Below are 283,952 nucleotides of genomic sequence, written 5' to 3'. Positions count from 1 at the left end.
TTTTATTAAAAAAGTTTGGACACACTATCTAGTTTTTTTCTTAATTTTTATTTCATTGATTTTCTACATGGTAGATTACTATTAAATACATGAAAACAATTCAGTGACACATGTGGTATTATGTAGTAAACATTAAAAAAAAGTGTTAATCCTCTACATTAATCCCCTGATCTAAACCTGATGAACTGAGATGGTGATTTGAGGTGATTAAATTGGGATGAGCTGGAGCTTCACAGTGTGAAGAAAAAGCAGCAACTATTGTTCAGCACCTCCAGGAACTCCTTCCTTCAAGATGCTGAGAAAACTATTCCAGGTGACTGTCCCTCATGAAGACACTGAGATTAAAATACCAAGAGTGTGCAGATCTGTGCTTAAAGATAAATGTGCTATTTTAATGTCTTTATCATTAAAAAGAAAGAAAGACTAATTGAATGAGAAGAGATGTGTGCAAACGTTTGACTGGTACTGTAAATATAAAATCTCACAGGGAAAAATAAGAAATTAGCGTTATAATATACGTGTGTATGATGGTGCTGTGAGGTTTATTGCTCAGGGATGCCTCTGGTGTCCTGCTGAGAAGATTTTTTTCCCTCCATTTCCACCTGGAAACCTCTCTCTCTCTCTCTCTCTCTCTCTCTCTCTCTCTCACTCTTTCACACTCACACACACACATGCATGCAACGTCATGCATGAGGACCTTTCCAGGGCTGTAGCTACGGGCAGCAGAACCACAGAATCCGGCAGAGTGTGGTGTTCACGGTGGGTTTACAGAGCGGATGGGATGCAAATCTGCAGAATCCCAGACTCACCTGCTGTACGGTCCAGGGAGCAGTTCAGGAACACTGAGGGTACTACAAAATACAGGTAGTGACAATGGACAAGAAGAAGAAGAAGAAGAGGAAGAAGCAAAACCAGAGTATAAATGTGGATGAGACACATGAAACACTAAATCAATACTCTAAAGCCTGACTGAACACCAGGTCATGTGATCAGAAGCCAGCGGTTGCAATAGGTAGAGATGGGCAGTACTGGGTAGTTTAAACACAGCTATGTAGGAATTCTTAAAAGACCTTAATCAGGAGTGTTTCGGTACCACTTTAAAATAAGACTACCTTTATAAAGGGTTTATAAAGGGTTTACAATTAGTTTATTAATGGTTACCAATTAGGTTGTAAATGCCTTAAAATTCATTAATAATCAGTTATAACACATACGTAGAAAGGGCAACAATGACCTGTTGTTTGCCAAATAGTGAACCCACAGCCATCTATACTGTTGCCCTTTTTACGTATGTGTTATAACTAATTATTCATGAATTTTAAGGCATTTACAACCTAATTAGTAACCATTAATAAACTAATTGTAAACCATTTATAAACTCTTTATAAAGGTAGTCTTGTTTCTTAAACCAAACCTCAGTTCAGCAGCCTTTTTTTTACCGAACAGCAACAGCAACGTTCACTGCTGCTACTGCCTCCACTGTTCCCATACTGCATTATGCATGAAAACATACGCAGCGTGTAGTGAAGAAAAATGGGATGGCTTTGATATGAATTATTACTCAACTGTGGGAAAGGAAAAGGGAAGAGAGAGAGAGAGAGACATTGAATCAAAACTATTGTTCAGTGGTTGTGCTAAAATTTTAATTTTAACGTTGAATCAACATTTAATGTTCAATGGTTTTGCTAACATTGAAATTTTAACGTTGAATCAACATAATGCCCTCAACCTTCTGCCTTTTGAATCAGCATTTTACATTTCATAACCATATAATTTCTTAAAATGGTTGGATGGAGGAATGAAACAGTGTTTTACTTCTATTTACAGTAAATGCTTTTTAATTTAACATCATGTTCATGTTCTAATAGTTTTACTGTTTTAGTGTTTTTGAGATCAGATGTTGAATAAGATTGGTAGTGGTGGGTAACTTTCTTTATACTCAGCTTTACTGCAGTGATGTAAGGTTATTTTTAACACTTTGCTAACCATAGGAGTTTCTCATTTTAGTGTGCTATGGTTTATTAAAGGTTGAACGTATGACGTTGAAACAACATTGCTATATCAACATTCACTTTTCAAAATCAACAGTTGATTCAACGTTGATCAACGTAGATGTTACGGTTGAATCAACGTTAAATCAACTGTTGATTTTGAAATGCCAGCTGGGTAGGTCACTTGTCACATGACCTTATTAACGTAACGTAACTTAATGTAATGAAGAACAAGGAACAAATGGGTCTTGATCTTGGTGCAGTGCCTCTACACAATGATTTGTTGGTAGGAGGTCTACAGCAGGTCATCTTCAGTGGCTAGTTCAGCTTTTGTCTTGCTGGAGATGACCAACAATGAGCAGCACCAATTAAAAAGCAAAAAAAAAACTGTAGGAAAAATGAACTAAACAACCAAAACAAACAACAAAAAACATGGTGAAATGGTCACAAAGGACCACAAAGGTATATATTTGTAATTATATGTGTGTATTGCTGAGGTTGATTTTGAAACCGTTGGGTAAACTCTGTATTTTCTTCATCTTTCTTATAATATATGAATCCAGGAAAGAGAGATTGCTAAAAGACAGTCAAGATCATAATTCCTGTTTAAAAAATGATAGATTTTCTTCACTCTCTGCTTTCATCTTTCTGCAAAAATAGTGCAGAAACTGAAGAACGTGATATCAGTTTTCTCAACTCCAGTTTTAGAACATGATGGACTCTTCTCACCTTTATTCTGTAATCAGTTGGACTTTGTCCCAGATTTCTCCAGATGAAAGAATGTGTGGTATTTACAGTCTCTCTTTAAAAAGTGAGTACATGCCTCACATTTTTTGTAAATATTTTATTATACTGAATATTTTCATGGGGCAGCACTGAATAAATTATATTGATACAATACACATCTTGAGCTTGTACTGTAACACACTGCAATTAATGTCTAAACCACTGGCAACACAAACACATAAATACACCCCAAGATAAAATGGTCAAATTGTGCCCACCTTTATTATGGCTGCCATTATTTTCAGTGCTGCCTCACCTCTCTTGGGCATGGAATGGTATTCCCTTTCTCCATGACATTTTCACAGAGCTAGTGGATGTTACAGATCTTGCGGTTCTCCACCTTCCCCTTAAAGATGCCCCAGAGATGTTCAGTTATGTCTGGAGACATGCTTGGCCAGTTCATTAACTTTATCTTCAGCTTCCTTAACAAAGCAGTTGTCATCTTGGAGGAGTGTTTGGGGTCGTTATTATGTTGGAAAACAACCACGCAGCCCAAAAGCACTCATACAGCCCCAGACCATGATGCTACCACTACCACGCTGCCATATATGCTGGAGACCATGTAAATAAGTTTATCTTGATCTTATTGGACCACAGGACATGGTTCCAGTAATCCATGCTCTTGGACTGCTTCTCTTTAGCAAACTTTTTGCAGGCTGTCTTGTGCATCAGCTTTAGAACAGGCTTCCCTTTAGGACAGTGCCATGCAGACAGAGTTGACGCAGTGTGCACGGTATGGTTTGATCACTGCAGGCTGACCTCCAACATCTTCAAGCTTTGCAGCAGTACTCATGCGTCAACTCTGACAAATGGAAAACCCATGAACCCATAAAAAAATTTAATAAAATGGTTCTCTGGCGAGATTTTGTTTACATTCGTCTCCTGTCTCTCTGTGGCGCTCGGCATGACTTTACTTTCCACCCATTCTTGTTTTTTCGCTCGTTCTTGGGCTCCTTATGTCCTCATAAAGCCGTTTTTTCACGGCTCTGTCCCAATTCACTAGTCAGGGCAGTGGTAGTGTATTGGTCCGCGGCGCTGACGACACAGGTTCATTCCTGTGTGAGGAGCGGTGTGTTTATTTATTTATTTTTTCCTTTCTTCTTGGGTGTACCTGCTTTGAGATCAACTGTTCTGCAATTGGGTTCAACAACCCTCTGGGCTGGAGAGCTGCTAGTCTGTAGCACTTTATCACATTACACTTCATTTTCCAAAACAGAATTTTTTGTGTGGCCCGCCACTTAATGGCTTGGAAAATATCTGGCCCACGACCAAACTTAATTGCCGACCCCTGAACTATGACTTCAGTACCCAGAATAATGCATGCACTATGTTCAAATATACAGTATCCATTTGTGTTCCAGTCATAGACTAAGGTCCCTATTTTGCGTATCGCACAGCATGATTTAGGGCATGTCGGTGTGTCTTTGGTATCGTGAGGTAAAAAGAATACGCCCTATGTGGATTAAACGGGGTGCAAGGTAGCAATGAGCATAGCATCACACCTTGCGCAGGGTGTACTATAGGGCCCTTTATTTTTTGGGTTGGATTGGTTGGATATGTTGGCTTACTCTGCAGTACAGTAAACCCATTTCAGGTAATGATGTCCCGCACTGAGCAGCACAGACAGTTTTGTTATCTGAGGTTTGTTTGTTACTGCAGATGCAGTTCCTCATCATGTTCCCTCCCTCAGGTACACACTCTTCCATTATCCTGCAAAATCACATGCTGAGCCTCCGCAAAACGCTCCGGAAAAATATATGCTGGCACTGCATGGTATATTTAGAGCCTGCTTTCTAGCCATGCCAAGTCTTTCTCTGGGATTGATTAAGGTACATTTCTAATATATTGGATACGCTGTTAAAACAAGTATAAAAAAAACAGTACATTTCTGGCAGCAGGGAGTGCCAGAAAATATCTGTAAAAAAACAGAAAAAAATATTGTCATTTAAAACATTGTCATTTAAAACAGATATAAACTGTAAAAAATCAGTTATTGTATTTACTATGATTAACAACGATTACTGTCATTTAACAAGAACTTGTCCTATAATTACATTAAATCTTTCCCTTTCAACAGATTTTAATTCTTAAAAAAGCATCATATACTCCTTATTAAACACAATAATTAATAATTTTACAAAAAACTGTCCTATAATTACATGAAATCTTTCCCTGTCAACAGATTTAAATTCTTTAAAAAGTATCATATACTCCTTATGATATCTGTTTTCTGAAGGTTGACATCATACAAATAACAGTGTATTTTGTTATTTGACAGAATTATTCAAACAATATACAGCATGAAAATGTTAAAATACATGTCTTTTGAAGTAAATGAACGTAATTTTACTGTTATTCAAATCTTGCAATTTGTCAATAAGGGTCTTATTTCCTTTAAATTAATAAAATTAATTTATTAATTTTAATTAATAAAACATTTTTTAAATACAGAAAAAAACTTTTTTTTCTACGGTTATATTCTGTATATATATTTTGTATTAAATAGTACAAAGATCTATCACAGCATTCAATTATAATATATGTACTATTATGGGTTCATCAGCAGGTCCAGGGGGCCGGTCACTTTTGACCAAATGAACAAAATCAAAAACTAAAAATAACAAATATTTTTTTTTTATATATAAAAAACATGGATGATAAAAACCTCAAAATTTTAACTATTAGTCTAATTAGTCTACTATATACTATTTTCTATACCCAGAAAAAGCAGGTAACAGTGAGTGATGTTTTCTAGACCCGTTTGAATGTGCTATTATTTTGGTCAATACGGGTCATTTCAGCCACACCAGTAATTATGTCTTCAGCTCATAACATAATTATACATGCTGTTTTTAAACATATGTATTTGCACAGGCTATGATTAGCTGTGTTCTCTGCTCTCTGAACTGTAGCAGCAGAAACCAGTAACACCTCCCAAGATAATGATGCTCTGAGCAAATACTTAGGAACACAGTAACGTGATAGAAGTTCAGATGGTGCCATGGCAACACAACCTCATGATTTACAGTATCTCACATTTTGGTAAATATTTTATTATATCTACTCAGTGTTTGTATACAGTGAGCAGCTTGTCCCTAGTGAAAAAAGTAGATTAAAGTATACTAAGCATTATTATACTATAGTGCACATAAGTGTACTTGTAGCCACATTATTAATCAGTATATTTAAAGAGTATATTTAATTATTTTATACTTATTATACTTTAATTGTATAAACATAGTACAAAAGTCTTACTTAAATTGTGCTAAATGTACTTAACTGTACTAAAATGGAACTATTTTAAATATGCTTTACGCAACATATAAAGATACTACTTCATGTATATGTAACGCCATATTTTAAATATGCTTTCAGTAACATTATAATATATTTAATGAGTATTACAACTGTACCACTATTATACACTGGGTATATTAGAAATGTACTAAGAATTTATGTTAAATTTACAGTATTTACATTAGAGTATAAATATGCTTCTTGTTCCTGTTTTTGCAAGAAGCACATTTCTAGTATACTTTGTTATAAAAATATATATTTTAATATACTGTACTACAATTTTTAATGTGTTACAAATTTACTTTATATTTTATATTTGACATTAAAATGTTGTGTTATTTAACACTGTATCCTATAATTTACTTATATTTATATTTTCCTAATTATAATGGCAGAGAATTGAAATTCATTTTAACTGTCATATTAATGTACTACCTAAATATATATTTTTTAAAAAAATGACCAATGTAGTAATTTAATTTACTTTCTAAAAAGTTACAGGATACATTGACTTTAAGTGAACTCCTGTAACCGTTTTTAGTTTTTAGCACACTTTGCTAAATATACAGTATAAAAGTATATTTGGAAATAAGTATTTTAGAAGTATACTAATTTACATTAAACTAAAAGTGTACTTTATAGTAGGCTATTTATTTAAAATACACTATATAGTACTTTTTAAAAAGTATGATCAAAGTATGGAAAAACAATTTGATGAAAGCATAATATTAATGTACTTTTAATATATTTTAGGTAAGTATATAAATCTGTTTATATGTATATTTACAGCATACTTAGACATTTCTCAATATGTTTTAAGTACAATTAAGTATATATATTTTTTCACCAAGAGTATAACAGTGTAAATTTACTGTTCCCTCAAAATAACTCAAAACACAGCCGCTAATGTCTAAACCGCTGGCAACAAAAGCGAGTACACCCCTAAGAGAACATAGTTTTGGGTGGTTATTGTGTTGGAAAACTACCATGCAGCCCAGTTTCTGAAGGTAATATGGGAATATGTTCTGCTTTAGAATGTCATGATGCTACCACCACCATGCTTGACTGTAGACAAGGGAGGACAGTTTTCTTGGTACTTCTCACCAGGGTACCACCACACATGCTGGATACATCTGAGTCAAACTTCTCTTGCAAAGTTTCTCTTGGTCTCATCCAACCACAGTAAACAGGACACGGCGACAGAAATACATACTTTTTGAACTGCTTGTCTTCAACATACTGTTTGCAGGCTTTCTTGTGCATCAGCTTCAGAAGAGGCTTTCTTTTGAAGGTGCATGGTGCACCTTGTTTAGGTTTATTATTTATATTTAGTCAGTGGCACACCTGTGTTTTCCACCGCCAAAATAGCAACACAGCAGAAATTTACCTGAACTCAATTCATTTCCAGACCACCACGCCCATCAGTGTAGATTTATTCCTAAACTACAACAGTGTTTTAGGCCACAGGCGCAAGGAATGAAGATAAAATGTTGAGGTTGTGTTGCAGAGGGTGTACGTTTTCAGTGATTATTAAGCTTCCAACAAAATCGCAATTATTTCTGATGTCACTATGTAATTGCAGTGACCACAAAGGACCAGGCCAAGACCCTTAGTCCCCCCTGATTGGTCCATAAAACGAATAAGGCTCGCTCTGCTATGCTTTCTGATGACATGGAGCTTTTTGAAACAATCGAGGGCAGCAAAAACTGATTTTCAATCTATGTTCACAAGCGATTTGAGTGCACGTTGTGTCGTCGCCTGAGTGCTGGTCAAGAACACTCAAAGTGTACAAGAGCGGAGATTGAACACGGATTGTGCTGACTGCCCCCCCGAGCCCCCTGCTTCATACAATCACAAGTACTTTCACTCCCTTCACAAGTAATGCTTTGCTTCCAGGAGAAAACGATCCGTACCTTTTAACCAGTCCTGCTGTGCTGGAGATCTAATTTACTGTAGATTTTAATTCGATTCCGCAAACGCTAATCAAATTGGACAGAACAATAAAGGCACTGGGGTTTTAATACAGTGGTAAAATTAGGTCAGAATGACCTTTCAGTTCAACCACAGCAGCGGGAGATCATGAAATTCCCAGCTTGAAGTCACTCTTAGAAATAAAGATGTCAAATGCCACAATTACGGTGGCCGAGAAAGCCCAACGCAGTGCAAATTGAAAAGCGCTGCAAAAGCACAAAACACATCCATCAAAATTACAACACAGGCGCAGCAGCTAGAAAAACGCGCTGCAAATAGAAAAACGCGCTGCAAATAGAACCACAACACAACGGAAGTGAGTCACAACACAACGGAATTTTCCCGGGGGTCTTCAGTAACGTCTCGGACTTCACTATGTGTACAAAGGACAATAAGTGGCAAACAAGGCGTTTTGTGAAGCAGAACTTGTACAGCATCTTTTAAGGTCCCCCGGGAAAATTCCGTTGTGTTGTGACTCACTTCCGTTGTGTTGTGGTTCTATTTGCAGCGCGTTTTTCTATTTGCAGCGCGTTTTTCTATTTGCTGCGCCTGTGTTGTAATTTTGATAGATGTGTTTTGTGCTTTTGCAGCGCTTTTCAATTTGCACTGCGCTGGGCTTTCTCGGCCACCGTACACAATACACTCTGAAAATAACTCTTTTCCATTCCTTAAAGGAGCATTTCTGACCTCTGCATGATAGAAAAAGTTCTGTTCTTTAATGTAGGCCAAGATAATGTTAAGGTTTTACACATGAATATCTTAAAAATACAATAAGAATGGGAGCAGAATGGTCCAGAAAACGAAGGCACTGCCACTATGATCAAAAGTTTAAACATCTAAAGAACTTTTTCCTCAAGTTTAAAGAACTTCTACATAATGCAATGGTTCCATAACACTTAACCACATAACATTTAACCATTTTAACCATCATATAATAATCTTATGAGGTTCTATACCTCAATATGTGCTCAACCAATGGTTCCAATTTCTTCACAGAACAGTTTTGGTTATGGTTTCTATTACCATTAGACAAGGGACAGGAAATAGCTGTGATACAGAGTTTCTTCATAAACTATACTTGTATACATCTCTGGAAAAAATTAACAGAGCACTTCAATTTCTGAATCAGTTTCTCTGGTTTTGCTATTTATAGATATATGTTTGAGTAAAATGAACATTGTTGTTTTATTTTATAAACAATGGTCAACATTTCTCCCAAATTTCAATTTACAATATTGTCATTTAGAGCATTTATTTGCAGAAAATGAGAAATGGCTGAAATAATAACAAAAAAAAATGCAGAGCTTTTCAGACCTCAAATAATGCAAACAAGTTCATATTTATAAAGTTTTAAGAGTTCAGAAATCAATATATAGTGGAATAACTCTGGTTTTTAATCACAGTTTTCATGCATCTTGGTGTGTTCTCCTCCACCAGTCTTACACACTGCTTTTGGATAACTTTATGCCTTATCACTCCTGGTGCAAAAATGCAAACAGTTCAGCTTGGTTTGATGGTTTGGGATCATCCATCTTCCTCTTGATTATATTCCAGAGGTTTTCAAATTGGTAAAATCAAAGTAACTCATCATTTTTATATAAGCTCTTATTTTTTCATTTTTTCCAAGGACACTGCTTTATTAAATATTTAACTGGTAAACAGCATTAGGATAAAAGCTGTTAATAACATTGAGAGTTTGAGAGTTTAGAGCTAAAATAGAGGTTTTGAAATGGTAGCTGCATGTTTTCCAGCATGTGGAGACTGGAGCTGTATGGTGGGCCTATATCAGGTGAAGGTATAATTTTCTCTGTAGACCTGATGATGTAGTACTTTCCATTTAAACAGTGCTGAATCTGCAGCAAACCATACCGCATTACAGAGAACACAAGAACACACTCAGTTGAGGCTTGGCAGAACTGGGTCAACAGCTGGAGAAGCCCATAAATAAGCTACTCCCCCTGTGATGTATGTATGTATGTAATGATAATAAAATTGTTTTTCCACTTAAAGGTATGGATTTTTCTCTACCTTAAATACGTTTTCAGCGCATAATAATGCCTTGATTATAACAGGAAGGACTTAAATATGTCTGCTAAATTAAGCCTTGAGGGACACCATGCCATTTTCTACTGGAATCTGGTGATCCTTGTAGATACTGAATTGGTTTATTTGGATTTACACTATGTAAAAGACCAAACAATTGTTTTTACAGTTGAAGTCAAACTACTAGAGTTTGGAGTTTGTTTGTTTTTTCCTATATTGTAAATTAAAACTGAAGTCATCCACACTAAGAAGGAACTACAAAAATTAGGTCGGCAATGGTAAACAAATGATCGGAAGGACAAGGCAAAAGAGTAGTCAAAAACACAACAACGGGTCAGTAACAATAGGAAACAATTTAAAGAAACGCTAAAGTGGAAGAGCTAGAGAAGTAGATCCCATACTCGACAAGAGGTAACAGAAACAAGGGGGTATTTATACAAGCCCAAGGGAAGTCTGGTGTAAGTGCATGCTGGGAATTGCGTCCAGAGCAAGCAGACGGACAGTCTCAGGACTGACAGGTGGGCTCTTATCTAGGGTCCTGTTAACTTGAGGTAGCTAAGTAACTCTTGGTTTTCTTTTTTTTTGGGCATTCCTGATGAGAGACAGTTTCATCATTACATTTTTATAGTCATTGCGCCTGCACTTGAGGATAGTTAATGATAGAGTCATTTTTTCTGTACTTAGTTGAGAATTGCTGATGCTCTCAAACACATTAAGAGGCGAGAAATTCAAGTAATTAACTCTTGATAAGTTCAGCACAGCTGTTAACTGAAAGCCTGAATTCCAGGTCATTCAACCTCATAAAGCTGACTGAGAAAATCCAGCCAAGATGTTCAAATATGTCTCCACCTAAGCAAGAGGTGCTACTTTAAAGAATCTAAAATATAAAACATATTCTGGTTTGTTTAACACTTTTACTTTTACTGGCCTTCCTATTAATCTACAATGCAAAACGTTTTAAAATAATAAAAACATTTAAGGTGTGGTATTGTATGTGTGGAACATCTTTTACATTTAAACTTGCCATTTCCATGCAGTTAATACTGATTAATGACACTGATTAGATATAATAGAAAACATGAAGAAATATAATAGAATAATGATGAGATATAATAGAATGAGATAATGGAATTATAGTGAAGGAACTCTCTATTAACCCTACTGAACTGTAGAAAAACCCTTATAAATGAATCTTATTTTATAAGTGAGTCTGAATAACTGAAAAAGATAAATACTGTATTTATTTTTTCTGTATACAAATGAATAGACTTAGAAACAGTTTCTTTCCTAGGCTGTTGACTCTATAACACCTTACTGACACCATCTTAACCCTTAGATGCATAAGTGGGTGAAACATTAATTGTTGAGGTTGGTTTCTTGCAAAACCTTCACAATGGAAAGGTATTGTAATTTTGTAATATTACAAGTATTCCTCAATAAACATGTCACAAGACACAGGAAGAGTCAGACGAGAGAGACACACATAGAATTTAATGGACGTTGTCACATAACATTTCATAATAATTCATTTGAACCACCCTCCCATACACATTTAACATAAAATATTTGTGTGCCCATTGCTGTTTTTTATTGTGTCATGAAATAATCCATTCCAATTGATCAATAAAAGAATACAAATAGCACTGAAAGTCAACTAATTTGTAGGAGGTAAAATCAACCCCATTGCCATTTTACAATGTCCAGCTTTTGCTAAAACCTTTTTTGTTAAATGCTCTTGAAATTAAACCTACATTATATAAATGTTCAATTAAACAATAACATTTTAGGAGTAAGTGTTGCCTCATTTACTTTTATTAATAGTAGGGTATTTTTTAAAATGAACAGTAAAGGCGTAGGAGCGGGTTTGACATAGGGGGACACATTTGCTAAAGTGAATCAAAGCCTACTCTATAGTGACTTAGAACAACATTTTCGGAATTACAGTTAATCACAAAAAAAACAAAAACAAATGTAATCAGTAGCATTGTGTCCTGTGTTTTTAATTTTGTCCACTGAAAGCACTTCTTACCATGATGTTCTTTTATTAAAAGAATGTAACTTTACATTTCATAGAGATTTTTAATATAAACGTTAGTATCCCAAACCCTCCCAGTCTGTTAGCAGAACAAGACATTACCCAAAAGCCGTTTTTATTGCAGTATATTGTCATTGTTGTGATTCATTACTCTCATCCCTGACCTTTCATGTAAAGCCTGTGTTATGCCAAATTCAGCACCCCCACCAGGAAAAGCACCATCTCTCTGGACCGCACACCAACGTCTTCTTGGCTTTAACTTTACTTGTAAAATGGAAATACCCAAGATACTGTTCTAAGCTACTCTGACTCGTAAGAAATAAGAAAAAAGAATCGTGTTGCCTGCAGCCTCTCCCAAGAGGGGGTGCTTTTCATGGCAGGGGTGCAGATTTCGACACGCTTTCAAAATAAAAGTTTGTTTTAAAACAATTCCTGCTTTTTCTGTGGTATAATTTTTTGGTGGGGACAAATTTCTGATTTCTGGTTTCTATGCCATTGATTGTGGGTGATAAATTGTGTCGGATTAATTTCATAATCTCAGGCATAGCAGTGGGTTTAGAAACTGGCTTAAAATACGCCAAAATGCAGGAAATGACAACCAATTCATAAGAAAAAAGAAAATGAACACTAACTGATCTTATTTCTGTTATATTCTATGGTGGTGTAGAGTAATATAGAATCAGTGTATTAGAATAGAGTCACAACAGCTTCACTGACTGCTTGCTTCCATCGTTTGTAGCTTTTTCAGATAAGTTTGTTTTGAGGAAACTTTCAGCTAAACTGCAGCAGTGAAATCCTGCAGTGTGAGGATAACAGCGCCGGCTGAAGGATGCTGATAGAGGAAGGGCTGTTCTGAAGAAGAGAAGTGACGACAGAACGGGATGTGGGGGATTAAACTCTGGACCACACTGAATGAGGTCATTCTGGCGGCCTTGAGCTTTAATGGTTGTTTGTATTGGTTTTGTTAGCTTTGGCCTCAATCTGAGGGGTTCTGCTTCAGTGTGGACTGTATTACTCCGCAGATAGAATACTGCTGGGTTCATAAGGCAGCTTTATCTCATTATTATATGAGAAAACTATGGACATGGACATTAGAGGTAAACAGCATTATACATCTACTAATGCCACATTCCTGTACACACATTGTAATACTATGTTAAAGGACAGAATATCTTTGATAATGGAGCGTCCATCCATCTGCACTCACTATCAGACCTCCCTCTACACTGTAAACCCAGATAAGTTGAATTTACTTTAAAAAAATGAGGAAACTGGTTGCCTTAAAGAAGTTAGATAATAGGGAATGAAATCTTTAGTTAGCATAACTTAAAACATCAAGTTATAACAACTAAAAGGGAAGTGGATTTAACTTTTTATTTTTTTTATACTGTAAGACCGGATAAGTTGAGTTTACTTAACTTTTTTAAGGCAGCCGGTTTGCTCAAATTTGAATAAAAACTTGAGTTAGCATAAATTAAAATATCAAGTTATTACAACAAAAGGGGAAGTTAATTTATTTATAAGGTAGCACGGGGGGAATCACTACACACTGATGGTGAGTGTCAGAAACTGTTGGACACACCCAGTATGCAAATAGATTGTGACAGAAGCCAATGGAAAAGAAGCTGTTAATGGCAACAGACTAAACTCAGTTATTATAAGTTGGTTCAACTCAAAGATCTCAGTTTAAATGTATATATGCGCCCACAAATGTTCAAATAACTCAAAATAGATCGTTTAGAAATATTACATTTTATGTAAAACAGAATGAAATCATTTGAGTTCAAACAACGTATGGGTTTACAGTGCACGTTCCATAATTCACATCGCCTTTCCATTTGCATGCAGACGGAAGTTCAGTTTTAGTCATAAGATAACACCTCACAACTTATATACACTTATATACACATATTATACATTCAAACTGAGATCTTTGAGTTGAAACAACTTATAATAACTGAGTTTAGTCTGTTGCCATTAACAGCTTCTTTTCCATTGGCTTCTGTCACAATCTATTTGCATACTGGGTATGTCCAACAGTTTATGATACTGTTGTGTTCTGATACAGTGTGTAGTGATTCCCCCTGGGCTACCTCAGAAATAAATCAAGTTCCCCTTTAGTTGTAATAACTTGGGGTTTTAATTTATGCTAACTCAAGTTTTCATCCCTTAAACAAATTGAGCAAAATAGCTGCCTTAATAAAGTTATGTAAACTCAATTTATCCTGTCTTACAGTGTAACAAAAATAAAAAAGTTAAATCAACTTCCCCTTTAGTTGTAATAACTTGATGTTCTAAGTTACGCCAACTTAAGTTTTCTTTACCCATTACTTAACTTTTTAAGGCAACCGGTTTCCTCAAATTTTTACAGTAAATTCAACTTATGCGGGCTTACAGTGCAGAAGCACCCTGCTCTGCCCAAACAGCTCTCCCTTCTGCCCTGTCCCTAAACCCATACATCACCCAATTCCCTTCCCAAACTACTCCTACCATTTTTGTTTAGCATTTTTTAAATTTGAGTTGAGGGAGGAGTCTGCAAACTGAAGAACTGAAACGAAAGGAAACACGGAGTACATAAAAACATGAGAACACGAAACCTGTCCGTCGTTAACAACGTACAACCACAGACAAGGAAGACAGGAACAAGGAGAACCCATTATACACACAGAAGGAAAAAAAAGGAAATGGGAAACACGTTGGCCCAGGTAACAAGGGGGCGGAGCTACAAACGAACAGGTGAGCAGCAGGGGTGGAGACACAGGATAAACACAGGGCATGTGCAGGGGAAGGTAAATGAACACAGGGACAGACCAGAGAGACGCAAAGCCGGATGAGAACGTGACATTCTGCCATCTAAGTGAGGTCACTTCTAAGTGATGTAACAGTGCAGTAAGCCATTTAATAAAAAAAAATCACAAACTAACTATGCTGCCTTGTGTACATATGTGGATATCTTTCCTTTCCTTACAGGCCACAATACTAAAACTCCAGACAGAATAGTGATAAGTCTGTAAGAGATTTGTGGGGGTAAAACAAGTATACTTTTCTTCAATCCTGGAAAAAAAAGTTTCTTGTATAGAAGGTACTGTATTAAAAAGATAGCCTTCTGAGTTTGCAGTCTAACAATGCTGTAGATCAATGGAGGCCCAGCAGCACATTACAGCACAGCCCAAGGCTATATATATATATATATATATATATATATATATATATATATATATATATATATATATATATATATATATATATATACAGTACATCACATTATATTTTAATACCGGCTCCGTGATGTATTAAATAGAGATTGGGCCCCAGGAATCAATACCTGGAGGATTGTCTGAAAGAGAATAAATCACTTGATAAATGATAAGATACAGGGTTTCTGTTTCTGTCTGTTTCTCTCAGCGTACACAGTGAATGAGTTTTGTAATAGGGTCCTGGGATCATTACATGATGGATAGCGGGACGGCACGACACAGCCGCATTGTTGCCGCGGACATTGTTCGGCGTGAAGCTCCATTCCGTTATTGGTGTTTGGCTACGAGGAGGCTTGAATTATTCATTGTGTTGTTCTGTTGTGTTGCAAATGAAACTCTGCACAGTCTGACGTCAGGGGAAACATGAGCACACGCAGCCTACTTTTGTTTAAGCTGCGCAATATTTGCATATGAAATGTCCAATTTATCTGCCACTCCATGATTAGCATTAGCACTCGGCAGCTATTAGCGTTCGGTTTAGGCTCGGGCTCAGGCTGAAAGATGCTCAGACATTTGCGAGTGTTTTGTGCGCATTCTTTTGTTCGTTAATAAATTCATCAGATTCATTAACGGCAGGCCTCATCAGAGTGCTAACACACTCATTCAATTACTCTGGCCTAATGCCTATGGAGGTAGTTAATGTCTCTCTGATTAGGTTTCCATTAGGCCGCTATTGGTACAGCTCACTTATTCAAATCATCATTAAACTGAGATCATTACATGTCGGCGAAGACAATTAAAGGCCACGAACTCATGAAGACACAAAGAACAATGGCAATGGGAAAAGAACGCCTGTGTTTTTGCCAGGTTTCACACTGATTTAAAGGTGAACATTTGGTGTAGTTAAACATGATAAAAAGTTATTATCTTTAATGAATAGCACATCTCTGTTCTCCCACAGGTTTCTGAGATCCATAAATTTTAACAGGTTGTCCAAACACCCTTCAGACTGGGTGACACGGGGCATAATTTTCCCTGATAAATCAATTTTTTCCACCGTTATCAAGCTCAAAGTAGCTCCACACCTCCTTACTAGAATCCGGAGAGCCCTGACATTTAAAACGAGGCATTAATAACTTAAAAAGTGCACAAGAAGCTTATTAAAACCACTGTTTACATCTTATAATGCTAGCTTCAGCTCCGTGTGCTGCCATCTTTGTACTAATAATGACAGACATACAGGGGTTGGACAATACTGAAACACCTGTCATTTTAGTGTGGGAGGTTTCATGGCTAAATTGGAGCAGCCTGGTGGCCAATCTTCATGAATTGCACATTGCACCAGTAAGAGCAGAGTGTGAAGGTTCAATTAGCAGAGTAATAGCACAGTTTTGCTCAAAATTTTGCAATGCACACAACATTATGGATGATAGTACAGTATAAGTTCAAAAGTGGACAAATTGTTGGTGCACGTCTTGCTGGCGCGTCTGTAACCAAGACAGCAAGTCTTTGTGATGTATCAAGAGTCACGGTATCCAGGGTAATGTCAGCATACCACCAAGAAGGATGAACCACATCCAACAGGATTAACTGTGGACGCTGTAAGAGGAAGCCGTCTGAAAGGGATGTTCGGGTGCTAACCCGGATTGTATCCAAAAAACATAAAACCACGGCTGAATAAATCACGTCAGAATTCAATGTGCACTTCAACTCTCCTGTTTCCACCAGAACTGTCCGTCACCACAATAAATTATTGTGTTCTAAAACCAGATGTTTCACTTTCATTGTCCAACCCCTGTATATATACATAGACTCCGCATAGCGTAGCTGGCGTCATTATCAGCACAAAGATGAAAAAGCGTTTTATTGGGGCAAATTATGCCCCGTGTCACCCAGTCTGAAGGACGTTTGGACAAACTGTTCAAATTTCTGTATCTGGGAATGCTGTGGGAGAACGGAGGTGTGCTATTCATCAGAGGTAAGTACTTTTTATCATGTTTTACTACAACAAAAGTCCATTTTACACCAGAGTTCTCCTTTAAGCATGTAAGAAGTGCACACTGGATCAGCACTCTCCTCTGAGGTTTAATGTTTTCTGTGGAGTATCGATTTGACCTACATTATCAGCTGCTTACTGTCTGTTGCTTTTATCTGTTGCCAGTTATCTGACCCAGACTCTCCTTTCTCTGAACATGTCTAAACAGATAATATTTTCACAAAGTAATGTATCAAATTATACGATTGTTGTTACAGAGTTATAAAGTAAATTTTTACACCAGCATTATTTGGCCCGGTGATAAATGAATGAATGAACAAAGTTACATTTACAGTATGTAGCACCTTTCTAGAAACTCAAGAATGCTTTACAAATAAACATACGTTTTATACACAAATAATCACACTCAGCACTCATCCACTGAGGCAGCCAATAGCACACAGCATACTCTCAACCGGAAACTACCGTCCATCTGCAGGACTGCATCAGGCACAACAGCATTTACCCAGGACAGAGTGCCAATCCATATCTGGGCAAACAGTCATACAAACATTTAATACACACACACAATCCTATACAATACACATACCAATACATACATATACAAATCAATTTAGAGTAATTTTTTCTAGGCAATTTAGAGTATCTAATTGACCTGATCACCATGTTTTTGGACTGTGGGAGGAAACCAGAGTCCTCGGAGGAAACCCACTAAGCCACCATGCCTGGTTAAAATGGACTCTGGTTTGTTTGTAGTCATGGTGCAGTTCTTTTGGGCAGGTGGGAAAACAATATTCACACTTGGATGGGAACTAAATCTATCGCATCAAAACCCCCTAATGGAATGTGGTTTCGCTCCAGTTCCAAATGAGTGGTTCTTTCATGGTGAGAACATGGAGATCCAACCTTGAACTGACCCAACTATCAAGTATACTCCTCATGGTTTAGCTAAACTGCTGTTCAGGTGCAGATTAACCTGATTTACTACACAGATAATTACTACAGTTTATAAATAATGCCAGCTTTGCTGCTGCTGCTCCATGCTGTGTCCAATCAAACTGTTTTAGACTGAATGTGGAATATGGAGCACTCACTGCTCACACCACACAGCTCCACTTACTGAGAAGATATCTGTTACACAAGTCCAATTGAAAATGTGAAAATGTGTTTGAAAATGTACCAATCGCGATTAGTCTTAAAAGCAGCTTCGAAGTGCACAAATATACAGTGCTGTGAAAAAGTAATTTTTTACATAATTTACATAATTAGAGATCAGATTATCAAACAAACTTCAAAATCAGACAAATATAAACTAAGTAAATACAAAAAAGCAGTTTGTAATTGATGATTTAATGTATGAAGGGAAAAAGCAATCTAATCCAACCTGTCCCTATGCAAACAAGTAATTGCCCCACATAATTAACTGTGATTAACCACATTTTTTGGTTCAATTTCTCTAACCACAACCAGTCCTGATTACTGCCAGATCTGTAGAATCAATAAATTACTTAAATAGAACCTGTCAGACAACATGAAGCAGCTAAAAGATCTCAAAAAGTAACACATTATGCCTTGATCTAAAGAAATTCAAAAACAGTTATTGATAATCTATCAGTCTGGACAAGGTTACAGAGTTACTTCTAAGGCTTTGGGACTCCAGAGAACCACAGTGAGAGCTATTATTCACAAATGGAGAAAACATGGATCACTGGTGAACCTTCCCAGGAGTGACTAGCCTACAGAGATTACAGAATTTTCTACCAGAAAATCCTAAAGGAGAATGTCCAGCCATCAGTTCCATCATGACCTGAAGCTCAGGCATACTTGGGTTCTGCAGCAGGACAATGATCCAAAGCACACAAACAAGTTCACCTCTGACAGGCTTAAAATAAATAAATAAATAAATAAATATAAAGAAATTAAGGTTTTGGAGCATCCTAGTCAAAGTCTGATTGAGATGCTGTGGCATGACCTTAAACAGGAGGTTCATGCTGGAAAACCCTTCAATTTGGCTGGATTAAAACAAATCTGTAAAGAAGAATGATCCAAAATCTTTTGGGTTATCACAAACACTTGATTGCAAAAACTTTTTTAAGTTTTTTAAATTTAGGTGGCAAATTCTTTTTCACATAGGGGCCAGGTTGGTTTAGATTGATTTCATTCCCCTTATTAAATGAAGTTATCATTTAAAAACTGCTTTTTATATTTACTCAGATTATATTTCTCTGATATTAAAATATAAGTATGATTAAAAAGTAAAAACAAAGTGCAACACAGGAGCCTCTTTCTGTATTTATTTAATCACTTATTTGCTCTCAGTCCAGACAGCTCTGATCAATCAGAGAAGCCATTGTGCTTGCATAGTTTGTTTGGGCACATTTTAATGCAATCAATTAGGTTTGTGCCTGTGTGAAAACAAACCAAACCGAGGGGGAAAATACTCTAAATAAACAAATTCATCAACTGATACAGACCAGAGAATTAAATTACAGGTGTGAAAACTCTCTAAGATTATATTTCTAAAGAAAAATCATCTGCTTACAGACACTACTGCTAAGAAAAATGACTAAAAAAAGTTAAATTCAGAAAGAGTAGACAAATTGATTGAATTTATCGGAAAGTAAATCATCTACATATCATACATTTACTGAAAAATGTATTTGTCTTGAACTGACAACTGGCACTGCTCCAAAACTATCTTGAAGAGTTACATGGAGAGGATGAGAACCCTTATTCACTGTAAAAAAAAAAAAAAGACAAGAAATCAGGAATTCAGTGTTTCATCAAACCGAAAGCAGGCGAGACACGCTATGACACACTGTGACATCCTGCTTTAAATAATGTAAAGTAGAAAGTCCTCACTACTTTTCATTACTGCCCCGTGTTACATACATGACATACACTTCAAACAGACAGCTTGTGTCATCATGTTCCTGTGCCTATAATGATGGTGGCTAAATATAATACAGGTCATAAATAATTCCTTTAAACTTGCCTGCATAGATGTAGGCCTAAAAATGAAGTCTGCCACTGCAGTTATACAATGAATCTCTCTTTAAAATGCATAAGTTTCAGTATTATTAAAAATCACAGCAATCAAATGTGTTATACAAAAAATTGTATACAAAATGATACAATTATAAGTAACTGACTTAGACTGATGGAGACAATGCTTTAGACAAAAATGTATTTATGTTCCTTTGTCTATGATGATTATTACTATAGACCAGCTCTTATAGCCCATGCTGTGCTCCTAGGGTGCCTCCATGTGGCTAATATGGCACAATGCAGGAGTTTAAAGAGTGATGTAACTTCTGTTTCTCAACAGTTGATGATAAAGATAGAACATATTTGAGTTCCTGTATGTGGAGCGGTGTGTGGGTGTGTGTGTGAGGCTGGTAACTTTGATGAAGTTATCCCGTGCAACAGAGGTGACTCTTGCTCTTTCTTTCCTGTGGTGCTCCTAATGAGAGCCAGTTCCATCATCAGCATTTTTTGATGGTCTTTGTGACTCCACTTGTGGATACTTTCAAACCTCTTGGATTTTTTTTTAATTGACTGACCTTCATTTATTAAAGGTTTTTTTTCTTTACTTAGTTGAGTAGTTATTGACATAATATGAATTAGAACATTACTCAAATAGATCTATTCACTGTATACTGACTTTACAACCGATGCTCTCAAACACATTAGGAGAACAAGTTCAGCATGGCTGTTAACTGAAAGCTTTGATTCCAGGTGACTCTACCTCATTAGGCTGACTAAGAAAATCCAGCCAAGATTTGCAAAACTGTCGTCTAAGCAAGAGTTGCTTCTTCTAAGAATCTAAAATAAATAAAAAACATATTCTGGTTTGTAGAAACTTTGACAAAACTTGGAGTCTCCTTAAATAAGGAGTGATATTTAATAACTACAGGAATAGATTAAGACTCTCTGGATAGCAAATAAAACATCATGGCACCTTGTCTAATGCCAGATGTGAGCTAGAAGGATATAAAGACCCCCATTATTGAGCAGTGGAGTGCTATCAATGTGCACCAGGAGTGATATAAAGTTATCCAAAAGCAGTGTGTAAGACTGGTGGAGGAGAACATGCCAATATGCATAAAAACTGTGATTAAAAACCAGGGTTATTCCACCAAATATTGATTTCTGACCCCTTTAAAACTTTATGAATATGAACTTGTTTTCTTTGCATTATTTGAGGTCTGAAAGCTCTGCATCCTATTTGTTATTTCAGTTATTTCTCATTTTCTGCATAAAAATGCTCTAAATTACAATATTTTTATTTGGAATTTGGTAGAAATGTTGTCTGTATAGAATAAAACAACAGTGTTCATTCTACTCAAACATAAACCTATAGAGTGGCCTCTTATTTGTTTCCAGAGCTGTATTTCTGCCTTTTATATTGTATGTATTTCCATTTTTCAAGATATTGTAAGGTTAATGGTGAGACAAGGTGAAGATTTAAAAACCCTTGATATTGGAAGAAACAATGAAGTCAATGAAACAATGAAGGTCTTCCAATATTTTGAGCACTGATCACCGTAAATATAGTGTTGGTTTGGATAGGTTTTATGCCTTTTTGTAAAACATTTCTAGGCAGTGCATCTCTTTATTTATTAAAAACCTATTTTAAAGCTGCCTGTCAAAAGCATTCAACTCAATTCAATTTTTCCCTTTTTTTATTTCTATTCATGTTTGTAGATATTCTATTGTTAATGGCGAGATAAAGAATACCTAAGAATTTGGAAAATGTGGAGAAAAGCGGTGTCTAATAAAGGATTCCCCACAAGCTTGCAGTGAGAAGAAACGTCTACAGCACCCAGAGGAGCAGAAAGGTCAGGAGCGAGGGAGAGGAAAGATTAGAGGCAGGTAGAAGAAAAGAAAGTGAAAGAGTCAGCGTATATAAAAATAATATATATCAGAGAAACGTGGATATAAGTCCTGAAGGGCAATCGTCTTCAGAGACTCGGCGTGTTTTTGACTCCTCAGCAGGAAATGCAGTAATTCCAGGAATCGTTCGCTGGCTGATCTGAAGAAGGTCTGGGGTGTGAGGCCTCATGAATATTAATCAGAATGCTGTTATTGACTTTTAGCTTTTATGATACAGGAATAAACACACTTCCCACATTTCAACAGTGTTGGGCACATTACTTTGAAAAAGAAATTAGTTATAGTTATAGTGGTGGTTCCATCATGCTGTGGGTGTGTGTGACCAGTGCAGGTACTGGGAATCTTATTAAAGTTAAGGGTCACATGGATTTCAGTTAATATCAGCAGATTCATGAGAACAATGTTCAAGAATCAGTGAGAAAGTTGAAGTTGTGAAGGCTTTTTAAAGTTAACGAAGATGATAGATAATTTTCAATGAATTGCTGCTGCATGACTACCCATATTGGACCCTTGCCTGGTCTTTAGAAACATCATTACCTGGAAAACACATATCTGGGTTATGTGATGTCATACTAAGAACACTAGAGACGTCTAAAGACTTCCTCCGTTTTGTATTTTTTTTTAGCAGTTTGACAGAGCAACAGCAAAGAGGCTTAACTACCATATTGGTTACGAGGATTAGAAATAATCTAGAGACATGCTGTATTAAGCAGCAGCATGGAGATCATGCTCCGTTCTTTTTCTTTATTCTGACTTTAGAGGTGCCCTTCACAACACTCAGCTAGTGGTAAAGAGAGCAGCTACACTCACAACTCTCTCTCTTATTCTTCCTCTCTCTCTCTCTCTAAAGTTTTATTTCTTTATTCCTTTTCTAATTTTAATCCCATTTTCTCCCCAATTTACAAGGCAAATTACCCAACCCACTCATTAGAACTCCCCCTATTACTAGTGATGCTCCAACACCAGAAGGGTAAAGACCAGCACATGCCTCCCCCGATACATGTGAAGTCAGCCACCACCTCTTTTTGAACATTACTGAGTAGCATCACAGCGGGCTCGGAGAAAAAAGGCAGCGACTCAGTTCTGATACATCAGCTCACAGGTGCAGCCTTGTGCTGATCGACATCACCCTTTGTAGTGATGTGGGGAGAGAGCCCCATCTATCCACCCAGAGAGAGAGCAAGGCCAATTGTGCTCTCTCAGGAATCCGGTAGCTGATGGCAAGCTACATAAACAGGATTTGAACTGTTGCTCTCCTGATCATTCATTTTATTCCTTCTATTTAAATGTCTGCTTTGCTTTTACATTTATTATCTACTAGATGTTGGAGCATTGCAATGAGGATTTGGTTGCATTCATAGACAAGAGCATTAGTGAGGTTTAAATATCCAACTCCCTACCTCATAACTATTCAAAAGTACTGGATGGAGCTCTATCATTTTATCTGCTCTAGAGGGTCATATTTGTATCAGCAAGACTTCTCTACAGGGATGAGATATGCTGTGTATATTTTCATCTGTGCCAGCAATGGGTTAAACTTTATTTAACTGAAGAGATTCAACAATAGTTGACAATAATATTAAATATATTTAATATTATTGTCAACTATTGTTGAATCTCTTCAGTTAAATAAAGTTTAACCCATTATAACATGTATGTTGTCAATAGTACTGTCAGGAAGAGAAATTCAAGCTTTGAGCCACATCTAAACGACACGTTTTAAACCTGCATTTCTGGACCAGCTGAGAGAGATTTAGAGAATTGTCACTGAAAGTGAGAGTGATTTTTAAGCTGCTATTTTAAGGTACAATTTTACATAATTCTGTTTTAAGAATACATTTTAGGGCAAAATGTTCTCTTTCTATAAAGACACTTTTACAGAAGCTGTAGTTAAGTCTTCATTTTGATTATGTTTCATTCAGTGAGGTGGCCACTAGATGGCGCTAAAGCCTGTAGTTAATTGTTATTTTCTATGTGTTTGGGTTTTGTCCCTGACAGTCCCCCGTAGTTACCTTGTGCAGTCAACAGCTGCTCTATGAATTCAGTTTGTGTGCGTCACTTTGACAAAGGTAAGTTTGCTGGGAACTATAACTCTATAATCTAATGAGTCATATTTTGACAGTTGGGTTCATATGTTTATGCTAGGTTAGATATTTAATCCATTTCTCTCTATGCTAAATGCTAGTAGTGAACATGAGTAATTAGCAGGGTGAAGTGCATTAGTTTGCGCTAACTTTATTCATAGTAAGAAATATGTCTCAGATGCTGTGTCAGGATGACCCAGGCAGGGAGACAAAGAGATGGACGCAAGTGCAGGTAGGGCAAAATAAATAATTTAATAAATAAATAACAAGTAAACAAAGAAACAAGGAACAAGTAAACATGTAACAAAGATAAACGAATAACCAATAACCAAAACAAACAAGTGAAACAAGAGAACATAAACTAAACCAACAAGAGAAAATAATAACGAAATAATCAGGGAATATATATAAGGGAATAAACTAGAAATAAACGAGGAAGTAGACTAGAAACAGGAGAACAAGAAAATAAATTAGGAACGGAATAAGTACTAAATTAATAGGGCAGGGATAAAATACAAGGAACAAACAGGGAGAAATGAACTAAGAAAAACAAGAACAAATGAGAAACACGTGGTGGAAAACTACTGACAAGAGACACCGAGGAGCACAGGTCACATGGGGATAACACACAGGCACGAGAACAGACAGGAAACAGAGCCAGGACATGACATGCTGTTTGTATGTGTAAGGAAGACACATTATACCTTTGGGTCATTCTCCATTTGGAGTGGGAATTCAAGTGGATACATTAAAAAAAAAATAAAGCAGTCTTTCTTTTTCCTAAAGGCATTTTCCTATACTATAAAATTTTGTCCAATAAACACCACATGGTGTATATGGTAATATAGTGACATTTTAGTTAAAATGAGGATTTTGTGAAAAGCCTTAAAGCAACTTAAAATCAATGAAATAAAAGACATATGGCAATATATTTGATAAAAAAAATAACAATAAAAGCACATAACACCAGTGACACAAAGAAGTTAAGTGCTACCTGATAAAGAGAATTATCTTCAAATTAATAAACTAAAATGAGCAAATATGGACTCACCCCCTCATGCCTTGAGATGCTTATTTTTTTATGACCTGTGAACCAAGAAAGCATTTTAACAGAGCTAACGATATCTATGATAAAATATAATATAAGAGTTTTAAAATAAAATACATATTTTTTACTGTAGTATGACGTTAATCATAGTGAATCTGGATCTGTTTTATGAAATCTCAAAAATTAAATCTTTAAAAAAAAAATCTTTACACTAAAAATGTTTGCTTAAGTGTTGAAAATTGGTTATGTGACGAGCTATTTTACATATGTAAAGTGCGTTTGAAATATGATTTTAAAAAGGAAAATCAAAGAAATCATAAGGAAAATGTGGTTTTAATCTTAGGTTAACTGTGAAAATTTATACTGAATCTTGAAATTGTTCCTAATATTTTAGGCTTTTTTTGCCCTCCAACCTTGGAGGCCCATTTATTTTCTCTTCTTTGCTCACAGCCACACACACACACCAAGATACACACCTCTACTCACAGGTCCATACTATCTAGTACTAAGCTAATGTTCCAGTGCTGTGTACTTAACACCAAAGTGAATATTAAAGATCTGTTGGATGAACATCTCTCTGAGCCCTGCTCTCTTACCAGAGCCTCCTGTTTCTAAGAACTATCAAGCCAGCACCCCCCACCCCCCCAGAATACCCACTCTACCTCAGAAGCAATACACTTTTTAGACACGGTGTCTAGGAACTGTTTATTGTACTGCTCACACAACAGCACTGAAAGCAGTATGTCTATGAGGAGCTGACTTTCCAGAAATGCCTCAGAGTGAACACAGTCAGCGCTGAGTAAGGAAAGGGAGAAAAATGAAAGATAGGGAGAAAGAGAGAAAGAGAGAGAGAGAAAGAGAAGGGGCAGAGGCTGTGGTAAACTGCACTTACAGAGAAAGCAATATAACCATCTAGTTAAGAAGTTTCAGCAATAGAGGGAGGTAGCAGACCAGAAACTCTCCCAAATAACTAAAATTTTAAAACAAGGCTAACCTCTGACTCTGCATTGCTTCCATTTATAAATACTATTTCAAGCAAATCACAAACACACAGGTATCAACACAACATCAGCCAAACTAATGATAACATTACACTGCAAAATATTAATTGGCCAAACTAGACAAAATATACAGCTCTGGAAAAAATGAACCACTTCAGTTTCTGAATCAGCTTCTCTATTTTTTTCTATTTATAGGTATATGTTTGAGTAAAATGATTTTCAATCACAGTTTTCATGCATCTTGGCATGTTCTCCTCCATCAGTCTTACACACTGCTTTTGGATACCTTTATGCCTTTACTCCTGGTGCAAAAATTCAAGCAGTTCAGCTTGGTTTGATGGCTTGTGATCCTCCATCTTTCACTTGATTGTATTCCAGATTTTTATAATTTGGTAAAATCAAGGAAAAACATCATTATTAAGTGGGCTCTTATTTTTTTTTACAGAGCTGTATATACATATTGAGACGCATTTGCAAATATTGAGCACAAAAATCTGCCAATGGGGTGTGCAACAATTTTCTTAAAATTAGCAATCATGAAGTTTTAGAGTGAGACTTAAGGTAAGACTTAAATCAAGCAAAAATCATGGCTTAAATTTGAACAGAAATGTCAACCACTGACTTTGTGTGCTTATTTTGAAATCAAACTTAGGTCAAAAATAAGGTGAAAATTCACTTGACTTGGATGGTTCATAATAGAGCCCTCATTGACTGTCATTAAATTGAATCTCTATTTAAATGCATCAAACTCTCAGCATAAAATAAATGAGCCCCAACAGAATGTAACCCTAACCCTAATACTAACCCCGACCTAAACCAAGAATCAATCCTAAAATCTCACCCTAACCATACCATTAACCTAAAACTAAAATCTAACCCTAAACCGTAAACTCTTAAAGATTAGGATTAAGGTTAGAGTTTAGGGTTACAGCTTGTACATATTTTTATATTACTAAGAGCCAACTGCCAGCCCTATTTTCACCTTATCAAATCTGAAATGAAAGACATATCTGAGCTCTTGACCATTTAGACCATTTTACTCCCACTGAAAGCGTGAAAACCTTTCACATCCATGTGGATTTGAGCATGCACTGTAGGAAAGCTGCCATGAAAGATTCATGAAATGGGCATGAGCAGCAGTATGAAGTATGAAATTGCCATTCTTCTAGAAAAGAGCAGTCAGACTCTGACTATATAACTAGTTTTGTTTTCTGTGGCTAAACCTATCATAGCTGAAATCTGAAGAGCTACTGTAGAAGCCATGAAATTCGTTCAGATCTAATCCTGGCCTTTTATAAAAAATCATTATCTCCACTCACAAGGTCTTTAAAAGGCCTGTTTAAAAAATAGGCTCCTACATGCAGGGCCGCCGCTCTGCATACGCAGACAACGCAGCCAGCGTTAGGCCTCAACCATTTTGCAGTTGCAGGGAGCCAAATTGACTGAGAATGAAATGTGTTGAAATTATGACATTATTAAATTTAAAACCCAATGTGAATTATTTATGATACGCTCATCTTTTTTGTCTTTATACATTGCATGGGGCACCTACTCTACTACTTAAAAGCGGCACGTTATTATTTTTGTGCATAATATAATGCCCCCACCCCTATTGCCTGAAATGGCACGGCTCGGTTTGCTCTGTTGGTTGTTGCCAGATGTGACATTTTCCAGTCAAATAAATAATAAAAAAATGCATGGAGGCGCTAAATCTTGCGCATGTTTAACCATTTTTAAAGTGTATGTGGCCATTCTATACAAAAACTTGTCCAGTGCAATATTTGTGTAAGTTAAAAACTTAAAATAAAATAAACAAATAGGATGAAAAATCGTAACTTATCTGGCAACCTTAGTCCTAACTAAAGTAGCAACGCTACTTGAGTTTGGCAGGAGACAAGTTCACAGCGCGAAGTTGCTACTAAATGGTAATTCAACTATGAAGCGACGGTTTGAGTCTGGAGTTGAGAAGAAGAAAAAGAAGCAGAAAGATGAGGCCCATGCATCCCTTTCTGGTGAGTAACTTCGATGATAAAGGTTTAAATAGTTTTGATTACTTCATGTTCAGTGGTGTTGCCTGAGCTAGTTACGTTGGCTTTGCTGATTTGGTAGCTTTAAACGCTTAACTAGAAACTAATCTGACCAGCTGACTAATCCCTGACCAGCTATGCTTAGGGCCTCCAAAACCTTAGCAGCGGCCCTGCCTACATGTGAAAAACACTCTTCTGGATCAATTACTGAGCTTAGACTGCACTCACACACTCTCAACATGGATATGATAAGATTATCTCAGCAAATTGATTTTCCTGTTGTAGAGGGCTCTGCGTGCCGTGACCTACAACAGAGGTACCTGATCTCATTCTTTTATTCAGAAAAAAGAACCGATTTATTTTAAATAATTATAATAAGGTCTGGGGGATACATAGGCCTACACCTTCAGTTTTTGGCAGCATCTTTGAATATGATTGGTCAATTCATGGCAGCTATACACATTTGATTGTCCCATTTCTGGCAGCAGACTGGTGCTGGATTAGACATTATCAATAGCTGCCATATGTCGCATAATCTAATATGATTTTTTGTAGTTGCAATTTTGCAAGATGTGGCAAAGTGGAGTTGAGATTCAGATTTTCTTAAGTGCAGATGAATTATGGTGCAATGAAGAGCCATTTTAAATGATGTGATTGGACAAGATCACCAGAAATCAGTTGGAAAGAGTCTGCTTTGCATGCTAATTAGGAATGGTGGTGTAAAAACAGACAGTATAAACCTTGCTCAAGTCTGGATTGCAGCTTTTAGAACACAAATGTTTGGTGTATGTGTGTTATACTGTCAGGTTACTACAGGTAACTATATTAGCGGACACATAAACCTACTACTCATGTAGTATGTGTGGTCATATGTGAATATGATTAAATTATTAGGCTTGGGATTCACAAAACTGTATGTTAAATATTTGGAAAACAGTGTGGCTATAGATACAGACTAGGGTAAAACAGGAATACTGTGATTTTAAGTAGTGGTGAAATTCTTATAGGGCATTTTATAATTGTTCTCAGACAAATCTATAGAAATAATGTAGTATACACATTAATACTATAGCTAGTCTTTTAGTAAGATGCAGTTTGGGGAACAGTTATGATGTGGATATAGATTTTAAGAATATTTAATGTTATGTAAATATTTTTTTTTAAATCCGGGTAAAGTTATGTGTACTGTCTAATGACATTTTTATAATAATAATAATAATAATAATAATAATAATAATAATAATAATAATAATAATAGTAGTAGTAGTAAATACATTGTTTAAGTTTGTTTTTAATTATTTTCACTTTTTCTTAATTACTTCACATATCGTTTTAAATCAGTGAAAGCAGACAATAAAAACTTCAGTTCAATTCTGTTTTGTTAAGGATTGCAGCTTTGAAAAGATTAGATATTTAAATCTGTGTTTGCTTATAAATATATACTGTTTAGTTTTAGCAGGTAAAATCAGAGAGAATTAAAAGCTCGTGCCCCGTGTGAGGATCGAACTCACGACCTTCAGATTATGAGACTGACGCGCTACCTACTGCGCTAACGAGGCGGTGCAGCTCAGCCCTGCATATTCCAGGATGGAAGAATTAATAGCGCGTGCGCTTTATTTCTGATTTAAGTAATATACCGTTTACTGGCGTCAGTTCACGATTTTTATTACAAAATTAATCTAACCTTAGCAGCTGTGTCTGATATGCTCTTTTAAGGCATGAAAACGTTAATAAAATGTTTGTTTACCACGATTACTGTGCCTACACTTACAAAAATTAACCTAACTCACCTAATTAGTTTGACTTCTTATGAAAAAATTAAATTTTCATAGGGTTCAGACTACACAGAAATCTAAGCCCATCCCACTATTTAAAAAAACAGACGTATTTTTTCTAATATTGAGTAAATTGTCACTATTTTCAGCCTACTATCTCATTGTTTTAGGATTATAATACTTATTTGAAAAAAAAAAATAGCTATCTTCAGACACAATCTCATTATTTTGAGATACTAAGCGCTTTTTTAAAGATACTAATTCCTTATTTTTTAAAAAAGTTTTTAAGTTTTTAGTAACTCTTATTATTTTAAGATAGCAAGTCCTTATTTTAAGAAGATAAGTTGTAATTTTGAGATACTATCATTATCTCGAATAATACATCCTTATACATCCTATCTCATTACTTCGAGATAATACCTAATTTTTCAAAATAATAATTCTATTCTCATTATTATGAGAATATATGTTGTTATTTTGAGATACCTCTCATTATCTTGAATTAAAAAGTCTTTATTTTGAGATTTTGAGTCCTTATTTAGTATCTCAAAATAATGAGATAGTATCTCAAAAGTAAATACTCTATCATATAATGATGACTTAGTATCTTAAATTCATGACATAGCAATTTACATAAGAATGAACAAATATGTGCTTTTTTATTATTTTAGGGGGTGGGTATTGTTTTTTTCATCCTCCTATTTCCTTTTTTATTTTCACTTTTATGACAGGGTGGATTCTTTTTAATACAGCTTAACATTGTAAATGAGGGTAAAAACCGGACATAAGCTGGACATAGGACATAACCACCCCACCCCCCATGACTTCCAATACAAGAACCTAAAACATTTGTAAAATTAAGTTACTGCTAACTAAAATTGTCAAAAAGATTGTAAAATTAACTACAATTTACAGAAATAAAAACGTATCCACTATATCTACAAAAAAGCTAAGCTAAAGTATAGCTAAAGGTTACAGTAATCATTTATTACAGTAATATATTTGATAAATTAAGTATAAAACACCTATATACAGTTGCATTGCTAGAGAAAGTTTGTTTAACTTTATGTCGTGGTTATAAAAAGGTAAATGGTGTATAGAGAAGAAGCAGGAGTTGTAGATTAGACTGATATCAGAGCTGTAATGATCTGTATAATGAAACTGAAGCTGGTGATCTTACTCGTGCTGTCTGCTGCTGGTTTGTTTCGCGCGCTGATTCTGCAGATGCGCAAACGAGCGCAGGGAGATGCTCCTCAGCAGACCGTCCTCAGACCCGTCCTCCAGCTGCCTCAGCTGCGGCAGAAAGTGTCCGAAAGCCATCCGTCCGGATCAGCCGGGGTGTCGCCTGGTCTACAGTAGCGCGCGCGGGCTGGAGCTCAGGAGAGGCGCTGAACCCAACTTTCAGCCGTCCGGTGCGCGAGCCTGAAGAACCACGAGCGCTATGGAAATCTGCGCGCGCGTCGTAAATCCCGGTTGGGACAGCGTTACACCGGACCCGCGCGCTGTGCACCCCGCACCTAATCTGAACAACAAGTTCACCTGGGATTTGATCAGCTGCACGCGGCAAGCACGCGCAGAGAGTCTGCGGTATATTGTGGATCATGAAGAACTATAGAAATGCCGCACGCGGGAAAAAAAACTGCTTAACTTGCTATTCAGAGCTCTTTAATTCATTTGGATTAAGATGAGAAAAGTGTGAACTTGTTCTCCAGCCAACAGTTCTAGATTTACAGCACTAAAATCTGTACAAATTAGCCCCTCACTACAAAATTAGTGTAATGAAAGTGGTTTAAAAAATCAGATAGCCACGTGGATATGCATTAACTTAATTTATCATAAAACAAATGTAAAAAGTAAGTGTGTAAAGGTTAGGGAACTTTGGAAACTGCTGGAAACAGCAGTTTAATTATGGTGAACCTTTTTAAAGTGTACTTTTGAAATACACTGACATACACTAAAACAAAGTCCAACTTAAAGTTTGAATAAGTATTTATTATTTTGACTATTAAGCTAAAACTGTTTTAAAAAGCCTGAACAAATATACGTTTTTTAAACTAATTTTGAAATGTATTGGGGCATTGTGTTCTTTTCTTTGTTGTGCAATATTAAAAATTGGTAAAACTTTACAGTAAGCATACAGTTAGCCCTGAAATATTTAGACAGTGACACTATCTTCCTGATTTGGGCTCTGCTTGCCACCACACTGAATCTACAATTATACCACTTAGATGTTGTTAAAGTGTAGGCTTTTAGATTTAATTCCAGGGATTAAACAAAAACATCCAATCAAACGTTTAGGAATTGCAGCTATGTTTTTCAAAGTCTCCTCATTTCAGGCACTCAGCACCTTGTTCCACTATAAAAGCTGAAGTAAGAGCTCTGTAATGCATGGTTTGTTTATATTGAATATGTTCAGGTAAAGCAAGCTGTATAGAAATTTCCTACAGACATAATCTTTCATAATAATTTATAGTCTGATAAGTTCAGCTCATTGAACAGCTTCCTTCATCCATCATCCAGAGTTTCTTGTAAGCAAGATGTGCCATTGTACAGAGCAGAGCTAATCCCCATCCAGTGATTTTTTTTTTAAATACTGGATTTCTGGCATTTCATGGAATTGTCAAGCCATATGTCTTATATTATGGTTTTCCTGTGTATTTTGTTTTGTTTTTAATTTTATATAATAAGGGAAAATGCTACATGGAGCATTCATGCACACTCTTGTCCACAAAGGAGAGTCCCTAAGCATTCAGTGTTTAATAGTTTTGCATTTCTAGGGGGCTGGTTCAATGTCTAACCTCTTTCTAGGGTCTTCTACTGGTACCTAAGAAGATGTTCCATGATATGGATAGCCTAGTCTTCCACCCTTGGGAATCAACACTGGCTTTGTCCAATTTTGTATCTTTAGGCACAACTGATTGATTCCTAAAAGGCGTTTTGCTCTCCAAGAAAATATATGCAAATCCTCCCCTCTGCAGATTAATTGCAAGTCAGACAATATGGCTTCAGCTCATGTTTTAATTCATCAAGCCCTTGGGTATGGATGCCCTGAAACATGGCTGGCCTGTCCATCTGCTTTCATGTCTTTCCTCTGCTTCCCCTCATCTTGGCTACACTACACAGGAGTCAAGTAAGCAAACCACTGTGTTTGACTCATGGCAATTTGATGGAATGCCAGACTATGGATACTAAACATCTTTGATAAGAGGCTTACAATTGCAGTTCTCACCCAAAACGACCTCAACTGAAAGGTCAAATAAAAAAGTTGCTACTGGTACAATTTCAACTTTGAAGTTTACAAAGTTGGCTTATAAACTCAATTTGATTCCATTCAAACTTTATTTGTCACACACATAGTTATACACAGTAAAACAAGCAGTGAAATGCTTTGAACACTAATCAACAGTATGACAAAAAGTGCAAATAAGTGCAACATAATGCTGTGCAAAAAAGGAGTGGATAAGGTCCTGAAATTGAAATGTCCTGTATGTAATGAATGGTACAAGAGTCAAGTGTATGTAATGTGATTAAGAGTTAGAGTTTAACCTGGTTCAGTATCCAAATAGCCTGAGGGAAGAAACTCAGTCTCATTCTTTCTGTCTTTGATTTCAAAGAGGGAACCCGCTTTCCTGATGGTAACAGTGCAAAAAGTCTGTTGTTAGGATGACTAAGGTCCTTTACGATCTTCTTGGCTTTGGACCAGCACTGCTTGTTGTAGATGGTCTGTAGGTCAGGGAGCACCATCCGTATGTTTGGTGCTGGACCACCTGAGGTGGTTGAGATGCCTTCTTTGCCAAGGAGTTTATGTGACAAGACCATAAAAAATACTGAGAAATTCGAACTCAGAGGTACTTGAAACTGTCCACTCTATCTACCATAGCACTATTGATCCTTACAGGGTGGTAGTTCCTCTCCTGCCTCCTGCTGCAGTCCACTATCAGCTCCTTGTTTTTGCTGGCTTTGATCGGTTTGGGCAAATGGTTGCCTAGACACCAAGTCTCTAATTGTTCAGCAAATAACTGCCCACCAGTTTATGGACCTGCAACACCTTCTCAGATCCTGGTGTAGGACCTAATCTGTGTCATCTTCAGTTCAAAGTGGGGCTACAACTACTGTATATACTAAAGGCTAATCACTAACATATCAGACCAAGTAATTATTTGTCCTTGGTAAGAAGCACACCATTGCAGTTCACATTGCCCTCAAAAAGGATCTAAGCTGGGAGGTTACATGTACACGGTGCTTGTGGGTCATCTTCAATTTCGGTTAGGGCTGCTAAAACATGAGTTGGTCACATCCCTCCAGATTCACAAATATATTGTGACCTTTCCAACAGTTTTCTTGCTGGTGGTACATGGAGTCACCTTAGCTTCATTCAAGTTCTGTTCCAAAACATGTTTCTGAGTCAAGCAGAACCACCCGTTCCATTCTTTTTGGACTATGACAGAGAAAGTTTCATCCCTACAACATTAAAACTTTTCAACATTTCACTATTTCTTACCAGTCCTTGCACCACTGCCCTTTATCTGAACCTGGCAGAGGACCTAATCTCCACCCGTTTTTAGTTGATTTGAAAGGTTTGAAAATCTGTATGTATTAGCGGCCACTGAATTAGATGATAAAATGAATGACAGGGACCCAAAGTTAGTAACTAATATCTATATCTTTAGCACAGCATCCCATACAGCTCTACAATCTAATACAACTAAACATTCTAATTTAACCTAACATTTATGAATATGTGTCATTAAGATAGACAAATGTTATCTGAGCTAATATTTAGAATTGATTAATAAGGCTTCTGATATGATCCAATCTCCCATATTCCCTTGTCATCAGCAAGATTAAGTTGGAAAAAGGGCCATGATGAAAAGAGATTTGTGAGTAGATGGAACAAACACTCAACAGCTCTGAATAAGGGTTTTTATTTGTGGGAAAAATGAGGTAACAGTCATCATAAACATTTAGTTAAACATTAAAATGAGAAAGCTCGCAAGATTCGAGTCTCAGGTCGTGGTGGCACGAAACTAAACCAAAAACAAAAAAGTTTACAGAAAGGACTGGCTGTCTGTGGCTATTTTTACAGTGAACTGACATTCATATTTGGTGATGAGCCCAGCTGTCAGCCTGAACTCATTCTTTGCTCTTGAGATTCTGACAAGGATGAAACAGAAACTTAACGTCATGCATGTCAGTTACACAGCACAGACTGTTGAGACAAATGTCAGATATGTGTCACATTTTTTTTTTTGCTTTTCACACTGCAATTCAGAAAACACATCTGCGTCAAATGACAGAAAATATCTGATTGAGCCTTTTTTTTACTTTCTGTATAAATGCAGTCTTGGACCAAAGTGATCATGGCAGAGATAACCCTGACTACCTTAGCTCAATCTTCTTTAATGATCTAGTTTTATTACCTCATAGTAACATTGACATTGCTACCATGGGACACTTTGGTTTCCTTTTGGAGTCCTTCCACTTGATATTCATCATCTACTGTGCTTCAGACCCCCTCTGGTGGTCAGCATCAGCAATGAAAACACAGCTTTATTTTTTTCTTTTTCCTCCTTTTCATTAGAAATGTGTCTTAGCAGAGGACTCCCCATCAGTCTCTTTATCTATCGCTCTGTCTCTGAACCTGGCAGAGGGCATAATCCACAGTCCCTTCAGAACAACCCAGACACCTGCTTATCATTTGCTCTGCATTATTCTTGTTTGTACTGTGTGTGAAGCATGAAATATGCTCACATTTTGAATTCAGTGATAAGAAAACCCATGTGAAAGGCTACAAAGGCAATCATTTGAACTCGTACAACCCTTCAATGCTCCGTAAGTGAAGTAATAAAGATGACATGCCTATGTAGGGTCTGTATGGGCCTGTAGGATTTTATCACTGCTTCGATCTTGGCCCCCCATATGGATGTCACCATATAGATGTCAGTCATGGGCCACATTAGGTCCAATGACGAGAACAAAAGTGGTTAAGCATTGGTTCCATCTGGGTGGTACAGTATATACACGATGCCTAGATGGGTCTCATCTGAGATTAAGGTGTGCAGCACTGTAAAAAACTAGCCTCCATGCTAAATCCAAAGCATTTCCACATGCACCACGCCTAAAAGCGTCTGAAGTGTTTGCCATTGTAGGATAACGCAAAGAGGCTGTTAAAAATAGCATCCTATTAACCTCCCTGTTTGACTTTACGGCTGTGGCGTAATTAGTCTGCTCCACAGACAGTAAAATTTGCTTCAGATGTGGGTCACACTGTGCAACTCTCATTATACCACATGGAATCCTGGGAAACGAGAGAAAACATGCTGGAACAGAAGGAAAAAGGGAACAATGAGATGAGTTATGGTTATTTATTGCTCTACCGAAAATGCTTTTGGACGTTGTTTTTGTTGCTGTACTTTTCACTTGTGGATCTGGGTTGTTTGTTTTCTTAGCTAAGAAGCTTAACAAAGCAGAGGATAAGACTTTTAATGACACCTTAAACCAGATTTAACTCTTAACACAGAGCTATTTTATTATTAGTCACAGTCAGTAGGTCACTGTTTCTAATTCAAACTGGTGACATTTTAAGGTAACAGTAGCAGGAACCATCTACACCAGGGGTTCTTAACTTGTCTTACCCTTAGGACCTACATTTTCTCATGGTCTCATTTTCGTAAGTTGCGACCCACTTTTATAGAACACAACCTAAACAAATTCCTTTTTGAAAAATAGCCTATTTAAAAACCTATTTGAACATACACATGCATGCAAAGTGAATTAAGAGCATTTCTTTGAGAGCATAAATATAAAGAAAACACATTGAATGAGAAGTGGTGTGTCCTAAGGTTTGACTTGTACCAAACACATGAACAAGGAGTGTCCTAATAGATTAATGAGCATGGGTTTAGAATGGGATGGGATCATAATAAAAGCTCCTATACGAGCCCCTTCCTGCTTTTGTCTGTATAATGAATATATAAGAGACCTTGGTTAACAATTATCTGGCTTGTGGAAAAAAAAAAAAAAACATTTCCAACTGTCTATTCTTATTCTCACTAGGGGGCAGCATCCCACTATACATGGAAATGTTCAGCAGGAGAATGAGGATCTCCAAATATATGGGCTGCAAAGGCAGGCCAGCGAAAAACAAGAAAGAAAATAAATGGAAGGCATTTCCTTTGTCAGAGAATTGATTACCAATCCCAACTGCAGTCCATGAATATCTACAGGAATAATCAACTTTATTATTCAAACAGTCAGACTGTCCGAGTTTGTTGTGCGGCACCATCTGGCCAAGGCTTGTCAAATAGCAATATTTTTGTCTCCCATCATGGCAAACAATTACGTTTTATGACAGTGCGCAGACTGGGCTGTTTGGTGCGGTACGCTGCTTGAATAAACTAATTTCCTCGTCCTCTAAATCATGCCGAATGACATAACGGTTCAGTCCAGAAGTAGAGCAATTTTTGAAGCCGCACGCTTTGAAAGAGCGGGGGTAGGGCTGGATGGGAATGAGGAGAATAATGTGTCACGTCGGGAAGATAATTTGAAGTAAGTGTCCGTGAAGTAGAAATGGGGAAATGTTATCATTGTCTGATGACTTCACTCAATTTCGCAAAGTGTCAACATAATAGCGGGAATCAAATTACGGAAACCAAATTGGTTCCTCAACACAGAATGGCCGAGTAGTGATTGAGTCGTGGCTCATTCTCGCCTAGTTGTAAATCTTTGGATTGTTTTGATGTCAGTTTTGTTTTTTTATGGAAGGTCTCGTCTGAGGTGAACTTTCATTGATTAGTTATTGATATGATGATGAAAGATGGATGGATATGTACAAATGTTTGTGCACATCCCTTTAATGAGTGCATGTAGCTACTTTATGTTGCACCCATTACTAACACTTGCTTAGCAGCTTATCTAGTCCCTGTTGAGAAGTAGAATAGGAACTTTCTTAAACAGATCAGGATGAACTTATTGACACCATGATTAATGCCAGGTTTGAAAGGAAAAGAAAGCTTAAAAACGCCACCCAGTATTAAGCTGCAGAGCAGTTGAACTGTGTTTTACCAACTAAAGATCTTATAGACATCTTATAGACGTGCTGATCATGTCTATATTGCATCCGTCAGTCCAATACCAATTCTGCCCTTCTACACGACGTGTATTTGGACGTCTAACTATGACCCCAATTGGACGTCAATATGCAGTTAAACATTTGGACGTCGGACCAACTTTTTTGGACGTCCTGGGGATGTAAATTCTTAAAGAATATATTTATTATTTTTATATGAATTTATTAACCTTGTTGTTATCAATATCATTGATCAATATGAATATATATTATTTATTACTAAGCACTGTTTATTACTAATTACATTATATTTTTGTATCTATTTAATTAATTAATTAGGTATTATTTATGGGGTTTTTTTTTGTAAATGCAATTTGTGTGGAACATTTTTAGGTCAATATTGAACATGCGGAAGACCTCGGAAAAAGACGTCATCTGGCGTCACAGTCTGCACCTTCAGGAGACCAAAATTGGACGTGCAAAAATTACCTAGAAAAGATGTCGTTTCAACGTCTCTTTGTTTAGTGGGTATCTACTTATATACTTTTGGCGTAAGGGTGAAGAGTTGTGGGTGAGGTCTCTACTGTCCATAGAAGGCTTTCTACTAGATTTTGGAAGAGCATTGCTGTGAGTCTGTGATTGGATTCAGCACAAAAAAAATTGCGAGGTCAGGATTTTGGACACCAACTCATCCCATACGATAGTATTGAATAAAGCACCATCGTTCCAGTGAATGCAGTTTCACTGCTCCACAGCTCAATACTTGGGGGCTTTATAGCCCTCTAGCCTATATCAGACATTATGCATGGTGCCAATAGGTTCATGCAACATTTACCTAAAGCTAAATTAATTTTCATCACATTAAACATTAAACATCACATGACTACTTAAGGCAACATCATTAAAATGCCTGTTACTATCCTTACACTTTGCGACAAAAAAAGCAAGGCATTAGTCAGGAATTATGTCTGGCTGGTAATCAAAAGAAATGATCTAATCTTCTTATGCAGTTGAACACAGACTCTCACGGTATTTAGTCTTACCTGACTCTAAAGGCCTTATTGTACGTCCTGTGCAAGGTGCATCGCGATGCTCTTTGCTATCTTACACCCCGTCAACAGTCTATTTTCACACCTTGCACATGTGCCGTTAAATAGCTTTAGAGTTTATGAATAAATCTACACTGATGGGTGTGGTGGTCTGGAGGTGAAGTGTGTTCAGGTAAGTTTCAGGCGTGTTGCAATTTTGGTGGGGGAAAACACAAGTGCACCACTGACTGATTAAAACCCTGACAACAGTCAGTCGTCAGAGTTCATTTCTATAGGCGCGCCCAGCTGTTGGCATACATTCACAGCTGGAAAGCACAGGTCAGTATCCTCTGTTGAGACACACAAAAGCGCTGCACTGTTAAGATACGAATGCGCCAAAGTCAAAGCTCATCTGTCTCTTAAAGGGGAATGATAACTGGCACACTGATTGGTTTATTTCAAGTTACACCCAAAACACATCCATGATCAGAAGAATTAGTTTATGCCTTTTGCTCAAATTGTAAGCCACACAAGGCATATTTCTTGCACCCTCACAATACCAAAGACACACCGACACGCCCTAAATCCAGCTGCGCGATCCAGTGCACTATAGATCGCTAAAAAAGTGTATTGAGTGTGGTTATAATAGTGAGTGTTTTTTTTGCATTACTTGCAATAAGACAAAGAATGATCACATCAAAGATTGCAATGTCATTAACACAGTGACTTAACACATGCAAATGTGCAGACAGTCATCTAAACAGACTGAATTTGATTTAAGAAACAAATCTGATTTCCCTGCAGTTTAAAAAAGCACTGTATTTCTGCCATTTAAACCTGCCATGTAAACATAGCCTAATACTTTTACCATTTAAATTTATATTAGGGTATTTAGCAAATGCCCGTATCTAGAGTGACTTACAACAGTGCTTCTTTTTTTATTTCAAAATATTTATAGCTAGTTTGTAGAGACTAGGATCAAGAGATACACCAAGCTTGATAATGTTTAGAAGCCTATAAGATTTTTTTTTTAGGTTTAGTTTAAGAGCTCTTTAAAAAGACGAGTCTTCAGTCTGCGTGTAACTGTCAGAGTGACATGTTAATTAGGATATTTACGTTTATTTATCATTATAAAATTCATTGTTGTTTAATTTCATATGGTTATTAAAAAGGGGTAAAAATCTACACGAAAATGAGGGTAAAATGTGTTCATAAATATACATCTCTAAAATAATATTTGGTTAAAAAAGAGGACTTGGTTCAGTGCTGCTTTACTGTGGAGCGTAATGAGTCACGTAACGCGAGTTAGTTAGGCGGGTAACTGGAGAATTATGGGTCAGAACTGATTTGGCGGCAGAGAGAGACGACAAACTTAGCAGCAGAGGGAGAACAACCACCATAGCTAACACGAGGTCTAAAGGCGCACAGGGTACATGTTTATATCTGTTTAATATTGCTTATTAATGTGTTTAATATGCCGTTTGTAATTAATCTTGTGGTTCGAGTTGTACACAGTATTGTTGTGCTAGCTAGCATATGCTGAACGGTTGCTTTGTTTTGTGTAGTTTTCACGGTGTCCGATGAAGGACCAGAGAGAGGGAGAGAAAAAAAGAGAAATAAACCTTCAAAAGACATCAGTATGACTTGTGGCCATTATTCAATTAGGCCGGTGTAGCTATACTGCGTTTAAAGACCACGTGTGACTCCCACTGTTCTGACACCCAGTGGTGGAAGTCCATTCCTCCACCTTGGTCCTCCAGCACAGAGAAGAATCTGGATATTTGTTTTCTGTTGTTTTTTGGCTCTGGAAGCAACTCGTTCTTCATATATCAAGATAAACAGAAACAGACAATGCATTAGGCCAAATAACTTGAATATTTTATTTGCAAATGAAGTAGTAATATCTCAGAATCCGTAAAAATATACATTTTTTTAACTCGTGAGGGGCATATTTACAAGAATGAATCTCCTTCTGAACAAATGCACCAGTTTGGGTTAAAAAAAAAAAGCACTACAGTTGAAAAAAGAAAAGAGCGGGAAAGAGTGAGCAGTATCCTCCCGCCACTCGCTGTGTTTTAATAGCAACTCTTCAGCAGTCCATCCAAATGCTTTTGTCACAGGCAGAAACAGTCCAAACAGCAAGCCTTAAAAAAAACAAAATTCGACAGCAGTGGAAATAAAGCGCAGCATGGAAACGGTAATGAAGAACAGGCGCAAGAAACACCAAAACAAAAGCCGACAAATCAAAAACAAATCAAAGAATCTGACAGAGAGATACAGTCTCAGATCTCAGACAGTGAGATATATATTTACAGTTGCAGAGATTCAGCCAAATACACGTATAATATACCAGAGCCGAGCACTCCCAGCGTCCCAACCATTTCCTTACACATCATAGCATAGCATGGTATTAAATGTACAAGATCAAGGGGATTGGGGGCTTATAGTTGAGTCCTATCATGAACAATGTACCCTACAAGCAGTCTGCTAGTAAAACTTAACATATGGTCAGCAGTTTTAGCTGTTAGTGAATTCTGAAATAGAGTCTTAACAAATAAAAATGTTGACAGTACTCGAAAATGGATTAATTATCAGTTTTCATTATTAGTAATTCATAATATTCACTCCAAACCATGGTCAAGTGTAGTGTCAGAACAACAGGGGCATGAAGAAGCAGCAAAAGGGCCAACGCTTAGAGAGCTGGGCCACCTGGGAGTCTTAAACCTATTGATTTTAATAGAATAATAAATCATTATAAATGACATCTTCCATTTCTCAAATAAATTCCATAATAAATATGTTTCCGCATGTTAAAACTGTAATTAGAGGGTATTCACTAATTAATTTATTACTAATTCATTACAAAGGTAATGGTTACACAGTGTATAAAAGTAGCTTTGAGAAACAAAATCAAACAATTATTTTTTATTAGTCAAAATCAAAGCTCTACTTTTGACAAATAATTACACAGTAACAGGACTAGAGCTAAATGTTACTCCTATTAAAATAAATAGGAAAATGAGTCATTTTTTTTTAACCAGTGGAAAGTGACACATCTTATGGAATAAAATATATATATATTTGTATTTGATATATATTTCACATATTTCAAATATTAATATACTTTAATAGCTAAAACTGTTTGCCACATTAGCCTTATTTTGTCTTCATAAGCTTGCTATTACAACAACACTTATCATTGTATTAGAATTTAATTGGTACAATACAAAAAATGTAGTTTTTTTCTGTCCTTTGTTTTTCAATGGGTTTTGATTGGTGCCATTTTCATCATTTTTGACATTAAAACAAACAGGACAAAATGAGAAGCGCAGAACTGAACCTGTTCATTTAGAAAGCAAACAGACTGTGAATGGAATTCATTATTCAACCATGTGTTTATGTACTCTATGTAATTATGTGATTATGCTACGTAATTACATGTTGCTTGTTATTACATTTAAATAGCTGTAATGTAAATGTACAGTGAATTTATAGCAACATGACTAAAACTAGGCTGCTATGCCCTTTAAGAGCCCTTTAGAATGACAGATCACCACTTCTCTCTTATTGAGGGGGTCTCTCAAATTGGGACGGACCCCTCGTGAGACCCACAGAGGGATTAGACTCATTTGACAGTTTCAGGAGTCAAACATCTGCAAGACATCACAGTGGTGTTATGGGCACAAACATACAGTACTGTTCAAAAAGTTTAAATCACTTACAATTTCATTTTTTTTTCATTAACAAATTACATTGTAGATACACTGATATATTGTATGTCCTGGGACAGGAAATAGTATTGTGTCCCATGACTTTTGCCAAGTTCAATGGAAGATAAAGAAGGCTGCACTGACTTGTGGGATATATGGATGTAAATGTGGATGTAATTTCTAATATCTACATTCTACTGTCTTTTTGCATGGACAATTCTAGCCAGACACCACCAGAGATTTGGAAGACGCAGCTGATGTATCCTTCCTGGTCCCCACAATCCATAATGCACATGTACAATGTGAGGGGAAAAAAGGAAAACAGCACCAATAAATTGGATGAAATTAGCGGGATATAAAGACTGTTGAGCTTGACTTAGGATGTTTCAATGTTTAAAATGATTTTATATAAAATATATCTGTAAAGAAATGATTAAGCCCTACCTCGAATGCATTCTAGACAGGGTGTGTCAAAACTTACAGGACACCCTTTTATTTCAGAAATGAAAGGGAAAAAGACATATCAGAATAGCCCAGAACAGCAAGTAGAAGTGGACACATACTGCAAAAGTATATTTTCAATTATTTCATTTGCCAAAAAATAAACTTAAAAAAAAAAATATATATTGTTGAAAAAATATTAATTTAATTTCAATGAAAATAGTGATTTAACATTTTTGAACAGTATTGCACCCACATACTTAAACACACATACACACACACACACACACACTACAATATATGGCAGTTTGTTCAGATGTGGGCTGGCAGCCCCCCCTTACTTTTACCCCCACCCCCCCAACTCCCTCAATTCCCCCAGTTTTCCCATTCCTCATCCTCCACCCTGCTGACAGCCCATCCATCACACTTAGTGACGCCACTGCAGCCAACAACACCGTATGACTACTCACTTAGATTAGAGTGAGTGTGTATCTGTGTATGTGTGTGTGCGTGTATGTGTGTGTGTGTGGGCTTGCTAGAGGGCAGCCATAGTCACAATTTATATTTGTGTTTGTGTGTGTACATGTACAATAGTACAGATGAAAACAGATTGTGTGTGTGTGTGTTGTACAATTACAGAGAAAGGTTATGGGAAGCAGTTAAATCATGTTTGGAGCAGCAAGACCACTGCATTACACACACCATCGGTATAAGGACGATACACAGTGGCCCGCTCTCTCTACACACACACACATTTATGTAGCAAACTGGGGAAGCAGGGGCACATTTGCTTTTAAATTTGTACCCAAAACTCAAAGGAGTCATGGGACCCTTAGGCCCAATCCCATTTCACATTTGCACACTACCCCTCGTCTTCGAGTGTCACTCTTCCTTTTGGTACTGAGTTGAGTACTGGGTTGTAGGGTGATGCAATATGTATTTATTACTGTCTACTCTTAATTTCTCAGTCATAATGAGCTGAAACTATATGCTATATGCTACATTTTTGTTCAAATTGTCCTTTTCTATTTTAAAAGACATGTCCAATGGAAGCCAAAGAAGGCTGCACTGACTTGTGGGATATGTGGGCGGGGTCTCCTGCATTGAATGTGGATGTCATTTCTAACATCTGCAATGTACTATCTGTTCGCATGGACAATTCTAGCCAGACACTGTCAGTCACAATCATTACCACCCACTGTACTGTGCTGCACAAGGTAATACCTCACAACTTATACAAGTGTGGGTGTTCCAAAGCTGTCCCCTGAGTATCTATATTTTTTGACAGTACATGTCCACTTTTCCCACACATTCGCCTCAACGCATCTTAATTATTTTAATAGAGAGGGTTAAAAAGTTCAACTTTATGAGAATTAGTATGACCACCATTTGTACGGTGCGTCTATCCAATCAGAGACGAGTAGGCTGGTACGTCATAAGAGCGTCACACCCAGGATGCGTTCCAAATTCATGATTGCATCCAAGCTAGGTGCATTTCTTGGTCACTACATCATAGAAGGCTGGTTTCAAACTAAAAGATCCTTTATATTCAGCTGAGCAATGCAGTCAACGAGTGATTGGAAGGAAGCGGCTGATGTATCCTTCCTGGTCCGTACAAGCCCCAATAATGAGGTGAAATTAGCTGAAATTAGCTATACGCTACAATTTTTGTTCAAATTGTCCTTTTCTATTTTAAAAGACACAGCAGTTGCACACTACTTCTGTATGGGCAGCTCAATAATTATTGCCAATTTTACTCAATAAGTTTAATTGTTCCAGGTGCCAACTGCATTCCGAGAATCTGGGTGCAACAATTTAATCATTTTTGATAATAAGTGTACATATTGTCGCTCTCCAATGAAAAACACTTATCTCCATTTTTGTCGATTTTAAGTTTACTACATAATTTGAACAGACAAACTGTCCCTTACACTGTGCCAAAATTTCTTGATAAACAGACCAATAGAAACTCTTCAAAATGTCCTGAAATAAACTCTTTTTACATTCACTTCCATTGAAAGTTTACAAAGTTTTTTTTCTCTCCTGTAAAGTTGCTGTTTTTCATCGGACAGCAACATTTGTCCTAAAATTGTTATTAAACAATTAAATTGTGTATATGTATTATGTAATATATGTATTTAATTAACTTTAAACAACATATTTTACATTTGTTGCTCTGTCACCTGCCAGTGTCTTTATAGGTTAAAGGCTCTATTTTAGAGATCTACTGTGTCAGTGTGTCTTTCCTGTCATAACAGCGGGAAAAGTAAAGCTTGCGCGGCTCAAAACATGCAAAAGGCATGAACTAATTCTTTTAGTTAGTCACGGGTGTGTTTTGGGCATGACATAAAATAAACCAAACCAGGTGCGCTGTAACTTTGGCAGATTGCTATTGTAATGGTGCAGCAGTAGAGGAAAGGAAAGTAACCTCAGTGACCGAGCAGGTAATTTATGAGAACATGAATTATGTATTATTTTGTATTTAGTTTATTGTTGATGTCAAATTTTGGGTTTGTGCACTGCTGCACATTTGTGTGTATGTGTGCAACAACCGGGGTGAATGCATGCTGAGCGTGCACAGTGGACCTGCGTCCCAAGATAGCAATGAACGTCTGACTAATGACTGTTGTCAGGGTTTAGATTAGTCAGTGGAGCACCTGTGTACCTAATAGCTAGTATTTAATTAGTAGTTAAAATACATGAATAACACATAATCAATTCACTGTTGACTTAAAATAAGTAAGTCCTTCATTTTGCCTGACATGCTAGAATGTATGTAACTGCTACAACATGTAGCCCTAACACTTTACCCTACCTCTCTATCTCAACAAGAATTGGGACACAATCGATGCTAAGTGGAGGGGGCAAGTTGTGAATTGGGATTGGGCCTTAACCTGACAAAAGTCCATATGGCTGGTTCTACATTCCAGGAGATAAATAGGCGATGCACTTTATATGGGCCTATACAGGAAGTCAGAAGGAGACACTGCTATAGAATATAGATAGACGCTTCTCCTCAGAGAGACTTATTTAATTGATCCTTCTTTAAAAAAAAAAAAAAAAAACACTTTAAAATGTTCATCTACAGTACGGGCGGTCTTTAACTGGGACCACCATCCCGATAACTTAAAGCATACTGTGTGCATATATCTATCTGTACTGTCTTGTATGTACAATATAAAACATCGGTATGATTACAACATGTACTGTACACGACTGGTGTGGCTGGACCGCCTGCCCAATCGTAAATGAACCCTTCGCCGCCCTGCCCCGCCCCCCTAAAAGTCCAAGCCACTGCTTAGGTGGACGCTAGTTTAGTATTTGGTGCACTGCTGAGATGGACAGAGGAAAAAAACAATCTTAAAACAATCTCAGGGGAAGAAGAGACAGGGCTAAGAAGGCACACAAAATAGGCTACTTGTCTGCCCGGAATCTCGCAAAATGCCCCGCGTCAGTCGTCCCGGGACTCCGAGAGAGGGGTAATGACGGGTCCCTGTGGCAGAGGAGCGAAGGGTTGCTGACACAACGAGGCAGCCATCCTGTTATAGAACATCATTAGGGGTCCTATAGGAGAGACATGGGGCACACCAGTGTACACCTAATGTAGGAAAGGAAGAGGGCCTTGAATTCACAGATAATGGCCTGTATGCACACTCTGGGTTGGTACAGTAGCAGTCAAAAGTTTGGACATGCCCATCTTCTATATTTTGGTGAAAATGCGTTTCTGTCAGAGCAGAACTTTATATCTCCAAATTTGCCATGTTTTGTTTATTTTTATAGAATTGGAAAATGGCTGTACTGTGGTGTTTCTTGCACAGCTACCTATGGTTGTGGGTTTGATCCTTGCTATATTAGTGATCTATAGGCGTGCCACCAACCATGCACCACAGATCTTGATTTAGGGCGTGTCAGTGTGCATGTTTGCTATCACGAGGATGCAGAAAAATATGCCTTCCGCAGCTCAAAACGTGCAAAAGGCATGCACTAATTCTCTTTATTAATCATGAGTGTGTTTTGAGTGTAATTTGAAATAAACCAATCAGCATGTTACATGTCATTCACTTTAAGAACCAGGTGTGCTCAGACTTTGGCAGATTGCTATTTTAACAGCACAGTGCTTCTGAGGTTCTCAGCAGAGGAAACTGACCTGTGCATACAAGCTGTGAACATGTGCAAGCAGGTCATTTACAGGAACAGCAGTTATTTTATTTAGTATTCTGTTTATTCTTGATGTAAAAGATGGATATGCACACTGCTGTTGTCCGCCGCCAAGATAGCAATGCACCTGAAATTTGCCTGAACACACCTCACTTCCAGACCACCACACCCATTAGAGTTGATATATTCATAAACTCTGTTGCTATTTTAACAGCGCAGGTCTATGCGTTTCACCTCCCCAAATCACACAGTGATCTGTGATGGTATTATGGTGGTCTGGGTATGGTAAATTGGACCCTTGATGTAATCAATGATTCTGGATAGGCTCCAGATTCATATTGACCTTGACACAGGAAGCATAAAAAGATAATTTCTTCCAAATCCTCTATTTTGGTCAATTAACCAAAGCATTATTTGGACGGGATTAATTTAATTTGGGAGAGTGGGGTAACGTAGCTATTATAAGAGTAATAAAATTGTAAATCTCTTGTAAAATAAGCTTATTTTTAATTAATTATTTTTTCATCATCAATGATACAGACACCTCAATTTGTTGAAGTCTGTGGCAAACCTTCAGGAAAATGTTCGTAGCAGATACATCTGCTGTTTTCATAAACAGTACAGAATTCCTGTAATAAAATTACATTACTTCAACTTCCTATAGAAATTTAACCACATATGACTTTTTTTTCTCTCTTTACAGTTTTGGAGATACAAGGTTTTGCTCCAACAGCAACAATGTGTGTTTAAAACAGTGGAAATCTGACAAAGACAAATATAAATAGCACAGAGGAAAATCATCCCAGCTGGTTCCCTGTGAAGCTGCTTGAGAGAGTGCCATCAACACAAACTGGGCCAACTTTAAAGAACCCAAAATAGTATCTAACACTTATTTTTGCCATGACATAACTCCCATTAATATTCCAAAAATGATTGATTTCCAATAGTTCACAATTGTTTAATGTCTTTATTATGAATCTAAAATGTCAAATAATATACTTTGAACATAAAGGGGTTCAATATTGTACAGGAAATGGATTGTTTATGGTCAGTCCATCTTTAAAACTGGTTCTATATCCTCCTGAGATCCAGAAAAAAAGGTTTTGATATACACATTTACAGATTTATTTGAAAGAAACATTTCAGTGAAATTTCAGGAAAAATGGGAGGCAGTAATTCCTGCTGTTCACTACAGAGAAAACTGAATAAAAAGACTGGTTTGCAAGGGTTACAATTACTGTACATTACTGAAATCATACTAAATAAAAGTTATGCACCTCCTTTTGTGGAAAACATTTTATTATTAGCAAGAGAAACAAAACAATCTGGAAACAAAATTGACTACTTGCCCAGGTTGTTGCTGTAAAATGTGAAAGATGCAATTGCAGGCAATCTGAAAATAATAGAAAAAAGGTCCTTGTGCTCTGTTGGCCACACCCCCAAACCTAAGGCTTCAATAGAACGTATAGAATGTCCTCTTGGCAGAACAGTAGGATTTAAAGGAACAATCAGTAATAATAAATGGAAGCTAGGGTGTGAAATGGCTACATTAGTCTAATTTCCAAACACTGGATAAAGTTTTCTGCCCCACCCAACTCCTCAGACACAAAACTCACACAGGGGTTGCCAGATTGACACAAAGTGGCAAATGACGAAGGATCTTACTCTGTAGCTAATCAGAGGATGTATGCATTTCAATGTTCAAAATGCCCTTCTCTACCTAACAACCTTACTTGTTTACTTGTGTAGGATTACTTGTTTAGCCAAAAAAAATTGTCCCGTTCTCCCGTTTTCATGGCTGTAGCTCACTGTTTGCATGCTGTTGTCTATACCTGGCAATCCTGAGTGTGGAAATGGGACTGAGGAAACGGTGCTGAGCAGATTTGGAGGCCACATCCCACACAGATTGTCAGATGAGACGTTCTGCACAAAAGGTTAAAATAAGAAAATACTGGCTGAAGCTCTGCTGACACGAGTTGCCAGTGCTTAAACTTAGCATGTTTCCATAATATCTGTTGATACATCCTGATCATGTTATGAGCTACTACAAAAAATATAATCGTTAATGCTCCTTTAAACATATCATCACTTTCCTATGAAAAAAAACGTATTTTAATTTTTGTCGATTTTTTGTTTTCTACATAATTTGAGCAGACAAATTGTCCCTTACACTGTGCCAAAATTTCATGATGAACGGACCAATAGAAACTCTTCAAAATGACCTGAAATAAACTCTTTTTACATTGACTTCCATAAAAAGTTTACAAGGTTTTTTCTTTCTCCTGTAAAGTTGCTGTTTTGAAGAAAAGTGTTTTTCATTGGACAGCAATGATATGCATAATACATAAATAGTGTTTGGCATATAATCCCAGGCCTGTATCTGTTCTAGTGGACAAAAATGAATTGCCAGGTCTTAGGAGGATATACTGCGGAACCATCTATAAACAAAAAACCTTACAAGCATCCAAATGGTTCTATATTATAGAACCATACCTTATAATACAGATACAGATACCTTCTTTAGTCTAAAGTCTAAAAATGAGGAATATTTTTAATGTCCAAACATTTGAATGGTACAGTTCCATTCCTAATTGTAGAACCTCAGTGTGACACTCTTTATACTTGTTTTTTACATAGTTTGTGCCTCGAATGCTGATGAATTAATCAGGAAATATTCTGTAAAGGAAAAAAAGAAACGGGAACAGAGCAAAAAGAATCTCAAAATCTGTTAAACACACATTCATCGTTTTTCCACGCAAGTTTTGGTTTTGGTAATACTGTAAATAAAGTAAATAAAGCTATGAGAGTAAAACAACTGTATACCATTAGTCATGTTGGCCATGCCACGGGTCAGTACTGTCGAGATCATTACCATCAGTCAGCCTGAGAGACCTACAGTGTCCAGTGACCCACGACAAAAAAGAAGAACCCCTTTAAGAAAAACATCCATCCATATCCAGGTCATATACTGTAGGCATATAGACTTAAACAGGTAAATATGTAAATATTTGTAACGTATATGAAGGACAGTTGTCACACAGTGTAGTATGTGCTATCAGAAGCTGTAGCTGTAGACGTGTGAAGAGTGGTCAGTGAAGAAACCAGTAGCGTTCATTGACACGTGTACCCACCACCCTCACATTAGCCAAGGCTAACACACGTAGCTAGACGTAGCTACAGAGCTAGCTAATCCTTCTGACATCTCCGCATCGGCCTCACTGTCAGGAATTCTGCCCATTCCTCCCGCACTATGGCCCGCCTTCACCCCATACTGGCAAAGAGGTGCGGTGGATGGCGTGATGTGACGAGTCGGAATTTGATCGCTTAGGATCGGGAGCACGATCTCCACGAGGTGAGAAATGTCTTTTCTTTTCTCTTCTCTTCCCATCATCCATCAGTCCCTGCAAGTTCATAAACTCGTTGCCCGCCCTGGCTTTCTTGGCCCTTTCGCCGTCTCCATAAATAAATAAAGCCCCTCTTGGGGGCGGAAATCCTTCCACCTCGTCGCTCACCACGCTTCCTTTTTTTGTAGGAACGAAAAAACAAAAAGAACAGCAAGAAAGAAGAAAAAAGAGGGGCGGGAATGAAAGAATTAAAGATCGTGACAGAGAGAGAGAGAGAGAGAGAAAACTACAGAGCAAGAGTAGAAGTGCAGAAATGTTTTTCGTGAAGCAAAAAAAAAAAAAAACGATTTGTGTTTTTTTTTTCTCTCATTTTCTTTGTATAATTCAGCAAAAAGGGGGCGGGGCAGGGCAAGCACTTACTTTGTATTTTCCCGTTAAAGTAGGCATTCATTTAAACTTGCAGTTTTTTATATAACTGAATCTTTTTGACTTACATCCGTTTTTAATTTTGTACGCGTGTTTTTTTATTTATATTCTTACATTTTTGTACATGTACATGTATCAGCGTTGGGCTCATGTATCCGCAACAGAGGGGGGTCAAAGCATCGTGGGTTCCTCTCGTCCCCTACACAGTCTGAAAGGCCTTGCTCTGGCCGGGAATCATCACACCCGGGGGCACGCTCAAGGCCACGCCCACCGGTGGGTTGGGCAGCCTGAATTTGGGCGTGGCCGGGGGTTCGGGGGTCTTGGACACCACCTGTGTGTAGGCCGGGGGCGACTGCAGGAAGTCGGGGGGCTGTCCGTTCTCCTTGAGGGCGGCGACGGCCGGGGGTCGGGGGCGGTGGACACGGGGGGCGCTGTTGTGCACCATGGACTGGGTGGAGGAGGCGCCGGAGCGGGAGCTGCCCGAGCGGGAAGACGAGAGGGAGTTGGGTTTCACAAGCTTGGCCTTGGGAGCCTCTGCATCTTCCCTGTACAGAGAAACAGAAAAAAAAAAAAGATTAAAAAAACACGTTAGAGTGGCATAGTGGGTGGGACTCATCCATAGGTTGTGAGGTGATATCTTGTGAGCGAGGCTAAGCACTGGCCACCATGCTCATGACAAGACAATATCAATTATTAGAGTTTGGAGCAAGATTTAACAGTTGGTGCAGATGCATGGATGGATTTTGTCATTACATTTTTGAATGGTGACCGGCAGCAATTGTTTATGTGAACAGATAATCAAATCTGGCAATTTTTACATTACAGATCTACTCACATATCCTACAGGTCAGTGTTGTGTTTTTTAGCTTCTATGAGACATGGCAAAAGTCCTGGAACACAATACTAGTCCAAAGTGCAAGACATTTGGCATATCAGTGTCTTTAGTAGCTGATTAATATTTTGTAGTTTGAGTTCAATGCTAAATGATAGTTTAGTTTGCCTTTAGTTTTTTATTAATTTATAAATTTAGTGTAAAAGTGTTTCTTAATTAGCTGTCTAGTGCAAAATTTAGCGCATAAACTTTACTACCTGCTTTATTTATCTGTATGTGTTCAGGTAAATTTCTGGCATATTGCTATCTTGGCAATGGAAAACACAGGTGCGCCACTGACTGATTAAACAGTTATTTATGAGACGTTCATTTCTCAATGGCTGTACACACGACATGTGCACAATCCTGTGTAAATGTTTCTGTAAATGACCGGCAATGCCTTTAAAATACCAATTTGCCAAATTTAGAACACACCTGGCTCTTAGAAGGAATGGCAAGTGATATGCTAATTTGTTTACTCCTGATACTGATTGGTTCAGTTTTGATATATTGGGCCCAAACAGAGAGAAAAAGGAAAATAACTACATGCCTTTTGCGCTTTTGGAGCTGCTCAGGATGTACTTTTCCCATCATTATGATAGCAAAGACACACTGACACGCCTTAAAACAAGCTCACTGAAATCGCTAAAAATAGGGCCCATAGTGAAAAGTAATTAGTCAATAGGTAATTCAATAACTAATACTTAATAAATAATACATAAAAAATGCCTAATCAATTCACAGTTCATTCAAAATTCATGTAAAGTGCCACCAGTTAATCTAATAACGCTGGAAGATGAAATCATGTCGTAAACAGTGTGAGGTTCACGACAGGATGTGAGAAGTGTTTAACCTCTAAGTCCTTCTTAAGCATGTTCACCTGCAGGATAACAGCAGCAGGTCTAAGCCTCGCTAAAACCGCTAAACCCAGATGAGCATGTTACCCTGAAACCCTACTGCGACAGCGTGCAGTGTAAACAGCCAATGTGGATTTTTGTTGTGAGATTCCATCATTCTTCTGCCTGTGCATAATTTAGACTTATCACGCACTGACACACACAAACACACACACACACACACGCAAACACAGGAGCAATGTTTTATTCATATGAACACACACACACACACACACAGTAAAAGTTGCTGCTACAGGCATGTCTATCAGACGAATGCATTATGGAAAACCTCCCGAACAGCTGAATAGATTTGGGTACAGTGAGGGGAACCCTGGGGACACACTCACATGCAAACACACACACACACACACACCCTAAAGACCCCCTGCTGCAGCCAAGGAGTGTGAAAACTGTACTCTTACCAAACAATCGATACAGAGCATCACCACCACTTAAAACACACACAGTACTTAGATGCACAGCAGTTAACCCCTTTTGACACAGATGAAGTGTGTGAGTGGTTTGTTACAGAGACACTAAGAGGTTTAAAACCTCAAAGCCTTTCAGTAGTAAGAGACTATCATTCAATTTGAGTAAAGAAAAGACTTGAGATATGAAATATAAGTCCATAAAATTCCATACAGTCATGGCTTAATTTGATAAATAAAATTTAAATAGAGCAAAAGTAAATATTGTGGCTTTTGTAAATTCTAAAAAGTGGATTAAAATCCACTTAAATAAAGAACTGAAGTGATAATACAATATATGTGTAGAATAAGACACACTAAAGAAAATCTTTAATTAAAAAAAAATAGTTTTTTGCCTTTTTTAAAAAATCATTTTAAAATATAATAATACTAATAATATTCTATACATTATTATTTTTTTAAATAAATAAAATCATTTTTGAAATATATGGAGATAGGTGGAGCTATACATCATACTGCAACCAGCCAGCAGAGGCACTTGACTATGTAGTTTCGCTTTTCAGATATCTGTCAAAATAAAAAATAAAAAAATAATAAAATAAGGAAGGTGAAACATAAAGGTCGTCACCTGATCTCGTTGGGCGTCTCCTCTTCCTCATACTTTTTCTTCTCTTTCTTGCGGAACACAAGCCAGATGATGATGATGATAATGAGGACCCCGAAGGACACTCCCACCACAGCACCAGCTACCACACCTATCCCTCGCACATCTACACAAACACACACACACACACACACAAACAGAGGTAAGAAATAAGTGACAAAAACACTGGAAAAGCATTCTAACACCACCTGCAATTATTAAGAAAGTCTTCTGGTGTTGACAAATGCATCTGAACATCATATTCAATGTTTTCTATTAACTTCATAGGCTCCAGCCCAATTGTGTGAGTTCACGGTAGTATTTAGGACACAGTTTACACGTCAGATATAGTTATTTTTTCAGGAGATCCTGGACTACTCAAATATGTCTTCTTTTTCTGGGGCATTACTGATGAGAGCCATTTTCATCATTTTGATGGTCTTTGTGACTGCACTTGAGGATGCTTTTAAAGTTCTTGAAATGTTTCAGATTGACTGATCTTCATTTCTAAGTATTTTTTTCTTTACTTAGTTTAGTAGTTCATTCAATAATATGGATTAGAACATTATTTAAATAGAGCTTTACTGTGTATTTACTGTGTACCAACTCTACCTCTTCACAATTTTACAACTAATGCTCTCAAAAACATTAAAACCCATTAAGAGACAAGAAATTGAAGTAATTAACTCTTGATAAGTTCAGCACAGCTGTTACCTGAAAGCTGACTGAGAAAATACAGCCAAGATGTGCAACACTGATCATCTAAGCAAGAGGTGCTACTTTGAAGAATCTAAAATATAAAGCATGTTCTGGTCTATTTAACTCTTTTTGTTAACTAAATAATTCTGTATGTTTTTCTTTATAGTTTGGATGACTTTAGTACTAATCTACAATGCAGAACATTTTAATATAATGAAAAACGGTATAGTGTATCTTTCTACGGAAGGTTGCCAGACATAAAAAGATTTTACATAGTAAAATGAACAGAGAATCTCAGATAAATGATGTGTAAAATTGTGTTGTAAGTTCTGCACTTTATTAGTTCCTCTGACAACGTTCAAAAAATAGAATCTCTACAGCAACCAGCACAGCTAACAATACACTGACCTTTAATCATACACACACTTAACACACGTTTATTAAAGTCTGCGGAGCTGTTTAATAAAACTTCTTCAGCATGTGTACATCACAGAAACATGACCTGATTACGCAAGTGAGAAACTGCATAAGTATGAAACAGAAAAAGAAAAGTGAGCGGATCTTAACCCTTGTGTGGTGTTCATATTGTTGTTACTCGTTTACTTTGTTACTTGTATTTAATTCAGCAAAATTAAGCAATTTTACATTAAAATGCTTTACACATGCTTGCTTCACCTAAATTGCAACAAATAAAGTTGCACTTACAGTATATAACACCATTCTAGACACTTTAAAACCATTCATACTCAGTACTTATCCACATCCCATGGTAGGAAGCATACTCTCATACTACTTGATGTGTTTGAGAGCATCAGTTGTAAAGTTGTGAAGAGGTAGAGTTGGTTGGTATACAGTGAATAGACCTTTTAGAGTAATGTTATTTTCCATGTTATGGCAAGAACTACTCAACTAAGTAAAAAACAAAAATACTTTAAGAAATAAAGATCAGTCAATCTGAAACATTTGAAACTGGCTCTCATTGGGACCACCTCAGGAAATAAAGACCAAGAGTTAACCGTCAATCAATCAATCAATCAATCAATCAATCAATCAATCAATCAATCAATCAATCAATCAATCAAATATTTGTTTATTTTTTGTGTTTTTTTTTCGGTCTTATTTAATTTTTAGTTAATTTAAATTTTGACAGTTCTGTCTTTTAACCTTCCTTTCATAGTTATTATATTTTATTTCGTTATTTTTTTCTTCTTTTATTGTTTTAATTTATTGCTTATTATTTTTTTACTTTATGTTCTTAGTTTTATTTATTCATCTGAAGCTGCATTCTTACCTACGATTTTATGATTCCTACTAAATTATTCAATTTTTTTTATCTTACTTGCGGACTAAGGCGCTGTCACTATTGCTAGTTCGAATCCTGGTCATGCAGCTTTTGCCATCAGCTGCCGACGCTCACAGGGAGCAAAATTGGCCCTGCTTCCTCCGGGTGGGTAGATGGCGCTCTCTCCCCACATCATTCCTAGGGTGATGTCTGCAGCACAGGGCGTCTGTGAGCTGATGTATCGGAACCGAGAAGCTGCGCTTTCCTCCAAGCGTTAGCGCCGTGATGCTGCTCGCCAATGATGCATCAGCAGCAGCTCGGAAAAAAGCGTTGTCTGACTTCACATGTATCTGAGGAGGCATGTGTTAGTCTTCACCCTCCTGGTGTGTTGGGGCATTACTAGTGATAGGGGGAGTCCTAATGAGTGGGTTGGTTAATTGGCTGTGTAAATTGGGGAGAAAATGGGAAAATGCTGGGTATTTTTTTATTTATTTATTCTTTTTTTTTGACAATGTCTTCTCTGTGTACTGTCTCGGCTACATTGTAAATGAGGGCCACCCTCGATGTGCTCCCAGTTTAAAAATAAAGATTGATTGATTGAAACATGCTAACCACTAAGCCACCATGGTGCCCACACTGTCTCAACTTTTTTCAATGTTACGCTTGAATGGCTGCCTGTTTCTCTGTTGCACTACTAGTGTAAATGCAGGGTTAGTCCTGATAAAGAAATTCAAGACTGTGACTGTGTGTAAATGTGACTGTGCTAATGTGTGAGACAAAAGCTAATGTGCTTAATAGCATGTGGACAAAAGTGTTGGGGCACCTTCTTAACTTCTTATTTTTTATTTCTTCTGAAACCAAGGGTATCAAATAGAGTTTATACTGTTTATTGGAATATCTAAACTGTCTACACTCTCAATTAAAGGCTTTTTAATAGACATTGGTGTAAGCATTGCTGTAAAGAAGAATCATTATTGAGGTCAGGATGTTGAATGATTACCACTTCACCTCATCTGCAGCTCCGCAACTCATTCTATTTAAAAGTATAGGTTGGAGCTCCATCATTCAAGAGAACACAGTTCTACTGACCCACAGCTCAATACTGGGGGAGGCTTTATACCCCTCTTTTTAGTCCACATTTGGCATAAGATCAGGTGTCAATAGGTTGAATGGGGTTATCTGCTCAAGAGAGTCCTACTGAATTGGTAAAACTTCTCTACAGGAAGTAGATAAGCTGCGTTTCTCTTATAAAATTGTGCTTGTGTGTCAGCAATGGTTTCTACTTAGCAACAAAGTAGTTTAGTGTTTTTATTAGAAGTGGGGTCCACTTACAATTGGTCGATACGTTATAAGTGTTAAGTGTGTGAGTTTGTATGAGATTGTATGAGTGTGTGTGTGTGTGTATGTGTGTGTGTTTGAGAGAGACGCGTGGGCACACAGAGGGTTGGAAATTAGTTTTTCTTTTTTTCTCCAGCTTCTAGAAACTGCCGCCATCCATCATACAGCAGCAGCTCCAGGGTTACGCTGCCAGTGTGAACTGTTCCAAGATCAGATTCCTTAAACCCCCTCCACCTCCGGACACACCACCCAACACCACAACCTCTCACCCCCCACCCCAAACCTCCACTCACACTGCATGGTGACTTCGATGATGCAGTTCTCCTCTCCCACGTCGTTGCTGGCTGTGCACCTGTACACCCCTGAGCTGTCCTGGGTCAAGTTCCTCAGCGTCACGATCTCCGGGTTCTTCAGGTCTGCACACACACACACACACACACACACACACAAACACACACACACAAAAAAAGAGAATAATACAAAATTAGCTTAAAGCAAAGCAGATGGAAGCTAACCAAGCCCCCACGATGCTCTGTATGTGGGATCCAACTCAATTTGTGACTCTCATATAACATGTACAGGAGTTGGGACAATGAAACTGAAACACCTGTCATTTTAGTGTGGGAGGTTTTATGGCTAAATTGGAGCAGCCTGGTGGCCAATCTTCATTAATTGCACATTATTGCACCAGTAAGAGCAGAGTGTGAAGGTTCAGTTAGCAGGGTAAGAGCACAGTTTTGCTCAGACTATTGCAATGCACACAACATTATGGGTGGGATACCAGAGTTCAAAAGAGGACAAAGTGTTGGTGCACGACTTGCTGATGCATCTGTGACCAAGACAGCAAGTCTTTGTGATGTATCAAGAGCCACAGTATCCAGGGTAATGTCAGCATACCACCAAGAAGGACCAACCACATCCAACAGGATTAACTGTGGACGTCAGTAAGAGGAAGCTGTCTAAAAGGGATGTTCGGGTGCTAACCCAAATTCATAAATCATAAAGCCACGGCTGCACAAATCACGGCAGAATTCAATGTGCACCTTAACTCTCCTGTTTCCACCAGAACTGTCCGTCAGGACAATAAATTATTGTGGTCTAAAACCAGGTGTTTCAGTTTCATTGTTCAATCCCTGTATCTTCACAACATATCACTGATAAACTATACAGTATCTACAGTATGCACATTAAGAGGACAAGAAATTCAAGTAATTAACTGAAAGCCATTCCAGGTGACTCTACCTAATAAAGCTGACTGATAAAATTCCAAGATGCGCAAAGCTGTCATCTAAGCAAGAGGTGCCTAATTTGAAGAATCAAAAATATAAAACATATTCTGGTTTGTTTAACACTTTTTTTTATTTTTTTCTTATTCCTGTTACTTTTTATGTTTTTAGAAACATGAATTAAAGTAACAGGAATGAGTTTTGAGCATATAATTAAAAAACAGTGAAAAAACATGAAGAACAGCTAAATGGTGGCTAAACTAATAGCATGAGGACACTGAGGACATTCTAGTGAGTTTCCCAAAATTTGTATTTTAAAAATAAACATCTAAGATGACCTATTCAGTCATAGTTAAAATAAGATCAAATATACAGAAAAACTAATGAGGGAACCTAATTTTGATCTTCCAATGATCTTCAGCAGAACCAGCTGATGTCATTTCCTGTTGTAGATGTGACTTCCTGCTGTAGAATGTTCGAGATTTTTCAGATGATCAGGGTAATGTGTTACGGTAACAGAACTGAGTGAAACCCAGGGACACAACTAAAATGTGTATTTTAGCTTTTTAGGGTTTATTATGAAAAAAATATATTTAAAGCATTGATGGGATTTGAAGCCACACAACAATGCAAAAAAATACATCTCTGAAGGGTTTTAATAAATATATTTCATGGTGAAGTTTATGGTTAGAGAGGGGGGACAGGTAACAAAAGTTTTTTTTAGCGTTATAAGTTCTGTACTTTTTGTATATATTTTTTCAAATATATAATGTCAAGGTACAAGACATTATATACAAGACATTTATTAATGATAATAAAATGTATTTTAATGTTATTTTGTGTGCACATTTATACATGTCATTTCCTGGGGACAGAAATGGCACCAGTTCAGTGTAATGGCATGGCCCTTTTTACTTGGTTGCTAAATAATTCCATAAGTTTTTCTTCTAAGTTTCTTAGATGAAGTTTCTGGTTTCATCTACAATACAGAACATTTATATGAGAAAGCACTGAATGTTTGAATGTTGCTGCACGTAAGCAAAAAGCAAAGAAACTGCAACAAACCAAATAATGCATACTCCACTGCATGCATTAAGATTCAAACAGACAGAATGTGAGTATTAATATCAGTGATTCATGTCTGTCAGCGAGTTTGACGAGTGTGTGGATGAGCAAGCATGCATCCAGGCTATGACATTGTATATGGGTGTGAGTGTGAAATATATGTTTGGTCTAGGCTCTGTTTGTGTGTGTCAGGCTGATGCATGAGTCTGCAGAGACTCCAGCAGGTGAGATGAACTGTACGCGGCGTTCCCGCCTCGTGACGGAGCGCTCGCGTCCGCGGAGCTGTGCTGAGGTGGAGGAACAGACGCGTTCATAATACGGAGCAATTCCGCACGTCGCCTTCAGACGGGCCTTTACTTATCTCACACCTCCACCTCCTGCATCCCTCCGTCCCCTCGTTTCCTCTCGCTGTGATAAACGGGAGAGCGGAAGACGCGGTGGTTTATCGGCCAATGAAAACTAATTAGGCTGAACAGGTGTTGTTTGGTGGAGGCCGTTAATTACGGGGTTTGGATTGGAGCGTGTTCTAGAGAAAATGCTCTGACTAAAGAGAGGTAAACAAATATTAAACCACACACAGAGCCAGGAGTGAGCGGACCATAGCCATGCTGATGATTGCTCCTTGCTTCCAACACACATACTGATGTCACATTGGGTTCGCATTGAAATCCTGCTATTCTTTGGTTCCAGCTGGGAAAACTTTTTGGGTTCCAAATTGTGTTATTTAATACACAGTCCCAACATTACTATTCATTGTAGAATTTATGTACAATGAACTAATTTAGTATTTCTAGTATATCACCATATAAACAATGTATCATATGTTACATGATGTTAAGGGTGTTTTCTATTTTCTGTCTCCACTGAATTTCTGTGTGTGTCTGTACCCTGAGTGGTAAAATCTGTGTACCTTGGCAGAGATTTCACTCTTAAATGGCCAGGCTTGCCAAGTAGCATTGATTTGTGGCTGGGTTTAGTGGCTGGGCTGTTTGGCAGAAGAACACATTCTGAGTAATTGAGCATAAATTGTAACTTTGGAACTCCCTGACTTGTTGTCTTCATTGTTTCAGGGCTTTAAGTCTAAATTTTAGTGTAAAATTAGGAATTAGGGTCCTGAATTGCCAGGACTTCTACATAATTACTCTGAACCTGAGCCATATATGGCATTCACTACTGTCTCACACACTACTTGGTATCTAATGTGCATTTCCCCCCTGAGACCTGGACTTTTACTTGGTGTACATTTTTAATTTCTAATAGATATTTGGACTTAGTAGGACCTAATGCCTGGTTCATATTATATGGTTTTTGGGCAGTTTTTCAGATCGCCAACAAAAACTCTGCTCGGGGATCACTTGGCACTCGCTCAGTCGCATACTGAAAGATGCTCTCCGATCCATCACTAACTGATCAGCGACAAGTCGCAGAAGCCCAGCAAATACTCAACATGTTTAGTATCTGACTCAATCAGTGACTAGGAGTTAGGAGCAGTGGCTATATACAACCAGTGGGATCACAAAAAGAGAGAACCACGTGTCCAAAACTCACCAGAAAATCGATTTTACACTTTAAAGACACTAGCTACTGCTCCTGTGAGCTGATTGGTTGGTGAACTGATCCTGGAGATACAGGTAAAGCATGTTTAAAAGGCTTATAACTGCAGCACAGCACAATGACTGACAGCATATGAAGTCGTGTAGTGTGAACCTGGCATAACTTCTAATAAAAACTAAACATTGTCTTTGTACAGGAAGTGTTTATTTTTTTATAAAACAGCAATGCTCAAATATGGGCCTAATAGTTTTTTTTTTTTAACTATTCTTTACATTTGGGATCAGAAGGACACAATTAGTCCAAAAAACTAAATGTTAACTTTCTACAGTAAGTTAATAAACTAGTTTAAAACATAACATTTGATAAGAATTATTACCAGTGTGTTGGACTGGCTGTAAAAACTTTTGACTGGGATTCCCGCCATCTTGGTTTCAATCAATCAATTGAGGTCAAAGGGTCAAAGTTGAAGAGAAGCAGAAATCTCAAGAGGTTAAGTAGGCCAGATTTGTTCCACTCATATATGAGTTGTTGGAATGAAACCATTGTCAGATCGCAGGACCTGGATCCGTAGCTAAAAACACAATAAGTTTTAGTCAATATATGATTTCTCATATATGACAATACTGTTGCAAACGAAGGTGGTGATGGCTGGCTATTAAATGGCAGACAATTTATCGAAACGACCATCTTGATGCAACCCCTCTCAGTTAAGTCTGTTAACTGGGCAAAATATCTTCAAGTGTTTAATAACTATAATCAATAAAATGCAATTATGATAATAATAATTATTATTACTATTACAACAACTGTGCAGTATTTAATAGCATAGTTATCTGTAAAAAGTTTGGACATATATTGCTGTGCTGTATATTAATAAAAAAAGCATTGTTGGAGTGAATTGTGAAAAAGTGAAATAAAGCATTTTAATAAATGCGAGGCTATTTCCAGCATCTCCACAAAAAAAAGACTGTAAATCCAGTATCTATGCCAACCTGACCTATTTATAGCACAACAACTGCTTCACAGATACAATCATGAAAAAAAACAGCCAACATATTTATAGTTTTAACACTTTCTATGTAATTATACAGTATTTTACATCCATTTCATTCATCTGAAGCCCTACACACTCAACCCTGACCTCATGTTTTATGTATTCAGAAGCTTGAAACGTGTATTTACTGTGAGTGCACAGTGTGAAGTGCTGCAGTAGCTGCAGGGCTCTTGTGTGTAAGTGTGGTACTCACCGATGAGGGCGAGTGGGGGCAGCTTGCCCACGCTTTTGCCCTTGTCCAGAACTCGCTCCCACTTGTAGTGTATGGGGTCAGAGCCGTCCGCTGACTTACAGCTCAGCCTCACATCGCTGCCCTCCAACAGCCGGCCCTCCATCCAGCAGCGCGGCTTCGACGGCTTCACTGCAGAGAGAGAGAGAGGGAGAGAGAGAGAGAGAGAGAAAGAGAGAGGGAGAGAGAGAGACGGGGAGAAAGAACAAGGGAGCATTAGGTCAAGAGTACCACACTAGAAATGTGGAATAGAGGATTTCTAAGCAGATAACCGTAACTGATAGTGTTCCCATATGTGATACTGGTGAAAAAATGGACCAATAAAGTTAATTAAGTTTATATTATTTCATTAAATGCAGTCAAAAGAAAGTTACACACATTTTACAAACTTTGTTATTCATTTTAGATGAAAAACATGGCAATTATTGTTAACAATGACATTCATTTACATACACAATCATTTAAAAGTTTACTAATGAAACATTAAATACATGTTAAGCACTGTAGCCTAGAGCTAAGATTCTCTGCCTGTTTTTTTTATAATTTGTTCAGAAAGTGTTTTATATTCTTAGACATTGTTAATTATATTAGATTAGAGGAAAGTCATTGTAAACTATGTTATTGTTCTTGGTATATTTTGGTTAAATGCGTGTGCAGTGTGTAGCCTTATTGCTGTTTATGTGTTTTGCACTAAGGCTGTATTTTTAAAATAAAAAAATGTTCAGAAAGTGTTTTATATTCTTAGACATTGTTAATTATATTAGAGTAGATGGGGAGATTGGTTCTTATTAATCATTTTCCTAAATGATTGGTCTATGCTTCTTCAGTGTTGCAATGTTAATTATCATCATTCTGAATAGATTTCGCTCATTTAAACAGCCCAAAATGTTTTTAAAAAGCTCAGTTTTAACACTCTGCTTACATAAAAAAGGTTTGTATAAATCAGGCTTGGGCTCACAAAAACAGTTTATGGGTCTGAGGAACCCTGAGTGTTAACCAGCGTGATATCAGCTAGCAGTTTGTCCCACATAGCTTTTTTTTACACGGTTTGAACACGGTTAACACACAGACTACAAGCTGAAAACACTCGCCTCTAAACAGCAAAAGAGCTAGCATGGTTATTGGGTAATGCTAATAATGCTCCAGCAGTGTTCATCTTGTGAGTAAGGCTGAAGACTTAAGCCAGCATACTGAAGGTAAAAAGACGAAAATCATGGGAGTTGCCAAATGGATGGGACATTTCATTACTGGAGTTGGGCAGGAATTTAACATTTATGGGAAATGGTGGCAATGATCGTGATCGGTGGAATCTGTCTAGAATTGCCCATATGACTCTGTCACCAACCCATATGTCCCACATGTCACTGCAGTGTTCTTTAGTTTCCATTAAACTTGGCAAAAGTCATGGGACACAATCCTAGTTCCTGTTTCATGACTTTTGGCATGTCAGTGTTGGTATGATTTTGGTATGACTTTGAGGTTCAGCAATAAACAGAGAGCAACTCGGTCAACATCTGGCAGCTTCATAAAAACCGAGCACGGTTTTAATACTTGGCAGCTCGCCAACCATAACTCATGTCCTTACGCATTATAGAACAATGTCAGAGCAGTATAGAATTTTTAATGCAGCATATGGACACACACACACACACACAAACCTCTAAGTAGTAGCAAAAATCGAATTTTTATGTGCTATTAATAAACCACAGTTAATTAAGCCTGACCATGCACCTTTCATAACAGCATATAATGCGTAATTGGGACACTACATGGACATAAGTATAAATAGGAATGGGACAAATCAAGGGTATTAAAAAGAGTTTATCCTGATTTTGATGAAGCAACTGTTTCTACTGTCTAGAAAAAATACTTTCTAATAGATTTTAGAACATTGCTGTGAGGATTCGATTGCATTTAACAGCAACGCATCAGTGAGAGTCAGCATGTTGGCTCATTTGTACCACTCTAGTCCATGCCGGACAATTCTAGAAAGATGCTGTTGGTAAAAAAAAAAAAAAAAAAAAGAAGTGTTCACACTAGTGTTCACATTACTCTGGTAAAAGTATAGATACTAGGGTTTAAAATACTTCTGTAGAAGTTGAAGTATAAACTCAAGCTTTTTACTCAAGTAAAAGTGTAAAAGTACTGCTTTCAGAACTACTAGTAAAGTAAAAGTACAATTAATTTAAGAGGATAAAATGCCATAAAGGACAAAAGCTTAGCTTGCGTTTCAGGAGCCTATAGTGCACTACCTCCTCCCCAAAGCACATTTTTCTAAAAGCCATAATGACTATAATTGGAAAAAAATGAGATGCACTGGCTCTCTGTTTTAGCTGCATATGTGCCCATTGAAAATGTATGTATTTTAGTACAACGTTAATATATTAAAGAATCTTAGTATATTTTTCGCACTATAAAGGTTTATACCGGATTATAAGGTGCACCAGATTATAAAGCACATTATCAATAAACTATTTTCATACATAAATTGCACTGGATTATGAAGCACATTATGCAACACAAGTAAGAAACAGAGGCGTCACCATGTTTTCCTTCTGATTCAGAAGGTCTGGCCATTGGGTGGCGAGACCTGTATAACTAAAATAGATTATAACAAAACTGTAATTCTTTAAAAAATGAATAAATCTTTTAAAGTAAAACAAGCGAGGGATGTAAATCTACAAAGATTTCTCTCCTGAAAACTGTTTATTTGGGTAAAGCACTTCTATTTATTTACAGTAAGCTTAGATTTACAGATTACAGATTTTCACTAAGGCTAGGTGCAGCAACATTAGCATAAGCAGTTAACCACTAGCACTTCATGATCAGTTCACGTACTGCTGTCCCATGACTTTTGCCATGTCAGTTTATATTGAGGACACTTGAGAGAAAAAAAAGAAAAACACTGGAGAGAGTGTAAGCCTTTGATTCCAGTAAGTACAGTGCCTTAGTGTGTGCGTTTTTGTGTCTGTGTGTGCGTTTGTGCCTTAGAGTGTGTGTGTGTGTTTGTGTGTGTGTGTAAGTATGTGTGTGTGTGTGTGTGTGTACATGTGTGTGAGAGAGATAAAGCACTGAACACAGAGGTCGCACTAAAGCAGCCAAACTCAGCACCGCAGGCTAAACTCAACATGTGTGAATACAAACACACACACACACACACACACATGCAATTCATATAAACACACACACACACACACACACACACACACTCAAACACACACATACTCAGACACTGCCAAATCATTATCTCAGTAGCATGAGGGGAATATGCAAATGCTTCTCTCCTAAAATGAAAAAGTGGTCATTAAGCTGATGGAAATTTGTTAAGACCTGCATGCTAACACACTCAACTGCCTTTACAGGGAGAGCGAGGGAAGAAAGGACTAAAGAATGAGAAGGAAAGAGAGAAAGAGAGAGAGAAGAGAGAGAGCTGAAATGCTTTGGTTATATTATAGTGGATGCAGACATTCCAGTACAGCAAACTGATAAAATAATCTATTAGACACAACAGAGACCTATAGCAGGGTTTTCCTCAGTGCTGTATAGTTAGGGAGGCTGCCTTCACAAACAAAAAAGTAAATATATATATATATATATTAAATTCTAGCATGTTTAAAAAAAAAAACAGTACAAGGACACACTAAAAACAGTTAAATACATGATACCATGGTACAGTACTCCCGGTAAGAAACAGGTAAAAAATTGCAATCACCACTTTAAATCTCTGGACATACCCCCAACTAAATATAAACCAGACTTAAAATAGATATTAAAAAGATGTCTGCCCTTAGTATATCACTCTGAATTATTCTGCCATATAGCCTGAACACATTTAAAAGTTTATAAATTTGTTCTATAAGATATTTGTTTGTTTGTGCCACCTGGGACAGATTACTCATATTACTCAGATTACTCATCCATATACTTATATTTCCCATTTATGTTGTATCTACTTATCAAAAAAACACTATTTTTAGACTGTGAAATGCTATGTTTTTAATAAGGCTCATTTAACTATTGCTTATTCATTTTTTTACCTGATTTTACTGTTTTTAAAAATGTGCCATGATCCCAAACAAAAACAAAACAAACTAAACAAAATTCAAAGTAAATTTCAAGCTGATAGCTAAGTCAAATTTGTAACTGACGGATCTATATTTCAAATAACTGATGTCTTGTTTTGGTTATCAGTAAATTATTATACTATAAAATAGTCAAAATAAGTCATTTTTATAAAAGTAGTTGTTTCAGCCCTACATACCATATAGATGAATAAAATTAGAGCGACTAACGCTCTTGTAAAGCAATTTGTGGCTTCTTTTGGATAGTTGCCATTTAATACAATAATCTACTCATAACCCAATTGACAAAATAAAATTATAACTAAATTCACCACTTAGGAAAACTAACATACTGTAGTTATTCACTTTAAACTGCTCCGCTTCTGCAAACTAGCATTAAAGAAGCAGACGACCGTCTTTGTTTCCAATCCTCCAGCCTTCCTGGCACAGTCTCTGCTCTGTCAGAGATACCACGGCTGAGCGATGGCTCAGGGGAACAAACAATATGCCGTTTATTAATGGAAACCAGATCTGGTGAAATATTAAATCATAAGAAGCTTGTCTGGACCTCATTTGGGAATGACAGTAAACTGTTTTTGTGGAGACAGAAAAATCACATAAGCCCTTAATTCTGTCTCTTCTGTTTTAAAGAGATAGGCCTCAGCCGCTGTCCGTCCGCTCCAGTTAACGTCCTCTAACATCAAAGCGGGAAGTGACCCCAACTTCCCAAGCTGGCAACTCTGCTGGATGAAGAACGTAAAAGAGAGAAAAAAAGAGGGGAAAACATCTACAACGCCACAGCAGCAGCAGAACTGCTAATGATATGGAGTCTGGTGAAATCGAATCAGAGGAAGATGGAATCGAATTGAAGCGTTATTAGGTGGTCTGGTTGAAAGGAAATGAAGGCTGGCTTCCTGGAAGCTTAAACCCAAAGGAGAAACCAGATATCATAAAGGGGACATATTATACCCTTTTTTACAGAGGTTAGAACAGGTAGATTGGCTTTATGAGTTTCTTCATAAAACAAAATCACTTTCACATAAATAAGAAATCTCACCACCTGTATCCTTACCAGTTTCAGTTCCTTTCAGAATGAGCCATTTAAAGGTTCTGTCACTTTTATACAAATAAGCAGTTGCTGGCCACACTCCATGTTTATGCTAAGTGTTTACCACACGTTGGTTAGCTTGTGCTAAATAGCAACACATAAGCAAGCTAGTTTATGCTTAACTGTGACAGAAGCACAAAACTCATTGTTTGAAATGACCTACATCTCCCTCATCTGCTGACTTGTCACAGATAGTAGGTACAGATCCCTCAGTCAGGTGAAGTCTGCTGACTTATCCTGCTGTGTACTGTCTGAGGTTCTCAACCAAAATGACTGAAATTACATTTTTTCAACTGATCTAGCGGGTGGGGCTCTGGTGAGGTTTGATGCTTGAGTGGTGATGCCAGAGGTGTTTTATGTTTCCTTATTGTAACATTACTATAAGGAAGCATTTTTTTTCTAACTTTGTTCTCTAAGAGATCTATTTGTTTGTGCCTTTGGGGTTTCAGACAGGTAAGAAAAGTAAATTTTGCATAATATGCCCCCTTTAAAGATTCAAAATGATTATAATAGTGCACAGTATCTACAAACTAAAACTTTTACAAGAGGACAAAAATATAATATTTTTCATAAATAGCCAAAAATAAAGGAAAATATCTTTTTTTTCATGACAGTGACAGTGAGGACTATACAATATGGACATAGAACATGGTGTTTGGAATCTTGCAATCATCCACCATTCTGTATTTGCATATAAGAGACCCCAATGGTGGTTTTCAGTGTAGTTGAATGATAATTTGTTATTATTATTCTATTCATCGTTCTATTATTCTTATTCTATGAATATTTTGAGTGTACAGAGCTGGTAGTCCAGCACAGCCTTACCCAGAACGATGAGGTTGACCTGGGTCCAGTGGTACTTCCCTCCAGTCTTCACTTTACAGTGGTACTCTCCAGAGTCACTCAGCTGCAGCTCATTAATCAGCAGAGACGCATCACCGTTCAGATAATCTCCCGCAAACGAGAGACGACTGGCCGGGACATCGTTAGTGTAGACCTCGTTGTTGAAGAAGGTGATGATCTGAGAAATAGGGGGAAAAAGACACACACTGTCATTTAGGGCTGTGCCATAATTCTATTATATACAATATATTGCAACACAGTAATATTGTGTTTTTTTTTTCCTCCACATTTTGATAACGGAAGTATACTATAGAGCCCCTACAGTACATATTTTTAGTTGCTAAAATTACATATAATATGTTCATAATAATATTTAACTAAAGACAAGAACCACCTTCTGAATTTTTAGTATTTTGTTTTTTTGGTTTTCTAACGATTTATTTTCCCATCCATCTAGCAATACATCCATCCATCCATCCAGCAATCCATCAGACCACCTATCCATCCATTCAACTAGTCCATCAGTCCATCTATAAATCTACTCATCCATCCATCCATCCATCCATCTATCAATCCCCATTCATCTCAACATTCATTCATCCATTGGTACACCCATCAAATCATTCATCTCCCCATTCACCTACTCATCCATTCATTCACATATCTATAAATTTACCAATTCATCCATCTATCAGTCCACCCATCTTGAATCACTGGGCCAAGGCAGGAATACACTGGGTGCCAGTATATCACTGAGTATCACAGACACTCAGTTAGCCACACATTTACAACCAGGGGCAAATTAAGCATAGCCACCGTTCTGGTTTGCGAACTTAATTTTACACAGACTAACTATGTTACATTTATACTAGAGTAAATAATGAATTTTACATTTTAAGTCCAATTTACGTCTGTTTCAGATACTCAGCAGAAGCACATCCTGACAAAATACAGACTGAGCAGAGTAACCACAGCCTAAACACAGAGCCCAGAACACAGAGAATAACCTGACTGCCCCGAGGAGAAAGTTAGTGTGGTCACTGAGATGCAGACATCTCTGATACAGAAGAACTGAAAACTGTGCTAGGTGAAGGTTGCAATGCAGCTCTGACCTGCAGATATGTGCAGGAATGCCACGGCCTAAGGGAGAGGGGCTTATCACAGCAATAGAATAATGCTAATGGTGGCACGGGTTGGTAATGTAATATACACAAACTACACAGTTAATCATATAATGTAAATATAATATACATGGATTATCTTGTCAAACTGTAACACTAACCTAATATGATCATATCATATAAAGCTTTTCTGAATTATATTAACAAAGAGAGAGAGAGAGAGAGAGAGAGAGAGAGAGAGAGAGGAATGCATTATGAAATCTAATCTATATACTATTATGTTATGTCTCGCTGGAGGGCAGTGTACTAACAGTGTACTACTAGTGCTTAGTGAGTGTGTTTATATATATATATATATATATATATACTGTACATGTATACATGTTTTGGTTGCTACTTCTAATTAATGCTTTTTGTTACTTTAAGTTGTACCCATTGTTGACACAGATGTGCAAATGCACACGCAGCTTGTATAGTCCCTGTAGAAACAGGAACAGTGGAACTGTGTTCTCTGAAATGATGACACTCTATCCAATGCCTTTGGATAAGATATGTTGGGATAACTAATGATCTTATTGGTGAAAGCAATCAAATTCTGACAGTAATGTTTCAAAAATTACTTTAAAAAAATCAAGAAGAACCCATTTACAGTAAAAAACAGTAGTATAACACAAATACTAGAATAAATATATTAGATTTAAGATGTGGTTTAGGTAGGGTTGGATGGTATGACATTAACACTGTATACTATGGTATTCCAAACGAGAGTGGTATTTCATAAATATGACGACGTGTCAGGCGTGTGAAATTTCTGCTGTGTGTCTGTATAAAAGGCCAAAATAACTAATTAATTCATGTGCAGTTAGGATGGCCACAGGATGGGGGTGTTCTGAGTTTGAGCCCTACTCTTAAAACAGGAAGATAAAACCCAGGGTTGTTTTTTTTTTCCCACCTTAGTTTCAAGTTTAGCAACAAGCTTCGTTCAAATCAAAGAAAACCACTAAACCTGGATATAGGAGTCTGCAGAACTCTCCTGAGACCACTCACTCCAACTGTGTGCAGGTCTGGAGTTTTATCTTCTAAACGTGTGATCTGATCCTCATTTAGCTGGAACACACTCTGTGTTGTGGTGTTATGCTAGTTATTAGCCTGTTAGTAGTTAGCCTTCTAGCAGTTAGTTTGTTAGTGGTTAGCCTTCTAGCAGTTAGCTTGTTAGTGGTTAGCCTTCTAACAGTTAGCTTGCTAGTGGTTAGCCTGTTAGCAGCTATCATTGGAGCAGTTAGCCTGTTAGCGGTTATCATTTTAGCAGTTAGCCTGTTAGTGGTTAGCTTTTTAGCGTTTAGCATGTTAGCAGTAAACTTTCCAGTGGTTAGCATTGTAGCACTTAGCTTGTTAGTGCCTGTTAGCAGTTAGCTTTCTAATGGTTAGCTAATGATAGCTAATAACTTCACTTATTCAAAAACAAGATTTTATTAGCAGTATTTTTCAGTACAATTTTTCAGTTATAATAACAGAGATTTTAATGCTATTGTAGCTGATTAAACCCAGGACTTGGGCAATGTATGCAAATCCTCTAATTAATACCATATTAAATTTAACATTTATGTTGTTGCAGTAGAATATTTATTACATTAGTTCAGTATTTTTGTGTTTTTTTATCAAGAATATAACCATTATAGTAGTTATTGACAAAAATAGCCTAAAAATATCATGATATTATTTAAGGGCACATCATCAACCCCTATTTTTCAAACTAACTCAGATTTCTTTCTTTTTTCTTTTCTTTTTTTTTCTTTTTTACGAAGATTTCAGCTTTTTTTCTGTACTTATGTAGGCTCAAAAGGAGTTTTACTATAATCACTCTCACTGTTGAGAAACAGATTGTAAATGTTGTCGTTAGGTGGCCTAAAAGCTTCCTGCTTCATGGAATGGTCCATTTAAGGGCTGCATTACCAGTAAAAGGGTCCCACATGTCCCGGTTCTGAGTGTGAAAAGGTGGTGTATATAGTGTGACTGTGACAGTGTTTGTAGTGCCTGAAGTCAGGCAGCGCTAAATGGCGGTGCCAGTGTGCATCAGTGCTCCACCTGCACACACACACACACACACTCATACACACACAACACAGAGTGCTACAGGCATCATGTGATACTCTTTTGTGTGCCTGTGTGTGCCTGGAAACATAAATCTCTTCATTTAAGAGTATCAAATTCACATTATATCACGTTTATTTATGATATGACATTTAGTGTCAGCAATAAGATCATCGCTGACACTGAGAGAGAGAGAGTTTAATAGGATGCTTGCTTGACCATTTAACAATAAACTGTGTGCTGAGAAGCTTGTGGTGAAACCTGACACAGATCACTAATAGCCTTCGAGCAAAAAACTGGTGAGCTCATCTCTTTTTCCGTCAAAAGAAAGACCCCCAATTTGTAGATACATGAGCTCATCACTTAAAAAAGAGTGTTGTGTGTTTAACTATGGAATTCCATTGATGTCATTCCTTAAAATACCGGCAGCAGTAAATAGATATGACATGATAACTCTCTGCCATCTGCCAAAGTTCCCAGTGTAAATATTTAAGTGTGTGAAGCATTTACAAGCACAGAGATTTGCGGAATTTTCGGAACTGATTAAATAATCAAAAGCCAAGCGAACAGCAGAAAAGCGAGTTATTTTTGAGGATGAACGCATTTAGGATAACACATTTCAGTAATGCTATCTTAACCCTCTCAGACCTAAACAACTTTGTTATTGCTCTTTGCTATTTGGAGCTAATTGGCACCTGATTAGTGTAAAAAAAAGACATTATTACCTTCCGATTATATAGTTTCTGAGAAAAATGGTGTCCACATATGAGGACTTTAATTTTATTTAACACGAGAGGGAGTGTGTTATCACGAATAACATCACAGCCGTGATGTTATTCGTGATAACACACTCACTCGAGTGTTCTATTGCTTTTACACAACAGTTTTTTTTACAAAATGAATAAAGAAAATAAATCAAAGAACTTTTAAGAAATTATGAATGAATATGCTTTAATATGGACTGTGCCTTCTGCCAAAAAGTAGTTCCACAACTGTAACAGAACTGAAACTTACCTAAAGGTGTTTGGTTTATACAGAATAACACCACAAAAGTTAGCCGGAAAGCAAAATTGGGAATAAGCGAAGATGGTAACGTTAGGACCATGAAATAACGCTAATACTCTCCTCTCCTGCTCCGTGGAGTCATCTTCAGGTGAAAGCTGCGCATTTTTAGAGCATTTCTGCCTGTTTTGCTGGGTGGTGTTGGTTTTAGCTAGCCGGCTGGACTGTGGTTAGGTTAGCGTAGCTTGCTTTAGCTCAGCATTAACTTTGAAGCAGGTTCAACACGAAGAAATAAAAAAGTAAAAAACATAAACATTTACTGTATTTACTGTTCATTTTAATTTCTGAACAAATGTTAAACTCTTCTGCCACCACTAGGTAAACAGGATAATGGCCTCAAACGAGGACACCAGGCCCTTGTAGGGCAAAATGTTGTGTTGTGACAAGTCTAGACAACCCAAAATGTGATGCCCACACACCTGGACGCCAGTTCCTCGGAGGTTAATTATAATTGACCCATTAAATACTAAAATGTTGAATTTCGCTTCTCATAGCAAGTAACCACAGCTTGTGCATGTTTAATAGAAAGTTTCCTTAAAAGAACCATGCTGTTTTGTGTTGATTATTCTATAATGGCATGCAAAAGTTTACTGATATGTGTTTTGACATGAAAAAATGTGGACTACTGGTTACTAAAGCAGTTTCACCTGTTTGTAATTACTTTTTGTTTAAATACCTATTTAATTTGTCTTGTACTATAGTATTGAAGTATTGCTAACCCATCACAGTTGCATACTGAGTGTTTTTCATTTAGTCTGTCTGATATTAATCTCTGAATAGGATTTCTACTAGATTTTGGAGCATTGCTGTGAGAATTTGATTGCATTGAGTTGGCTAGGGCAAAAGTACACAGTTCCACAGCTCCACAGCTTAGTGCTGGTTGCTTTATACCCATGTAGCCCATGGCTGGCATTAGGTACGCCAATATATTCATGCATATCTGCTCCCTAGAGTCTTATTCAATGGTCTATTCAGTGTACTTATCTACAAGATCTAGACAAGCTGTGTGTACATTCATTTGCACATCTGTATCAGCAATAGATAAGATTTGTAGGATCTCCAAGAATATAGAGTCTGGGACAAAACCTGATTCCTGCTATTTCTCTTTTTTTAAACCCCAATTTACAACCCACTCTTTAGGACTCCCTCTATCACTAGCAATGCCCCAACACAAGGAGGGTGAAGACTAACACATGCCTTCTACAACACATGACATGAACGTGAAGTCAGCCACCGCTTCTTTTTGAACTGCTGCTGATGCAGCATTACCGAGCAGCATCACAACGCTCGGAGGAAAGCGAAGCGTCTCGGTTCCGATACATGAGCTCACAGACGCAGCCTTTTGTGCTCTCTCAGGGCTCTGGCAGCTGATGGCAAGCTGCATGATCGGGATTCGAACCAGCGATAGTGGCAGCACCTTAGTCTGCTGGACCACTTAGAGCTGATTTCTGCTATTTCTAATATATGCTCATTAACACTTGTCCAACATTTTTGGAGTTGCATGTACCAATGTACCTTCCTCTCTTTAACATCGCCAGCATTTTGATTATTCTTTAAGGCCAGGCTTATATAGTCTACTAGGTGTCCAGAAGAATCTATGCAGAATATTAAACTGTATATGTCTAACTCTAACATCCCTTGACATATTAAATATATTTTGAAAAATCCTATCCCACAGTTTTTCATCATTTAATGGCATGTTCAAATTCTTTGCCCACATAGTGTTGTATCTGTTTTGGAAGAATAATGATGTAAGCTGCTGCTCTGCTGTGTTTTTTTGGAGAAGGAGGAGGAACACTCACTCTGAATTCTCTACTGACTGCAGATGATATATAATATCATATCATATCTTAGTTGTATACATATTGCATCACACTGTACAACATTGGCACACTATTACACTACATCTATTCCTGCCATTTGCTGCCAGTTATCTGCCCTGTTTGGCACGCTCTCTATTATTTAGTGTAACTTGTTGGGTGGCGTACTCTCGCTTTCTGTGTGCAACACTCATCTCATACGTGCAATACCCCTCTATTGTTGCCCACTTCCCATCAGTAGGACTATGCTGCTGTGGTGTAAGAATTTCACTGTATTTTTAATGTTCTGCACAATGATACAAATACGAACAGCAATAAATATCACAAACTGTTGTTTTTATTTTGAATAAAACACTATATGACCAAAAGTTCACACAACATTTTACCAAAAAAGAAAAGTCTCTTTTAAATTCCTTATTTCATCTACATAAATGGAAATGGTATTACAAATAGATTAAGAGTCTAATCTGCAGCCATGAGGACAATCATGAGAGAAAGAGAGTGAGGAATATGGATGGAAAGTGAAAGTGTGGTGCAGGAGTGTTTTTACACCTATATGTGGTTTGTTATGGTTTTAGTAGGGTTGTGTTGGTTTGGATGGTTTGGATTTGGGTTGTTTTTTGTTTTTTTTTTGGGTGGGTTGTGGTTGATTTGGATTCAGGTTGTGTTTGATTTTGGGTTGGGTTGGTTTGGGTTTGGTCAGTTTGGATTTGGGTTGGGTTTTGTTTTGAAATGGGCTGGGATTGGTTTGGGGTAGGTTTGGCTTGGTTTTGTGTTGGGTTTGATTTTGAGGTTGTGTTGATTTGGACTTGATTTGGGTTTGGTGGTTTGCATTAGCGTTGTGTTTGGTTTTGGGGTTGGGTGGTCTGGATTTGGGTTGGGTTTGTTTTTTGGGTTGGTTTGATTTGGGCTTGGGGTTGGTTTTGGGGTTGGTTTGGAGTTTATGGAAATTTGGATTTGGGATTGGGTTGGTATGGGGTTGGGTCGGTTTTGATTTTGGGGTTTGGTTTGGAGTTAGGGTGGTTTTGATTTGGGTTAGGTTTGGTTTTGGGGTGGGTTTGGTTTGGAGTTGGGGTGGTTTGGATTTGGGTTGGGTTTGGTTTTGGTTTGGAGCTAGGGTGGTTTGGATTTGGGTTGGGTTTGGTTTTGGTTTGGAGCTAGGGTGGTTTGTATTTGGGTTGGGGTTGCAGTGGGGTTAGGGCGGTTTTGATTTGGGCTGGGTTTGGTTTTAGGGTTGGTTTGGGGTTGAGTTGATTGGGTTTAATCTAATTTTATTGGGTTTGTTTTCATGAAGGGAAAAAAAATCACCAATCCCATAATCTAGTGTATATTTCTAAACCAAACCCAGACCACATCCTCTCTCAATGTGGTTATTTTGGTCTGGGTTTGAGTTCAATTACTTTGTTCACACCTGCCCAAACAATATCATACCAAGAGTAAAAACGTACAAGAGTCTGTTTTAACCAGACAAATAAGTGCAACTGTGAAAAAACTCATAGAATATGGAGTAGAAAGAAAGAAAGAAGAAGAAAGCGATATAATGTAGAAGAGAGGAATGAGCAGCATTGTAAAAGAAAAGTATAAAATATTATAACAGTGTTGAACAGTCTTACCACACGCTGTTTGACGTTGGGCTTCTGTAGGATCCACTCGATGTCCAGCGACTGTCCGTTTGACTGCCAGAACTGGTGATGACAGGGCAGCGTGGCATTGTCCCCGACAACACGCTTCATCTCCGTCTGAGCCCCGGTGGACAGTGTACTCAGCAGCACTGCAGAAAAACAGGGAAAGACTGTAAAAACTACTGAACATTAAAATACATTATGAACACATAATATGATTAGTAATATGGGGACACATGATAATTCAGTGTTCCTTTAGGAATTAAGGGCACTGGATGAATGATTACAACCTAAACTCATCCTAGAAGTATTATATGGAGCTCCATCATTCCAGAAAACATCGTTCCACTGCTCCACAACTCAACACTGGGGGCTCAATAATGGTACCAACAGGCAGATTCATGGCGATCTGCTCCAGAGAGTCCTATTCTATTGGCAGTACTTCACTATGTGAAAGAGAGAGAGAGAGAGACACAGTTGTGTGAACCACAGAGACACTCAAATCCCTTTATTGCGTTTTTCTATTTTCAGCAGCAGAACATCTCTGAAATTATCCATGAAGCTTCTATAAACCCATTACTGTCAGTTCAAGGTGAATTTATGAGTTTGATGTTGGGTTACAATACTGAGGAAGATGATATTCTCTAAGCTCTCTCTAAACTCAGTGTCTCAGTACGGACAGTAGAACCGCGCAGTACTGCAGCTCTTTTTAATTGCTCATCTCTTCTCTGAAAAGTTTATATTTTATGTCTAGTTCTGGACATAATAAAAAAGAAATAGAGGCTTTGTTTGACTTTTGGCTCCCATCCACAAAAAAGCTGGATGATATAACATACCAGACTTTACTGTGCTGAACAATACTACCTGTCATTTTAAGATCATTTAATGCAACTGATATACTGATTGTATAACAGAATTAGATTGCAATTACACTTTTTTTTATGAACTAGTAATAGTTTAATGCCATTTGGCCTCCTCCCAGTCAAAAGTATAATTGACGTGTTATCATCACAGGCTAAAAATACAGTTTTTCACTACAAAAATAAATTGCTCCCCAGGATGTAGATTTATTTTCAGATCTTGCTGAGTCTCAGATACCTCCATGCATATACTGCATATATAGCAGTGGTGCTTGCTCTAAGACTGCAAGGGAAGCTCAGCTTCCCCTAAAATGTAAAAAAAATAAGTGATTAAATATATACTATTGTGGGTCTCTGGGGGTCTATGGAGCAGTGGGCTGGCCTCGGCCGGCCAGGATGCTCAGCTTCTGCATGATGATTGGATGATCTGTCTGAGGCGGAGTCCCTTTTTGATTGACAGCGAAATGAGCGAATCAGCGATCTTTTAGTGTAAAAATCTGTGATGGGAGCATTTTCATTCTGTTCTGAGCTGAACCTGAGACTTTCCTAATCCTTATAGCGGCATTTTCTTTATTAAAGACGACTAGCGACAAATCCAGCTTCTATTTCTGGTGCTTTTCAGTAAGTGCTGAAATTGAGCTTCCCCTCCTTGAAAGACCAGCATCCGCCACTGATATATAGTGAACTACATCAGCCAGAAAACTTCAGATTTCCACATATATATAATAACGGTTAATAATAATAACGGGTTCATCATAACGGTTTAATGATCTTTGTGACTGCAATTAAAAAAAACTTTCAAAGTTTCTAAGATTAACTGATCTTTTTTCTTTAATTAGTTGAGTAGTTCTTGCCATAATATGTATACCTGTAACTCTACCTCTTCACAACTTTACAACTGATGCTCACAAACACATTCAGAGACAAGAAATTCAATAATTAACTCTTAACAAGTTCAGCACAGCTGTTAACTGAAAGCCTGAGTTCCAGGTGACTCTACCTCATAAAGCTGACTGAGAAAATCCAGCCAAGATGCGCAAAACTCTTGTAAGCAAGAGGTGCAACTTTAAAGAATATATAAAAAAAAAATCTGGCTTGTTTAATCATTCTATTAATTATGTATGTTTTTCCTCATAATGTGGATGACGTATTCATCTACAATGGAGAAACTGTTAAATATCCAGATATATGTGGATAGGGCCTCAACCTAAGACTAGTAAAATTGCACACGGTACACATTTATTAAGATAACAATGTACATATTGTTTTCAATGTTCAAAGTAAAACAGAAAACATAGTTATTATTATTATGTTACACAAGCTTTTTTAAAAACATAAATTAGTGCATGCTTATCTTTGTCATTATTACATAGTGCAACTGCATTAAATGTGGCTTCAATTCAAATAAGTTAGTCTATGCTGTTTCACTTTTACTGATTTTAAATGCACAAAAAATATCTTTGTGACTCTAATGACGGACAATAGTGGAATTCAGCACTGGAACTAAAACAAGGAGATTTTCCGATTTTTAAACACATGAACAACCGGTCAGAAAATATGATGTTTCAACAAAATTCTAAATTAAAAAAAAGAATAAAATATAAAATCATAACAGTCATCAGTAGGGCTGCAACGATTAGTCGATATAATCGACAATATTGATTATTTACATTTGTCGACTACAAATTTCATTGTTAAATTTTATTTTGGTAATTTGTAACAGTACTGCATTACACAAAGTGATGGGGACAGAAGCGCTATGGAAGATGGGTAACAGTCTTAATCACACAGTTTACACTCAACTTAATCTGAAAAAAAATGTCTCCAAAAGTACCCAAACACAACAGATTATATATTTAATTGCTAAATATCAGTAATTTTAATTTTTAAACAACATCTATACATTGAAATGCCTTTTAAACCTTATGTTGTTAATTCAGCTTTTTCTATCGTTATGGCAAAAATAATCGTTGACTAAACGAATAATCAAAAAAAAAGAATAATCAGATTAGTCAGCTACCAAACTAATCATTAGTTGTAGCCCTAGTCATCAGTATAAAATTATATTGTGAATATATTGAGCCAAACAGACACGTTTTGCTCTGCTTCCAGCAGCCCAGGCCTGATGGTATGGAAGGAGTCAAGAGGATCTGGGGCTCGCTGAGTCCCATGGGTGCTGGACATGACGGATACCTAATTTCCCCTAGTAGATGAAGAGAGAGAGAGAGAGAGCAGACAATGCTCAGCTCCAGTGTGCTTACGCTCACAAATGCAGTGGATATTTCTGGAGCTCAGGCATTAGCATAACAGCACAGCTTAATCTGCGCCACTCGCCCTGGGTAGTCGCGGCGACGCGGCGCCCGAAATAGTACCGAAGGAGAGATGCAGCCCTCTTGTGTAAATATTGTGACATTTCCTCTTCCCGAACTCGCAGGACATGTCTGTGAATGAGGACGAGCGCTCAGCAGAGTCAGTCCGGATGAGGCTGGGAACTGATGATGATCCAGATCGCTGGCGTGTGTCTGTGTGTGTGTTATGTGTCTTTTGTCTGGTTGTGCTCGTTTGACTGTCAGCAGTTCATCAGCACTATGTGTGTTAGAGCGTGCACGAGTGTGTGTGTGTTTGTGTGTAATCTGTGTAACCTTAGAACCTCACCACTGGGAGCCGGCCACCCGCTAGCCATCTTTCATTTTTCCTTGTCTCGGTGTTTCTGTGCATGTAGTACCACAGGGCTCAGTATTAGGGCTGCAACGATTAGTTGATGTAATTGACAATGCCGATTATTTAAATTTGTCGACTACAAATTTCATTGTCGACTAATCGTTACATTTGTAACAGTTCCGCTTTATGCGAAGTGCAATGGGAGATGGGTAAATGGATCACTTTTTTTTACGATTATTTTTGCCATAACGATAGAAAAAGCTGAATTAACAACATAAGGTTTAAAAGGCATTTCAATGTATAGATGTTTAAAAATTAAAATTACTGATATTTAGCAATTAAATATATAATCTGTTGTGGGCACTTTTGGAGACATTTTTTTTCAGATTAAGTTGAGTGTAAACTGTGTGATTAAGACTGTTACCCATCTTCCATAGCGCTTCTGTCCCCATCACTTTGTGTAATGCAGTACTGTTACAAATTACCAAAATAAAATTTAACAATGAAATTTGTAGTCGACAAATGTAAATAATCAATATTGTCGATTATATCGACTAATCGTTGCAGCCCTACTGATGACTGTTATGATTTTATATTTCATTCTTTTTATTTAGAATTTTGTTGAAACATCATATTTTCTGACCGGTTGTTCATGTGTTTAAAAATCGGAAAATCTCCTTGTTTTAGTTCCAGTGCTGAATTCCACTATTGTCCGTCATTAGAATCACAAAGATATTTTTTGTGCATTTAAAATCAGTAAAAGTGAAACAGCATAGACTAACTTATTTGAATTGAAGCCACATTTAATGCAGTTGCACTATGTAATAATGACAAAGATAAGCATGCACTAATTTATGTTTTTAAAAAAGCTTGTGTAACATAATAATAATAACTATGTTTTCTGTTTTACTTTGAACATTGAAAACAATATGTACAAGTCACAATGTTCATTGCTACCTTACACTCTGCTAACAGTCTTATTTCTCTGTCGAAAATAAAAAGAATCTTAAATTTATTATTTTTAAAGAAATGTTGGTTAACTGTAGTCACACGGCCAGCGTCGTTTGGTCCTTTTTTTGACATACAATAAATACGTCAGCAAGTATCGGTTTAAAAATATATCGGCAATATCGGCAGATGCTGATGATTAAAAAAACTAAAAAATAAGAACAACCAATACCGATATAATTCCAATATTATCGTGCATCCTTTACTGAATAACGAGTAGGGCTGCAACTAATGATTATTTTGGAAGTCGACTATTCTGATGATTATATTTTCGATTAGTCAACTATTATTTCTGCCTTTTTATAAAAACAACTAAAACAGCAGAACATGAGATTTAAAAGGCTGTGGTTTAAATGTAGAAAGCACTGATATTTAGTGAGTAAATATGTAATCTGTTGAGTTTGGGCACTTTTGGAGCCACAGACTAAGTTGAGTGCAAATGAGTGTGAGTGATATATTTTTAAACCGATACTTGCTGACGTATTTATTGTATGTCAAAAAAAGGACCAAACGACGCTGGCCGTGTGACTACAGTTAACCAACATTTCTTTAAAAATAATAAATTTAAGATTCTTTTTATTTTCGACAGAGAAATAAGACTGTTAGCAGAGTGTAAGGTAGCAATGAACATTGTGACTTTTATAAGAGTTATAAGTGTGTATATTGGATATCGGCATTGTCCCAGAATTCCCACATCGTTGCATCCCTGGTGTTCCGTTTTATCAGTAGATCACATCTTCTCACAAATCCAGTTCTGAGTCTTAGTTTTAACCGCAGTGTACAGAGCACCATCTGGTGTTCTCTAAGCACCATTACTGGACATTTTTGCCCAGCCAGCAAATGAGGAGAGTTTTCAGAAGGAAAATTAAAGTGTTTAGTTAGAGTTTGCAGCATGGAACTTTTTTTAATAGAACTATCACCAAATGTTTTTGTTTTATTGACATGAGAACTGCATTTCTTGCCTCAGAGCGTTTAGAACTAAGGGGAGGCTAACACTATTGCTAATACACACAGGCTATTAAAACCAATTGTTGGAGTTGTTGGAATTGGAAGTTGTTGAATGGTCAGTCAGACTGGATTATAAAATATTAAGCACACTTTTTTTAGTCATTATAGGGTTCATACACTTTTTAAGTAATACATTTCCATGACTTTTTCATGATTTTTCCATGTCTTCATGGAAACAAATTCATGACCTTTTGATCTTTAAAACATTAGTGCAGACATGGACAATAAAACCAAAATTCAACAAAACTATAATGACAAAAGAAAACTACTTTAAGCAATTTTAATCTTTAATAATAATTAAATGTGTATCAGATCCTGAGAGCTCCATTATGTAGGGCTATATTACTGAATTAACTCTGAGCTGATGTATTTGTTAGCTCAAAATCTACTTTTTTGAATATTTTAAAAATACATTTTTTTATATTGCAATTTTTTTTTATCCAGGCCTGGAAATTGCTATTTTCAAATTACATGACTTATTTTCATTATCGACGAACCCTGTCATTAATTTCCAGCAACATAACAGATTATATTTTGAGGTCTCTACTGATTAGTTGAACTGGAATTCTGATTGGTCAGTTGCTCACATGGAATTCTATGTAATTAGTTTATTTTGTGTGCATTTTACTTTGTGCTGTGATTTATTCATAAAATATTAATATAGAAAGTGAACATAAGCATTCAATTATGGAAGGCCTGTGATGAGAATGAGTGGCCCCCGGGGCCCAATCATGACGCAGCCAGCGTTTGCAGTGAGGATGTGTTGATTTAATTTTCCGCCAAAACTATTCCTTTAATTTAAAAGGGCGTAACATCACAGCAGACACAGCAGAGATTCAGAAACTACATCCATTTCAAAATCTGAACCACATGACCCTCATCTGGGCTTACTGCCAGTCAACGTCTACTCATCTTAATCACACACACACATTCGCGCCTAGACTGCCAGCTCACACACAAAATTCTATTTCCGTAATGAACATTGGCCCCATTAAGATCCAAAGTTTCCACACTTGGAGTACTCAACGTAATTAGTGCAATTACCCACAACCTTCATTATCTACGGTACGCAAAACAACACTGTTCACAAAGATCTACAGACAATAAGACACATCACTCCAGAGCTCCACACTGCTGAGGTACTGTTCCAAGATTCTGGTAGGAATTCACGATAACCCAAGGTCATAAAATTGTCTCGGTCAGCTGATTGAAATTCAGCTCATGAGATGGATCAGACCCAAACCCTGACCCCTAGGCCTGCCTCTGAGACACAAATCAAGCCTAGTCCTTCAACTGGGATCAAATTCTGAGAAAATCACAAGCCATAACCTAGTCTGCGTCTGGAAACCGTGTTTTAAAGGATTGTCAGAGTCTATTTTTTTAAATTATAGTTCATAATAGGTCATAAAATTCCTAAAAATCAGCTCATTAAGCATCTGGAAACGGATTTGACCCAAACCCTTAGTCCTTACACTTACTCCTGTCCACAAGACACAAATCAAGCCAAGTCGTTGAGTTTAAATCAGATCAAGGCTAGTTTTTGTCTGGAAATGGTTAATAAAAAGCATTATAGTATGTTTATTACAAAATGGGAACCAAACAAAACATTGAAATAATGAATACAAAGACAGAGACATGGAACTAAGGACAACCATCAACAAAACATACTTAAAGACGTACAAGAACTGACAAAGGAGAACGGAAAAATACAGACAATAAACACACTCCAAAATAGGAAAATAGGAAACAGGAAACACCTGAGGACAGGTAACACAGAGAAACAGGAGCACAGAAGGGGGAGACAGGTAACAGGGCAAGGACATGACACACCCATTAAATGCATATTTTATTTGATATTTGCTTATTTAGGAGCGTTTTATCCTCTTCAGTAACACAGATTCTGTGAAGCATCCTAGAAAATTGTTTTGTAATATATTGAGTATCGTGATGCCCTGTGATTCCCATTCCTAGCGGAGTGCAATTCACTTTTACTTCACTCACAATTTAAATACTGCTGATGGGAGGATGGAATTCCATTCGTAGGCCTGCAGTTTGATGTGCACTTTATTTCCTTGAGAATAGTGGTGTGCCATATCGCATCATACGCAATAACATGGCTAACATTTTTAATTATCATGAATTATCAAATCAGGGTACTACTTTGTTGCTGTTTTTAGCAAAAGAAAAATTCATTTCATTTCCCATGATATATCTACTACAGACTGTATATCTGTACAGTATCATTTATTTTATTTTAATCCTGGATATATGGAGATATATGAATTGCATTATTAGCATCATGACATTCTGGATCATTGACTTCTGTTACAACTCTGATAAAAATCTTGTATTTTTTAATATTTCAGCTAGGGGTGTGCAATAATTAATCTATTTTTTTTTTTGTTGTTTTTGCAGTAGTGCATTCTTGTTTTTTTATTTCTAATACAGTGTTTTGTCATATCGCCAAAAGTAGAGTTATTGCTAAAATACCATTAAATATCGTGCTATTATTTTAGGGCCATATCGTCCACCCCTATTTGGGAATATGCAATACAATGTTCTATTATTTTTTTTAGCTTTAGCCACGTAGCATCAGGGTGAAAGTAAAGAAGAAAACTTTAGATGTCAACTGCGTTTTGCTAATCGACAGCATTCAGCATCTGATTTGTTGGTAAACTCTTGCTTTACTGGTGTCGTGACTGATCATCACATTCCAGAGATGCTTGCACGATTCCTCCTGGACACGATGGGGCTCCTGGAGTTGAGTCATTAACTGACTGATGCTCTCTCTCTCTCTCTTACTCTCTATCTCTTTCCCTGTGCAGCCTGTTGAAGTAAAAGCATGACTCAGCAGAATGCGGCACCAAGTGGATCCCCCTGCAGCCATCCCAGCTCATGACTTTTTAATGTTCGGCCCGGGCCCTCATTTATCTTACACACACTCTGCCAATACGGCTTTCAATCACAGCACTGAGGTGTGTGTGTATAGATATGTGTGTGTGTGTGTGTGTGTGCTGATAAGAGTGTGACAGATTAAAGACCATATGTTGAGGGTGCATCACCATCACCAAGTTCCAGCTTGTTAGCATGTGTGTGTGTGTGTGTGTGTGTGTGTACAAAAATAGTAAAATAAGATTGTGAAGGTGACTGTAACCCCCACTGAACACTTTAATCAGCCAAAATCCAATATTTCTTCACTGATACTGCAATAAAACTGCACACATGACCTCAATTTAATCTACATTATATTACAGCTGTAAAGCTGGGAATGCTGGGAAGACATCCATACATACAAAGTCATCATTCAAAGTGATGCCTGGTTCACACTACAAGACGTGTGATCGAGTGATCTGGTCCTTGTGCTGCTCACACTACACGACTGATTGTGACTATTTAGTGACATGGGGTCACGAATTACATGATTGTTCACTGTGGCTGCCTTTCAGAACTATAGTCTCTCTCTCTCTCTCTCTCACTCTAAGCGATCCCATTGGCTCTAGGGTTATGGGAACTGGTCTAGATATTAAACCTGTTTGCTGAGTGTCTGTGACTTGTTGATGGTTACTGAGTGACTGTTCTGCGAGCGTCTTTCAGCAGAGCGAGTGCCAAGTGATCGCCAATTCACCTCAGAGCAAAAAAAAAAACTGTCGACAACTGGAGAACCGGGCTAAAAACGCTTATTGTGTTATTGTCTTATATATTATACAGCTCTGGGAAAAAGAGACCACTTAAAAATGATGAGTTCCTTCGATTTTACCAAATTGAAAACCTCTGGAATATAATCAAGAGGAACTTTGATGATCACAAGCCATCAAACCAAACTGAACTGCTTGAATTTTTTGCACCAGGAGTAAAGGCATAAAGTTATCCAAAAGCAGTGTGTAAGACTGGTGGAGGAGAACATGCCAAGATGCATGAAAACTGTGATTAAAAACCAGAGTTATTCCACAAAATATTAATTTTCTCTGAACTCTTAAAACTTTATGAATATCAACTTGTTTTCTTTGCATAATCTAAGGTCTGAAAGCTCAGCATCTGGTTTTTTTTTGAGACATTTCTCATTTTCTGCAAATAAATGCTCTAAATGACAATATTTTTTATTTGGAATTTGGGAGAGATGTTGTCTTTAGTTTATAGAATAAAACAACAATGTTCATTTTACTCAAACATAAACCTATAAATAGCATCAGAAACTGATGTGGTCTCTTAATTTTTTTTCCAGAGCTGTATATAGGTATTATATTGTGAGTGAAAGTGGCCAATGTGCTCATGGCAGGGCAATGTGAGTTATGATGAAGTTGAAGTGAGGTCTTATATTGGGTGCCAGACCAATGGGACAGTCCATTTCTAATGGTGTCTGTAGCTAGAGCTGTTCATACCGAAGAGACATAACAAACATCCTACTGGTCAGTGCAGCAGATTTTAGCTTCCATTAGACATGGCAAAAGTCATGGGACACAATACTTGGTCTTGCCTTATGAATTTCGGCATGTCAGTGTAATCTGGCCCCTTTTTATACTCTACTGCATGTACTTAGGGACAAGGCCTTAAATGAGATTGTCACCCCCTGCTCTAGATGCTCATTCGTAATAAGAATGTGTGTGGCACATAGCGTACATACAGTATGAGCATATATATCTGTGTGTGTTTGTGTGTGTGTGTGCATTGAAGCATGCATGTGCTCTGGTTGTGGCTTTTTACAGCCTCTATATCCCGGCTCTCTGACTCACTCCCCCTAATGTGCCTCTCAGGGTCAGTGCAGGCTATACATCAGCAGTAACAAGTTATGACTGCATATTAAAATATGCTGAACCACGCTGGCGCGGGTTCAAAGCTCAAAATGAAAACTGACTTAATTTCACGCTCCCGTCGGGGGGGAAACGTAACACCCCGTCCGGCGAGCCACGGCCGCTGGTGCAACACAAGGGTGTGTGTGTGTGTATGAACGTGTGTGTATGCATGTGTGTGTGTATGTGTGCGTTTGTTAGGGTGGGGAATGTTAATGGTTCACATGTGTGTAAACATAGCCTGAATAGCAGGGCTGCACAATATATTTCTAAAATATTTCTTGCACTATAATGAGCACTTAAAATACTGAAATTTTCCCAACAATTCACTGTTCGCCTTATATATGAATTTACCAGCCAGGTTGTAAGGAGCAGTAATGCCACTCTGCTGAAGTACAGCATTAAAAAAAGAAGTGTCAGTGAAGTTTCTCCAGCACCAAGGCTGGAGCACCACTCTCACGAAAAACAGATTTAAAAGGGTTCACACTTGAAAAATTTCAAAAGGCATTTAAATATAAAATTTCTTTTTGTTATGCAAGACTAGGGTCTGAACTTTTTAGAAATACTTTTTTTTTTTAATTTTATAATTTTTTTCTGTATATTTTGCACCATTTTAGTCAGTCAGAGCACACACATTCTCAGTACCGCAACATGATAACACAGAACAGATATGGTTTAAAAGTTACACATTTGTTACTTTTTAAATAGATATTATTAACAGTTGTGCTCATATGTGTATATAACCCAGAAAATATTATATTTATAAGTTTCCCATTTTTTTTTATTTTATGATTTGTCTCATTACCGCAACAGATTTCATGATTCATGTCCTGTCTTTTCAGGATATTTAACTGAAAAATTACATGTATAATTTCTTATTTAGTACAGATGACCTATGAAGAAATACAATTTATCCAAATACCATTATAAACTAGAATTTGTTTTATAACAGTAAAATAATTAGTAAATAAATATGTGTTTCGGTAAAGAGAATGGTGTTTCGGTAAAGAGAGTCATTACAAGGATTCCTACTTAATTAACAATAACACTTTACACAACAAACACAGAGTGTGAATGCTGTGAATAAATAACAAATTCTAATGATGTACTTCTTGAGTTTTGTATGGAGTAGTAATATTGAACAAAATGTGGTATTTGCTGTTGAAAATTATTCTCAGTAAGACTCAAGCTGTGAAAATATCCTCTTTTGAACTGTGTATTTTAATAAAACAAATTTCAACATACCTCATTAGACATAAATTCCTTAAAACTTTCACTGTATAACTAAATTGAAATGGAATGTTTAAATACAAAATAAGTAATTCAACATCTCATAAAACAACTTTTTTATTAAGTATTAATTTCATGACAGATATAAACATCAATGTACAACTAAACTGAAATTAAATATTTAAGTATGAAACAAGCAATTCAACATCTCATTAAACATCTTTGTATTAAGCATTAATCTCATGAAAAATGTAAACATCAATGTGCAACTAAATTAAAATTAAAGATAAAATTAAAGAAAGTTGTTTAATGAAATGTATATATGTGTGTATATATATAAATTTCATATATATAATATATACATTTCATGAAACAACTTTTATTGTTATAAACTGTTAAAATAACAGTTAAAATAACTGTTGAAAGGTTGTTTCATAAAATGTGTATATATATATATATATATACATATAAACAGTTTATAACAATAAAAGTTTATAAAAATAAATTTCATGAAACAACCTTTATTAACAGTTTATAACAATAAAAGTTGTTTCATGAAATGTATATATTATATATATGAAATTTATATTTTATATATATATATATATATATATATATATATATATATATATATATATATATATATATATATATAATTATTATTATTATTTTTATATATTATTTTTATATCTTATGCGGAAGTTATATGGGTGTCACTGCCCTGCTACATAAATCTGTTTTTTATCTGAAATTGCATCATGTATTGTTTTATATATTGTTTATTATAAGTAAATAAAGGCTTTTTTATGAAACAATATATATATATATATATAAGTTCATGTCACTTAAAACATTAATTTCTCTTTACCGCAACAGTGAATCTCTCTACCGCAACAGGCCTTAAATTGTTGCGGTGTATGAGAAGGCTGTTGCGGAGTATGAGGGACCTTAACCTTCTTTGATCTCTGTGGGGCCACCATGATGCCTGGCTAAACTTTTGCTAGCTTTTTGTATTTAGACTTTAAAAACCTTAAAAATTCCCAAAACACAATAACATTTTCATTTTTTTAAACATTAAAAACTAGCTGTTTCGGTAATGAGAAACAAAAAGTTGTGTATGCTCGCTGACAACCAAGTTTTTAACATTTATCTGGAGAGGTATAAAATTAGGTGCTTACCTGGTAGCCATCTTGGGTGTCATACTAAAAGGTGTCCCCCCTCTCAAAATGGCTGTTTTTTTTCTGTTCCTTGTGGTCTTAAATGGTGCTTGAAAATTGTTGCGGAGGCTGAGAACATTGGTTCTGACCAAAGTTATTTTTCTAAATATTTTCTTTTCTTTTACCAATGAATTCCAAGTAATACATTTTTATTGACTGTAACAATTTACTTTATGAGATACATTTAAGTTTTTTATTATTTATTTATTTTAAATATTAAAATTGTGTAATTGAAGAGCCGAGATTCAGCAATGGACGCGTTGCGGTACTGAGAATTTCACACTAAATTATAAAAAATACATAATTTAAAATATCACAATGTCTACTTTTAATCACTTCCAATATAGCCTTTGATGAGATGTTTATAAACCAGTGTTTCCCAAATTGATAGCATTTACCTGTTCATCACACTCCTTAATGCCACCTCATTAGTCTGATTTCGTGAGAATCACCCGCTATCTCTTTTGCTATTCAGAGGTGAGTATATTGACTGTATATAGACTGTAGCCTGCATCATTTATCATCATATCGGTTTGCAGTTGTGTAATCCTGAGAGCCAGACAGTTTGAATGATGTATAACATCATTGTATCAGGATAGGATCAAATATGAACATACAAAAAAATGCAAATATGCAAATCATGAATCATATTTTTTAATTTAAAACAACGGCAAAAAAGGCAGAATTGAGCATTGGGCAACTGTGTTCTCAGGAATAATGGCACTTAATCCAATAAGGAAGGATGGATGGACAGACAGATGGATGGATGGACGGATGGATGGATGACTAGATGGATAGATGGATGGATGGATGGATGGATGGACGGAATGATGGGTGGATAAATGGTTGGATGGATGGACGGAAGGATGGATGGACGGAAATACGGATGGATAGACGCATGGATGAATAGATGGATGGATAGATGGATGGATGGAAGGATGGATGAATGAATTGACGGAGCTACTGGAAAGGCTGCCGCTCAGTACGGCCCCGGAGAATTGAGACAGTTACTCCAACAAAAGCAGGATAAACTAAATGAACAAATTTTAATACACTTGATTTCCGAAGAAACAATAAATAAGCAGGTGTCCCAATACTTCTGTCCATGTCAGTTCACCCAGGCAGTCACCTGAAGGTCACAGCAGTCTGCAAACATGCAGGAATGTTCTCTCATTTCCACAAAACAATCACACATTTACACAGCTCCGTCCAAACCGCTCAGATGTGCACACAGAGCACAGAACCCAGCCAAACCCATCAGCCTGGGCTGGACACGGGCCTGTGTGTCCGGACCACCGCCTTCATTTTCTGCAGGGCTGTGCTGTAGGACAAAAGTTATTTGTTGGATCCTATGAATTTCTCGGTTCATCAAAACGCCCACAGTAACACAGCTGGAAGATTTAGAGTTGGTCAGGATGCTGACGGTGCACAATAAACAGATTTGATGGAATATTGTTTATTCTGACATCATGAGAATCAAAGAAAAGAGTTTATTCTGCTTTTGTTGGAGTAACTGTCTCTACTTTCCAGGACATGCTTTTCTGCTCAATTTTAGATTTAGCATTGCTGTGAGGATTTCAATTATTTGATTCAGTGACAAGTTACAGCATTAGTGAGGTTAGCTTGAATACGATGTTAGCTCCTCGACTCAGGTGTCAAATAAACACAGAGAACACAGTTCCACTGCTCCATAGCTCAATACTGGGGGCTTTATACCCCTCTAGCCTTACTTAAAGGTTAAAGAGTTACTATAATGGAATATATCCAAATATTCTAAACAAGGCAATATATTGCGAATGTTTGAATATAATATTAGGAACATGTTTTTAGTATAAAACATGCTCTCTTACAGTATCAGTCTATATATACAGTTTATATATATATATATATAAACTCAAAAAAGTAGCTTTTTTTTATTAAATTAACAGCTTTGCACATCTTGGCTGACAATTCTCACCTGGAATGGCTTTCAGTTAACAGCTGTGCGTGATATACAGTAAATAGCCCTGTTTGAGTAATGCTTTAATCCATATTATGGCAAGAACTACTCAACTAAGTTAAGAAAAAAAAGTTAAGAAATGAAGGTCAGTCGATCTGAACATAATTAAGAACTTTGAAGGTATCTTCAAGTGCAGTCACAAAGAATATTAAAACAGTTATAATAAAACTGGCTCTTATCAGGGCCGCCACAGGAAGTTAACTCTGTTCCACAGGATAAATTCATCAGAGTTACCAGCCTCAGAAACCACAAGTTAACAGCTTGACCCCAGATTAAATCACCTAAAGGCTTTACACAGTATTTTTTTTTTGTTTGTTTAACACTTTTAAGTTACTACATGATTTATTATGTGTTTCTTCATAGTCTGGAAGACTTCAGTATTCATTTATAATGTAGTGTAAAAAATATGTACTGTAATAATACTGTATATTTATAAAAACTGAATTAAAGTCAAAGAGTCAAAGGCAAAGTGAGAGAGACACAATAACAATGAAAGAGAGAGAGAAAGAGAGAGAGAGAGTTAGTTTGTATGGAAATGCCCTAGGGGGAGTTGTGCTCCAGTAAATTCCTCCAGTCTGAGTCCTGCAATCTTATTATAGAGCATCTCCTCTGTGAGCTGCTGCACCCTGAGCTCCCTGCAGCCTCTGTACAGCTCTGCCTGTCCTGATCCACAAAACCAGAACCTGCTGCAGCATCTTCTTCACTAACAGCACTGTTACACAGACCCACAGATATTACACTGCTCATACAGTACACTCTTATCTCAGTGTGCAAGTCCCCCAACACCAATGCTCCCTAACAGCAATTCACAAGGTTGTGCGTTTGATCAAGGCCACCACTCCGGGCAAAACAAAAAAAAATAAAAATAAAAATAAAAGAGTGTTAGCTAGAGCTGGGCGATATGACCTAAAAAAAAAGTCTTGTCTATTTTTTTCACCCAAAAATCCAACTTTCGATTTTGATAAATGTTTCTCTAACTAAAAAAAAAATAATAATAAAACAAATAAATAAAAAATCTAAACATGCAAAACAAAAAAATGGTGCAGTGTAAAGTAAGTAGGGATGGCCAATATGGCCCTAAAATAATATCATGATATTTCATGGTATTTTTGTGCTTAATATCACAATATTTCATAGTATTTTTGTGCTAACAATACTCTTGGCGATATGACAAAACACTAAATTAAAAAAAAAAAAAAAAAAAAAAAATATATATATATATATATATATATATATATATATATATATATATATATATATATATATATATATATATATATTGCAAGAATACACATCTGCAACAAAATGAAAAAAAAAAATGTATTACTGCATACGATATGATATAGCACACCCTTAATTGAAATATAAAAAAAAAACACAAGAATTTTATCAGATTTGTAACAGAATGTAAATGATCCAGAATGTCATGATACTAATAATAATGCACTCCATATATCTCCATATATCCAGGATTAAAATAAAAATAAATGATACTGGACAGATATAATCTATAATAAAGTCTCTAGTAGATATACAATGGGAAATGAGAACAGTGTGAATTTGTCTTTTGCTAAAAAACAGCAAAAAAGTAGAACCCTGATGTGATAATTAGGGGTGGGTGATATGGCACGATATTTCAGGGTATAATATCGTTCAAGATATTAAAAAATGTTATGTGATATTGTGGCTTTAAGGCCAGTTATTTCTAACAAGTGTTTAAATGTTTTGTTTTCTCAGATACAGCTGATCAATCATCTTTGTTGTCACTATGCCAGGTTTGAAGATAACAATGATTAAAGAATACAGCTCACAAAGTCTGCAAAACTTCATACAAAAATTGACCGTCTAAAATGTACAATTTTGATACTGTAAAAAACATATTTTTTACAGTTACTCAGCCCGGTAACCTGCAGCAGCCTGAGCCAGAGATCAGCTCCAGCCTCTCAGCCTCTCAGCAGGTGAAACACACTGACCTCAGAGACGATCAGTAAAGAGTCTTACTGTAAGAACAGATCAAGAAAAGCTTAACGGCTGTAATTCTGCTCATCTCATTACCCATTATCTTGTCGGTGTGCTCAGTCACTGTACACACACTCACAACACACTGTGACATGACGGAACGTAATCCAATCTGAAAAATAAAAGACTGAGAGTAAAAAAATTGACCCCATTCAATGTTTAACACCTTTAAATAAGCAGTTAAAATAATTGTATTTACTTCATATTTAGTGGCTTTTCCTAATTTAATGGGGAAAACTGGGTAAACATAAATAACGATATGTGTTTGGTATCCTGTATGCATTTTGTATATATCAGTGTTGTTTGGGGTCAATTTTTAAAACATGTAAGCATGTGACATAAATTTGATTAACAATTTAATTATTATATACTAATTTTCTGGAGTTTCAAATTACTGGGGTCAAATTGTCAATGACCCCAATAATAAAAGATGTTACTATTGTTGATGACACAACATATTTTCAATTTCAAATGTTTTAGACTACAAAAATATGTACTTCGAACTTATAAAAAGGAATTTAAACTTAAAAAAGATTACTATTTTACATATTAGGTAAATCAGTGGTATTATATGGTGATGTGCATATTTCTCCATGGTTGCACAATATAAATTCTGGTTGTATAATGGGGTGGATGGGGGTAGATTTTATTTAAAGTCTATTTAAGGAGTAAACAAACTAATATAGCATGTGAAATAAACTTTAATAACATTTTTTATCCTTATTTAATAATTTTCAGAAGATTAAAATTGCTGGGGTCAAATTGACCCCAAGTATAAAAGGTGTTTATTTTTTTGTAAATTTGAAGGTAACAGGAGGGTTAAGGCCAGTTAACTCGAAACATTTCAAGAAGTTTAAAAGTGTCCTCAAGTGCAGTCGAAAAGACCATCAAAAACATTATGATGGAACTGGCTCTCATCAGGACCGCTCCAGGAAAGAAAGACCAAGAGTTTCCTCTGTTGCACAAGATAAATTAATCAGAGTTACCAGCCTCAGAAACCTAATGCTTTTTCACTGAGTATTTTGGTTTGTTTAACACTTTTAAGTTACTACATGATTCATTATGTGTTCCTTTATAGTCTAGATGACTCCAGTATTTATTCAAAATCTAGGCAAGTAAAATAAAATAAAAACCCTAAATGAGAAGGTGTGTCCAGTCTTTTGACTGCTACTGTATGTCTTGCGATATTAAAAAATATAAAATGGGATTTTCATCAGATTTCATTTGAAGTCAATGATCCAACACATCACTAAGTGTATGGAAGATTGGAGTAACATAAATAATTTCTGATAGAAGAGGTTTTAATTAGGCATTTTAATGAATTAGTAATTAGGTTGATGCTGCTGAAACCATGTATAGTAAATATTGTGTAGCCCATAATACTATAAAAACAGAATTACAATCAATACTGCTAAAAATGATCAGAGATCAGTGTCTACAGATCACAGCTTGGTTTTGTATTTACAGATTTAATACCTGAAACAATGGGTACAACCTTTTTAGGATGTAGAATAATATTAATTTCAAATACCAAGAATCAGTAAGGGCCCAACACTGAGCTTTGTGGTACACCACCATTCACAAAATGCTGCTAAATGGCTGAAAGCTTGGCTTTATTCACCTGTTTTGCATTAAGTTTGAACGTCAGAATTTAGAAAAGGGTTTCCATCACATCTTTGTCCCTGTAGCTTATCTTACCAAATGCATCCCTGTGACAGATCAGTGAGGAAGAGCTAGAATGGGGCAATATTACGAGTCTGAGTGTTTCCAGAAAGTGGCCAGTATCTTATGTATGTGCATGTATGTCATTCTGCAGGGCCGTATATTACATTAAGCATGTGCACATATGTGTGTGTTCATACTGTGAGTGCATGGATGTAATAAAGAAATGCAGCCTATATCTGAAAAAGCCTGTAAATCAACGTCGTTCTGAGAGCATGCGACTGTAAAGCAGCTTTACGATGAAGACTCCACTGTCCCCAGCCATCATCCCATCACATTTCAGCCAGTCCTGACATGGCCAGCAGAGTGCCTGAGCCATCCATTGATCCATTATGGAAAGAGAGAGAGAGAAAAAAAGACGCTATTTCAATTCAGTTCACGTATTTCTCTGCTTTTACTACAGATTTAAGACAAAGTGCCTTCACAGAGAGCCGGGTCCGGACCCTAAAGAGCAAAAAGTAGGAAAAAAATAATACTCCTTGAGAAAGTACGAGAAGGAAGCTTTGAGGAGAGAAGCCAAACTGTATTTAGCTGAAAGCACAATATCCTCTTTATTCTAAAGTCAAAAAAAGGGGATGAAAGGAGGTTAAAATAAAGTGTTGACACAAGCAAAATCAGCAAAACCGGGGGATTTTTACTGAATTCTAAAATAGTGACCTTAGAGAATAACGGCTTGTTTTCAGGGGTGTGGAGGAAACTGCTAAAAGAAACACTCAACTGTGGAACCCTTTCCAAACCACCCTTTTAAACCATTTCGTATTAAAAAATAAATATTTTTACAAAACCATATAAAGAAGGTTTCCCATTATACAGAACAATTTTGGTTATGTCCACATTACCAGGTTGATGTGAATCGAATTGTGAATCGGGTTTTCGACTGATTTAATGTGATATGGATTAGGGCTGCACGATATATCGTTTAAGCTTCGTCATCAAGATGTGCGCATGCGCAATAGACAATCCAATCTAACATCCTATAAATCCCCTGGACTCCTCGTGTGTCGTAATGAGTTTTCACAACCCTCCACCTGCACCTGCGTTACCAATATAGCAATGAACGTCTGACAGTTGACAGTTGTCAGGGTTCTAATTAGTCAGTGGCGCACCTGTGTTTGCCAGAGATTTACCTGAGCACACCTCACTTCCAGACCACTATGCCCATCACTGTTGCTGGGTTGTGAGACAGCAGAGAGCATCATGACGCACCTTACTCAGGGTGTAAAATAGGGCCCTAACTCAACTTTCTGACTCTACTATGACAAAGTGGGGACTCGCTTCCTATTACAAGGTGAAGCTGTCCAAAAGTTTCCCCCCTTCTTGACTTTCTCTTCCCAGATAACCCTAAGATGATTAAATGTTTCGAACAAGCAAATTAATTATTAAAAAAATTAAATATTGGTTCTACACAGCCTGTGGAATATTTGGTCTGGCTAAAAGAGACGGTCTCTGTCCAGATCAACTGAACCCATTTTTTTTTTTTTTTTGCAGTGTAAAACTGCTGTTCTAAATGGTTTAGGAAAGTTGAGGCAGGTTATCATCTCCCAATTAAAAAACAGAAGAAGAAAAATGAAAGATAAATTAGACCAGTTATTTTCCAAAACCTGACTTTCTGACACAGGCACAAATGCTGGGCACTAATTATGGGTGTTGGCACTAATACTGGCAAGGAGGAAAAAAATCAGCAACTGAAAAGGCAACTCACTGACATTTTAACATTTTGAAAAACAATCATCAGTGTAAATTACAGAATTATATGTTGATAAATTTGGATTTTACTCTGGTCCAAAATTTCAGATGTAAAAAAAATGTCCTGTATTGCCCAGGCAGGCAGTGTACCCAAACTTTTGCTTTTTATTTGAGTTTGGGGAAGATCCTCCAATGCCAGTACCCAGATATAAGATATGAATGTTCCATAAGTGATCCGATTAAAGGTCAAATCAGAACAAAACCGGATAATCAATGTCTGAAAATTAAAGCACCTTACACTCATATACATACATAGGCTACTGTCATCTCTTCTGCTGGTCTGTGTGTGTGTGTGTGTGTGTGTGTGCGTGTGTGCGTGTGTGCGAGTGACTGGAGGCCACTCTTTGTTGGGATAAAGTCCAGTAATCCCTGAGTCACGACTGGTGACCAAGAAACCCCGGCTGCTGACAAAGAGCTTCTTCATGCTGCACTAACACACTTCACACACACAGAGGATGGGGGTCTGTAAGGAGAGTTAAGATAGGGGTGCCGTCCACTGTGCATGTGTGTGTGTGTGTGTGTGTGTGTGTGTGTGTGTGTGTGTGTGTGGTACAGTAAAAGGATTCTCACAAAAGCACTCTAGTGTTCACTCAGAAAATATCTTTAGTTTGAAAAGGCTAGAATCCAAAATATCCCTCAGGCTTTGAAACCACAAAACCCAAAAACAGTAAGGATACAAGACCCTGTTTACACTTGGTCACTTCATATGTCTTGAGTATGAAGATTATATCTGGATAGAGCCAAACTACATAAGAATGTGAGTGTAAACACACCCAATACAAATTAAAACCAGATCAAAGTGCAGTTACTCAGATTTTAAAGCATTTGTGCTACATGCTATTATACCAGTGTAAACTAGTGATGTGTGGTATGACCATAAATGTACATCACAGTATTTTTCAAGATTCATTTTGTAAGACTGGACTTTAATATAGGTTTGTGATTTATTCTACGGTTAGGAGTACATATAATATAAAATACCAAGGCTTTAAATTAAGGCTTTGATTAGTTTTGGGTTTACTTTGTCCCACAAAATTACACAATATATGAAGAAATCAGACTTTATTATCAGAACAATATCAGAAAATCTATCTATCCTTGCAGTAGCTGTATTGCTTGTTTCCCTCTATGTGATCCAATTGACTGTAGGTAGTCGCTACTCTTGATTCATAGTCGCCAACTGGTCTAGATATTAAACCTGCTAGATATTTGGCTGAACTACTTTCAGCCGACTGATACATTTTTGTCACCATTTACAATTGTCTAAAATTGCCACTGACTAAACAACTGGGCTAAAATCCCATAGGCATAAGTCCACTGGATCACTAAGGCTACATTCACATTACCAGGTTGAAGTGAATGTGGCTCAGATTTGATTTTTTCATGGCTGTGTAAACGTGCCAAATTCGATCAGATTAGAGTCACTTTCATATGTAGTCCTAAATCGGGTACGTATTCGATCCATGGACATGAATGTGAACAGTCAAATGAGAAATCATGTGCCTTATTGCTTTAATGCATACGCTACGAGCTTCTCTCTCGTACTCGTACACACATCTCTTGATGCAGCTGTGCAGCTATAGCTGAAAAAACAGCAAAAGCAAGAGGCCTAGACTTTTTTCTCCTCCTCGACCTGAGCATGAACTTCAGACCAGCTGTTTACTCTCCACTCCAGCAGAAGATGCTCCATATATGAGCTGCTAACCCATCCATTTCCCTTTATAAAGCTACAAGTCGTCTTTTAAAATGAGTTTTTTTTTTGTTGTTGGTGAAGAAGGCGACGTTTATACACGTATTAATGTGCGCATATGAGGCGTTTCAGGGACAGATTTGTTCACATTACACACAGATTCAGGTCACTTACATTTGTAGCCTAAGAGCCCCACCAAGCAGATAATCAAGTGTTTGATCTGATCAGCTCTTAGAAACAGATAGTTAGAGAAACATTACTGATTGAACATTTTGGCTGAAAACTGGCTGATGCAAACAGATAGCGATAGGTTTTTTATGTATCTTGAGGATGGTGATTCAAGCTAAACCCTATTCGAAGCTCATATTATGAATCAGGAACCTGGGAGAAGAGGAAGCAGCAGGTAAGTTTAATGGCAGCTCAGCCAGGAAGGAGTTCCAATAGTTCAGTTTTGAAATGAGAAATAGAAAGAGAGATACAGAAGAAGGAAGAAAAAAAGAAAGAAAGAAAAAGGCTACCGCCTACTGTACATTGTTTCCTTCAAAAAGAGAGACAGGGTAGAAGAGGGGGACCACTAAAACGAAAAAAGAAACTGACATGAAAAAAGCAGAAGTCTAAACAGAAGAAAGAGTGGAAAGTAAAACAGTGAGAAGGAAGAAAAGTTGAGCAAGAAGTAAAGAAAGAGAAGGAGAGTAAAGGCAAATAGGAGGGAGTAAAAAAAGAAAACAGAATGAGTGTATAAAAAAAGTGTAAAAAAGAGAGAAAGAGAGAGAGAGAGAGAGAGAGAGAGAGAGAGAGAGAGAGACTGACTGTGAAGGGGAAGGGACTGAGGGACTGGAGCTGCTGGGTGTGTGATGGTCTGAGCTAATGGTGGAGGGTGTGAATAATTGAGGATCTGCTCAGAGCGTGGGCCTTCACTTTCATTACACACAAAAAACATCACACAGCGTTTAACAGCCGAGTCATCCCAACCCCCAGAGCTCACTCCTCTCTCTCCCCTCAGAGACCGAACCTCGCTCAACCCACTGCTCTAACTCTCCCCTCTCTTGTCCATAACTTCATCCTCCTACAATTTCCTCTCAAAACTCTTTTAAACTCTTTTTAACAGCCTTTATATCAGAAGAAACAATGAATGAGTCAGTGTTCCAATACTTGTGTCCATATACTGTAATTTTTCCTAAAGCTGTGATGCCCCAGCAGTGATGTGTAAAACCATGTTAATAACATGTAGCTGCTAATTTTATACTAATATGTCATTTTACTGTAAGTGGGTTATAAGATGGGGTTATGTGATTATCATCACATGCTTTTGGAGGTGATGGCAGTGCATAAATCGAGGAGCCACTCCCATCTCCAAGTCCTTTAGACAGAGATTTCTTATCCTGTGCAAATCTGTCAAACATTTCACAGACTTACTGTAGACCTAACATATACAGTACCAGTCAAAAGTTTGGACACACTTTCTTTTTTAACGTTTTTCTTTTTTTTTTTTTTTCTTACATTGTAAAGGTATAATGAAGTAATCCAGACTATGAAGGGCTTAAAAGTGTAAAACAAACCAAACCAAACCAACTACTATGTGAAGCATTTAGGTAATTCTTGATCTTCCTTTCCTGGGGGCAGTCCTGATGAGAGCCAGTTTCATCATAACTTTGTTAATAATAATCTTTGCGACTGCACTTGAGGATACTTTCAAAGTTTTAAGATCTTGAAAATCACAATTTTCAAAATTCCAGGACTTTCAAATCAGAACAAAACAATCAGAATAAAACATCTACGCTTCTTCTTACAAACACAAATATAGATTATATTGGATTGAAGGGTTACAATCAGCAATTCTGAGGATTCTAACAGAATTTCGAAGAGCTACGAGTGAGAAGTAATGCAACCAAACAGAAGAGGAGGTATTGGAAAGTGTGTACTCTTTCTTTCAAGGAGGCCCAGTGAAGGTTAACCGGATGGCCATAAATATGTATTACACACAGCGGTCAACCTGCGGCCGAAAACAGAACACAGTAAAAGAAAATGTAGAACAAAAAAATAAATAATAAACGGCAGAGAAAAGAATGAGAATCAGAGGAAGAGAAAAACAGAGTGGAGGTAACAGTGCAGCCCGGACAACAGCACAGCTCTTCACTGACTGAGCTCCTGTTTGTTTTGGCAGGCTGTTAACTCCAGAGTGTGTGTGTGTGTGTGTGTGTGTGTGTGTGTGTGTGTGTGTGTGTGTGTGTGTATGTGCATGTGCATGTGTGTGTGCGTGGGTGGGTGCAATATGGCTGGAAGTAGGCGTGTGGATATTATAAAGGGCAGAAAGAGCCACCAGCAAAACACACACACACACACACAAACTGGCCTTCGGTTGAAGGCAATTCCTGACAGTTCAACCCATTACGCACAAGGGTGGAAATCCATCCAGAGGACCATTTGGATTCTATTTAAGCGAGTTGGATCAGCTCAGTGTGACTGTGTGTTGTGCATGTGCGTATGTGTGTGTGTGTGTGTGTGTGTGCGTGTATCACACTGTGCCTTGAGGAAATACCAAAAGCATAATTTGCGAGATGCAGTTCAGTGATTCCACATATTAAAAGAAAACACACATCCAATCCCTCCCTCCCTGCCACTGCGGTTTAGTGCTAATGCTTAATAAAATAGCAGACCTCAAGAATAAAGTCATTATATTTAAAGAATACAGTTTAAATATCATGAGAAAAAAGTCATACAATATGGCATTTCTTCGAGAATGGAGATCTTTTATTTAATAGCTGTTTCTATATTTTTATTAAAATGGTATTTGGCATTATCGTGGTCAAAATTTGCTAAAGAAACTTTAAACTCTAAAACTTAAATTAGACCACAGTTAGTTCCGACCCTGCAATGCGATTGGCTGAGAGGCGTTTTATGAGTGACATTATCAGCTGGTAATGCACTATAACCGAAGCTCTCCATGTATTACTACGCCACATACAGGTAACCTATCAACGATGCAGCGCTTACAAACCAAATACAAGCCAAATGCGATGTCATTCTACACTACTGGCAGCCCCTGGATCCCATAGAGGCACAGTGCAGAAACGCCATGCCATTACACACATTATCAGCCACCAATAGCAGGTTAAGATTTGTTTTTAATAAAATACAAGCTAAATTGTATATATTTTGCACAGTTTTTGCACTCCCTCTTGTGTATTATTGCTTAAATAAAGGCACTGAGAATAGTTAGTGTACTTTATCAATTACAGCTTTATTCTCCAATTGTCATACTAAACAGCTTTTTTTCTCATGTTATTTTTATTTTTACAGTGGCCCTGAAACACTTCTGTACACTTCAGCACTAACCAGATTATATTTTGTATAAAAAAGGGCCTATGGATTATGGAATTCTGCTGCTACAGGGAAAACCGTTCCAGTTTTCCAGGAATTTATTTCTCTGTGAACGCTAACTGCTTATTTTCCCTGGCAGACCTGCTGTTTTGTAAAATGTGAAGGGAGTAGTGGATTTCTCCCTGTGAAGGGGAAAGGCATTCAAGTATCACACCAGCACTAACACACACACACACACACACACTGTGACACTCACACACACACATAAGCAGGTATGCACACATGCGCATACACCACTACACGTCCACATCGCAGCTGAGTTCAGGTTCTTGCTTGACCCTGTCATCCCAAACAGATGGCACGGGCATGGGCGCGAGAGAGAGAGAGAGAAAGAGAGAGAGAGTGAGAGGGAGTGTGAGAAAGAGAGAAAGATAGACAGAGAGGAAGACAGAGTGTGTGGGAGAGAGCGAGAGAGGTAGAGACAGTGTGAGAAAGGGAGAGAATGAAAGAGAGAGAGAGGGCGGGAGAGAGAGAGATATGGAGAGAGTTAGAGAGTGTGTGAGAGAGATGGAGAGAGAGATAGAATGAGAGGGAGAGAGTGAGCGAGTGTGTAACAGAGAGATGGAGAGAGGGATAGCATGTGTGTGAGAGAGAGAGAGATAGAGAAAGAGAGATGGAGAGAGTGAGAGAGTGTGTGAGAGAGATGGAGAGAGGGGGAGAATGAGAGGGAGAGAGTGATAGTGTGTGTGAGAAACAGGGACGGAGGTAGAGACAGTGTGAGAAAGGGAGAGAATGAGAGGTGGAGAGAGGGAGACAGTGTGTGAGAGAGAGCTGGAGAGAGGGAGAGAGTGAAAGAGTGTGTAAGAGAGAGAGATGGAGAGAGGGATAGTGTGTGTGTGTGAGAGAGAGAGAGGGAAGGAGGTAGAGAGACTGAGAAAGGGAGAGAAAGAAAGAGAGAGAGAAAGAGATAGAGGGCGAGTGAGAGAGTGGTACACACATGACACTGTGGATCGGGCAATGTTAAATACCCACATCTTTATCTTTAGAAATGGAATATATTATCAGACCTTCTTTCAACTTCCATAATTTACATTAGCTTGCCATGAGAACACTGTTCACTGTTTAGCTTCACTCACAAGATAACACCTCTTAACTTATACAGGTGTGGCACTCTCAAGCCTTTTCGGAACTGCCTGTACTTTGACCTCAACCAATCACACTTACAGGCCTATTTAAATGTTTTCAGATGCTGAGGTTTTGTCTTTACCCTTCTTTAGCCTCCTTTACCCCTCCCACTGCCACCAGTTCAGTCCCAGCTTGTTGCCCAGGAAAGTGGCTCCAGCCCCTGCCAATGTGTGTGTTGTGCTTGCTCGACCTGGGAATCAAACCCAGTGAGATCTGCTACAGTTCAGGCTGTGTATTGGCGAGACCTTGCCGATATGATAAGTATCACGATACAGGGCTTATGGTTCTATATATATTATAATATACTGTATATTTTGATAAATCAAAATCGATGCTTATTATACCCATTAGCACATTACACCGACAGCATATGTCTTTATTTACAGCTCTGGCGCTCTGTGCTCACACTCGTGGCATGTTGTTCATCACACTTTAAATCAGCTCTTAGATCCATTAAGAAGCCACAGCCTGCCATGATACTACACCGAATCGTAACAATACGTCTGTTGAACACCCACTTTCACTAGGCTTGGATGTAATACAAGCTTAAGTGCAAACCAGGCCAAGGAATGCCCTTTCCATTCAAAGGAATACAAAGTGCTTCTTTTGATCTTGGCACAGTGCGAAGCGCGAAGAGTAAAGAATACCGTCTGCCGCATCAAAAGTATCCCACTCCTCGGCCCAACGTTTCCCATGACTCATCGAAAGCGCTGAATTTATTAAGTCCCGAGAAAAATGTCCCGAGCCACCGGCACGCACCTTTCTGCCTTCCTCTTTACCCGACACTTAAGGCCACTGTGAGCCGTCTTCCCTCCCGAAGCTGTGACAAAATGGAGAAATCGGTTCCTCGTCTATTTATGGATTCTAATCTCCATTCATTGCTCTTTCTTTCCGGGCGCTTCCTTCATTGTTGGAGTCAAATGGGTACATTGCCCTCCTTCGATCGATACTTAATAAGCTTTTGGGCAGCATGACCCATTTTGCTGCAATCTGCAATTTTTTAACGTCCATTAGGTGGGAAATTCAGCTGACGAGGTGCGCGATGCGGTGACACGGAATGTATCTGTGTCCCGCGGCTGTCAGGTGATGGATGCTCCGTGATAGTGCAAGGCCGGCGCGAACGAGAAATACGGCCTACCTTTCGGGCTGCACGCTGCTCCGGCTTTTTATTGAATGTAATTTAATAGTCGGGAGGTTTTCAAAGCCCACCCCTGGCCCTGCTCTTCCAGTGGGGAGAGGGGAATAAAAAGGACGAGTAAATACAAAGGACGCTCGGGTGTAAAAGTACCCCTAATTGAAAATAACCCCCGAGCTCCGTATCACGTTCCGAGCTATTGCGTTGCCACTGGCGCCTGAAGCTTTGGATATTCTATCTATACGTCTTTTTAAATCTTTACAGGTTATGGGAAGACTGGGTATCATATTTCAGTTCCCAACGGACTTCTGCAGAACTCACGTTCACTACTACAATTCTAAAAAATAACAGTGATTTAAAAGACTCTCTGAGTAATTCCATAAAACAACAACTTCTGGCACAATCAAGAGCCACTGGATGTAATGCTTCTCTACCTTACCAATTTAAAGTATTTTCACCCAAAGCTCTTCGTATTTTACCACAGTCCAGAGTCAAACCACCCAACCCCTCACTAGGGTTCCCCCTATCGCTTGCAGCAATGCTCCCAACATTAGACGGATCAGGACAAAGACATGACTCCAAGAATACATGTGATTCCAGCCACCACCTCTTTTCACACTGTCACCTGTTTATCAGTGCAGCATAACAAGGCATCCAACAGACTCAGAGGAAAGTGCCAGGCACCTGTGCTGCCCAGCAATACAATTTGTGTGATGAAGGAAGAAAAGAAAGTGATATTTACCTGCCTAGAGAGAGCAAGGCCAATTGTGCTCTCTCTGACTCTGGCTGCTGATGACAAATCAGTATGATCTAGAATGCATTCTTGCGATCTTTTTGGTTGTTTATGAACCAATTGTGGTTCTTTCATGGTACTACTACTTTAGGAACCTCTGGAAATGTTTAATATTTACCTCAGATTAAAGTTTCCCATACAATCCTCCCCCAACAAAAATGCCCACAAAAAGGGTATGGATATTATCCATAGTTGTCTATTTGCACAACTTCACCTACTCTAAATTCTCTAAGTAGTTATCAGACATTACCTTGACTTTGTACATGGTGGCTGGCAGGACAAAAGTCTGAGTAATGTACAGTACATTGTGGTAAAACAAAGCTTCATAGGAGAATATCCAGAAAATATATGGATTACCTTGCATATCTAAAATGGGCTTGATGAGAGAAGGGCTGCTACTAATTATTCATTTTGGTGGCCAATTAATCTCACAATTGCTTTTCAAATAAGTTGATTAGTCAATGTTTGATTATTTCTGCTGTTTCTTTTGGTGACCAAGCTGAGTATTAGCTGAGTGAGTGAGAAGGTCTTTAGGAAACAAATCAATAATAAGTGTGAGTCCGATTCCCAAACACTAGATAGAGTTTTCTGCCCATCCCGATTTTCCCCAGATGCAACATTCACAAGGGTTACCAGATTGACACACAATGGCCAGCAACACAGAGTCTAATGCTGTAGCTGATCAGTGAATATATACCTTTAAATGTCCAAAGTGCCAGTTTACAGTAATGGTGACGGTTATTACCTAGCAATGATTGCAACCTCACTGAAACTCAGCGATTACCTGTTCAGCAGAAAAATAGCCAGCTCACCCTTTTCCACGGTTTCAGCACACTGTTGTGTTCTATACCTGGAAAACCTGAGTGCGGAAATGTGATTCAGGGAATGGTGGTGGGCAGATTCGGAGGCTAAATCCTACACAGTTCAAATAAGAAAATACTGGCTCAAGCTCTGCTGACAACAGCTGCCAGTGCTTAAACTTAGAATGTTTCCCTAATATATGGTGATACATTTTGAGTTACTACAGAAAAAATAGTCCTTACTTGTCCTTCAACCCTTAAAATTTTTTTTTTTTTTTTCGTTGTCAACACTGAGATTTGCAGTCTACCACAATGTTGATTATGTTGACTAACCGTCGAATTGTGACTTCAACTGCAACTGCAGTAGAACTCATGGATAATAACAACACCATCTTTAGGAACAATGCATGTTCCCAACAACTTCACGGGATGACTGACTCCACAGGCTTTTCCATATCGTTGTGCAACAGGCATGGACGCTTACCACTAATTATCCCCCTCACTGTCTGAGAATGTAGCCAACATATGGAGTTAACAAGAGTAGCAGTCAATCTTCAGCCCATCTCCATCTCCAGCCCATCAGTCACATAGTTTCAGCCATTTTTAGCTATAAGAGCCCCCTGGAAGCGTCTGGTATAGATAACGGTCACTCTCAGCTATACTGAAGATGCTGCTGCTAAGCGCCGGCTGGCCCCTGCTGGCACATGCCTGAGGTACAATAACAACAGAACCAGGCAGCTCCCTCGCTGCCCTTTTCACTGGCTAATTAGAAACAGACGGAACGCCGACTCCCCCGTCTGATAACAACATGCAGCGAATGGCGTGTTGACATGTTAGCATTTTTTAATCTGACATTAGCCATCTCTTCAGGCTAAGCAGAGCCTCTCAGAACGGGTCACCTGGAACAAGACAGCTGGACAATGCCAGGCCACAGGTGCTGGAAGAAAATCCAAGCCAGGTTGGCAGTGAAGGACTTGTTGGGAAGTTGATCTGGCACCCGTCCCTCTCCCATAGGTAAGCTATTGTCAGAGTGGTTAAGGCCTAAATAGGCCAATGATGTGACAGTAATCTGACAGACAGGGGCACAGCGGCGGCCGAAGCTTATGGACAGACAGGTCTCACTGATGGAGAGAGGATCATTAATGGAGGATCTGTAGTAATGGACCATCTGTCTTACCTACAGGTTTAACTGTACTTGGTTCCTCCACTTGTAGAATTGTTCAAAGTAAGGGAATTCAGATATCAATGTTGATACATTGATATTTTCTTAGCCAAAACAAAATGAAACATCTGGACATGATTTTCAAACAAAAAGAAATGAGAAAACTACAAAAAATATATATTTATTGAAAGCTCTATGCATCATGTATTAATAGGCAGGCCTATTCACCAATGTAGCATAGTGTTGCTTTTCTAATCATACAGTTCAGCCATTCTACTCTAGTCACACATTTACTGTAGATAACTCTAGCTACTATACCTCAGTGATTCTGTTTTTTTATGGTAAATTTACCTCAGCAGTGCAACCTAAGTTACACAAGTTAGCTAATTTATACAAAGGAAGGCAGTCGGTCTTTTAGAGAACAAACAAATGCTAAAGCTAAATAAGCTCAGCTTATGTTACTATGCTAGTCCAGTACTGCTTATAAATATATTTAAACGTTTCAGCAATTCAGTTCAAAAAGTTAAACTCATATGTTATACAGATGTAGTACACACAGAGTGATCTAGTTTAAGCGTTTATTTCTTTTATTGAAAATATTAAAACCGAAATTTTGAATATTTTATAAGACTAATTGGTACTTTTGGCAGTGTGGGCAGTGTGCCAAGTCCTGCTGAAAAATGAAACCCACATCTCCATAAAAGTTGTCAGCAGAGGGAAGCATGAAGTGCTGTAAGATTCTTCGGGAAAACACTGCACTGACTTTAGATTTAATATAACACAGTTGTTTATGGAGATGCACATTTCATTTTCCAGCAGGACTTGACACACTGCCAAAAGTATCAATTGGTCTTATTTAATGTTCTTTTTTCCTTGAGTTTTCATTGGCTGTAAGCCATAATCATCAGCAATTAAAGAAATAAATGCTTAAAATAGATCCCTCTGTGTTCTATAAAATATATATGAGATTCACATTTAAAAAGATGCACTAGTATTGTGACACAACAATACTGTGATTTTGGTATAAATTCTAATTTTTTTTTTACTTTTTTACTTTTTTAGATGCCACATATTTGGTGCATCACTAGTTAACACCTATACACAACTGGCGTCTTTTTGATCTAGTGACCAAGGTTCACAAAAGCCAATATGTACCATCAGATCCAAAGCCAATCTCACACAGCAGTTGATTTCCAATGTTCCAGTGTCATCGGCTCATGCTGCTAGTGTTTAATAAAACCTAACCTATAAAACTCTCCTCGCTCCCCAAAAACACTTGCGGTTTCTTCCACTGAAGAAGCTTTCCCTTTGAGCTGGCTGAAGTTTCCTCCCCCTCTCCGCCCCCCCTGGCCTTGATAAGGAAAGCCCACGCGGGCACATCCGGGGGAGGAGAGGAGATTGAAACCAGATGAATGAGGCGGAGGAGCGACGGGTGTGGCAGGCCCATATTTCACTCCCTAAAGGCTGATTAAAAGGCCAAGGCAAGACTGTGGAGTTCCAGGCCTGGCCACTGCACTCTGACTGATGCCTCTGGCTCTCACAGACCGGTCGAGATCTGCTAGCGGCCAGAATACTCTCACAATTCTACAATTCTCTGTGTCCTCCTCACTGTCTCTCCAGCTAGATCATTACTTATCTATCTCTCTCTTTCTTGTACTTATTCTATTCCCTTTTTTTACCCACCTTCTTTTCTTCCTTTCACAGCTTGGTCCTCTTAAATTTATTGTCAGGATCATGTGATTGGTTTACATCAGTGCTGTTAACATTAATCAGTATATTCACATGATTAATCTAAAACTTTTTATGCATTTTTTAACCCCACTGGTGATGTACAGTGGCTTGCAAAAGTAAAACAACCACAAATAAATGTGTTTTATTGAGATTTAAAACAATAAACCAACACAAAGTAGCCCATAATTGTTAAGAGGAACAAAAATATGTGTTTTTTTTATTCTAAAAGTATTCAGTCTTAAGTATTTAGCTACAAGTCTTTTGGGGATGTCTCTACCAGCTTTAAGTATTTAGAGACTGAGATTTTTGCCCATTCGTCTTTGTAAAACAGCTCAAGCTCAGCCACGTTTGATGGAGAGCGTCTCTAAACAGCAATGTTCATGTCTTGCCACAGAAGCTCAATGGGATTTAGGTCAGGTTTAAGACTTTGACAGGGCCATTCAAACACATTAATTTTTTTCAATCTAAATCATTGCACTGTAGTTCTGGCTGTATGTTTAAGGTCATTGTCTTGCTGGAAGGTGAATTTTCTTTTTCAGAGGATTGCCCTTTATTTAGCTCCATCCATCTTTCCATTAACTGAACTCTGGCCAGATGGATTGAACAGTTCTCCTTTGGAAGCTCAAAGTTTGGGATATGATTTTATAGCCTAACCCTGCTTAAAACTTCTCCACAACTTTATAGTGTTCTCTAACAAACCATCACAGAACACATTTTGAAAACCACATATGAATATCTTTGCAAGCCACTGTAGTTAAGATTTTTTAGCCATTAACTGAGTTCAGAAAGTAGAATATTTTCTTTGTAAAATGTAGAATAAATCTCATTAAAAAAATCTCTCTCTCTCCTCTCTACTTTCCTCTAACTCAGAGTAACTGTCTGAACACGAAGTTTCTACCAGTAAAATAAACTGATGTGTGGTCAGTAACTGTCTGAATGTAAAAACATATACATTGAACAGTTAACAAAGGACAATCTATATTGAAAGTGAAAATGATACAATTAAACAAACATTTAAATAGAGATAAATTCCCACTGTGATGATTTTACATTTGTGACATTTAAAAAGTCCCAAAAAAATAATTGGATTAATCTTATTGACTTATAGCAAGTTTGTGTTTTTTTTTTATTATATTCCCTTTGAAAAAAAAATGAGAGACGACTTAAAAGTTTCTTAAGAGTTTCTTTGATTTTACCAAATTTAAAACCTCTGGAATGTAATCAAGAGGAAGATGGAGAATCACAAACCATCAAACCACTGAAACTGAACTGCTTAAAACTTTGCACCAGGAGTAAAGGCATAAAGTTACCCAAAAGCAGTGTGTAAGACTGGTGGAGGAGAACATGCCAAGATGCATGAAAACTGTGAGGTTATTGCACCAAATTCCACCATTCATTTTCAAGTTCAGTCTCTGAACTCTTAAAACTTTATGAATATGAACTTGTTGTTTTCTTTGCATTATCTGAAAGCTCTGCATCTTTTTTTGTTGTTATTTCAGCCATTTCTCATTTTCTGCAAATAAATGCTCTAAATGACAATATTTTTATTTGGAATTTGGGAGAAATGTTGTCCGTAGTTTATAGAACAAAACAACAAGGTTCATTTTACTCAAACATATACATATAAATAGCAAAATCAGAGAAACTCATTCAGAAACTGAAGTGGTCTCTTATTATTTTTATATAAAATATATAAAATAAAGCTTAAATCCCTTTGCTTCCTAATTTCAGCTGAGGCACACGTTTAAGATGGGTGTGAGTCGTGGTGAGTTTAATTAAACCGGAGTTTAGAGGAGAAAAACAGAGTGCTCCGCCGACGCTGTCACCTTGCATTGTGGTTTTAGGGGGAAAAGCGGTGGAGTGGAGGAGAAAGTAGGCCAGAGGGGAGGAAGCGTGTGGAGCAACGCTGCCAGGAAGATCGAGGACAAACTGCACATTTTTGTGAGAGCGCTCGAAAATGGAACGCCTGTGTCGGCATCGCACGTAACAGAACTCGGTCCAGGGACAAGAAAATCTATGATGTTCTATGTAAATGGGTCCCCTGGTCGAGAGGCGAGCTCCGCTACGCAACTGGGTTCAGCTTTAACGATGAAAACGATACTGCTGAGACTGTTACTGTTACTTGCGTCAAGAACACTGGACTTTTTCTTTTTTTAAGCCTCCAGAACAAAGTTCCCCTGGCATAAAGACAGCATGTTACAACAAACTCGAGCAGAGCAACTCTACGTGAGTCTTCTGGACGGAGTTGAGCAACTAGGACCTTTTCTGCCTGGCCTTTTATTTCCTTTACGATCGGAAAAAACAAACAGAACTCAAGGATTGTTTTTCCACATTTAAATACCTTCAGATTTTTGCAATTGTGTCAGTAACTTTAAATATGATACACATGTATTATTTTAAGAATAGACTCATCTTCAGCTGCACTAAGAGTTTTAGATTATTCAGTTTTAAAATATTCATGCATTTAAATATATGCCTAAATATGTACAATTTACATAACCTTAATAGAAATGCAATTAAACCTACATGATTTTATTTGATACGCATTTTGCATTTACTTACACTTAATAAATTAAATCTGTTCTAATAATTGAGTTTAGTCTGTTTTCCATTTAGTCCTCTATTCTACTGGTTTCTGGTAACATCTATTTGCATACCGAATGTGTCCCCAGTTTCTAACACTAACCATCAGTGTGTAGTAATCCCATACAAGCTACCCAAAATAAACTTTATAGATCAAATATCTTATATTTTAGTCAACTACCTGATCTCCATAATGTAGGCTTTGCTTTAAGCCAAACTGAGCTGAAGACTCTGAAAACTCTGTGATGGTTGTCATCTAATTTACACTTAGTGAGTATTTCAGATCTACTTTATATTTCTTGTTAAGTGAAATCAAAAAGAAACCTTAATACAAATCTATTTTATTAATCTGACCATAAAATTCAAAGTAGAATTATTGTGCAAAGCAACCGATATAAGAAAAAAAATCAATTAAATTTACTTACAACATTTTACAATAAGGTTTACAATGAACAGTACTTACAAAAATACTAAATCAATTGATACATTAGTTTACACAAAGATTTATAATGTCTAAAGAAGTGTCAACTAATAATAGTTAATAGTTGAGACATTCTGTAACACAGAAAGTACTGTTAATTAAATGTACCCATAGTTTAAAGTGTTACTGACATACTAACAAAGTTTTAATTTTATTTTTCAAGTCAAGTTTTCAGTATATTAGTATTATGTTACTTAAACATTTTTATGGCAAACAGTTTCCTTCAATAATTTAAGTAAAAGTTAAAAAAAAGATGAATAATGACTAAACTGGTGTCAATTAATAATTCGTTGAGACATTCTGTCCTGCAGAAAGTACCGTTAATTACATTTACCCTTATTTTAAAGTGTTAATGGCATTTTTTTTCAAGTTTTAAGTTTAATTCAGTCAAGATTTTTCAGTAAATGTTACTTAAACATTTAAATAAGCCAAACAGTTTCCTTCAATGATGTAACCCTGCTATTATCTTTGGGGTCAATTTGACTCCACTCAATGCTTAAATTGAGTTTTTTTCTTAAATTTAATGAAGACAATACATACAAATATAAAATGTTCCAATATTTCAAGGTCTGTTTTATTAAGGCTGTTTTATTGGCATAAAACATAAGAAATATTAATATTTTACACACATCTGTGTGGTAGTCATGTAAAGGTCACTATGACATTCAATTTTATAACCTTTTTTTATGTTCCTTCACAATAGGCCCTGACTTAACAACACAACACTTATAAGACGCATTTAATACTAATATAACATTATAATAATGCCAGAACTGCTGACAATTTATCAAATAAACATGAAGAAACTGGTGAACAAAAGGTGTAAATTTCTGGGGGCATATTGACCCAGAGAATAAAGGTGTTAGTAAATTTGAAGATAACAGGAGGGTAAAGTAAATTAAGCTTATCCAGGCTTACAGTGCAATGCATTTTGTCTGAAACTAAAAAAAAAAAAAAAAGTCTGGTATTTCCAGCTTCATGGGAAAGCAATTGAATCTCGCTCCCTCAGAAATGGAGAAAGCAGCACGAAAAAGCAGCGATGCCTGGCGCGATTAGTGTTATACCCATTATACCCAGTCCTGGAGTGTATACTAACAAAGCATGAAGGCTGTGCCTGTCTCTGACTTCACTCCCGAAGGACATGGTGAGAAAAACAGAGCGGAGACAGCTTGTTTTCCCAGAGTGCCGGCTGCCACGTGTCCTGGCGTGGAGCCTGGCTGGGAGGCGGCGGCGGTGGGGCCGGAGCAGGCTGTGGCTGTGGCTGGGACTAGGCGTGGGTGACTGCAAGGGCTGTTTACTCTTGGGAGGTACAGCTGTGCTATACCCGGCTTCCCGCTGTGTTCCGCTTCCTCACATCGAAGGCCTGCTCTGTTTTGGCCGGTCAGTCAGCCGACCGGCCGGCCGACCACGTCCCCGTGACATTGCAGCAGCAGCAATGTCATCATGCAGCAGAGCCTTTGCATGCTTTTGGCAGGGCTGCTGCTTGTTCCTCCTGCCTTCTCCCTTCAGCACGCCCATGGCTGTGTAGAATCTGAGATCATGCCTCTGGATTATTTATTCAGTGTGTAATATTTGATGAGCGCTTGTCTGGTAGAGTGGTTCCCAAGCTTGGGTCTTCAATACGCCTGCCCACAATCGACTGGTGTCTCCACGACTCCAATATACAACTCCAAACAGATTCGTTTGAAAGATCACACTTTCAGAAGACTTGGTGTCATAGTGAGGGGTGTAATTTGTACTATGGCATAAAAGCACTCTCTGGTGCAATATTTCAAGAGGACAATGCTTGTCCACATTCTGATTCTGTCTAAAGAACTTGCCTTGATGACGTAGATGCTATGCCATGGCCAGACACATAGCCAGATGCACTACTGGATGCCTCAACACTCCACCTCCACCGCAAAATATTTGAATATTTGAGCTGCATGGGATGGATTATCCATTCATGGCATCATTAGGAACATCTAAAACTCTAAAACTCTATCCTGAGACATCTGGCTTGTTGTGTTACACATACTACTTGACGACAGAGATGCCAAAGCCAGACACATTGCCAGATGCACTATTGGATGCATCAATACTCCCAATATTTGAGACGCATGGGATGGATTACTCATTCAGGACAGCATTAGGAACCTCTCCAACTCTACAACTCCATGCTGAGACATCTGGCCTGTTGTGTTACACATGCATTACGCACTACTTCTACAGTATTTTATCAGAATTTATGGTTCCTGGTAACCTTTATCTTTCTTCCGAACAGCATTGCAACCTTGTGCTTCCTTCTGCTTAACTGTTTCAAGAGGACAGCGCTTGTCCAAATACCTTTTCTGTCTAAAGAGTTTGCCTTGACACATTGCCAGATGCACTACTGGATGAATCAACACTCCACCTCTACTGCAAAATATTTGAATAGTTGAGCTGCATGGGATGGTTTATCCATTCAGGACATCATTAGGAACCTCTACAACTCTACCACTCCACAACTCCATGTTGAGGCATCTGGCATGGATATCATTAGGAACCTCTACAACTATACACCATGCCTGGACAACTGGCAAATGGCCACATTACACTTCGCCAGAACTATCCCTGATTGAAAGTGTGTTGGATGCCAGAGGATGCACTACCAACACTCCATCCCTACTGCAAAATCTGCAAGAAATGTGTGAGAATACTGTATTTGAGCTGCACTGGATGGATTATTCATTCTGGACATCATTAGGAACCTCTACAACTCTACCACTCCATGCTAAAACATCTGGCATGTTACGTTACACATGCATTACACACAACTTCTGTATGTGTAGCTCAGTATATATGACCTAGAGTTGCCCATATCAGTATTCAATCAAATTTAAATCATCAATTGTTCCTGGTAACCTTTTATCTTTCCTTTGAATAGCTTTGCAATGTTACACTTCCTTCTGCTTAACTATTTCAAAAGGACAACGCCTGTCCCCATACTGATTCTGTCTAAATAGTTAAGAGAATACTGTGTTTGAGCTGGATTGGATGGATTATTCATTTTGCACATCATTAGGAACCTCTTCAACTCCTTGCTAAAACATCGGATATGTCGTGTTACACATGCTTTACACACTACTTCTGTATGTGTAGCTCAGTAAATATGACCTAAAGCTGCCCATTTCAGTATTTAATTACATTTTTAAAGCTTTAATGTTCCTGGTAAACTTTATCTTCCCTCTAAATAGCTTTCCAATCTTAAACTTCCTTCAGCTGAACTATTAATGGATCAAGACTAAAAACCACTGCTATGCTAGAAATAGGGCTAATTGCAGTCACACAACTGCATCCAAATTACCCCGTCTAAAAATATTAGCCTACAGTAAATGAACTGAGTTGTTTTAAGCGAGGGTTGCAGTCAGCACCCCTGGTGCGACCGCAGCGTGTCCACTCTGTCGGGAGTCTTCAGTATAAAGCGAAAAGGCAATTCGTGGCAAGCTGTAAATACCAAAGGCAAGGATCGCATGTGGTTCCCATCATGCCAACTGTGAGGAAGTGCTTCTGATGCCCCTACCTGCTGGGAGACTCACTGTTTTACTGGTACCACACTTACCACAACAAACATGGAGCGCCATTAGACCTTAATCGCTCTACTCAACGGGTCTCAACGAGTACCATTTTCCCATTTCCCTACTTCCCTTCTTCGTGCCACGTTTCCTCCTCTTTCCTCTCATATCTACGCTCTGATTCTTGAATCATACACACGCCTGGAGGCTCAGGCAATGATCTTCTTCCCATAAATCACACCAAAGGAAGATGTTTGCTTCTCTGTAATCTTCTCCCCGCCACCCACCGAACGAAGCTCTTGACTATTAATGAAGAGAAGCTCGTGTGGAGTCGTGTGGAGGGTGTGCAAATGGTGAAAGAGATGAAGAAAAGGAATAATTTTAGCGGTGATCACATTCACGTAAGTAATTCTGTCTTTTGGGTAAACGAAAGAAATAGATCTTGATTTTTTTTTACTTGCTGCAAAACAATATATACTACAACACACTGAATGCGTGCAATGAAGTGACGGCAGCACCCTATAATGAACATCAGTCAGTAAGCGATGCTGTAAATACTGTATATCTCTTATAACTTTAGGCCAATTTTTAAAAGTTCGATATACATTTATTAGTGCTAGTCGATTTTGGCCAAAATTGATATCACAATATAGAGTATTTCTTTATTTTGCCCAATCTGATATAATTCTGCTATCGACCTGTGGGGTACATCATCATCATGTTTTTTTTTTCTTCTGCTAAACACTCTATGTCTTGTATCTTTTATACAATCTAGATTTTATAGTTTGATGTACATTTATTTGCCTAAAAAATACAAAAATATATATAGATGATGGTTACAAAAGCCAAATTATCTTTGAATAGCCTAGAAGCTCCTGAAAATAAGACTTTAGGCGTTATATTACACCCTGTGCAAGGCACACTTCAATGATCATTGCTATCTTACACCCCACCAACAGTCTAATTACCCGTCTTGCATGCACACCACTAAAATAAGGCACCAGTGCTTATGAATATATCTACGCTGGTATTTGAAGGTTTGGTGGTCTGGAAGTGAGGTGTCCTCAGGTAAATTCATGGAGTATTGCTATCTTGTCAATAGAAAACACAGGTGAGTCACCGACTGATTAGAATGTTGACAACAATCTACCAATGTAGTGTTAGAAGTCTAGCCCAAGGACTCGTATTGGTGTAGCACAGCATTCAGTAACCCAGACCACAGGGAATTGAACATGATGTGATAGCTCACTGGCAGGTGGTGGTGTTATCCACTGTGAACTTGTGGGTCAGTTACCTGAAAAGCACAGAAGCGCTGCGCAGTCAAAATAGCAATTCGCCAGAGTCAGAGCACAACTGGCTCTTAAAGGGAATGGCAAGTGAGAGATTGATTGGTTTATTTTACGTTAATTGAGAGAATTAGTACATTACTTTTGCACAGTTCAAGCCGTGCAAGGTGTACTTTTCCCATTGTCAAATTTGATAGCAATAAATACTGATATTGACTTATTGTACTGTTTCCCTGCCCCATGCTTCCCACCATCTCCCAGACGGTGTTACGTAAATTACATGGCGTTTACTTCCAGCTTAATTTGGCTTCGTAATATGGTTTTGATTGTGGTCAAAGCAGAAATAAGAAGAAATAAGAAGAGAGAAAATGAAAAGGGAACACCAGAGAGCTTGAAGGATGGAAAAGAAATGCAGAAGGAAAGAAAGCCAGAGAGAGAGAGAAAGAAGAGAAAAGAACGAGGGAGGAAAGGAGAAATGTGTTAACCAGGGCAGGCCCCCTCTCAGCAATGAAAGGCTTGGCCCTGGAGGGCTAAATAAATGGGATTTATTTTTGGCAACCCGATGTAGAACCTTATTTAAGACGAGACATGCTAAGTGCTTTGTCTCTTATGCAGCAGCCCTGAGGGCAATATTTTCCTCTTAATTAAAATGAAACAAGGTGCAGCGGCTGGCCGTTAGAGGCTCGGGGGCTGGTGGTGGCGGTGGATTGGTGGGTGGTTGGTTTGGGGGGAGTGTTGTTTGTTCCAGTGTGGTGCCTTAGCATTCAATGTAGGGGCGGGCAATGGAGCTATATAAACTTATGTAGGTATCACATCAGGATAAGTTACGTTTTGTAAATGGGATTTTTCATACATTTATCTGAGCGTACTGTACAGTAGGAGTGAGTGAGAAGGCCCCTTAAATAATATCACAGTATTTCAGGGCATTTTCTGACATTAATTGTTCATACACTTTTTTTTTTATTGTACTTTGCAGTATAGTCAATATAACCTGTGGTCATACAGTCAGTCTTTACAAAGAAAATAAATAAATAAATAAATAAATAAATAATATTCATTGGAAGGTAGTGCTAGTGAGTTAGATTACACACTGATGGTGAGTGAGGGTTGGGGTGACATATGCTGAAATGGGCATGTCATTGCCCATCTCATTACCGTTTCTACTGTACAAGTGTTTTCATCCCAGTAAAATAGAGCAGAAACTAAACTGCCCTTTAAATATATTAATACTGTAGCTTGAAGTATGATTTAAATGTATTTTTTTAGACTAGAGAAAGAAGGGAACATTGTGGCTGATTTAAATACTGTAATGCCTCTAATGACTTTAGGAATAACGTATAGTAAATTTATATTAAACTTGTGTCTTACTTGTGCAATAGAGCTTTTGAGAAATTTCTCTTTGAATACTTGAACATTGTGTATTTTATGCATATTTATAGTGTTTATGGAGCTATTCGAATTATTTTTTTTTTTACATTTTGTAATGGAAGTGTTAAAGTTGTTGCTGTATCCCTTTTTTTAACCAAGTTTATTATTTATATACTTCAGCTGTTTTTTCTGCTAATGAATCTGATTTCTTCAAATATTGTGTATATAAATTATGTGGGACAAAGTAAACTCAATACTAATCAAAGCCTTGGTGTTTTATATTACTTCTAACAGTACAGTAACTCACAAACCTATATTAAAACCCAGTCAAAAATAAATAAATAAATAAAATAAAAATAAAAATAAAATGATATACCGCGAAACCGTCAGAATCTTGAAAAATACTCTGATATGCATTTTATAGGCATAGCACTCAGCACTAATTTCTACCTAAGTAAAGTAGCAAAGTATTTTTTACTTCATTACTTGACACCACTAAAGATACGATAAAATATCCGGTAACTCTTTCTATGAATGTCATCTTTATTAGACTCTATAACTACATTCATAATATATTATAATGCATTCATAAGGCATTATAAACATGGATATAAATGCATAACCCACTATAGCCGTGTTTATTAAGCATTATGACCTGTGACCATAATACACTATAAGCTATGCTTATGATATACATGTTAAAATAGTATATATCTATCGTTAATAATCCAGTCCTGCAATGAAAAAGTATGTCACTTTACTTAGAGCGCACAAAGACCTGTTATAATACATTATAATTGACTATAACTAATATTATATTAAAGACAAGAATAATTCATGAGTGGTTAAAAATATATTTATAGGATTACTGAGGGTGTGTTTATAAGTTGTTTTAGAAGCTGTTTTAATCATGATAAAGTCTACAAGCTGGGACTGTGTTTCTTGCTATTGATGTATAACATGTTATAAACACAGCTATTAATGCATTATAATCACAGGTCATGATGCATAATAAACATGGCTATGATGAATTATAGAGTTTTATGTATATGTAATATGTATAGCCTTGTTTATAATGCCTTATGAATGCATTGTAATGTGTTATGAATATAGAGTTTATAGAGTCTTATAGAGATGACGTTCATAGAAAGTGTTCCCAAATATCCTATTGCAGAGTTGCAAATGTTGCCAAGCCCTAATCCAACAGAATGAAAAATAAATAAATAAATAAATAAATAAATAAAATAAAATAAATAATAATAATAATAATAATAGTAATAAAAAAGTCCATTATTTGCCAGTGTTTGGGCACAGCTCCTTCTTCTCGGCTAAGATACAGTTTCTGCTGATGTAAGCGCTTTTTCTGAAGATTAATGACGGGCATTTGGCTCCCCGAATCCAACGCAGAGGTTAAAGAATAACCTCCTTCCAGAAAAGCTGCGGTGCACTCCAGTTGCTCAGAGTGGCAATTTTACTCTCTCTCTTTTCTTTTTCTTTCTCTCTCTCTCTCTCTCTCTCTCTCTTTCTCTCTCCACCATTTTAGAGCGCTAACCAATAAATAACAATATCCCAGTTCCACTCCACCAGCGGAAATGTCTGTTTCGGAGGAGGAAATCAGATTTGAAGTGCATCAAAATGACAATGTGAGTTAGAGATAATCAGGTTTGCATGTTTCGAGAGAGGAGTTTCTCATAACCTTATCATCACTGATACCAGAATGGCCCTGAGCTTCTTCTGGGCACTGCGTTTGTAGATGCCACTCGGAGGACTATGGAAGCGGCTGTGGATTCGGAGTCATTGCCTCCATGGGCAGAAAGAGGCAAAATCTCCAGAAATCAGACAGCTACTGAATATTCATAAATAACACACATACATATTCATGAATAACGTTTGTATGTTTATACAGTATGGTATGTGTGAGTAAGAGAGATAAAGTGGTCACATAAGACATGCTGTTCCTTAGAGACTTCTCCAGTGTTTTAATGCATCATGACTAGACACTCAATACTGTGTTCCAGAGAAGACCATGTGTATTGTACTATGGACTAATAGACAAAAGTTTGGACACATCTTCATATTCATACAGCCATCCAGACTATGGAGGAACACATAAGGAATCATGTAGACCAGGGGGGGTCCAAACTTTTTTTGTTGGGGTCCAGAAGGAGAAATATATTTGAAGTCATGGGCCACAGACTCTGTAATAAAACAAATAATGAAATATACCACTTTAAATAATAAAATTTTCTGATTATTTCATTTACACACCATTTTACTTGACTAACTATCTTTATCTATCTTTTACAGTGTTGTGTAAACTAATATTTTTCAAATTGATGTTTCATTTCATGATGTCTCTTAATATTAAACTCCTTAATTACGACAACTTTTAGACTCTTTGGCCCGTTTTTCTGTGCCACAACTGCACACTCTCTCCCCTTTTAGACACTTTGGCCTGTTTTTCTGCACTAGAAATGTGCACTCTCTCCGCTTTTAGACTCTTTGTCCCCGTTTTTCTGCACTAGAAATGCGCACTCTCTCCGCTTTTAGACTCTTTGTCCCCGTTTTTCTGCACTAGAAATGTGCACTCTCTCCCCTTTTAGACTCTTTGTCCCCGTTTTTCTGCACTAGAAATGTGCACTCTCTCCCCTTTTAGACTCTTTGCCCTGTTTTTCTGCGCTAGAAATGTGCACTCTCTCCACTTTTAGACTCTTTGGCCCGTTTTTCTGCGCTAGAAATGCGCACTCTCTCCGTTTTTAGACTCTTTGGTCCGTTTTTCTGCGCTACAACTTCACTCTCGACGCTTTTAGATTCTTTGGCACGTTTCTGACATCTAGCGTTCAAACTTTGAATCTCACATTATAAAAACCTGCTTAACAGCGGGCCAACTTTCATTCTATTTCTAAAATACCTCGCGGGCCGCTTCAAAAAAGGAAACGGGCCGCAAATGGCCTGCGGGCCGTAATTTGGACACCCCTGATGTAGAAACTTAAAAGTGATACTCTGACCTATTTAGGGTGCTGTTGGTGACTCTTGCTCTTAATTTCCTAAGTGAATCTGATGACCTTCATTTCTCAAAGTATTTTTTTTTTTTACTTAGTTGAGCAGTTCTTGCTATAATATGAATTATACCATCATAAGTTCCAACCCTGCAATGTGATTGGCTGAGAGGCGTTTTACGAGTGACATTATCAGGCAAAGCTCTCCATGTAGTACTCCGCAGCATACAGGTAACCTAGCCTGCGACCACAGAGTAACAGTGCTGATATTACGTTATAGCACTCCCTTTCGTGTATTATTGCTTAATTAGAACATTACGCAAATAGAGCTATTTACTGTATACCCGTAACTCTACCTCTAGACAACTGTACAACTGATGCTCTCAAACACATTAAGAGACAAGAAATTCACAGAGTAATTTACTCTTGATAACTGAATGTCTGAATACCAGGTGACTCTCCCACATAAAACTGACTGAAAAAAATCCAGCCAAGATGTGAAAAGCTGTCATCTAAGCAAGAGGTGCTACTTTAAAGAACCTAAACTATAAAACCTATTCTAATTTGTTTGCTTATTAATTCCATATGGTCGCTGTCCTCTGTGCCAAAATGTCTTGATGAACGGACCAATAGAAACTCTTTAAAATGACCTAAAATAAACTCTTTTTACCTTGACTTCCATTGAAAGTTTACCAGGTTTTCTCTCTCTCCTGTAAAGTTGCTGTTTTGGAGATAAGTGTTTTTCATTGGACAGCGACGGTATGTTTTTCTTAATAGTTTGGATAATTTTAAAATTAAAATAATGAAAAACGCTGAATTTAAGGTGTGTACTGTAAACTGCTTAACCAAATTATTTACTATCCAAAATTACCAGTGTCTCTATATGTTTTAATATGTAATGTTGCTAAGAAAAAGTAAAAAAGTGTTTTTTTGGGGGGAATATGTTATAACAAAAAATACACCTTGAACAAATCACAAATCACTAATGCAAAATTACATTCTATGGACAGAAGTATTTGGACACCTGCTAAGTTAATGCTGCTTTTAAATCAGGGGTATTAAAATAAATGTATCCTGCTTTTGTTGGAGTAACTGTCTCTACTGTTCCGGGAAGACCCTCAGCGATTAATGATTAACCCTCTATTGCATGTTGTTGCCATATGGCAACAAATTCTTTTTATGAGTATTTTCAATAGAGAATGACATAATATCCACCACTTTTCCCATTGTGTGTGAAAATGGGACTTTACTTTTGAAATATTTATCAGTTTGATGACATCAGTTAATCAGGAAATCCTGTTTGCCAACCCTTTCCATGTGGATGCGCCACACTGTGAAGGTCACGTCAAAGTGGAACCTATACATTGCTAGTTTTCAAACTTCAAGACATATTTTGATCATAAAAAAATTCAACATAAATCTGGGGAAAGTAAGCTTTCATTTTTTATCATTTAATCCAAATATAAAGTTATACTTTCTCTGTAAAAGGCAAAAATGAATTTGTTGCCATATGGCAACAACATGCATACAGTGACATTCATTCTATACATGTATCCTAATGGGCTCCCATTGAGTTACCTGGCACTGTATTTGCAGATAGGTATATGATTTTAACTTGAAAACATATTTAATTTCTTAACATTATGCTATTTTCACATTTTCATATGATATATTAATTTCCTGATCAGAAAAAATATTTTTTGCAAATGGTTTGTTATGGAAAGTGATAGTTCAATAGCTGTTTTTCTGCATGTATTGTATCAGTCAGCTAAAACTTCTTCATTTTCATCCTTAGAGCATGTTCACCGAACCCGCGTTGTTGCCATATGGCAACAAATTACCAAGTACCCCTCCAAAAAATTTTTTTTATGATTTTTGTTTTAATTTGAATTATTTAACCAATTTGAAGTCACAAAAACACAATTAAAAAAATATATGATGTTTAAAAAGTTGTTCATGCAATAGAGGGTTAATGCATTTAAATGCATTCAGCAATACACTAGTACACTATTAGTGAAACCAGAAGTATTGGACGAAGCGCTATCATTCTAGAGAACACAGTTCCACTGCTCCACAGCTCAATACTGTGGCTTTTCTTCCCCTCTAGCTCACACCTGGCAGTGGGCATGATGCCAGTATATTCATGTTTACCAGCTCAATCAAGTCCTTTTCTGAAACTGGAGGAAGTTCCCTTGAACATCAAGAATCATATTTTCAGATTCAGCATATTCTCAGCAAAAAGATTTGCCAATAAACAATCATTTATACTGTCATAACAGAAACGAGATATCAGGACATCAAAAACCCTGAGAACAACACATTTCCGACAGAGATAGCGGCTGAAAACGGATCTATACAAACAACGGGGTAAGCAAGTCATCCAAACATCAGGAACAAACTGTCTTTTTATCTACAAGTTTATGGATTTGGTGCCAGCAGAGCGAAACAGGACAACTGTCCATTTAAACTGACAAATATCGATGAGCAGCTCTGAGTTATACTAATAACAGCTGCGATATCTCCGCTCTGACCTGCAGATATTCTTATTTAGTAATTGGAACAAATGCAAGACGCCTCAGCAAATGGCTTCATATTTCAGAAAGCATTTAAAACCCCCCTGAGGACAGAACTGAAGACCCTCAGCAGCTTTCCACGCTATTTCTGCTGTATGCATCCTGTCACCATTCACCACCAGTTATTTACAACCTGCGAGAAATTGACAAATTTGTTTCGCTCTGTGTCGCCCTGAGGGTCAAATCTCTGAGGGCCCAGAGAATGAAAAAGAAAAACACACTATTTGATGCATATACTCATAGATCACTTTATCTATTCCTTTTTTAATTCTCTCTCTCTCTGTCTCTCTTTCTTTCTTTCTTTCTACAAGTGCTACCTTTTCTTGCTTCTCTTATCCCCGTGTCTTATCTTCTGTGCTGTGTTTTTGTAACTCACAATAGGTCCATTTCTGTTAGTGGTGGAAGATATGGCCCCAAATAAAATCACAATATTCTAGGCGATACAACGTTTAATTTAAATATATATATAATTTCAATAATACACAACAGCAACATAATGAATATAACATTTTGCTAGTATTGACCCACGCCCTTGATTGGGCAGAGAAGAAGAAAGAGGGGGAGCGAACTCAGAGTATTTGGGATGGAGTTCGGGGCAGCTTCGCTGTAAAGCGTGAAGCCGAAGCCCCCCCTCTCATGAAGAGAAACATGAGAAGAGAATAAAATTAAAGAAGGAGGAAGATGGGGAGGAGGTGGGTGCGAGGTTTGTTCAATGAGTAGGTAGAGAGGAAGTGACTGTTTAAATAGGGATGGAAGTGGGAGGAGTGAGGGCGTGGCTCACTCCCAAAACTTAGTTATGACACATAACTCCACTTAAAAATAACAGCAAAATATAAAAATGCTATATTATTGCATATGATATGAAATGCCACATCCCAAATTAAGATTTTCACCTGATTATAATTAATAATGCACTTTATATATCCAGAATTAAAGTATATGATAGTGTACTGATATAATCTGTCTCTAAACTATAAAAACAGTAAAAATGGTAAAAACATGCTAAAACTATAAAAGCATGGTAAAAAACACGGTAAACATAGTACAACATGGTAAAACTATAAAAACATGGTAAAACTATTAAAACAGTAAAAATGGTAAAAACATGCTAAAACTATAAAAGCATGGTAAAAAAGACGGTAAACATAGTGCAACATGGTAAAACTATAAAAACATGGTAAAAACAGTGAAAATGTAATAACATGGTAAAAACTGTAAAATTGGTAAAAACATGGTGAACCTATAAAAACTTGATAAAAGCATGGTAAACATGGTAAAACTATAAAAACATGGTAAAAACAGTAAAAATAGTAAAATCATGTTAAAACTATAAAAACACGGTAAAAATATGGTAAAAACATGGTAAACATGGTAAAAACATGGTAAAAACATGGTAAACATGGTAAAATTATAAAAACATGGTAAAAACACTGTAAATATGGTAAAAACATGGTAAACATGGTAAACATGGTAAAAACACGGAAATTATGGTAAACATGGTAAAATTATAAAAACATGGTAAACATGGTTAAATCATGGTAAAACTATAAAAACACGGTAAAAACATGGTAAACATGGTAAAAACATGGTAAAATTATAAAAACATGGTAAAACACGGTAAATATGGTAAAAACATGGTAAACATGGTAAAAACACGGAAATTATGGTAAACATGGTAAAATTATAAAAACATGGTAAAAACACGGTAAACATGGTAAACATGGTAAAATTATAAAAACATGGTAAACATGGTTTAATCATGGTAAAACTATAAAAACACGGTAAAAACATGGTAAACATGGTAAAAACATGGTAAACATGGTTAAATCATGGTAAACATGGTTAAATCATGGTAAAACTAAAAAAAACACGGTAAAACATGGTAAACATGGTAAAAACATGGTCAACATGGTTAGATCATGGTAAAACTATAAAAACATGGTAAAACATGGTAAACATGGTAAAATTATAAAAACATGGTAAACATGGTGAAAACATGGTTAAACTACAAAAAAATGAGAAAACTATAAAAAACATGGTAAAACTACACATAAGTTGGAACTACGTCACAGAGGGTATTACCACCTACAGTGGACATAGCAGTGGGAGGTAATGATCGTGACCAGTGGCATCTGGCTAGAATTGCCTTTGCAAAAAGTCTACTTAGGCTTCCATTGATTCCATCAATCTGCTGCACTTAGCCCTGTTAATTATTATAAGCAGTAAACACTGCCCAGTCCTCCCTCACCCCCTACATTACTTGTGTTTGACAGCCGCGCCCCCCTCCACGCTTACCACACTGAGCCCACAGCGGGCAAACACTGGGTCAATGTCAATACTCCCCTATCCCGTATCACACAAGCCGATTAAGCCATCTCCAGATTTCAGAGCCTGTGGAGGTGCTGAAAGTGGGGCGAACCGCGGGTCCGTCTGTCAGCTCATTGCCGTCTTTCTGCCCGTCAGTCCCTCCCCTGGCATTTCTGCCGCGGATGGGTTTCAACATCCGCTGCTGGCAGGCGGCTTATTAATCACGCCGGCTTGCGGACGCAATTTAGATTACCCTTATTCTCCGGCGGATTAGGCCCGGCCTAATCTGCTCAGTGGCCGCGCCGGCTCTGCGGTATTAATATTCGTATTGGGCCAAGTCCTGTGAGCACACCAGCATCCGGCATACGAGAACGCCAGTGTGGAGCGACGCTCTAATGGGGGCGAGAGGAGAGGAGAGGACAGGAGAAAGGTCATGGAGGACTTCTTTAACTCGTGATTTTGTTTTCACTCACCCATCCAATATGTATAATAAAACCAAGCACCTAAGAATGCAGACTGCTTCTACAATTCTTCAAATAGTAAAAAAATGGGTTACTCTCAGGAGCTCAGTGAATTCCAGCACAGTGATACAGTGATAGAATGCAGCACCTATGCAACTGTCAGTGATATTATAACACAGTGGAAACGATTGGGATTTGAGAAAAACAGCAACTCGGTAAATGGTAGCAATGGGTTAGCATCGCTTCCATCACTACAGACCTCCAAACTTCATGTGGTCTTCAGATTAGCTCAAGAACAGTAGAGCGTAGAGAGCTTCATGAAACTGGTTTCCATGACTGAGCAGCTCCATCCAAGCCTTACATCATCAAACACAAGCAGGCTAGCGGATACTTTTGGCAATATAGTGTATCTTGTTGAGTAAACCTAAGCCAGGTTCACACTACACCACTTTTTGAGTCCTTCAGTTGTTGAGACTTTCATACTACATGACTGATCAGAGACACATGGTCATAAATTACACTATTTCTCTTCGTCGGAAATCGGCGACTCACAGTTCTCCAGAAACCCCTTTCATTACGAGAACACACCCGAACTAAACGCACGAGAATTAGTGATGCTATGCCAGAGAATTTATAAATGTCTGATCAGTTTTATACTGAAATGTGTCGTTGTGTCCCCAACACAGAGCTATATTAAATGTTTCAGTTCTGCAGACATCATTTTTTATCATTTTGAACGGTAGCTCCATTCACCCCATTCATAGAGGACTCACTCACGGGCTCCCTCTAAAGTTTAACAGTCATTTACTGATATAACAGGGGGGGACAGAAAGTGGTTAGACTCTTTATAAACGACTCTGGAAAGGCAGGAGATGTGATTTTTTACCTATGGATCTCTCTTTCTGTCATCCCATTGGCTGTAGGTAGCCTCTGCTCCTGACTTCCTGTCGCTGACTGGGTAAGATATTAAACATGTTGAATATTTGCCGGATGTCTGCGACTGGTCGGCGATCAGTCAGCGGTGGCTCAAGTTTAATATCAATTTACAATATATTATTCTTATGCCATTAGAGGTATTACATTATTTAAGCATCTGTTTACCAGTTTATCACAGTTCCCTTGGTTCTCCAGTTAACAAATACATTCAGTTCAGTACAATATTATTCTTCACTCTACAGTATTCATATATTTTAAAGGGCTATAGTTACTCATATTGTAAGGAGCAGCAGCAGAAACTCCAGGAGTTCTGTTCTCATGTTTCTCCAGGCAGGACAACGCAAGGCTCACAGAACTGAGCTGCCATTACTACAGTGTATTAGCTTGTTGTGCTAATTGGCTAGCATTAGCTTGCGAGCTCCGCTAGTGTGCTTCTTTGGCGGTGCTGTTCTACACAGCGCTCCGCAGTGCCTCTAGTGGTATGGTGGTATGTGAAAAATGCATATTGGTTCTTATAGTTCATATACTGTATGAACCGGTATACCACCCAGCACTGATAAATATATAACAAAACATATAATGTCTTATTTTTTTCAGTGTACCTACAATCTTTCTGCGACTCTGCTACTTACATACTGAGGTACAAGGTGTTCTCCAGCACCTATCCAGCTGTGCTCTGGGGTAACCGAGACATACTGATCATTTAATGAGCACACACACTCTCTTTCTCTCTGTCATACACACACAAACTCTCTCTCACACACACACTCACACACACAGGCACCCCAATGTCAACATCACCAGACTTGCACCCAGGCACCCTTGGCCAGAGTGTGATCCAACCCCTGGGCACAGTGCCATGACTGCACGCTCAGCACTGTGACCTTCAGGCCGTGGCGTCCCTGCCGCTGTCCCTGCCACTGTTCCAGCCGCTGTCCCTGGCTGCAGAAAGCTCATCTGCTGCTATTCAACTTCACAGCCTGTCACAAATCCTGACACTCAGGCCTCGGCACGGGCGTTACACCCAGCAGACACACAAAACACACACTCTGCCAAACACAAAGCGCCGCCGTGAATAACATCCTGAAGAACACTTCCCATGAGAGCCATGAGACACATTCTACTAGCATAGCAACATATTTTTTTCCTTGGAAAGTAAATTAAGGTTAATAATAATAACTACAACAAACAATAATAATAAATTTTTTTTATCATTATGTGTTCCACGAAAACAGAATGATTTCCTCGACAGAATTATAAGAGCAGACATACAGACATGTGGGTGGATGCTCCTTTAACCACAGACACAAGTCCTCTTCTTTTGGAAGGTTTTGAATATAAATTAAATGAAACCCACCACATAAATAAATTGAGCTCCACAACAGGCTATACAGTAGGCTGTACAGTAGGCAATATGAATTGGCTGTGAATGTGATTGGCTGTGTGCTGTTTTATTAGTGCCATTATCAGCTGGTAATGCACTGTAACCAAAGCTCTCCATATATTACTCCGCCATATACAGTTAACCTATCAATGATGCAGCGCTTACAAACCAAATACAAGCCAAATGCGATGTAATCATACACCACTGGGAGCCGCTGGATCTCATAGAGGCACAGGGCAGAAATGCCATGTCTCCAATAGGCCATGCAGGCAAAGAGGAGGTCAACACAAATAAATAAGCCCAGTGATTCGAATATATGCATTATTACACACATTATCAGCCAATATCAGGTTAAGAGTTGTTATTATTAAAATAAAAGCTTAAGTGTTTATATTTTCCAGTTAATATGGGGTATTTTAAGCTGAATGTAAGCTGGACCCTTGTAATTCTGCAGGTCCGAAATAAACAAAACTTAAATTCTTAAAAAAACATTTTCTTTTAAAGTCAAACAAGCGCTGGACTTTAATCTACACAGATTTCTCTCCTGAAAACTGTTTACTTGGGTGAGTAAAACACTTTTATTTACAGTAAGCTAAGATTTCCACAATTTTGACTGAAATGGTCGATAATAGATTCTACCACGCTAACCTAGCAACAATGCAGAGCTTACAGCGCAGCTACAAACAGAGCAGTAATGGAACTTTTTTAACTCGCAGAGTGTTTACAACCAAACAGATCATATTTTCTTATCTTCTTTAACTCTAAATCTTTTAATAAACAGCGATGATGGAACTGTGGTATAATTACAATAATACACTCGAGATTTGTGCTATAACGTAATATTGGCATTGCTGTGCTGCGGTCTGTGGCCTCGTGCCGTGTTATATTGCGAAGTATTGTATCAAGTACTGGCACGGTGTTAACATTTCAGTTCAGTGGAATTACTGTAGGTAAGAAAAAGTAGTCCCATCTCTACACCACCTCTACTAACAACATCATCTGCCATTTTTATAAAAACTCACAAACGCCTGCAGACACTCCTAGTTGAACATCTTTAGGAGGTTTAGGAAGTGAGTATATAAACTTTAAACAGGACTGAATGTGCCACTCTCAGGGCGCTGGCGCTGCTGTACGAAGGCACGCGTGCGTTCTCGGCGAGGTAAGCGGTCACCGAATGTCACGGGCGCATCGCACCAAAAAAATTAATGTTAATGTCACTCTGCTGCCCAGCCTGAATGTCAGCAGCGCTTAATTAGCCCACCGCAGCGTCGCCGCCGCTCGTGTCCGCGGGCGACAGATGAGCGCGGACGACGGAGGTGACGTGAGCTGATAGAGCTGCAGCTAACGTTTTGCTGCATCTGAGTTTTCCGCCTCTTCGCTCGCGTGCATTCAGCTGACGGCACCGCGGGAAAATGTCACCGTGCTATTTTGATCAGAAGTAGGATATCGCCTGCTTCTTTATTATTTGGGACTGAAACAATCTAACATATATACACATATATGTATGGCCTAGACTAGATAGAAAGTTGCTTTTCTATTTTCTCATCTTAGCAATGATTTTGCTGTTTTAGACCTCTAATTCTTCTCTTCACTGCTGAAACTGAGACTTAGTCCAATGTTAAGCTGAGCTAAAGGCTAAAACTGTTGCCATGTATGTCAGCCAGATATGACTCTTCCTTTACGAGTTTTCTCCAGTTTCCAAGAGTCTTTTGAAGGTGTAGAAAACAGTACTTTTGCATCTGTTGCTTCCTTTGTAATTTCTCTAAAGGAAAGACTTTTACTTTTTTCCCATTTTCTCCCAATTTGGATATCCAATTGTCCCACCCCTTTGTGCGTCCCCATCACTGGTGACGCCCGTGACCCTTGGAGGATGCGGACGAGCACACGCCTCCTCCGACACGTTTTAAGTTAATCACTCCTTTTTTCGAGCTGCTGCGGATAAATTACACTGCCTGAGCAGCTAGCGCACTCGGAGGAAAGCATAGCGGCTAGGTTCCGATTCATCCGCTCACAGACGCCTCGTGCCGCCGAGTGCCACCTTGAGTGTGATGGGGAGAGAGCGCCATCTACCCACCCCAGAGGGAGCAGAGCCAATTGTGCTCCCACTAAGCACTGGTAAAGCTGCATGAGCGGGGGTTCGAACCTGCGACCTCCCGCTCATAGTGGCAGCGCATTAGACCACTGGACCACTCGGTGCCCAAATACTTTTACTTTTAATATTTACAGAGTTCCCTGTGTTTATGTGTCTTTTTCTAGTTATTCTGTCATGACAAGGGAGGTCTCAGACACACGCAGATACAATAAAACAGGTTTATTGACAAAAGGAGCAGTTCAAGGGGTAGTCAGAACAATCAGGAATCAGGAATTTTTTCACAATAAAATACTTTTTTTTTTCAGTTTTAAGTTAATTTGTTTTCCTAAAGGTCCTGACAGTTGGGGTGTTTTAAAACATTTGCCTGGTAGTGTATGGTAAAATAGATTTTAATTTTATATATATAAAATAAATGTTGCAGTTTTGTATAGACTGATCTTTCAGTTGAGTGCAGTTGCAGTTAGAACCTGTGAGACACTCTGTATGAATTTTTTGAAACACTGATTTTGTGTTAATATTAATAGAATGCCTGTATTTGGCTCCCCTTGTTTGCGTGGGTTTCATCCCACTGTCCAAAAACATAGAAAATCGGCTGAACTGAACACCTGATGAAAGTTTGTGGGTGTTGTGAATGTTTGTATGACTGTATGCCCAGGTATGGATTGCACATAGATGGCACTCTGGCTTGGGTCAACTCCTCATTGCCCGATGCAGTCCTCCAGGTGGACGGTTGTTTCCGGTTGAGATTACGCAGTGCACGAGTGGCTGTTGCTCTCACCAGTAGCATTTCACCAGTGTGTGTTGGTTGGTTGAGTGCTGAATATAAACGATTGAGTGTAGAATGTAATTGTAAGTGTCTTTGATTGCCTTGAAAGGCAAAAAGGTGCTATTAAAGTAGAATTGTAAGTAAGTAAATTAGGCCTCAAAACAATAAAACTCTTCACAGGTGGTTAATTGCTAATTAGCAAGTAAAGACCTTTATACCACAGGAACTGACCACTCTGAAAGGGTTGTGTTTGTGTTTGTGGAAGTGTGGAAGTGATCAGTCACACAGTTCCAGACATAAAGCTGGGAAAAGTACTGGAAAGTTGAAAGACGTTCACAATGCCCTCTCCGGGGGCCTGGACGTGACGGGACAGCTAAAAAATACAGTGAAAAATCAACTCACTCACTCTGGCTTTCAAAACCTCTGAATGTCACGGCCCTGAAGGCCCGAAGCCAGGAAGCTCTCCAGCCTGGACCATTTAAATCACGGCTGCAAAACGCGACTGGAATTTCGGAGAGAGGTCCGCTGGGAATCTCCGAGCTCAGGTTCCTCCATCCTGATGATAAAAGAGCTCTTTTCCATGGAGTGAGCCAATGACGCGGAAGTAGAACAGCCATCTACAGCACATATGATAGAGATCTGTCTTTCTTGGCTTCACTGGAAAGCCTTTAAACAGGTCAGGGCTGAGATTTTATTTAAAACTGAGGTGTTTCTTAGTGTTTATGGAAAAACTCAGAGCTTCTACAGAGTAAGCAGGTGAACCAGAGACAGACCAAACACAGACGTAAGAGATTAATTCAATATATACAGTTATTGTGCTTCTCCAAACATTACTGATCAATCCTGACATGTGTACTATGAAGATAACACAGCTAAAAATGGAGAAAAGTATTGGGGCACCTGCTCAATTATTGCGTCTTTCTTTTCTTATTCTGTTCCCATGTAGATTCACTGGAGTTTTTTTTTAGGTTTCTTTGGTTCCTATGTAGATTATATGCTGTTTTTAGAGGTTTCTTTGGTTCTTATGTAGATTCACTGAGATGTTTAGTGGTTTCTTTGGTTCTATTTATTCACACATCAACCACTGAATTATGCAGAAATGATTTTAAAAAGCAATGCAATTCCCTTTAAATAATCTCAAACAGACTTGCTTATGTGGTTCCGACTCTGTGTTATCTATAAACATGTTCAGAAGTAAGGTCTATGTTGTGCCTCTAAGAAGAGTTTTATATACATATATATATATATATATATTTGTCACTTTAAGCTCCCCTGACACAGTCCAGCCAATACTGCACACACTCATGTACAAACACTGCAAACATTCAACATCCAGATGTGGAGAAATGTGGGGAATGTACAGATGTACACAGCTTTTCAAACATTGGTGCTTCAAATAGTTGAGTGATGGAACAGAAGAAACATCATTATTATGTTATCTGAACCAGGGTGTGTTACATTGCTATTTTGTCATCATCATCATCATCATCATCACCCTCAGGCAATGGCTTGAGAAGTTATGAGGAGGTATCTTGTGAGTGCAGCTAAACACTGGCCAACATGCTCATGGCAATGTGACATGGATTACCGTAGTCGGAACGAGGCTCGAGGCTTGACTGTGGGTGCAGATGGATGAAAAGTTCCCTTGCTATAGTTGTGCAGGTATATATAACATTCTTTTAGTCCTTCAGTTTTTACTGGGATATAAAGTCCTTGAACATGGTATCAACTGAAATTTAGAGTTATTAAGAAGTACTTCGTATTACAATTGCAATTGACTAATAGGTTAGTTTTGGGAAATGCTCACCATTTAAAGAATAAGTTTACAAAGTACCTAGGGTTACGGACATAGGAAACCCACCCCTGATTTTCCAATCATAGCTAAACCATTTAGAACTTGGTAGGGTTTCTTATGCATATCAAGGATATATTGTCAGTACTTAAAGAACAGTGCTGACCAAAACTTTCTTTACAAATAGTGTTTGATGATGTGCAGCACAAATAGAATAAAAAATACATACAATGAATTATACAACTGTCTTTGAATATTGTGATACAAAATTTTTACCATATCACTCAGCTCTGGGTTTGACAGACAAAATATAATCAACAATATCCCTATTATAAACATAGACAGCATCCCTAAAATAACCATTTAAATCATCTTTTTATTGCACTTACAAAAAAATAGACTGAAAACTAAAACACATTCCAAACTGTTAGTTCAGGAGGGCTGTTTGGATAAGCTGAGCCAGACCAGAACCTGCCAGAGAACTGAGCTTAAACTGAAGAGAGAGAGCCACCAAACTTCCTGTTACACACACACACACACCTTTCCCTCAGCCGAGCTCTCTTCCACTGTGGCCTTATACAGGCATAGGAACAGTCTCTCACCTTTCATGGCAGCAGCAGGGCGAGAGACAGGGATACAGACACAGAGGAAGAGAGAGAGAGAGAGAGAGAAAAAAAAGAGAGACAAAAAGTGATAGAGAGAGAGAAAATAGTGAGAGAGACAGAAATAAAGAGAGACAGTGAAAGACAGATAGGTAAAAAGACATACAAAGAAAAATAGAAAGAGAGAGACAGAGAGAGATCCAGAATAAAAGAGTAAAAGACAGATAGGTAAAGAGAGATATACAAAGAAAATAGAAAGAGAGAGACAGAGAGAGATCCAGAATAAAAGAGTAAAAGACAGATAGGTAAAGAGAGATATACAAAGAAAATAGAAAGAGAGAGATACAGACAAAGAAATAGAAGTAGACAGAGTGAGAGACTAACAGACACTAAAGCCCTATCTGGACGGGATTAGTTAATCAGGGGGTCTTGGGGTAATTTTCTCTTTTTTTATGGGGGTCCTTTATGATTTTATTCCCATCCAGAATGACCATGTTTGTGTTTTTCTCAGATGCCCTCTAAGAAAATTACAAGCAGAATTATCTACAGTTTTTCACTGAACTCCATGGTCCTCCGGTAATTTAGTTCCGTCTGGATGAACATCTCTGAGGTTTGTCACCTCGTGTTTAATAAAATAACTATTTGTCCACTGCTACGCACAATAATTACACTTTGGGTGCACGTTTCCATGGAGATCCACGTTAAAAACACAACAGCGAGTGGAAATGGAGGAGCTACTGAACGCAATGATGTCATGTGACCAAGAAAGCCCTAAAAAAAACTAATCCTGTCTGGATAGGGCTTAAAAGAGAGAGAGACAGATACAGACAAAGAAATAGATAGATCCAGAGTGAGGGACAAACAGATAGAAAGAGATACAGAAAAAAGAAAGAGAGAGAGAGGAGGTGTGTGTGTGTGTTTTGTCGCTACACACACTCTTAAACCAGTCTGCTGTACAGAAAAGCTGAGACTATAAGAGCTAAGGAGAGAACAGAGCAGAGCAGATCTCGGAAGAAAAAGAAAAAAAAAAGAAAGGAAAGGAAAACAGACGAGTGCTGCCTCGCTGCCGCCCCTGTTTGCTGACTCGTTCTTTCTTTAGCAGCACCTGAGCGCTGTGCGGAGACATTTTTAGCCGTAATGGAAACTCGTGTCCCTGTTGTAGCGGGAAACAAACACGCTCCATCTCAGCTCACAGCAGACCACTAAAGCGACATGTGGCAGCCGGCTCTGTCCTATAGGTGCATCTTCCTCCCTGCTACCGAACATCTCTCCCTCTCCCTCTCCGTCTCCATCTCTTCCCTCAGGGGTCGCGGCTCAAACGACTGAGTACGAGTTCAGCCACTCATCCGTATTAGAAGTGACGTACCTTAATGGAGGCAGTCGGAGAAGCGGCAAAACGCTAAACGAATTATGGGGATTACGGCAGGATTATTGATTCCTGCAGGCAATAATGTCTGGGGTGCGAGCAGACAGGACAAACAGCCTGTAACAATGTCTTGTGCTTTATATATATACATACATACAAGATTTGTTCTTCAGACTTTTTTGAGTGTCTGAATATTGAAATAAATACTGTGTATCACAAGAAAATGTCTTGTCCATAATAGACCAGCTCTGTCATTGTGTCGAATATCGGAAATTATATTGTATGGACCAATAGTAGGAAATATATTTTGATATCAATTCTGGCCAAAATGGTCCAGCTCTTATTGCAGCCCAACACTCATGTCTGTGTTACCTTCTGGCTCTCTCTCTTCCTTTAGTTAGACTGTTATAGTCAGATATGCTGTTATTTACACATTTCATTACATGTAATGAAATTTAAAGTTAAGACTTTTATTTTCTTCTCTTGGAAAGTTCCAAATTTGATTTGGAGTTATGACCTTTTTTGTGTGAATATAACATGCATAGACTACTGGTCAAAAGTTTTAGGCAATCCAAGTTTTCTCCTTTATTTTTTTGCCATTTAAGATCTTCAGGTTCAGTCAATAACTGGAAGTGGCAGGATATCTAGTGTACACAATTTTGCAGTAATCTAATTAATTAAAATGGACAAAGTAACTCCAGTATTGTAAAGAAAAACAGGAAACATACAGCTCTGGAAAAAAGAGACCACTTAAAATGATGATGTTTCTTTAATTCCATTAAATTGAAAACCTCTGGAATATAATCAAGAGAAAGATGGATGATCACAAGCCCTTAGACCAAGCTGAACTGCTTGGATTTTTGCACCAGGAGTAAAGCAGCATAAAGTTCTACAAAAGCAGTGTGTAAGACTGGTGGAGGAGAACATGATGCCAAGATGCATTAAACTGTGATTAAAAACCAGGGTTATTCCACCAAATAAAACTATAAAAGTATAAGTATTTTTCTTACAGATCAAGCCAGAGACTGGGACGTACTATTTCCTACATCTTCTAAAGACTCTTGGAAACCGTAGAAAACTGCTAGAGGATAAGTCATGTCTGGCTGACCCACATGGAAACAGTTTCAGCCTTTAGCTTAGTTTAAGATTTTATAAAACACTACAGAACAGTCTCAATAATGGAGCAGGTGGGCCGTCAGAGGCCACGCAGGGAAAGATGCAGAAGCGTATGCAGGCATTACTCAGCCTTTCTGACTGGAGGCACTGGTTTGAGCTTGCGGTGTCCTGGGGCCAGTGACTAATTTTTTCCCCACAGTTGGTGCTCAGTGTGTGGAGTGTAAGTGGAAGTGTACGAGTGTGTGTGTGTGTGTGTGTGTCACGATGGCCCGTTAAGGACATGAAGGGTGTGTTAAACATCCCCATGCTAGAACATCACCAACAGCTTTAAGATGGGGCCCAGTGTTTTTGGGTTTGAGAAAAACTCCATCCACGCCATCCTGGTGTTCATCCAAAATCCAAGCTTCAGCAGAGCTTCAGTGATCAGTGCTGATCTAAAAGAACCATCTGCTCAACTCAATGACCTGATGCATATTTAGTATTTTGGAAAATCCAAATCATATATTTATGCTGTAAAGAAGAAGAAGTGCTTCTTAAAGTTGTCCATGTCTGTTTTATGGCATGTCTCTTTGAACACCCCTTGTAAAAATATCAATCTTATGAATATTATATGATATTATTATTTTGTCTAACTTCTTTAACTGTTGAGATGACAGTTCAGCAGATGCCAGTGTTTTAAAGGGCCCCCACTGCCATTCCCCCAGTTCCATGGCTAAAGTGTGATGTAGCAGGCTAACTTTTTTTTATACTGAACAGATAATCACTGAGCTTCAGTAAGGTTCACTAACCATAGCTAGATAATTTACCCCTACCACCATCACTAGCGTCGTTGTGACAGGTCAGCTACAGAGTTTGACTCGTTATTGTTTCCCACTGTCTGTAAATCTGGCAACCCTTTTGAGCTGGCTTCTGGGAAGGAGCGACTGTGGCAGGAAACTCTATCTAATGTTTGAAAATTGGACTTCTAAAGCTAAGTCACACAGTTGCTCGCATTTATTACTGATTGTTCCTTCCAAGAGTGTGAAAAAAACTGTTTAATTGGAGGATGTGCAATAAAAATAAGAACAAAAAAAAAATTTAAAGTAATTTGACTAGCTTTAGATAGTTTTTAAAAATCTGCCGAGTGTGAGAATATTAAAACGCACTGGTCACACTGATATTAAAATTATAGCGTATCAAGCAATATTAAGACAAATATTGTGCTATACATTTTGGCCATATCGTCCGGCCCTAGTTGCAGTTCTACACTCATGACTGTGTTACCTTCTGGCTCTATCTCTCTGTTTAGTTAGCATTATTACACCAGCATCATTTAGTCTGGTTAAAACGGACATTGGTTTGTTTGTAGTCTTAGTGTGGTTTGATTGAGCAGAGTTTAATTTGATAAATTAGCCAGATAATGCTTATTACCAGAGCTATGAACAAATGCTGTCTCTGCTCCATGCTGTTTACATGCACAATATGTGTAGCGTTCACTAGGGGTGGGCGATATGGCTCTAAAATAATATCACGATATTTCAGGGTATTTTTGCGATAACGATATACTTATACTTATATAGGAAAACAGAAAAATAATTAATTAATTTCAGGAACATAGTATAAGAGTATAACTGTATAATCATAATGTGGCAAAATAAATAATATAGCATAAAATAATATAATGCAGCAAAAAATATTGCAGAATATTTAGTGCATGCATATAAACTGCAAACTAAAACAATTATACAATAAATACACCTAAAGCTTCACAGTAAATAATAGACTACTTTTAAGACAGAACATCTCTATTATCACGACATGGATTTTTAATACCACGATATTTCTGTGTCACGATATATTATATTATATACTATATAATATTGCCCACCCCTAGCGTTCACTACTCGCAGTCACTCCATTTATGTCTGTGTGAAACCAAACCAAACAGAGGAAGAAAATGCTTTAAGTAAACAAACTCATCAACTGATCCGGATCAGAGAAACCTACTACAGGTCTGAAAACGCCCTTATGCCTGCTTTAGACTAGTGGGCACAGATTTAATAATATAAATATCCAGATACTAATTATTTTGCTATTTAAAAAATTGTGAATGTTGAATTTTGTAAACTGTTAATCTCATAATGGTTAAATAACACAATAAAACTTACACCTAAGGTAAAGTCTGTATTAAAAAGGGTTTAGTAGTTGTTTTTATAAATATATAAATGAATATTCATGTAATGTAATCTGATAGAATAACATTTCTAGCCTAGTTTTAATGAGATACAGTACGTGTAGGAAATAATTAATACGAAACACCAGGCTTTTGTCATCGGCGCTGATCACCGCAATAACTTGGGGTTAATGTGACGTAAGACAGGCGGAGGTGAAATAACAACCTGAAATAAATCGCTCTTCTGTACGAGCTTTCGGATTCCTCCTGCACTAAGCCTGCGGTGTACTCTCGGGCGCATCGCACTGGGAAAATAATGCATGTAGCCATCAGTCAGCCGAGCCTGAAGGGAGAGCAGCTGCCTTCTCCAGCATTCAGCACCATCCATCTCCTCAGCTGAAGACCTGGCAGAGTACGGAGTGACGGAGAACGAGAGAAAGAGAGACTCCCTCCATCCCTCCAGCAAAAGGACTGGTAGAGAGGATGATATAAAGACTGTCTCTTTTTTTCCCTCTAAAGATGCGAATATAAGTTGTGTTTCTTCATCTCTGTCTCCGTTTTCCTCTTTAGAAGCATCCTTGGACATAGACATTGTACATATTTAGGAGTTGCCATAATTAATGATATGGACAAAACTTAAATTAAAAGTTTAATACAGTACAATATGAAGATTATGAGGATATAAGTAGTGCCTGGTTATTTCCCCTGTGTTTATATGTTAATATGAGCATAGCTTTTAAACTAGAGGTCTAATTATATACATGTGGAGCCAAGTGTCTTATTTATGACTACAAACACTTTACTTATAAAAACTTACAAAATATTTCACACCTGGCACTAAAAGAGCTCACGTCTCTCCCACACTTGATCTCCTGCCTCCAGACTACATTACCCAGAATGCACCTCACACTGACATCACTCCCTCACGCAATCACAGGACACTGCACATGGCACCACCAGCAAGTCAATCACCTGAGTACTGGTTTCACCTGCTTCACCCGCCTTAGTCCTGTCCAGCCATGACAGAATGAACTATGTTGCTCTTTTAAAGGCGCATTATGCAACCCTTGTTTGGCTTTCTTATGAGGCTCCTCCTACAGGCCAAAAGAGTGAATGAAGGTCCCAGAAAATAGAATAAAAATAGAATTTAAAAAAATTCGAACCATTCTAAGGTCATCACTAGGGGAGGAAAAATTTACAAAACATCTTATATCACAAATGCAAACAATTGATTCTCTAGACCACTGCCTTGGTTCAGTCCAGAGCACGTCTGTTTTTTTTTGCCTGATGTGCAATAGTGCTATTGGAGTGTCATGGTCAGAAACGCCTTTATATCCTTGGGAGTGCGAGGCCACTCCCACTGCAGGGCTTCTGGAGCTCCGCCCACAATGACCACGACCGTTTACTTCCACTAAAACATGTAAATCTCTGCTCTGTGTCTTTTTCATTTAGTCTTATAGCTTCTAATACATTTTATTTTATATCTTAACTGCATTTAAAAAAATGTTACTATTAGTATAATTATTAATTTACAGAAAGGTATTCAAACTTACTTGCACTTTAATATCAGGTAAGTCACTCTGGGAATCCATTCATGTGTTTAACTATATAAAGCATAATGAGGCATGTTAAAATGTTTAACCGTATGTTATGTTATATTCTTTGCATAATGCCTTATACACAGATCAAGCACAGAGCAGCCACAACATTAAAACCTGCTTTGTATATATATTACACTGGTCAACCATAACATAATAATCAATTATTTCAGTAATCGAAATATCTACCTTTTTCTTTTTCAAGTAGAGAGAAATAGTGTAAAAGAGTATATTAAATAGTGGGATTCAACATAATCTTGTGAAGGAAAAGCAGCAACTATTGTTCAGCACCTCCAGGAACTCCTTTAAGACGCTGAGAAAACTATTCCAGGTGACTCTACCTCATGAAGACACTGAGATTAAAATACCAAGAGTGTGCAGATCTGTCCTCAAAGATAAACGTGGAACTTGGGATAATATTGTGAAATATTACATTTACAATGTAAAACATCATGAAAAAGACAGAAAACACATTGACTGGTACTGTATGTTTTAGCATACAGTTTTAGTATCAAATAAATGCAAAAATAGAAAAGTGCAGAACTAGTCTTTTTTTACGCTGACCTTTAAGAATTAAAGTGATTTGCTGGGCTGGCATCGCTACAGCGACAGAATTCCCCCAGCACAGTCCCGCTACTTACAGCCCCTCTTTATCACTCGCCCTCCACATTCCCGCCTCACACCCTTCCCCTCACCTCGCCCTCCTGTTAGCTGATGCACACTCAAGTGTTCCTCTGAGAGCTGTAGATAAAAAGCCCTGAGTGTCCGCTGATGCCCTGACCCCCCCCCCCATCACCGCGAGCGCCGCTATCAGTGACAGGCCTTCATCCTCAGCTCGGCTCTCGCCGCCGGCCTGCTGACCAATGGCTCTCACCGCCTCCGTAAATACCCCACTGCCTCACCCTCACGCCATCCACGACATATACAGTAGATAGGGTTAGAGTGGGAGAGGGGGGAGGACTGGAGCTGGGCCATAAAACAATAACTATCATTAATTATATTTGTTAAATATTTTTTCAGATCACTCTATTATAGGAAGGAACAATATTTTTTTTTGTTTTGCCAACTAGGCATTTCTTTGTTTGGATGATACATTAATAGAAATAAGACATTATGTTATTTTAATTTTAAGATAATTTTATGCCATGGATATACTGATAATTTAAAAGCATAGTAAATTTATTACAAAAAACAATGATCTTTATTTATTAAGAATTTTCAAACACTGGAATTGGAATATAAACACTGTTAAATGCCCTAAATAAATAAAACTAAAATAAAATAATGTTCAATTTTCTATTTTTAAGCAAATAAATGGGCTCTTTTGCTTACAAAAATATAACAGACTATATAATAGAACATACCGCTCTGGAAAAAAAATAAACACTTTAGTTTCTGAATCCGTTTCTCTGATTTTGCTATTTAATATGTAAATGTTTGAGTAAAATGAACATTGTTGTTTTATTCTATAAACTACAGACTACATTTCTCACAAATTCCAAATAAAAATATTGTCATTTAGAGTAGAAAATGAGAAATTGCTGAAATAACAAAAAAAAGCATGCAGAGCTTTCAGACCTCAAATAATGCAAAAAAACTATTCATAAACATACTATTCATAAACAAGTTGTAAGAGTTCAGAAATCAATATTTGGTGGAATAACCCCGTTTTTTATCTCAGTTTGCATGCATCTTGGCATGTTCTCCTCCACCAGTCTTACACACTGCTTTTGGATAACTTTATGCCTTTACTCCTGGTGCAAAAATTCAAGCAGTTCAGCTTGGTTTGATGGCTTGTGATCATCCATTTTCCTCTTGATTATATTCAGTTTGGTTTTCAACTTGGTAAATTTTGTATAGAGCTGTAGGATCATGTCCGTATGTTGTATGATAGACGGATAATGTAATTAGCTTGACATCCCTGTTTAATCTTTTTTGTTTTTATTATACTCATCTGTTTCACAATATCACATTAAAAATGTGTGAGCCAGGATAGTAAGAAATGTCATATTTATAATTTCTATTGGGAGTATCGATTCTAAAAAAATGTTTTGAACCATAATTTGCCTCAAAATGAACACTATATCGTACACTATACATTCAAATACATTCTTCTAATAAATCCATTCAGCAACTTAGCTGAAGTTGCATTCATTGCCTACACAGATGTGCAAATGCACATACAGTACATGTACACACAGCTTATCTAGTGCATGTGTCCATATCAGTGCTTATCAGTGGTAAATAGGCACCCAATTATCCATTAGTACAGAAGCATTACTGTCACACTTCCTCATCTCCACCTGCCTTCATAGACACAAACTACTGAGGATCTCATTAAGGACTTTCATAGACCTTACAACAGAAATCATGGACAGTTCACCTGCTCTGCTTCACCTGAATCCTGAATCCCTGCATCTTTCTGTTGATTTTAAACCCTGTTTGGATTCCTGTAGCTTTGTAAAGTGTTGCCAACACTGTGTCTGCATAACAAGCAATCTATCACTTTCTGTCTTTCTCTCATTCTTTGATTTTGTCTCTATTGATTTTATTGTTTGGTTTGTTTGGTTTTCTGATTTTTTTTTTCTGATTTATTCTAGCTTGTTTACTCAGTTCATGATGGTGCTTGTTGACTATGGTGTCTAAATCATTTCAAACTATTTTTTTTTACCTTTTTATTTATTTTGTCTTTTTATTTATCTAATTGTATGTTTTACATTTTAGCCCTTGTATTTAGTTTATTCATTTCATCCGTATTTGTTTTATTACTGTTTTATTACTGTTTTATTATTTGCTTTATGTTTTATTACGGTTTTACCTGCTTTTTTATAGAATTTATTTTTTGTCCTTTTATTCTTTTTAATACTTTTTAAAACTTATTTGTTACAGAGTGTAAATAAAGGCTGATTGATTGATTGATTGATGCCAGTTTTATTATGCCAGCTTTTTTGATGAGCAAGTTTTTATAATAAAACCCTATTTATTGGTTATATCTGCAAGCATTTGATCTGTTTATCATTACATTACATTTAGCTATATTTATTGTTCTGAAAAAAAAAATCATAATTTTAAGAATGTTGTTATAAGTTATAAGTATGAGGTTACTTATGTACTTTGCATTACAAATTTGTATTTAGTGTTCTGTAACTGATTATACAGTATATTACCAGTCAAACAATATTTAATAGTTAAATTGCACTAAAATCTGCACTGTATCACTATAGCTTCTAAGCATGAGTCATGCCCTTGACTAGCAAATGCTCAGCTTCACCACCTTGCACTTTAAATCAGGTGCTGCTCAGAACCCCACGCTGGCACGCTAACGGCTATTGTTCATCACCGAGTCTGCATGGGCTCTCACATCTGTCAGTCGACTGGGCGACGACCCTCGGAGGTCAGAGGTCAGCGCTGCACAGCTCCGGTGACCTCCTGCACAGAGGTCGCAGAGGACGCGTGGCTAAAAAGGCCAGAAACCTTTCTTGGCCTTAAGACGGACTTCACAGCCAATCACCTCCATCTCCATCAGCTCTATCAGGTCAGTAATGAGGCGGAGAGGTCGGCGGACGAGGCTTTAGCTCTGATTAATCTCGTCCAGGCTTGGAGATGGGCCTTGTGCCACTTTAATTACCCGAGCTAGCACGCCAGCCCAGCAATTACCCAGCAAAAAGAGCCAGTCTTTCCGAATCAGCAATCAAAACAGCAGCTTCACTCAGCGGCGGCGGCTGAAAGCGAGGTGAGGGTGTTTATAGAGGTGGACATCAGCAGCCGCCGAGAGCCAGCGCCTTTTTTTTTTTTTGTCAAAGCCATTCTTTTGAAATGAGCAAATGGTGGATGGTCGAGAGTCGACACAGAGAGAGAGAGAGAGAGAGAGAGAGAGAGAGAGAAACAGAGAGAGAGAGAGAGAGAGAGAGAGAGAGAGAGAGAGTAAGAGAGAGAGAGAGAGAGAGGGGTATAATGCTGCTCTGGCTGGCAGACACACACAAGAATATCACAGCCTGCGGGGAAAGTGGACAGCCATACCAAAAATATATTACCAGTAATAGCCCTCATTTTTAAAGGGAACACTGTCTGATAAGACTACAAAGTGCTGCTGCCAGTGGTGTAAATGTCCGATACTATTAAAATTTGATGCATACATACACCAGCAAAAAAATATGTGACATTTCTCTAGTTCAACCATAGAAAAAATTATTCTATGCCTTGTTACACATATTTAAACAGTTTTATAAAGGCCATTCTATTGGGAGAACCATAAAACCTGGCAAAGAATCTTTTCGTATTCATGGAGTGATCATTCAACCTCAATATTTCTCAATTCTGGTCCTGGCGCTCCCTTTGTAGCCATTATTTGGCAGCTAGCCACAAGCAACGCACCGCCGAAGCGAGAAACGACAAATCAAGACCAAGATTTTTCCAACTTTATGCAACTAAATGATGAAATAAGAAACTGATTGGCCTAACAACTTCTTCAGACCAATCACAGGTAGGGACCCATCAATACCAGTGTTTTCCAGTCAAGTACCTGCTGATACCATTACCTACTTTGAAAAAAGTAATTAGTTATAGTTACTAGTTACTTCTCCAAAAAAGTAACTAACTGAGTTACTCCACTATAAAAGTAACTAGTTTCCAGTAAAAGTAACTATTGCGTTACTATTGTGTTACTCGCCCCCGTAAGAGGCAGTGACTGACTTCACATGTGCTAGTCTTTACCCTCCTTGTGTTGTGGCATCATTAGTGATGGGGATGTGGTGTACAGCTGAGTAGCTGAGTAGCTAAATGCAGTTGGCACAAAATGTACTTTTATGTTTGTATATATTGTAATTATTTCTGAGACAATATTCAGCTCAAAATTAGGCCACTTAATGATCATGTTTTTTTTTTGCCAAATTGAAATATAATCAAGAGGAAGATGGATGATCACAAGCCATCAAACCAAACTGAACTTCTTGGATTTTTGCACCAGGAGTAAAGGCATAAAGTTATCCAAAAGCAGTGTGTAAGACTGGTGGAGGAGAACATGATGCCAAAATGCATGAAAACTGTGATTACAAAAAACAGGGTTATTCCACCAAATATTGATTTCTGAACTCTTAAAACTTGATATGAATATGAACTTGTTTTCTTTGCATTATTTGAGATCTTAAAAGCTCTGCATCTTTTGTGTTATTTCCGCCGTTTCTAATTTATTTTCTGCAAACAAATGCTCTAAATGACAATATTTTTATTTGGAATATGGGAGAAATGTTGTCTGGAGTTAAAACACACTCAAACATATTCCTATAAATAGCAAAATCAGAGAAATTGAATCAGAAACTGAAGTGATCTCTTTTTTTTCAGAGCTGTATAGTGTACTGTACTGACTTTTAGTTTGCTGAAGCTGATTTAATTTTAAAATGGCAATGAAGCTTCTTTGGGAAAAGCAAAGTTGATAAAAGTTGAGACTGAAAGAGGAAGAGAAAGGAAAAAAGAAAAAGAGGAATTAATCTGGTATTTTAAGAAGGCCTCGCTGTGGCAGAAAGAAACAATGGCAAACCCAGCCAAGCCTTTTCACATCTGTGATCCGCGTCACTCCAACCTCGCAGCAACAAACATCTGGTGCTTAAACCGCTCACTGAAACACGATCCCCTGACCAGCCCACCCGCCACACCTCGGGTTATCCGATTGGCTGGGAGTCGCGGGACGCCCCGGCGCCCGGTCCTGCCAATAACACTGGCGGTCCTGCGGGGGCCCTTTGGGCAGGGCTTGTTTTCGCTCAAAATGTTGCACGCCTGGAGCGATCACACTTAGCAGAGCACCAGAGCTGCTCAGCCCACTTTCAGTGCACACTTTTCATTATGAGGGACTGAACTGAACACACTGAGACACCTCAATATAATCAAAATCCAATAGGGTTGTGTACCCTTTAAGTATTATTCTGATATTTCAGGGTACTTTTGTGTTAATGATATTATTGGAAATATAAAAAACACAAAACTTAATTTTAGCTTATTAATTTTGAAATAATACTACTGTAAGTAGGCCTGTCCCAATAATTGCAATATCGATTTATCGTAAAATAAATAAACACGACCTCTATAATTTTTGATAATCATGATCATGATCATGATCGTCTAACATGTTTATTTGTATGTTTGATCACACATATAACAATGAACAGTACTTTAGCCAGTCACGCTTCAATAACTGTGACTCCATACACACAGTGTGGACTAAAGTAGGTGAAGAAATATGTATATAATTATAACCTAATTATAATAAATAATTCTTTACATTTTTGCTGTCTTTAAAAAGTGTATAACTACTTTTTATGCTATTCTGTTATCAATATATCAGTGGCATTTAATAGTCTTAAAATTACAAAAATATTATGTATCGCAATAATATATATATTATATTATAAATTATATATATTCAATATAATAATATATCGTCCATAAAATATCTTTTTTTATCTTGACAGGCCTAACTGTAAGAAAACAAACGCTACAGTTTCTTATTATGTAGGAAAGCCTGTCACAATAATTATATTGTACTTAATGTACAATAGATAGACACAAACATAATTATTTTACTTTACTTAATTTTACTTATCTTTACTTATTACAGTACCCCAGTTATGTTTCAAAACACTATTTTTATTTAATTAGATTTTATTTCTATAAGATATAGGCCCATCATCATAATTGCATTTAGCTCCAGCCATAGACTGTGTATAGCTGGACAGAGCATCGTCTCTCAAAAGTGAAGCCACCACAGGTCGGGCGCCCCCTGCTGTTCGGTTTCAGAAGCTGTGTAACCCCACCCATCCCCATAGGTTTCAAAGGCAAAAAAGACAACTTTCAATCACGTTTTTTTTTTTTTTGAATATTCTGTAATTCTACCTCCATTATTTAAATGCAACAGCTAGTGTAACCTCTGCTTATATTGTCACATTTTTATATCCCCACAGAATTCTTTTTTTAAACCTTTATTCAGCTCTATTCAAAAAGGTGTGGTTATTGTAAAAGGGCTGGTTATGGGCGGGACCAATAACAGACCTTCAACTCTGCTCGGCTCTGCAGCCTGTGACCTCGAGGCAGCCCTCAGGGGCGGGGTTATTTAAATGAGTAGTCTGTCTCTCCACAGTCTTTCTCCCTCCTCTGGTCTTTACTGCGCAGACTCGGGTATCAGGATCGCCAACATGGAGGAAGATTTTGGCTTCATTTTCATTGAATGATTGGGAACGGCGACACGGCGTCCATCTATTTACACAGTATCTGGCTCCAGCTAACAGCCAGCATGTTCTCCAGACTGCTTCTCCCATTCCTGAGCTTCCTGCAGCAGATTCATTCCCAGTTTTGCTGTGATTAGCGAATCAGCTGTGATGTTGATGAATTGCAGAGGAGGTGTCAAAATAATTACCCTCAACACGTTCGCTGTTTATCACAAACTGCTTCCATCAGCTACAAACTCATCAGCTAGCTGATGCTGAATGGCTGAAATTTATGCGTCATAATGTAAAGAATGTAATTAATTTATGATTCTAATTTAGAGCAAAAAACGTTTTTTGCTGAATAGGCAGATGCTGTAAGTTCTAGAAGTAGGTTTAATTAATTAATAAGTTGTGAAGTGGGCGTGGCCTCCATGAGCATCAGTGAGCCGTGGGTACCTATGATGCTGTTGCCAGTACACATGTTTTCCTTCCTCTAAACACTTTTGTTTCTGAATAATATGTCAAAGTCAAAGTGTCAAAGTGGTTTTTATTGTCATTTCAGCTATATACAGAGTACACAGTGAAACGAAACAACGTTCCTCCAAGGACCATGGTGCACATAAACACAGTGTAGACAGAACAATAGTGCAACAGTACAAAAGTGCAGACAGACAATACAACACCATACAGACAAAGAATAATAAATAACAAGACAGTGTGCAAATTTTGCAGTGTGCAAAAAAGACCAGGTGAGGTAGTAATTACCTCTATTACACAGTGTGCAATAGAGTCCAGTGAGGTAGTAGGGTTTTTAGTGCTTTCCATTTTCTGGGGTAAGTGGGGTAAGAGTGTGTGTGCATGTACAGAAAAAAACATCAGTTCAGTCTCTGCAGTTGAGGAGTCTGATGGCTTGGGGGTAGAATCTGTTGCAGAATCTGGTCGTGCTGGACCGGATGCTGCGGTACCTTCTTCCCGAAGGCAGGAGGGAGAACAGTTCGTGTGAGGGATGGGTGGGGTCATTCACAATGCTGGTTGCTTTGCAGATGCTGCGGGTGGTGTAAATGTCCGTGATGGAGGGGAGAGAGACGCCGATGATCCTCTCAGCTGTCCTCACAATACGCTGGAGGGTCTTGCGGTCAGAGACGGTGCAGGTCCCAAACCAGGCAGTGATGCAGCTGCTTAGGATGCTCTCAATGGTCCCTCTATAGAAGAGTGTAAAGACTGTTAAGAGGGTTAAACCCATTCTGGTATCACTTCTACCACTGATTCCTCTGAAAGCAGTTCAGTGTGCCATCTCTCACAGCCTGGAGAACGAGTGGAGCTGAAATAGTAATTAATTCTTCTATTCAGATCTTCTCTGCGCTGCCTTGTATTAATCTTTCTGATCAGAATCCGCTGTATCGTTTCCTTATCAGACATTTCAATTATAATCCCCCTGCTCCCCTCTTCACTCCCACCAACTGCTCCTCTACAGCTCTCATCAGATCTACATACTGCCCCTCTCGCACACACGCCCGCTCTCTCTTTATCTCTCTCTGTATCTCTCTCTCTCTCTTATTCTCTTCCTCTCTGTCTCTCTCTCTTACACTCATTCTCTCTATCGCCCTTCCTCTCACTCTCTCTCATTCTCTTACATTCTGTCTCTCTCTTACACTCATTCTCTCTATCGCCCTTCCTCTCATTCTCTCTCTTTCTCTTACATTCTGTCTCTCTCTCTCTTACACTCATTCTCTCTATCACCCTATCTTTCATTCTCTTACATTCTGTTTCTCTTATACACTCATTCTCTATATCGCCCTTTCTTTCATTCTCTTTCATTCTGTCTCTCTTTTACACTCATTCTCTCTATCGCCATTTCTCTCTTTCTCTCTCTTTCTCTTACATTCTGTCTCTCTCTTACACTCATTCTCTCTATCACAATCGTTCTCTCATTCTCTCTCTGTCTTTCTCTTATATTTTGTTTTTCTTTTACACTTATTCTGTCTATCACAAACTTTCTCTCATTCTCTCTTTTTCTCATTCTCTCTATCCCAATCTTTCTCTCATTCTCTCTTTGTGTCTCTCTTACATGCATTCTTTCTATCGCAATTGTTTTCTCATACTCTCTTTGTCTCTTTCTCTTCCACTCATTCACTCTATCGCCATTTCTCTCTTTCTCTTACAGTACATTCCATCTCTCTTTTACACTCATTCTCTCTATCACAATCTTTCTCTCATTCTCTCTGTCTTTCTCTTACATTCTGTTTTTCTTTTACACTCATTCTCTCTATCACAAACTTTTTCTCATTCTCTCTTTCTCTCTCTTTTACACTTATTCTCTCTATCGCCTTTTCTCTTACATTCTGTCTCTCTCTTACACTCATTCTCTCTATCGCCCTTTCTCTCTTTCACTTACATTCCGTCTCTCTCTTACAGTCATTCTCTTTATCGCTACTTTTCTCTTATTCTCTCACTGTCTTTCTCCTACATTCTGTCTTTCTCTTACATCCTGTTTTTCTCTTACATCCTGTCTCTCTCTACCTTACTCTCTCTCTCTCATTCTCTCACTCTGTCCTTGTTTTGCATTCTGTCTCTCTCCTACATTCTGTCTTTCAAGCTCTCTCTCTTTCATTCTTTAGCTCTGTCTCTCTCTTACACGCTGTCTCGCTCTTACACTTTGTCTCTCTCGTGCTCTCTCTTTCTCTAGCTCTGTCTCTCTCTTACACTTTGTCTCTCTCTCACTCTCTTTCTCTCTCTTTCCCAGTCTCACAGTTGCTTTCTCACACACACTCTTATTCTTTCGCACACTTGCTCTCTCTTTTGCTCTTGCTCTCTCACACTCATAGTCTGTGTCTCTTGTGTTGTCTCTCTCTCATTTTCTCTCACTCTATGTATCTCTCATCTCTCTCACTCTCTGTCTCTTGCTCTCACGTTTCAGTCTCTCTCTCTCTCTGTTGTAAATAGAGAGGAGAGTAAACAGGAAGAGATTGATTGGGAGGCAGGTGAGGAGCGCAGATGTAGTGGGTAAGTCGGGATTAAAGCTGTTTAAAGTGTGTTTAGCATCGGGGAGATGGGGAGGTGACCGTGCCGCACCAGACACAATCTCCCAGCGCCCGAGGGAGAGCGGCGTGCGGCGTAAATGGAGGCATTACTGTTAGCCGTTTACACGGAGCAATGAGGGTTACATTCAGCACAGCCTCCGAAGATTGATGGAGTGAGCGAGAGAGAGAAAGAGAGAGAGAAGGAGAGAGAGAGAGAGAGAGAGGCTGGCAAATAGACTGGCAGTCAATTTGTAGTCCGCTGGCACACAAACACATACAAAACCGAAATACAGAACAGCTTCTGAATGAGCCAACCTGAGAAAACCTGGACCCTGGAGAGCAGAGATGGATTATGTTGTGTGCCGTGACTTTTGTCATGTCCCACAGAAGCTAAAGGATGCTGTGCTGACCTGTGAGATATGTAAATATGACAGACAGATATTTTCATGACTTTTCCATGCCTTCAAGGCAAGTTTTCATGACCATTTCATTTTTAAAACATCAGTGCAGGCATAAACAGTAAAACCAAAAAATGTATTATAATAGGCCTAAAATTATTCTGATAATGTTGACACACAATCTGTAATACTAAAATCTGTGTCAGATCGTAAATTAACTCTGAGCTGACGTATTTCGTTAGCTCAGAATAGATTTTCTCCATCAATAAACGGAAACGCAAAGATTTGGAGACCAAATTTCCATTACTTTTCCAAAACTTTCTGGGTATTTTAATTTTTCCAAAACCTATCCAGGCTTGGAAATTTTTCCAGAACTTATCCAGACCTGGCTATTTTCAAATTCCATGACTTTTCCATGAGGTTTTTCATGACCGTATGAACCCTGGGCAGGCCTACATGAGAGATGTCCTACAACCAGGCTGCACTCAGACTCTGGTTGTGCCACTAATCCACATACATCAGCAGCTCTGGATGCTCCCCAGAGTTTCATTTTATAGAGGCTTATTACAGGTTTGGAGGCAGCCAACGAGTGAGAACAGCCTCCAAAGACTTTAATACAGTGATCTTATTAATTACCTACTAGTCAAGTTACACTTTATTAAAATTACACTTTAATTACTGTAACATTATTAAAACCACACGACCACTGACCTGAGATTTAACTGTCTCGATATAACAGCTGAGAGCACAGCACAGCAGGCCATTAACGACTACGTAAAGGCTAATTAACCAGACCTACCTTTTACAGCACTTGGATAGTGGATTTAAATACGAAGTATATCTTCTGTGTTTTCACAATAATAACTCTTTTTCTATTACCATGGTTTAATATCACATTTAGTGGCATTTCACAGCTTTTACCACTGTCAATATTAGGCTAAAGCCAAAGTCCTTTGATTTGTTTGTACAAAACCAAGCAAAATGTAGATAGATCCCTTCATATATTTATATATACAGTTGTACAGCCTTATATTGACCACAGACAAGCAAACAAAGCTTTTTGTAAAGAGAGTCTAAACATACATATATCAGATAATTCTCATAATTCTGATAACGCTCTCTACCCTCAAGGCTGTGTCCCATTCCATAGTGTCTTTGTAGTCCTTTAGGCTACAGTTATGTTCAATGTTGTGTCATGAAAGAGCTCACGCCTCCAAGGTTTGCACATTTACTGTATGGGTGTAATGTTAGAGTAACCAGAGTAGTGTAAGAAACAAGCACAAGGCAAGCACAAAACAAAACAAAACAAAAAAATACAAGCGCTAAAATATGGTTATAAAACATGACCAAGCAAATGAAACCATAGAACAATCCAAAAAAATTAAAATACAAAAGACAGAAACAGGGTTAAACAATTGAAATGGCAATAGCGATACACAACAATTCTACATATGCAAAGGCAATACTTCGCAACAAGAGCTATATGTACAATGTATAAAAGACAACAGGTGAGAATACCCAGTACTCAGGTGATGAGGAACTGGAGAACTGTTAACTGTCAACAATTTGTGCACAATTTAAGGATCTCACAGCTATACATCTTGTGCATTTCTCTATAGGAATATTTTGGCCACAACATTTATGTTAGCACACCTTATATACCTCATTTTTCCTAAAGCTGTATACAGGCATATTATTCCAGAATCAGGATTGACATTAGGGTGTGCCATATCGTATTGTACGCGATAATGTCGCCAACATTTTTGAATATCGTGAACGATATTATACCCTGAAATATCGTGCCATAACACATACCCCTAATTATCACATCAGGGTTCTACTTTTTTGCTGTTTTAATTCATACATTTCGCATTTCCTATTAAATATCTACTAGAGACAGATTATATCTGTCCAGTATAATTTTTTTTCTTTAATCCTGGATATTTGGAGATATTTGGAGTTCTGTTATAAATCTGCTAAAATTCTTGTATTTTTTAATATATCAGTTAGAGGTGTGCAATATCATATCCTATACAATAATAAAATGTAAGTTTTGTTTTGTTGCAGTAGTGTATTTTTTTTTTCATATCGCCAAGAGTATTTTTATCGCAATATTACCATGAAATATCGTGATATTATTTTAGGGCAATATCGCCCACCCCTAATTGACATGCCAGTGAATTTCTCAAAAGCATTTTTTTTTCATTAGATTCTTAAGATGTTTGCTTTATATGAAGTGAAATGAAAAAGAAACTTTTAAATTTCAGCTGTCAAACAATTAAATAAAAAAATGTGTTTTGGATAGTTTCTCCTGCTGAGAGCGACAGCTTTCATTAATTGTGAAATAAGCGTGGACACAAAATAAACAGAGCATTAATATTCTTTTGCTCCTATTAGCGGGGAAACAAATGGCAGCGTAATGAAGGAAGCCCTTGGGCCACCCTCCATGTCGCTAATTGAGCACTTTAAGGACTCAAATTCCCAGCCACCCCTGATTAATGTACCTAAAGTAAAAGTAAAAGGGGGTTGACTGGGCTGTGAGGGCCTGAATTAGCATTCCTGCTAATCGCAAAGAGGCAGGGCCCTTTCCCAGGCTCTGTCACTAAAGGCTGTTAAATAGCTGTCATTAGTGTGTGCCGAGTCACAAATTGTGTGTGTGTGTGTGTGTATGTGAGTTTGTGTGTTTTCTGTCTGTTGGTCAATTTTCCCAGAGGGTCCAAGGCTAACAGCTGCCCAAAGAAACGAGTGGAGCGATACAATCAGTTCCCAACGAGAGCTAGCTAAAGCTTTATCACAGCATCATTTGGAGCCACTGGGCTAAACACTCATGGAAGTCATGGAAAGAAACGTAATCAAGGTTCATTCATAGTTTTGATGCCTTCAGTGAGAATCTACAATGTAAATAGTAATCAAAATAGAGAAAAACGCATAAAAAAAGGGAAGGTGTGTCCAAACTTTTGGCCTGTACTGTATCACTTCTCACGTCTTACTACTACAAGTAAGTGGAATAAAAACAATGTATCCTGCTTTCATTAAAGCAACTGTTATACTTTCCAGATTGGAGCATACAGAGAGGAGGCGTAGTGGCTAACAGACTGGTGCAGAACCAACAAGTTATCTCTAAATGTTGATAAGACCAAAGAGATGGTTGTTGACCTCAGGAAAGCTCCAAATGTCCACCACCTGCTGAACATCAACGGCTCTGCAGTGGAAACTGTGAAGAACAGCAATAAGTTCCTTGCTATTCACATTACAGAGAACCTCACCTGGTCCCTTAACACCAGCATCATAACCAAGAAAGCCAAGCGGCGCACTAGACACCAGGCATGATACCAGTAGTTTCTTGTTTATCTGCTCCATGTACGTTTGTAGATGCTACTTAAAGTATAGTAGCTGTAGCAGGTAAAGATGAAGAGGGCCCACCCCATGTGTAAACTGTAAAATATTCAGACCGATCTGCTTTTTTTTTATGCTCTCTTTGAGATGATTTGCTTTTTTTCTTCTCCGCTTTCTGGGATGGAAGTTGGGAGTCAGTCGGAGTTCAGCTTTCCGGGTTTGTTTTGCCACTCCTGCGCTCAGCGTGGAGGGGAGGAGTGAAGCGAGGGATGGAGGAAAAGATGGAGAGGAAGGAAAAACAGGCAGCCGAAAAAAAGAACTTCAAAAGGTTTTTTTTATTTGCGCGATACCCCAGCGAAAAGCACGCTCTCGCCCGAAACCTCGGCGGACGGAGGGATCGGAAAAAACAGAGCGACACTGACTACAGAAAGAGAGAGCAGGAAAGTGATAGTGAGATTTAGATGAAGAATGAGAGAAAGAAAAGAATAGACACATGGGTTTTGTTTTTTTTAAGCGAATGTTCAGACTTCTAAATGACTGCAGAACGATGCTCTTTTAGCTTTAGCTTAGCTTAGACTGCTGTAGCACTGGGTACACTATGTGACACTACAGTAAACAAAAAAGTCAGATTATAGCAGATTATAAACAGACTGGGTATCTAACATTTTCCAGCAGAGTGTTTCTAATGTTTGTGGTGAATAAAAATTTATCTCAGAGGACAGCTTGGGAAGGGCCACACCTCAATAGGGCTCAATCCTATTTCACCCTTTGGCCCTACCACTTACCCCTAACCCTTGTTTTTGAGTGTAACCTTTCATTTAAAACAGAGTTATAAGGGGAAGGGGTGAAATCTTCCTACCCTAAGAATTGGGACAACTCTTCAAGCACCGACTTCATAATCAGAATCGCTTAAGGGCTTTATTGTATGTCTTCAGAAAGGAGGGAGATGGTGCAGAAATTAATTATTATTGTCCAGTTCTTAATTTCTCTGTGATGGGGAGCTGAAATTAGCTTTGATTAGCTTTTATTTTATTTTATTTTTCCGTTACGTCCTAAATTCTGCAGCCCTTTTTATCAGTTGCACCATTTAAGGTGGAACGGGAAAGTTAGCTAGCATGCTAGCTACTGAGACAAACTACTAGCAATCTTTTTTTTATGCTTGTTATGAAGAATTCAGGCATAATACATTGAAACTACACATTGAACTCTGGTAATATCATGCTAATCGTCACTTTTAACAAGGAAAATATGTACATTTGCTAGTATTGACCCACGCCCTTCACTGGGCAGAGAAGAAGAAAAGAGGGGGAGCGAACTCAGAGTGTTGGGGTGGAGTTCGGGGCAGCTTCGCTGTAAAGCGTGAAGCCGAAGCCCCCCCTCTCATGAAGAGAAACATGAGAAGAGAATAAAATTAAAGAAGGAGGAAGATGGGGAGGAGGTGGGTGAGAGGTTTGTTCAATGAGCAGGTAGAGAGGAAGTGCAATTTAAATAGGGAAGGAAGTGGGAGGAGTGAGGGCGTGGTTCAGTCCCAAAATTTAGCTATGTTACATAACTCCACTTTGTGGGTTTCTTTGGTCTTAACAGTGATTCTCAGATTATACACCTCGGTTTGAAGTGTGCATCTGAAAAATCTCTGTTTGAAGGGCAAACAAGCCCTATCCCTTCCCCTAACCTACCCCTCCAACCTAATGAGAATCGGAATAAGAGGTGAGGGCAAAGGGGTGAAAATGGATTGGGCACAATCACTAAGTTGTGAGGTGTTATCTTGTGAGTAAGGCTGAGAGGACACTTGTTAGTTTGCTCATGAATTACGGCTGTTGAAGCAAATTCCTTGAAATGGCCCTAATATAAAATCTGGCTAGAACTGTCCTTTGGAACAATCATGGGACACAATACTAGTTCCGGAATTCACATTTTTGTTAAATGTTACAGACAAATATTAACAATGCAAGCTTGGACGCACAGACGCAAAAACACAGAAACAGCAATAGTAAAGTCAGGTAGCTTCTTAACATCTGTGTTGATAGAGAGCGCAGAGATCCTGCACTGCAGCTGTTAACACCCCTCTCTCCGGCTCAGCAGGGAGCCACCCTGACTGTGTAACAGTTTTACTGTGAATAAGAGCAACACTCTCTGCTGCTGCTGCAGACCCAAACATACCACTAGTCTCAGGTCTGGAACTGAAATGCACTGATAAAAGCTCTGCAGTTCCATTCCCAACACAAACCCTATCACTGCAGAGCACCAGAACTAACAGAACAAACATCAGAGGAATAAACAGATACATACTGAACATTCTTCCTGCACTCCTGTATAAGGGGTGGAAATCATAGGGGGCAAAATCTCTTGGTACAATATTATCTCGATACAAAGATTAATATTTTGATTATCGATTAATCTGTCTTTTTTTCAATTAATCGTATAAAAAAGGAAAATCGCAAAATTGTATTTAATTTATTTATTTTATTTATTAAATAAACCAAATTGTCTTTGTACTAATGTTGTAACTATAAAAGGAACAAACAACCTACCGCTATTAAAAAAATATTAGTTTTTACTTTAAGAATTTACCTGACAGTTACATTCATTTTGTTATCATCATAATTTAACAACACAACAACAGTGTGTGTAATATACATATTCACTTGGCAGTGAGTGTCAAACAATTCCAGCCAACATCAGTCGGACCTTAAAACAGGCATTAATGCCACATTTAAGTGTCACATGTGTAATGGTGATACATCATATAAGAAAGTATTACCACCCACTGTGGACAATTTGATGCCCAGCACAAAACGAGTCAGAAAATATCTTAAAAAAGACCTTAATAAAGGTTACAGATGCTGCATTTAAGGTGGAATGAAAACTTACTCAACAGGAGTGAAATATAAATGAACTTAAAATGAGAGGCATCTTGTTTAACTACTCTAGCAGGTTCTAGCAACAATTGGTATGACTAAACCTGTGGCTTGTTTTGAAAATGCTAGTCGAGCTGCTACAATACAGGTGGAATTTAAGGTGGACGAGAAAATTCAGGGAAAAATGCTAAGGCTAACTTGTTCGCTAAACATGAACGAGATATGCATTTACTAAGAATGAGAGGCGGCTTGTTTAGCTACTTTAGCAGCTCTAGAGACACAAAATATTATAATAATTAGGAAAATTTGACCATACTGGCCAATTTATTAAAATAAGGTATGAGGAGCAGTTCGCACAGCCCCCTCAAGACTAAAGCAGTGCAATGTCTATAAAGACAGTCTTATGCAGTTTGAGTCATATACAGTTTGAGTTATATACAGCTACCCTGTAATGAATCATCTGTAAAGGCCTCTAGTCATCTGGGTCATTCGACTGTCCATCAGCAATTAGCTCACACTACTGGCCGTGTAGTGTGATCTTAAACATGTCTCAGCACTCCTCCACTCCTCCAGGGGACATCCTCGTCATGGGTAGTGTGGGTACTGTGGGTACTGTGGATTTGCTGCTTCACAATTTTATGAAATGTAATAAAATAACTGTTGCTAAACTTCAGATGCACACAGGTGATTTATGACTCCGAACACTGATAAATTCTTCAGTTCACCACAGCACACACAAGCATTTTATTTTTTTTACAGTGCGACATTAAATTAAAGCCATATCGAGAACACGAAAATGCAAAATAGAGTGAGCGTGAAATTTACACAGAGAAAAATCACAAGTATTTTAATAAACAAACAAATTTTAGGTTAATTTAGCTCTGCTACTGTTACTATCCTAGCCCTGTACAGCCTGTATCATTTAGATGGAAAGTTTGTGAAGACAGTATGTGAAGAGGCAGTAAACTAAGTTAAATTAATAATGATAAGTGCTGTATGAAGTATGATAAGTGCTGCTTATCCATTGCTCCATTTTGTTGCATTTGTATCATTTTTTACTTTTTTTTTTTTTTTAATGAAACATGAACTTGAACTTGCCTTAGATAGATTTTCCCTGCTGGGAATCCAGAATTGCATATACTTAAAGGATGTCCGAATTTTTTTGTGAAATGAACTTGTGTAATTAGTATAAAGAAATGTGATATTGAGTACGAACTTTTGTCAAATAGCTCACCTCTGTAGAAAATGGTGTAAAAACATAATTTCTTTGCATTGGTAAATCTATGCCCCTATCACTAGCACTGTAAGACTTTTGGGAGCATTGGCTAAAAGCTCTGTATTTTGGAATGTTTGTACTCATTATCATGTTTCACTACACCCCAAGTCTATTTCACACTGGACTTCTCCTTTAATTCATACCACAGCAATTTAGCACAACCCAGACACACTTGAGTTACAAAATTACCAGCTGAAATGCTGAAAATGGTAATTCCCTTTTTTTGCTAAATAACTGTACACAGGTAATAAAGGTGAAACAGAAAATATAACAAAATACAAAACAATATGTGAAAAATACAGATATAGGCTCATATACACAGATTCTGGTGGATTTTTACTAAATAAAAAGAAATCCAGCCTGTGTTTGTGCGGCTCGCTGGATGCTGGATGTGGATTAGAGGACTTATCTCTCATCCTGCTCCATGACCTTTAGTGTTTAAGCAAACAATGGATTTTTAAAATGCGGGACATATGCAGCAAAGAGCGTAAGATTACGTCTCCTGGCTAAGCCAATGACGGCCAGTTGTAGTGCTGAGAGTTAGAGCTGGTGTGTATGCGTATGATCCCCTGGGTGATTTAGAAAACAGTGATGCGCTTAAAACACAGGAAAGAAGATGCTGTTTCATTAAAAAACATCTGATTTAATCGGAATACTACCTAAAACAGCCCACGGCCTGAAACGATTCCTAGTAGCGATTAGGCCTAGTAGCCTTAAAAAAAACGTAATGGATGAAACACATAAAGGAATCTGAGGAAAGCGAGTGGTGGTTTGTTTCTGTTGGCTGTGAGTAACTGATTGTACTCGGGAGATTCTCCTCGCTCCTCCGGTCCGCGAAAAAAAGAAGAAATCCGATCTACAGCCCGTATCGATTCTCAGGCAGGAAAGAAGTCTTTTGAAGTTATTCTCAGGGTGAAGGAAACACAGAGCAGCCGAGGGATCCAGACTGATTCCGATAAGCGAAGATTTCGATCTCTTTTCAGTACAGTGAAGAAAGGGCAGGTGGAGAAAAGATTATATGAATGTATATATGAACTATACAATATGTCCAGGTATGCTTGCAGACATCTCTTATAATAAATGCATTTAGGTTTTTATAAATACTACATAAAAAGTTTCCATATTCTACCTGTGTTTGCATGTGTTTCCCTTAGAGCTGGAAATGACCTTGCATCTCACGATACAGTATTATCGTCAGTATATTACAGTGTGTTGCCTGTTATTATGAAGATATCACAAACAATGTGAAATCTGTGATTCTGTGATACTCAATATATTGCATGACACGATGATAAATCACTCAATAAGCAACAACCAGGAATTTAATGGGTTTCTTGGTGTCAGTTTCACATTGGCAAATTAAGCAACATGGAAGAACTAGGATGTAAAATAGATCTAGTAATTTTATATTTTCTTAGAAATGTGCAATTACATGCTATTAGGTGCTATTAGTTTCTTTTGATTATATCAGTCCTTTATTTGACAATAATATAATTCATCACAATTATTTCTAGAACAGTGCATTGACCAAACAAAAATAGTGATTGTGATAGGCCTACTATGACTGTACATGCATGTAATCCAACAAAAGCAGGATTTGCGAAGTCCTAATACCATCCATCAACTGTTCTTCATGATGGTTAGCATAGCACATTCACCTCTTGGTGCTGGGGTCTTGGGTTCAAGTCCCTATCTGGAGTGGTTTCCATGTTCTCCCTGTGTTTGTGTGTGTTTCCTCTAGGGCTAGGAATTACATAGCATCTCACGACACTATATTATCGTGATACTATATGTTGCCTGCGATTAGGTATCACAAACAATACTGTGATTCTGTGATACACAATATATCGCAAGACAAGAGGATAAATCACTCTTTAATAAGCAAAAAAAAAGGAATTTAATGGTTTTCTTGGTGTCAGTTTTGCATTGGTGAATTAAGCAACATGAATGAACTAGTATGTAAAATATATCTAGTAAGGTTTCTTAAAAATGTGTAATTTCATTATGGTGCTAATAGTTTCTTATGATTTCATCAGAAATTTAATTGACAATAAAATAATTGCTCACAACAGTACATTGGCCAAACAAAAATAGTTATTGTGACAGGCCTATCATGACCGCAGATACATTTAATCCAACAAAAGCAAGGTTTTGAGAAGTTCCAGAAGTTTAGAGTGCCTATTTTTTCTGTTTCAATAAAAATATAGACATTTGACACCATGTATCGATAATATATCACAAAAGCAATGATACAATATATCACAATACTGATGTTTTTTCCCCACCCCTACTTGATAGTGCACATTATGTACAAATATATCTTGTAATTTCACAGTTTATTTGTATTTTATTATTATCCTATTAGTTTCTGGTCTTATGGTCTTAAATTAACAATAATATAATTCATTATATACACTAAGGATTATTATTGTGACCGGCCTACCTGTACTTTAGATTAATTTACTCCAACAAAAGCAGGATTTGAGCAGATGTCCAAATACATTCATCCATATATAGTGTACAGAAAAGACCTACACATTTCCATTCTTAAAGGACATACAATGACAAAACCAGTCCTGAATGGGTGGCTATTGATTTCTACTGACAGTTAATCCATTCCTGTTATCAGGTCACGCAAACGTCTCAAAGGAAACTGATACAATGGAGAGAAAAGGAAAGAGGAAAAAAGGGAGAGAGAGAGAGAGATGGATATGAATACAGTACACAAATAACTGTACAAAATCCATAATCAGGGCAGAGGCAGTGAAGGTCAGGCGTAGTACAGCACTCACTCGCTGCTTTATGATTTAATGAGCTGCAGAAAGGCCAAGGACATCACCGGCTGCAGTCGCTCGTGAGCGTGCGCCTGCGTGCAGCTTTGATTCTGCTGAATTATTACAGCTGACATGGGATTTCGATTCTATCGAATCAAAATTGTATCAGGGATATTAATTATTCATGAGCTCGTGCATCCCTTGATGATTTCACATATTGCGACATCCTCTGTATAATCAGACGAGCATCAAACAACATATCAACGGCAGACAGCAGAAGATTTTTTTGCCTCAACAAAAATCTAACAGAAAAAAGACTCTACTTTTATACTTTCATACTTTATACTTTCATATTGTGTCTTTGTCTTTATCGGCATCATTTATCTTCTTCATCAACAAGACTAAATACAAGGGCTGTATATTGGCAAAGAATCTTGTGATGTGATGTTACATATGATGTATACAGGTGTTATGATTCAATATAGTATGATATATTGTAATACTATAATGCAAGACGATATATTGATTTTTTTTATCAAATATTAGAAAAAAAAATATCACAGTATAAAATCTGTGCAAAAGAAAAGTGCACAGTATCTTGCAAAAGTCAATACACTTATCTCATTTTGTAAAAAAAAAAAATATTTATATATTTTCATAGAATAACATATCCAAGATATGAAACTTTGATACAATGTAAATGAGTCAGTGTATGTACCGCTTGTAAAAAAAAATCTAAATCGTTGGCAAAAGAAGTGAGGGAAGTGAGTGAAATCGGTCAAATTGTGCCCAAAGTGTCAATATTTTGTGGCCACCATTATTTTCCAGCACTGCCTTAACTGCCTTTGTCTGCTTGTCTTTGTCTTCAGAAAACTGTTTCAAAGCTTTCTTGTGCATCATCTTTAGAAGAGGCTCCCTTCTAGGACAGTGCCATGCAAATCAACTTGGTATAGCGTGCAGCGTATGGTCTGAGTATTGACAGGCTGACCCCTCAGCCTTTTTTAAAGCTCTGCAGCAATGCTGGCAGCACTCATTCTACTTACTACTTATCTACTTACAAAGCAAAATCCAACCTCGGCTTATTACGCTGAGAATGGTCACTCAACTTTTTTGTTTGACCACGGTGAGACCTGTTCTGAGGCCTGTATGGTATTGGCCACTGTGCTGTATCTCAGTTTCAGGGTGTTGGTAATCTTCTTATAGCCTAAGGTATCTTTATATAGAGCCAAAATACATTTTTTCAGATTCTCAGAGAGTTCTTTGCAATGAGGTGCCATGTTGTTGTACAAAAGCTGTACACTGACTACTTTACATTGTATCAAAAGTGTCGTATCTTCAGTGTTGTCACTTAAAAAAATGAAATAAGACATTTACAATAATCTAAGGGGAGCTTTTTCTATTACATTAAACCTAAACCAAAAAACACTTTTTTTATCATTTCTATTCTGTCTCGAGCGTGTGCAGCAGTGTGTCACAGCCCCCGGATTCGGCAGCAGTATGTGGGCCAGAGCTGAGCTATCTGGGTATTGGTATATGGCTGATATCAGCAGAAAAAAATGATCTATCCTGAAATAGCACACATTCATAGTACATGATATTTTTAGCTGTCCTTTTTTTTTCTTGTAGGATAGTAGAGATTCAGATCCGTCTTAAAGGGCCAGGAACAAAAATAGCCCATTTTCTCAGGCTGGAGAGCAAAGAAATATAGCATATATTTTTACTGTATGACAATACATGCATTAAAAAGCATGGAAATGCAGATGTTTTAGTCCAGTAATCCAACATCATACACATGCACACACACATACATACAACCATGAATCAGTCATTTTACCACGGCTTTCTGTCCTCTCTATCTCTCTCTGCTCAGGCACACTAAACATTCTGATTGGCTGAGGTCTCGGTGGCACACACACTGACAGGTGGGGAAGGTGTTGGGTTGAGAGGAAGGAGGAGGGGGGGGGGGGTTCCGGGGGACACACTCGTCAGATCACCAGTGTGTGTTAATACCATCCCTCATCCAGCCCAAGGTTATTGCATACACAGCTGGCCAACACACACACACACAGCCCACCATGGACAGAAGACCCTCACTGTGTTTGTCCCTGATTATCTATATCCCCCAACAGACTCGTCAGGAGAGTGAGAAAGAGAGAGAGAGAGAAAGAGAAGGAAGAGAGAGAGAGAAGGAAAGAGAGAGAGAGAGATAGAGAGAGAGAGAGAGAGAGAGAGAGAGAGAAGGAAAGATATATATATATATATATATATATATATATATATATATATATATACGTATATATATATGTGTATATATATATACGTATATATATATACACATATATATATATATATATATATATATATATATATATATATATATATATATATATATATATATATATATATACGTATATATATATACGTATATATGTATATATACGTATATATATATATATATATATATATATATATATATATATATATATATATATATATATATGTATATATATATATATATATATATATATATATATATATTATAAAAATAGTACAAGTGATGTGTTGTTTAGTTAGGGCCTAAAGTGAAGGGACATTTTAGAGAACGATTATAAAACTGAATATCACAGTGTCACCTCAACATTATTACCAGACAGAAATGTTTATGCTTATAAAACATCCTTAATAAAATGGACATTGACATTGAAACATTTGAAACATTTTATTTTTTATGTATTGTCTTCATCAACTTAAGAAAAGACAATAAATATAAATCACAAAACTACTATCAAGCATTCTTTCAGAGACTTTAAACATTTAATGGGGTCAAATGGACCCCAAAGATAATAGGAGGGTTAAAGACAACAAATTTTTAATGAATCATAGTTTGTGAAATACATACTTTTCTTCACAACCTGATGTCTGTGCACACTGTGTGTATGAAGTGGCAGGTTATGTTTATTTATTGTACGATAATGTCGAGTAAGTTGTAATTAAAATGTACTTATCATGACAGGGCTTGCCAAGCAATAACATGAGATATAATTGCTATCATGCAAAAAAAAAATATATATATATATATATATATATATATATATATATATATTAGACATAATGTTAATCTTGAAGTTGTATCTTATATTAAGGCCAATATAAAGCTTCTAAAACTTTTTTTTCTTCTGCTAATACAGATGTGCAAACGCACAAATACACACACACAGCTTGTACAGTTCTATAAATATAAACATATTGGATCTGTGTTCTGCGGAATGGTAGAGATCCACCCTAGACTAAGGCAATATTACTTAAGGCTCTTGCAATCTCTTGCTCTGAATGCAACCAAATCCTCACAGCAATAGTAGAAAATTAGAACAAAAAAGGCAACAGATTACTCAAAAAAAATGCATGATAAAAACGTATTTAATAGCACAATCAATAAGCAAATAAGGACATGTCCTGACACTTTTAATATTACATTCTGTGCATGTGGGAGTATCACCCCCCCCCCCGTGTCCTCCATAACTGCAGCCACAGCCTTGACTGTGCACTATATGAGCTCTCCTGTGTCATGCAAACATATGAGCTGCCTGGTAAGCAGGAGTCAGTGAGGAGGTGCAGATCCATCACTGCTGTTCAGTTATTTCACGCTCCATCCTTCCAGCCGGCGCCGTGGAGATAGCACACACCATGTAGCCTCTGACTACAGAAAAACACAGTAATGAAATTTCTTACCCAGCGTGTCAAAAGGATGCCGTCAACTCGGGGAGCGACTCGAGCTGTAGCGAAGATTAATGGAGTGGGCCGTGGGTGCGTGTCCTGGTGGGCAGGATGATGATGATGCTTTTGTTACTTTTTGTAACAAGTTTGTTTCAAATTATACTGTGGTACCTTCTGTAACTTACTACTTACTACTAAGACTATAGTAGGTTTGGCTATTCTTATTGTTTATATCTGTCTGTAATGTTACACATTTGACCCTAAAACTGCATGCACTGATATATTTTAGCAGGTTGCCTCTGCATAGGCAGTATAAATGAGGATACAAAATGAGGTCACTGGTTGAATTTTGACCCGGATTGTTTGTAATACTCAACATGGCATCTGTTTACAGATACAATGTCACCCTTCAGCAAGAATAGCGATACACACTTCTTGAGGAAATGGGTAATAAGAACCTCATTAGAAGCTGTGGAGCTCCAGAGAATCTCCCAACTCGTTTCTTTCCCCACACCGATGCTAAAACCAGCACCAGTTCAATGGTGCCAGCAAAACCCAAGTGTCCTTTGAAACTTGATCAAATTCTTCCAACGCAAAATATCCACATGCAGTAAAAAAAAAAAAAAAAAAACACACTGGTAAACAAGAAACCCAAGTAAAACTTGCTTTAAACATCCATAGAATAAAACTAATCCCGTTTTTATCCAAGCATGATTTCTTCATTTCTTTCAAATATGCTTGTTTGGAAAAGCACATGTTTATGTGTGTCACACCAAAACTCAAAAATTAACAAATGAACATTTTGCATTTACACATGTTGCATTACACTACTTTACACTAATAACTACACTATTATATAATATTCCTAATTGGTTAATACGAAGTACTGTATTTTTCAGTTTTACCAGTGAGGTATTAAGGAGCAGTAAAGCCACTCCGAGTTTCAGTTTAGTTCTCCAGCACGTACGCTGGAGCAGTATTAGCATTAGCTGCTAACCACGCTAAGAGCTACCTCTTTCGCTGTTCAGAGGTGAGTATTTTCGGCATGCAGTAGACCATAGTCTACTGTACGTTTTGCCTACGAGTTAGCCATATACCCATAAAGTAGTCTAACATGGACTTCGCAAGAAATGTAACTATTAGGGGTGTACTATTTAGAGGATTAAAATAACATCAAATTTCTTGTCAGCTGTCAAATGTGTCTTGTGAGACTTTGGTTGCACAGGCAACCAAAACAAATGCTTGGTCACCAGCAGCATTTTATTATTATTTTTTTTTCCGGTTTAAACTGCAGAGCAACAAGGAATTGCAGAAACATGTGGAAGCAACACGTTGAGATGAGGCCATATGTTTTCATATTGTGCACCATGGAAATGTACTGTATCTTTAAAGTATAATGATGCTATATGTTTTTTTTTTTTTTTTTAGCCATTTTGCCTGTGGCCTGTGCGTGTCTGTGTTGTGATGCGTTACATGGTCTCTATGACAGCTCTTGGTCTCAGGCTGACTGTGTGTATGTGTATATATATGTGTGTGTGTGTGTGTGTGTGTGTGTGTGTATATGTGTGTTTAGTGGCAGCAGTCCAGAAGCTGAGCTTTGACTGACTTTGAACGAGAATGCCCATTAAGGTCAAACTTCAGAGGACCTCATTTATTTCCACCCTCCTGTCTAAAACACATACAGGCACAAAGGAATCCCCATAATGAGATTTTTTTTCCCCACCAATCAACTCGCAGTATGGCAGAAAATAGCAGGCTGATATGAATGACCTCTGAAATTACTTGTGATGAACTGCACCCGGTGCTAAAAAAGGAAGGTAAACGAAGCAACGAGGGGAAAAATCAATGCGGAACATAATGGAAGCTTTTCAATCCTATGTACATTAGCTACGGGCCCTGCGCATGCTTATGCATTCAAATGATAATGCAGAGCTTGATAAATCAAAACGTCCCCCCACTGGACAGCACAGGTTAACTGCCTCTCTCTCCGGTGCACAAGCACCGCGAGCGGAATCAATAGTGGGCGGTGATTAAGTGTTGGGACACTAGTCACCACGGGGTAAAAGGTGGAGGATGGGGTGGGTCACGTGTAGAAAAGAAAGGTGGGAAGATAGGAGAAGATAGGAGGTATGGGGTGCATCATTAGCATCATAAACCTTCTGTAATCACAGTTATTACCAGTCAGAACCACCGAAACTGATGCCTCCATAGCCAGGAGCTTTTATGCAAATGAATGTAGCAAGATGCTAATCGGGTCATCAATGAACTCATTGACTTCAATGCTTGAATCCAACCAATTGTGATGCTTCGATTGGAAGACGGCGATTTAACTGCATTGATTTTGCGATCGATTCAAATTAATGATGCTAATATTCAATTAAAGTGTGTGTAATGCAATAATAATGTAAATGTAATAAAATGGTAATCTGCATAAAAGCTCCATGACAACTAACACACTAATATAAACACAGATTATTGAGTTTTTGTAATTGTACTCCATCAGGGCTGTCCCTTTTCTCCACAACTATTTGTGATTTTCCTAGAAAGTGTAGTAATCTTAAAGGCTGATTTAACCTTCTAAGTCAAATGTACACCATATTCTACTGTACATTTAGTCAACAATTTAGCCATATACTCTAAAAAGTAGCGTAATAAGCACATCTTCAGAAATGCATGTTGCCAGGTCTGTACAGAAACCTCAGGTGGGGTTGTCAGTTGAACACATAAACCCTCACATGGGGGATTCTAACAATAGTTGTTTGGTTTTATTTAGTATACATATAAAAGTTCCATACACTCATATCACAATACATTACATGATTTAAAATTAGTACATTTCGTTTTTTTCTCCTTAGGAACAAACAGATAAGAAGATGGATGGATGGATAGATGAATGGATGATGGATGGATGGATGGACAGACAGATGGATGGAAAACACATGGAGGCAACACTTTTAGATACATTCATATGTTGCAAGATTTGTACAGACCCCTCAAGTGGGTTTGCCAATTGAACACAAAAACCCTTACATAGGGGATTCTAACAATAGTTCTATGTTTTTAAGTATAAACAAAAGAGTTTCATAAATAAAATAAAAAAACGGAGAAGAAAATGGATAGATGGATGGATGGACAGACAGATGGATGGATGGACGGACAGATGTATGGATGGACGGATGGATAGAGGGATGCATGGATTGATGGGTGGATGAATGGATGGATGGATGGATGGGCGGATGGATAGATAAATGGATAGATAGAGGAATGGATGGATGCACATGGAAAAAAAATTCTATCACAATAGATGTCTTATATTTGGTCAACATGATAAAGAATAACAGCTAGATGTTGATTTGTGTACAAACCTCTGAAAAATTCATTTGTCAATTAATGTAATTCACCCTGTAGTAAATCTCAGTCAGTAATTATGCCATAAATAATGCATGTATAAATATCTAGACAATCATGTCACCATTAATGTTTTTTTTTTAATGTGATATATATTGATATTGAAACATTGCCCATCCCTAATGGAGATAAACCAACCTTTCTAAACTTCATTATCTAGTCTGTACAGTATAAATCGGGCCAGGTATTACCAGCGTGTTCTCGGGTTTGCTTGCATGTTGTCTGCTTCTTTCTGTTAGCTAGCTAGCTAGCCTGCTAAGTCTGGTGAAGTTCCTCTAGATACAAAAAGGGCAACAATTAGCCATAAAGAGCAACACAAGCACTAGCTTTTTCCCCTTGTCCTCACGCTGCTGTGTTTACTATTGACAGAGTGGCTGAAGAAAGGAGGCTGAGGCTATCAGTCTTCTCTACAACAGACAGCCAGCGCTCATTAGCTAACTCTGAAGGACAGAAGCAGAGTGCGTGTGCTGTCTGACGTTGTTAAAGCTGGACATGCATCCATCGCATGAACACTCAATACACTCCCTCTAACAAGGAGAAACAGCCCACTCTCTCTTTCTCATGTGGCTCGGGCAGCTGGAAAAAGCTACGTTATTTAAGGCAATTGTTCGGTGAAAAACCTAATTTAGCCAATTTGCCCCGTACTCCAGTGTATCCAATCAGCCATGAGATCGACAAGACAAGTTTGGAGTTTGAAGTTTGTTTCTGTAGTTTTGAACTGGAGTTATAAGGCTTACAATGGCTAAAAGCTTTTACCTCAATAGGGTTGAAGCTTTTACCTCAATAGGGTTGCCAAGTCCATTTAAATAGTCAAATTTTATCATAAACATCTTCATACTATGATATTATGCCTTAGCATTAACTGTGAGTGACCATCATTGCTTAAATTTAACAAATGAAAGAGTAAATATCAACTTCCCAAAGTTTCAAAATATAATATAATATAATATAATATCTGCACCACCTATCTAGAAAACACAGTGTTTTATTCTACTTTACTCTACACAGCAAGAAACCACTAAAATTAGAGCAATACATGCAGATATAGCATAAATGCAAATGTATGTTCCATCACAACACAACCAACATATATTAGCATTAGTCATTTACTTGCCTCAACCCAAGAAAAGGTACCTTGGGGCCTAAAGATTTCTAGGAACTCAAAAAAATGTATTAATTGTAGTCATTTTGATTCATTTATTTTATTGTATTTGAACTCTGCATGTAGAGAAAAAATAATAATAAGAAAATATTATTGGTTGGAAAAACAAAAGGTTCTTAAAATGTCAGACAAAAGCTATCCGTCATTGCTGACAAAAAACATGTTCTTTGGTGTGGATTAACATTAAACTATTGGCACTTATGGTAGTTAATATAATTTTCTTTCAAAATGAGTTGGAGAGTTGGGGATGAGGTAGAGTGATAATCATCTAATCTAAAAATCTGGTGATTAAACGCAATCGAATCCTCAAAGCTATTCTAAACTCCAACAAAAAAATTTGGTTTTCTGAATAGTACAATTAATGTTCTTGGAGCATTCAATCAGTCTAGTTTTCTGAAGCTTCTTAGAACAAGTGTTCTGGTAACATCGCTGCAAACCTCACTTGTGTCAATGTTTTAATTTTCCATAATGTGTCCATATTGCCAGTATTCATTAGGCTGGGAACATATTGTGAGAAAAAACAACATATATTTTCAGAGCATTCCTGTAACCTTTTCAAAACGTTGCAAAACATTCTCAGAACATTCTCTGCTCAGAACATTCTCTTTCATTTTCAACATGTAGTAGAAAGCTTTTTCTGGGCAGTAAAGACAATTCCTCCAACAAAAGCAGGATAAACTCTTAATAACACCCTTGATTTTAAAAGAAACAATAAATGAATGTGTCCTAATAGCATGGAAGCATGGAAATAATCCATCCATCTATTTTCTGTCAGTCAGCTGTAAGATTTTAGTGTCAGGAATCATTTGATTCTATAAGTCATTTGGATGGCTCTCTTCCTTATTCAGATGTCACAATAAGGAAATATGCATACAACCACCCTGGGAGCATGACTCACCCGTCAACCCCCACCAGAGCCCCACGCACTAGATCGGTTGAAAAAATGTCATTTCGCTCTGCTGGTTGAGAACATCGGACAGTACACAGCCGGCAGACTTCGTCTGAGTGAGGAATCTATACCTACTGTCTGTGGCAAGCCAGCAGCCACGAGGGATAATGATTTTTTTTGTGCTTCTATCGCAGTTAAGCATGAACTAGCTTGTTTGTGTTTTGCCTTTAGCACCAGCTAACACTAACTTGTGGTAAATGCTCAGCGTAAACATGGCTTAAAAGTGACAGAGCTCTTGAACAGCTCATTCTGAAAGAGATTGAAACTGGCAAGAATAAAGCTGGTTGGATCTCTTCTTTATGTTACAGTGATTTTGTGTAAAGAACTTCATGAACATGTTTTGTATAACCCAAAGACCCTATTGTAACTTTTGTAAAAAGAGGTATAATATGTCTCCTTTAAGCAAATAGACGTACTATGGTCTATTTTTGGCCACAGTTGCTTTGGCGTGAGGGCTTAGTAAGTAGCTGAAGATGTAATGCGTGTGAAGAGGCATATGCATCCATCCATGGACTATTTGTCCTTCCTCCCTCTATACACACACACACACACAAATGTCAGAGATGGTCCAGTCTTGCTTTCAGAGCCCATGATGGCGTTTCAGCAATTGGGTGTTGGTAGCCTCGTCACCATGCCCTACAGGCGACCCGAGAGAAGAAACACCTCCACCCAGAAGCTCTTAAGACCGCTCCAGTCACAGCGCACGGAACACAGCTGATTTCAGGGTATTGATCCAGGTCACATGACCCAATGATTAAGGTGATGATTTATAGCAGCCCAGTGGGCACTGAGGGGTGTCGGGGCAGCTGAGAGGAAAAAGAGACAAAGGCTAATTACGCCGAGCTTTTCCCTGTAATGTGTGGATTCGATTAGACGACCTGTTTCCCTATTGACAGAGATGCATGCTGGGACACACTCAGGCCCGGCGTGAAAAGAACACACCAACACATGCACACACCGGCAAAGACAACAAATTACACAGGAATCGATTGAGAAGCGAAACAAGTCCTGAGTGTGGTAGCATGGAGCCAGACATGGGAGTTCACACCAGATCAGAGGCCTGAAGAAGACCTATAAAATAATATACCTTAAAAAAATTAATAAAAACTGACTGAATCATTCTGCTGTGCTTTTTTTTTTTACAATTTAAGTTGTTTTGTTTTTTATATATTTTTAACAAAGAGTTTAATATTGCACGTCAACAATGTTAAGTTTAATACTCACGCAATTAATTTTGGCCAATGGGATGGGGTGCTACAGACTAGTAGCTCTCCAGCCCAGAGGGTTGTTAAACCCTATTGAATTCAAAGCAAGAAAGCCCAAGAAGAAAAGGAAAAATAAATAAATAAACACACCGCTCCTCACACGGGATTAAACCTGTGTCATCAGGGTCACGCTCCAATAAACTACCACTGAAAAAAAAAAAAAAAACGCCTGTATAAGGAGAGGCAAAAACAGAGGGAAAGACGAGAAACGAGTGCGACAGATAGAGGGGAGAGGTATGTAAACAAAAGCTCGCCAGAGAAGCATTTTATTTATTTATTTTTTTGTTTTCATTATCGTTCTTGTAGTTCAAAAAAACCCTGGTATAGACAGTTACTTCTAATTTTATAATACACTGTATATTGTTCTGAATAAACAATGAATGAAGCAGGTCTCCAAACACTTTTGTCCATGCAGTGTACAAATCTGTGCCAACAGAATTTGTCATCATATGCTGCAATTGTTGAGGTTTTTGATGAGTTGCTTAGCAACAGAAAAGGTGCTTTGTCACATATTTATAAAGAGAATCTGATTATGAGTGGCTCATTATCACAATTTTGAAGAAGTGCTTATAAATGTGTTGAATAGCTGATTGCCTAAATATGATTTTCTTACATATTTTAATGTTTTCTTTAACTATCTATCTAAATCATCTGCTTTCCACAAACCTCTACAACCTCTAAGTAGAGCGGTGGAAGATTCACCACAATGTCATATTTAAGATCATCTTCTTGGCAGATTAAGTCTTTTTTTTTTTTCGTGGTTCTCCCAAAACCACAGTATGATATATACAGTAGTGACAGAAGTGCCAAAAAGTCATGGGATAGCAGTATAGCAGTAACAAGTACTATCTTGTGAGTGAACACTGGACAACAGGGGTAGGATGCACAGGGAATCTTCCAAGTGGAAATTATTTACGATACATTGCCCTCGATATCGATATGATGATATCAGAATACTGTGATATTATCTTTTCTCCGATACTTTATAGCATCTGTGTTAGTGAGGATGATAAATTACTCCTAAATAATTACATACCAGAAATTATTATTATTATTATTATTATTATTATTATTATTATTATTATTATGGATTTCTTGGTGTCAGATTCACGCAATTTAACACCGGAGGTTTACCCTATTCATTTGATTAGCGCCACCATGTGGAGTAACGAAGCAGTAACTTTAGTAAGTGAATTGGGAAGGATATTTTAGGGAATTTAAAGTTAAGTTTTAAAGTTTCAATAAACAAATCAATAATTTATGGCAAACAAAAAATATATATGATATATCGCAATATTGATATTTTGTTTCACCCCCCGCTAGACAGTGTGCTCATGGCAAGGCAGTGTGAATCATAGGAGTTGAAGTACTGCCTGGTAGTGCATTGGACAGCACAGTCCATTGTCCATTGTTCATATGAATAGACATGATTCATGCATGCTTTCTTGGGATGTGGCATGACAAAAGTCATGGGACACATTCCAATTCTTATTCCTGTGTAGAATTTCATTGTGAGTATATAACAGGAATCTGAGGATAATTTCTGATTGCTAATGCAAATTGAAATCCAGACTTCTTCAGATCTCCCGTCTAACTGTCAATCAACCAGCTGCCCATGTCTCACCTGTCTGTAGCTAATGAGACCCGCTCCTACCAACCACCTTCCACAGGCACTTCAGCAGGAGCTTCTGGATAAGCCCTGGCGTTTGAAGACAGGCAGCTACGCCCGCTAATCCCCTTTGAGCAGCACTAAGCCTGTCGTTATCGGCGCGGCACGCTCGTTTTAATTGTGCCTGCCTTAAACACATTAGCCTGCCGCCCCTAATGCTCTCCCCTTCCTCGGGTGACACCGCCGCGAGTTGTGCTGCAGGCGGTGAAAGTGTCGTAATTGATGTCACTCTAATTTAATTGGACCGGAGGAGAGCGCCGTTTCTGAATTTCGGTCACTGTGTAAACAATTGACATTGAAACACAAACGCTGACTGCTAACATTTGCTACTCTGCTATCTCTCTCTCTCTCTCTCTCTCTCTCTATCTCTCTTTTCCATGGACTCCTCCTGGTTTGTTTGCCAGTGAACAACATGCTAGAAGATGAGAAGGACACGGCTGCCTCTTCCCTCCGGAGAAATAGGCGAGGCACAGTGCTAACAACACAAAAAGCCTGCTTTAGTTGTACAATCGACGCTTAGGATGCTACCATTTACCTGTGGCTAAGGCTGCTCTCTGAAGTGTGACCGTATAAATAAATCATGGAGGGAATAAGACGAGGATGTAGTAAACACTCGCAGCTGAGCTGAATCTCTTCAGCAGCCTCTGCTCCACTTTACCTGGGTCAGATCTTCTTAAATGGCCAAGCACACAAGCTCAAGGACAGCCTTCAGGACCAGAACTAAAGCACGGCTGCTAAACCGTCCAACTTATCCCCCGACACACAGTGAAGCTCCACAAGACCTGGCAGTGAGATTCCTCCAGCAGCAGGCCAACAAATAGCTCTACCTCCTCAGGATCCAAATGCAATGTAGCCTAAATCCATACTGAATAAAAGTAATGATTTACTCTTTTATGGATTATATCATATTTTATTACCTCTATTTTAAAGCATCACAAGGCCCACAGTTTTTGAGATATCAAAATTATTCCAAAATCATGATGTTATTGTTGATGTGGATGTATAAAGATTTTTGATTCAACATAAGGTTTCCTTTTTTTCAACATAATGTTTTTTTTGTCTACAAAAAAGAAGCCATTAATTAACATGAATAAGCTTTATTTTATTCATATTTTATTTATTTAGGATATTTCAACATATTTTTATTCCAGTTGAAATGTATGAATACACTTGCAAGCCACTGTAACATTCTAATGTATTGTAATCTAATGTATTTATTTTAATATTATATATTACTGGCATAAAGTTGTCTGTATGTTGTTGTTATAAAATGACAATAATATTGTTTATTGCACCTATTTTGGAGGAAATATATTGTCCAAACCCAACTATTAATATGATGTACCATATTAAACAACTTGAGACACCATAGCAATTCCTGGGATACCACAGCAACACCCTTGCAGCTGCTAAGCAACATAGCAACCAGCTAGCAACACCATGAAAACCACCTGGAATACCACATCACACTATACCATAGCCTAGAAATTGCCAGCTCTGAACTGATCATTGTTTTTGAGACCAGTACCAATGCATAATGTATCAATCCCAAGATGAGGTAAGGTATATTTATTTAATAAACCTTCATCACAAAAAAGCTACAGTTAACTATTCACATAAAATTCCCAAATATGGTTGTTAGCAGCTTAATAGCTTCCTTAAGGGCTGCATCTTATTAAATTAGTGAATTTAAACTCCATTATATGCTATGCCTTAAAGGCGTGGTATCTATATATATAGGTGTATACATAGTTTACAGCCCAAGTCACTGCACCGTTCACTGCAAATAGCTTCACTACAATACACATCAGTTCTAATAAAAAGGAGAACTCGCCAAACGTGCTACATTAGATTAGCCATAATAGGCTGGCCAACCGAGGGTCAGCGGGCACGCTTCAGCCCAGAGCGCGTGCAGCTATATCAGGGCTTGTGAGAACGCACAGAGGGGACGCCTGACAGCGTACAGCACCCAGCAGAAAAAAGCCTCTTATGTATTCCGAGAGCATTCAGCGGCCACTCAGGACTGCTGTTTGCTGAGACAGCAGCCTTCGTCTTTCCCTCGCTCTCCTCCTCACCCAGCCCCACTGCACCATGCTAGGATAGGTTTAATTGCCTCATTAGCACAAAGCTAGCGAGTAGCCGAATCCTCCACATCATTCAATGTCAGAGGAGAAGCCGGGAAGAAAGGTTAACCCACAGCGAAAGGGACTGGCCTTTTGACATCCGTGTGTCAGTGTTTGTCTTTTTAATAACCAGCAAGGCTGCAAGGTTGTTCTTTGAGGTCAAGGCTGTTCCTAGAATGCGTTACTATGTCCACTGGAAGCAGAGAAACAATCACAATATGATCATGGTAATAGTATAGTACTGTGGGTCAGTATAGTACTGTGGACAGAAATGTCTTCTTTCAAAATGTTGTGTTGTTCAAGACTAGGCTTAATCACTGTTAATAACTGGAAAAATCTTGTGGATGGACACTACTACTGTTCTAATGTACTTCTGTAGATCAATAAGACAACCTAATAGGATTCTCTTGAAGAAGCAGATACAATAAACATGAGCCATTTGGTATCTTATAGTATCTAGTGCCAGGCTTGGGGTAGAGGGCAATAAAGCCCTCCAGCATTGGGCTATGGAGCAATGGAGCTGGAATGATGGTGCTCCAATCCCTAATAATTCATTATGAGACTATTTAAGGAGTTGGGAGTTGGAGATGAAGGTTGGGGTAGGGCCATTTTTGTCACTGGATGCAATCAAACCCTCACAGCAATGCTACAAAATCTTATAGAAACCTTCAAGACCTTCAACAAAAGTAGGATAAGCCCTTTTCAATATCCCTAATGTCCCAAGAAATATTGAATAATGAAGCACTAGTCCCAAAACTTGTGTTCATATACTATGTAATAACAAGCCCTAGCAGTGACAAGCTGCATTAGATTTATTTGATTTATACCGTCCAAGTGTGGTTAATGTTTGGCCGTTTCAACTTCATAGTGGCTCTTAATAACTTTCTCCAAGCTTCATTTTGTGGATGTAGCCATTTTCTAATTTCCGAAGCAAGTCTGGAACAAGGACAGCAAGTCATGCCAAATCTGAACACTCCAAGTCCCTTCCACCCTCTTAAAATGACAGGGGGAGCGGAATTATGTGTGCTGTTCCAATTCCGAGTGCAAACCGCTTGTGAAATATGGCAGGAAATTAAGGATGCGCTAATCGTTTCTTGACAAATTGACAGAACGTTCTCAAAAAATGAGGCAAAGGGAGTTTTTTTTCAGCTCTAAATGGTACAGGATTCTGGTCGCAACTCTAACGTCGAGTACTCAAATGCTGTTTCTGGATCTTCTGGATCTGCTGAATGCCAAAACCCCCCCTTTTCAAAACACACACCGCAAATGGCATGGGCTTGTTGGCTCTGCCGTATGTCTTCTCAAGGTTTTACCGAGACGGTAATTCTGTATGAAGGATGAGGCGACGGAGCCAGCGAGGCACAGAGAGGGAAGGACTTATGACTAAACAATGGAGTGTCTACTGGGAGAACGGCAGCATCTGCACCGAATACGGCTGCAAGCTCTGAGCACAGGAAGAGGACGGAAATAATGTGCCTCTCCCAGAGGTGCAGTACGCCTGCTAGGACTCGCTAAGCACCCCCGCCCCTCCTGCTCCTGCAGAGTCTCAAGGCCAGAAAGAGAAAGAGAGAGAGCGAGAGAGTGCTCCAGTCATGCAAGATAACAAGCAAAAGGCCTTGGGTTCGTCTTCCTCTTAGCAATGCCGATGTGCTGTGTGCTCCACCCGTATCGGGAGCCCGCGAGCGCGCCGGACCCTCCAGCAGGCCAGCTGCCTCGGCTCCCTCCCTTGTAAGGTAAAAATTTAATGGAAGCAGCCGAGGTGCACGCAGCAACACGGATGATACATTAAACCACGAAGATACACATCTGCACGGGCAGGGTGGCAGAAAGTCTCCATTTCATCAACAAGTCAAGTCTAACGACTCGTAAAAAACAAAGGTGGTGGCGCCATCTGTTCTGGAACAGTTTCCAGAAAGCAGAGTCGGGGGCGGGGAAGAAGCGAGCTAAAAGAGGAAAAGCCTGCCTGTTTTTCTTTTTCCACATGTTAGCTTAGCGATGGCTAAAACACCTGACCGAGAGGCTTAATCTTCTATGCAAACATAAAAAAACTACGTAAACTACTTCCAGTGAGTGAGTGCAGGGGGGTTGCAGCCATTGCTGTAAAGGTTGAACCACTCTGTTAAGCTGACGTAGCTGACATGCTGCAGTGTAATCAGGCCAGGACTCTGGCTCTAGGAGTTCTAGAGCAAGACGAGTTAATTGCAAGAAGCCTGATCAAGCATAACATTATGACCTCCTCTTTGTTTCAATAATGACTATCCATTTTTCAGGTCCACTAAATATGCTTTTAATACTGTAAAAACACTTTGTAGTTGTATGATCACAGATTGTAGTCCTCTATCTGTTTCTTTGCATACTTTTGTATTCTTCTACTTTTTTCCTGTCCTTCAGTGGTCCAGACCCCACAGGAGAGACCACCACAAAGCAGAGCATTTTATTTGGGTGGTCGGTCATTCATTCTCAGCATTACAGTGACACTAGCATGGTCAGACACAGCAGTGCTGCTAGAGTTTTTTAAACACTGTGTCCATTCACTGCCCACTCCACTATTAGACACTCATCTAGCGGATCCACCTTGTAGATAAGGTAAAGTCAGAAAAATCAGAGACAGAAGTTCATTTGTTGCTGCACAGTTTGGATGTTGGTGTTGTTCATCCTCTATAGACCTTCATCAATAGTCACTGGATGCTGCCAACAGACCATGGAAAAGGTGGTGGACTATTCTTATTCTAGCAGTGAAAACGAGGTGTTTAAAAATCCAGACACGCAGAAACAAGGAGGTGGTCATAATGTTATGCCTAATTGGTGTACTTGCAGTGCTATTTCCCTGACACAAACACAATAAATACTGGAACCACTGGAGTTTGATAATTAAGCCTTTTCTTAGTCAGACCCCCTGCCATCAGACAAAACGAGTAAAGCGTTTAACTTGGCTGCTAAATATCTCACTTAGCATGCGTTACAGAATTGCTATTCACAATCGCAGTCATTAAACTTGGATGAGTCGGATGAGCAAAAAAAAAAAAAGCTCTCAGGCACGGGTCAACATAAGAAATAACAAGTAACAACAAAGCTTCTGGGCATTAAAATTTCACAAGATCCATTAAGAGAACAAAACTGCTGGAAGATGAGAGCAGAAACATCGTAAACCAGAGCAGACAGCCACCGTTATGTAGTGTATCACGTACTGCACGTACTGCAAGACTACTACAAAGGGTATACACACTTGCATAGGGTATATGCTGTCCCATGACTTTTGCTGTGTCCCATGGAAGCTGAAGAAGGCTGCCCCTTACCTGTGGGATGTGGGGTATGTGGAGCCTCATGCACTGGATATTCAATGTGGATGTGATTTCTAAGATTTCTGACACAGTCACTTGTCTGTTCATATGGGCAATTCTAGCCAGATACTGCCAGTCACAATCATTATCGCCCACCATGCCATGAACTGTTGGTGGTATGTTAATTTGGGTGTTAAGGATTGCTTGAACTCGCTCAGTAATTTACAATACCTTGCCATGAACATGCTGGTAAAGAACATTATGACTGAGAGATTCCAGTCTCGCTCCAAGTGTGGAAATTCTCAGACATCACCAATAATATTAAACCTTAACTGATGCAGTGAGTAGCTTCTCATTTGTTAAACAACCATGTAAAAAGACACCTCTTGTGGTCGTGGAAAAAGATGTTTTTTAATCTTTGCATCAATATAAGAAAACATCTAAGGAGATCTAGATAAGATGCTAGAACTACTAAAATCAGGTTAAGAACTGTCCAACGTGTTACTAAAAAGAGGAAGGACTGTGGGGAAACAATATCTTGAAGGAAGGAATACAGTCACAAAAAAATCTTGAATGATGGTGATCAGTGACTACTTAAACATTTGGTGAAATCAAATAGTAGAAAACCAACTCTAGACCTCAGGAATATGTTTAATAGTGAAAGTAAGTGCTTTTCCAAATACACAAAGCAAAGGGAGCTCAAGAGATTGAGACTAACCAGGAGTGTAGTCTTAAGAAAACCATTTATCAGTGAGACTAACCAGCAAAAATGTCTTTAGTTTGTTAGGGAGCATAAAGATTGGACTTTTGAGTAATGGAAGTAGCTCATGTGGTCTGACGGTGAGTCCAGATTTACCCTGTTCCAGAGTAATTGGTTTATTAGGGTAAGAAGAGAGTCAGCTGAAGTGATGCACCAATCATGCCTTGTGCCTACCGTACAAGCCTGGTGGGGGCGCGGCTATGATCTGGGGTTTCTGCAGTTGGTCAGGTCTAGGTTTAGCAATGTTAAGAGCGCCCAAAGAATGAGGTCAGCTGACAACCTGAATACACTGAATATAGACCAGGTTATTCCATCAATGATCAATTTTGTTCTTCCCTGATGACACGAGCATATTACAAGTTGACAATACTATGATTCATAGGGCTGGAATTGTGAAAGAATGGTTCAGGGAACATTAGATCATCATTTTTACATGTGGATTTTTTACCACAGAGTCCAGACCTTAACCCCATTGAGAATCTTTGAGATGTGCGTTAGATGTGAGAAGATTTGCACTTTGGTCCAAATGTGCAATCATCAGTACTATCAAGATCTCGGGAACAATTAATGCAACTCTGGACAATAATAAATGTTGTGACACTGCAAAAGCTTATGGAAACCATGCCACAGCGAATGTGTGCTGCAATCAAATCAAATCTAAAGGTGTTCCAACCCAATATAAGAGTATTGTGACCTTTTTTGGCCAGGCTGTGTATATTGCACTATTGGCTTGCCTCAGTCCCATGAAAGGGATGGTATTGCAGTGTGCTGCTGTTATTCCTGCTGTTGAATTGAGTTCAACTTCACATTGAAGCACTGAGTTGAGTTGAACAAAATGACTGGTTTGGCTCAAGGCTACATTGTATCATTACTTCCTCCAAATCCCACGGCAGGAATTGTATTGCAATGTTGTTGCTGCTTCTGCTGCTCAAAACCTGGTCCCTGAACTGCAGCAGATTTTAGTCGGCTCTTCAAAACTGAAATTGAGAGAGGAAAACTGGAGCGCAGGACTGCAGGACTGTCAGTGAGGGCATTTGCCCTGACCAGGGTTGGCTTTAGAGTGAGGCTGCTTTGGCTGGACAAGGCAGTAAATGGAGGGAGACAGCGCAGTGTGCAGGATCAAAACGCCTAATGGACCAGACTGCTAGCGGAGTTAATAGACTGTCTCAAATTGAAAGGTACAGCAGGTGTCTAAATAGACAAATGTTTCCCTCCCATTCAAGGTCTTGTTCTCCCAGAACAGGGACCAAGGGGAAGAGAAGAAAACAAAAAGACCTCTCAGCGGGGGCACCTATGTGTTGAAAAAATACAGAAATGACATTTATCTAAGTGTAATCAATTCGAGCCACTCAATTCAACAAGCAGTGGAGCAAAACAAAGACAAAGACTATGCCCCTCTGATGGATCTTCAGAATGTGAGGAGAACGTATGTTTATAGTTGGTCTTGGACCTTGGCATACTTCCTGAAAACCTTTAAATCTGGGCTGAGTGCCAACACCCCGGTTGCAGAGTATGCTACGGCAATATGGCCAATTTGAGCAAATTGGTAGTGTGAACATAGGAACAGATTTCGCCCAGCTGCCATGTGTGTGACACAGCCGGCTTAAACACAGCATTTGTGGTTGTTCATGTTCTCTGCAATTACGTCACACTGTTTGCCAAGAGCTAGGCCAACGTTTTCTGTGCAAGAAATACGCTGAGGCCTTTGGGCTGAACCCACTTTCTTGTTGTGACAGAATACCTGGCTTTAAGTCAGTCTGTGTCTCAGCTAGGAAAACACTGAGCAATGAAAACACCAGCATCTGCTTCCATCTGGGCTTGATGTTCCTCAGAGCCAGATAAGGCCCTTCATGTGTGAAACAGAAAGCCATGAGAAAGAGCAGCAACAAGCGTGAGATGGAATTGAACTCCATGTCCTGCTTTCTGCTTGGTTTTTCTATTTGCATTTACAGCATTTAGGAGACATTCTTATCCAAAGTAACTTACTAAAGTGCTTAGCCATTCACTCGAAATATTTAGAGCATGTGTTGATGTGTTGACCATGGATTTATGGTACTTTTGAGCTGCCAGAACTGTGTTTGGCAACAATAACCTTGCTGAAACAAATTGCAAACAATATATAATTTATCAATTTCTAAAACCAGAATGTAGAGATTGCCAAGACCTCTTGAAAGATGTAAGTCTTCAGTTTGATCGGCCCAAGCTTGGCTGGTGTACAGCAGCTACAGGCATGCAGAATGTGTTGGCACATGCAGTTTGGGGCAATTTCTGTTTTATACTCAGCAACTGGGATGTTGGCACCAGCAGCTTGGGCCGATTGCTGTATTATACTCAGCATCCAGGGTGTTGGTGTCAGCTGAGCATTAGGCCAAGAATTGGGCCTGGATTCTAGACTTGGGTCAATGCAACTCAGGCTGAGCATGTGGTTTTTGGGCCTGAAATGTCCACTAGAAGCATGAAGGGTTCTTGGTAGTCTTGAATAAGGTTTTGACCATTGCCACCAGGTAGGCAGGGGCTAGAGCATTTTTGGCTTTGTTGCCCATTGTCAAGGCTTTATATTGGATGCATAATTTAAGCCATATGTCAGTAAAACACTACTGAATAAACAGGAAGGACTGTGTGACATGCTCTGAGTCACCCTCACTAAGGGCATCTGCTCCATGAAGGTGTGATTACACTGATAATCCATCATCCCATGTCAATGAAACGGAGGCTAGGATGACAAGACGTTCTCGGGGCCTTCCAGCACCCCAACAGCGCTCCCTACAACTTTTACATGCCCTTCCAGCACAAAGAGAAGCATCTGCCTCTAAGACAAGAGAAAAGACAAGACAAAAGACAAGCGAAAAGATGCAAAATCAGCCAAGTTGTCTTTTATCCCCAGCGTCTAACGTTCTACTCATATATTTTACACCCATAAACTGAATACAAGCTACACTGCATTTGACAAGACGGTGTATTTTCCCAACAGCGGTTTCTTATTCCGTTATCTTTCCACCTCAATCTCTTTGTGCTGTTATCTCCCATGGATTCTGTACAGGCAGATCACTCCACCTTCACAAGGAACCAGAAATACACCTGATTTCCAAAGAGGAAGTGCAGATCAAAAGCTGCCTGAGCCGTGAATAGACAGGAGTGCCAGCCTCCTCCCTGTCTGCCAGTTCCCAACCAGACGAAGACTCGCTGGAGTACTAACCTGCGGGCTTGGTTGGGAGTGCATTGCTAGTGTGCTGAATTGCAGAATTTATTCAGACATATTGATCTCTTGGGGATTTGGGAAGCTTAATTGTAATGACTTCACATTGGTTTCAGCAAATGATTGGTTTTATTAAAAAAATTATTAGCCTTTAAAAATATGACAAAGACAACACATATCACCATTTGTGATAGAATGCAGATAGAATATGGCTTCCCCCTTTAACCCATCCATTAAATGAACAAACACATTGACACAACACAGCGGACAGTGACCACACATGCCTGGGCGGTAGGGTTAAGGTCTTTGCTCAAGGGCCCAACTGTGGTAGCTTGGTAAATATGGGTATCAAACCCACAACCCTCTCATGAATAACCCATTGCTCTAACCACTGAGCAACCACTGCACCAGACGATTAGCTCTGACCAAACAATGGCAAAATAATAATAATCATTACACAAAGCTACTATTGGTATGATAAAGGGTGATAGTGTCTCATTAACCAATGTCTCCTGATTTTTTTTTCTTTTAAATCCTAACAAAAAAAAGAAACATTTTCATAGCTCTGCTCCTATAATTATGGATCTCACTATGCATAAACTGAAGAAATCTAAAAAAAAAAAAAAAAAGATGAGAATTGTAGGGTTGTGTTTCTTCTATAGCATCACATACAGAACTTCTTATAGCACTTTTTAAAGTCTAAGAAATGAACAGATTCAGAAAGCTAAACATAAAGGCTGGGTCCAGACAGTAGGCAAATAAGCCTGTCTGTCTAAACAGTTCATTCTCCTAAACTTAAGCGCATACGCAAAGCAATGCTTCACGTAAAGTTTCAGTTTAATCTTTTCCAGCATCACAGCTCGGATTATGATCATGAATGCCTTTGACATCACAACCCCTTTTACCTGCTTTGTAAATGTAGTCTTAAAAAACATTCAGCTGCAGTTAAAATATATATATATATATATATATATATATATATATATATATATATATATATATATATATATATATATATATATATATATTAAATCATATATTATGGGTGGGTGATATGGCCCTAAAATAATATCACGGTATTTCATGATATTTTTGCGATAACGATACTCTTGGCGATATTACAAAATGCTGAATTAAAAAAATATTTCAAGAATACACCACTGCAAGAAAATGACAATAAAATTGTATTATTGTGTATGATATGATATGGCACACCCCTAACTGAGATAATAAAAATACAAGAATTTTATCAGATTTGTAACAGAAGTCAGTGAAAGTAGAATAAATGATACTGGACAGATATAATCGATTTCAAGTATATATATATATATATATAATAGGAAATGAGAACAGTGTGAATTTTTGTTTTTCTAAAAACTGCAAAAAAGTAGTACCCTGATGTGATAATTCGGGATGGGTGATATGGCACGATAATTCAGGTTATAATATCATTCACGATATTCAAAAATGTTGTACGATATGATATGGCACACCCCTACCATATATACATTCAGTAAATACTTCCTTATACAATACAATATGAACTCAAATTTAAAGTTTTCATCCTTCATATAATTGTATAAAATGTATTAGATTCACATACTCGTACGTACACGTACGTAGTAGGTATACTTGTCTAATCTATATTCACACTTTTGTGTACATTTTCATCTTCATCATCATCATCCTCATCATCATAATCATTTTTATCATTGTCATCCTCACATTGTCACAGAACACATAAAAACCAAACCGTGAGACACCATGATAAGATAAACATGCTGTGATCAGCCTGTGGTTTATTGATGTTGCCTTGAGTCAGTGTTTGTCTTCGCGCACGTCTCAGGGCTTCTGTGAAGACCCTCATCAAACTGTTTACACTCGCGCAGGCTTCGGGGCAAGGCGCAAGAGGTTTCCAGGAATTGGACGCCATTGAGGGAAAAAAAGGCTGGGTAATTGTTCCTGGCCCATTGACTTTCATGGTTATTTACTGCGACAAATAATGCAGAAATCCCACTCGCTTTCGCTTGCGGACGGGCATGGCGGAGGCGATTAGCCAATCCTAGAGGGCTTGGCGGCAGTGGAGGCTGCTTCGCAGACCTGGAAATTTGGGTTGCGTCAAGGTTGTGAGGGTGGGGGTGTGGAGGGGGAAGTGGAGGTGGAGCTGGGTTGGGGAGGAGGGTTCTATGCATGAGCAAGAACTTATGAAAGAGAGCTCTCGCTTGCTTCATTGAGAGCATGTGATGCATCTGGTACCAGTTACTGTAAACCTGAGCCATTCATGAGCATCTGTCAAAGGTTAGCCGTGAAGGAAAATAGGCAGTTCCTGTTCTCCTGCTACAAAGTGATCTGGGAGTAATTTAGCCAGTTGGGGAGAAAAAAAAAAAAGCCCAAGATTTATAGCTTTGAACGAAGCTTGAATGCGGCCTCTGGTTTACTTTGGATCTCTTTGGTAGTTCTCAGTCATTGATTGCATACTGTATCCATTTTCCATTTCGAACAAACACTAAAAACGAGTTCTCTTTATATGGCCTTCAAACAGGAATTTTAAAAGATTCTTTTGACTATTCATAATTTTCAGGCTACAAACTACACACAAACAATATTTTCCCAGCTTAGTTATGATAGGAATGAATTGGAAAGCATTCACCCAACCATTCTGGACCTTTATTTTCTTTTAATAATTATAATCATGTAATAATTATTAATAATAATCAGGGCTTTGTTATGCTGTTGTGAAAAGGCAAAGCTGTTCCGTGTTGTTACAGGACTCAAGGCCAACATGCTGACATATGCAGTGAAAAAGTGATATTGTGGATTGAACACGACAGAACATGCTATCTGAATTGCTTGTTGATATGCTAATAACTTCTCCTCAGATAGCCAATGCACGCCTGTTCTATGCGTTGCACAGTCGCACAGTTGACTTAGGCTGCGTTCACATTACAAGCCACATTGCTCAAATCCGATTTTTTGCTCAGATCAGATTTGGCTCAGATCAGATCACTTTTGACCCTCAACAACATTTTTCCTGTAATCCTTCTCTTATTTTATTATTTTATAGTCTTTATTTTCTTTTTTAATTCATTCTCTAGTGTACCTGTAAATGCTAAAATGTTTTTTTCTTCAGTAAATGTTGATTCTTAATTCGGAAAATGTAGTTTCTAGTTTTTTGTCCATTTGGCTTGCATACAAATATGTTGGGGAAAATTAACAAATACTTTATATTCTATTTTTAACAGGGTGAGAAATTTGAGCAAAAACTGCCATTTAATGAAAACCCGGCGTCTGATAAACTAAAGTTGCATACAGGTTGACCTTGTTCATTTTAAAGAAATATTTAGATTGTTTTAAACATTATTTTAATTATTTTAATTTAATTACTTACCATGACAAGGTGGATCTTAAGCTTTACCTGATCTAAATTTCGTTAAAAAAAGACAATATGATATATATATACATTAAGTTAATAAATTAATATCATTTATCCCAAGGTAACAGGGTGGACAAGGAATGTCCTGTTACAATTTTTACAAAAATAGCTGAAACATATTTAAAAGTGTACTTTTATAAAACAATTGTATCCAAATTATGGCACAAAAAACAAATATAAATAACCTACACTAAAAGAAAATGTATAAAAAGTTATAAAAAGTTATTTACAGTTGTGGTCAAAAGTTTACATACACTTGTAAAAAAACATAATGTTATGCCTGTCTTGAGTTTTCAATAAGTTCTACAACTCTTATTTTTCTGTGATAGAGTGATCGGAACACATACATGTTTGTCACAAAAAACAGTCATAAAATTTGGTTCTTTCATAAATTTATTATGGGTCTGCTGAAAATGTCACCAAATCTGCTGGGTCAAAAATATACATACAGCAACATTAGTATTTGGTTACATGTCCCTTGGCCATTTTCACGGCAACTAGGCGCTTTTGGTAGCCATCCACAAGCTCCTGGCAAGCTTCAGGTCGAATGTTTGACCACTCTTCTTGACAGAATTGGTGCAGTTCAGCTAAATGTGATGGTTTTCTTGCATGAACCCGTTTCTTTAGCACTGTCCACATGTTCTCAATGGGGTTTAAGTCAGGACTTTGGGAAGGCCATTCTAAAACCTTAATTCTAGCCTGGTTTAGCCATTCCTTTACCACTTTTGATGTGTGTTTTGGGTCATTGTCTTGTTGGAACACCCAACTGCGCCCAAGACCCAACCTTCGGGCTGATGGTTTTAAGTTTTCCTGCAGAATTTGGAGGTAATCCTCCTTCTTCATTATCCCATTTACTTTCTGCAAAGAACCAGTTCCACTGGCAGCAAAACATCCCCAGAGCATAATACTACCACCACCATGCTTGACAGTAGGCATGGTGTTCCTGGGATTAAAGGCCTCACCTTTTCTCCTCCAAACATATTGCTGGGTGTTGTGGCCAAACAGCTCAATTTTTGTTTCGTCTGACCAGAGAACTTTCCTCCAGAAGGTTTTATCTTTGTCCATGTGATCAGCAGCAAACTTCAGCCGAGTCTTAAGGTGCCTTTTCTGGAGCAAGGGCTTCTTTCTTGCACGGCAGCCTCTCAGTCCATGGCGATGTAAAACACGCTTGACTGTGGAGACTGACACCTGTGTTCCATCAGCTTCCAAATCCTTGCAGACCTGCTTCTTGGTGATTCTTGGTTGACTCTTGACCATCCTGACCAATCTCCTCTCGGCAGCATGTGATAGCTTGCGTTTTCTTCCTGATCGTGGCAGTGACACAACTGTTCCATGCACTTTATACTTGCGTATAATTGTCTGCACAGTTGCTCTTGGGACCTGTAGCTGCTTTGAAATGGCTCCAAGTGACTTCCCTGACTTGTTCAAGTCAATAATTCGCTTTTTCAGATCCACACTGAGTTCCTTTGACTTTCCCATTGTAGCTTTTGTAGCTGAGTCTAATCACTGGGTCAAATGAGACCTATTTAAATGGGCTCATGAGAAGTCAACAGCTGTAGTCAATCAGAATCACTTACAAGAAGTGAAGAGGCCATGACATGAAGCTAATTTGATTGACACAACTCGCTACATCACCAAAATTGACAAATTTTGTTGCTGTATGTATATTTTTGACCCAGCAGATTTGGTGACATTTTCAGCAGACCCATAATAAATTTATGAAAGAACCAAATTTTATGACTGTTTTTTGTGACAAACATGTATGTGTTCCGATCACTCTATCACAGAAAAATAAGAGTTGTAGAACTTATTGAAAACTCAAGACAGCCATAACATTATGTTTTTTTACAAGTGTATGTAAACTTTTGACCACAACTGTAAATTAAGTTTTAAAAGTTTAACATTTCTTTGTTACTAATATTACTACAATATGTTTAATATCTATTAAGTATTGTATAAATGTGTAGTTATGCAGTGTTTCCTTCAAATTTAAACAACCATGCTGCGAATACAATAGCACATTACACTGATGCTGACCCAAGGCCAATTTTTGATGGCATGGAAAATGAAACTTATTTTTGTACTAATATTTATATTCAACATCTGAAAATATGCAAGAACAGTCCAGATGAATTCCCAATAAAGCTGAAACAAATTCCACACTATTTCAGCGCCCTTCAGTTTGACCACAGAGGTCTCTGGTATTACAAATACACTGGGGTTGTGGATGGAGTTGCTGTGCCAGTGGATCAGAAACGGCTTAACGTGAAGAACGTTTCACAATCTGCTTCTTTCAGTACTATTTACACTGTCTCTTAATAAAGATAAACTGTTTAACAGAAGCATCTGCATTACTCAACTAACTCCAGCTCATTTCCAGCACTGCCACATCAGCACACATCCAATTCATTTCACTTTTATTACAGCTCAACACTGCAGAGCTAAGCCAACAACTGCCTGAAATACAGATCTAGCGTCCACTTAGCAACACCATAGCAACTAGCTCTACCTCGTATACCATATTAAACACCTTCAACACCATAACATAGCCACAGTCACAACTAGCAACACCACAGTAACCTGTTTGCAACACCATAGTAACCTTCCTAGCAACAACATTGCAACTGTTTAGCAACACCACATCATCCATTTTGCTACCACCAAGCAACACCTTAGCAACCACCTGAGATACCAAATCAATGACCTAGTAGAACTGAAGCAACCATTTAGGAAAATCATCTGCAAATTCACAACCAAACTATATCAACCACCTAGCAACAATTAGCAGAACACCAATATACTGCAATGTGAGTTTCATGCAATGCAACTTGCAATACACACAGTAACACAGTTGGAACCACTAGGAATACCACAGCAACCACAATAGCTACACAATAGCCACTTTAAAAATGCAGCAATTCTAGCTTGTAACACCATTGAAACCACTAGGAATACCACAGCAATCAGACAGCAACAGCGAGAAAATGCCTGGAAGTGAAGTCCACTTTAAAAATGCAGCAATTCTAGTTTGTAACACCATTGAAATCACTAGGAATACCACAGCAACCACATAGTAACAGATAGAAAATGCCTGGAAGTGGAATCCACTTTAACTATGCAGCAATTCTAGTGTGCAACACCATTGAAACCAATAGGAATACCACAGCAACCACCTAGTAACAGATAGAAAATGCCTGGAAGTGGAATCCACTTTAACTATGCAGCAATTCTAGTGTGCAACACCATTGAAACCAATAGGAATACCACAGCAAACACCTAGTAAAAGCTAGAAAATACCTGGAAGTGGAGTCCACTTTAACTATGCAGCTATTTCAAGCTTGCAACACCATTGAAACCACTAGGAATACCACAGCAACCACACAGCAATAGTTAACAAATATATGGAAGTGGAGTCTACTTTAACTATGCAGCAATTCTAGTTTGCAACACCATTGAAATCACTAGAAATACCATAGCAACCACATAGCAACAGCTAGAAATTACTGAAAGTGGAGTCCACTTTAACTATGCAACAATTCTAGCTTGCAACCCCACTGAAACCACTAGGAATACCACAACAACCACATAGCAACAGCTTAAAATGCCTGAAAGTGCAGTCTACTTCATATAATACCGTCTTTAATAACAGACATGGTCAGAGCGTTGCATTCCAGAAATCCAGCTTCATCTGCTGATCTATCTGAATCATTCTGCTCAGAAATCTCAGCTCTGGACGAGTTTTTGGATTTCAGACCTGCATTTAAACAGAGGTCGTGTCACCTTAAACTCTGCAGTGAGGGATGACGGACACCTCTGTCCTTCAGAATGCGGCAGTTCTGTGTAGCGCCGCACCGAGCTAATTAAACCTTCAGACAACCTGCCCGTCATACAGATACCTGCGATACCGAGCACAGACACACCGGCTGTCCATCACCCGCAGACACCGTACCAGTCTTCTCCTGTCAGAGCACTGAGAGGTGTTAAAGAAAGGTCAAGCACACATCAAGCGTATCACTAACACTTCTGATCTCAGATCTGTTTAACCTACTGTACACCACATGGACAAAAGTATTGGGACACTTGCTTTAAATCACTGTTTCTTCTTAAATCAAGGGTATTAAACAGGGTTTATCCTGATACTGTTGGAGTAAATCATCTGATCACAAGAACACAGTAACATGATATATGGCAAAACAAATATCATGATATTCAAAGTAGGGGTGGGCAATATTGCTCAAAAATAATATCACGAAATTTCAGGGTATTTTTGCGGTAACGATATACTTGGTGATATAGGAAAACAGAAAAATAATGTATAATAGTATAACAGTATAATCATAATGTGGCAAAATAAATAATATAGCATAAAAATAATATAATGCAGCAAAAAATATTGCAGAATATTTAGTGCATGCATATAAACTGCAAACTAAAACAGCTGTACAATAAATACACTTAAATCTTTACAGTAAATAATAGACTACTTTCAAGACCTATTATCACGATATGGATTTTTAATATCATGATATTTTCTGTGTCGATACCATACAATATTGCCCACCCCTAATTCAAAGATATTTACATGATGCACAGTATGCATTGTAATGTTTTAACACAAATGCATTAGCAGTGTCAAAAACACTTCAACCTTCAAATTCTAAAACTGACATATTATTTATGTATTTTCATTTTTTTGATGCACATCATTTAGATAAACAGCACTTATTTCACTCTCTGTAATCAAAATGTACAGTTGGCTCAGCATTTCTTTTAAATAAATCTTTCTTTTGAGAAAAAAATGGTTGCTTGGTTTCTACCATTCAGGTTAGATTATGTGTGTTACTAGAATTTGATGTGAGAATTGCTTTAAGGAACTGATTGCATTTAGTGAGAAAAGAGTATATTAAGGAGATCAGGATGTTTGCTGATCACCACCCCACTCCACCTTAACCTTCTCAAACACCCCCAAACAACAAAAAAAAAAAGGAAAAACTTTTCTCGCACAACCTGCACATACAGGATTCGTTCCCCAGAAAATAAAATATCCTGGTAACATTTTCTATGAACGGTATGTTTATTAGACTCTATAAACATCCACATAACACATTTTAATGCATTCAAAAAACATGTAAAAAAATATAGCCCTTTTTTAATGCATTATGAATTATAATTATAATGCATCATAAGCTGTGTTTGTAATATGTGTTACACATCTGAGTTAAATTAACATATATCTGTCACTATTAATACTGTATATTCCCATGATGGACATGATCTATGACTTTACTTGGAGTGTAGAACGACATATAATAATATATTATGGACTGATTATAAGCAATTATAATATCATGATCGTTATCAAAGTATTTATATCATGCTTTGTTAAGGCAGCTTTGTTGATGTTCTTAAAATAGACATGTAACATCTTATAAACACACCTGATGGATTACAATTAAAACAATTCATAATGCATGCTAAACATGGCTGTAATGTGTTTTACATTTTATAAATATGTATAGCCATGTTTATAGAGATTATGAATGCATTATAAAGGGATATAAATATGTTTATGTCTAATAGAGTCTAATAGACAAGACATTCATAGAAAGTGTTCCCAAATTTCCTTTCATTAGGAAAGTCTCCATTCAAAATGCTGTTTAGTCCAGGACTAGGTCTTATCTGAACTGTACAGTTAAAAAAATACTCCTTAAAGAACTATAAAGTGTTCTCAGTTCCATGTCCTGTGCGTGCTTGGTCTGGATTCAAACCTCATGGAAAGCCTCAGGAATGTCAGAGGAGTCACTTCATAGCCAGACGTTCAAGCCAACTCGAGAAAATGCTCACGTTATTTACAATTCCCAACCAAACATTTCACAGTCAGTAAACAAACCTTCGTCCAATCCTGCAGCAGAAACGTTCAGCCGAACTCCTAACAAAGCCCATATCAACACTTCTGCTTCCCTGCAGAACAGATGAAGATAAAGTCCTACAGAACGATCTGATATGAAATGGTGCATAAAAAGTTCATTCTTACAGTGGAGAAGAGGAATGTAAAAAATTCTGTCATTCAAAATGAACTATAAAACTTAATTACAGTATGGTTTTAAAGTGACAGTACACAAAAACACTGTGGGAAAAGCAAGGGTTTACAGAGAAAATATTCTGCCAACAATGTTTGGCCGAATAAATGAAAAGACAAAGAGAATTTAAAGCGAACAACAATGTTTTGATGATACAAACTAGGTGTTAACAATATACAAATATAAAAAATAACCAATATGAGCAAGATCTTTTAACCTTGACCTGAATAATGTTGTCTTTGTTTTTCTTTCTTTCTTTTGTTTATGTTAATTATTTTCCCATTTTCTCCCAATTTACCTATAAGCCAATTGCCCTACCCATTTAGCTGCTACCCATCTGTATATCCCTAGTGTCGTCACTAGTGATGCTACAACACAAGAAGGGTGAAGACTAGCACACGCCTCCTCCGACACACCTGAAGTTAGCCACCACCTCTTTTCCAGCTACCGCTGATGCAGCATTGCTGAGTAGCATCACAGAGCGCTCAGAGAAAAGCGCAGCGACTCGGATCTGATACATCAGCTCACAGAAGCCTTGTGCTGATTCACATCACCCTCTGAACCGATGAGAAGAACAGTGCCATCTACACAATCAGAGAGAGGAAGACTAATTCTGCTCTCTCAGGGCTCCAGCAGCTAATGGCAAACTGCCTGACCGGGATTCGAACCTGCGATCTTCTCATCATAGTGAGAATATCAAAATATAGAACTAATAATAGTATTGTTTAAATGAAATTTGAAGCATAGATACACCCCTACTGTTCTGCATCTACTCAAATTCTGATTAACTTTCTTCATTGTTACAGTCCACCTGTTTCTAAATCAGATCAAATAATAGTTCGACCTGTTATGTGCAAGTGATCAGATCGGATTTGCATGTCCGGGTTGGTTGCTGTGGTACTGAGGTCCCTCTAATCTTATCTTTATTTTGGATCCACACTTCCGTCACTCTGAAATTTGAACAAATCAGATTGTAATTCCATTTAAAACCACCTCCAAATATGCTTTAAATCAGATTTTTTTAAGCTCAGATTTTATGTTTGTTCGTTTTTTTTTTTCAGTCTTAGACTTAGATTTTTAAATTTAGGCTAGTAGCTTGAAAATAGTCATAGAGACAGACAGAAAAGCAGACCGACAGACAGACAGACAGATCTGTGTTGTCCCTTCAGCAGAACTCAGGCAAGGTGAAGCTGAGGTCTGTACAGATCTGAGGCAGCATTAGGACATTTGATGTTTCTCCATCTGAAATTTCTTGATTAAACGTGGGTGACAAGTCACCCTTTTGAACAAGCTGAAGTTCTGTGTGGATGTGTGTGTGTTTTTGTGTTTTTGTGTGTGTATGTGTGTGTGTATTGCAGAGATTCGGGGACAAACACATCGGGATGTCACTCTGTAACCTCGGGTGTGCGACGTCCTGTCATCTCCACATTTCTGAGATATTCTTTGTGCCTCCGGTTAGCAGCTAAATATAGCGCAGGACCGGAATCTTCATTTCTTTCTATGCAAGCACAATAAAACGCACAAAAAAAAGTTTGGTAGCACCTCTGCTGTATTTATAATGCATTAATAATACAAATATGGATGTCCTCGATCCAATCATGTGATCAGAAATTGGGTCCGATCAAATAATTTTCAAAGGATCGGGTTTGGGTGAAAAAGATCCGTATCACTGATTAATCAAAAATGTAGCGTTACATTGTTACTCCACAAGTTACTCCACTGCACACACTGAGAATGCTCACAGTGTCGTGTTGATGAAAGCTTTTGAGTGCTTTCTCTCTTACTCAAACACACACATACACACGCATGTGTTTCCATTTTCCAAAAAAAAAAAAACTAATGCAAAAATATGATATATTTCATCCATTAAAGCTAAAGTAACTCAGCAACTGAGTAACAATATTCTAATTTTAAAAGCATCAAAACTACACTGAGATTTTACAATACAGTAAAAAAAGTCTAGTATTCATATTAGTATTAATCTAGTCTAACAGGCCAAATACAAAGGTAAAAATTAATCATGATCTTAATTCTGATTCTGGCTGTTTATTACTTGTTTATTTTGTGATAAAATTGGCTGTTTTGATACTGTTGTTTCAATAATAATAATTTATTCAATCAATTATAAAAACATTAACGGACAACTTGACTGTGTTCTTCGAATTAGAATTTGGTGTCCGCAGATAGGACATCCCTAAACACAACTAAAATGTATTATATAGCATACATATTACTGTATAACAACAATCATAAGCTTGTATGATAAATCGTAAGTACATGTAGCAGCATACACAACGCATACAGCTGGACAATATATTGATACTTTACCATATATCGTGATAAGTCTTCTTATCGCATCAACATAAAGCATATGGAGGATACCATCAGGGCTTAACTGTCCATGTCATTATAGAGACAGTAAAAATCCTGTTTGATTGGATAATGTGCAGCAAAAACCTTAAAAAAAGTTATTGTTCTATTTATTAAAGACTATTTGAATAGCAGAATAACAGAATCTGCCACTGCTAATGCATTTAGTCTGCATGTGATAAATACTGTGTATCGTTAAAACATCATAAATATTGTGATAAAACATTTTTACCATATCACCCATCGACTCTATCAAGGGTGGTGGCTTTTATACTGTTCATACTGATATAGAAATTGTATTATATCGACACAAATTAAGACAAATATATATCTTGCTATATAGGTTTTTCCATTTCCACATCCAGCTTTAAAAACACTTTATGTTCTTAGTAACAGAAAATCAAAACATCTAAGGCATTAATAAACCGCTATAAAGTCCTTAAACTTTATAGCGCTTTACGAGGAATTTTGTATATCATATAATGCATAATAAAAACAAGGTTTATAGAGTGTTTAGTGTTTAATTTAAAAGTTTAATTTATCTTTTTTTCAGGCACAGCAAGCAGCTTCTTCAACATTATAAGCAGATTTTATATTAAACAATTACCAAATAAACTTATAACCTTATATTTTAGTTACGAAAAAAGCAAAATATGTTCTATATGTAAATATAGACAATCTCAGTTACTCCATTTTAAAGACTGTATTATAAAACAGTAATTACAAAATGAAACAAATTAATTGTAAAATTCACCCAGGAAGAAAGTCAGCAGCTCTTTTAGGAATGCGTTTAATAGGAGACCTAAACCTTCTGCAGTCTGGAGAGGATCAGTGCAGCTCGGTTCAACAGAGATCATGTGACGTTTGGGTGAAGAAAAGGTGCTTCATTACCGATTCTCTGCAGCAATGACAAGTGAATTACAGTCTGTTATTACTGCCCCAACAGCCATTTAGCATTCCCCATTCACAGCCAGACTCCCAGTTAGGAAGGACGGGAGGGTCGTCCATCATCGTGTGCAGGTTTGCGTGAGGTTTTCGCACGTCAGTCTGCTTTAGATTAAGACGTTTGAGATGGAAGCAGTGTAGGATGGGTTATACTTGCAGTCTGATCATGTTTCACAAAGGCTTTGTATTGGTAAGAACATGGCTATATGATACGAATTACGATACAGTGATTACAATTTAGTTAGTTAGGTCCGACTCTGCAATGTGATTGGTTGAGAGGCTTTCTATGAGGGCCGTTATTAGCCGGTAATGCACTGTAACCAAAGCTCTCCATGTATTACTCCTCCATATACAGGTAAAATATCAACGATGCAGCGCTTACAAACCAAACAGCCCAGCTACAAACAGAGCAGCAATGAAATTGGTTGAGGTTGTGCTATAACGTGTAATATTGGCACTGCTGTTCTGAGATTAGCACAGTAGTGCCAATATTACATGTTATAGCATGAACATAGAATGCTTTATTGCTTAAATATACAGTATTACAATTTATTGCATACATCTATTCTTAAGTCAAATTTTATACAATTTATACAAATTGTATACAACTTTTATACAATCAGAATGGTGGAATCTAGCAAAAAGGGTCCTATATTAACGATCTACAGGCAAACTGCAAACGTCTCAGCTTGATATATTCACAAACACTGTTGCTATTTAAATGAAGCTAACAGAAAATAGACTTTGTGTGAGGCATAAGATAGCAATGAGCATCGTGGCACATCTTGTGTAAATTTGGGCCCAAATTTTGCCCTCTAGTGCTTGGGGCTTAAACACAACACTAAATTAACCACTGTCATACACCAATCTTTACAAGTAAACTAATAATTAAACATCAATACTGTGTTTTTGAATATTTATAAAAAAGTATTGCAAAATGAAATATCTGCGATAAATGTTATTATTGTCAATTTTAAGACACGGCAAATTATGTTACTGATTTGATGTTAATGCAATATAATAATAATAATAATATTAATAGAACTTTACTTTTTAAAGAGAGTGAAACTGAAATATTATGTTTAGCATATTTGTTTATTAATTAATATATGTATATAAGAATATTTGGACATTGGTATTACAATTTAAAACATACGAAATAGTTAAATAGTTAAAACAAAAAAAAACATTACATATCTGCTCGCTAAAGTAAACTCAATGGGAAATATTCAGCAAAAATTATTGAAATTGTATCCATATTTATTGCACAATAATTCGATAGCGCAATTATCTTAAAGACTAAAACCAAATCCTAAAAGGAAATTACTTTTATTACAGTCTATTGATTCAATTAATTAAAGCAAAAAGCTCTCAGGGACACTTCCCCCTATTTCCCCTTCATCCCTTTAATCCCCCCACCATAAGATTTCCCATTTCTCGTTAAATAACAAACAATCTTACAGTTAATCTGTATTTATGATGCAACGCGGTTCTAACGATGCGCTTAAACAGGGTCGTGATGGAGCCTCTGAAGCTGGCTGTGAATTTGGCGTCGCAGGCACCCGCAGAGTACAGTAGACCGAGATTAATTAGAGCCATAATGACACGACCGCCATTACAACACATCACAATAAGCCACAGGCAGAAGCGAACATGGTTTCCGTATCTCGGGACATTAAGCTAAATGCGGAGGCAAGACTTCATTTCATTACGCTAAGAAACGGATTCAGATATTAAGAAGAACGGCTTGATCGCGCCGCTCTGTTCTGGTGGGAGGACTAAATGACTGTTTGTTTACTGGTTATTACAGTGCTTAACCTCTTAAACCCTGCGTGTAACCTCACACTGCCAGTATCAACACTGCTGCAGTAATTATCAGCAGTATCAGCATAGGCTCCAAGATTGAACCCTTTGGGATTCCATAAAATATGCTAAACTAAACAGTTACCTAATCATTTCAGTTGTTTCTACATGAGGATTAATAATTCAAACCACATACATATTGGGTTCCACATGGTTAAATAACTAAATCCTAAAGGAAATTATTCATTTTATTAATCTGCTCATACATTATTAATACTATACCTAATTTAATGGCCTGCAGAATATGGGATGAGATATAATCGGCTTAAAACCAAGTATCAAAGAATTTAAGGCTACCACAAGTCTGTCCAACTCTGATATAATAATGATAACAACACAGTATTAGTTCCAAATCTGATCTGATCCATTGGATCAGGATTGGGCAAAATCCAGGTATACAGTATTTAAATGGATTGGGTATCAGCTATTTTAATTCCAATCCAGTTTTAAAGTCTTTCTTTTAAGGACTAACTAGATGCTACTGTCCAGCATTGAGCAGCACTGAGTAGAGAAAAGAGGTGGAGCCAGATTTGCCCATTCATTTGGTAGACCTGCCCACTTCTCCAAGAACAAGTGTCTCAGACTGCCTTCTTTGAGTTTACAGAACAGCCTAAAGGCCAATTTATACCTCTGTATCGAACTTACAGTGTAGTCTACGCACACCCTTTAAATACACGTTGCATCCTTCTCAGGCTGCCTTCTCTGAGCTTATCAAGGCATATTTAAGGGATGTCCTGAGTCTGAGTCATTTGATTTTAAGCATCAAAATAAAAAAAACAGACAGAAATACCACAACTATTGCAATTCTCAGAGTACACTAAGGCAGCTCAGTTAAACAAAAAATGTAAACATTTTCCAAAAGTTAGTTTAAAATAAAAACAATTGTAGTATACAATATTTTATGGCATAAAAGAGGGAGATGATGGATATTCCTTATGAATCTGTAAAAATAATTCCTAAGTAGCGTAAAATAAAACTCTGATTTTTGTTCCTATGTACACATGCCCTGACACACACACAAACACACACAACAGAGGAAGAGAAGTGTGTTAGCAGTGCTGTGGTTAATTGTATTGTGCAGGTCTATTCAGTGGGAAATAAAGAGAAATTGTACCTCATACACAAACCTGGCTATTTCCCACCCCTCAGAAAGAGAGATTGGAGTTAGGTAGAAATGTACTGAAACTCTGAGAGTTACACTGCTGCTGCAGGTTTACTGTGTACTGGGAGGACTGTGCTGGGTCCCTATTGTTTCTCAGGTGGTGAATCATGTTAGTCGTGTTGAAGGTTTTGCATTTTTTCTTCCCTTCCCCAACCTGCGCTGCCTGAACGATACAAGAAGCCTTGTCGCTACTCGTTCACACTGAACATGCACCACAGAGAGTTATTGCGTGGTAATGACGCGACGTGACTAGCGCTACTCTACTGTATGTGTCTGTGCACGCGCTCTCTGCTTCCCGCCAACATGTAGTGTTTACTGCATGGACGTATGGACAGCATATCGTTACATTTTTAATAAATCTGTAAGCTGGATCTTTTGCATCTGATTCTGATACTTTCTGATCCATATAGTTAAATCCTGATCCAGTTTAGAGTCTTCGTTTTTAAGTATCCAAACGAAAGCACTGAGTAGAAACCACAAGCCCGAACAAGTGTCTCAGACTGCCTTCTTTGAGATTACAGAGAACCTAAAGGCCAATTTATACTTCTGCATCAAACTAACTGCATAGCCTGCGCACACTCTTTAACTTGTGTTCCCGTCCACATATTTCACTGGTAAAAAAAAAAAAAGCAGGAAATATATTGTGATGTTACATTTTGTCATATTGTCCATTCGTCCTTAATACCCCTAGTATTAATGTCCACAGTATTTATTCCTTAATTTGCTGGTAAAGAAAGAAATCGCCTTGGAGCTGACTCATGAAAAATGTGAGTGAGTGATAAGATACTACAGAAGTGCATTTATTTACTTCTCAAAAGTAAACCATATCCAATCCCTGTTCCAGATGTTTTCTACAGGTACCAAACTATTTTTTCAATACATTCACTGATTACAATTGTTTAGATTTTTCTTCACCAGTTTAAAAAAAAAAAATGAAACAATTTTGTACCATAATTATGTGTGACTTCAGAGTTTGTGGTGTTGGAGGTGGGGCAAAGTGATTCAGTTCTTGACCCATCTTAACAGATAATTATCATCATCATCAACATCATCATTATCATCATCATCATCATCATTTCCCGCACACTGCTGGCCAGAGTACAGGTCCTCAAACGCAAGCCAACAAATTGCTGAAAAACTGCTGACCTTCCAAGTATGTGCTTCCACACACACATACATACACACACTTACAGCATGCTCTAAGAATGTTAATGTATCCGTACCATGGATTTTGGTTGCACGAGACCCCCAAGACCAACACAAACCAAACCACTAAAAGTGAATTAGTGGTTAAAGTTTGCTTAATGTCCACGTCTATTACCGCTCACACACACACACACACACATAAACACTCACACACATAAATGCATACAAAACTACATTCAAAACAATTTGATGCATTAAGCATGCACCACCAGACAGCCCCCTCAAGCCGGTTAAGCTGGTCAACCAGCAAAACCAAGCTGGTTGACCAGTATGACCAGTGTGATCAAGCTGGTTGGCCAGCATGTCCAACACGATAATCAATGTGACTTAGGTTGAACAAGCCATTTTAGTTTGATGACCAGTATGACCAGCAATACCAAGCTGGTATGATGAGTATGTCCAAGAAAGATAATCAATATGACCAAGCCTGAGAAAGCTGGTTGACCAGGATTACCAGCAAAACCAAGCTGGTTGACCAGTATGACCAATGTGATTAAGCTGGTTGACTAGCATTTCCAACTAGATAATCAATGTAAATAAGCTTGAGCAAGCTGATTTACTTGGATGACCAGTATGACCAGCAAGATCAAGCCGGTATAATGAGTATGACCTAGCTAGACATCCAGTATTACCAAGCTTGACCAGCACTGGTTGACCGGTGTAACCTGCCTAACCATACTAGGTGACCAGTATGAACAGCATTACAAACAAAAACACACTGGCTGACTAGCATGAAGAGTATGATCAAGCTAAATAACCAGTGTGGCTAAACTTGACCATGTTGGTTGACTAGCAAGACCAACATGACCAAGATGGTTTACCAACATAACTAAGCATAAGTTAAATAAGTTAAATAACAAGTATGACTAGGCTTGGCCAAGCTGGTTGACCAGAATGACCAGCAAGACCAAGTCAATATGTTGAGTATGACCAAGCTAGATATCCAGTATTACTAAGCTTGGCCAGCATGACCAGTATTACCAGCATTAAAAAAATAGACCATGCTAGTTGACTTGTTTGACAAATATGACCAAGCTAAACAACCAGTGTGACTAATCTTGACCATGTTGCTTGACCAACAAGACCAAGCTGGGTGACCAGCAAAACCAATCTAATAGACCAGTATGACTAGCATAACCAGACTGCCCAGTAAGACCATGCCGGTATGATGAGTATTACTAGGCTAGATATCCAATATTACTAAGCCTGGCGAGCATGACCAGACTGGTTGACCAGTGTGACCTTGTTAACTATCCAAAGTAACCAGTATGACCAGCATTACCAACAAGAACTCACCAGTTGGCTAGCATAACTGAACATGACTAAGCTAGATAACCAGTGTGATGAAAAACATAACCAGCAACACCAAAATCATACTCATTATATACTATGCTGTGAAAGGTTTAATTTTAAGGCTAGCTTTCCAGTATAGGATATATTTCACCATATGACCAGCTTATCAACCATAAAAACCATATAAGACCATCTGAAACCTGTCACCAACAAAAGCAGTGACGTTACTCTAGCGTCTCAGTGCACGTGCTCGCGCGCCTCCCGAACCAACAGTCACCAATGCGTCCTGCTTACTAAACAAACAGAAATTATATACATGCACTATAAGCATATATGCGCGAATTCTCTCCACGTGCGTCCTTTATATAGACACAGACAGTCTACCAGCGGCATGCGCTCGCCTCTACAGCTTGCTACAAATCAGCCCTTTGATCTGAATGATTTCGCAACGTCACAATGAAGGACAAACAAAAAAAGAACGAGCTCTTAAGCAGCGCTGAAAACCGAGCGGCTGAGTGCAATCAAACACACAACAAAGGGTGCAACCCATCAATGACCTCGCGCGAGCTAATAAAGAGCAAACAAATAAGCATTTCCTTTTGTTTGTTTGCTTGCATTAAACGTCTCATTTTCAGCAGCGCGAGCGCGAGACACAGACACACACAAGCTCGATTTTGTTAAACCCGCACGGCTCGCATGGGTGTGGAGTCATCCGGGACAACGACGCTGCACGCAACTGCCCAAAAATCTTAAACATCTCGCGCAACACAGATTAAAGGGAGATGCGCGAGATGCACCATATGCACACTATAAAGGACACGAGAAACGACGCACCTTGCACACAAAGACATCAGTAAACACCCAGCACGTGACATCAGAGTCTGGTGAAGTTGCACAGATATTAAGATTGTGTGTTTTAAATTAATTTCACATTGAATTCCCCATTTTATTTACGTGCATATTGGTGCATGGTTTAAAATTGGACTCATAATTAAGAGTGGATTATATGGCCTCGAAATAATATCTCAATATTTTAGAGTACAGTTGCAATAAATATGTTCTGTCTTTGTCTATATGACAAAACACAAAAAAAAATAGTTTAGTAATTTTAAGAACATACTATTGCAACAAAAATATATGGCAAAGTCTTACTTTAGATACTTAGAGTAACTATAACAGTTTCAAAAATTCAAAGAAACAAAACAATCTGTAAACTTTTGTTTAGCACAAAATTACAGCAGAAATAATATGCAACAGTGCAACTAATGACTAATGATTTTTTTAAATTGAATAATCTGACGATTATTTGTTCATTAATCCATTACTCAGCGATTATTTTTCTTATGCTCACTATCTCTGCTTCCTAGGGGCGCAGCTCCTGTTCCAAAACATGTTACACTTCACCTGCATAAGTGTGCACACCTGAGTGTCACTATTTTCTAGTCTCTTCCTTAACACACCATAACAAGTTCCCAAAGCAAATTCAGCCATGAAACACAAATATGAAACTTTAGATTGATTGTTCCAGATAAACTATTTGTAGAAGCAATGCATGTGAGCACAATAAACACGAAATAAATACATTCATTAATTAAATGATGCTGGTTATGGCTTTTCCGTGGTCCTTTATTTTTTTTTTTTTTTGCTATTATTATAACAAAACGAGGTACTGACTGTTCCGTAATCCACTTCAAATGTATAAAATGCATGGATACATGTTTTTACAACTCTTACTAATGTAACATTATATGCATCTTTTGTAAACTCCAAAGTTGGTCTCATGCTCATTAAACAATGCAAAATCAGCCTCACGTCTGCACGCGCTGCACGCGCCAAACATTACTTTGTTTCCATTGCTCCCACTCCCCACATCCCCCAAACCAAAAATGCATGCCAACAGCGGGTACCACAGCCTCTTCACTTACCGAGAAACAGGGACCGGAGCGGGACCGACATCACGGCGCGCGCTGGAGGTGAGGGGTCCGTGAAGGCTGAAGGTGGAACCGGTGCACGCCGGCTCCGATACGAGTGTCTTCACGCGAGTCTCAGACACACACACACAGACTTTCTCTCTCTCACACACACACACGCGCGTGATCACCCCAAAACCCAGCCCAGCACGCTCCCAAAAAAATACCCTCCCGCGTTCAGTCCAACAAAGAGCAGACAAAGCAGCACGAGGCGGCGAAGAAGGAGTAGATGCGCGAGCGCCGCATAGCTACTACCACGCGCGACAAACGGAACGGAGGCGCGAGAGCCGCCACGTCTCCATCCGGGCCGATCGAGGGAAGGTCGTAGAAGCTCGCGCGCGAGGGTCGAAGTTTCAGTGGTCTGTCTCGAGCTCCTTCCCTCTTCCCCGCCACAACAGCGCGTCCTCCTGCTCCTGTAGCTGGAGCCTCCGCGAGCGCGTGTAAAAAACGTGTGTGCGATGTCCGAGCGCGCGATGCACAAGAATGTGTGCGCGAGAGTGTAGTGTAGTCGGCTCGCGCGTCTGAGACAGTGTGAGAGCGGGAGAGAGTGAATGCCGAAGGATGGAGACCTCTAGAGTCCGCTGTTTAGGACGCACGCGGGTCGCCGTTTAAAGACAGAGCTGAACGCAGCCCAGCGCGCGCCGTTTACGTTACGTCGCCGTGCGTCGTGACTTAAGGAGAGCGGCAGACTGCAGATCAAAGGGGATTCAGGTGTTTAGGGCTGATGGGAAACAGAAGGCATGCTGTATCTCATCCAAAAAGGAGAAGCTATAAATAAATCCGTATTAAGCAGTCAAAAGTTTGGACACAACTTAATTTCAGTGTAATAGATAATAGATAAGTGATAATAAAGTGCTAATAATCTGTAAAACACTACTTCTTCTTGAATTCTGAATTTAGGTCTCTACCAACTTTTTGGCTCTACCAACTTTCTGAGAAGAAAATCCAGCTGGGGATTCTCAAATGTAACACATCATTAAATCCTGGCTGTGTTTAGCTGTGTTTATTATGGGTGCTGATTTTTCAATTAATTGTTTTAATGTTTTTTTTTTAAATAATCGAGTCCAAATAATATAATTTAGAGATTCAACATTTCAAGCAATCTAGCAATGCCTTAACTCCATTGGACTTGGAATTCCCCAGAGCTGTACCTTCTGCTTCTTCTCCACCCTCTGCTTGAGGATGCTCCACAGGTGCTCAATTGGGTTTAGGTCTGGATACATACTTGGCCAAGAAAGTTTGTGAACAAGTTGAGTTGTCTTACTTCTGCTTTAACCTGGAGGACCTTTCCAACATGGGAGCATTTATATGTAGAAACTATATATAAAAAAAAACTATATCTACTGTAAAGAGATGTTGATTCATATATATTTAATATTCAATATAAAAAAAATAAACAATTGACTGTTGATTTAACCATGAACAAATGTTGAATTGCTGGCTAGGAACCATCAGTTTTCATAACACAGTGTAGCTACTTGCTTTAAACACTGAACATAATGTTTTACACACTGTCCCATATTACTGAATTCGCTGTACATTAATATTTAACATTCTATACCATAAAACATAGTGTCCTATAATACCCAATACACTCTACATTAATATTAAACACACTGTCTTATCTCACAAGATCTCATATCATGACAAGATCTCATAACACAATACTGTACCTAATGTAACTATTATAGTATGTTCTCCAAACTTTAGCCTTGATTTTGACTCCAGATGATTACATTAAATTATAAATATTATATTTACATAAGGAAACGTTTAAAGCTGTCTAGTGTTTTGTGTTCTTTTCAGAAAGCTGGAGTGGAGAAGGGTAACCCATGTGACATGCTCCCATTGGGACAAATATGAGGGCAAAATCAATAGCACTCGACCTCTGGACCAGTAACAGAGTCCTCAGCATTACACCACACAGCAAGGTTTTCCTTCAGGTCCTTTAATAACAAGCCAGCGTGCAATTAATACACAGCTGACTTTTCCAGATGTTCCTAAAGCCACACTGTGGGGGTATTAAGATGTTCTGTTTGCAGCTGCACAGCTGTGTTGTGTACAAACATTTATGGTTGATGACAGACGCTCTGCAAACTGTTACTATGAGTCATTTCTGGAGGCGGTGGAGGGTTTCAGCACAAGGATGGTTTGAAAAAGGAATTGAATACATATTCGTGGGAATTAGAAGGTCAGATTTGTGACAAGAACTCTTTAAACTGTATGTATGAAAAACATCACCTTTGAACCACCTTGATGAAGGGGTTCCAGAGCATTGGCTGCAGCCAAGTAAGGTGGATCCTCAGAAGAATGTGAAGTAGACTTATACAGATTACGGTACCACTTTAAAATAAGACTCCCTTTATAAAGGGTTTATAACAGACATCCAGACTCTTCTCTGTGCTGGCACCAAGGTGGTGGAATGAACTTCCACTGGATGTCAGAACAGCAGAGTCACTCACGGTCTTCAAACGTCGACTGAAGACACATCTTTTCAAAGAGTTCCTAAACTAATAAAAAAAAAAAAAAAAAAAGGTTCCTAGGGTTCTTAACATGATTAAGCTCTATGTATCTCTTGATCCTAGTCTACAAACTAGCTTTGGATATCTTAAGTAACTTTGAAGCACTGTTGTAAGTCGCTCTGGATAAGGGCGTCTGCTAAATACCATAAATGTAAATGTAAATAAATGGTTTACAATCAGTTTAATAATGGTTACTAATTAGGTTGTAAATGCCTAAAAAAATATTAATAATCAGTTATAACACAAACGTAGAAAGGGCAACAATATAGATGGCTGTGGGTTCACTATTTGGCAAACAACAGGTTATTGTTGCCCTTTCTACATATGTGTTAAAACTAATTATTAATGATTTTTAGGGCATTTCCAACCTAATTAGTAAACATTAATAAACTAATTGTAAACTATTTATAAACCTTTATAAAGGTAGTCTTATTTTAAAGTGGTACCGAGATTACTTCCAGAAGACCAGACCCTCAAATGCACTGTAACACATATAAAAAAGTCGAGAAAACTCCAAATTTCAAGGCAATTGACTGCACTAGGCAAATACATGTTGCCAGGAGTCAATGGGAAAGCTGTAAGTTTTCCTTAACATGGCTGTAGACAGATAGATAGATAGATAGATAGATAGATAGATAGATAGATAGATAGATAGATAGATAGATAGATAGATAGATAGATAGATAGATAGATAGATAGATAGATAGATAGATAGATACTTATAAAAACACAATAAAATATAAAGTATTAAAGTACAGTCTTAGTGTCTGTGTAATGGAGAATGGTGCAGTTCAACGCAGTAGACAATGAACACCAGGAGATTTTTATTTTATTTTTTTTAAGATTAGTTTAGGAACTCTTTGAAAAAATGAGTCTTCAGTCTGCGTTTGAAGACCACGAGTGATTCTGCTGTTCTGACACCCAGTGGTGGAAGTTCGTTCCTCCACCTTGGTCCTCTCGGTATGTCGGTATGTCTGTTTTCTGTGAGTTTTGAGGGATGACGGTTCGAGCCGAGCCGTACTAGAAGCTATAAGAGCAGCTCTTGGTGCAGATCTGGCTTTGACCATCATTGTATAAAGGAGTTTTTATGCTTTATGCATCAGGAAGCCAGTGGAGGAAGAAACGCAGCAAAGGAGTCACATGACTGAACTTTGGAAGATTGAAGATGAGTCGTGCTGCCACTGATTCTGAACTAGTTGCAGGGTGTTTGGCGGCTTGCAGTGGAAGACCAGCCAGTAGAGAGCTGCAGTAGTCAAGTCTTGAGATGACAACAGACTGCACAAGCACCTGAGTAGCTTTCTGTGAGAGAAACAGTGGAATTATTTAGATGTTATACAGGAGAAATCTGCATGACAGAGATTTGCAGTATGGCTTGAGAATGATAAATGGTGATCCATTACTACGCCAAGGCTTTGAGTTTCTGCCGATGGAGTGACCAAGGAGTTGGAGATGGAGAGATGGAGAGATTGTGATTGTGACCAGCTGATGTGCATAATGTGAGGATAACTGATGTTAGCCATAAAGACAATACACAATTATATAATAATTTAAATTTAAAACTTGTAGAGGTGTAAACAGTGGACATTAAATAAACTACTAGTGCAAAATAGGGTAAAACTATAAAAAATAATGTCATCAGGCATCTCTGAATAATGGGGGTATATAGTGCACACAAAACCACATCCGATAAAAAAAAATAAAAAAACTCTGCAGAACTGCTCAGTAGACCCTGTTCAACATTGGATTAAGCGGTTGATGCTAAGTGATACTGGAAACTTTAATGAAAAAATATTGATATTTAATTGTTGATGCATAATAAGAAATATTTATTTAATATTAACAACATTAATGCCCCAGCAGCAATTTTCATCCCAGAAATTGCGATCTTTATTGCAAAAATAAAGTTTTCTTTAATTAACAACTAGTGACAACAACTAGCAATCTTTATTGTGCAGTTATTGTAATATTTATTGATTTATTGCAAGAATATACATCTCTGTAGATAATCGACCCGTATTGGAAATGTAATTTATGTCTCTGTAGATGTGCTTCTTGTATAGGAAAGTAGACGAAACACCAGCAAAGTACATCCAGATACCTTCCAGTTATGACATGCATATTAATGCAAAGAGTAAACAGCCTCAGGGTCTTTCTTTTGGGTAGGAAGAGGGGGAAATTGGCTATGCTCTTGTATATCATCATACTATTCTAGCATTAGGTTCCTTTCTGAGCATTCATTTAGCTTTAGCTGCTGAAAGGGTTCCTTAAAGAGGTAGAAACCTCTTCTAGATGTACTGCAGTTCTGTAAAGAAACATTTACTGCCTCTATACAGCACTAAATAGCTCCACTATTGTACTGTATCTTCTTGCTCAGAATGTACAGTACATCTTTTGTCCATTTCTCTTTTTTCTGCTACATTTGCCCAATTGGTCAGTGTCTCCTTTAAAATGAACCCCACAGACTGTCCTGTTTCTCTCAGACAAGGTAATAATGGTCTGGTGATGTGTGCTGTAATGAAGCATCTGTCAGATGTTTCTTTTCTATGCCCAGCTTTATTGTTTCGCTTCAGTAAACAGCGCATTATTACAGTCACAAACCACTGATAACTAATGCAATTCATCTTTCACGCGTGGTCTCGTCGTCTACATGCAGCACTTTTATTCCAGTCCCAAAATAAATCTCCCTGTCATATAAATGCCACTTGTGAAGGTGAAGGCTATGAGCAGACTGCGAAATTGAATCCACCTCTGAAATGTGTGTGTTTTGCTTTTATATACACAGAGCTGTTTCACAACGACGTGAAAGATCAAAACTGAGAATCTGATTTGAGAAAGTGATTCAATTTGTTTGCAGTCTGATTTGCGATGTGAAGCAATTTAAACAATCCGATCAGATTTCATGCAACTTTTTGCACGTACAAATGTGTCTTGGGATAGCCCCACCCCTTTAACCCCTTAACAAGCCTTTTACCATATATGGGCTACAAGTGTAGGTAACACAAATCATTTTTATCTGCAGTAAAATAAGTTTTTTTTTTACATTTTGAAAACTTTGAGGCCTTCTACAGGACATATTTTCAATTTCTATTCCACATAATAATTTAAGATCAGAAAGAAAAATCAACCCCAAATTCTGCATGTTTTAAAAAAGACATAGAAACCAGACAACTGTAATGAAACGAAAGTTTGGAGGACTCAAAAGGTTTGATTTTTATTCACTAGAATATTGATTTTACCTTAATATTTACTTTAATATTTTGTTTCAAAAGAACTGGAACTTTTTTCGTTACAAGCTCCGTCCTTTTTTAGACGGATTTTTAGATTAAATAGATAAAATGTCTATATGTAAAACTGTGATTACTCCATTTTGAAAATCACTTTAAAACTTTGAATTTAGAAATTCAAATTAACCAAATTAAATTGTGAAAATCGTCCAGCACTAACGACCCATGTAGCACTTTTATACCAGCCCCCAAATAAATCTCCTGTCATATAAATGCCACTTTTGAAGGTGAAGGCAATGAGCAGACTGCGAAATCGAATCTACCTCTGAAATCTATGCTTCCCTTATATAGAGCTGCTCCTGAAAGTGTGAAACAACAGCGCACAGCTCCTGTCCCTTTAAGGAGCCGAGGCCTTGTGATTTATTTATTCCGTGATTTGTTGGCTGAGACGTGAGCGGACGATGGGTTGAGTTAAATAAACAACTGAGGAGGAGAGAAAGAGCAGCGGTGTGGAAATCCTGCGGACACATTAATACCCCACTCAGCTCCTCCAACGAGCTGCCAGATCTGCAGCAGACGTGCCCTTCCTCACCTGCATCTCATCTACAAAACATACAGTCAGCCTGACCTGTACATACACCAGCGTTTCTCAAAGTGTGGCACATGGGTGGGGCACATGGGTATTGCAGGTGGGGTACAAGGAATTGGAAGAAATAAACATTTTTAAAGCCTGTCTTTTTAAATGCCTCTCTGTTTTATCTATAACAGGGGCGAGGGGGCGGTGGGCATAAGCCCCGGATGTTTAAAATGTTGGCGGAACAATGTAAACAGTAAAACAGGGCGATTCCGTGCTTACAGAGAAACAGAAAATAGAGGTGTGTATAATGTTATGGTTACAAAATGGAGCAATTTGTTACAAAAAACACAAAAGTTGATGACTTTGAGCCAAAAGAGAAACAAAAGACTTCAGATCTCAGCTTAAGGTTGAGCACATAGACTGTGTATAGCTGGACAGAGCATCGTCTCTCAAAAGTGAAGCCACCACAGGTTGGGTGCCCCCTGCTGTTCGGTTTCAGAAAGCTGTGTAACCCCACCCATCCCCATAGGTTTCAATGGCAAAATAGGTAACTTTCAATCACGTTTTTTTCCACTATACTGTAATTCTACCTCCATTATTTAAATGCAACAGCTAGAGTAATCCCAGCTAGTATATCCCCACAGAATTCGTTTTTAAAAACGTTATTCAGCTCTATTCAAAAAGGTGTGGTTATTTTTAAAGGGCTGGGTTACACCTAGCCGTGGTGAGAACAATGACTGTATGGGCGGGACCATAGACTGTGTAAAGCTCTATGGAGGCAGCCCTCAGGGGCGGGTTTATTCAAATGAGTAGGCTGTCTCTCCACAGTCTTTCTCCCTCCTCTGGTCTCTTCTGCACAGACTCGGGTTTCAGGATCGGCAACATGGCTTCATTTTCATTAAATGAATGGGAACGGCGACACGGCGTATATCTTTTTTACAGTCTCTGGTTGAGCATGACTTGAGAGTGGCAGTATCAAGCATGTAACCCCATTTGTTTGGTGCAAAACAGTGTAATTGCAGTCAATGATGCTGTGATAAGACATAGTCATTTAATTACCTGCCTTTCCTAAATTTGAGAAAAAGTGAGAAACTAAACAATTATGTAATTAGTAGGCCGATTTTTTGCATTTTTTAATAATGATGTTAATGTTGCATCTGGTGTTATGATGTTAACCTACTGTTTTAGGAACAGAAATTGATGTTGCTTTAATACATTTTGAACTTGCATTTGAATTGTATTACTATTTTGTTGGGGAATATATGTATGGGACAGGTGGGCATGGAATTTCCCTCTCTTCTGAGGTGGGGAATGATAGAAAAAGTTTAAGAATCACTGACATACATTGTGTGGTCAAAAGTGTTGGGACACCCGTTTCTAAGGGTATAAAATAGAGTTTATCCTTCTTTTGTTGAAGTAACTGTCTCTACTGTCCAGCTAAAGCTTTTCTACTAGATTTTGGTGTGAGAGCATTAGTGAGATCAGCTGATCTAGGATATTACATGAGCACCAGCCATTCAAAGGTTTTGGATGGAGCGCCATTATTCCAGAGAACACAATTCCACTGCTCCAGAGTTCAGTACTGCTGAAAGAGCTTTATAACCCTCTAGTCCATGTCTGGCATTAGACAGCCTGGAGCCAATAGGCTCAGAGTTCTATTTCAGAGTATTATCAGGTATTACCAGAGACATATATATATATATATATATATATATATATATATATATATATATATATATATATATATATATATATATATATATATAGAGTCCTATTCTTTTGGAAGTTCTTCTCTCTCTACAAGAAATTAGACAAGCTGTGTGTGTGTGATGTACATTTGCACATCTGTGTCAGCAATTGGTGCAACTTTAACATGAGCTGAATGTACATTACTGGTCAAAGTTTGGACATAGGATTCAAGTTTTAACTCTTTTTTTTACCTACATTGTAAATTGATACTGAAGTCATCCAGACATTGAAGGACACATAAGGAATCATGTAACAAACCAAAATACTCTGTGAAGTATTTAGTTGGCTCTTATCTGGGGTGCTTTTAAGTCTGATGAACGTTTCCTGTGCAACAGAGGTCCTGATGAGAGCCAGTTTTATCATAACTGACCTTCATTTCTTAAAGTATCTTTTTTCTAATCCATATTATTCTCATAATATGGATTAGAACATTACTCAAATAGAGCTATTCACTGTATACCAACCAACTCTACCTCTACACAACTTCACAACTGATGCTTTCAAACACATTAAGAGGCAAGAAATTCAATAATTAACTCTTAACAAGTTCAGCACAGCTGTTAACTGAAAGCCATTCCAGGTGACTCTACCTCATAAAGCTGACTGAGAAAATACAGCTGATCGAGATGTGCAAAGCTGTCATCTGAGCAAGAGTTGCCTACTTAAAAGAATCTAAAATAGAAAACATATTCTGGTTTCCATATGCTCATAGTTTGGATGAATGTTAACATAACGCCTGAGTTTAAGGTGTGTCCAAACTTTTGACTGGTACTGTATATACTCAAAAAATCTGTAAACATAACTGGTCTACCTATCTCAGACTGGCAGTATTGTTTTTTTTATGTGTCTAAAACATAAAAAAACTAGGAGCAAAACAAGAATCTAAAATATTGTATCTATTTTTACACAACTGACTCTTATCTTTCATGTATTCTCCTAAAGCTTCCATGTTATTTTTAGACACTGCCTCTCTTTGTGTTTTATATATCCGGGAGAGGGGACACAGCAAGCGTTAAAAAAAATAATAAAAAAAACTCATAAGATCTGCAGCCCATCTTCTACTCAGCACCTCAAACCAAAGAACAGGACAAAAAAGGCAGCTTTGTGATGCTAATTGCTAATTGATGATCTTTCTTTTCTTTTTTGGGTTTCCGGAGTTGGAGATACGGAGGCTCGGATATCTGCCGCTAATCCTCCCTGTCCTTCGTGGAGGACTTTCTGAACAAACCCTGCGTTAATTTAATGAATTTATTCAATTAATCTCCTGAATAATGGATCAATTGAATTTCTCAAAAGGGAACCTCCTCATTTACGTTATACATGCGGCGACAGAACTTCAATTACGCAGGCGAGAGAGGATAAGCGTGCGGCTAACTCCAGTACTCGCGTGGTGTGTGTCATGCGTTTTATTTTTCATGCAATGTGACTGATGATAGCATAATATCAGCTGTCAAATGTGCCAAAGCTGAACGGCCGGCAGTTTGTCAGTGTCAGAACTGTATCACTGCATCAGACTACTGAAACCGATGATGGAGGGGAAATATTTAATATTATGTGAATATAAGAAACTGAAACACCTGTCATTTTAGTGTGGGAGGATTCATGGCTAAATTGGAGCAGCCTGGTGGCCAATCTTCATTAATTTCACATTGCACCAGTAAGAGCAGAGTGTCAAGGTTCAATTAGCAGGGTAAGAGCACAGTTGTGCTCAAAATATTGCAATGCACACAACATTATGGGTGACATACCAGAGTTCAAAAGAGGACAAATTGTTGGTGCACATCTTGCTGTAGCATCTGTGACCAAGACAGCAAGTCTTTGTGATGTATCAAGAGCCACGGTATCCAGGGTAATGTCAGCATACCACCAAGAAGGATGAACCACATCCAACAGGATTAACTGTGGACGCTGTAAGAGGAAGCTGTCTGAAAGGGATGTTCAGGTGCTAACCCGGATTGTATCCTAAAAACATAAAACCACGGCTGCCCAAATCACGACAGAATTCAATGTGCACCTCAACTCTCCTGTTTCCACCAGAACTGTCTGTCAGGACAATAAATTATTGTGGTCTAAAACCAGGTGTTTCAGTTTCATTGTCCAAACCCTGTACATTATATGGACAAAAGTATTCGGAGACCCACTCATTCATTGTTTTTTCCAAATCCAAAGAGATCTCAAAACAAAACTGCTTTTGATGGAGTAACTGTGTCTACCGTCCAGAGAAGACTTTTTACTGGATTTACTGTAACGAGATCTGATTACACTCAACAACAACTAACAACAGAATCCAACAGAAGTCAACTAACCCTTTCACTATTTATAATGTGGAACATATTAATCAAATACGAATCTGACTAATACAATTAACTCTATGCTACAACTGCAGCTCTTAAGGTGGAACAGAAAAACGATATCCAACATATTGTAGCTGTTTATTCTCCAGTTCTGAGCTTTGTGTCACCTTAAAAAGTGCAATAGTTTAGTCCAGACACCTGTAACTGCTTAACTGATTAAGGTGGAATGGGGAATAAGAAGGTTTTGCTGAGACTGGTTAAATGTAGGGGCAGCATTTAAGGTGGAACTAGATTGATTGTGTGAAAAGTAGCGGCAGCATTTAAGAAGGGACAGAAACTTTGCAGTTCACTTTTTAAGGTGGAATGGAATAGTTAGAGTCAGCTGACAAGAAGCAGCTGATTTGACACCGACATAATATCACAACATTTCAGGGCACTTTTCTGATAACAATATCTTGGGGTAGGGCTGGGCGATATTAAAAAACATGATGCAAACATAATTTTCTTTTATTTCAGTTAAGGAAAATTGTAAAATATGAAAATCAGTGACACATAAAAGAGATCTTTACCAGTTTCTGACAGAAACAAATATCTACTAGGATTAAATCTAGTAAGATTCTGTCTGGCAGCTTATATGTAAAGATGTACAATCTCAATAATTCCATTTTAAAAATGACATCAAAAAAGTCATTCAATTAATTGAATAATACTTTTTTAATGCAATATATGAAACACATGTTAATGTTTTGTTCAGTGTGAGTATAACGGATTCAAACATTAAGCAGAATAACAAAAATATTTATACTTTTGTCTATTTAGAGAGAAACAGTATCCCTAGTATACTGCATATAGTGGCATAATTTAAGGCTGGAACTAGTGTGATTGTGTATAAAGTAGCAGCAGCATTTAAGGTGGAACAATAACTTTTGAAACTTTTGGAGGTAACTCCTCACTTTTATTTCAAATATTTCACATTTTCTCCCCAATTTACGTAGCCAATTACCCAACCCATTCATTAGGACTTCACCTATCGCTAGTAATGCCCCAACACACCAGGAAGGTGAAGACTAGCACATGCCTCATCCAAAACATGTAATGTCAACCACGAGCCAGTCTTTTCGAGCTGCTGCTGATGCAGCATTCCGTGTAGCATCACTCGGTTCTGATACATCAGCTCACAGACGCCCTGTGCTGCAGACATCACCCTAGGAGTGATGAGGGGAAAGAGCGCCATCTACCCACCCAGAGGGTGCAGGGCCAATTGTGCTCCCTCTGAGTGCCGGCAGCTTTGATGGCAGTAGCTCCTCACTTTTTACGTTGGAGTGGAATAGTACTAAAAAATAGACGTTTTCCTGATTGATGTTCCCTGCGCCTTTTTTCCTTATTATTTCATTCCACCTTAAGAAGTGAAGGACTTTCTTGCAAGTGCTAAGTTTCTGTTCCACCTTAAAAGATAAAAAAGAAGCTGCAATATTAGCACACTCACACTAACACTGGCTTTTCTAACACTAACATTTGATCTTTTATGCTAATTAGTGAGTCAGTGAAATTTCAGGTCCTGAAGGATAGCTTTTTGATAGTAGACTCTAACTTGATGTGAAGGGAAGATGTTGAGGGGGTTGGGGTTGTCCTCATCAATTTGCGGAGCTCAATGCAGTATTTATGCCGATTTATAAAAAAAAAAAAAATTTTTTTTTTAGAAAAGTTTTCTTTGCTCAGACTTTTGATGGACAGTGTACTCAGAAAGTAAGTAAGGCTGAAGGGTCACCTCCTGATGGACGGTATCTCTGGCTCGTCCGGCGGTTTTCTCAGAGTTGCAGCACGCAATAGCACAGGGCCACAGAGGAGCACTTCTCAAAGGCATTGGATAAGTTACAGGGCATGGCGCTCGGGACGTCCTGTCAGCACACATCTGCTGTCAGAGTACTATTTCAGCCCTCAGATCAACAAGTCGCCTGAGCTGTGATGGAGAAGGAGGGTAAGATGGGCACTGTTTCCTGATGGGCACTGTTTCACTGTTTGAGATTGCAATGCTACTTGAGAGAAAGATAAAGGTGACCAGAAACAATACATACAGTAATAATACATTAGACTGAAATGGAGACTATTTATTGATCTGCACATACAGAGGTAGTGTGTAACACATGTGTAACAACCCAACATGCCAAATGCCTCAGCATGCCAGAGTTGTAGAGGTTCCTAATGGTGTCCTGCATTAATAACCAATCAAATGCTGCTTCAATATTCTCACACAGTTCATGCAGAATTGGTGGTATAAGTGGCATGTTAATAGCACGTCCAATAGCATCCCACACATTTAAATCTCTATAACTTCGTGCAGAGAAGACTGGTATGTTGTGCAGTGTTCATTTTGTTGACGAATAATTTTCGTCATAGTTAACAAATGTCAACAAACCTTTTTTTCAAGATGAAAACGAGAAGATAACCAAATAAAAACAGCATCAAATAATTAAAATGATGGCGAAATTAACTGGCATTTTCGTCAATGAAGAAAAACGGGATGAAAATGTTTGGCAGGGACAACATCCAATCAGAAAATATTTATTTTTGTAAAAGATAGGGACCAGTTAAGAATGGATCCAATCACTGCTACTTTAGCGTAGGTAGAGAGGCAGGAGGTGGGTAGTCATCCAATCAGTACCCGTCTCTTTAGAAATCTAGTAGAAAGACTTCTTTGGACAGTTGAGACAGTTATGTTAGCAAAAGCAGAGTAAACCCATTTACAATTGATTTAAGAAATGAATGAGGAGTACAGGAACAGGTAAGGAAGGCTAATCCACTCATTGAAACAAGAAAAAAGAAAAAGAAGCTACAGTGGCCAAAGTCTGTGTGTGTGTGTGTGTGTGTGTGTGTGTGTGCTGGGTGGCTAAGCATGGCCTTGGAGTGTGATATAGCACCATAATGCAGATGGCTTCACAGATTTCACAGATTCCCGTATTCCTACCAGAAGCCCTGAAACTCACCAAGGTGGAAAAAATACAGTCTTATAAAAACAGTCCAGTTTAATGGTGAGTTGATTTCTGCAGAAAACAATGACTTCTCAGAGCAGGATTAGTGATTACTGTGATGGTTCTGGAAAGAAAAACTAAAATGTATTAAGATGAAGATGAAACTGGGAGCCTAGTGCATCCCAAATTTATCAATATTAACATTTTAATATAACATTATAGTCATTATGGCTCAGTCTAAGCTTTTGTCCTTATTGGCTTTTTTCCCCTTAAATTACATTTAATTTCAAACTTAAAGTATTTATGAAAGCAGGACTTTTACATTTTTACTTGAGTAAAAAACTTGATACTTCAATTTCTACAGAAGTATTTTAAACTCTAGTACCTATACTTCTACCTAAGTAATGAATGTGATTTTTTCCTACCGTTTCCTAGTAGATAGAGGACTTGCCAGCATAATCTGTTATATCTATACTTCTGCAGGCTCTGAGTTCCACAGGAAACCACTTCTTAAATTTTTTTAATGGTTAATTCAGTCCGAGTCCACCTCTCAAATCTTGTGTCTTTAAACCATGGGTTGTGGCACTTTTCACACCTGCTATTTTGGTTCAAAGCAAACTGAAATGTCTGAAGAACCAAACCAAACAATGTAGGTGTGAAAGTACCATTAGGAAGGTTTCTTGGTCCTCCAGACCTTGTCTTGACCTCCACTCTTTCCATTTAGGCCCAATCCCATTTCACCCCTTGGCCCTACCACTTACCCCTACCCCTTGTTTCAGCTTGGATCAGAGTTACAGTTTTCTCTTTGAAGAGAATCTGAAATTAGCTTGGATTTGCAATTATTTTATTTTTCTGTTCCACCTTAAATGCTGTAGCGCCTGCCGTCAGTTTCACCATTTAAGGTGGAACAGGAAAGTTAGCTAGCTAGCTAGCTACTGAGACAAACAACTAGCGATCTTTTTTTATGCTTATTATGAAGAATTTGGCTTTAAAACATTGAAACTACACATCAAACTGTGTTAATATAGTGCCAATAGTCACTTTTAACAAGAAAATATTTACATTTGTGGGTTTCTTGCCAATGATTTTCATACCTCTTCGTTTGAAGTGTGCACCTAAAAAATCTCTTTATGAAGAACTGACAGTTTAGACGTATATTTTTTATGGCATTGGATGATTTGGACAGACAAAACATTTCTGTCCACAAGAAATGACATATATAAATGTGCACACAGAATAACTTTTAAATACATTTTATAATTAAGCATAGTGTCTTGTACATTGACCTAACTGCAAAAAAAAAAAAAAAAACAGATTCAACATTTTTATGAAAAAAACTATTTAGAAACTTACTAACTATGACTTGGGAGGTTAATCTCAACACTCATTCCTGTTACCTAAATTATTCCTTGGATCTTATTATTTAGTTTTTTTTTTTAATACAAATTACAAAATTCCTTCTACCCCTCCAGCCTAACAAGAATCGGGACACCCCTACCCCTCGGCGTGCCAAGGGCTGAAATGGGATCGGGCCTTACTGCCAATTCTAAAGTAGCTTTAATTAAGTGCTTTGTATGCGGACTGTAGAACTTCAAAGTTTGTAAAACTGTCCTCCAGGTGTGAACGTGGGTGAAATTAACTGTGTACTATTGTACTATTCCCTGTTGGAATGTGTCCACGTCATCAGATGCTGGACTTTGTACAAGAGCTTTTGTGCATGCTTATATAAAACTAGCCGCTCCTCCGCAAATCATGACTACAATATTTTAGAACTCGTTAGTTGCATGAAATCTTAATCTGCCTTAAGTGCAAGCTGCATAATTTTTTAAACAAGCCTCGGATGCAACACGGCTTCCATTTTAGCTGAGAAGCGGCCCCTTGGTGGTGCGCCACGAGTGGATCTGCAATGCTAATTGCTAACGAACGAATATGTCATCAGTGGTGCTGATGGGACGGCTGAGTGGTCAAAGCCCTCTCGACACACACAAAGACACACACACAGACAGACATGCATTCTTCACTGAGAGATGTGTAAGAAGACAGACCTCCGGTTGATATAAACACACATGCTACGGCAAGGTGACCCCGTCGAGGCTGACCTCCTGGGACCCATGCAAATTTAAAGAGCTTCCACAGAAACAATGTGGACCGAAGCATTCCTTTTGTACGGAGACGCTATTTTTAGGCACACGGGCCGAGATCCTTCAGCGTCGGGAGTTTCACGGCTCATGGATCTTTTATAATTTAATGAGAGAAGCGGCAACCTTCCAAGATTTATGCTCGGGAGCTCCAGGCGGCTCCGGCCCCGCAGCTTATTGATCCACATCCAGTGTTTGTTTATGGGTCAGTAAAGCGCATTCCCATTCATTTTAATGTAGCCTGAATGTACAGCCCCACCCATCATCATCCCACCCTTCTCTAATCTGATTTTAAAAATCCTACAGCCCTTTTCTCACGCATTCGCTGACCTTTCAAGCGCCGGAGGTGGTGGTCAGGTGGTGTTAGGTTATTTTGAATGCCAACATTGCATTGCATATCAAGAAAAAAGGTGTAGGATAACTTGTAAAGAAGTTTTGGAAAGTGCTTCAGTGATGTACAGCATCTTTGGCTGAGACATGCATTATTGGGCAGAATATGGTTTATACTTGGCGGCATGTGCCAGTTCGCATATTACACTTGGCAGCCGGGGTGTTAGCATATCGTCTGGGATGTAAGCAAAACATTTGAGTCAGAATTGGGCATATATATTCATACCAGAGCTGGGCTGATCCCTCGGAAATGACAAACAATGTGTTGCCACATGTGACTCAGGCCAGTTGCCATATTAAACTCTGCAACCGGGGTGTTGGTACATTGGCTTGGATGTGAAACAAACATTTGTACCAGAATCGGGACTAAATTCAAACTGGAGCAGGGCTTATCCCTTGGAAATGGCAAACAAAGTGTTGGCACATGTGACTCAGGCCAGTTGCCATATTATACTCTGCAACCGGGGTGTTGGCACATTGTCTGGGCTGGGAGGCAGACATTCGGGCCAGAATCGGGCATCGGAAATGGCAAACAAAGTGTTGCCACATGTGAATCAGGCAAGTTGCCATATTATACTCTGCAACCAGGGTGTTGGTAAATTGGCTTGGATGTGAGACAAACATTCAGGTTAGAATTGGGCCTAAATTCAAACTGGAGCTGGGCTGATGCGTAGGAAATTGCATAGGTGTTTTTATTTTTTGCTATTTAAGTATGGTGTTGGTAGGTGGTTTCAAAATAGATACTACAGTGCATCAGCTGGTTCTGTAGATGTTGCAAAGTATCTGCTATGGAATCCCATAGCGACTGTTGATAGGTGGGTGTTAACATATTTTTGCAGAATTTGTTTGCTAACCTGATTAGGGTCACTTTCAGTACCTGGTGGAGGTCAGGTGGTGTTAGGTCCTTCTGAATGCGGCCATTGCCGAAATGCTGGAGAAAAGAATGGGGAAAACCTTTAAAATTAAGTGCCAAGTTGCTATGATATTGCTATATGATTGCTAAGTGGATGTTGTGGTGCCTTAGTGGTTGGTGGTTGCTCAAAGGTGTTGACGAATAGTTACAAGTAGGTGTTACAAGTATATTTATGATTATAATGGCTACACTTGAAGGAGAGCAAACGCTTTGTATAACCCTATTCATTTCAAAGTCAAAAATAAGAATTTCTGAACATTTCAAAGCACCCCAGGGGTTGTTCAGGTGGTGTTACATTCTCTTGAATGCCTGCACTACCGGCATGACAAGGAAAAGAGTAGGAAAACTTGAAAACTTTGTCGTGGGTTCTGTACTGATAGCAGTAGTTGGGGTAGGGAAGTGTGTGTGTGTGTGTGTGTGTGTGTGATGGCGGTAGGGGTGTGTGGTGGGAGTTGTGGGTGGGGGGACTGATGTCTGATCCTTTCTGCCAGCGAGCGACTTCAGAAAGTCCACATTGTTCTTTCACCCTGTTTTATTCATGACAGCTTCACATTAGAAACTTCCACAGAGACCTGAGAAAAAAGAGAAATAGAGAGAGAAAGAGAGAGAGAGAGAGAGAGAGAGAGAGAGAGGGGAATGGAATCAGAAGTGTGAGCTGGACATAGAATATAGAATATTTATCATAATGTTATTACAGATGTGAACATGTCCTAATAAATAATGCACAGCCCAGATAGAAATAGGTGAAATATTAGAGTAGAGTCTTATATTCAGACCTGAGAGAAGCTGAGAAAAGCTGAGGATACTGAAAGATGAATCCTAATGCCTCAGAAACTGCAGAAAAGACAGCTCTATAGGCAATGCAGAGCTGCAATCCACGCTAGAACTCTAGAGAGATGGTCTGTAGGGATAAAATACACCACAGTTAAATTCAGTTGTATCATACTTTAAACTAGAGCCTGGAAGATTGATCAGATGAGGCTTTGTATCGGTATCGAATGATTTTCAGCCAAAATCTGTGATCAGTGATCACCTGATGTGCCTGTGGCCAAATAATCATTTAATTATTGAAGTTTTAATTAGATATTTAGATTTTAAATCACCCAGTTGTCAAAAACTGGTACTGCATGTAGCCATCATCCTTTAAATGTTTATTAAAGTTTAGTTTATTATTTTTTTTAATTCAAACTCTGCAAGTCAATTTTTCTTAAATATAGTCTTAATTACTGATATTTATTATTTTTGGGGCTGTTGATAGAATGTTTAAGAATAAGTAAAATTTAAGTAACTTTATCTATTTAAAGTGTCTTATTCAACTTACAAATATTTTTGTTTGTTTCAAGCTGTATATCTTGACAAAATAACTTTAAGATGTGCCAAGTAGGGGCAATAAAACTCAACAAATTAAATTTTTACCTCATCAAATGTCTTGGATGCAGCTGCTCGGTCATTGAAAGAACTCGTTTCATTAAGCTCTCTATGCTATAATGTTTTTGATCTAATCTGAACGGCCACATGAAGGTTGGCCTTCAGATTAGATATTATCTGATTAGATGTTATTTTATGCTGACCGAGCGAGTTGCTTTCATTCCCAATCCCTTCCACTTCAGCCTATATTTCTCTGATTTAGCTGATTTAGTCGATTCAGGATACCTTTTGGGGATCACAGTTTGTTCACAGGAAGCTACAGTTCCTTGTCCAGGTGATAGATGGAACTGCGGAGCTGGAGCACATGTGCCAATAGTCACTCAAGGAAAGCTGCTTTTCTAAAGGCTGTAACAAGAGACGGAGGTGATGCAACACATGCCGGATGATTGACAGGGCTGTATCCCGGAGGGCTCCTTTAAGAGGCATACGAGGGGCTGTGTCGGAATGTATTCAGAAATGTATGGCAGCCATATATGCCCTAGCCCTGGCCCCTCCATCACCATGTTTCACAGATGAAGTGAAAAATGTATGAAGCTGATATAGGAGTTTATGTTAATGTAGTTAAAATCACCCATTACATCCACATACTCTCTTAGACTGTTCCTCACAGAGTTACTGCTGTAACCCTAGAATGCTAATTTTGATTATTTTGGTGATTTTCACACTATTGTTTCATGTGATTTTCATTGTGTTATGGTGTCTGAGTTGCATGGGACTTTGGGTAGCTTCAGGGCGCTCATTGATATCATTAATGTTATGCTTGATTCCCTCCTCCCATCTATGATTTTTTCAAGAGACTTGTATTCAGGTGATTTTCATCTGATGTTAGTGATAGAGAGTAACATATTTTATGAGTGTAATTTGCCTAATGTTAGTGCTTGTGTGTTTAAATCAGGCGCTCACTGTTAGGACTGGGCAGAAGTCAGACAGATTTAAAAAATGAGAGAGGCTTTTATTTTAAGACTAGGATAAATGCCAAACAGGTACATACCAAAGAACGCAAGGCCGGACAACTTAGCAAATAAGGGCTAGGGCAAAATTTCAATTTGAAATTGAAAGACAGAGGGAAATGTGACAGTTTGGGAACGGAGGGAAGCGTGACATGTCCCAGGAATAGGTGGATCAAAAACCAAGTTCCCAGTAGGGGTGGGCAATATTATATCGTATACAATATATTGTGACACAGAAATATCATGATATTAAAAATACATATTGTGATAATAGGGCTGTTCTGTCTTAAAAGTAGTCTATTATTTACTGTGAAGCTTTTGGTGCAATATTCTGCAATATTATTTGCTGCATTATATTATTTTATGCTATATTATTTATTTTACCACATTATGATTATACTGTTATACTATTTTACTATATTCCTATTATATTATATATTATTATATATTCCTCTTATTTTAGTTTTCCTATATCCTATATATTAGGTATATCGTTATCGCAAAAAAATACCCTAAAATATCGTGATATTATTTTCGAGCCATATCGCCCACCTCTAGTTCCCAGCAGCTTTTTTTTGTTAGAACATTACCTGTTAAGGATTACCTGATTTTCCAACCATTTTTATATGGTCCTCCATGGTAACTTGTTTTATTTTATCTGATGTTGTATGTTGTAAAATTAAAGAAGGGTTCCAAAACTTGTCATACAGTGTATACCCAACGTTAGTAATGGTGTTACTAATGTTAACGATAGTGTGCTTGAGATTCATCTCATGCTGAAGCTTCAGATGAATATGAACACATTTAACCATGCTGATTTAGAATTTAAGGTGGAATAACTAAAAATGTAGATGTAAAAAAAAAACAGAAAAGTTGTAGCACTTGAATTTCACTATTTCACTATGTAAGGTGGAACAGAAAGATCAAAAAAGCAGATGGTGAACACTAATTATGAAACAGCTGCAGCATTTAAGGTGGAATAGAAGTCAGTGTGGCTGAAAGTTTATTCTCCAACTTTTAGCTTCGTTTTTAGTCCAGGCACCTGTAACTGCTTTTTTGTTTAAGGTGTAAAATGTTAGTTTGTTATGTTAGTGTTACTGTTACTGTGTGCATGGAGCAGAATCATTTAAGGTGGAACTAGTGTGATTGTGTGAATATAGTGGCAGCATTTAAGGTGGAAAAGGAAACTGCAAAGAAGTAACCAACCAGTAATGGTTTGATGAACTGAATCAGTTGTGCTGTATCTGATAAAACCCTGTTCTCCAGGCCTGAAGGCTGTATCTAAAGACCGGCCTGTTGTTTGACATCTTCAGCGCCTCTGCGGGAGAGAGACAGAGGTGATGCAACACATGCCGGCTGATTGACAGGGCCGTGTCGCAGAGGGATCCTTTAAGAGGCGAGCGGGGGGCTGTGTTCTCGCTCAGCCCGCTGCAGCCAAGGTGAATCCATCGATCGCTCTCAAATATCATTTCTGCTACAGCGCTCGCGGAACAGCGTTCCTGTGTCCGCTGACATTGGTTTTGTTAAGGGGGCTGTGAAGGGGATAAATGATGACTTAGCTTCTATGAGATCAAAGCTTTCAGGAGCATTAGGTCAGTCTGAAAGAGAAAATTGGAGCTTGAATGGGTCAGAGTAAGGGAGGAAAGAGGCCTGGATTAAACCAGCAAAAGCAATCTTATAGTATCTATTAACAATGCTAGAAAAAAACAAAATACATTTTTTTAGATGTGTGGCAGTCATAATTTCCCAAGCCATGATACTCCCATCACCATGTTTAACAGATGTGATTATATGCTTTTGATTGTGGGCAGTTTTTCTACACTACACTTCATTAAAGACCATCAGTCTGAAATAGATACATTTTGGTCTATTTTGATTTATCTGTCCACAGATTTGTTTTTCTCAGATATCTACAGGCTTTGTTACTAATCTACTACTTGTAGTCAAATAATCTTTAAATTATTTAAATTAATAACCAATCATTCAGGTTATAAATTACCCAATTACCACAAAACTCTTAGTGTATGTAGCTATCAGCCTTTAAATGTTCCTTATTCACTTTTCAAAATGATATCTTAGCAAGTCAAATTCCCTTCAATTTAGTATAAATTTCTCATTTTTGGACTCTTGACAGAATATTATTATATGATTTTTAAATCTGTTTTAAGTAATTTCATCTGTTGAAAGCATCATATTCTATTGGCAGATAGTTTTGTATGTTTAAAGCTGTATATCTTGACTAAATAACTTTAAAACTTATACTGACTTCCAAAAAAAATCACATTTGACACAGTTTAAAATCAAGAATGTGCGAAGAACAAGCATTAAAAACATTTTTACCTCATCAAATTTATTTTTGGATGGAGCTGCTCGGCCATGGAAACCATTCCATTAGGGCTCTCTATGCTATAATGTTCTTGAGCTAATCTGAAGCTACATGAAGTTTGGAGGTCTGTAGTGACTCTGCAGAAAGTTGGTGAACTCAGCATCTGCATGAAATAAACCAGTGACTTGCCATTCCGTTTAAGAACCAGGTGCGCTTGGATTTTGGCGGATTGCTATTTTAGGGTGCAGCTACCTGGATGTGTTTAACACTTCGCAGCAGAGGAAATTGACCTGCTCATTCAGGCTCGTTTATTCTGTTTATTGTTGATGTAAAAGGTTGCATGGCTGCCAACAACAGTCACATGCCATTGGTTTGTGCACTGCTGTGTCCATGTGAGTATAACAAGTGGGGGTGTATGTAAGTTGGGAATGAGCCTGTGTTGACAATTTACTGCCAAGATAGCAATGAATGTCTGACTGTTGGCATCTGCCTTGGTTGTCAAATTTGAACCTGAACACACCTCAGTTCAAGACCACTATGCCCATCATCAGCGTAGATATATTTATAAGCACTGTTGCTATTTAAATGGCACAGACACAAGGCGTGAAAATAGACTGTTGGCAGGGTATAAGATAGCAATGAACATTGCAATGCATCTAGCTCAGGGTGTAAGATAGGGCCCTTGGTCTTGATTCAGAGTCGACATTTCTTGGTCTTGACTTGGATCTGGCTCTAGCAGTCTTGACTACAACATAAGAACCAACAAACATGTGTAATGATCTCACTAACTAACCACCCGACTATTAAATTACTCACTAAATCGATTAGTCGTTGTACCCCTACTGTAACCTCTGTAATGTTTGGAGACGTGTGGCTCAGTGTAGCCCCTCCCACCCAGATCTGCAGCTCTCTAAAGACTCTGGTGGTGGAACAGACTGGCTGGGCCTTGTGCCGGGACAAGGACACTAATGAGATGAAATCAACTGAGAGGCTGGCTAAATTGAGTTACAGCATTTACTAGCAGATGTGAGCCATCGCTCCTGTATCCTCACCTGCTTTCCTAACCCCTCCCCCCACTCTGGATCTCCCTCTGCTCCCTCCTCGCCCCGGCTGCGACGCTGCTCTTTGGTATTCCGCTGGAGTTCCTTTATTGGCAGGATCAGGTTTATCCCAGCGAGAAACAGTCCCAGTCAGTGAAACCAGCCCAGCCCAGCCACACTGTAGCTATTAGGACATTTGAGGAGGCGCAGGAACCCAACCAGCAGCTTCAGGTACCTTATTGACTGGAATAAATGAGCCGATTAGGCTCAGAATTAAAGCTAAATTAAATGCAGTCCCTGGCATTGATTCCTCTGCCTTTTGTAGGCCTTTTATACAACCCCAGATCAATGGTATTTTATTGCAGACAGTGGGAACCAAAGATATTTAATGTTTTCTTTGCTCAAATTTAGCTAATTTGTTAACAAACTGTACATCCATTCTTGCATTTCAGGCCAGCAACACATTCCAAAAAAACAAGTTGGAGGGACATTTAGGGCTAGTAATAAAAAATACAAAAAACTGATTATATTTCAAATAGATTATTAGTGTGATTGCAGTAAGCAATAACAGTACTTTTCTTCTTAAATCTTATTCTTCTTCATCTTATTCTTCCTCTTCAGTTTTTTTTATAAGATATTGACCAAGATATCTGCAGTGTGTGTTGAGTCATTATCTTGCTGCATGAAGAAGGACCTCCCAATCTGTTTGGTTCGATCTTTCTTTAAAAATTAACAAGCCCATCCCAGAATAAGCCATGCAAGTTTAAGCCATGAAACTACCTCTACTGTGTTTTACAGATGAGCTGGTATGTTTGGAATCATAAGCATGAGTCTTTTCATCATATTGGTGATGCTTAATCTTTGTCTTATCAATCCATAATCAGTCCACAGGCTTTAGTCTCTGTACTTCTTGGTCAATTCCAGCCTCGTCTTCCTGGTATTCTTCTTGCTGATTAGTGGATTTCATCTTCTGGTGAACTGTAGATTGTGATACCTTCACTCCTGCCACTAACAGTTGTTTTAGAGTTTTTCTTTACAGCACTCACAATGTTTCTTGCCTCAAATGCTGTTGTTTTCCTTGGTCTACCTGTGCATCACCAGTTACTTAGTACACCAGTGAAGACTTTCTTCTTCAGGACATTCCAAACAGTTGTTCTGGCCATGGACAATATTTGAGTAATGGTTCTGATTGATCTCTCAGCTTCACAGTTGCTTGCTTATCACCCATAGACTCTCATAGCTCTCTGGTTTTCATGTTGGTTACTCCTCTAACTATAAATGCAGAGTCTGCACAGATAAGACCCAAACCTGTAACTGTGCACTGTTTATTGTTTAAATATTTAATATAGCAGGACACACATGTTATCTTCTAAAGTGTGCATCAGATCCAGATGTAAATATCTGGAAATAAAAGCTGAATTTGGGACATTTTGTCTAATATTACTCTTATTGTTGCTTTAATAGCTTTGAGTATGAGAAACTGTCTCATCCTAAATACTAAGGAGATGATTCTGGACTTCTGTAAACTGAAAACTCCCCACAAGCCTGTTGTAATTGATGGAAAAATCGTTGAGGTTGTTCAGTCCTATAAATATCTTGGAGTCCATCTTGACAACGAACTGAATTGGTCCATGCGCACAAACGTAGTGTATAAAAAAGGACAGAACAGACTCTATTTTCTAAGGAGGCTTAAATCTTTTAATGACTGCAGTGAGTTTCTGCACAGTTTCTACCAGTCTGTTGAAGCGAGTGATGTAATCGTTGGTGTTGTATGTTGGGGAAACATCATCGCTATGAGAAAATGTTATAGGCTTGATAAGCTGATCAGAACGTGTTCAGTTGCAAGAAAAAGTATGTGAACCCTTTGATTTCTGCATAAATTGGTCATTAAATGTGTTCTGATCTTCATCAAAGTCACAACAATAAACAGTCATCATCATTAGAACCATGCAAACATCTAATTGCTTGTGGTATTAGTTTAATGAGCAGACAGTATTTGTCTATTGTTGTGACTAAGATTTTTCTTGCAACTGTCTGTCTGTGATGTGTAGGAGACTGCAATTTGTGGTGGAAATGGTGGAGAAAAGGATAAGTTGTCTAATGTAGACCATGTTAATCAACTGTAGACACTCTCTAAGTGAGACTTAGGTAGCTTAGAGTCTCAGCCGAAGTAACAGGGTCGTTTCACTGCGTTGTAGACCTGTAGAGCAGGGGTGTCCAAACTACGGCCCGCAGGCCATTTGCGGCCTGTTTCCTTTTTTGAAGCGGCCCGCAAGGTATTTTAGAAATAAAATGAAAGTTGGCCCGCTGTTAAGCAGGTTTTTATAATGTGAGATTCAAAGTTTGAACGCTAGGTGTCAGAAATGGGCCAAAGAGTCTAAAAGCGGAGAGGGTGCGCATTTCTAGCGCAGAAAAACGGGCCAAAGAGTCTAAAAGCGGAGAGAGTGCGCATTTCTAGTGCAGAAAAACGGGCCAAAGAGTCTAAAAGCGGAGAGGGTGCGCATTTCTAGCGCAGAAAAACAGGGCAAAAAGTCTATAAGCGGAGAGGGTGCGCATTTCTAGCGCAGAAAAACAGGGCAAAAAGTCTATAAGCGGAGAGGGTGCGCATTTCTAGCGCAGAAAAATGGGCCAAAGAGTCTAAAAGCGGAGAGAGAGTGCACATTTATAGCGCAGAAAAACGGGCCAAAGAGTCTAAAAGCGGAGAGGGTGCACATTTCTTGCGCAGAAAAACGGGCCAAAGAGTCTATAAGCGGAGAGGGTGCGCATTTCTAGCGCAGAAAAACGGGCCAAAGAGTCTAAAAGCGGAGAGAGTGCGCATTTCTAGTGCAGAAAAACGGGCCAAAGAGTCTAAAAGCGGAGAGGGTGCGCATTTCTAGCGCAGAAAAACAGGGCAAAAAGTCTATAAGCGGAGAGGGTGCGTATTTCTAGCGCAGAAAAACAGGGCAAAAAGTCTATAAGCGGAGAGGGTGCGCATTTCTAGCGCAGAAAAACAGGGCAAAAAGTCTATAAGCGGAGAGGGTGCGCATTTCTAGCGCAGAAAAATGGGCCAAAGAGTCTAAAAGCGGAGAGAGTGCGCATTTCTAGTGCACAAAAACGGGCCAAAGAGTCTAAAAGCGGAGAGAGAGTGCACATTTATAGCGCAGAAAAACAGGCCAAAGAGTCTAAAAGCGGAGAGGGTGCACATTTCTTGCGCAGAAAAACGGGTCAAAGAGTCTATAAGCGGAGAGGGTGCGCATTTCTAGCGCAGAAAAACAGGGCAAAAAGTCTATAAGCGGAGAGAGTGCGCATTTCTAGCGCAGAAAAATGGGGCCAAAGAGTCTAAGAGCGGAGAGAGTGCGCATTTCTAGTGCAGAAAAACGGGCCAAAGAGTCTAAAAGCGGAGAGAGTGCGCATTTCTAGCACAGAAAAACGGGGCCAAAGAGTCTAAAAGCGGAGAGAGTGCGCATTTCTAGCGCAGAAAAATGGGGCCAAAGAGTCTAAAAGCGGAGAGAGTGTGCATTTCTAGCGCAGAAAAACGGGCCAAAGAGTCTAAAAGCGGAGAGAGTGCGCATTTCTAGTGCAGAAAAACGGGCCAAAGAGTCTAAAAGCGGAGAGGGTGCACATTTCTTGCGCAGAAAAACGGGGCAAAAGAGTCTATAAGCGGAGAGGGTGCACATTTTTAGCACAGAAAAACGGGGCAAAAAGTCTATAAGCGGAGAGGGTGTGCATTTCTAGCTCAGAAAAATGGGCCAAAGAGTCTAAAAGCGGAGAGAGTGCGCATTTCTAGCGCAGAAAAACGGGCCAAAGAGTCTAAAAGCGGAGAGGGTGCACATTTCTTGCGCAGAAAAACGGGGCAAAAGAGTCTATAAGCGGAGAGGGTGCACATTTCTAGCACAGAAAAACAGAGTCTAAAAGTTGTCGAAATTAACGAGTTTAATATTAAGAGACATCAAGAAATTAAACATCAATTTGAAAAATCTTAGTTTACACAACACTGTCAAAGATAAAGATAGTAAGTCAAGTAAAATATATTTCATTATTTGTTTTATTACAGTGTGGCCCGTGACTTCAAATATATTTCCCCCAACAAAAAATGTTGGACACCCCTGCCTTAGAGGTTCAAGAGATTCTTTATTCCTGCTGCTATAAGGCTGTATTACACCTCTTGTTGACATTGCACTTTCTTATGACTAAGTGTTACATCATTACTAGTGGATGCTATGTTGATACTTGTTTGTGTTTTGTGAAACAACCTCTTTTTACTTGGCACACTTGGTCTCTTAATCCGACGAACTTGCCTGGCAGAAACCTTCCTCATTTTGCCTTTATATGTACAAACCTGTCTGTACTCTAAATCAACCACAAATCTCTTCACAGTACGATGATCACACTTTCGTTTTCAAACCTTGTGCAAAGCACTGCACAATTTCATGCTTTTCATCAGCAGAGAGATCCTTTTTCCTGCTTATTTATGTGGAACAGTGCATTATAATACACTGTTATCATTGGGAGGTTTGTTCAATAAAAATGAATTTATACTTAACGGGTCTTGACTTTTACTGCAATTAAACTGACTGTTATTTGCATTGACCATTTTAAAAAAGTCTGAGAAAATGTCTCTTGCATACTAATTTGGAACATGATGTAGTTCAGGATATTCGCATGTTGCTGAATTCTGTATTGATAAAGATTCATCTTCTATGCTAAAATAATCTCCACTTTTTCCCCTATAAAATATAAAATGCTCCCTGCCTGATGTATACTTTGCCATCTGTTACCCCTATGGCTCACTTAGATCATCCTGACAGTGATATATCTTGCATACGGCCAAGCCTATATACATATATATGAAGAAATGATAAAGTAAACTCTGTAGATCAGCAGTTACTGTCTGCACGATTCTATAGACTCTCAATATTAGACTTTTCCTTTTTCACAGACGACCAACTGAGACCTAATTAATTCATTATCCAGACTGATAAAGCTAAGTCCAAGATAAATCTCCATTCTGATGTCTAATTCCACTCATCTCCAGCTCATCTACTAATTCCCATCCCTCTGCCTGTCCTCCAAGCTATAATAAGAGATAGTAAGAAGAACTGTTTTTTTTCCTCACAATCTCTTTTATCTAGCCATCAATGTGTAGTGATAAAACTTTTTATAACACTTTTTTGAATTTGAGTTTTGTATCATTTTGTATCCACCACCACAAACCACCTCATACAATATAGACCCCATAAACAAAATAGTACAAATTTCCCACCAGTTCTTTATCAGAATTATAGAATTATATTTTTATCTCATCAAGCAATCAAAATGCTGGATGTAAGAGTACACAAAGGTTATGGTTTGGTTTGCACCAAGTGTGTACCTCACAATCTAGTTAAAGTGTAGAACAATATATTCATGGGTTATTTTCTGTTGAGCAGATAGTAGCATGGTAACACGATTGACCTTGTTTTTTTTTCCCTTAATTTATTTAAAAATGTTATGCATTGTAAATTAATACTGAAGTCATCCAAACTATGAAAAAAAAAAAACATACAGAATTATAAAGTAAACAAAAAAGTATTAAACAAACCAGAATATATTTTTTTATATTTTAGATTCTTCAAAGTAGCATCTCTTGCTTAGGTGACAGCTTTTCTCAGTCAGCTTTATGAGGTAGAGTCATCTGGAATTCAGGCTTTCAGTTAACAACCGTGCTGAACTTGTCAAGAGTTAATTACATGAATTTCTTGTCTCTTCATGTGTTTGAGAGCATCAGTTGTAAAGTTGAGAAGAGGTAGAGTTACAGGCATACAGTGAATAGTCCTGTTTCAGTAACGTTCTAATCCATAGTATAGCAAGAACTACTCAACTAAGTAAAGAAAAAAAATACTTTTTCAGTCAATCAGAAACATTTCAAGAACTTTGAAAGTATCCTCAAGTGCATAAATACAACAAAAGTTGTTCCATTTCAGCAGTCTTTAAATATACTGATTAATAATGTGGCTACAAGAACACTTTAGTGCACTATAGCATTATAATGCTTAGTAAACATGATTATTTTCATGTTTATTTGTTCCAGACAGTTATATTCTAATAGCAATACTGTACCTATCTATAGTATAGGGTCTAGACAAGCTGTGTCTGTATGTGTGTGTGCATTTGCACATGTGTATCAGCAATGGCTACAACTAAAAGTAGCTGAATGAATTCTGAATCCTTCCTGAGGTAAGACATGGCTCAACAAAAGCGTATTCATGCCAACTCAATAAAAGTGCATTAAACACAGTTTCAGCAGCAGGAAACCAATCAGGTTGCAGTAAATCACACCTGCACAAGCGAGCCAGACCAAGCTCAGCCAAACACTCCCCCCGGCACCACTGAATCCGCCTTAAATCACACACTTCTATTAGACGAGAAGCCTTGACTTCAGCGTGAGGCACATCAGATTTACACAGTGTTCCAGTCACTCAGCCCCTCACTGTCACCATAACGAGCCTGCTGTTTAAACACAGCAAAGACTACAGCTGAGGTGATTTTTACTGTCCTAATCTTGATGGCTTGGTACCACTCTCTATGTTTTAAAATTGACCAGTTAATTATTTGAGAACTTTTAAATGGCTGCAGTTTTCACTTCTCCTCTTGGAGTCTTCCCATCCTTGGCATTTCAGGGTTTTTCTAGCTTTTAAAGGACAAATCCAGTGAGAAATGGACTTTTGGTGTAGAGAAACATTAGCCGGTGCTCCCAACAGCATTACAATGGTAGCAATAGGCACATAGCATTGCCCATGCAAACAAAAAAAACCCACAAACTATTTGTACACCATTAACAAACTCAAAGTAGTTTCATTATTCATTGGTAGAATTCTGAGAGCCCTGCATTTTTAAAAAGAGGCACTGAGAGCTTTAAAAGTTTACAGTTACTTTATTAATTAACCCTTTGAACCCTAGGCTGTTTTTGTGTGTTTTTCTCCCTTTTTTGATCAGTTCCTATTTTAGGTCTCATAACACAGTAAATATATCAGACAGTCACATGCACTGAGCTCTTTTATTCTGGAAGCCATATGGCTGCTCAAAAATGTAATCATTTAAAATGTAAAAGGAAGCAGAATTCTTATATTTTCCAGGAACTGATCATGTTTTGGTCAAAATCCTAACTTATTTTTGAATGTGTAGACTTTAAATATATTCACACCTAAGATATCTTTTCAAAAAATGGTTAGAGTAGAGTGTATATGAGTTGAAAGTTGTGAAATACTATGTGAAAACAGTATTCTCAACCAGTTTGTTTATGTATTGTTTATGAATGTGGTCCATTCTCAATCCGAGTTTTTATATTAAATATACTCTTCATTGTTGAGCTAAATGGCTGTTCAGGCTCAGTGTAATCTGACGTATTAGCCAGATATTTACCATAGCCACAGTTGCAAGAAACAGTATGTGAACCCTTTGGGATTACTTGGATTTCAGCATAAATTGGTCATTAAATGTGTTCTGATCTTCACATAATCACAACAAAAGACACAGTCTGCTTAAACTAATACCACATTGAACACAACATGTTAACATTCACATTGAGCGGGGGAAAAAGTATGCAAAACCCTAATGAGGCTTAAGATTTTATAAGAGCTAATTAGAGCCAGGATGTGATTGGAGATTGGATGTGTTGGTTAAAGCTGCCCTCACCTATAAAAAACACACACACCAGTTTTGAGTTTGCTGTTGTCAAGAAGCTTCTTAATTGATTGATGTGAATCATACCTCTCAGAAGACCTACATTCAAGAATTGTTGACTTCCATGAAGCTGGAAAGGGTTACAAAAATATCTCTAAAAGCTTTGAGGTTCATGTGTCCTTGGTAAGACAGACGGTCTACAAATGGAGAAAGTTCAGCACTGTTGCTACTCTCTCTAGGCATGGTCTTCCTGTAAAGATGAATGCAAGAGCACAGCGCAGACTGATCAATGAGGTGAGGAAGAATCCTAGAGTGTCAGCTAAAGACTTACAGAAATCTCTGGCAAATCTTTGGCCTGGGCAGATTGCCGTCATCAACGGAAAAATTAATTCCCAAGTTAACTAAGACATTTTGCAGGAAAACTTAAGAACCATCTGTCCACCAACTGAAGCTCAACAGAGAATGGATGATGCAACAGGACAACGACCCAAAAACATAGAAGTAAATCAACAACCGAATGGCTTCAACAGAAGAAAATACACCTTCTGAAGAGTCCTGATCTCAACCCAACTGAGATTCTGTTGCATGAGCTCAAAAGAGAGATTCACACCAGATATCCCAAGAATATTCAGCTGAACTGAAACAGTTTAGTGAAGAGAAATGATCCAAAATTCCTCCTGACTGTTGTGCAGGTCTAATCTGTAACTACAGAAAACTTTAGATTGAGTTTTTTTTTTTTTTGCAGTTTAGAACCATGGTTGTTTCCCAGAAGCCAACTGAGCATCTCTTGTGATTGCAGAGTGGTCTCTTGGCTAGTGCTGAAACAGGGGCTATGGCCCCCTATAGGTCTACCATCTTTTCTCTTAGAGAAGACGAGTGTGCAGAATGAAAAAGGGACTGGGTCATTGGGTGTCACCTGTCCTCATCCTCTCCTCATGTCCTAAACCACTGGAGCCAGCACTTTCTCTCAGCCCCCTCTTAACCAGCTGAATGCGTGAGGTCAGAGGGGAGATTGCGTTTCAGAGGGACGTCCTCTGCTGCAGCGCCTTGTGGCAAAGGGCAAAGAGGGTCTGCTTTCAATTTAGCCAGCTGAGAGAAAACGCGGAGGGTCCTCCTATCTTCCGTTCTAGAGTCTCAGAGAGCCTGAGAGAAAGCTCGAGTGCTGGAGATTAGCTTGGCGTTCACCTCCGCTGCCCTCGTAATTGCAGCGACAGAGAATTATCCCGTCATATTTCTCCCTTTTGAGCTGCAGATAAAAGTGGAGGTTATTTAATGACTGAATGAATTATGAGTAGCTAACTGTGGTTAGTTGAAGCCCAGTAATGATATGTGCACTGAGAGCTGAAAGACAGAGGATCCAGTGCTGGCAGAAGCTTCTGGGTGCATTGCTGACAATAAACCACACACAATCCTTCATTTAAAACTTCTGAGGATTCAGAGTGGACTACAGGCCAAATTCTTGGAGGCACACTTTAATCATACTCATATTATTTTCCAAAAATACATTAATTTTGCAATGTCAATTTGCCAAAAGCAATCAAAGCCATGTTTAGTGAGATTATTTTGAAACAAGGGTAGTTCTGGACTATTGCATTTTTTTGTAAATATGTAGCTGGAGTTTCCAACCTAAAAACTACACTCTTATGTAGCCAGGTGGTGAATTGAGAATACACCTTTAAAATGTGTGTCTGTAACTTTAAGAAACACAATCAGAACTGTTGTCACCCTGAGAGAGGAAAGGGAGGAGCTAAGAGCATGGTAGAGAAGGAGGCTCAAGCTGCAGTGTATGGTGGTGCTCCATTTTAGGATTCATCCAGAGCCATCCTAATGAAATAAGAGGTAAAAATCAGGAAATACTGAACAATATAAGGTTTAGTTGGCCTATAACAGTAGTAGATGCCTATATTGCCTTTCTAAACATGTATTTTGAATGAATCACAACCAGATGCGGGCAGATGGCATTGTTTCTGTGGGGTAGTGTGCTCCTCGTGTTCAAGCCTTGTATTTTTCTGGGTTACAGAAGCTGTTTATCCAAGTTCTCTTAAAGAAATGCTCAAATCTTGTTGAGTAAAGCTGAGTAAATCGAGGTGAGCTTAAAAACAAATATAAAAAGAGCTCTGTTAATGGTATTAAGGTGGTATTAATGTTATTTATCTATTTTCTGTAATTAGTGCCACTACCAAATACTGTGCTGTGTTCTAAGTTAGGGTTTTACAGTGTATTCATTTTATTTTTATTGTTTTAAATACAACTAAATCAGCTCTGATAAAAGTCCATAAATACATGCACTGCAGTTGCAGTAAGTCAAAGATAGGTGGTGCAGTGTTGTTGTGCATTGAGACTAATATTTCTGCTCAGCAAGTGCTGATTGTCTTTATTTTGCTTTTATTTCATATTTGAGGCTCATTGTCTGTAAGAAGCCAGTGATTTATTTTTGTTTGTTTATTTCCTATTGTTTTATAATTCATATACATTTTATATTCAATATTTCATAAAAATCCCTAGAGTGGGATCTATTAGAATAAAATACCCGAAAAAGTATTTTGTCATTTGGTGTGCGTCCTTTCCCCGGTGACACTTACATTTTTTTTTACCTGGGTGCACTTTTTCTCCACGGGTTCGATATGAGAGTTTTAAAAGCTGTTTCCTCCTGAAATTAGTGGTCTGTCATTCACTTCATGCAGACTCAGGTGCAGTGCCAGATGTGGATGCTATCTAAGCCTGGGAGCTTTTGTGATTGTTTCATTTTGAAATGGGACACTTTAATTTATTGCCTTATTTGTCTGTCCATCAGTTAACAATACCTAACACCTAATAATAAATCCACACTTTAATAGGACAGGAATGAGGGTATACTCACCTCTGTAGAGTACGTAAGTTAACTTAAAGCATAAACGCTTGTCTCAGGCTGCCCTGCATGGACAATAATCTTACGCGAACAGCTGCTGGTTAGGAGGAAATTCATGATGGAAAATTATGAACACCAAAAGTGCTGTTCCTCAATGCTCAAATATTTTTGTTCAATAAAAATGATTTAAAAAAGCAGCCACCAGCTGAAGCATTTATAAAACTACACCGAAAATTGCTGCATAGGACTGAACCACAGTTCTCAAAAATTATTGTATGTGAAAACAAACCAGCATCAATAATCTTGCCACCTAAAAAGCTGTGAATCTTTCCTGGGTGCAGAATCATTTATTCAGGACAATTGTGAACACCCCTAAAACAGCTAAATACCAAGCATGATTTAAATAAAAAGAATAATTTAAAGGCAGTGTGTTAGAACTGGTCCTCCAGGCCAAGGATTGGGGACCAATGCCATTAAAGAACCATGTTTACAATAAAGATGTGTGAGTGTGAAAAACCTTCACATCAGATCATGGTTCTTAATGGAACTAAAAGTGGTTCAGAAATCTGGACCTTAAATAAAGAATATACACATGAAATACAGTAAGAATTAGCCTATAGTAAATACAGGAATCCCCAGCATGATCTGTCACTAGCAAACTACAGTGTGACAATGCTGCACGCCAAGGGGAGTTGGATTTTGTCATGACAGCAGTTATTTTCTTCTACTATTGTTTAATGGGAGACAAATTGCCTCAATTTAGTGTAATTTGTCCAAAAGTTCTCATCATCAAAACAAAATAGACCAGGTCATGTATCAGTTAATTCAGTGTGGACTGAGATTCACAGCACCAACCAAACTGAAAGGTCTAAAGGTTCAAACCAAACAAGTTAGGTGTTAAAGCAACCATATAATTATAGAAATTAACTAATTACTGCTAGAAATGTTATTTATTTGGCAAAATAAAATATATTTTTTCTTTTTTTTTTGCTTTATAATTAAATGATAATCAGGTATGCTTTACTTGATTCCAGCATTCTAAAACCATCAAACCTGAACTACAAAAGCTAAGAAACATTAAGATTCAGGAGAACACAGACATTCAGTTCTTTTTCATCAAAGGAAAGCAGGGGATGAGTAAATGTACCTTCAGTCGACATCTTACCCCAAAACCCAGGCGATTTTTCCACAGAGTCCGCAGCCTGAAGAGGAAGCCGAACGGAGCTCAGCCAAGCAAGATCATCTCTCTGACAAGCCCTGGAGTGGGAGAGGGACAGCACATCAAAATTTAAACAGAATAGAAAGATATACCCATTTCTTTTAGCTCTAATCCACCCCAACGTGCCTCTCCGCAGCTGTGGAGAACCTATTAGAAAGGCCCTCCTGGTATTTGATATGAAATCTCATATGATATTTCGCCCGCTGGTAATGAGCATGTGGGCGAAAGGCCGACGGCTCCGTGATGCCTCAGCAAACCCGGCTAAAGCCCGTGAAAAATCAGACACTGTCCGTGCTAAATATAGCTCTGCCCGCAGTCGAAGGGTTCAAGGAGGCACCGATTCCCCGGCGCTGTCTCCCTTGATGTACCGAATGGACAATTAAAGAGAAAGGATTGGCTTTTTGCGGAAATACCAAAGGTTGTTGAGTTTAGTCTTGCCGCTTGAAGAAGCCCAGCGATTTACTGTTTAACATTCTCTTCGGCCGAGTAGGGACCGCACCAGGGCTCCTGGCACTCAGACATTTAAAAAAAATCAATCAGTCCACCCATCCATTCATTATGTGAACTCACTAACTCTCCCAGGAAGCTCCCACAAGCCTAAACGCTACATAACTTTCAGTCTATTTAAAAAAAAAACACTGAACAATTTAACAATTCATCTCTTTACTGTGACAACCAACTTAGACTGAGATTTGGCTCAGTAGTGTGGATGTATGCACACTGCAAAGATAGGAATGAACATCTGATGCTTGACTGTTATCAGGGTTTAAATCAGTGGTGCACCTGTGTTTATTCCGCTGCCAAGTTAGCAATAAGCCAGAAATGAACCTGAGCACATCTCACTTCAAGACCACCACAACCATCGACATAGATTTATTCACAAGCTCCATCACTAATTTAAGGATGCAGTCACAAAGTGTGACATTACTGTTTGTTGGGCGTAAGATAGCAATGAGCATACCAGCCTTGTGTCTCTTTACTGTGACAACTAACTCACAGATTGGGATTTGTTTTAACAATTTATTGGAAGAAATATAATATTATGCATTACTGACAGTGTTTTTAGGCAATTTAATTTTTGAGTGTCTAAACATACTATAAATTTAAACATTTTGTTAGAGACAACAAATTTCCAGTTTCTGGTCGGAATATGAGAGTTGTAAACAACAGACAGGTTGTGTTGTGAAACATAATATAAGAACACTGATTTAATGTCTAGGATACCACACAAAGCAGCAGGACACCCAATGGGAACTGTAGATTATTTTGTATCTACTTTGACATATCCTACAACACTCTTAATGTTGACCATCAGAGGACAGAGTGCTCTCAGGAAAGAGTAAACATGATAAAAAAGAGGTGTTTATTTTACATTTTATCTCGTTACTGTGACAAACCAAGAAGTAATTACTGTGTCTGTAAGAAATATAACTTTTTGCATTTTTGACAGTGTTATGAAGCAAATTGGGACTTTCTGCTAACAGTAAATCTAGGTGAACATACACTATCATTGAAAAAGTGTTACAACACCCCCATTTTTGCCATTTAGGATCAGCTCAATAGCCAAGAAGTAATTTTAGTATGGAAAAAAAAAACAATTATAAAAATTTTAGTATATTGTAAAAGTATATTGTAAAAAAAAAAAAAAAGAGAAATCATATATTGTTTAAGAAAAAAGGGGACGTGATTTTTAATTTAAAAAATCACAAAATAACAGCTTACAGCGGGTAAGTGGCAAAAGAAATAAACTGAGCTTTGGAAATGGATTAAGATGAAAAAAAAATAGAAAAGCAGCTTGTCTGGGCATTGTCAAATTGCTAGATGAATAGCTATATATTTTTTTAAGCTATATGAAGTCAGAAATAATTATAACAGAAGGTAAATGAAATATTTGGAATTCCATTGTACAAATAAAGAGCAGGAGGTTTCCTATAGAACAAAACATAGAATAAATATAGATTTTTACCATATGTGTAACATATTCACAGTTTATATATGGTTTATATATGATTCTTTTATATTAAACTTATAGCTCATTGCATTATTGAAAAAAAAACTATTAGGCACATTTTTAAAAGAAGTATAAAAGCACTGTGGGTCAAGAAGTTCTTAGGAGTCTGTATTATTATGTGTGCTGATGTGAGCTTTGGTGTGATGGTTGGAACGTCCATGTAATTGGTTGTTTCAGGCCTATTATGCTGCTGAATAGCATGAACGAGATGCGGCTCCAACAGTAATGAAAGTCATTTGGCTCCAGTCACAGTCTACAAATGTCACCTCCGACACGTTAGATTCCATATGACAGTTAATATGAGACACAGTGATGAGGAGATCTTCAGTCTTAATTCAGAGAAGGTGAGAGGGAAGCAGTGGGAGATCAGTGATTACTGAGCGTTAAACGTTATAATCATCCATTTACAACCTTCAGTCTGGAACATGGATCCCACCTTCTCTACAGGATCTGACCTTTGGGTCTAGTTAAGGTTGTATTTATCAGCAGGTTAAAAATAGATATCTTGATAGATTTTATCCCTGGGCAAGAAAAAGTCACAGCTTTCTGCTTTCCCTTCAGTTTTCCCCCTGTTTTATTTATTTATTTTAATTTTAAAAAGTAATTTTATTTTATATTTCATAATGTAAATTTTCTCCAATGGAGCTCTACTCCGTGGAAAACCAGACAGAGTTTTCATCTAAAATAAATAAATTAAACAATACAGCACATACAGTGGCGTAAAAAAAACTATTTGCCACCTTACAGATACATTTTTAACATTTTTTTTTGCATTTTTGTCATACTTGCATTTTCAAATCATCAAACAAACTTTAATATCAGACAAATATAATCTGAATAAATATAAAAAGCCCTTTGTGAAAAAGTGCCCCCCCCCCCATAAGTTAACTGTGATCAATCACACTTTTTATAAAACTGAGTTCAGTTTCTGTTCTCATTCAAGAAATCACTTAAATAGGAGCTGCATAAAAAGCGAAACAGACCAAAATATACTCAAAAGCTAAACATCATGCCAATATCCATGCCAAGAAATTCAGGAACAAATAAGAAAATGCGAAAATGTGGAACAGTGGTGAACTTTCCCAGGAGTGGCCAGTCGACCAACCAAAATTACCCCAAGAGTGCAGCGATGACTCATCCAAGAGGTCACAAAAGACCCCCAACAACATCCAAAGAACTGCAGACCTCATTTGCCTCATTTAATATCAGCGATTATGACTCCACCATAAAAAAGAGACTGGGCAAAAATGGCCTACATGGCAGAGTAGCATCTGGCATTCCAGTACTTTACCCACACACACACACACAGACACCCACTCGGCACACAGAGACTGAAATGTTTTTATTCCTATAAGCAATATTTGCTGCTACTCCAAAAAAACTCTACCTCAGTAACGGCTGTGATTATATATGTTCTATATGTTACAGTATGTTACACATTTTATTCAAGCACCCGTGCGAACCCTGCACATTCTTCTATAACTTCCAGCTTGCCCAGAAAAAAGAGTAAGTAGACAACACATAGACAAAATAGCATTTATACTGTATCTGTTTTGTCTCTGTTCATTGCAAATAGTTTCTTTCTTTCCTCCTTATCTCACATTCTCTTTTTTCATCTGTATTACCCACTTTCTTTTTCTTTACACAATTTTTTCATACCGTTTCATTCCTTCTGAATCTTCGTACTTTCTTTTGCACACATCTATAACTCATTTTGACGTTCTCTGAAATGCATTTGCTGCCAGTAACCAAGTGCAACATTCACCTCCAGAGACGAGGCGACTGGCTGGTGGGCACATATGTCAACTCAGCACGCATGTACCCCAATCAGACAGGTAATGAATATGATAATGGCACGAGCGAGTGAATGAGTGGAGTCCAGGGGAGGAACGAGGCTCGGGGGGGTGGTGGGGGTGGTGGTGGCGGGCGCATAAATCGAAGCTGAGGAAGGCTCTCAGCATATCAAACGCAGAGCGAGGCTCCGGGGCTGATATTCAGAGCTCATCTAGATTAATGCTTCCTACTGGGATCTGAGAACGCACTTCGGGAACCATCAGTGCAACCAGTGCGTCTATGTGTCTGTGTGTGTGGACGACTTCACATATGGCTTTGTTCGTGTTTAATCCCTCATGGAAATATATAAAAAAAAGTATAAAGCACATCCACAACTTATTAATCATACTGGTGGTTAATGGATCCAGTCTTCAATAGTTTATTTTGCACTGCAGGGTGTAGTATCTATTTGAATTAGTGTCAGGAAATTATGGGGTCAAAGCATGCCTTTAAGCCATCAGCAGGAACTACAGAGACATACAGATATTAAAGGTCAATATTTTCATATACTGTTCATTTGCTACCCATCCAATCACCATCTGTGTAGACCTGCACATGGTAAGTACATAGAAATATATGTACTTATAGAAATACGTGTAAATATATTAAATATTACTGTATAATGCATTCATTGACACAAATTATTACAATAGTGATTACAATATTGAAGTGAAAATAAGTTTATTGTGGAAAGCTCAGTGGTGAGCAGTGAGGCTCTTCTAACCCTTCAGAGAAGGGGTGCCAATGAATGCATGTTAATAATTACATAATTGTTAATCAGGAAAAATATATCATAGCTATTGTAAGTATAAGAATTTATTTTATAAATTAGCTAAAATAATAATAAAAAAAAAAACAGCAACTAATTCAAAGCATTAGTCTGTGTTTTTCCATTGCTACAGGACTCATATCTGACTGACAGCGGTTTTAACCAATCAAAGCTTTTTAAAATGGCTTCTGCCCCCGCATGTCTGCGTGCCCCTTCTGCTGATTTTTTGAAGGGTGTAGTAATGAGTATGTTAGCAAAGTCGCAGAACAATCTAACCAATCAGATTTATGATTTTCACTCCGGGGGCGGGGCCATCGCTGTCTAACCCCTTTTCAGCGCTGTGTTGAAGGTGTTACGCGTTGTTTAGTCATAACTGGCGCTCATGCTGAATTAGTTCAATAGTTAGCGAACTATCATGGAATTGTGACGGTAAATGAGACAAATATTGAGTCACATCATATTAAAAAGCCTTTTTAAAGGCTGTCCTTCAATGTAAAACTAATTTTTATGAGTTTTTATGTGTACTTAATGTTTTGGCTGCTCTGGCGTACTGAAGACATCCAAATAAGTGATCTTTGTTGAACGGTTGTACTTGTAGGAAAATTAAGGCAAGGCAAGGCAAGGCAAGTTTATTTATATAGCACCTTTCATACACAACGGTCATTCAAAGTGCTTTACAAGTTAGAAGATACACAGAGAAATCAAATAAAAAAAACATGTAAAAGATTAAGCATTTATTGTTGGATCTGTTGTATACTTTTGTAGTTTGTAGCTGTATTTGTGGGCTGTTCATGTGTATTAAGTTAAGTTAATATAACTCAAGACAGAGAATATGTAGTTATTGTAATATTTATCTATGTCGGTCGGCCGGCAACAGGGTGGGGGCGGTCGGCTGCAGAAGGGGTACCCACTATATTCACTGCACGCCACTGTACATATACATATATTAAGAATTGCTTTGAAGTCTAATTTACTTTATATACCTTTGACTATGGATAGGAATTAGTGCCAAATTTAAAAAAACGAACATTAGCATGGAAAAGTGAAAATGCAATTCACAAAATACATTGCTTTTCCTCACTAACATGCAGAATCCACTATTATGTGCATTATATTTCCCTGCATTTGATCTCTTTAAGGAAAAAAAAAGCAATACACAAGAATTAACATTTTCCAAACCACTTGTTTTCATGTCTGGTTTCTCAGCCCCGCCCCAAGTTGAGTAGTGGGTTTGAATTGGACAGTAGGCTTATTACATTTCATTTTGGTATGATTACCACGCTGCTCCTAGATGAAATGTAATCCTGTGCATTGTAATTTGCTTTTGCAAAAAAAAAAAAAAAAAAACATTTGCAGAGCCACACAGTGGAATTCAATGCAGCTGAGCTGATTGCATTACAATTTTTGTTCAATGTTCAATTCTGCCACAAATTTAGAAACATAATGTAATAGTGCATTTGCATTTCATTTTGGCACGTATTTAGCATTTTAGTGAGGAAAGCAATGCATCTTGTGGATTGCATTTTTTTTTTACAGTAGTCTTTGCCTTTTAATTTGGCACTAATTCCCCTCTATATCTGACTAGTGCTTAAAGCTGCTTTTATACTGCAGTATCACATGGTTACTAAGTCTGTGCTTTACAAGCTTTTTTTCCATTTGCTGTGTCACTTATTTAGGACGAGGAAATGCATGTTGTCTGTCATCAGATGTGTTTGGATTCCTTCCTGCATGGTAAATTGCGAAACAGGCCATACTTACTAAGTTCAAAATGCAACAGAACTTTGTGTTTTAATTGTCCAACATCACCATGGTAGTATTAGCATGCCAGTAACTGGGGACATTCAACATCACTAATATGTTAGCAATCAACCCTGCTAGCCAATAGGCAGACCAATCAGTTTTTAAGCCCCCAGAATGAATGGTTAGCTAACTGTGCTAAGAAAAGTCACCAGTATGGTTACCCTCATTTGCTCAGGACCGCTCAGAGGAAACATGGCCTATGTGTCATCACTGGCTGCAACTCTAGGAAGCAAACTGAATGCATTCATTAGAATCATTAGTGTCCACAGACTTTTGGATGTAGAGTGCACTTCATTCAGCTGAATTGCCTGTGGGCCGACTGGGAGTTCAGGTAAATTAGAACCCATAACGACCCTCCATCATCTCGCTCATCAACTCACAGCAGGGCCGAGTGGGCTTTGGAGAGCTTTGTCCTTCACAAAGAGAACTATCTGCGTGGGAAAAAGACAAAAGCGGAGGAGTTTAAGTACAAGCGTAAATACAAAAGCTGAGTGTAATTGGCTCTGCAGGGATTCGGCTCTAACCGGCGGTGCAAGCGGGCCTGCGCAAAGTGTATAAGAATACTCTCAGAATTGTTGAGAGTGAGAATTCACATTTTACTTTCTGACAGTCACAGTCAACTGACAGCAGGTCAAAGGTCCTGAAACGTGAGAGCCATAGATAAGCCCACAGAGGTCAGCACAGGGCAGTTTCTATCACCTCTGGGATCGGGAAAAGTGAAACTGTGAAAGTGCAGCTCAGCGTTCAGTTGACATAAAATCCAATGGGGATTAAAGTAGCTGTTAAAAAAATCAATTTAACACAGTTTTCCTCTTACCACAGCTGTATTCAATCAGCTAAGATTAGCTAAGAGTAATGGAAACCTATATACACCAACTGAAACACCTGTCATTTTAGTGTGGGAGGTTTCATGGCTAAAATGGAGCAGCCTGGTGGCCAATCTTCATTAATTGCACATTGCACCAGTAAGAGCAGAGTGTGAAGGTTCAATTAGCAGGGTAGGAGCACAGTTTTGCGCAAAATATTGCAATGCACACAACATTATGGGTGACATACCAGAGTTCAAAAAAGGACAAATTGTTGGTGCACGTCTTGCTGGCGCATCTGTGACCAAGACAGCAAGTCTTTGTGATGTATCAAGAGCCATGATATCCAGGGTAATGTCAGCATACCATCAAGAAGGACCAACCGCATCCAACAGGATTAACTGTGGACACAAGAGGAAGCTGTCTGAAAGTTCGGGTGTTCGGGTGCTAACCCGGATTGTATCCAAAAAACATTAAACCACGGCTGCTCAAATCACGGCAGAATCCAATGTGCACCTCAACTCTCCTGTTTCCACCAGAACTGTCCATCGGGACAATAAATTATTGTGGTCTAAAAACCAGGTGTTTCAGTTTCATTGTCCAACCCCTGTATATCAGGTCTGTCATTATTTAGCTGTATACAGCTGTCACAATGCAAAGTATATCTCGAGAATTAAAATACCTGTATAGGTTGTGAGGTGTTATCTTGTGTGAGGTTAAACACTGACCAGCATGCTCATAGCAAGGTGGCATGAATAATGAGTTGAAGTTGGAAAAAGCCTGATACTGGGTGCCAGATAGAAGTTGTGCAACAATTTTAACATTGCTCGATCCACAGTGTCACAGTGTGTACTGGAATACACCAGAAAATACATTATTACCACCCACAGTGGACAGTGTAGTGTCCTTTAGCTTCCACAGGACTTGGCATAAAGTCATGAGACATTATATTAGTTTCATGTCCCTTGATATTTGATATTAAGGGCATAAAAAATAGTGTTTCAACTGTTCAAAGGGAGACTTTCTACTACTACTTTTTGGTAGCATTGCTGTGAGGATTTGACTCCCAAAAGAATGGGATGGAGCTCCATCATTCCAGAGAACACTGTTCCAGAGTTCTACTGTTCTACAGATCAGTGGTGATACATCTAGTCTGTAAAAAGACCCTTTTACTTATTTTATTACTTTATTTATTATAAAAAAAATCATACTGCCCCTTTAAGAAAGAGAACTAGTGTAATTTGAGGGGTTCTGTTGTGAAGAATTCCACCTTGAAAACAGTTCCTTGGACTCACTTTAATGGACATTATTGCTCACTGGGTCATTGTATCTTTTTGTGCTGCACATTCTGGATGTTTTGTAGAGTTTTGTACAGTTTGGATTGTGTGCTACTCATTTAAATTTAGCTTCATTAGTCATTAGAAGCACAGCTAAAGGCAGCGGAAAAATTGGTACCAAGAGTGAGGTATGTTACATTGATTTCACATGAAAGTGTCGAAGAAACATCCAAAGCTCTGTTATATGTGTATTTTATGGCGAAATTGTTGTTTATTTTTGCTTAATTTTGTCATATTTAGCAATGCTAAGTATTACTTCAATAGCAGATGTACTGTATGTGAGATTAATATAAATGTTTATTTATTTTCTGAGAGTTATTTTTCTGGTTCTACATGGTTGTGGGTAGTGTAACTTGAATTTATATGTAAACTATATTTTTGTTTCTGTCTTATATTTTACTATTAGTTACTAACAGTGTTTAAAGCATAGTTAAAGTCCAGAAACTGGATCTAAACATTCAAACAAACTCAAGCTCTACAGGTAAAATACAAGCTGTGCATGTGCATTTGCACATCTGTGTCAGAAGTGGGTGCAACTAAATGCATTCATTAGAATGAGTGTCCAGTTTGGCCTTATGGCTTTAGTGGACATTTTTATACACTGCGGCTATTGTTACATTGCATGCTGGTAGCTGCGTCCCTTCTTGACTGAGACACACACTCTTTCCCCTGTATTGCTTTCTCTCCCTCTCTCTCTCTCTCTCTCTCTCTCTCTCTCTCTTTCCTTTTCTCATTCTCCAATTTGTGGGCCCACCAGGTGATTTTGGCACTAGGCCAGCTATGCAGTCTTCCCTGAGCTGTGCTAAAGTTATTCTCTGCTTCAGAAGAGACTTAGCTTTCTGCTCGTGCCCAAAGAGAGAGAGAGAGAGAGACAGACAGGGAGACAGAGAGAGCAACGTGCAAATTGTGGTGGTATTGGGGGGCTCTGACCCCCAAATAACATGTGACCCTCCACCTGCCAAAAGGGGTAAAAACAATAGTTTGGGGGGTCCAGAGTAGCAGCCTCACTTTTTTGTACATTTAGTTCTTCAGTGTGTTAAAACGTATGCAGTTTTTTTTCATTGCTGCTTCTCACATCAGCGTTTAAGAACTCATCCCAAATCACTTCCTGCGTCCTGCACTGCTCCTAAAGAGTCTACTCTCTGGTGAAGTCAACAACACACTTTAAATTGTTGGCGCTTTTTTGAGGTCTACAAGGGCGCATGATTTTAAAGAAGCACGATTTTATAAACACAGTCAATTGCTCTGCATGCTGACAGGAACATAAACGCCACGGACAAAACATGACAAATGAGGGAAAAGTCCTGGCTTGGGTCTTTATTAAGGAAGCACCTTCAGATTTACTTCCCATTTAAAAAGCAGATTTCATATGCTTTTTAAATGGGAAGTAAATTTTATTATGCCTCACTGTAATGTCTTATAGAGCATTATGAGTGCTCTTTACTGGCTTTCATGTTTTTAAACAAATAAATGTTATGCCTTACTGTAGGCATTTGAAAACACACTTCACTTAAAGCCAGTGAAGAGCACTACAACACTACATTACAACACTACATTGTACAATGTTCTTATGCACTGATATTTTAAGGCATTATACGCCGTTTCTTTATAAACCCTTATAATTGTAGTTCATAATGGGTTAGGAATGTCACTGTCGCTGTACTTATGAACAGTTATACAGGCTTATTACAGTCATTATAAGGTATTATGCATGTCATATAATGCATTATGAATGCATTTATAATGCATTATGGATACAGGGTTCATAGGAAGTGTTACTCATATTTCTATGCACCGTCCACTTTAGTACAGCTCATTGCTGAAACAATGAAGAATGAAGCTTAATGAGCTTAATAAGTGTGAATATAATGAAGATATATGTAAGTCATTATATAATTAGAGTGACAGGAACATAAATGCCACGGACAAAACATGGCATGGAGAGAAAAGTTCTGGCTTGGGTCTTTATTAAGGAAGCACCTGCACATGCCATGACAAAACGTGTACAGTAAACTCAAATCAGGCTATTTGCAGGTATGGTCAAATTAAATGTAAGACTTTTTAAGGATCTGCAGATGTCCTGTATAAGATTCATGCAGTGAATCATTACACTAATGTATCAATCAATTAATCAATCAACCTTTATTTCGATTTGGAAGTACATTGAAGGCAACCCTCTTTTTCAATGTAGACGAGCACTTACAAAAACAGGGATTGATACGACGACCTGTATTACCTTGAAATTAAAAATTCTGTCTTTGTCTTTTGTAAAAGATGAATTTAATTCAAAAATTTTAGATTATGCTGGGGAATGCTGTACCTGCTGTAACTGTAGATTAAGCTTTGTGGGGAGCACAGACACTCCTGGGAGAGCAGTAGAGTGTGTTTTGTTCTGAGTAGCTTTGGACTAACAATTTCAGAATGTCTAAAACACCCTTTAAAAAGTTGTGTGTGATGACCAGACCATTTGTAGGACCATTTATTGGTCTAACAGAGTGACCAGCAACCCATTCCAACTGACAAGATAATCTTCATTGCTTTGTAAATACACTGCAAATAGTGTAAAAGCAATTGACCATTTTGTGTAGGGTGTATGTCAAGCAGTAGAAAAGGAAATAATGAAATGGTACAGTGCATTATTGATTGGTTTGTCGCTGTTTATTCTAAAACCCCCTTTCATTCTATTATTTTCACAATTTTGCAGTCGTCTAAGCGTATTGGGATTTCTGTTTTTTTCCCATTCAGTTTTTGCATTATTTCAAAAATGTGCAAAAGCTTGGTGGATGGACAACTTAGCACTTTTAGATGCCTTTAGGGAGAGAAAGAAAGAAAGAGAGAGAGAGAGAGAGAGAGATCAGAAAGCTCACTTTTTTATTCTATATCAGTGGTGCAACTGCAGTACAACTCTTACAAGAGACAGTGCTTCAGATTGCTGATAGCCTGGGGAGGCTGTCTAGAGTAAAATACTTGCGCTCAACAATGACACATTTACACACACCATTTTACCTATTTAACAATCAAACATACCACTGAAACACACACACACTCACACATACACATCAAAATACTGTGTTAGTTTCCTTGATGCTACCATTGCCAAGTGGTTGCTGTGGTACCCCATGTTGTTTTTGGTGTTAGAATCGTATGTAACTGTTTATTCCCTTAACATAAAATGATGTTGATATCTCAAATATTGTAGGATGAGCAGAACAATAATAATAATATAATTCAGATAACAGCATAGTTGCACATTTCTTTTTTTATTCCAAAAAAATAATGTCAATGCCATAAACTTTCAATCAAAGATTTAGTGTATTTAATTCACAGGTGCATGAAAACTCTGTAGGTGGCTGTATCTTCTTGAGACCATGTGTCCTCATATGGGGACACTGCATTCTTGCTTCTCTGCACCATGATGCTTCATTTGTTTTAAAACGTTGACCCTTTGGCCTCATCTGGAGAAATCACACGCACTGTCTAGTGGTCACATGACAATATTACACTCGATTGATTGGAAACAAGATTGCGGGAATGCCAGTCAAAAGTTTCTACAGCCAGTCTAACAGACAGAAACATGGGCCAGTAAAGAATTCTCATCCAATTTTAAGTTTGAAAATATTTTTATTTTAAGGAACACAAATTAGGCGCTTATTCATGTCAGTTTTTGCTTAGTAAAGCCTTAATTAGACATTTGTAAATTATTTATTCAGTACTTATTAGGCTTTATTGGTGCCTAATTAGGGGTCCAATATGTGGAAATTATTAATAATGGCTGTATTAGTTCTTATAGTGCACATTAAACAGTTATGTTAGCACCCTGTTAAGCAGATTATTAAGCATTAACTATTAGCTAATTCTACATGTTATTAGTGTGTAATTGGCAGCAGTTTGGTTTATGTGATTTTGGCAAGGTTATGGCTGTGCTGGAGTTTATTGAGTTAATAAGGGGTTAATAAATCACTAATAGATCAAGAAGTGCACCATATTCTAAAGTGAGGTTCTGTTCATCACTAATTAGACACTAAAAAGAACTGAATAAATATTTAATCAATCACAGACCCCTAATTAAGCACCAATAACACATACACAGAATAAAGCCTAAAAAGTAGTGAATAAATCATTTACAAATGTCTAATTAAGGCTTTATTAAGCAAATAATAAGACATTAATAAGCGTCTAATTTGTGTTCCTTAAAATAAACTGTTACTTTTTTTTCATTTACTATAGACTCATTGGACCAATTGGGTCCTTCTGATCTCAAATGGCTGGAATAATGTTTAAATGTTTAACTACTGTCTTCATAAGAGGACATTGTTTTTTTCTTTTTCCAAAAAGTTTAGTACTACTACTAATCCCAAATAGCTATTTAAAAATGCACACCAATCAAAATTCTAGATCTCAGGAGGATAAAATAAGACTGTGTGGTTTGATTGCATGTAAATGACAGTTTGATCAACACATGTTCAGAACATCAAGTACACACACACTCAGTGACCTGCAAATTCAGTACTTTTACACCAATGCCATCTATTCTCTTTCAAACACACACACACACACACCTTGCTTACAGAACAAATAAAGACTCAAAAGAGAAGTAAGCACAACAGGCTCACACTCGGCATGCTGTAGCCTTGACAACACAGCTAACTTCACTCTCAGTGCACTGACCCTGACGGCCTCGTCAGAATAACGATACGAAAATGCCATATGGAAGTATAATTATAACCGTCAGAGCGATAAAAATAACACACCACACGCACAACGAATATATCGCCACCCACGGATTAGACGCCCACTTTTTTTAAACCGCGGCCGCTGGAACGCAGTCCGAGAGCGCGGCCAGCACTGTTATTTCACAGCAGATATTTAACGGCAAATTACGCCGGTTAGAACAGTGACAGATGCAAATGTGCTGTTCTTCACGCCAGCCTGCCAACTAATCCCCTTACCTAAGACATTTGAAGCTCATGATGGCCAATTTTTATCATAGACAGCAGCATGGAATGCAAAATAACCCACAGGCCACTTTAATGGAAACACTTGGCTCATATTTCGGTAACACTTCCTATGAACATTGCATTCATAATGCCTTATTAATGCATTTATAATGCATTGTATGACATGCGTAATACCTTTTAATGACTGTAACAAGCCTTTAAAATAACTCATATGTACTTACAGCGACATTCATAACACATTAAAAACTACAAGCATAAGGGTTTATAAAGAAATTGCCTTATATATTGCCTTATAATATCTTTTCATAAGAACATTGTACAATGGGTGGGTCTAGATTCAACCATTTTAACATATATATATATATATATATATATATATATATATATATATATATATATATATATATATATTATAAGCACAGCTTGTAATGTATTATGATCACAAGTCATAATGCTTAATAAACATGGCTATAATGGGTTATGCACTTTTATAAATATTTATAGCCATGTTTATAATGCCTTGAGAATGCATTATAATATGTTATGAATGTGGTTATAAAGTCTAGTAGAGATGACATTCATAGAAAGTATTAAGGTAAATTCTCTTCTATTCTATAAATTAAATAAAATATCTAATTAATTGAATGCAACTTAACATCCAATCTAACCCTAACTCTAATCTTAACATTTTAAGGCCAGGTTTAGGGTTAGATTTACGTTTTACATTAAGATTTGGGTGAGGGTTCGGTTTTTGAGTTGATTCATGGTTGAGGTTTGGCTTAAGTTTGGGGTTAAGTATAGGGTTAGGTTCCATAGAGAATCATTTACATTCAACTTAGGGTTAAGTTGCATTAATAGATGTAAAGTTGAATGTTAGTTGAACATCTATAAAGCATTTAAAATAGACCAACCAAATAAAGTGTTACGCAAAATTGTAAATTTGAAAGGAGGCTCTAGTCATTAAGTCAATAACATCTATCAGTCTGGAAAAGGTTATAAAATCATTTCTAAGGATTTTGGACGGTTATGCACAAATGTAGAAAACGTTTAAACAATGGTAAATCTTCCCCGGTCTGAGCAGCCTACCAAAATTACTCCAAAAGGGCATGGGCAACTTATCCAGGAGGTCCCAGAACTACATACAGTATAAACAATTGCAGGTTTCACTAGCCTCAGGTAAAGTCAGTGTTAATGAGTCAATAATAAGAAAAAGACTGGGCAAAATGGTATCTATTCGAGAGTCCCAAGCCAAAAACCACTGCTGACCAAAAAATAGCCTCTGAGAACCTTTTTAAATTGCAATAGATCAATGTCATAATTTACATTATGTGCCTGAGTGTCCCCCTGGCCACTTTATAAGAAACAACTACCTTACCTTACAATGTTTGTTTGTTCTTTTGCATGTGTTCTAACATGAACAGGTACTCCAAGGTTATTTCAGTTATTGACAATGCTAAATTAAACAGGGAAGATCTAAAAGGAAAGCAGGAAAGCGAGATAGATGAGGTGAGCAAACAGAAGCAGAAGCTACAAGTGTGAATCAATACAAACAGATCTAGAAAAGAGAAAGAGGAATGAGCAGGAGCTTAAGAGGAGGACGACGAGAGGAAACAGAGGAATGATATAAGGGGGAAAGGTGTGAGAAACACATTAAATAATGTGACACAATAATGTGCTAAAAACAGTGTGTGGGGGTGGAGTAGGGTGAAGGTAAGGGTAAAGAGGTAGAGAGTAAGGTGAAAAGTACAGATAGTTGTAGGTGGTGTAAGAAAATATCTATCTATCTATATATATATATATATATATATATATATATATATATATATATATATATATATATATATATATATAAAGTGTCACAATTTCATGTTTTGTATTTGTATGATTTAAGCTCTAGTTGATATATAACATTGGATATTCCCGCTGTTCGGTCTGAATTTGGAAATAATTTTTTTCAGTTATGTTGCACCTTCAACTTGGAATGATCTTCAGAAAAAAATAGATTAGATCAGTTTATTTCACTGAAAGAATTTAAATCATCTGTCACAAATTTTTGTACATATGCTTGTTCTTGTTAAAGTATTTTGTTCGTATGTATATGTGTATTACTTCTATATGCTATAAGGGTGTAGATTAGTTGATTTGTGTTTTTGTGCTGCTGTCTTGGCCAAGGCTCACTTGTAAAAGAGGTTTTTAATCTCAATGTGACTACCCTGGTTAAATAAAGGTAAATAAATAAATAAAATGGTGAATCCTGTATCTACTGTAACTGTAGATTGACCTTTATTTATAAACAAAAAAAATCTGTGGAAATCTGTGGGAAATATTTTATGCTTATTCTCAGATTCTATAAGGTACACATGATTCGGTTCAACACCTAGAAAGGTAACTTATTGAACTGACATATCAGGGGTCGCAACTCATGCAGGTGATGATGACAGGACTAACTAACCCAGCTAACAGGGAATGTTATAAGAATGTTTAGCAATGTTTTAAAAGAAATTCAGGCAGTTTAGCCTGTAACATAATATAAGAAATAAGGTTCCAAGAATGTTCTGAAAACATGTGGGTATCGTCACTGATTTCCCAGTTTGATTTGATTCATATATGTATTTATTTGTGAATAAAAGTGTGAAATTTACCCACACCCACTAGTTCAGATGTGATACTATAATAAGCAAAGTGAAGATAAAATGACAACAATCAAAATTAATAATGTAAAGAGAGAAAACTTAATTAAATTCAAACGAAAAAACAACCGGTCTGACCGGAGTTCAGCTCCCCGGTTATAAGAGCCTCTTCCTTGGCCGGTAAATACGTTCATACCTGAGTACAAAATAATCTGAATTAGTAACAGCGCTTCATAGAGAACACAATCCTAATTCCACTATTTACACATTAAATCACTCAGTTACAGGTTAATCTACAGTTATTTCGTCAGTTATTTCAGGTGGTTAGTTTAGCATGCCGGCCGCGTGTAAGGGCCGCTAAGCTAACATATTTAGCAGGTCAGGTCTTCTTTTAAATAAAGTACAGGTGAAAACAACACTGGAAAACAACTTAAAACAGTGTTAAATGTACTAGTTTGATAAACACAGGCAGCAGTGAGTGGAAATATTGAAGGAAATTACTTTACATTTTTACTCCCCACAGTGTGACTTTTCTAAACCCAGCCAGTGCTCGCGAGGATGGTCCCGTAAGAAAATGGGATATCTCTAAAGATCGTTTCTGGTTTATATGAATCGTTATCGGATCATTCAAATGAAGATCGATTTTAATCGAAGAACCTATTTTTTCAACACACCCCTAATTTCTCACATTTCAAGCTAGATGAATACTAACAATTACATTACAAAAACTTAACAAAAAAAATGTTCTAGTAATATCCAGAAAACATTTTGAATGTTCTGAGAATGTTGTTTATAACGCTCAGAAAATGTTCTACTAACTGAAAACTAATTCTTAAAATTCTAAATAATAATAAAAAAAAATATTTAGTGCGCTTGGTCCCTAAACTGCAGTCTGAACCCAAAACTAATCAGACTAAATGTACAGTAAACAATCTAACAAACACATGAACCTTGATTTGGACTCTCAGGTATGAAAACTAGCAGCAAAAGCCACACTGCTCTCTGCGTTTGAAAACAGGAGTAACACCAGTGCTGAATTAGTGTTAGCGCTGCATTAGCCCTGCGTTAGCATTAGCGCTGCAGTGTCAGTGAGAAGTGTGTGTGAATGTATGAGCGGCTGTATGAATGGAGCACTCTCTCTCGTTCACGGCTCTCTCAGGCAGCAGCTATTTAAAGGGTGAGCCGTGGCGTTCGCTAGCTGTGCTAAGCTCAGCCAAATTGCAGCACATAAAGCTAAAGGCTTAAAATAGCTCAGAGCCAGAACCGGCCATTCTACAGCTCCACACTGCCTCCTCTCCTCAACAGCTTTTTTTTTTTAAAGGTCTGACCTTGCGACCAGGCGAGGAGGGGCTGCTGTGTGTGTGTGTGTGTGTGTGTGTGTGTGTGTGCGTGTGTGTGTGCATGCGTGTATGTGTGTAAAATGGCGATTTCTGGAGATTTAGTATCACCTAAAACATGAAAGGGAGAGGTGGGAGAAAAGGTGAAAGAAAGAGAGTGACCGACTGAGAGAGAGAGAGAGAGAGAAAGAGAGAGAGAGAGAGAGAATGTGTAGTGAATCATGAAAGAGAAAAAAGGAGAATCAGTGGAAGTGGGTAAAAAAAGAGATTAACAGAGAGAAAGGACAGAAAAAAGAAAAGACAGAAAGAGATAGTAAGAGAGATTAAATTGATTGGTGGAGAAAAAAATACCCAGTTAAAAAGAAGTGTAAAAGGGAAAGGCAGACAGAGGAAAGAAAGTGAGAAAGAGGAATAATGGTGGATGAAAGGGATTCATAAAAGGGATATATAAAAAGAATAAGAGCACAGAGAGAAAGAAAGGAAAAATGGAAGTGGAAAGATATTAAATGAAAAGATCATTGGGAATAAAGGAGAAGATCATTGGAAGATAGACAAAGGCACATTTAGAAAGGGAATGAAAAAGGGCAGAGATGAAAGAGAGATTGAATTGTGGAGGAAAGGAAAAATAAAGAGGGCAAATAATTGTCGGAATCCATGAAGCTTGTAATGTTGACTTTCCAGGTGTTGTACTGAATTCTGCATCTCTGTCAGAATCTGACTCCTTTTAAATGTGTTCACATCATGCGGCTTAATGAGTGTAAAAAAATTGGATAGTCCTCTTAGATTCCTTTTATTTCTTTTCATAAATAAGGATTAATCTACAGTTACACTAGATACAGGAAACACAAGCATAATCTGTTGTACCCAAACTCCTGTGTGATGCACCTGCATGCCAAGACTTGTCAGATATCTGCACCATTTCTTCAAGTTTATGTCTTTGGCAAGAAAATCTGAACCAGTAAAGTGTTTTCAGACTTCAAACAGACCAGATTATGATTCAGTAGATCCAGACCGAGACCACCTCTTTTGGTTGCAGCAAATATTGATCTTTTTGTCTGGATAATGGTTCATAGCACCATTGACACCTGCTGTTTTGGTGCGAACCAAAAAGTCAAACAATCGCACAGCTTAATGTGTCTTAATGTGTTTTAAAATATTACAGTCCTGTTTTGTGTACATCGCAGACAAAACAGCATTCTTATATTCTTATATTTCCTTATTACTGAAACATTATTCAGGTCTGAAAGGCTTAAAATGCACATCCAGTAAGGCTCTTGTGATCATATGATTCCCACCTCATTTAAAATTAACGAACGAGACAATAAGTAAGAGAGAGAGAGAGAGAAAGTGATAAACATTGACTAGTGGATAACAAAGAGCTAGATGGTGTGAGAGGAAGAGGGAGAAAAGAAAGGAAAGATAAATTTTGTCTTGTCTATTCGCTATACAAAACAATGAGACACACACACACAGGGAGGGCAGAGATGTGCAAAGGCAGACTGGGCAAAGGCAACGGCCTGCTGGTAAAAATAGCCACCCCCCTCCCCTCCTGCCCTCAGCACTTCCACTAATATGAGTAAATACACAGAGCTCACGCTCCGAGGAGACAGAGGGGCAGACTTAGTCCAGCCCGGGGGTCCGCTCACTGTCTGCCAGGCCCTTCACACAAACACACACACACCAGCGTAACTCTCCTCTGAGCGACAGGCCAGTGTGAAAGAGCTTTAGCATGAAGACTGAGAAAGGGAGGAAACTGGCCGCTGGAGAATTAACATCACCTCTCTATAATGAGTAAACACTACAGGGGTGAAAGAGAGACAAAGGGAGAGAGAGAGTGAGAGAGAGAATTCTCTCTATCTATGTTATTAAAAAAAAACACCTACATCTTACCATCGTACCTTCACCTTCTGGTGTACATCTGTTGCTGCACAGTTTGCTCAGTTACCCATCCTCCAGCCCTTCATCACTGGTCACCCGTGTCCCTGCTGTGCTAAAAACAGTCCCATGCCCAGCCAACATCTGGTCAACAGCTAATTTGAGTCTCAGCCAAATGCTGCCATATATAAGCTAAGCTCAGGCCATCTTCTGCTGTCATGCCTTTGTAATGTATGTAGCATGTAGTTTTTTATTGTCTTGTTTAAAAATCCATGGACTTCCCTGGAAAAGATGTGGTCTTAAAGGCAGCATATGTTGCATTGGTGCTGCATCACACAAGTGTAGCGACTCAATCACAAACAATGAAAGACCCGGCTTTTTGGACTGGTTGCCGATGACAACAAGGCTTCGTTTGACAACAGCACACGTTTACACTATGTGATGGTTCATCAAAGGTGCCTCGGAGCCAAATGAAGCCAGTGGCGCTTCTGGACATGGATAACGAAGGCTTATTTTATTTACAGTATATGTTTTATGTGGCATCATGCCTGACAAAGATTGCCAAATGAACAAAAGACAAAACATATGAAATATGTTGGGTTCATATGTCACGTGGTCCCTGTCTGTTCTCATGTTTCTGTGTTTATTTACCTTTTCTGGCCCTGTATCATGTCTGTGTTATATCCCCACGTGACCTGTGCTCCTCTGTGTCTCCTGTCTTAGTAGTTTTCCACTCACCTGTGTTCATTTGTAGCTCCGCCCCTTAGTCCCAGGTGTTTCCTGTTTCCCGTGTTTGTCCACCACTATTTAAAATCCGTGTTCCCTTCTCTCGTGTCGATCCTTGTACATTTTTACGTCTGTTAGTGGTCCTCGTGTTTTTCTGTTATGCTCTGTCCTGGTTTCCTTGTTAAGTTTATTCCATGTTTATTTTGTGTTCATTTTTGTTAATAAATGTTTGTATAGTTTGTGTTTGCGTCCGCCTCCTCGTCGTGTTGATTTAACACTAACAGTGTTGATTTAACACTGCCAAATTTCCTGTGTAGAAATAAAAAGACAGTAAAAAAGATAAAATAGCTGCCAAAGTTTGAGGAGCTCTGAGCTGCAGCAGTTGCCCGCGCCGCCATCTTGGATCCAACTGACAACTGGAAAAGCCAAAAAAAAAAAAAAAGTACCTTTAAAAAATAGTGTATGATTGTGATATACACTATCCAAAAGGGGGTGTTCTAAAACACACAGTGGTTAGGTAGGTGTAATATCATATATATATATAAAATATATTTACTTTTACATTCACAGAAACAGTTACAAAAGAACAGTTAGCTGATTTAGTCCTTGTGATTTTATACTATAACTGCATTTAACTGCACCAAGCCTCACTTTCTGTCAACCCCCCACCATAACTGCCCAACATCATATACCTTCTGCCCTCTGAACCCTAATATATATATATAACAAATATATAACAAAAATATAATTCCATGTCACAAAAAGCAGCATTTTAATTTAAAACACAACTATTAATATCTATTTTAAAATTAAATAAAATAAATATGAATAGCTACAGTGTAACACCTTTTACTAATTCTTATCTTATAAGACCCTTTTGTTAAGAGTGCATAATGCAAAATAAGAAATGTAGGCATCACAAAATGGAAGGAAATCAAAAAAAGGACTTTACCCTGAAGTGAGCCAATGTTCCACGACGATCCAAGAGTGCCATTTGGTGCAAATCCACCAAATCAGAGTTTGAATTAAACACAAACGAGTGGAAGCCTCACATTAAAAAAAGCAATCCGAGCACAGATGGAGCGGCTCTCATGCCTGGACGTCGGACCGGGCACTTCTCATGAATATATTATTCAAATTCCATAAATAAAATCAATGAAAGTGCAAAACAAATAAAGACTCCCTCTCTCTCTCTCCTGGTTCTGTTACGAAGCAATGAAGGTGTAATTCATTCTTCTGAAGAACGGCATCTCCCTACCCCATATGCTCCCTCTGATCACAGTTAAATTGAATATTTCAGGAAGACAGAGGTTTTATAGGAGAGGATGAGGGATAAGCTTACACATATTATACATGCAGAGCCTCTGTAGATACTACACTGACACTTTTGGGACACTGGAACTTTTTTTGTGTTTCATGACTTTTGCCACATAAGGTAAAGAATGCTGCACTAACCTGTGGGATGTGTGGAGTGGAGTGTCCTGCATTGAATGTGGATGTGAGTTGCTTGTCTGCTTGCAGGGACAATTTTAGCCAGATATCCCTAGTGAATAAAAAGTAGATATACTACAATAATGTATGATAAGCATTATTATGCTATAGTGCACTAACGTGTACTTGTAGCCACATTATTAATCAGTATATTTAAAGAGAGCTCAATTTTAACCTTTTTTTTTGCACTTATTATACTTTAATTGTATAAACATAGTACAAAAATCTTACTTAAATTGTGCTAAATGTACTTAACTGTACTTAAATAGAACTATTTTAAATATACCTAAGTAACCAAAAATTTAAACATACTACTTCATGTATGTAACCCCATATTTTAAATATGCTTACAGTAAAATTATAATACATTTAATACATTTATAATACATTTAGTATTACAACTGTATCACTATTATACACCGAGTATATTAAAAATGTACTAAGAATTGATGGTAAATATATATTTACATTAGAGAACAAATATGCTTCTTGTTCCTGTCTTTTGTACGTAGCACACTTCTAGTATACTTTGTATATATATATATATATATATATATATATATATATATATATATATATATATATATATATATATATACTACTTTGTATATATATATATAATACCAATGTAGTAATTTAAGTTACTTAAAAAAAGTTACAAATGTACAAAAATGTACAAAAAGTATATTTTGAAATAAGTATTTTAGAAGTATATTGAATTACATTAAACTAAAAGTGTACTTCATACTAATCTATTTTTTAAATGCAATGTATTGTACTTTTTAAAAAGTATGATCAAAGTTAACTTTCAAACGTTTGATGAAAGGGTAACACTTTAAAATAAGACTACCTTTATAAAGGGTTTATAAATGGTTTACAATTAGTTTATTAATGGTTACTACTTAGGTTGTGAATGCCTTAAAAATCATTAATAATCAGTTATAACACATATGTAGAAAGGGCAACAATGACCTGTTGTTTGCCAAATAGTAAACGCACAGCCATCTATTGTTAAACTTTAGAGCTTGTCAGATACTCAACTTACTTTGTCTTCTCCATCTAACTCAACTTGCTTCTCCATCTCCATATCCTCCATCAGTCAACATCAGTTTAACCATTTAACTCCCAAGTCAATCATTCCACCTCTAACTCTTTTAGTCATTTATAAACAACAGGTCATTGTTGCCCTTTCTACATGTGTGTTATAACTGATTATTAATGATTTTTAAGGCATTTCCAACCTAATTACTAAACATTAATAAACTAATTGTAAACCATTTATAAACCCTTTATAAAGTTAGTCTTATTTTAAAGTGGTACCGATGAAAGCATAATGTTAATGTACTTTTAATATATTTTAATAAGTACAAAAATATTTTAGTATATTTACAGCATACTTAGACATTTTTCAATATGTTTTAAGTACAATTAAGTTTTTTTTGTTTGTTTTGTTTCACCAGGGATCGCTGACCATGATCTTTAACATTAACTGTCCACTGTGGGTGGTAATGGCTTCTTTGAGGTATTTCCAGGTACAGTACACAACATCCCGGTTGCTGAATATAATATGGGAATCATTAAAACCACTTGTGCCAACATCTCGGTGGCTGAACAGATCATTAGTGCCAACACCCCGGTTGCTGAGTATAACCTCAGCCTATGCTGCTTAATATCAGGTGCGCTTGGGACAGTTCTTTATCTTTATCTGGATTAAGTATAGTTAAACATGCTGGACTACATGCTGTATTGTCTAGTTCTTTTTAGGTGAAAAATATACTAGAAGACTCCATCCCTCAAATAGAATAGTCAAGGAGGGATGACAATTCAATAATAGAGACATTCAAGAGGAAACACGGCAATAATGCACTGCAGAATCATACCCAGAAGATATAGATTTATTCACAAAGTGGAACACCTTGCAAACATGTGAGAAGCTATTTTCCCACTGACGACTCACAAGATCACTGCCATTCCCTAAACCCGTCCAAATAAAAGCAGACGTCTCGGGTTTTTTCACTGTGAGGAACCAAACTGAAAGTGTCTTTCAGAAGTTCTTTCATCCTGTTCCCATAAAGTCTCATCTCAAACTGTGCGAGCTGAGCTTCTAAGACCGTTAGAATGCAGTTTTATAATCCCGAGGATACGGTAATTGGATTTTTTTGGTAAGTGGTTTCCTGGTGTGAGTGAGTTTTTGATGGGAGCTCTGTCAGTTTGTGTGAGCACATGTGTGAGTGTGTGTGTAGAGGGAAAAATACAGAGAAAATGGGCTCAAAATGAAGAACACGAAAGCAGAAGTGGCAAGTTCTGTCCCAGACTGCGGTGTTGTCAAATTAATTGCTCACGCACTCATACGCTTAAAAACAAAAGTTGTTCAGTTCTTGGAAAATAAACTTTAATTGGTGGGTTTTGTGTGTTACTTTGTTGCTGCCATCTGCTGTAGCTTTGGTCTTGTTGGTGGCATAAGTTTTAGTACTGTTCTACTACTGTTCTACTAGTAATTAGAAGGAACTAAAGCTTTAAGAAAATCCTAAGAACTTGCAGTACCATTTTTGCTAAGGTCTAGCAAGAAATGTGTTTTTCTTGATTGCTGTTCTTTAGGGTAGCTACTGTATACAGCTTTGTACAGTTCCAGTCCTGACTAAAGATTGCTTATTTTTTATGTATGATACACAAGGTGCTTAATGGAAAGCATGTTTTCAAGTTCTCAGTCAAGCCCTTGCTTGCAAGCCCTGCTTCCACCAGATTCTTGTCAAATTCTTCAAAGTCCTTGAACAGAGACCTTCAAATATGAACTTTGAATCCTGCCTCTGTTGCTGGACTAAAATCAGGACTGGAACCAGGATTCAAGGTCTAGATTTCATGACATGTTCTCTAGATAAAGGTTTTTAAAATGTGGGGGCTCGTCCGGGATATCAAGTTATCCATTGCTGCTCTTAGACAATCTACAATGGTAGACAATGGACTACCAAATGCGGTTGGAAAAGGGTCATTATAGTTGATATCAGTTACATATTAAAATAAATGAAGCAGCATTTGACATTCAGTCGTATTTGCAGTTATTTTAATAGGACCTACAGCACTGGGTTATTTTACAGTAAAGGATAAAAACAGTAACATCTATGCTGATTTTTTTTTAGTTTGGCAGCAAAAATGAAGCTTGTTTTCTGCTTTTTTTCTCAAAGAAAATCTTAGAATTGTTCTTAAAAGGACAGTTTAGCTAGAATCTACATAAGAGTGCTTTCACTCCTACTAAAGTTTTTTTTACCTGGTCTCAATTAATTAACCAGTTTGTAAATTTGGAGCATTTTCCCCTTGGATTGGTTTTGTTTTGGGCATCAATGTGAATCACAATAAACCAGAAGATTCTCTCTGCTTAGGCTTGACTAAGGGGCCAGAGCAAGGAAAGTAAATACAGGAAGTAGGTGGTGTATTCTGGATTCTGGATTAGTGCACATTTCTATACAATTTCGCATGGAGCAACAGCAGAGATGGCATTAGTTGTAGTATGTTTAGGGGGTAATATACTGTACCAGATTAAACTAAACCTGCAGAATACACACTCAGCTCTGCCTGCGATCTCCAGTCTCTGGACTACATTGCCCAGAATGCACCACACACTGATATCACTGACATCACACCCATTCTCGATCCCATGAGACTGCACGACACCTCCAGGAAGCAAATCACCTGAGTTCTAATCCGCGTTTAGTTCTACTTGTCCTTTGCTGAGCACTGACGGTTTATCCTTGTATAACAAGTTTTTCCATTGCCTGTGCTACTTTCTCGTTTTGACCTTGCTTTTGTATTACCGACCTTCATTTTTGCCTACGCTCTGATATTGCCTTGCCATGTTTGACCCCTGGACTGGTATGATCTACTACTGGTATGTTATCTCCTTGTTGCTACTGTTTACTGTCTTATACTTATTTAACAAATTAAGTATTGTTAAAGTCAATCCACTCCAGAACTACAGGGGTTGGACAATGAAACTGAAACACAATAATTTATTGTCCTGACGGACAGTCCTGGTGGAAACAGGAGACTTGAGGTGCACATTGAATCCTGCCGTGATTTGGGCAGCCATGGTTACATGTTTTTTGGATACAATCCAGGTTAGTACCAGAACATCCCTTTCAGACTTTAGCTTCCTCTTGCATCCACAGTTAATCCTGTTGGATGTGGTTCATCCTTCTTGGTGGTATGCTGACATTACCCTGGATACCGTGTCTCTTGATACATCACAAAGACTTGCTGTCTTGGTCACAGAGGCGCCAGCAAGACGTGCACCAACAATTTGTCCTCCTTTGAACTCTGGTATGTCAACCATAATGTTGTGTTCATTGCAATATTTTGAGCAAATCTGTGCTCTTACCCTGCTAATTGAACCTTCACACTCTGCTCTTACTGGTGCAATAATGTGTAATTAATGAAGATTGGCCACCAGGCTGCTCCAATTTAGCCATGAATTTAGCCTCCCACACTAAAATGACAGGTGTTTAAGTTTCATTGTCCAACCCCTGTAGTTTGGCAATGGATCAAGTCCAACTCTTCTCAAGGGTTTTGGTCAGTACAGTACAGTACAAGTACAGTGATTGTATTCACAGCTGCCAAAATGTATCACACCAAGAGTAAAAATGAACTAGAGTCTGAATTAACTGTCCAAAAAAGTGTGACAATAGGTAGGAACTTTAATGAAGGAATATTTTGCAAACCTTATTTAGAAAGAATAATTTCCAACAAGTTTCACTTGTAAAAATTTAGTTGGTAAAGGAAGGAGTTATACACTTTAACAATTACAGTATGCTGAGATCCTCCTTCATGCTGCAGCACAGCAGTTGTTCTTCTCTAACTGTTTCAAAGACACCTTTTTGGCACCTTTATTTTTTAGATTACTGTGGTGTCCGCCCAAACAGTATGCTGAGACGAGTCCCACAGATGGTGGTGTATTTTCTTGCAGTAAGTCTTGGGCAGTAAGTCTTTAGCAGTAGAAGACTTTGAGTGAAATCCAGGAATCATTACTGGAACTGGGAAACCAATTAAGGGATTTGGCGTGTGAAGCACAATGGGGAGGGAAACGTGCAGTTAGCCCTGCTGCTGCGCTTCACCACCACGGAATGGGCTATAATGGATGAGTGATGGCTGGGGACTGCCTGTCACTTCCTCACCCTCACAAATGCACACATATGTTTCACCACTGCTCACATTTCTTTCTTTATTTTTATCATGTTACATGCAGAGTGTACTAATATACTGGCCCAAAAATGAGCATTAAAAAGATTTGATTGCAGTTTATTTGATAGAATGACGTCCAGGAACAAAAATCAACTTATTTCAAATGTATTCATCATAAGTATCCCTAATGACAGAGTAGTTACATTAAAATTCTATCATAGTGTAACTACTAGTGAATAATACATTGCTACATGTTAATTACAGTTGAAATCTGAATAATGATACAAAACAAGAGCTGTTGGAAAAAATATATATGCAATATAGAAATGTATAGTACTTTCCGCATTTGCTATTAAATGTAAAACTTTACACATATACACTTGTTCTAGTACTATGGTTGGGAGATCGCTGGTTCAAATCCCGGTCATGCAGCTTGCCATCAGCTGTTGGAGCCCTGAGAGAGCACAATTGGCCTTGCTCTCTCTGGATGGGTAAATGGCTCTCTTTCCCCTCATCACTCCGTGGGGGATGTCGGTCAGCACACGGCATCTGTGAGCTGATGTATCAGAACCGAGTCACTGCACTTTCCTCCGAACAGCCATTCTGATTTCAGTTCAGGTTGATTCACATGTATCGGAGGAGGCGTGTGCTAGTCTTCACCCTCCTTGTGTTGTGGCATCACTGGTGATGAGGGATATACAGCTGAGTAGCAGCTAAATAGGTGAGACAATTGGCCTAGCTAAATTTGGAGAATATAAAGGAAAATTAGAAACAAAATAATAAAAAAAGATTAGACATTTGACACACAAACAATTACAAAAACTGTACAACTGTAATAAAACTGTACCAATGTGTACTTTACCAGTAGTTACAATGTTATTACGCTGTCACACTGTTGATGTGTAACTACACAGTTATTAAAGACACCAGGGGACCATTTTTGGGGCCATTTTTTTCACCATTGAAAAAAGCAAAATGGATTAATGATAAAAACAGGAATAATATATATATATTACTGCCCTATATTACTGCCCTATATATATATATATATATATATATATATATATATATATATATATATATATATATATATATATATATATACAATAGAAATACAGTTCAAAAGTACCTCAAACTGATCTTTTAACAAAAACATCTCATATTAAAAAACCCTGAAATGTATTAGTTAAAGTGTTTCAAATATATTCTAAAATACATTTGGCACATGATCACTATCCATTAAAAACAAATATCTCCATTTTTGTGGATCTTTAGTTTACTGCATTAAATAAACACACAGATTCTCCCTGACAGTGTTAAAATTTCTTGATGAATGAACCAATGGAAATTCTCCAAAATTACATGAAATAAAATCTTTTTAAATAGATTGGTTAAGCAAGATGTTTGTAATTTGTTTTTTATTGGACAGTAACAATATACGAAATAGGCCAATATAATACATTTGTATTAAATACATTTAAAAAAGCATTTGTTGTTTTGTGTAACAAGTAGTATTTTGCAGCATTAACAGCATCATTTTCATTTATTTGCTGAAAAAAAACAATAAAATACATTATATGGACAAAAGTATCGGAACACCCACTGATTCATAGTTTTCTTAGTATTTATTTTATTTATTTTAAGTGCACCAGCAAACAGGTTTACTTATAGTAGTTACAGTATGTTTTTGTTACAATGGTCTTATGGGAAGTTTTTTAAAGGTGTATCTAAAACTATTTTTAGTATTAAATATAATTAGGAATAAATATAGGTGGGCTACATAGTGGTTATGTTGTATATGCAGCCTCCATAGAAGTCCTTTTTCTGCTTCATAGTCAGTGATAAATATATCCGATGTGTGTTTAAACTCATTGTTGTTTGCAGACTTTGGCTAAAGGGGCCAGCACTTATAAATAACACCTCTTGACCCAAATCTGCTTTAAAAATAACTCCTTTCAGCACCAAATCCACAGCGCAGTGTGACAGCCAGGAACCCACATCTCTGTGACGGAGTCTGACGTTTCTGAGGGCTGCATGTGAGACCACAGAGGAAAATAACTGCAGCTGATTGGAAAGACCCCTGCCAGACTGTTGCAGACTGATGAACTGCAGATTTACTGATTTACCGATTGCATGTTCGCAAAGGGCAGCTGTTTTTCTGTAAATATGTGTAGTGTGAGTGTGTTCATACAAGCTAGTTAAGTATAAGCTAGTTTTACTTAAAAATACAGTGCAACATTTTTGCAAGGTTGCTTTTTAATCATATCCCACAAATCTTTTTTTGGTCGTTTTTAATAACAATCTTAGTAATCTTCTAGTAGTTTATCTCCACGTCCCATTGTTCTTTGTTTATTAGTTATTCTCTGTTTATTTCTCTAGGTTGTTTCCTTGTTTCTTTCTTGTTTATATTTACGTTTATTTTCCTTGTATATATATCCCCAGCCCTGTTTAGTTATTATCAGTCTAGATTTAGTTCTTGGTTTGTTTCCTTGTTTGTTTATGTTTTCATATTTTCTTGTTTATTCCTTATTTGTTTGTTTGTTTGTTTGTTTGTTATTTAATAAATCATGTCTTACCCTCTTTTACGTCCGCCTCCCGTCTGCTCCCGTTTGTTACAGTACTGTTCTAAATTTTTAAGCAGGCCACAGGGTTCAAGCAATATGGAAAAGAAAAAAAGATCTCTCTGCTGCTGAAAAATAAATGTGTGGTTGATACAATTAAACCTATCATTTGGCCACCCGTGATCAGAGCTCACAAGCAGAAACGGTTGCAGTGGATCCAGTCATACATAAAGACTCATTTTTTAAACAGTCTTGTTTACTGATGAGAGTCTTGCAACTCTGGATGGTCCAGATAGATGGAGTAGTGGATGGTTGGTGGATGGCCATCATGTCCCAAGAAGGCTGTGATGTCAGCAAGGAGGGGGCGGAGTCATGTTTTGGGCCGGAATCATGGGGAGAGAGCTGGTAGCTCCTTCACGTAGGGTGATTCTATTGCTTGAAGTGTTAGCTGGCTCATTTAGTGTTGTGCTAGTGGTGTTAGTGAGCATCGCACTAATACCTTTAGCAAGCATTGCACTACACCCTTCTTTTATATAGGGCTGCAACAATTAGTCGATATTATCGACAGTGTCGATTATTTACATTTGTTGACTAATTATTAATTTGTAACAGTACAGCATTACACAAAGTGCTGGGGACAGAAGCGCAATGGGTGATGGGTAAATATCTTACTTACACAGTTCACACTCAACTTAGTCTTTGTCTCCAAAAGTGCCCAAACAAACAACAAATTACATATTGTATCCCTAAATTTGAGTAATTTACACATTTGAACAACATCCAGACATTTAAATGCCATTTTTAGGCATGGAGGACAAGACAGAAATAATCGTTGACTAATTGACTAATCAAAAAATTAATCGTCAGATTAGTCGACTACTAAAATAATCATTAGTTGCAGCCCTACTATTAAGACTGTCCTCCCTATATTGATAGAAGAACAATACCAAAGAGCACAATACAGACTTATTTTAGGACTTTGGAAACATATTCCTGAGACATACTTTGTACATTTACGCTGAGGGCTATAGGAAGCCAGAATAACATAATTAGAGAGAGATGTCAAATTTGGTTTCCCAGTTGCTTTAAAGCACTCCAATAGTTCTTGGGTTGCCATTGTTCCATAGAACATAGAATAATTGCCTTTATTAAAGAAACCCTTAACAGGAAACCCCTTTTAAGAGTATGCCATTTTTTATATGGCTGTTATTAGCTGAGCATTGTTTCAGTGCAGAGACAGAAATAACTGTTCTCGTTATCTAATATATGTGTTTCAAGACGAACTGTCTTAAATAGTTAATTCAGTTAAAAGGCTGCTATACCAAGCCATTATCCAGGTAGGCAGTTGAAAGCATGGCAGCCCAATAACTACAGAAACTGAACTACTGGGACAAACCCTACACCAGTAATGAATTTTCACACTGCACTGATATAAATTGGCAGTTATGACGGTTTATTCTCTAAGGGTTTTTCCTTTAATTAGTGATAGAGGACACAAGCCAGGGTCTTCCACTTCCTCCTTCAGCACGTTCTTAAACACATCAGCAGAGATCATCTCGAAGGCCGACGTGATAATCCCTGGACAGCCTCTAATTGCACCAAGTGATATTTCCAGCTTAATGGGAGTCGTATCTAAAGCCTGGGATTTGCCGTAACAGTAAAGAGCTAAAATAAAAAAACACTAGCACCCACTCACTACTTCATGACCAGTAGAGGAAAAGGAGATTAGATTTCCCTGAGATAATGAAAGGATGGGAGATGAAATGTGTTTTGAAAGAAGAAATTACAACAAATAAGCACAATGAGTAATTGGTAGGGAACTGTGGAAGATAAAAAAAGAATTAGGAAGTATGGAATAAGGAAGTAAGGTATTAGATATATGCATAAAAATGAAGAAGAGAAAAGAGAAGAGAAGAACAGGAACAGGATCATGGATAAAAATGACGATGAATTAGAAGAAGCAATAAGAGAAGGGAAAAAAAAGAGGATGACGAGGGATGGAAACCCATAAATTAAAAGTAAATAAGAAATAAGAGTAGAAGAGAAGGAAAGAGGAGAACAGAAAAAAAAGTTCAGATGAGACCAGAAGAGACAAGGCAAGATGAGAAGAAATGAGTCTGAAATGAGAAGAAGAGACAAAATGAAGACAGATGAGAATACGATTAGAAAGAATATGAAAAGATCTAACAAAAGAAAAAGATGAGGCGAGACAAAAAGAGTTGAGACGAGGTGAGATGATATATAATTATGTAAGACTGACCTTATGTGAAGACTAGTATATATAGAATATATTGTATTTATGTATTTATGACACAAGACAAAAAAGAGAGGAGAGAAAGAGAGAAAAGAGGAGACAAGAAGAGATAAGATGAGAGGAGACAAGACAAAATGAGAAGAAATAAGATGAGCTGACAAGAACCTAGACAAGTTGAGACATGAACAGACAAGAGAAGAGACAAGATAAGACAACATGAGGTGACACAATGCAAAAATAGATGAGACAGGATGAGACGAGACCAGAAGAGATGAGAAATGATGAGGTAAGACAATATAGGAAGAGACAAAACAAGAAGAGACCAGATGAGGTGAGAGATTAGACCAGATGAGAAAAGAAGTGGCACAAGAAAAGAAGAGACATTACGAGACAAGATGAGATGAGCTGGGACAAGATATAAGGGAATGAAAAGAATGGTAAAGAAAACAGAAGAGCCTGTTTTAAAGTCTGTTAGTAGTTGTTAATTTTAATCAAAGGGTTTTAGAATATGGCTGAAATCTTTGAAAAACAACAAGGACACTGCTGCCAGGCTTCTCCAGCCTATATGGTATTCTATATGATCTTCACCCTGTAGAGTCACACAGTCCTGAGGCAGTCTTTGTTCTGTTTTTGCTGTTATTTTTACTGGAGCTTTAGACTCATTAAAGTTCCACCATCATAAAGACGTTTCCCCACAGCCTGAAGAATTACTGCTCAGATCAATTATTCAGCAGCTGCTGTTCATGGCCTTGACCCCTGACATCAGAACTGGAAGCCATCACTCAACAGCCTGTATTATGTGTTACCACATACTTGCATTACAAAAGTCATGGGACAACAGAATCTGAGAAATTGACCAAAGGTTCATGTGTTTGTTTAATTATATACATTTGGTTTGGTTAGTTTTGGTTTCACACTGCAGTTTAGTGAGCGATTGTAAAGAAATACATCCTACTGTCATCATCTAAGTGGGCGGAGTTTCTCTACACTTGACATTATGCTGTAAATATAAGGGTTAATCTACAGTTACAGTAGATACAGAAATCCTCAGCACAATTCCATTGACTATTACTGCTGAATGATGCATGTGCACGTTTCAGCTTTTTACATTCCAGTTTTTCTTTTTCTTCTTCTTTTGTTTGATGGGTGATTATAGTCTGTCTCTCGTAATTGGTCTGAAAGTCTAATGTTTTTTTACACTGCATTCAAACCAGATCATAGTTAAACGGACATGTTGGTCCATTTGGTTGGACCAAATTTTGATCCTTTTGGATTGGACTGTGGTTCACTGTTGTTCATGTCTGCTATTTTACTTAAGACCCAACAGAAAAGTATAAAAGTCTGGATAAAACATGGTAGGTTGTCAAAATTGCTTGATACACAATGGCTTGTGAGTACTGGGAATACACCATCGAGGGTATTACCGCCCACAGTGGACAGCACATTGAGAGGTAATGATAGTGACTGGTGGAGTCTGGCTAGAATTGTCCATTTGAACAGACAGTCCACGTTCAATAAAGGAGACCCCGCACACATACTGGTGGTATCCTACAGGTCACTGCAATGTTTTTAGCTTGTGTAAGACATGGCAAAAGTCATGGGACACAATTCTAGTTTGCTTTACTGCTTTAATGAAATGTCTCAGTATTTATGGTTTGTTTTGAGCTCCAGCTGAATAAAGTTCTGTTTTTATCTCGGGAATCTAAACTGTTGTAACCCATTTCTCAGAGGATCTCTGGATGCTCTCCAGGGCTCCTTTAAGACGTATCAGACTCTGCGGTGTCTCCGCTCGGCGCATCAGGATGATAAATTCTTGAGGGACGGAGAGGCGAGGTCTTAGCATGGAGTTCTCAAATGGGACACCTCGCCGCGTGAATTTTTCCATGCCAGTGCTATTCCAGGTCTGCTCCTCTAAAGAGGGGAGGAATGACCTACATAATAAATGATCACCCCTCATTCCTTACCTCTTCTCTACTCTCTCTCTCTCCTTTGCTCTCTCTCTCTATTATCCACAGTACAGGGCATGGAGGGCACCCCCCCAACACCACTGCTGAGGACAGATAAAGGTGGGCTCTGTCCAGCCAGATGAATCCCTCCTGAGGTGCTAAGAATTGCTTCAATCACAGAAAAGAGAAATTAGGTTCCTCACACGGTTCCTTCAATCAGCTTCCACTCCATCTCATCCTCTTTTTATCTCTCTCTCTCCCGCTTTCTCTCTCTTTCTCACTCCTAACTGTGTGGTCATTTCCTAGCCATCCTCTTTCAATTATCTATCACTCTTCTAAAAAAAAAGATAAGATAATACAATAAGAGAAGACAAATAAGGAGAAGAGAGAGAAGAAACTAGATAAAATGAGACAAGACAAGACAATATGAGATGAGAAACAAAAAGACATTACAGTAAGAAAAGACAAGTAACAAGAAGAGAGAGAAGACACTAGATGAAAGGAGACAAGACGAGACAAGATGAGAAACAATAAGACATTACAATATAAGAAGACATAAGAATATAAGAAGACCAGATAAGATGAGATGAGAAGAAAGGAGACGGTACATTTAGAGAAGTCAAAGATGTGATGAGAAGCAATGAGACAGTACAATAAGACAAGACAAGCGACGAGAAGCGAGAGTAGACGCTAGGTAAAATAAGACATGGTGAAATGAGAAGAGATGAGACGTAACAATAAGAGAATACAAGTGAGAAGAAAGAAAAGAAACTACATGAAATGAGACAAGATGAGACCAGCTGAGAAAAGATAAGACGATAGAATAAGAGAAGACAAATAAGGAGAAGAGAGATAAGAAACTAGATAAAATTAGACAAGACAAGACAATATGAGATGAGAAACAAAAAGACATTACAGTAAGAAAAGACAAGTGACAAAAAGAAAGAGAAGAAACTAGATGAAAGGAGACAAGACGAGACAAGATGAGAAACAATAAGACATTACAATATAAGAAGACAAGTGATGAGAAGAGAGAACAAAATAGATGAAATGAGATCATATGAGAAGAGAAGAGATGTTAAAATGAGAGAAGACAAGTGACAAGAGAAGCACCCCACCAACACCACTGCTGAGGACAGATAAATCCCTTCTGAGGTGCTAAGAATTGCCTCAATCACAGAAAAGAGAAATTAGGTTCCTCATGTGGTTCCTTCAATCAGCTTCCACTCCATCTCATCCTCTCTTTATCTATCTCTCTCTCTCTCTCTCTCTCTCTCGCTTTCTCTCACTTTCCCACTCCTTTCTTTGTGGTCATTTCTCAGCCATTCTCTTTCAATTATCTATCACTCTTCTCTCATTTGTGCCCCTATCATCACTCCTTATTCAGTAGCTACCTATAAAGACCTGTAATGTGCTCTTTAAATCCTTACTAAGCACAAACAGTCAATACTGTACACTTGGCTCAATAATACACTGCATTAAAGTTCAATGCTGTTAAAATTACACCATCAAAATACACCATACAACAATGTTCAAAACTATATTTTTTATTTACATAATTATAACCAATTGCAAATAAATAACTGTTCTACAAAACGGTATATACCTGCAGCATATGGAGACAAATATTAAAACATAGTTTGAGAGAAAAAGAACAATAAACAGATCAGAAAAGAAGAAACATGATAAGAAGAGACAAGATGAGAAGGGACAAAATTAGACAAGAGGAGGAGAGACAAAATGAGACAAAAAACAAAACAAGAGATGAGATAAGATGAGAAGAGATGAGATGTTACAATAAGAGGACACAAAATGACGAGAAGAGATAGAAAAAAAAGACTACATTAAAAATGAGACAAGACAAGATAAGATGAGAAAAAAGGAGACAGTACAGTAAGAGAAGACAATAGAGATAGGATAAACTGCATAAAATGAGACAAGACCAGACAAAATGAGATGAGATGAGAGGAGACGTTACATTTAGAGAAGTCAAAGATGTGATGAGAAGCGATGAGACAGTACAATAAGACAAGAGAAGCGACGAGAAGCGAGAGTAGACGCTAGATAAAATAAGACATGTTGAAATGAGAAGAGATGAGATGTAACAATAAGAGAATACAAGTGAGAAGAGAGAGAAGAAACTAGATGAAATGAGACAAGATGAGAAACGATAAGATGTTACAATAAGAGAAGACAAATAGGCAGAAGAGAGAGAAGAAACTAGATAAAATGAAACATAATGAGAAATGATAGGACATTACAATATAAGAAAACAAGTGAGTAGAAGAGAGAAAAAATTGATGAAATGACATGAGATGAGAAGAGAGGAGACATTACAATGAGAGAAGACAAGTGAGAAGAAGAGAGAGAAAAACTGGATAAAATGAGACAAGATGAGAAGAGATGAGACATTACAATAAGAAAAGACAACTGACAAGACGAGGGAGAATAAACTAGATGAAATGAGATGAGACAAAACAAGAATATTTAGTGGAGAATATTTTGTAGATATTTATTTTGAATGTTTTGTGTATTAATATTATACTATGTACAAGAAATTGTTATTCTGAACTTCTTGTTAAAATGTAAAATACTTTACATGTCACTGAATATACTGTGCTCTTTTGAAAAAATGCTTTATATAGAAAGGAATATGTCCTGAAAATCACTGCTCACTCTAATGATTGTGTCTCATCTATTCAGGTTATAAAACAGTAACTATCTGTATTAAAACTGTCTCTAAGTCTCTCCTGTCTACTGCAACCTTAAATCTATGGGATGATTTGTAACCACTGTGAACTATTTAGAGCGTTCACTACATTTACGTCACACACTGTGATCTACTTTATATATATATATATATATATATACTGCTCAGATATACTGTATTATAGCTTTGTCCTAATTATAGTGTTCTCTAGTGGACAGCAGCACACTTGCTATATTCCAACACGTCACACATACTGGGGAATAACAGCCAGTCTGATTCTGACGTCTTCTCTTACCCCTCTTTTTCCATCACTCTTTTTCTTATTCTCTCTATCTGCCTCTCTCATTCTCTCCCTCTCTCTGTTGTTATCTCCCCTCTCTGTATATCTCTATCTATTTATCTTTCTCTCTTTTCATCATTCTCTCCTTTTTTCATCTCACTCTCTCTCTCTCTTTTTCTGTATTTATCTACATACTGCTTTCTATATTCTTTCTCTCTTTCTCTTTATCTATTTTTACCTATCTTACTCTTTTTCTTCATATCTTTTTCTCTTTTATTTCTCACTCTCTTTGTATCACTATCTGTCTCTTAATCATTCTCTTTTTTATCTCTCTCTATCTCTCTTTCTTTATTTCTTTCATGCTCTCTCTTTCTGTATCTTTTTTTAATTGTTTATTCTCTTTTTCCCCTATTTTTGTTATCTGACTCCTTATCATGCTCTCTTTTTATCTCTCTCTCTATTCATCTCTTTCTTTCATTCTCTGCCTCTTTGTTTCTTTATCTCTCTCTCTTGCTCTCTATCTATTTATCTTTCTCCCTTTTCATCTTTCTCTCTTTCACTTTATTTCACATTTTCACTCTCTCTATCTCTCTCCCTCTTTTTTACTCTTTCTCATTCTGTTTTTTCTCTTTCTCTTTATCTCTCTTTCTTTATTCGCTACTATTTAAATACTATCTGACTTTATCACGCTCTCTTTTTATATCGCTCTCTCTATCTCTCATCTCTCTCTCATGTTTACTCTTTCTTCATCTCTCCCTTTCTCACTCTCTCTCCGTATCTCTTTCTTCTATTATCTCTCATGTCTTTCTCTCATGTTTACTCTTTCTTCATCTCTCTCTTTCTCTGTCTCTCTCCCAGTATCTCTTTCTTCTATTATCTCTCATGTCTTTCTCTCATGTTTACTCTTTCTTCATCTCTCTCTTTCTCACTCTCTCTCCGTATCTCTTTCTTCTATTATCTCTCATGTCTTTCTCTCATGTTTACTCTTTCTTCATCTCTCTCTTTCTCTCTCTCTCTCTCTCCGTATCTCTTTCTTCTATTATCTCTCATGTCTTTCTCTCATGTTTACTCTTTCTTCATCTCTCTCTTTCTCTCTCTCTCTCCGTATCTCTTTCTTCTATTATCTCTCATGTCTTTCTCTCATGTTTACTCTTTCTTCATCTCTCTCTTTCTCTCTCTCTCTCCGTATCTCTTTCTTCTATTATCTCTCATGTCTCTCTCTCTTACGTTTACTCTTTCTTCATCCCTCTCTCTGTCTCTCTGACTCTTTCTCTCTCTCTCTGTATCGCTTTCTTCTATTATCTCTCTCGCTCTCTCTCTCTCTCTCTCTCTCCCTCTGTCTCTCTCTCTCTCGTGTTTACTCTTGGCCGTGTCGGAGTCCTCTCTGCGGTGGTGCTTGCCAGGTAGATTTGGCCCTCTTTTCTTTTCCTGTTGTGTGAGCTCTATTAATAGCTGGCCATGTGGGCCGGGCCACCAGAAGCATGCAGGCCTCAGTGGGCTGAAAACTTTCTTTCCTGCTCATGCGGAGAAAGGACTGCGTGTTAGTCCCCTGCTGATCTCACGCCTGATTTCACCATTAACTCCCTGAACTAAAGGCTTAGTCGCTTATTAATCTGGGAACTTTTTTTTAAGGTTGGTTTAGATGACACCTTTTCAGTCTTGCTTCTTAAAAAATGGAACATTTCTGGTGGAGTCCCACAAGGGCCAGTTTTAGGGTATTTACTTTTCTCTTCATGTGGTTCAACAGTGGGAGGCGCACTATAAAAAGCCCCCTCTTCAGTGCAACCCCGACCTATACAGTGATCATTTATGTGACATGCAAATAAATAAATAAATATCTCATCATTAAATTCTTAACTCTGATATGCTTCACCTTTAAAAATAAAAGTTTGTGCATACTTTAATTTAACTGGCTGCAGATATAAGGTCCTTAGGATTAAAAGTAATAAGTATGAAGTGAATGAAGGAAACTTGGTGGGTAGTCATGGCAGCAATTTATATTCAGTGACAGTGGCACCATGATCAAAGTCAATACCAATGATTTATGTTATATGTATTCATATGTTACCAAATCTCACCTAGTTGTCAGTACATGTACTTTGGTAGTCCAGTATTATGGTAATAAGGTTTACCTTTTTGAAAACACACTAATCCACATACTGCTGCCATCTCAAGATTTGCTATCGACTCTCTTACACATCTACCGCAAAATCTGCAGGAACAGTGTAAGAAAATTCAAGCTGCATAGGACAGATCACCACATGACTCCATTAGGAACCTCTACAACTCTAAGATGTTGCATTACACACGCGTTACACATTACTTCTTTATGTGTTTCATATATATATATATATTTGTTTTCAAATAGCACTAAACCTGCAAATAACACTTTAATGTTTTGAAAACATGAAACTATGTAACAAAAAGTAAACTCAGTAAACTGAGTGAAAGCCAACATGGGAAAAGAGACTTTTCATATTTAACACTGAAAATTTATCCTTTTTTATTTGCCTTTTTGACATCTATTTATCTTTCCATAATATAATGTAGTGAGATGTAACCATTCAGATTTTTTTTATTTATATATTTCCTTTTAAGAAAAAAAAAATACTAAAGAGGGTGCATTAGGGAAAAAAATCACTGGAAATTAAAATATTCTGAGCTTTGTGAAAAAATGAATGCAAAAACACGAGAAACACAACACAGGCTTAAGCCCTATCTGGACTGGATTAGTTTCTCAGGAGGATGACTGTGAAAAATATTTCACACTTCTACTCAGTGATAAAACTTTTGCATAGAACTGTAATTAAAAAAAACAGGAGGGCCAGTGAGTTTTTTCTCAGGCTTGACATCATTGTGTTCAGTAGCTCCTCCATGTCCACTCGCTGCTGTGTTCATGTGGATCTCCGTGGAAATGTGCGCCCAAAGTGTAATCACGGTGCACGGCAGTGGACAAATAGCTATTTTATTTAACGCAAGGTGACGAAACTCGGATGGAAATAAAATGATCAGAGGACTACAGAGTTCAGCAAAAAAACAGCAGGTAATTTAGCCTGTAATTTTTTTAGAAGGCTTCTGAGAAAAACACGTACATGGTCGCTCCGGACAGGAATAAAATCACAGAGGACCCCCATAAAAAAGAAAATTACCCCCTTTAGTCGGTAGTAAAGTGTTGATGGAATATAGTGCGTAGGTACTGTTTCCTGCACCTTAAAAAGTCTTTTGGAAACTGGATAAAAAAAACTGGTACAGGAAGGGTCAGGTTTGGCTGACCCACATGGCAACACCTTCAGCTCAGCTTAACACTGTATTAAGTCTCAGTTTCAGCAGTAAAAAGAAGAATTCTGACAGGTCTGACAGGTGAAGTGTAGTAACAAATCATTACTAAGATGAGAAAATAAAAAAGCAGCTTGCTACTGGACTAACTAAAAAATAGGGGTGTTCTACATACAGTAGAGGAAGTATTTGAACACCCTGCGACTTCATGGAGTGGTCTGAAATTTTAGTCATAGGTGCATGTCCACTGTGAGAGACATAATCTAAAAAAGCAGCTTAGAAATTGCCCCGTAGCTCTTTTCAGCCTTTTGTAGGTCTACAATTTTGTCTCTGGTGTCTTTGGACATCTCTTTGGTCTTAGCCATGTTAGTAGTTGGGGTCTTACTGATTTTGTGGGGTGGACAGGTGTCTTTATGCAGATAATAACCTCAAACAGCTGCTTCTAATTTAGAATAATAAGTGGAGTGGAGGTGGACTTTTTAGAGGCAGACTAACAGGTATTTGAGGGCCAGATTTTATGCTGATGGGCAGGTGTTCAAATATTTATTTGCAGCAGTAAGACACAAATAAATTTTAAAAAAATCATACATTGTGATTTCCGGATTTCTTTTTAAATTATGTCTCTCACAGTGGACATGCACCTAAGATGAAAATTTCAGACCCCTCCATGATTTCTAAGTGGGAGAACTTGCAAAGTCGCATGTTGTTTTCCTCACTGTAAATATACAATGCAATGTATTTTAATGCAGTATCAGCCACCCCACGCCACCCCTCTCTGGTCCTCGCTTTGTCCATTTTTGTCAGAGCAGCACATATTAAAAACTGATATTTCACAGAAACTGCTGAGCAACCTCACCCCACGCTAAACTGGTTAATTGAATAGCAGTGATAAAACAGGACGATCCCACTTCCCAACAGGAAATGTGTTTATGGCGCCCATTAAGCACTGTGGATGATGACTGGGATGCTTACTGGGGCAGAACCAGTATCGCTGATAGGACAGGAATTACTTCATAACTCATCTTCATTACCATACATCACACAACATAGCAAACAGTACTGTGAAAACAGCTGCTGCTTAAAAAAAACTGCTGAAGATACAGTACTTACAAAATATGGAAAAAAAGTAATGGGACACCTGCTTATTCACTGTTTCTTCTAAAATCAACTCATCACATCCCATAGTACTGCATGCAGCTCCATCATTTTAAAGAACGTGGTTCTACTTTAAACCCTCTTGCCTACACCTGGCATTAAGAATGGTACCAATAGGTTCATGTGACAATTCCAATTCAATTCAATTGTATTTGTATTCTTCTTTAATCATTCTTTGGTAAAAAAAAAAAAGAAAAAAAAAACTTGTGTGCTTAGGGTCGTTGTCCTGCTGCATGACCCAGGTTCTCATGATCTTCAGCTCATACATACATACTTATTTTGACATTTTCCTGAAATTATTTGCTCTTATAGTTTAGAATCCATTGGTCTATCAATAAACGCAGGCCATCCTGGGCCAGATGCAGCAAAACATGGCTAAACCATGATACTTCCACCACCATGTTTCACAGGTAGGATAAGGTTTTTATACTGGAATGTTACTAAAGTTACATCCATTAGTACACTCTGTAGTCTTTTCCAGGCTGATGAGTATTAACAGCTTCCTTTTAAGTTTTTTATGATACTTCCACAAACCAAAAAAAATGTGTTGGGAAGATCAGACATTAAAATTTTATCTTCAAATTATCTTCTACTCCTAAAGGTTCACAACATACTTCTGCAACTTAAAGACTTGTAATATTGGATTTATTTGTCAATAATTTATGAAAAACTAATAGTTTTGTCTTATTTGTTTGATTAACAATTAAGGACTGATGTGGTTTTAAGTAAATTTATGCAGAAATATAAAAATTCTAAAGGGTTCACAATTTTCAAGCACTATTGTATAAGGTAGCCCCCTGTAAACAGTGTACAGTGAGCGCTAGTACACTATAGGTGCTTTTATCACGGAGGTAAGTGCAATATGTCTTTCTATCACACTGTGTTGTCAAACCAGAAATGAAAAAGTCTTGAAAAGAGAAAGAGAGAGAGAGAGAGAGTGCGAAGAGTTTCTTTCCCAAACTTTGCTCCAGCACAGCCTCAGGCGAAGAGATTTCACCGCAGGCAAAGAGGTTGACTGTGAGGCATCTCATTCCGAGACATCACCCTCTATAGCTCGCACTGTGTTTCATGTGATTAGACTTGACAGTGCACAGAAAGCAAACGTGTAAATCGCTTAAGTGTATGAAACATTAAAAGCGTTAAACAGGAAAACGCGCACCTATTTTTATCTCCGTATTGTCTAGAGTCTACAGATTAATTGTTCAGAATGCACTGTGTTGCATCAGCCTATTAAATATTGATCTTTATTGCGAGACTGACCTTGAGATTGTAAAATGAGAAGAAATGGTGCAATACAGAGCACTCAGCAAATTAGCACTTCTTACCAATCACGTAAATTACCAGTGGATACTTCATAAGCAAAACCCAGAGCATTAGTGAAATCTCATTGAAGTCCCAGTAAACTGGAAGAGATGTCTTCAGCATCTTGAAGGCCAAAAACTCTTTTAATTCTGAAAATCTGATTGTAAAAAAATAGTTTTTGCAAGCTTTTTGTTCTCTGGAGAACATGGACTGAAGGACTGAAAGATACTGCTGTTTAAAAAACAGCCTGGTCAACTCAGACTGGTTGTACCAGCTAAACTCTTGACCTGAAGATAAGATAAGGAAGGGTACATTTCCATTTAAGTTTGTTTGTTTAGCTGGTCTAGTCACATCAAGCTTAACCATGCTGGTTGACTACCATGAGCAGCAAGATCACATTGGTCCACTGGTCACCAAGAAGATCAAGCTGGTTGACCAGCATTACCAGCTTGATTAAACTGGTTGACCAGAATAAAAGCAGGAAGACCGGTATGACCGGCTTGACCAAGCTGATTGACCTGAATCACCAGGATCACCAAGGTGGTTGACCAGCAAGACAAGCTTGACTAAGTTGGTTGACCAGCATGCCCAGCAAACTCAAACTCTGGTTGACCAGAATAAGCAGCTTGATTAAGCTTGTGGTCCAGCAAGATTATATTACAATTCAGCACAAACAACCTGATCAATCAGAATCACCAGCGTCACTAAGGTGATTTTGGCACTACCAGCATGACCATGGTGGATGAACAAAATGACCAACAAGATAATACTGGTTGACCAGCATGGCCAGCTTGACTAAGGTGAATGATCAGTATCACAAGCATGAAAAATCTGGTCCATCAGCATGACCAAGTTGACCAACCACGATAACTCCAGTAGGCTGGTTGACCAGCATGAGCAAAATCAAATGTCGTCAAAATCAGCCAGTTATTAACATCCTGGTTGACCATCTTAGTCTTGATGGTTACATTGGTCAACCAGTATGTTAATGCTTGTCAGCTCGCTTAGTCAAGATGGTCAGATTGGTCTTGGCTAGTTTTACTAAGCTTTTTGACCAGCGTGACCATGCTTTTTGACCTCCATGAGCAGCAAGACCAGCACCACCATTTTGAATGGCCAACATCAAATGTAGCTGGTTAATAAGCTAGTTTACCAGGATAGGATATGGCAAGCTTTTCAACCTCATGACCATCATATACCAGTTCCAAAACCAGCTACCAGCTAGTACAATATTACAAACTTTGAAGACAAGGGAGTTGGAAATTTTGTGATGGTATATGGAGACAGAAATGGCACTTCAGGCATGTTCTTTCTTACAAATGTCATTTTTTTTTTAATAATTTGACACTAAACAACATCCAACCATAAAAACACCTTCTTAATCATTTTATAGGTCAAATAAATGTATTATAATTATTTGCCAACTGTTCTGGTTCTTATGCAAGTAAATGACCTTGTGGACATTGCCACCACACACCTAATTATCATAAAATTCCACCAGAAAGTGTGCTGGTGAAAAGGGAGACTGGAAAGTGTATTTTGCTACCTGTCAAAACCATACATTCTTATTTCATGGGGAGATATATTAGGTTATGACCCGTCATATCAAATTATGTAACCATATGACAGCTATATGACCTTTCCATACCATGCAGCTAACAGTGACGTGAGCCTTTCCGGGCTTTAAAGTGTATTATCTGCATTTCGAGTATATGGATGCTTCCGAATGACAGATCTTTAGCTGTGTCATTTTGAGACGACTGTCAAATTTCATTTTTCTTAAGCTGCTTGTGTTTATCACACAATGGATAGAAGGCTCCGAATGTCACTTCTATAGGGTCCCCACACTGTATATGCTTTTGAATGCCTCTTCTTGCACTTTGTTGAAGCATTTTGTGGGATTTTAAACAGTGCTATCAAATAAATAACTTCTAAACCACCAATCCACAACACATTTAAGCTGTAAAATATATGTATCCCGTTTAGATATAGGTTGCAGTCCCAGGTGGTTCATGGATGTGGACCAGACCTGTAGTAAACTGACATAATTATAATATGTCATCCCCCCATTAGCTCATAATCACTCAGGTTTATGGAAGGTGCTGGTTTAGATGGATGCCAGTGTTTTAGGGTGCACTCATGTCTGTGTTACCCTCTGGCTCTATCCTTTTAGAGTCTTTAGCCACAGTCTGATTATCTGTTCACCTTTTCTGTACTTCATACGTTAATCCAATCAAAACTACCTTTTTTTAATGACTGGCTGTCCGTATTGCCAGACACTTCAAACTCAAACTCTGATAATTTATGTCACTTTGCAGAGAGCACAATTGCCAGTATTCTGCCTCACTCACAAGATTACACCTCACAACGTATTCAGGTGTGATCATTCCTAAGCTGTTCCCTGAGGTAACACTTCATAGTCGGTTTAAATACTGCTGTCCCGTGACTTTGTTACCAGGACATGTTAGTGTACACTACCAGTCAAATGTTTGGACACACCTTCACACCTCACAACACCTGATTTTATTTATTTTTTTATTTCCCTGTGAATTAATTCTGAAGTCATCCAGATTATGAAGGAACACATAAGGAATGTAAACTTATAGATTTGAGGATGGTAATTTTGATCAAATTATCTTGTGCTAGAGGTGGGCAATACTGAGAATTTTGGGATCGATCCGATACCAAGTAAATGCAGGGCCAGTATTGCCAATATGCATACCAATACTTTTTAATATTTAAGCCTCATAGATCCAAAGGATCCAAAAGACGATCAACTAGAATTTTGCCAAACATTGCAGATGACAACAAAATACTTTATCACAATCAACATTTTGTTTAGAAACAATGGAATGGTTACAAAACAAAGTTTTTTTTGAGGTAGTAAAGGAGAAACCACAATAAATCAAATAAATATAAATTAAAATTCTCCCCACACTATACATCTTTTCTAGTTCTTTCTTTTTTGTTTCTTTTTTCAAATAGAATTGTTCTTAGGAGAAACAATGAAAAAAATAAGGATCTTTTTTCCTTTCAGTGCAATTCTGTTTTTTCTTAAATAAACAGAGTGTATATATATATATATATATATATATATATATATATATATATATATATATATATAAAACAAAAACAATACTTTGGTGGTGTCTCTTTCCGTATCGATCACTTTCATCATAAAGTTTTTGATGGTCTTTGCCACTGCAATTGAGGATACTTTTAAAAGTCTAGAAGTGTTTTAGACTTTCTTTACTTAGTTGAGTAGTTCTTGCCATAATATAAATTTGAACGTTACTCTAATAGAGCTATTCACTGTATACCAACCAACTCTACCTCTTCACAATTTTACAACTGATGCTCTCAAACTTTACATGAAGAAAGCAAAACTGTCATTCAAGTAATTAACTCTGACAAGTTCAGCCAAGCTGTTAAATGAAAACCATTACCATTACGGTACCACTTTAAAATAAGACTACGTTATAAAGGGTTCATAAATGGTTTACAATTAGTTTATTAATGGTTACTAATTAGGTTGTAAATGCCTTAAGAATTATCATTGACCATCATCAAAATCAGTTATAACACATACATAGAAAGGGCAACAATAACCTGTTGTTTGTCAAATAGTGAACCCACAGCCATCTATATTACCTAATTAGTAACAATTAATAAACTAATTGTAAACCATTTATAAACCCTTTATAAAGGTAGTCTTATTTTAAAGTGGTACTGCCATTCCTTACAGTTCCATATGTTTTATGCCATAGCTTGCATGACTTTCTTGTTAATTAATACAATTTTGAAATAATGAAAAAACACTGAATTCAAGGTGCATCCAAACTTTTTGACTGGTACTTTTTATTCAGTTAAAATAACTTACCATAAGATTTAAAAAAAAAAGAAAAAAAAACATCTTCAAGATTTAAAAAACAGAACAAAACAACACACAAACCATCCTCCCCTCAGGGAAGAGAAATTCACTTGATTTTTGCATCAGAGCTTTCAGTCTGCTTGATCTAAACAGCTTGTTAAGGTCAAGTTGGCCGCCCTGAAGGAGAACGCCATTTCACTTTTCATCTGCTCCCGTCCTCAGACATGATTGCTGCTGCCACCAGTTCTGTCTACAAACGAGCGTCTCCGTCAAAGGCCAGCAACCCCTGGAGGTTGCAGTTATTTCGGGCCATTATAAAAAAACATGTTGCACTTTTATATACAGGACATTACTTTGCACTAGAATCACAAATTCTGCACATTTGCATATCATGTAGAATATTGTGGCAATGTGGCCAGGACCCAAGCTGAGAAGGAAAAAATACTTTTTAAAAATAGGTCCTTTTTTAAAAAATGTACTATCAGACCATCTTTTCATTACTGAAAACAAAAGATTATCAATGTTGTATCGAATACCTGAGATATAAACCATCATACATCCCTTTCCTCTACACACTGGTCTATTTCTCTTTCTCTCTCTCTCTCTCTCTGTTTTTCTGTCCTATTGATCTCTCTCTCACTCTGATACTTGAGACTTCCTGACCCACCCCCACCTTTCCAATTCCAAACCCACACCAGATCTAGTGAACGCTTCCCAAGGTTTTCATCTCTTTCCCCATCTCTCTCCCTCTCTCTTTTACTCTTTCTCTCCCTCTCTTTCTCCCCTTCTTCTTCTTCTCTACATCATATGTGTGGATTCCAAGCAACAGTAAAGCTCATTGATTTTCTCCTCTCCTTTATTCTAAAGGACAGAGGGGCGACGGGGTTGGGGGGTTGGCATGCTACAGCTGTGATATGAAACCAGAGGTGTTTTTTTTTTTTTTTTGCCACCCCACCAAATTAAACACACATGCTGGTATAGAACAAAGTTGCCAGATTTTTTTAAGATAGAATAGTATAGTATCTGTGTGTCTTTAAGGCACGCTCTTGAGATAGCAGCATCATGTGGACGAGCATTGTCCTGTTAGAGTAGTGCATCAGAAAATGCATTCAG

At 37.9% G+C, this 283,952-nt stretch overlaps 1 protein-coding gene and 1 non-coding gene across 2 annotated transcripts; both read right to left on the bottom strand.

Moving 5' to 3' along the window:
* Positions 1–29,858: 29,858 nt before the first annotated feature.
* On the bottom strand, positions 29,859–29,931 carry trnam-cau (transfer RNA methionine (anticodon CAU)). Its single transcript has one exon. It is a non-coding gene; the product is annotated as a tRNA-Met (tRNA).
* A 16,513-nt stretch (positions 29,932–46,444) lies between these two features.
* On the bottom strand, positions 46,445–203,147 carry clmpb (CXADR like membrane protein b). The gene is made up of 7 exons (XM_022662270.2): positions 202,467–203,147; positions 76,327–76,484; positions 68,602–68,797; positions 62,572–62,739; positions 57,773–57,895; positions 54,146–54,287; positions 46,445–51,867 (listed from the first exon to the last, which is right to left on the bottom strand). Exons 1-7 carry the CDS (start codon positions 202,495–202,497, stop codon positions 51,522–51,524), a joined length of 1,164 nt encoding a protein of 387 aa, XP_022517991.1. The 5' UTR covers positions 202,498–203,147; the 3' UTR covers positions 46,445–51,521.
* Between the last annotated feature and the right edge of the window lie 80,805 nt (positions 203,148–283,952).

The sequence above is a fragment of the Astyanax mexicanus genome, chromosome 9, assembly GCF_023375975.1.
Source record: "Astyanax mexicanus isolate ESR-SI-001 chromosome 9, AstMex3_surface, whole genome shotgun sequence".
NCBI classification, from domain to species: Eukaryota; Metazoa; Chordata; class Actinopteri; order Characiformes; family Acestrorhamphidae; genus Astyanax; species Astyanax mexicanus.
The sequence above is the reverse complement of the archived record's forward strand: the minus strand, read 5'-3'. Positions and strand labels throughout refer to the sequence as shown.

What these genes read in the sequence shown, in the direction of transcription:
- clmpb (XM_022662270.2), bottom strand. Translation starts at nt 202,497, where the DNA reads ATGTCGGTCCCGCTCCGGTCCCTGTTTCTCG. An exon ending in CCAACGTCAAACAGCGTGTG is followed by an intron (nt 68,798 to 76,326) that starts GTAAGACTGTTC and finishes CCTATTTCTCAG; the next exon opens with ATCATCACCTTCTTCAACAA. An exon ending in CATCGAAGTCACCATGCAGT is followed by an intron (nt 54,288 to 57,772) that starts GTGAGTGGAGGT and finishes GTGTTTGTGTAG; the next exon opens with ATGTGCGAGGGATAGGTGTG.